At 42.6% G+C, this 288,358-nt stretch overlaps 1 protein-coding gene across 1 annotated transcript; it reads left to right on the top strand.

The window, feature by feature from the left end:
- The first annotated feature begins 131,991 nt into the window (after positions 1-131,991).
- On the top strand, positions 131,992-243,080 carry HMGA2 (high mobility group AT-hook 2). The gene is made up of 5 exons (XM_032205032.1): positions 131,992-132,197; positions 134,808-134,894; positions 142,425-142,475; positions 222,230-222,262; positions 242,574-243,080. Exons 1-5 carry the CDS (start codon positions 132,087-132,089, stop codon positions 242,619-242,621), a joined length of 330 nt encoding a protein of 109 aa, XP_032060923.1. The 5' UTR covers positions 131,992-132,086; the 3' UTR covers positions 242,622-243,080.
- The last annotated feature ends 45,278 nt before the right edge of the window (positions 243,081-288,358 follow it).

Here is a 288,358-nt window from a genome sequence, read left to right on the forward strand (position 1 = left end):
CCCCAAAGCAGGAATATTGAGTAAAATGTTATTGGAAATCTTCTGATAAGTCATGAGAGCTGATGACATTGCTTAGTGTTCAAGTGCCACCTAAAGCAACATTTGCTCCTAATGATTTATATGCATGCAAATATTCTGGCAAATTCTCTGCTATTGGATCTCTGCAGGGAGAGACAAGCCAGATACTGCACTCTCCTGCTCACCAGAAGCCAGAAGAGCAGGGAAGGCACATACCAGATTTACTGCATATACCTTCGTTGGCCAAACAAGGCAGGCAGCCAACAGCCCATTCCATGCATCAGCCATGGCTTCATCTTGTTTTTGCAGTCAAATGAGAATGGCAAGGCACATGGTAGGAGGTTATAATTCGGACTCTTTTGATTCTTATTACAAAATTCAAAGTTTTTTTTTTTGTTTTGTTTTGTTTTGTTTTGTTTACATGCTTAAAGAACAGAGGCCAAGTTTCTTCATGCTCTTAATTACTTGGGTGCAACTAGCAAGAAAGTTTGCTTTTCTCATCTAGAAAGCATTCATCTGTAGCCAGTCACTTATAAAAGACTTTTGGGATAGTTTTTTCCATTTCTCTGTTCTTTGAATATTAAGCAGCAAGTAGAAACTGATCCCCTAGAGGATATAATGCTTTCTGCTGCCTTGGCCTGTCGTGTACTTACCAAAAACATTGATTTCCTTTGGACCCCCAGATATTGCCGTTTCCCTGATTGATTGAATGTGGCTGCATATTTCCAAAATACACAAAGGTGAGACAACCACAAATGTATAATTAATGAATTGTTCTGGCCCTATTTACTACAGAAGTTACCTGAGCTCTGGCTGGAAAACATATCCTTTCTGGTCTGGGCCAAATGCATGCCAACATGTAGTATATTTTCATTAGGTTACACGATATGAATGTTTTTAAGAATCACTTGTGTTCTCCCAGTCTGCCTGCCAGAAGTGTTGCCCAAATCCATTCCCTACTTAATCGTGAAGGAATGCTGTTCAAAAGATTTGGGGTCAGGAGTGCTCAATAAATCAATCCAGATACACTCCTAATGAGTGGTGAATTAAACAGCATTTGTTTTAAGATCAGAGGTCCTCTTGGGAGATTATTTTTTATTGCAAGCAGAATTGCTCACTTGCAGGTATCAAGAAGCTGGGAGTTAAGACCTGTTAAGAAGGTCCACAAAGGATTCTGGATCTTCTTTACTGAAAATATCTGATTATGTGCAGGCAACGGTGATAAGTAGGTGAGACTCACATCCTCCACTCGAACACCCTAGTTGCTGAATTAAGAAAGAAAAAAATTGCAGCTTCAGGTGGGAGGAAGCTATTTATACACCCAGTATTTTACCTGTGCTGACCACAACACAGGACTTTAGAACAGGGAGCAGGGAGAGCACAGCTGAGGTGGAAAGGAGATGTCCAAAGCCCAGGCTCACCAGCAGGTATGGCCACCCACTTTCTGGTAGCTCGGAGCAGGGTGCTGGGTGCTCGCAGAAGAGCCTGCCCTCATCAGTGCTGGGCTCCTTTTCCTAGGGAAGGATGGAAGAAGAAGAGGGGGGCTTTTGCCACATTCAAAGACAACATGCAAAATCTCAGGCAAAAATGTACAAAGGGGAAAGGATTTTGCTTGCCTGCAATATCTTGAAAATTTGTGGTTTTTTTTTTTTTTTTTTTTTTTTTTTTTTTTCAGAGCCTTGGAAATTAATGAATTCCAGTTTTCTGACCACTCCCTAACTCCCCATCAGCCACCCTTCTCTGATCAGGGCAGAAGGCTCACTTTCTCAGTGCCTTGCTCTTGGAAGTAGCAGGTGAATATAAAATACTTTCATGGAGCCTAAGATGCATCTTGAGGCTACTTTACACAGGAGTGAGAGCCCCTGAGCAAGCAGGAGAGAACCAGGTCCCCTGCCAATAGCAAGAGAACCACACTTCATGCTAGGAAAAATTAAGAAACCCATGCATTCAGTAGGACCTGACCATACATCTCCCTTCTACATCATTAGGAAAAATGTAGCTAATTCCCTCAGGTGTTCTGAAAAAGTCAGTTAGGTCCTTTTCTGTTTGTACACAACAGCATTTTTTGGCCACACATTTCTCATTACAATTTCATTTAATTCTAGTTTAATCAGATAGACTGACATTTCTTTTCCTGTGACAGTTCCATACCTGGGCAGAAATATCCCCCAGAACAGCCATGTATCACACAGTCACTGAGGGGAAGGGAGCTGCCAGGTGAAGGAAGTGGGTGCAGATATTTGAAATATCCTCATAAGGAACAAGAGCTTTGAAGATGCAGTCTCCATAGAATATTTAGCAATCCTTGCTCTGAAATGGAATTATTAACAAAAAAAAAACACGTGTTTTTTTGTTGTTTGATTGTTTATTTTTAATAAAGCAGTTTAAGGCTGATGTGGGTCAAAACTTGGCATTTTCTCTCTGTAGGAAATCCTGACCTTTCCAGACAGTTTTTGTTCCAGAATGGAACAGAGACTACAGAAGTTTTACCTTTCCTGTAGAAACTAAACTCTGAACGTAATTTGTTCTCAGAAGCTCAGAGCATTGCTTTTCCCATTTTCTGAAAGCAAATGCAGCAGCCATATCGCACTATGGGAGTGCTCTCTTCTCAGTGTTGTCCAGTTTGAAGTTCAATGGTGCCAGAGGTGACTCTGCAGCATCCTGTGACACCTGGCATGTAGAAACCCCTCAGTCCTATCCTTTCTGGAGCCACAAAAGCTGCCACATGCCCAGCAGTGCAGCGGAGCCCGGGAGCCATGCCTCTGACCCAGAGCTCTGCTGCCCACCAGGGTGCTCCCAGGAGATACTGATCCTGCAGAATCACCCAGAAGGCTTCAGTCTGGGGCTGACAAATGTTTCTAGAATCAAAAGTATTTTCACAAAACATATGTGGTTTGACAAATTGCCACTAATCAATTACCAGTTGCTGACTAGTTAGGAATCATGTTGTTTTGGTGGGCAATGAAACACATTATGGGCTTGGGATGCTCATGGTGTTTTTCATACCAGTCACCAGCCTTAGAAAGAATATGTATCAAAGAAACAAACCTGTGCAGGAAGTGAGAATGATCTTCAAAAGCTCTGAGGTGATCGTATGGATGTATTAGCTCAGGGAATGTCACTGATGGAATTATGAATGTACAGCTTGTACAGGACAGGAGAAGGGCTGAAGATCAAATATATGTCTGGAAAAACACGTTAGCATTATGGTTATTTGTGTTGGTTAGGCATCTACATCTCTTTCCTGTTCTAGACCTTGCCTCCTTTTGAAAATGGGATTTAGACTCATAAGTTATCTGGGCACTTTTAATCATTTTATTGCAAATTAAAAACTCTCTTCCAGAAGTTACTTTGGTATTTGCTCATTCCCTGTTTTACAGGGAAAAATACTCATCCCCACATATGTCAGTTCACAAGGAGAGACCATACAGAAAAAGATGTGGCTTATTATACAGCAGTGATGGATGGTTTCTTTATAGAAAACACTTGCAACACTTGCACGTAAGAGAACAACTGTTGTGTATTAAATACATCCCCTGTATTGCGCTTAGAGTTCATACCTGTTGCTGAAGGAAAAATTCAAAGAGAGGAGGAAAGAACAAGCAAGCTCATGAAATGACATGAGATATCCACATAAATACCAAGGAATACACCATGACTTTTGTTATTACGAAGAGCACGTATGGCAGTCATGTTGACGTGGTGCTTGAGAAACTTGGCAAATGGATTGGTTTCTCAATTCTTGCCTGGGACTTTTTGTTCCTGTACGGAAGAAGAGGGAAGAAAATTCTGGGTATTGAGGAGTTAGTTACTCATAAAGTATTAATAGCTGGAGAGGTGCCAAATCATTATTGTTTTTTCTGGAAAGGGTATTAGGTATTATTCAACAAGATAAGATTTTCTTTCCATGTGTCCATACCAGCTCAATATTGGAAGATGAAACACATACCTAGGGGATTACAGGCCCAGAAATCACCTTTTCCAGGAAAATGATCTGAGTGAATCACTTCAGACAAAAATGTGTTGAAATGTTAAACAAGTGCTCTCTTGATTTAATGTTGTTGTTAATTATAAAAATAAGGCTCTGTGAAAATGGAAACAAGTTAAGACTGATATTGTTATATAGAACCAGTTTTTAAGGAAAACAATGAAGCTGGGCACATTTTTTTGACCTCAAACTAATCTGAGAAAGAGGTAGAAAATGTATCAGGGGAAAATTGGTCCTGTATTCTTTTCCAGTGATGGAACAGCCAGAATTACCATAAGCTCATGGTTTCTGCCACAGGCCTGCTATCAAAGCCATGGCTTTGTAGATCTCCAGCTAGAAGAGTCATTTTCAAACCTGGGGCCAGAGTTTCTCTGGGCAGGTCTTGAACTGTTAGGAGAGCACAGCTTGGCCATGCCTTCAAAGAGAGACTCTTCCCAGAGTGGAGATTCCCCACAGGCCCTCTGCAGCCTAGCAGCCCTTAGTTTATATTGCAAGTGAGTATACAAAACCACACAGGCCTATGCAATATCCCTTGTTTGGTCTTTTTAATTATTATTAGGGTCCTTCACGTGATGCTTCTGATTTCTGAATTTCATACATTCAGGGAAGATGCTCTGTCTCCTTCCCTTTTCCCAGAAGCTCCCTTCGTACAATTAGTTCATAGACATACTCATGTGCATATGGACAAAATGGGATCTTAAAAAGGCAAGAGCCCAGTGCTGGTGGCTATTGACAGGTGAGAAAGAAGAACAGCTGAGATAGGAGAGCTCCAGACAGACCCCTACCAGCAGTAGAAGAGTGAAAGGAGCCAATTGCACTAGCCAGGATGCCTTTGCCAGTTACAGCCAATTTTGTTGTTGTTTTTGTTGTAAAAAAATCTTTGAATTTGAAAGTTGAGAGAAACGGAGTGTTTTTTTTGTCCAAGGAAGAAAATCCTGCTTTGGATTCAAGGAGTGAGGAAAGAGGGGAGAGTTTCTGGGGAGGAATATCTGACCACTTGGATAAGCCTCTGAGACACTGCTACACTTCTGCTCCTTAGCTGAAATAACTGGAATACTTCGGGGCTTTTTTGGACAGCAATGTGGTGGTGGAGCAGAAGGGGTGGAGAAGAAGAAGACTGATAGCAGCAAGTACTGGCAAGATTCTATTAAGCTGTATCTAATAAAAGTAGCAACATAGATATCTCAAGCCTTTCTGCCAAGCCATAAGGGTGTGATTACTTTGCCTGGAACATGCTGTAATCCTCCCCAAATCCACACATATTTCAGGTACAGGAGAACAACTTTCTCCATGCACCTTCTCTGTGTCTGGGCAGAGATCCACCAGGTTTTCCAAACTGATGCTTGGTCAGGTTTCCTGTCCTTGTTTCAGCTTTTCTTGTAAAGCTCTTTTACTGCTGAACCCATGTTAGCAGAGAGGTTAGTCCTTCCTGCTGTTTGACATGGGGCATTGAGTTTACCAGGTCTCTGGACAGCAGGTTTACATTGGTCTCACCTAATTTTGCCATCAAGGGATCAAACTCAGCCCAACAGACTGCCAGGAAATATTTGGCAAAAGGATTCAAGAATATTGAAGTGTATACGGGCAGCTTTAACATGCAGTCCTATAGGGAAACAAGGACACAGTACCACAAGCACACTACAGAAGTGAGTATGTTTTGGTCTGCACATACTTATAGGGTATGTACAGGCTTGTATTTAGAGAGAGAGAGACAGGGAGAGGGCAAGAGCAGACTCATCTGGGGAAAACCAAACAAGGCAGGACGAGGAGCACTCAAGCCCCTTTACACAGGCTTGCGCTGGTCGGTGGCACAGCAACCACATTCCAAGTGGCTTCAGCAGTGGGATGGGCCTGTCGATTTCCCATTAAACCCCCAAAATGGCACAGGTACAGCACCCTGTGTGCATGGTCTCATCATGAAACCACTGCCAACAGCAGAAACACCCTTCCTGAGGCCAAGAAGCAGGGCAGCGGTGTGGCAAGAAGCCTTCCCAAGCAGCTGCAGGGCCCCGCGGGGCATGTCTCCGTGCTCAGGCAGCACCAGCCTCAGGCCCCACGTGGCCCCGATTCCCAGTGCTGCACAGGCAGCAGCCACCAGCCCTGGAAGCCAATTAGAAAGTCTGTAAAATGCCGTAAAAGGCAGTTTTCTGCTGGCTGCGTGGCCTGGTACTGATCACTATGGGCTCCAAGCCCAGGCCTTTCTTCTTTCGCTTCAATTACAGGGCCTTCAAAGCGTCTGGTGTTTTCAGTTGTGATTGTCATCACACTTCAATGCAGTGTGTGCCATGGCACGTGTGCGAGCGCAGCTGGGTTTCTCTACAAAACCAAAGATATTTGCTTTACAGGCCTGTACATACAGTCCCTCACAACCTGCCAACAGCCAAATGTGTTGGGCTACCATTTCTAGCAGAGGATCAAAGAGTACATTTAAATGCTTCTGATTCAACATACAAGTAACTACAGACAGTCACATGCAACTGGGGTGGCCGGGGAGTTTGTGAGAGGAAAAGGAGGTATTAAAAGAAGATGTATGATGGGTGTGCATGTGCAAATTTGGCTGGCTGTGTGAGCCTGCTGGGTGGGACGCATGCTTTTTGTGCATGGGACTGGAGATGGCCTAATGGCCCCAGAAGGGTGCTGCCACTGCTTGGGCTAAAACCTCCTGCAGTGGTGGCCCCATCCTGCTGTATGTCCTGGGGACAAGCACCAGACCTGGCCAGGATGTCCCTTGTGGGGTACAGGTGAGCCCCTATCACTTAGCATGGAAGCACCAGGATCCGGGGAAAGGTTTTGGAGCTCCTGCTCTCTGAAGTCCATCCGTGGCACTTTGAGGTGTGCAGGCAGGGTGGGCAGCCCCCAGGCCTGCTCCTCCGTTTTGGTCCATGAGATGCAGAACTGACTTCCCTGCCAGCAGGGTCGGGGCCCACACAGAGGGGAGGATTTCTGGTCATCTAGTGGGAACCACCTCTTTTTCTTGCTCCATGGTTTCGCTCAAGACAATGAGAAAGGAGCCAGGAAGACCCAAGGCAGGTGAACAAGCAGCCCGGTGTTGTGGCCACTTAGGCAAAAGTGGCAGGGAGCATTTGTCTTCTCATCCTACAGTCCTTCCTCTTTATGGCTTTGTGGCAGGAGAGGGAAAATCTGCCCCCTTAAAAAAAAAAAAAAAAAAAAAAAAAAAAAGAAGGAAAAATAAAAATTAAAAAAAAAAAAAAAAAAAGGAAAAAAAAGGAAAAAATGAAAAAAAGAAAAGAAAAGAAAAAAAAAAACGAAAATGATTACTAGAGCAGAACAAAAAGCATTATGTAGCACAGCCTGGAAACAGCTCCTTCTCCCCTGCCTCAGTGAGAATGTCACACAGGGAGGTAATGATGCTTAAAATGACCCATTTGTTGTGTTTTATTAATGTTATCATTTCATTTCTGTAAAATAGAGCATGTGTAATGGCTGTCATCTTGACTGACTTGTCAAGCCTCAACAGCTCCGTAGGGCCAGATCTTGCTCAGGGCTCCCTGCTGGCTCTTCTCATGAAGGATGAAACAGGATGAGCTTGGGGATGGGTCTCACTGCTCCTCCTGTCCCCAGGGCTGCCTCAGGCAACACTGGAGGATGTGCTGAACCCACGGAGGCAAAGGACAGACCCTACTCCAGGCATGGTGGCATGGTGGCAATGTTGCCAGGCTCTGCAAGACTCCAGGGCGCTTGTGCTACCTGTTACACAGAGCAGATCAGCTTTGGCTTTCTTGAAAAGATTTAATACGCTATCCCCTGTTTAGCTGAGCACACAGTGCCTGCCTTAACTTCAATTTTTCTCGGTTTTACTTGGTTTATGCTATGCTTGTGATGTTCTTTAAAAAGCCTTTTTCTTTTTTTCAATGAATGTGTACAGTAGCAATTTACCAGATCAGAAGGGATTTACTTTCTTCTTTCTTTAATATATTTTAAAAACAAAATGTATCTCTTTTCTTTCCCAGGGTTAACATAAGAGACCCGATCTTGTAATAACCCTGTTTCCTGGTAATGATGCAGAACAATGGACAGTGGTATGGAATAATTCTTTCCATACAGGAGTTAGAGGCTGATTTCACTGCTGGTAAAAAATACGGGACTGTAGCAATTATCATAGCTTTAACCACTTCTCCACGGTTTGTGGATTTTTCTCTGATCCAGGATACTGCACGCGTAGCTGGGAAGTTGCAGCTAGCTGCAGTACCTGTCAGTTTGAATTCCAGCAAACAAGTTGCTCCAGAATCGTGGTGTTCTGGTAAATGACTCTTTTAACAGAAAACCTGCAATATTCTGCTGACAAACACCTCTCAAAAGCTTAATTTTACCCTCTTTGCCCAGACAATGGGTTTTAGCCATAAGCTAGAAAGACGGTGAAAAGGTGGTCAGTCATCCAAATAGATGTGAGTTCAGCCAGAGCCCTGCAGCGCTCACATGGGCAGAGGTGATCCTGCCCCACCATGGGAGAGGGGGCTGCTGGAAAAAGGGGAGATTAGCTTGCACCCAGGATGGGATGAGCCAGATTTCTCCAGAGAGTTGGCTGCTGAACTCCGATGAAGTCAGAGTCAATTAAAATAGAAACAAAGCATCTTCAGCAATCTGGGCTTGACGGGCTGGGCTCCTTCAGAAGCTGTTAGATGTTTAGGATCAGGCAAGCACAGCATTTCATGAAAACAGCGCCAGGTGCTGCCCCACTGCACACGTGGGCTCAAAGGGACATTGGTGAAGAGGACACTGAGGATGGATCCTTCTGCTTTTGTTTCTTCTCCTATTGACTACAGGCAGCTGATCAACAGGCACATTCCCTTTCATGTTTTGCTTTGTTGTGACTGGTAAAGTAACAATAAAATCAGCTGTGGTTAAATCACATTTTACCTTATTGGCAGAGAGAGTGAAAGTTTGTCATGCTTCATTAACAAACGTTGATTGATTAGAAGAAACGAATTAGGTTTCTCTGCCCCACTGCACTGCCTCCTGATGTGCTAAATATTTGCAGGAGACAAGGGCCATCCGTTTCACTGCCATTTTTTTTTTTCTGTTGCTGTTTTAAAAGGCAGGTCTGACACTTCCACGGGAGGAGGCTGGGGATGAGGTGTGAGCTTCCTCAGTGCCCATCGCAGGAGTTGTGTGGGCAGGGAGGCTGGGTGCGTGCAAAGTGCTGGGGGAGTGAGTGTATGCAAGGTGAGAGTGAGACCTGTATGTGGTAGCAGGCATGGGCTTGTGTGAGCACGTGTGTGTATGAGATGTGGGTTGGTGAGGTGTCTGTGTGTGCAAGGCTGAAAACGTGTGTGGAAGTAAGCATGTGAGATGTGAGTGTGCAAGGTGGATGTGTGAGGGTACGAGGTGTATCAGCATGAGTATGCTAGCAGCATGGGTGATGTGTGTGTCTGAGCTCTGAGTGTGTGCATGCTGATGAAACAGATGTCACTGAAGCTTCATGATAAGATATGGTGATAGAGGCTAACCAAATGACTTCTCAGACAGTCCCCTAAAAGTAAATTAGCGAGTTTTAGCCTGGGATATTCTAAAACAAACACACATTGGTTATCGGTCCATTTTGGTATGCACCAGTCATCACCAATTGCTGGAATAAATAATAACAATAAAAACCTTTAAATACATGAGTCATGGGAAGAGCTGGGATATATCACTAACACATAGTTGACAATATTTCCTGCATCGGTTCACAAACCGCTGGGGTGTCCCTGGTGAACTATGCACAGTCCATCGTGCTCGCAAGGGGAATATGTGTGCCGTCAGTCATTGGCAGCATAGCAGGGGAACCAACAGTGAAATAAAAGCCTTGGTGCACACAGCGGAGGTTGTGGGATGCTTGAAAACTCCTCAAACAGCTGAAATGTTGCCGCCGAGCAGATAATCCAGAAATTGAGTCAGGCCCTGGGATGCAGAAGGCCGCCTTATTTGTGTGAAATCCTGTGCTTGCCCCTGGGAAGACCCCCTGCATCCTATGGAAAGGGCTTGTTTGGTAAGAGGAGAATCTGTGGACTCTTGTCAGCATTTGAGATCTATAAACAGAGATTTGAGGAAGAAAAATTCAATCTAGAACAGATTGCTGGAGAGGGAAAGGGGAAAAATTGAATTCTTTAGTAGAGCTACAATAACTATTTGTAGGGAACAGCTTGTCTCTGCTATTTGCAAGAGTAAGCTTGCTTTCCGACAGTGATACACAGTCAATGTACAGTATGTCGGAAGTTACCTGATAAACAGTGGGTGTGTCTTTGGAAATTACGCAATTTTACATTTGTTTTAAGGTTTTACACACTGAGAGAGCTGGGGTTGTTCAGCCTGGAGAAGGGAAGGTTCCCAGGAAACCTTATAGTGGCCTTCCAGTGCCTAAAGGGAGCTTATTAGAAAGATGGGTATTGACTCTTCATCAGGGAGTGTAGTGATAGGACAAGAAGTAATAGTTTTAAACCAAAAGAGGGTAGATTTAGATTAGATATACAAAATAAATTCTTCACACAGAGGGTGGTGAGACCCTGGAACAGGCTGTCCAGAGAAGTTGTGGCTGCCCCATTCCTGGAAGTGTTCAAGGCCAGGTTTGGATGGGGTTTTGAGGAACCTGGTCTAGCGGAAAATGTCCCAGCCCATGGCTGTGGGATTGGAACTGGCTGGTCTTTAAGGTTCCTTCCAACCCAAACCATTCTGTGATTCTGTGATTCTTTTAGCAGAACAAAAAATTGTGATAAGGGAAGTTTGACTTATTCTATGGCAAACCACTCACTAGACCAAGAAAGTCAGCATCTGTGCACCCTTGAGGTACTGTTGTATTTCTCAAGAGCTTTCGTCCTTCTGTCTGCAGAATTAACCACAGTTGTACTCGTCGGACGAGTCACCTTCCAGGATACACTCAGCTCCTGTGGTATGAACAAATCCCACACCGTGGGAGCTGACCCCTCTGAGGAGACCAACTGGAAAGCAGAACCTTTCTCATGATACTCTTTTTGTTCAGGAAAGCAAGATTTTATCTCCTATGTAACATAAAGGAATGCCAGGGAAAAGCTCTGCCATTTCTGTCTCCTAGCAGATACAATAAAAGAAATGAGTTAATAAGTTTAAAAAATATTTACAGTTATTCCATGTGGTTTCTTCAGGTTACTGCACATCAGTATCAACACAGATCACAGGTCTTGTTTTGTTGTTGGGAGTATATTGTGCAGCTCCTCTCCAAGGCTCTTGTCCTTCTTCAGTAAGGTAAGTACATAGGTCTTTGCTGATGAAGAGCTTAAACCACTTGATTTTCCACCCTAATAGATGCCAAGCCTTTAAAACTCAGCAAACGTGGCCACATCAGTACCAACTGCACCACATGTGAAAGCCCACAATTGTCTGACTCTGTTGCAAACAAAATCTTATTCATGGGAATGTTCATGGGAATGTTAACGGGAAAGTTCACTCGACTCCACCTTTTAAATGAAGACAGACAGCAGATATGAAAATGGCTTTTGTTTTCAATTTCATTCCATATGGTTGTGGGGTGGATGCAGGATCAAGCTATTTGTATCCAAAAGGGAACATTCTTCCTCTAGATATGAAACATCCAAGTATTTGCAAAAGTTAAATTTTAAGAGAAGTGAATAATTCTGCTTTTACTACCTTTTCAGCTGCCCTGGAAATATAGACCATCCTGCACTAATAAGTTCCATTTCGGGAGTCTCTTTTGTTTTGAAAAGCAGATGAAGAAGTTCAACCCATAGCCTTTCCAGATAAGAGAAGGAAGCATGCCTTTATGCATACAAATATAAGAATCTGCCAATAATTTGCATATGGATACTTTGCATGCATAATTATGTGCCTGTGTCATCACTTGTGCATTTTGATGTTGGCTATTCAACACCTAGTTAACCACCCAAATGCATGTATTTTTGCACTGTGCTATTATTTTTAAGCTCAGCCTAATCAGAATCCTATAAATACGATTGTTAAAAATTGTAATAAAATACATTCTGCATTCTAAAGTACAATGCAGTTGACTCTGGGATGAAACACTTGGCTCTGTGGAGATAATTTTAAAACCCCTGTCTGAATGAAACTGGATGAAGATAAAGATATATCAGTAAATTGAATGCAACATATGAACATGAATCTCTGACAAGAAAATTTATGCAATTTTATGAAGTTTTGCTGTCTAATGAAAAGGAAAAGATATTCTCAGTTTAGCATGAAGGGGGAAGAGCCCTTTACTTCAGAGTTACCCCCTGCACAGCCTCCAGGTTCTCCCACCACTTCACCTCCTCACCCTCCCCTGCTTCTCTCTTTCCACACTGCTTCTCCAGCCAGGGAGCTTTCCAAACTCTGCTGTATCCCTTGGAAGCTGGTCTTCAACCTCCTTGTGGCAGGAGCAGGAAGGTGTGGTGAAGGGTGGCGGGAAGAACTTTAACATGACCATGATGCCGAGGCTCCTGGGTATCCTTGGGGGCTGCAGGAGGAGAATCTGTGGCCCCAGGGCCATGAGATGCTGTGAAGCTGCTCTCTGCTACTCAGGACCTGTGGAGAAGCTGTGCTGGGATGCTTGGGGTGAGGCACTGGAAGGGGAGGTTTGGGAATTTCTGGGTTCTCCCGTGCCACGGAGCCTCACTCCCTGCATGCAGAGGCAAGAAAGGAGTGAGGAACATGTAACTGATGATGGTCACCGTGGTAAGAGGGATGTTTGGAGACATAATACTGTGCCATGAGCAACCAGACCTGGAGTTTGCATTGGATATTGACTTTCATGGCAGAAACGTTGCGTGTTAGGAGCTGGCTGCAACACGACATTGCTCTGATGAAGCCAGAAGTGAGTGGCTGATGTAGAAGGGAAACTGAGGCTGCACCAGGGATCAGCATCAGCTCCAGGAGACCTTTCTGTTCTCACCTTTGGTCAGTCAGGACTAATTAAATCATGCAAAAATGCGGAAGAGGAGTATCTGTTCATCTCTCATATGGCCAGAGCCCAGCCTGGTCAGACTCCTGGGTGGCTGCAAGTGCAGGGCCAGCAAGGCGCCAGCCCTACAGCAGAGGCAGGTCCCCACGAGGACACATCTGTGTCTGCGCCGGCTCAGAGGCCAGAGCACCACCAGCTCTGTTCCCCTGGTGAAGCGTGGTGCTCCGAGGAGCTGTGTGTGGCTTTCCCTGGAGAAGGCCCGCTGGCTGGTCCCAATGACTCGCTGGAGCAGATAATGGTGTCTGGAAAGGCAGCTGTTATCTCTCGTGCCGTCTGGACGCCGGGGCTCCCTTCCTGTCTGGCCGGAGCACAGCCCTGCTCCTCCAGGCCGCGCTCGGCACTGTCTGCTCATAGCCACTGAGAGCCAGATGCTGATCCCCGTCCCACAGACCCCTCACACAAAACTGCAGCCACCTTTCCTTTTTTTTTTTCTCTTCTTCTTTTTTTTTTTTTTTTTTTTTTTTCCCAAATACATATTTTTGAAAGCAAAGAGGCATAAATTCACTCTTGTAATACGTGTCAAGTGAAGAAAATCTGTGTTACAATGCATGCTTTCTACATGAGAGATGGAAATAGCTTTGATATGAGGTGAAAGCATCAATGGGGAAGATCAGTGCCCCTCCCAGCCTCCCTTTCCACAGCAATGCCAAGGGCAGACCCACACGGACCCTGCACACTTGTCCTCAGAGAACAGCAAGAGGACATTTTTGTTGCTGAGAAGGTGCCCAATGTTGTGTCCTGAAATGGTTTCAACCTGCTTAGTGTGTACACCAAGCAAAAAGGTAGAGGCTTTTCTCCTCTCTCTTTTCTGAAACACTACAGTGTTCTGGGAAAATACACCTTGGAAGTGCCTTGCAGGGGCCGACGTTTCCTTCAGCAGACTGCAGCACCAACAACTATAGTAGAAGCCTCCAGCAAGCAGTTTGAGCACAGAGCCTGCAGGATTTGTTTTGTACTTCAAAATGTAGATGCATGGCCACTGACAAGTGGTCTGAGCTCCCTATATACAACTGACCACGTTGAGAGGTGCCTTGACCTGCTCCAGTGAATGACAAAATCCTGGCCGTGACTGAAGTCAGTAGGTTAGCCGTGGGCTTCTGAATGATTGGGATGCCAGTACAGCAGTGCTCATAGTGCACGTTGCTCATGGCACATGGGAGACCAGCAGCAAAGGACAGGCAGATGGGAGTCGTGCACACTGCTGAAATATTCACCACCGAATACAACTGTCTACTCAGAGATACTGTCATCTGCACCATTTGGCAATGCTCACAGCCACTGTCAGCACTCCTTCCTTTTTGTTATTATTTGCTTTGGGACTTTATTCTTGTAACGCTGCTCTGTACAGAAATCTCCTTAATCCGTTTCAGGCGGGCAATGGGTACCAGCACCCTCTCCCATCGCTCAGCTGTGCTAGTTGAGGATTACAAATGAGGGCCATCTGTAGTCCCTACTATTTGTGGAGATGAAAAGGAGCTTAACTTAATGTACTTTGGCAGAGTAACAGGGAAGCATCAATCACGGGGTGACATGTTAGTTCATATGCACCAATAGGCTCATGTTTGTAGCTGAACACATTAAGTGGATCTGTTTCTTTAAAGACGAGTCCATCACTTACAGACAGGCATTCAGAGCTCTAGCATACAGGACACTTTTAAGAGATACTTGATAAAGAGCTTGAAAATGTGAGTAGTGACATGAAGCTAAACTCTGGCTCATTTTCTTCAGATTCCCTATTAATATGAGCCTCATAAAGTTGAAATTGGGGTCACTTGGACAGATATTTTAGCTAAAACAGATGGAGTTGTGGTGGCTGCTCCTAAAGAAGCAACTTTTACCATAAGTTACCACACAGTCTCTGGGATAAATATATTTTCCTGTACTACATCATTTGGGATTGTGTGGTAATTGCTGGACCAATGCTGATTTCTTAATAGCAACCATTCTAATCATTTCCATTAAAAACTATTCTGAGATAGTTCATTCCAGTGGAAAAAAAAGAGTATTTCCCTCACAGATGACAAAATCAAACAGTTTCTTAATTTATTACAAGAGCATAAAAATTGGGCATCCTCTGAATTACTGTTTTCCCCATGTAACAAAATATTCTGCATGAAGAGGGATTATTAGACCCCCTGAACTTCCCTTGTATGTAGAGCACAGCTGTGCGAACAATTCACAATGAATAATTTATTGGATGAAGTTCAGCACTTTTTTGACTTGTGAACTGTTCAGGAGCGGTTCGGGACTTCGTTGTTATTGATTATTATGTGGAGTGATTCGAAAATTTCCACGACAATTCCATCTTCAATTGATTCAAGAAAAAATTCCTTTCCATTACTGTAAGTTCAAAATTGATTTTGCGTTAGGCCAGCAGCACACACCAGGTCAGGTGACTTCTGTCCCTTGAATTGATGAGATGTAAAATTTGATATTAGATATACAATTTCAGAACACGAAATGCATGTTTTTGTTGAAAAGGATAGCTTATAGACTTGACATGTGTAGAAATTAATTAACTGAGGAGCAAATTGCTACTCGTTATCACTACTTGTAGCCACGTTGATTGGCCCACAGACCAACCAGGACTGGGCCCCCCTCTAGCAGAGGCAAAGAGGAGGTGGTGGGAAGGCCATTTCCCAAAGAGCTTACAGCAGAAACCAGGACCACCGGTGAGGAGGTGAGGAGGGAATGATAGCAGGAAACATTATGTTAGGTCCACGCTATTGTGTTTTTGAAAGGTGGTAACATAAGAGGGGGATAAGTTATAAAGAGAGAAAAACAAAAGAAGAAAAGGCATAGCGGAGGCGGGGGCATGGGGTAAGAGGACCAGATGTGGAGAGAAGCTAAGGTAAAGAGGTCACGATGAACAGGGAAGGGTGATTTCTCTCTTTCCACCTAAGCATCAGCCATTACTTGCCAAACGTGAACATGTCATGGGAACTGCCTCTTTAGAAGTTGTTTTCAGCTGGGGATCAGGAAAGGGAAAACCCAAAAGCGCTGAGCGCTGCCAGGAGTAGCCTGGGCAGGTGCTGCGGGAAGTGCCCCACAGCTCTGCTAATGCATCTCATGCATGATCCAGAAAGCCCCTGCCTTCATTACTCTTGCCGTTCCTTGAGCGAGGCATGCTATTCGTGCTGAGTAGTGCCAAGTTCTGCAATGAGAAAAAGATGTAGGCTAGCCCAGAGAACTCGAGCTTGCTTTGGTTTAAGGCAGAAATGAAAGGAGTCACATTTGTGATTGAAACACAGTCAGGTCTTGATCACCTGGGAGCAGCGCATCCAGGTTGCGGATTAGCTGTGCCCTGGTAAAAATATTCCCAGCCATCCTTTTTATTTTTTCTTTTCTCTTGATGTTCATTCTTCATCCTAACTTCATTTTTCAGAGTTAAATATACAGAATATGTTCTTACAGCCCAATTTACATATGTTCTGTATTAGTTTTTTGAGAAAAACACCGAGAGATGACTGGACATGGAAAAAATGCAGATGACTTCAGTGGACAGTACCAGTGACTTCTTCCTTGGTGCATATGGAGGCAAAGGCAAGATGTAAACTACAACTGACTTCTGTTAGCTGGCTGAAAACCAGTGTGAGCACTTATTAGCCTTCCACACGCACAACTGTCAGCTAAGAAATCACTTCTCATTGAGGCAGGCTTGCAGCGCTGTGACTTCCGAGCCCACCGTAGGAGGATCAGGGGATGCACTCACAGCTCATTTCTCTGTGGTTTCCTTCCCGAAGTCCTGTCGCAACGGGCATGCAGTACAAAGCAGGCGATCGCAAACCTGCATCTGGTGGGCCCCAGGGAGGTGGTGGTGGTGCACTTTGAAGCCACTGATGGCAAATAACTGCGGGGAAACCTCGCCAGCTGCACGAGCGGCAGCGGTAGCAGGCATCACGTTGCTCTCACCGGGATGCTGAGTCAGGACAAGTGGCACAGCAGGAATCAAAAGGACATAACCAGGTCCCTGTCCTCACATCCGGACTCACATGTGGAGCCCTGGTAAGGGCTAAGGGTGGGTGGCGTGGGGCGGCCTACCAAGGGCCAGCCTAGCTGTCAGCATCAGAAAGCCAGCCAAAAACAGCAGGCTGTGGAAAGGGTTGGAAAAGGAGGCTCATCTTTAGCTGACTGTCTGTTTTCAAGACAAAACCAAACTGTTTTAAACTATCTGAATCACAGTATTTAACAGAAAGGGAATATGGATATTAATAAGGCACCAGAATCAGACTCTAGCCTTTGTAGCAAGGATACATTTTCCAGGTGTAATAATGCAAAACCAATCAGAAATCTACTTAAAAATGTGAAACCTGATAAAAGGAAGAAGCAGCTGTAGGTCTTGGTAACACAGGCAAAAATATTAAAATTGTTGCAGTGGAACATGTCATTTAATGGCCCATCAAAACATTACCATTTCTGCCTTTTAAAAAGGGATGCTGCATTGTTTCTGAAGGAGATCTGGAAACCCTCATTGAGTTGGACTGGGATTTAATATTGGAGCTAATGCCACTTCTTGGAGCACAGTGCAGCCACTGCAGTGAAAAGCTGTTGGTTACAAAAGGAGAAGGTGGTCTGACTGCTGCATGAAGGTGTGACCATGCGCTATACACTTTCTTTATAGATACTAAAAAAAAAAACTACCCTGCTTTGACCCACCACCAGTCTTGCAGGGTTGTCCTTCATTAATATTGCGGTAATGAATAATATGATTGATATTATGTGGCCTCAAAAAATACAGAGTAATGCTGTGCAACTCACTTTCCTTTGAGTGAAAGCAAATGCTCAGTGTTTTGGTGACTCTCTAGCCCTTCTCATTATGCCAGGCCCTGTGCTGGCCCCAGGAGCTGAGTTGTAAGGATGGAGCTCTTTTTGGACTCTTCCCCACGTCACTAATTCGGATCAGTTCTACAATGAAGAAATCTACGTGTGAGTAAGATTTGCAGGAGCTGGGATAGCTGCCATATCTTGTTCCAGAACAGGTCTGAGCAACACAGCTGAATGACCACACTTATTGCTCTTTTGAGTCTGAAATATTAGTCTTGATCCCTTCTGCTAAGTCTTGAAATGATATGATTTACCCAGCACAAGCCATGGTTGTCAGTTACCTGCAGTTCAGCTGATGTATGGTATCTAAGTCATGTTCCTCCTGATGTATCCGGACTCTCAACGATGGAGACTTTCAGCCCAATGGAAGATTTGGTGCCTGATCCAGCAACATTTTTTCGAGACTATCTGTCTTGAACGAGATAGGATTTTGAGACGGAGAGAGCAAAAACACGAAAGGAAGGAGAACAGTGAAAAGAGCAAGATGGCATAAGGAAAACAGCCTATGAGGAAACAAGAAAATATATTTAAGTCAAAGGAAAATCTTGGCACAAGGACAAATGGACATTAATGGGTCATGAAAAATGTAGTCTGGAAATAGGAAGAAGGAAAATTAAAACAGCAGAGAGATGAGTTAGTCTTTTGTAGGAATAACAGGAGCAAATAACCTATGGAGTTTTAGGAAGGAATTTATGAAAGGGATGACTTAGTGCAATTAGTGCAATTTCCTGTGATACTGGGAGACTAGACTGGTGACCCAGGAGTCCCTTTTCAGGAGGCTGACGCTTTATGAATGGAGCTTGATGACAAGAAGGAAATAAGAGGAGACAGTTTTAGAAGTAGGTAGTGGATATTGTTCTCACAATCATAAGGAAACATTTGGGCCTGTTGAGGGCTATCTGATTTTCACTGTACATTCAAAATGCAGTGATCAAAAGAGTTAACAACGGATTTCTGTTATTTTTTCAGATGTCTGTTCCTTTACCAGTGAAAGGTGCTGTACCATACAGTACATGCCTTCAGAGGCTGGCCGTGCTCATGGCAGCAGAGGGGTTAACCTCTACATCCTCCTCCCCAATTAACTCACACCTGAAGTGAAAGCACAGCTTAGAGTGCAGCCTGCAAAGAGTCCAATACAAAGCCTCAGAAGCACACAGAGATGCCTAAGACTGTAACACAGACCGGGTCACATCGCAGCAGATGTTCCCTAGCAAGGTCCCTGAGGAAGCTTGCAGTGTGGTGCTGTGTGTCCTGGTGTTGCTTGTCCACAAGAGGAACCAAATATGAATTTCAGCCATGCAAGTCTCAGACCTCATCAGAAATGCTCGGTGTTATTTGTTTCCCAGCTTTCCCGATGTTGTCCAGTTGCACACAATTGTCATCTGTAATGTTGTGTCTCTCCATTCCCACCCTTGTCTTCTTGGTTTGTGTCCCCCTTCTTGACAGCAAAAGCTGCACTTAAAATTCAAGGGAATAAGTGTCTCTAGGTGGGAGGCTGCTGAACATATTTGAAATTTACTTCTCATCATTTTTTCTTAATGGAAACAAGAAGACGGCTTCCCCAGACACTGGGAAAAATCAGACTTGTCAGTTTGACTTCACTGAAGGGGGAAAGACTCTGAAACTCCTTTAAGGAATCAAATAGGGAACACTTGGAAAAGCAGAGCTTGATTAAAGACAGCTAACATCAATTCAGGGAAAGGAGATCATGCCTAACTAATTTGTTGGAATTCTTTGAGGAAATTACTGCCCTGGTAAGGAAGGGGAAAGGATATTATAGACTCCGTTTTTCAGAAAGCATTTGACAACATTCTCCACTGTTGGTTAAAATGTCTAAGGTCTGAAGTCATGGAATAGAGGGACAATGAGCATATTGGACTAAAAACTGGCAAAAGAGGAGGAAAGAAAGGGTAACTATGAATGGGAGCCTTTCATTTTAAAGAGGGGGATGTAAGAGGGATCAGGGAAGAAACCACATTTGGAGTTTGAAAACAAGTTTTCCCAAGGTTACTGAAGACACTCCTGAACCTTGGGAAATACAATTAATAATGAGGAGCCATGCAGACAGATGGAGAAAGGAATGGTTTGTGTTACCACGGTATCTTGGAGAGCAGATAGAAAGGGGAAGGCTTTCTTGAATGCTCTGCTAAAACATATCTGTCACAGTCTGAGTGATAATACGTGTTAAATTCCACAGACACAGAAAAAGACATAGAATTTCACACTGCAAAAACTAAAGGTGGGCCACCTTTCCCTTCTTCATGTTAATGATTACTTCCATGCACTTAAGCCTTTTTTTTTTTTTTTTTTTTTTTTTTTTTTTTTTGTGAATGATCTTATCACATGCAATTGCACACAAATGTTCTTACTTAGGCTCTTCTTGTGATTTCACTCAGGTTAGTCTTATCTCATTAAACAGCACAGGAAAAATAGCTCTGCTTTGAATCTTTGCTTTGGAAAAAAAATACTGCTGCTGCTTCACACTAAGGGCTTGTCTACAGTCGTGTAAACTGAAGCATGTGTTGAAACACATTTTAACCAGTAGACGTGATAACCCTGTCCCACGCAATGTAAGCTAAATCACAAAAACCTGCTGTCGTTCCTGAATCGCATTACAAGCCTAGGCTGACGTTGTGGTACCAGCCAGGGAGCAGGCTGATGCCTCTGCCCCTGGGGTGCTGAGCTGCGGGCATCCACGCTGGTGGGGGTCAGCAATGTCTCGGCAGAGTCCTGCAGCCCTGTCATCATGCAAGAGGCCACCAGAGAGGGGCAGTCCTGCTCGGTGCACCTCAGCTCCGGCCAGCAGCTGGCAGCCCTGCCCTTGGCTCTGTGCACAACCAACCACAGGTGGTAAGGCTTGCAGAGCAGCCTCCTTCACCTGGATTTTCCTCTAAAGTGCATTTGATGTGGGTGTATGGTCCCTGCAGTGTGTATAGCCTTCTCCACGGGAGAGGGAAGGCATGAGGACTCCCATGTCTTAAGCCACCGTGCAGTTCGCTGGAAGACACCTGCCAGGTTTCTTAGACACTCAATTCCTTCCTTTCCAGGATGGGTCACCCCATCTGATCCTCTGCCCAAGAAAAAGCAAGCTGTTACCTGTGTTAGCTGTTGGGTATGGTCCTTTGGGCATGTTTTCCCTAGACCATTTGAAAGCCATTCTTTCATGTACTGCCACCCTTGCTGTTGGGATATTATGGGCAGGAGCACTTCACTCTCCTGATTACACCATGCTTGGAAAGGAAGCAATAACTTAAGTGGTGTGATTATGAGATGGCTTTAACGTACGTGGCAGAACATACCTTCTATCAGGGAGAGTGTTAAGCTAGGACACTTTGTCATACACAGAGAATTTATCAGCGATAGAGCCTCATGAGCGTTCATTTTTCTCTGCAAGTTGATTTAGTGTGAACTGACATGTCTTTCTCTGTTTCCCTTCTTTCCACTTTGACATACAAAAGACATTAGTGAATTTTGCTTTGGTTTGTTTGTTCGTTTGTTTGTTTATGTACTTAACCAAAGAAAAGGGACAGAATATGCAACAAATGGCATCGTATCAGGAAAATGCATGGTTTTATCAGTGTGTCTTGCTGCTTGTCTTCTTGATTGGTCATCTTTCCATTGACTGCTGCTTTTCCTTGACTGTGTCTATCTAGTGATATTTATATACCTCTAGCATGGAATTTGCCACTAGAATAAGTTTAATGTATTGCTCTACTTTTCCCCTCCTTCCCTGACTCTGTTTCTCACTTGCATGAAGTATTAAACACCCTTGACATCTGGTTCTCACTCTAGCGGCTGGTGGTGACTTCTGACAATTCTGTATTGTTTGCATTTACTCATCTCCAGAAATACTCCTTTCCTTCTTCCCTCTGATCTGAGGCATCATGGATTTCAGCAAACTTCCATCTATCCCTTCTGTCCTGTACATGGAACAAGACTGTTTTCCTCAGTCACTCAGAGCAAAAATAGTAGAAGTCAGAGATGTGACCTTTGTGGACACCATACATCAGAATATATATATATATATATATATATTTTTTTTTTCACATACTGTGTATCTCTCAACGTTAGTTCCCTTATGAGCCAGAAAAGTACACAATGTAGGAAAAAAAATGTATATGATTTAGTAATATCTGCAAGCAGAAATCACAGTGATATATTTTAACTCAGTGTCCTTTGCTGCTAGGACAAAGACTGGACTACAGAAATTCTGAACATTAAGCCTGTAACCTTTGGATCACCATCTCGTTTCAGCCTTTCCTCTATATATTCATTTTCTTCTGATGCTTTTTGGCAGACTTTGCAGTATTTTCCCCTCAGATGATACTGGGAATCAAAGCATTGTATGGGGAGGGGGAAAACCCTTTCAAAGACAATTCTAATCCATTCTAAGCAGATCTCCCTAAACTAGTTCTTGTTAATTTCTGGTTTGTCAAAAGGTCTCTTCTCCATGCCTTTGGCCTGATTATTAATAGACACGATAACAAATTTATAATCCCACTCTCATTACTTTTTCTTTCTGGCAAGGGAAGGGGAGAAGGTTGCGCATTTTGAACATTAACTGTTGTTCCTCCTCTTATCAGGTTAATTGGGCTGTGGTAATGTCTGACTGGATATCCTGCCTGGAGGTGATTTAAAAATGACAAATGTCATGGGTTTTTGTTTTGTTTTGTTTTGTTTTCTACTTAATTCTGGAATGTCAGCCTTCCCATATAAATTATGTTGGTTGCTCTTGTCTCGATGACATAGGTATTTATTTAAAATGTACTCTAGGATAAATACCTACAGAGCTGTCAGGAGCAAGGACTACGTGACTTCACAACAAAGAAAATAATCTCCGATGAGCCTTATCGCTCTGGCCCCGTAAAAGCTCGTTGGTAGCCAGCCAGGTTTAAAGATGTCACCATCATGCTTGCTACTTCCACTTAGCTCTGCAGAGCTCTGCCTGGCATCTTTTCAAAACAAATCTTGGAAAGCGCACAGAGAAATGCTTTCTTTCTGGAGCCCTCTAGGTCCTCCTAACTACATAGTGGCTGCCAACTGCTGCTAACAGGGCTCTTGCTCTTTTATTTTTTTCCTTTTTTTAACTCATTTTAAGTATCAGTTTCCTCACCCATGAGGACCTACCTCTGCCCATCCCAGGTACCATCCTCTGCCCTTGTGGTGGGAGGCAACACAGGGAAGAGGGGGCTTTGGGACAGGGGCAGCAAAAAAGGTTCCCACGCTTCAGGGCTCCCAGTGAGGAGTAGCGCCCATGGTGTTGACAACCCATAAAACTCGAAGTCCTTGAGCCAAACAAATTGATAAGGAGCAAACATGGTGAGACTAAACACAAAAGAAGGAGCAGTGGCTGAAGAGGTGAAAAGACCGCTTTTCTAACGAGGGTGTCACGAGGAAGGAAAGAATTTTCAATGTGGGACAAGTCAGATTGCCTCTTCTTCGGCAACGGAGCTCCATAATTCTTGTCTGAGGTTTGGAGATGGACCTGCTCTTATTTTGCTTTACAGAAAGTAAATCAGGAGAAAATTATTGCAGTGACTTAGAGGTCTGCAGGAGATCACGTATTTAGATTTTGCTGAGAACAGCAAAGGAAACTGCATTGTGCTGGGTCAAGCACGGCAATTCTTGGCACTGTCAGGACACCTCATGGTATTTCAGCTCTTGTGGATGTGTCCCATTCACTATTTTGCTTGTATTCAATAAACTATTGTTAATACTGTCCAAATAAATTCATGAAGATTTGGATGCAGTGTAGTTTTAGATAGATACAGAGCGTTCCCTTTTTTCACCGGGGAGTCTGAGACCTCTTTGTTACGATTTGGAGAATTAAAGCCTCACAGTATTTCCCAGTTATACCTGGAGGAATTATTTCCCATAAGCTGAGGGAGCCGAAAGATGGATGGACCTTCCTGATGCTGCGGCTGGGATAATGGACCCAGTGACTCGGCAGCTGGGGCTGCCACAAGGGTTTCCTTGTTCTCTTGCCCATGGGCTTTCGGGAGGCGACTGGCCCTGGTAGCAGCCACCCTCTGATGCGCCCTGAGAGGTGCAGGGGGTACTGGGGAGCACCGGCCGAAGCCTGGAAAAGGGATCTCGGGAGGAACAGGGGAGAATAACAAAATGGTAGGAGCTGCTGTGTTTTGTGAGTTGTTTTAAATAAAGGATCCATTTTAATCCTACTGGCCTCTTGCCTGCCTGCTTCATTCAAAATAAAACATGCTCTCCAGAAAATGGTTTTACATAGCCCAGCCAAGTTTCTGGTAGAGCACAGACCCCAGACATCCATAATTCATGAGCAAGGAAGGGTGTGGATACTTTGTGGGAACTGGACCCTCTGTGAACAAGATCATTTTCATTTGCTGATTATGTCGTGTAAACAATATGCTTTTAGGATTCAGAGGAACAGAACTGCGCATCTAGCAAAGTCAAACTGTTGATTCACATGCTGGAATGAAATTAAGTTAACCTGAAGCCTTCAAGTTAACAATAAAGCATTAAAAGGAGGAGCATTTTGTCCTTCAAATTTTACTTTACCAAGTTTTAATTTCTGCTACATATCTTTTAGCCATTGAACAACACCGATGCTGTTCAGTCTGCAAAATACTTGCAGTCTTCATTATCATGGCTTAGATTTGTAATGCCATGGCAAGGTTTGAGTGTTTGAAGACATTCAGAATGTTTACATTTGGGAAGTGACAGTAAGTAAATTGAAATGTCTCACCAATTTTGTTTGGCAGAATGGTATAGTGAAAAGGACGTGGTGAATAGTCATTGGTTTTCATCATTCTTATGGGTTTTGATTCTTGATGTTAAAATCTTTCCCCTAAGATACATACACATAAAATATATGTCACTGCATGTAGTTTATTCTCAACACTATAACTGATTTCCAAATATGTTTATCAATTGTGCTGTATTTACTCTTTCAAAGCACTAGGTATGAGATTCACAGAAGCACTTGAATACGAAAATTTTACCCTAAAACCATCATCCTCAAAACCCATTTCTCAGCTCTCCCCTAAACCTAAAGATGGGAACATCTGTGCCCACTGAAATTCTTTCCCTCACGTTTCTCCTGCTGTTCTCAGCGGGTGCCTCTGACGTGTGTGACCAAAGGAGGGGATGTGTCCCCAAAACCCTTCTCCCATGAGGTGGAAGGCCTTATCCTGGCCACACCAACTCACCCTTGCAGAGCTCACCCTGCATGTCCTGCTTCAGGCTATATGACCTGGTGTCTTGATCACCTTGGCAATACTGGTGCCATGCAGATGACCCCATGATTTTTGGGGAATATCACAGCACAAATCAAAAGAAGACATCTGAGAGACAGCAATCTATGACATTTCAGAGGCATCATATTTGTACACCATGTTTCTTAATGTCTGTATAATGAGTGATAAAAAATAAATATAGAAGCAGCTTCATTTTATACTTGAGGGTATTATACTTCGCCTAATAGAGCCAGGTCTTTCTACAGCGGTGATTTTATTAGGCATTTGGGAGCACCCTTAAATCTCTCTAGCTGTATACCAGTACAAGGATTTACACCAAGAAACACCCAATGTCTCACTTGAACCTGCCTTACTGAATATGAATGCCAAACCCACTGGTTGGCTCACATCCATAGGCAGTTTCTGGTTATAAGCAAATCCTCTACTTGTATAAGAAACCCTGACAGACTGTCAGTATTGCCTATGGAGAGGCCATCACAGCAGTGCTTAGACCCAAGGGTGTGGTTTTATGGTCACTGTTGTCCAGCCTGAGCTGCTGAGGTGACTGCAGGTGCTGCCAGAGGGGTGGTCCCTCACCCAGGGAGCAGGGACACGGGTGCATCAGCATGGCCCTGTGCTGCCCTAAGGGGGTTGAAAGCCTCCATCCTTAGGGCTCAGCACTTTACTTTCCAGAAACTGTGTCCAGACAGAGAGAAACCAGCCTTCACACCTTACTGAAATGTATGAAAAGTAATATCGGACTCAATTCCTTCCTGAGGCTTGATAGAGAGAAGCTAAAAGTGTTTTGTGTGCTACAAGGTTTAATCTGAATAAACACAGGGATGGAAAGAGACCACAGCAAGCTGTAAATGTTGTTGGACTTCTACATATTTAGCTTCCCTGATAGCCATCCACCCATGGGGATACTGGGAAGAATTTTGTTTAGATTTTAGCAACACTCATGAGTGCTTTTCTTAGGAAAATGCCCCAGATCAGACCAAGGCTCCACCTGAGGCACAGTCCTTGAGGTGATCATATGGGACATAGCTGGCACAGGCGGATGGAGGAGCATGGTCATGGAGGTGGTATCTCCTGTGCTGTGGAGGAGACCAGCTCAGGGTACATGGTAAGATGCACTCATTGCTGCAGGGAACCTGCTTCTTACAGCAAGAGGTTTATGCTTTTTCCTACGGCATTAGAGGGATCCCTTCCTCTCTGGTGGTAGGACATCCGTTGAGCCATAAAAGCTGCGTGAACAAAGAGTATTGGAGCACTCAGAAAAATGCATTTTTAGAGATAGAAATATGGAAAAGAATTGGATGAGGACAAGCACAACCATGTATGAAAGGCGGATTATTTATACAACAGGCATTAGGAGCTCTCTGGCTGGGAGCTAAGGAGATTACAACCACATGAGAAGGCAAACCTACTCCTGTAAGAGCCAACAGCCATTTATTCAAACAGAATAAGAAAATTAGCTTCAGGTCTCTCCAGTCGGAAGCCATTGTATTCACCAGAAAACTCCTGAGTGAGGAAGATAAATTGAAACAGAAAAGAGAGCAAGGGGAAAAAAAAAACCTATACCTTGCACAGACATGCACATCAAGCAGGGGCAGAAGTGGTGATTTAAATCATGCTTGATGCCTGCAGTGCCTTATTACACTCCAGCTAATGGGGAAATGAGGAGAGATGGAAATAAGGTGCCCAATTCATTGGCCCAGCTGCAAGGAAAGGACTGCCCCACCTGTGGGAACAGGAAATTCGATTTTAAGACCGCACTGGGGATCATTCAGCTGGTTTTAACCCCACTCCTCTGGGTATTTAAACTGCTCCTAGGCTGGACATTAAACCTTATATGGGAAAGGCAAATCTCGAGTTTTCAGGTGGTAGACAAGAAGCGTCTGAATTTTCACAAGATAGGGATATAGGTTGTACCTGGATGTGTGTATGCTGGCAGCAGCACTAAATACGCCTGCACAAATGGGGGAATTGTGTGGAGTGACCTTTTTTTGCATTCAGAAGTGTGAAATTTCCAGCTTGCCTCAGTGAGAGTGTGTTTGTAAGCATATGGCAGAGGTCTGGGACCCAAAGCTGTGCATGACATAGTGTACGGGGTCATCAGGAGAAAGCTGGCTCGCAACCCTGATGCTTCGGCCTGACCTGGAGCCGACTTGGCCCTCGTGAAGCTCAGGATATCGTGAACATCCCAGCCCCTTGTGAGCACTGAGGCCAGAAAGACAGGTGGGAAGGAGCCAGGATGCTTGGGTCTGACCTCTCACTTTCAAAACTTATTTCAGGCCTGGCCTCTCCATCTCTCTCTTTCACAGCTCAAATCCCCAAACTCCCTGCTCCATATTTACTTTTTCCTTGGCAAAACCATGATGAAATTAGTGGAAGTTTTGACTGAGGAGAAAAAAATTTATACACTGGGACTCAGCCACCTGAGGATAGGTATGTGCTGGGGCTGGAAGGGGGAATAGGGGACAAAAGGATCACCAGCAGCTTAGGTGGCTTGGCCCAGAGGATGGAGATGCACTTGGTCACCACCCCCCACGCAAAAGTGGTGGCTCTAGGGCCAGCCCACATTTTGGGGGTGATCCTAGCTTAAAAACCCCACTGAAACCTTTGTGGCACAGTAGGCATATCCTGCTGAAACTGGAAGGAGAAAGAGAGAAGCTCTTTTATTTCTAAGTTTAAATACAAGCCATGTTTCCTCAGGCCAGCCATGGTTGGTGAAGCAAACAGAAGACATTTAAAGGCTGAAATGCTACATGCAACTGAAATCTGTGTTTTTTCAGCCTGGGAGCTAAGAGGTGTGTAAAAAGTGATGAAGAAAAGCACGTTCATCCACACTGCTCAGGCATCTACATGTGTGATGTTTCTGAAGGGGTTCGCACCTCCACTGGAAAATGCTCGGGGATCGGCAATCTGCAGTGAGCTAAATGAAACCTCTGCCTTTGTTAGTGTGAGGTTGTGCTGCTCGGGCCTGGGTATAAGAAGTGCTTTGTGCATTGAAGTGCGCTCAGGCCAGTCAACAGATCCCAACATTTGCAGTATCGTGGCAACCAGTGTATCACTTGCATCAACCTGTACGGCACTCTGCTGGGTCCCAATACACAAACCTCACACAAATATTTCAACATGTTTGGAGCCAAACTCTAGTCAATATATGAAGTCATTTCACCACAGCTTTTAGCCCAGTAGGAAAAAATTCCCTACAAACTTATTTTTGGAGGTTAAAAATAGCATTTGTGTATGTGTGTGCGAGGTTAGTAAAAACAGAAATGAGAAAGACAGAAGCTAGGGTATGCGCCTTCAGCATTTCTGGGCCACCTGGAGCTGGCCCCTGGCTGGGGGGGTTGCCTTCCCTTTTCTTTGGACAAGCACCCTTTGTCTGGAGGGACCAGGTTGGGGATGGAGAGCAGAGGGCTTGTCCCACCAGCCCCCAGCTGCACCCCTGTTCTCTCCATGGGAACAAGGCAGAGATGGACCACTGTGGAGAAGTACCAAGGGTCCCTAAAGAGAAGCAAAAGTGAGGAAAGGATTGCAGGGTCCACAGTGGTGTGGTGGCTATGGGACATCCCAATGTGCAGGCTCCCTGGGGCAGGAGAAGAAGCAGATGCCTCCACCTTGGCCCTGCCCGCTGCACCTGGAGGTGGCCAGGGCCATCCCCTGGGTCCACCGCCAGCAAACATCTTCCTGTGGGAATAGCACGGGGGCCTCCAGGCCATAAATTTCCTGCAGGAAGATTGCACTTTTTGGCAGCCCACTTTTTTGATGTTGCACCTCTCCCACAGCACTCTGCTTTCACTTACTGCAAGCAGCGTGTGATGTGGATTTTCATCCAGCGCTGCTTTGCTCGGGCTTGGAGCCGTGCAGCGCCAGATGCTGCCCGTGGGCCCTCACATCTGGCAGAGGCACAGCGGCCAGCTCTGTGGAGGCTGCTCTCCCGCAGATGCACTCAAGTTCTTGCAGGGTGTGAAACCGTTCTTAAGGACAAGATTACCTTATGAGCCACCTCCTGATCCCATCTGCAATCCCCCAGCCCTCGGTATGACAATTGCTCTGCTTGCTCACGGTGAAAATTATGCTGGGTAATATTGCTGTGCTTATCCTTGCCTTTAATATGATGGCTGTCTGTGTGTGTGATTGCATCCCCAAGTGTTCCTCTGATCTCAGGGGTCTGCAAATGTTTAAGTTAACAATGAAAATAAAATATTTTCCTTATCAAAAGCTTGCCTTTCTCATGAACTGCTCTGGTGTGTCAAAGGGAGACATGGAAATCCTCGCTTTCTCTGGTTTCTGTCTGGTTTTCACCCTACTCTTTCTGCCAGCCCCCCTTTCCCCTGCTCCCCCCCTCCCTGACTGCCTGTCCTCACTTCAGCCTCTCGCCTCTCCCCCAGCCTCACGCTTCCTTCTCAGAGGAGGAGGGAAGCCTGGGGAAGGAGATGTCCTGGCTCCCACACCAAGCTGATCCATAATCAGCCTCCATTGTACCACAGTTGTGCAGGCCCCCCAGGCACGTACCACAGCTTTTCTCCAAACACGTGGGCAGCAGGACTGTCCAGCCTTAACTGCAGTACAGGCTGGGGACAAAGAGAAAGAGCAGTGTCCCCATGCCATCTTCCCCTATTAACACCCAGGACTGCTGTGCCAGCTCTGTGGCCAAAATCTTTCTCCCTCAGAAGGTAAGAGAAGGCTGGAAAGGTACCATTTTTAATGATAAGATATACTTTTTTTATTTGTCTTTCAGAGTCCATTTTGTGAAGGCCAATCTGTTGTGTTCCACAGAAAAATGAGAAGGACCCTCAGCCATAAGAAGATCTATTAGATATGCTTAGATTTCTAGGCTCCACTTCAAGTTATCAGTGTGTAACCACAACATATTTCAGTTATGCTGCTGTATGAACCATAAGTGCATTCATTCATCCCGCTAGATAAAAGGCAGAACTAAGGGACTGCTGTTGGCTTTCATCAAAAGTAGGTAAAGGTGCTGCTGAGATGCAGTTCAGGCAGGAAATACAGCACTGGTGGGAGAGTAAATTGCTTATAATGAGTGTGATCAGTGGAAAGGGGCCACTGCACAACGGGTAGAAGGATTTGTGTCTCACCTAGAGCAAAACGAAGTGTGTGAATTTTAATTTTGTGATTTAAATGCAGAGGGAATTAATCTACTCTAGAAGCAATAAGCCCAACCCTCCAGGCCTCTTCATCATCCCAAAGGTGCCCCCACCTTCTCCTCCACTTACCACAGTACAAAGGGGCCTGTCCTGATCAGACTTGCTCCTCAGGATGTCAAAATGCAGTAGTATTTGTATTCCTGTCAAGTTTATTTCTGCAGTCTGTGAACTCTAGGATCCTGGGAGAGGAGAGTTCAATTTAAAATTGAAAAAAAGTATCTGCTAGCTAAAACCTCTCCTATGTTTTTTGTCCCAATAACATTTGAATAGCATAATTTTACCAGATACATCTCCTTAACTCCACTCATACAAATAGATACTCCAGCAAAAAGACATTAAATTCCCCTACAGTTACCCTCATTTTCCTGATATCCAAAAGGCGTAGCAAACAAGTGAGATTTGGATGCACTTTAAAGATCAAGAGATGGGTAAACATTTGGAAAGTGCCAGAATGGGGTAAAGGTTGAATTCTAGTTTTCTGAAGTAATGTATGAGCTGAGTTCCACTCATTTCCATTGAAACTGGACTCAGAGAATTGAACATCTTCAAGACGAAGTCTGAGGGTTCAGCTGTTCTCATGCATACTTTCTATGAAAACAAGTTTTGGCCTATTCTCTGAAGTCCTTTGAGCATTCAAAAAATCTTATCTTTTGGTTGTTGCAAGGGAAAGTATAAGGAGTATGTTTTATGTGATGTTTCATCACATTGCCAATATTGTAGCTAATATCTGTTTCTTCAATCTTTAGATATGAACAGAAATGGAACTATGCAGAACATTCGTTCTCTAGTGCTACTGGCACGTTTGTCTGGTGCACTCCAGGCAGATCAAGTGATATCTCATGGTTAAAACAGTGATGAACAGGCTCTGGTCTGGGAGCTGGCTGTACAGAAGGAGATCTGAAGCAGTGCTGCCCTCCACAGTGCCCTGAGCCAGAGCTGCTCCACAATAACCACCACAGTGCTTGTGTGCTTCATCCACCGCCTCTGCTGGGCAGGTTGCACAGCAGCTCTAACTTATAATTCTGGAGGAATATAACACTTCTAGAGTCTCAGCTGCTGAGTGGGTATCTCTCCAAGTGCTAGGAAAATCAATATTTAACGTAGAGGGATGACTCAGATAAAAGAGACTATGGAGAGCTTCTCCTCCTCCTTTCTCTTTCTCAGTCCCTTTATGAACATATAAATTGGGGCAAAAATCATCAAGAAGGTGGTATGTTTACATGGACCGCCTCTGTGCAGAACTGAGGAGCTATGTATTGGCTAGGTGCTGTCTCTCTCCCCCTAGCTCTCGTCTGGCATGCCATGTGCTAACATACTAGCTTCCTTCCACCTTTCTCCCTGGAGGACGTTTTATGTGAGATTTACTATCTCTTTCTAGTTTTGCACTGAGGCTCCCTTTTCCTGAGGAATTTCTGAGGAAATTTGGGGTAACATTGGTGAATTCCGTTAGAGCATTCTTTTCTCCCATGTGGAAATTCTTGGTGTCTCAGCCAGGTCAAGGTTTCTGCAATTTGCTTGCTTCTGATGATCTATTTCTGGCTTTCTCAGAGAGCCTGCAGCTTCCTTCCCTCCCTTACAATGGCAACATGGGCAGCTAACCTTTGGGGAAATACTTATTGTATTTCTTCTGTTCCTTGTGCTGCTGAAGTGGTTTAGTCTCTCTGGTGGTCAATACCACAACCTTAGTCTCGCTGTTGAGACCATCGAGATTGCAAACAGTACTGCAACTCCTTTTCTGTGTCAGTGTCTTTCTAATCTTCCTCGGATATCTCCTTTCTGCTGTAGGCTGTCAGCAGTGAAGGAAATCCCTGCTTCTGCTCATCCAAACCTCCTAGAAGTTTGTGAAAAGGATTGATCCATGAAAGAGTTGATTGATGTTGATTTTTGATGGTCTTTGAAGCTTGACCTTGAATATCTGTGTATGTGTCTCCTGATTATTGCAGCTGACAGTAAAAATATGAAGGAAATGACTCTTCAATATCACATAACAGTGAAGCTTCATCATCTGTGACGCTCCTCCTCAGGAACACAAAATAACTCACAGGAGGGCAGCAAAATGCATGCGGGTGCATCGCTGTGTGCTTTTTCAGACATGGTGTGTTGGTCATGACAAAAGCCTGTTTGCAGACAGTAGCCTTACGGGCAGGCAGGAAAACCAGAGCCAGAGCCTCATCTGGTGGAAACTGGCATTGCTCCATTGATACCACCAAAGCTCTGTTGGTTTACACAACCTGAAAAAGACCATGTAAATCCTGGAGAAACTGCAGACTTGCCTTCTAAAGGGGGAGGACTGTGTGTGCCTTCTTGGGGTTTAGCTCATATCTGGAATATCCCTAAATTCCACTCACACAAAACAAATAACTCAGAGCTCATTATTTCTTTAATCAGACACTAAAGTCCCTGTTTATTTAAAGCTCTGCAGAGATAATCGGAACTAATCATCATATGTAATACAAATAAAGGCATTCCTCCCTTAATAGTAGGAGCAGATCTAAGCCAGTTGTTCTTCAACTGAACTCAGCTGGACTAAGAGGGCTTTTCTGTACTTGTAGTGATTGTTATTCTGTCACTAAGGGGATAATGGGAGGAGATATTCTGTTTTACAAGGCAATAATTTGGTTTGCAAGGGAATAAACCATGAGGAAGAAGTCTGAGTCATATATCTCAGTGAGGGGATTGGATTATTCCTGAGGAAGATGAGACATTCATTCTGAGGGAAAAATAGCATTTATATTATCAATAAAAACAAAAGTCATTCCTTCCCATCATGTCATCCTGAACTCGATGTCTCCTACCCTCATATACATCTCTCTGGGCTTAACCTGTGTATGTTTCCATTCATTAATAAAAACGAGAAATCTCTCCAGTGGCTCTCCCAGTTTCATCCTCTGCACGCCTCTCTGTGGCTGATTTAGCCAAATGTTACACAAAATATGCACAGTCTTTCCTTTCTTTTCCCGTTGTGCTTGTAGCTGTCTTAACCGAGCTGAACTGTCAGCTTCAGTGCTGAGTGGCTCAGAGCACTCGTGCTCCCCAGGGAGCGCTGAGCTGCTCGGGACTCCAGCTAACACTCAAAACTGGTGCAAGGCATTATAGCTACTGGGGGAGGCAAGGAGAAGGTTAGGTTGAACGTAGCCAACATTTTTATAAATAAACATGGCAGAAGCCTGACTGATTTGTTGGTTCAGAGATACACAGAGGGAAAACTGTTTACTGAAGTAAAACTAGAGAGGAATTGAATGCCCATAGGGAACGCTGTCCTTTCCACAAATACTGCATTGCTCACAACGCTGCTGTGCCATTGTGGAAGTGTGATTATTTCAGGTGTAGCACTAGAAAACTGAAACATGTATTTCTTAATAGGTGGAAAGATTTCCTGTCTCAAAGGCAGAAAAAGGCTTTGGAATATGATCTTGTTCTTTGTATTGATACCCTGGGGGTCTTGACTCCCCAGTTCTTCATATATGCATCATGAGCAGAGCATATGGAATATCACCATTCTCAATAGAGCTGACGTTACCTTCACTGACTTAAAGACATAAAAGACTTAAAATATTGCAGGACATTCAATACCTCAGAAGTAAAGACAGGGACATACAGAAAACCATCTACATCTGACTTTGTTAACTGGATTCTCTTTATAATCAATGAAGAGAAAGAGACATGTCCAAATTTATCTCCTCCTAAAGCATGTATCTAATACAGGTCAAATAACTTGCACCGTATCCATTTCTTTCCACTGGCTGTGAAGTGGATCTAAAGCTGTGTCTTCATCAAACGTCATGTGGAGTGGAAGGACCACCCCTGTGGTGCAAAACATCTGACACCAAGAACCTGACATCCACACTATATGCACTTAGGGCTTTTATTTTTGACTAGCTCTAGTCTGCTCCTGTGAACTAAATGCTCATTAGCAGTTGGGGCACATTAGATGCTCCTCTGGAGATCATTTCATGGCTTAGTTTTTATCCAAAATGAATCCATTTTGCACACTGAGAGGACTCCACAATGCAAACAAAGTGTGCAAAGTGCTAGCAATGAGGAGAATCACTTCTGAAGTACTCTCCAGATCCAGCTTAAAACACTGATGTAGTTGCAACCTAAAGTACTTAGTAGTTAGTCCACCAATCAGCAACACAGACATTTACAATTAGGTGACATGAGTTTCATCCTACTTGTGTCCAGCACATTATAAATCATCAATAGCCTCTTCACAGAGAGGAACAGTGATCAAAAGAGTTTCCCTGTATAAATTTCATCTCCTGCACCAAGAACCTTCACTGTAATTTTTCTGCAAAGCAGAACCTAACATCTTCTGAAAGTCAGTGCCCTTTCAGTATTTTGTTTTGGAGAGAGATTCCTGAAGAAAACAGGACTTGCTCCAGAGCTTCGTGTCACCAGCTCTCCTTCATTTCAAGCAGATCGATATGAAATCGCATGAACACCTGGATCCCAGCAGTACAAAGTGCAAAAGGGAATGTCAGCAATGTGTGCTTTTGTAAAAACCAGTAAAAATATTGTGCACATCTCTGGATTACCTAAAACTCATTTTTTTTTGTATATAGTTTGCACTTCTGCACATACATGGGGGCTTACTTATCTGGTGTGCTCAACTTTCCCAACTAGACATGCACATTCTTAGATATCAGCAAGGATAATGCTATATACAGAGAAAAGAGACTCTACTTACAGTTCAGCTCTTCCACAAATTTCTGAGTAAATGACTTATTTTATGTAAAACATCAATTCTCCATAAATTTTCATCTCCAATTTAACACTATTGTAGAGGCGCATATGGAATGACACAATTCACATATGGCTGTACTTTTGTCCATGTAATGGGACACAAGCAGCAAGTAAGCTGTATTAGGCTGTTCAGGCCATTATATATATATATATATATATATATATCCTATGCTCTATACGTACACACAGAGTGTAACATCAGCTCACATTTCAGCAACAGCCTGGCACACAATTGCTGCTTGATTCCAACTGCCTCTTTATAGCAAGCCTTTCCATAAAGGCTTCCCACTCTGCTTTGCTCATGCTGTTGCAAAGCTGGCCCTTAAAATTTGACACAGACATGCAGCTGTGGTCCTAAAGTGACCATTTGGCTTTTGGCTGCTGCCATTTCTCCCTCCTTTCCAACAAGCACACTTAACATGTGCGTTGTTTTTCCTAGCTCTCCTTTTGTTACTCCTCAGGAGTCAGCACTTTTGTGCAGAGGCAAATTGTCTGCATCCTTTGCAGGGAGTGTCAATGGGTCACCATCCAAGGAATGGAAGATTTTTTCTTAATATAGGAGGTCTGTGAAAATGATACTGAGAGGATTTGTGCTTTTGAGGTCCTCTTGAGTCACCGTGGCTGCACTGGCATGAGGGAATTAGCCAGAGCCATTTAAAGAGACTATAAAGAGATTCTTTTTCACTTTCTGGCCAACTAGATGTGGCTAGATAAAGTTCTAACTTGAAATAACTTCAACACCTCCCCAGATATTTTGCAGGAAGATGTTAGGTGGGGATCCCAAAGGCAGCCGAAGATGCAAGCCATGAAGGGGCGCAGCGAAAGTGATACCCCTGCCTGCCTAGATGTCTGCCAGCATGCACCTCTTCACCTTTTTAATCTTTCTCCTTTAAATGGCAGCCCTGAAGGCAGCCTGATTGTCAGTGGCACAGGAGGTTTCAGCCTGATTGTCAGTGGCACAGGAGGTTTTTTCAGGAGCACAGCCTCCTGGAGCACAAAGACTCCCTGTTGCTCCAGCAGGAGGAGAACCTGTGAGGAAATGGGACATGGAGGGACCTCAGCACATTTTCCTTCCTTCAGGGCCTCTGCTTGTAGTTTTTTCCATTGTCAGGGCACTCCCTGTCTCCCTTTGCTGCCCTCTGGAGAAATGCTGGGCACCTGCTCTTTCCATCAGCTTCGCAGGGAGCTGCAGGTACTCAACACCTCTCCGCGGTGACTCATGGACATCGATAGGGCTGAGGGCACTTTGCATCTCGCAGCTGGTTTTAGAGGATCAGGCCTGGGGAGAGCCTCTGGGAAAAGCCATGACAAGCTGAAGGACACATGTACTTCTGTGAAAGAAACTAAAATTAATTTTTTTTTTTTTCCAAAAACTACACGTGCAACTGAGGCTCCAGGGATGTTGAAGCATTAAAGAGCCTGTAGTACTTCCTGAAATTCACACCATCCTGTTGACGTAAAAAAGGTCTCTTGCATGTGAATTTTAAGAGACCTGACCGTGCTCTTCAGAAGGAGAAAACACACAATGCCATAAGTAAACATATAAATCTGTTAGAGGACCTAGAGATTAAGGATTAGGTTCATAAAGCTTTATGTCCCATATTTGGAAAGTGCCAAAAGTTGCTCTTAATGACTTAGGAAAAGGTATGTGCTTTTTCTGTAGCCCTAGCTCTCTTACCCTTGTTAGCAAATGGTTTCATTCTACTCTTGAAAAACTCACAAGCCAAGAAAAGGGGGAAAAAAAGGTGAATGGAATTTAACCAAAAAAATAATAAAAGTCATTCGTGGTTCAAGGGCTCAGCCTAAGCTATATTTATTCAGTTGACATTTTTTCCAAAAAGACCAATGCGTAAATTAATGTGCACATGGGCAAGTCTGAATTATACCCTGGCCATTTATAATATGCAGGGTTTTATGCGACTTTTTACTCTCTTGTTCAATAAAACAATAAGTAGTTATGCAGCAGCCAGAGGAGCCAGTGATTCATTTACTTCCATGGTTCGCCAAGAACCTTCTTAAGGAAATACACTCACCGATATGTAATGAAAACCTTTTGTACTTTCTGTGGTGCTTCAAGGATTAATCGAGTTTCCAAAGACAAGAGATGAATGAGATACAGTAGCAAGCGCGGCAGAGGCCGGGGTTGGCCTGGAGGTGACCAGATGCAACGCAGCCTTCTCTGAAGCTGCACAGCAAGTGCTGTGCTCACACTGCGGTAAATACCATCAAATGCTGCCTGCCGCCAGATGATCCATCCTGCATTTGGCTCGCTCGGTTGTTTTTGTTAATGTTGTAGGAACCGTAAAGTAAAAGCCTGCAAATCAACTCTGATGTGTTTAATAAAGAGTGCCCTGTATGTGCTTGTCAGCCTTTCTGACGGACATAAAGTTTCCTTTTGGGTGGCTTTAGTAGGTGGAGAAGGGGCATTTGTATTCCGAACCAAAATCAGGTACATCTCCAGGACATGAAATACGAAGTTTTTCTTTATCTGTAAAGGAAACAAGGAATCATCCTCCCTGATGGGTGGTGAGAATTGCTAGAGGGAACCTCAGAACACGAGAAAGCATCGCTGTGCCACTGGATAAACCATGCTGAATGTACTCGTAGAATAGCATATGCATACCCCCTCCAAAAAATAATAATAATAAAATAAACAAAAACACTGAGAGTCCTCGGAAAGAAAAAAAGATGCAGCTGAAGGGAGACATGACAGGCCAAAAAGAGGGAAGGAAGGGAAAAGATTATTTATTTCTCCCTACAAACAAAAGCCAGGACGCCTTCAGGATGCCTTTCAGAGAAAATACTGGAAAGAATAAGATTTAAGCCAAATATATTTTTTCACATAATTCATAATTATGTTGTGGAGTTTGCTGCCGTGAGACTGAAAGTGGAGACTGAAAGTATACATGGGTTGCAAACAGGATTGGGACATATCCGTGGAGCAAAAGTGCATTGATGGCTGCTGAGCAGTGACTGCCAAGATGAAACCTGCAGATCAAGATGTCCCTCGCTGACTGCCTGAAACTGCAATGATTTAATTCATGTAGTGCCATGGAGTACCCTTTGCTGCCCATTGACAGTATTTCTCCTACTCCTAAGCAACAGATTTGGGGCAGGGGAGGAAGAATTTTCATGGCTAAATATTCCTTTTTTGTTTTGTTTTGTTTTGTTTTGTTTTGGTTTGGTTTGGTTTGTTTTGGTTTGGTTTTGGTTTTGGTTTTGTTTAGAGTAGCAGTGTAATAACTGGTACCCAGTCAGACATATTTCATATTTCAACTAAGAATTCATTTCAGTTAATGAAAAACCATGTTTGCCTGCATAGATACTAAATTAGGGTCTTATAAATCGGTATGAAATTTTGATGCTGCAAAAGTATTTTCTCTGACTTTTCATGGCCCTTGGTTGCAGCTGAGGACACTGAGGGGAAGGGTGTAGCATTATACCAAACAAAATCTGAAATGTATTCATCTATAGAGACTGAAGGGAAGATGGAAATGGCTCAGCATCACAATCTGAGATTGTAAGATTATAAAATACAATCTACACACCCTGAAGAGCAAGAAAAGCAAACAGATTGCTTCTCATGGTAAAAGGGAGTCAGAAGGGTCTTTACCTACTTACTCTCCTGTGTGTTTATGTGGGCAACACTCACTTGTACCTGGCATGGTTTGTCCAAGACCACAAAAGTGCCCAGGTACAAGAGCTGGAGCTGAGGGATTCCTGGCCCCTAGTCCTGCATGCAAGGCAGGGTGGCTTGCCAGTCTCCTCCTTTCTTTCAGAAATGCTCGTTTCTAATGGAATGAACCCAGACTTAGGAATTCTTTAATATTTTTGGACTCCACATATTTCCAAATGGGCCTGGAAAAAGCAGCCCTTAGGTGACAAATCAAAGATTAATTTAGGTAACAAAACCAGAAAAAGTCACCTCCAATCATACATGCAAACAGAAACTTATTGTACATTAAATTCTAGATGTCAGAAAGTAACTGTCGCAATCCAAGCGTGCTGCAATCCCCTTGGAGAGTTGAGTGATAAATCTGTGTCTTTTGCAAGAGATGAAGCATTATCATGCCCTAGAGATTCACTGGCTCTGTTTTCATGAAAGTCAAACAGGGAACCAGTGACCCTGGAAAAAGTCTTGTACTGGTCATTAACAAACAGCCAGTAACATACCTGTAAGACTTGTTTAATGCTCACTGATAAATGCTAATATATATTGCTAGCGAATTCTCTGAAAGGAATCCAGACCTTGAATGGACTGTTTCCTGTAGAGACAGTCTGACTGGGATTTTCATTCATATACCTTTGAGGTTATTCCAATACGTCTGACAGTGCTATACACACCAGAGCTTCATTCTTGCCTCTCTTACACTGTGTATATCAGAAGTAACTTCCAGACACAAAGAATTCTCACCAAGGAAGTGTTGATATGTTGGTATGAAAAAAACGTTATTTGTCAAAATTTAGTCCTTTTTTTTTTATTCAGTTTTCACCTGTTTTATATTAATTTTAATAGAAAATGCATTTGTTTAAAAAATGTTTCTGCTTTTCATACTTATGGTAAAATATTGCAAAATCAGAATTTTGCCTAGAAGTGAAAAAAAAAAAAAATCTATTTAAGAAACTGAGCAATGTGCAGATTTTTTTCTCAGACTTTTGGCAAGAAATCTTGGAATGACTGAAAACATTAAATTATTTTCTTTCTGTTTCAATTGACTTTTCAAATTTTCTCATCAAGTCTATAAGCTTGAAATGGTATTAGGCAAGCAATGATCTTATTTCAAACAATATTCAGATTTATCACTCAAATTTAAAAGTCTAAAATCAAATACTGAATAAACCCAAATGTGCTAACTTGAGAATTTATAACAGCTACAAGTAGCATTGTAGTTTCCTCACATGTTTTTAGATTTCCACACAACTCACCTTTAACCTCACAACATTATAACAGGCCTCATTGTCTTCATCGGTGATTCAGCGATCTCACAAAGATGGGAGAGGCAAGTGGACTCACAGTGTTAGAGGTTGCTCTGCTTCAATAAAAGGAGCATTTGGCCTTTTTTTTTTTTTTTTTTCTTGTGATGGGGAAAAACTCTTTACTGGTGAAAGGACTGTTAGATCCACAGGAGATTTCTCCAGATGATCCCAGGAAGCTGCTGTCATTGGTATTGGAGTGTAATTGGAGTGTAGTTCTTTGGGGATTTCAGTATAACTTAGATCCCTACATGATGACTGGTGCCTTGTGGATTTAATGCAAACTTTGTACCTATGTTATTGCAGAGAATATTTGTGGAGCTGTCTATCAGGCTTTGACCCATGGCATGGAGGCACTGAAATGCCACATCATTTATGACAAGTCAAGTATTCTTCCTTACTCTTAATGCTGTTGTTAGGGTTTTTCAGTATGGCCTTACAGCATAACAGATCCATCTTATTTTAGTGACTTTTATATTAGTGCAGCTCAGAGAACTGAATAACTCCAGCTGAAAGAGATCTCAGCAGGTCACTCAGATCAACATTCCACTGAAACTTGGGTCATCATTGATTCAGACCTGGTTGCTCAGGGCTTTGTCCAGCTCGAAAACCTCCAACTACAGAGATTTTGCAGTTTTTTAGATAATCTCCTCCAGTGCTTGACTCTACTGACAAATGGATGTAAGATACTTATCTAGCTGGGAAAGTGGCTCATCAATAACCATGATTCATTCATAAGGGAATCTTTTGACTTGTGAGCTCTATATCATACCATCTCAGATTCTGGGAAGTCATTGGAGTTTAAGAGGGATGTGGAGCAAAAGCATTTGGATTACAGCCTGGAGAGGAAATGGCTGAAGAACATCTTGGAATTTGATAATTTTTTGGACCTTTCAGGTATCCGGGAGTGGGGGGAGATCATGGCTGAAGCTGGAAAACACAAGTGTTCTTAGCAGTACAGGCTGCAACTTACCACCTTCTATATCTACCTTCTATAAAATGATGTGAATACTTTTTTACTGTTCATTTTGTGAAAGGTAAATTGGCAAGTTTTTTTTTTCTATTTTATTTTATTTTTACTAAGAGCTCAGGGTTTACATTTACAGGCCATTGCTTGGTGAATGGGTTCAAGTCAGCTTCTGGTGAGGCAGCCTCCAACATTATCACACCCTAAGAACTAAGAAGTATAATTCTCTCCTATCCTTCACAGTTACTTAAGGCAAGCAAAAAGGTACAGTCATTATTAACATGATTTTAAAACATATGGGCATTTCACCCAGTCCTCAAGAAATCACTTCTTCTTGTGGAGTACTTGCCAGCATCATTCCATCATAAAACTCCATTTTTTTGGAGAAACAAAATTGTTCTTCCATACTAAGGGATGTTGGTTCACATGTGGTTCCATCATTTGGTCTTTCTTTGTAGTCAATACCATGCATAAGAAGCTACAAATCATAGAATCACAGAATGGTTTGGGTTGGAAGGGACCTTAAAGACCCCCAGCTCCATCCCCCTGCCATGGGCAAGGACACTTCCCACCAGACCAGGTTGCCCAAAGCCCCATCCAGCCTGGCCTTGAGCACCTCCAGGGATGGGGCATCCACAGCTGCTCTGGGCAAATCATTTCCTGCTTGTGTAAGATCAAAATCTACAAGCTGTTTTGCTTGTGCTGGACCTCTTGGCAGATAGTAATATATCTAATCATGGGCAGTTGCTTCAGCAGCCAGGGATATTGTTGCTTTGCTTGAAGCTGCTCTCCGGTGGTTCCTGTCCTTTCAGAGTGCAGGAATCCACTTCTAGTGATGGCTGCTTGGACTCGTCACGGAGAATGCTGAAATATGGGTCAGCTTTTCTGTCTGTGTTCTTTAAAGTATAGCCAGCTGGGGAGATCATTATAAAATATAAGGTAGAGTATATCGACAATAGTCATCTTGTATTTCACATGGACACTGTAAGTTCAGTCTAAGTTATGGAGGAATGTCTGAATGTTATTGCTTTTTGGCTGCATTAGGACTGTCTTGTCCTCAGCTTTGGAAAGACAGAAATATTGTTGCTGGATATACTGTCTTCTTGGCTAGAAGGGACTTATCTGGAGACTGGGAATCAGGTTAATAATACTGGCATCATTTTTAATATGTCCTTGACTTGGAAAGCCCTGTGTTGGCTATAGAGTTAAAACGTGATCCAGCTACGTGCTTTGCATAAGTAATTCCCCTATTTATCTCATGACAGCTTGGAGAAGCCTGAACCTGACACTGGGTCTTTTACCTCTTTCCCTTGCTGGATTATAACTTATTTGCTGTACTTTTGGTCTTGAAGTCCTGTGACAATATTCATTCTGATAGTGTCTCTTTTATACTGAGTGCTCTTTAATACACAGTGAAGATTATGTGAGCCTTTATGCTGTGCAGATTTCCAGTCTAAAAGTAGCCTGGTTATATCCAGGATGGTGAACCAAGTTGTCCACCACTTAGTTACTTCTGCAGTCACAAGCCATTTGGCATATCAGTAATATTCCAAGAGATTTTCTTTTTCTAAAATCTAGCTTGTTGTGTCTCTCTCTCACATCAAGAAAGGCTTAAAAGGTTTTCTATATAATTAGTATTGTTTTATTTATGTATTTACCTACAGTGATGAAATCATAACCAATGTTGGTGATTAATCAGTTATTTCTATTGTTTTTATCTATACATCTGCTTTGTCTTTTATTATTATTATTATTATTATTATTATTATTATTATTATTATTATTATTATTATTATTATTATTATTATTATTTTGAGATGAGAGTGTCCTTTAATTACTACAGAATTGGTGTGGGAACCATTAGTGAGTGAGTGCCCTCCTTGGTTTTGAAGGGGATAAGTTTGCAGCACTTTTTAATACTGTTACTTCAATGCTGTATTTGTTGAACATTCACTCCTAAGTATTAAGTCTGTCTTTGTCTTGCACCTATTCAGGGGGGCTCTATATGCCTCAGTGATTTCTCAGGGTATACTTATTTTTGCCTGACTGAACACATCTTTAAAGACCTTTTCATACAGTTACACTCAGGAGTTTTACTACAATGGTGTTATCACACCTTCTTTTCTCCCTTTTATGGAACTTTTTTTCTAGAGTGTTTTTTTTTTTTTTCTTTTTTAATCATTCACTAACACCTGCGTCATCTCCTGACGACAGGCATATGCCCATTGTCAGCTCTTCTCCAGCCTGAGCAACATCTACCTGCTTTTCCCCTGTAGGTCATGGCCCCTGACCTTTTTATCAACTGTGTGGCTGGATCTTAGCCCTGGTTTATCACTAGCTCTTCTGAACCAAGGGGCCCAGAACAAAACAGACTACATGAGTTATGCTCTTGGAGTCAGTGGGACTGCTGGTGTGACTAAGTGCTCACCAACATGAGCCAGGGTCTCATGCCTGAGTCCTGAGCTGTGAAAAGGGGAATGCTTTATGTCACTGATTTACTCAGGTTCCCTCGGAACGTGTCCAAAAATAGCAATTTGCTTTTTTGCACAAAGCATCCTGTCATGCACTCATGATTAATTTATATACTGTCACTGCCTGGTCTCTTCATTACTGGGCTTTGGTATAGTATTTCTGCTGGTATTATTTCCCCCTAGCCTCCTGTGAACTGGAGTAATAACTGCAAATAAGCGATATTGCCCATATTGGCAATCCTGAAAGAAAAGTCAGCTTTTGTTTTTCCTCAGAAGACATCTCTGCATGAGGAGGTCAGTTTTATGTGCTCAAACATATTTTTTGGGGAAGGCCATGGAGAAGAGCAAGGAGTTGGGGCTGCAGTTATTGTGCCCTGGTACTTGGGAAGTTGCACATTATTCACACTGGTTGGGAATCACCCCCCTCACCACTGAGCATTTCATTAGGGCTATGTCATGATGAACACACAGTCTTAATACCTGCAAGAATCACCACCCATGTTGGGCCAAACCTGCTCCTCATGAAGGCAACCATAGTTTTGTTGATGACTTCAATGTGAATGGAAGCAAGACTTTCTCCACGCAATCAGTTTTATTCTCCAAGTGCCGTATTCTTCCTACATTATATAATAAAAAGCTCCCTGTTGCTGTGATTATCACTATTGGAAGTTGTGTTAGTTTTGTTTATTTTGGCTACAATGGTTGTGCTCCATTGTATTACTACTCTCCATGAGTTGTGTACGTATTATTTCTTGACTCATTACACCTAATGGGGAGGTGCAGAAGCCACCTGCCCCAAACCACAGATGTGACCCACAGGTGTCTACAATTCACCCAGTGCCTTCCCTCTGCTCCACTGGTGACCCATGGAGCCACCAGAGCAGAGCCACTCCGGTCTCTTGGGCTGCCAACATCCACCCCCACCATGCCATTGTACGCAGGTCAGAAGTGGCCATTAGGCATCTGGCAGGTGGCCAACACTGTGCTTGGTTGAGCAATGTTTGGGAGCTCTTGTATGTTGTTTATTGCAATTACCACTGGGCAAGCCCTGCAGAGTTTGGTTTGTTTGAGCTACTACAATCAAAGCTGCAGGGTTCAGTTTTCAGAGGTTAGCGCTTGAGCAACTTCTATATATTTACTCGGAGGTTCAAGATCTATTAAAAGGAACCATTCTGTTCTTTTGTCTCCTGTAAGCTGTATCACATTTGGCAGGAATAAAAGTACAATGGTCTCTTTGTACGTAATATATTGCCTAAAAAAAGGTATGTGATTGGAATGAAAGAAGTGCTGGCTGCAGTTACTGCCCAACTGGAAAGGGATGTATTTTCTCTGATGCAGAACAATTGTGCAAGCTGAAGAAATGGTACAAATCAATTGACTTATTGCACATAAAAGTAATGTTTGTACTCACAACCCTACTCATGTGACAGATAACATCCTGGTAAAAAGAAAGCACTTTACAAATCCAATGCACTAACAATTATCTGTTGCGGCTTTCTTTTTCTTTTTCACATTTTTTATTTTATCCTGGACAGTGAAAATCAAAATCATCCTCGCTTTTTACAAATAGCTTTGTAAGAGTTCTTAGTGCTTGGGGATCTTAAAACAATACCCATTTGTTTCAAAATATTTTTTTCAATTCACCTATAAAATCAAGGAAAGGTGCATTTTAAAAGTTTAAAATATCATTTCTCATGAAATTCACACATCCCAATAATATTGACTAAGCAGATCTGAATGAATGACATACAGATGAGGAATTTTTTTTTCTTTTCTTTAGTTTCATGCTTCATTTCCACACACAACTGTAGGACATGGGATACTAAGACTGGGTAAACAGATTTAGTCACTTCCTCAAAATTTAGGTATTCCATTTATAAACGAGAAATAGAGTATAGGGCGATGAGACGCTGGAGGGCAGCCCCGCAGAGAAGGATCTGGGGGTTGTGGTTGATAGCAAGTTGAATATGAGCCAGCAGTGTGCCCTGGCAGCCAGGAGGGCTGACTGTACCCTAGGGTGCATCAAGCACGGCATTGCTAGTCGGTCAAGGGAGGTGATTGTCCCACTCTGCTCTGTGCTGGTGCGGCCTCACCTCGAGTACTGTGTGCAGTTCTGGGCACCACAGTACAAAAAGGACATTAAACTGTTGGAGAGTGTCCATAGGAGGGCGCCGAAAATGGTGAAGGGCCTAGAGGAGAAGACATACGAGGAGCGGCTGAGGGCACTGGGCCTGTTGAGCCTGGAGAAGAGGAGGCTGAGGGGAGACCTCATCGCGGCCTACAGCTTCCTCACGAGGGGGAGTGGAGAGGCAGGCGACCTATTCTCTGTAAACACCAGAGATAGGACTCGCGGGAATGGTGTCAAGCTGAGGCAGGGGAAGTTTAGGCTTGACATCAGGAAGAGGTTCTTCACCGAGAGGGTGGTTGCACACTGGAACAGGCTCCCCAGGGATGTAATCACTGCATCAAGCCTGTCTGAATTTAAAAAGTGATTGGACTGCACACTTAGTCACATGGTCTAAACTTTTGGGTAGACCTGTGCGGTGCCAGGAGTTTAACTTGATAATCCTTATGGGTCCCTTCCAACTCGGGATATTCCATGATTCTAATTCTTCTACAACAGTTATAGTCTGTAGGTCACCAGTTTTGTCCAGGTAGATTTATAAAACCATGCAGTAGTTGAGCCAAGACTGTCCTACTCCAAACTGAAACCAACTTTTCCTTCCATGCTGAATGCTAGAATTGGCCTTTGCAGTGTGTTTCCCATGAAAATATTTTTTATCAGCTGTGCCAATTCAGAAAATAAATGGTATGCATTTAGACTAAATGTAGTACGTATCTCTATAAAGCAAAGTTAAAATAAATATGGAAAAATATTAAGATTGCATTCATTAAAGTTAGAATCTCTCTGAAATACTGATGCTGATGCAGGGATTTAATGTATTCTATGATTTAAGTTTTAACTCCTTATCTTTCTTTCATCCAGTTTTCTTTTCCCTGGAACTTAGTTTTCCAAGGACACAAACTTTGAAATGTATCTGCAGTATCTTCAGTTATCTTTAGAGAAGTATCAATTTTCAGGATGGGAAGCAGAAAAATCAATTGGTTTTAATTGAAATAGGAACCAGACCTCCTTCAATACTTATTTATTTTTACTTATTTATTTTTGGATGGAGTTATTTTGAGAACTTTATGTTCACATCATATATTAATACTGATTAGAATTTATTATTTCTGAGTTGATGAGTCCATAAAATTTCATTTCTTCATGTGGATGTTTGGGTTCCTCTTTTACTCTTGATATTTTCCTGGAAATTTTATTCACCTTCAAAAGTCCAGTCATTTCACCCCCAAGTTTATCCTGGGTTTGTTCCTAGAATAATATGTGCCTTTGATCTGGTTCACAGACAATAAATAGTTATTTTCCATGCATTTTCTATTCAGTAATTGAGACTTTCTAAATTTCAGCAACATCAGTTTCTTCGCATTTTCCCATCTGAGTTGCCATATTAACTCTTGCTGAGCTCTTGCTTCAGAACATCACATTGCATACTTTAGAGTTGACAAGGTCATATGTCACCTATGTGAACAGGTATTTGTAAGTTGTGGTTCTTTTTACTGATTTCACATTGCCAAGCAAAAGCAGCGTAACATGATCCATAATAGTAGTCAATATTCAGAACTGTAGATCAATTTCAGATATAACTATCTCTGCAAATGTACAGGCTGTCTTGCAGCAAACTCTTTACAAGCATTAGTGTCACCAAATGCTGTAATTATAATTGCCTTTCATTGGAAAAAAATCAGATTTTATTTACTGTACCAGCATATCACTTTCCTAGAAACTTCCTAGAAATATCCTTTCAAAGTCTGTGAACAGAATCTGTGAATTTGATTTGACTCTTTCTCAACCATCTAAAAACTCTGGGATCATATTCTAACTTCAGAAAAAAAGCAGTTGAAAAAGTTGCGGACAAATACTTCATATTTTCATCTTGTTCTGAATCATGGCTTCATAGGACACGTTCTTGTTGGCAAGATAATATATCGCACTTAGCATTTTTATTAGAATCTTCCTGTTTTCCTTCTTCTTCTGAGAGTTCTGAAAACGAAGTATGTCACCACCATTCCTTGTGGTCTTTTGAAGAGTATCAACTCCTCCGTGATGACATGGGGAAACATGGTGCCGTTCAGATTTGTCTCAAGTCTTTTTCCAATTAGTGAATCCAGACTGTGTGAAAGCTTCCTCTGTGTGCTTCATCAAAAGTAGTTTGCAAAACAGTAGCAACAAAATACATTAACCCCATTAGCATAGGAAAAACAGGTCCACTGAAAAACACAAAACCAGAATAAGCATAAGGAAAGGCTTGTTTTTCCAAAATCACGCACAGGGAGAGCCTTAAGTCACAGTTGACGAGGTGTTCAATACAGTCAGGCAATTACCATTTGGTTCTTGTTGCAGATGACACCGGAGATGTGCCAGTCCTACAACCAGCTAAATTTGATCCACTTGTTGTTGAAGGTATAGTCTCCTTTTTTTAATCAGCCATGGTTCAAGTGATTCCATTTTTGCACTTTTAAAATAAATACTTTGGGATTTTTCATTTCAGTAAGTCACTGATCACTTAGTAAGAATGGCATGGGATTAAAGAATTAGACACACACAATAACGAAACATGTAGCTGGCCCCTGGCTTTTGTGTAGTGCCTTGTTCTGCCTAAAAGGGTCTACAATGTGGCAGATGGGAGAAAGGAAACAGCCTTCACCTGATCTGTTCATTGCCCAGAAAACAATTGCCTTTATGTTTTGCTTATATAACCCCTGCTTTCCTGCCTCAGCCAGGGACCCTGACAAGGAAAACAAGACAAATAAGATGCCAGTTGGCTGCCCCTTGACCCCCAGGGCTAATTGCACTGGGGTCAGGGACTCCATGATGTCTGGCCTCTCTCCTCCTTTTGTGCAAGGAGCTCGTGGAAAACCCACAGGAAAGACAGAGAAGCAGCACCACGAAGGAGGTTCTGCAGATGTGCAGCTGGGATCTGCACCCATCCCATGTGCCTAGTAAGGACAGGTTTTTCCTCTGCCATGTACAGCGGTTAATCCAGAAAATGTTGAGCAACCCAAGCTCCTCCAAGTGATAGCCTCTTTGCCCAGTAATGCTGGGGCCAAGCTACAAAGGAGCTGTGGCCTTTAGTCTACCTGACATCAGACACACAATGGGAGGGAGTGTAGGCATGGCCAGGGAGCAGACAAGATCAGGTTGGCCCCTTGTTTGTCCATCTCTGCTCTCCCTCCTTCCCTACTGGAGGCCAGAGCATCTCTCCATTTGTCATACTCACACCCACAAAGAAAAGCATGAGGAGTCCTCCAGCAGCAGGTGAGAAAGGTGGCCGGTAGCTTTCAGGAGAAGTGGCATGAAGCATATATATATGCGTACATATACAAGTGATTGTGCATTGATTAATTCCAGTGTCCTCAAAATCAACAACCAATAAAAGCTGAGAAAATTGTTGATTCGTTAGGAATTGTAACTATAGAAACATGAAATCCATAATATAGTTTGAATAAAACATGGTTCAGTCTTCATTTTAAATTAGAAACCATATTGTAAACTGAAAAGGATGCCAATTGAAGTCTTAGATGAATATAATAACTGGTGAAGACCCTGTCTACATGCACTTCTGGACTGAGCATCGCTACAGACCAGCTTGGTCATAGGCCAAAAGAGCTGCAGAAAGCAGCAGTACATGGTCTATGAAACAACTGCAAGAAAACTCAGGGAAACTTTCACCAGGAAGGGAATGAACAAGGTGCAGAAAAAGAGCAGCAGAACACAGTCATTCGGGATGAAGTCTGGTTAGTCACAGTCTGTAGGTGAAAATCTGTGGAAGTTACAAGATAATATATGGAACTTTTTTGAAAGGGGAGCTAAGGGGTGCGTATCTGGTCACATAGCAAGGAATGATGGAGACAGCAGGTGCAGGTTCGTGCAACAGTTCATCAAACCCCCCAGCCCCCAAGAGGAAGCATGGATTATGTGTCTGAGGGAGCCATGGTACGATGTGGCTGTTCTGGTGGGCTTGATCTGGCCTGTGGTCCCCAGTGGGACACTTCTGGGATACAGGATCTTTGGAGAGTCATACAAACACTACAATTCTCTGAATTAAACCACCCAACATGGCTCAAGGTAAATCTACCAGAATGTCTGTGTGAGGGATTGCTGTAGACAAGCACAATGGCGTGAAGAGGACATAAACCTTGTTTTTGTTACCTGATACTGCTCAAGAGGGAGTGGGGACAACAAGAGATTATAAATATCTGTCTTGGTGCACTAATGCCTCCAACACAGCTACTGGTGTCTCGGAAACAGTGCAAAGGTAGGTGATTTCATAAAGCACACTAGGGAACCCAGGACTTCTATAATTTCATTTTCCCTTCTAATAATGGCAGGCTACAAAGTAAAAATAGAAGCTTTTTTTTTTTTTTTTTTTTTTTAGTATTGTTAAATAAAAGGCTATTGTCACATTAGGAGCAAGCGGCCCAACTTAGTTTACTCAGTTTACTCCCTAGAAGACTTCTATGATATTTTAGAGTACCTGTTTATCACATTGGCTTGTGCAAGATTAAGCATCAGACTGAAACATGGTGCTGTAAGTTACCTGACTGTAAACTGCTGTAAGTGGATATCTGTTGAGAGCGACAGGCAAGTTTGTTGACGGGAATGCTATTAACAAGAGGTTGTGAGGTAGTACATGGAAGGTACCATTACACTTTTCACCCTGCTTCTTGACTTTCCTACGGAAAATCTGCTTTTTGGTCCCTGTGGCATGTCAGTGACACCACCTTACACTCCTGTACACTTTCCTTCACTGCTAGCAGGGTAACTCAAGCTGCCTCTGAATCCAGCTGCCTGGGCAGCCTGGCTGGTTATTTCATAGTCACCAAGGAAGCGTGGCATTAAAAATGTACTTGAAGAAACTGGACAACATCCTCTCTGTCCCCAGCTGCAGACTGCAAAGAACACAAAGTGATTTTGGTGGCCAAAAGCTGCAAAAAACATTTATTGCCCTTCCAAGGGCTTGCTGTCCACAATGTGCAAATTATTAGGAAGACACAGACTTCCATGAGCTATAGATCACTCACATGCTGTGCATATACACACAAATAATAATATATAAATGGTGTGAGTATGTAGGCCAAGAGTATATGAAATGGTCACAAGAAAACCTAGACCTTAGAATATGTTTTTATTTTTTAGTTCATACCAAAGCAAAAAGGAGATCTATATTAAAAAAAAAAATAAAAAAAAAATCTGAAAAGAATGCCTGATTCTTATCTTCAGGGAGGGGGATGCCAGATGCCAGTACAGAAGCAAAACTTGACTTTCACAGTAGTGAACTGCACTACTTTGGGCAAGCTGCACAGGTGAGGTTCCCTCACCTTTTTGTGCCTGTTTCTCCCACAGTTTTTGACTTGTCTGTTAAATGTAAGCTTTTCCCAGCAGAGGCTCCATGCTCCCACTGTATTGTACAATTCATGGTGATCCTTTTGGTGTCTCATCACACAAACAGAGTAACTTGATCCAGAGTAGCTCAGCAGGATGTCTGTTCACAAATGCCTATTTGGATCACATAGGTAGAAGCTTGATGCATAAGAGAAAAGCTCAAAATTAAGCTTATGCTTAATTTTCATACAAAAATGAAATTCCCACTCCTATCCCTTCACACAAAAGAGATACACTATGAGCAAGAAGAATCAGATTGCCTTGGAAAAGAGAAGTTCTGGGTCAGGAAACATGGAGCCAACCCCATAGGAACATCTGTGCCAGGGCATGTTAGAGCAGCTGATGGAGGAATGCAAAGAGAAGAGAGTCACAGCTGTGAAGATTTCAGCAGCCTCTCAATCTCTTGCATGCATTGGGAAAGCTGCTGCTGTTCCTCAGGAGTGCCCCTGGTGCCATTTAAACTATACCAGCTTAACCCTTCAGTCCTCAAATCAGCCAAGCAGCAAAAGGCTGCAAAGGCGGTGTATCAAAAAGGCTTTTGCCAGCTGTGTATCACACTGTTTGGAAGATGGGTCTTACTGTCCTTTACTGGGGAGGGGGGGAGGAGGGAGAAGCAAAAAAAAAAAAAAAAAAAAAAAAAGAAGGAAAACAATACATTAAAAAAAGCCTAGACTAACAAATATATAGTCTAGTTTTCTTCTTATACCTCTTCCTGGCTTGCTGCAGTCAGTCTCTTGGAGTATTCCCAAGCACGGCTTGCTTCAGGTAGACAGCAAAAGGAACAAGACAATAAAGGAACAAGACAATATAAAGACCAAAGGCATTATACAGTTGAAAACACCCCTGAAGTTACTCTCCAAGCACACAAAGCCACCTGCTTTCTCACTTGCATCATTGCACTTGTGTTATGGAAAGACTTTGAAATCACATGGAGTCTGATGCTGAAATCCTGCACAGGAAGCTTGGCTGCCCAGCCCTGTCCAATTCAGTATCTCCACAGGGAGGTGTTGTCTGGGATCCTCTCACTAAATGCTGGAGCACACCCTAGTTCTTCCTACACAAAAGGGACGACACGTCTCGGGCCAGTTTGCAGTTTCAGACACGCCCATCACACTGAGACAGAAGCTCATCCCTTTTCTTAGTAGTGAAGAAATAAAATTTCTCAGGAGAATGACACTTCTTTCCCCAGGAATTGTGCTCCTTATTAGGCAATATTTTATGAAGTGAATTAAATCTCACTGAAATACTGCTTTTCTGTTCATAAAGTCATGAGAAGCTCTTTAGCTCCTTTACTTAACTCAGGTGGTGGAAGCTACAGGAGCTGCTCTCCCACACAGGCACAAGTCCAGGTGTAAAGGGAGCCCATGGTCTGAGCTCTGTGATTTGGAAGGCAACCCCAGGCATCAGGATAACAAACATGAGATCACAGAATCATTCAGTTTGGAAATGACCTCTAAGATCATCTAGTCCAACCTTCAACCTAGTACTGACAAGTCCACCACTGAACCCAGCTAAAGGTCTAAAGTCATAGCTGATGCCTGGGTCCTCAGCACCTGTACCGGGGCCTAGCTGCCACACTGCATCCAGCCATGACATTTATGAGTAGGCCTTCACCTCCGGTACGAGCAAGCTTGCCTGCATGGTAGCTGACTCCCTCCCCTAATCCCTGCAGGGCCCATTTGTCACCGGGAGGTGACATTGCAGGGTCAGACCTGTCACATGCAGGCAAGGACCTGTGGGGCACAGGAGAGGGTCCTGGAGCCTGTCCCCAGGTGACGAGGTCCATGCAGCATGGCATGGGGACATGCAGCACAGGGGGACAATTCCTTACATCTGTGCAACCCCCTGAAACATGCTGGAGCTTGCGTAGATGTAACTGAGGCAAAATTTGGTCCTCATAATCTTTATTGCTGATGATGACGGTGATGATGATGTGTGAGAAGGAAATAGCGCAAGCTTGACCTTCATGTCCCAAGGGGAATTTGCAGAGCTGGCAGTTATAAAACCCCTCAGCTTTTCACTTGTGAACTGAGCAAATTTGTTCTGGGAATCATTAATACATAATGCCATTTTGAAGCCAGTTTTTGGAGTAGAATTGCACATTCGACTATCCAAATCCTTCTGTCATCCCCACACAATTCTGCAACAGGGCTGGGACTGAAAGAAGTCAATTGTACTTCAGAAATTACAGGCAGCCAGTTTAAATAAAGAAAAGTATCTGCTATTTGGTGCTTTCCATTCATAATGCGATTCCGCTCTGTTAAAATTCATTAGGTGACCTAGATCCTGAGAACCCATTCCTGCAAATTGCTGAATGCTTCCTGGGAAGTGCTGCGAGCTTTTGACTCCATGTAATGGGACATGAAAGAGGTCAGCACCGTCCAACAACTGTCCCTTACGTCTCTTCAAAATGCCATGAGTCTGCTCCCTTTCCTTGAGGTGATGTAGTGACAGACCTAACGGTTCTGAAGGAAAGAGAAAAAGGAAAATCAAAAATACCAGACTAGAAGTTAAAACTGAATGAATTCATGACCTCTTGCACAAGCCCACAGTGAGCTCATGCTCCAAGTAAGTGCTGAACATGAACTGGAAAAGCACTGCAATCCCAGCCAGGTATAGCAACTTGAGACAGGTCTCAAGGTTTTTACTGATGTGCCTAATCTTAACACATCTTTACTGTTTAAGCTTTTTCCATCCACTTCCATCTTACTTTCTTTCCAGATTAAGACCTTAAATCAAATAGAAGACCACAATTCATCCAAATACATCATTCAAATTGGAATTTCACACAACATTTGCATTTTTTGCACTTTAGCTATACAAGCTCAGAAAGCCTTTGATGTGCTTGGAGTGCAAGCTCTCCATTCTTGTACTGACTCTCCTTCATTAGAGCTATACAGACACATCCGCTCAGCCTGCAGAAAGGAAATCATGTGACTTTTTAATTTACCAAGGTTATTGTACTCAGTCTGTACTCAGTCTAAAATTAAATGGAGGGGAAAAGTCTGGACTGATGCTTTGCTACAGATGAATGGTTAACATCACAAAATGTCTGGAAATGCAAAAGAGGAGTTTCCAACAGCACTCCTTAACTTAGCTGCTTGTCCTCTGTGCTTTTGGAATCTCCATTATATATATATGAAAGTAAATAATTACTTGCTTTTGCCATTTAATCAAGGAAAACAGGAATGGAAAACTTTCCCTGTGTCACTGAGTTAATGTTCATCTTGACAGTGTAAAGCCAGTGCAGGGTATGTCTGACTTTTGCCAATGCCACCTGCGTGCTGCTTCTGCCTTCCCTTCCCTTGCAGCTGAAAAGCAAAGACTGCCATAGTCCTGGTGTCTTCCATCCCTATGTAGGGCACCACCCTTTATTTTAGTTTATGATTTTTGTATGGGAGCTTGCCTTGATTACGTTAGGTGGGTGTTGGATTTGCCCTTTAACTACAGTCCATTTTAAGAGGGTATCTAAGTTTTTTTTTTTCCCTCTTCCAGCACATCAGCAGTCCTGCTGGGCTCTCCCACTGCTGAACCACAACTTCCCTGCAAGCTGGTAGTTCACATAGAATCACTGAATCATTAAGGTTGGAAAAGAATCCAAGATCTTCTGGTCCAACCATCCCCTTACCACCAACATCACCCACTAAGACATGTCCCTAAGCGCCAGGTCCAACCTTTCCTTGAACACCCCCAAGGGATGGTGACTCCACCACCTCCCTGGGCAACCTGTTCCGATGCCTGACTGCTCTTTCTGAGAAGAAATGTCTCCTAATTTATAACCTGAACCTCCCCTGGTACAACTTGAGGCCATTCCCTCTGGTCTTATCACTAGTGAGAAGAGGGTGACCCCAGCCCCCACAGCTTCCTTTCAGGTAGTTGCACAGAGCAATATGGTCTCCCCTGAGCCTCCTCTTCTCCAGACTAAACACCCCCAGTTCCCTCAGCTGCTCCTCACAGGACTTGTGCTCCAGCCTCACAGCCCTTCTCTGGACATGCTTTAGGGCCTCGACATCTTTCTTGTACTGAGGGGCCCAAAGTTGAACAGTACTCAAGGTGCAGCCTCACCAGAGCAGCGTACAGGGGGACAATCACCTCCCTGGTCCTTCTGCTCTATTTCTGATCCAAGCCAGGATGCCGTTGGCCTATTTGGCCACCTGATCACACTGCCGGCTCATGTTCAGGTGAGCATTGACCAACACCTCCAGATCCTTTTTCTCTGCACAGCTTTCCAGCCACTCTGCCCCAAGCCTGTAGCGCTGCATGGCATTGTTGTGGCCAAAGTGCAGGTCCCAGTACTTAGCCATGTTGAACCACATCCCATTGGCCTCTGCCCGTTGATCCAACCTGTCCAGGTCCCTCTGCAGGGCCTTCCTACCCTCTGGCAGATCAACACTTCCCCCCAGCTTGGTGTCATCTGCAAACTTACTGAGGGTGCACTCAAGTCCCTCATCCAAATCCTCAATAAAGATGTTAAAGAGGATGAGCCCCAACACCAACCCCTGGGGAACACCACTGGTGACCGGTCACCAGCTGGATTTCAGTGCATTCACCACTACTCTCTGGGCCTGATTCCCCAGTGGTCCCACATACATTGAGTGATTGTGTTCAAGATAACCCGTTCCATTACCTCTCCTGGCACTGAGGTCAGGCTGACAGGCCTGTAGTTTCCCAGATCCTCCCTATGACCCTTCTTATAGATGGACATCACATCAGCAAGTCTCCAGCCATCTGGGACCTCTCTGGTTGACCATGACCACTAACAGATGATGGAAAGTGTCTTGGCAATCACGTCTGCCACATCCCTCAGCACCCTCGGGTGGATCCCATCTGGCCCCAAAGACTTGTGACAGTCCAGGCGAAGCAGCAGGTCTCTAACTGCTTCCACATGAATGGCAGGGGGTTTATTCTGTTTTCTGTTCCAGACTTTCAGGTCAGAAGGTGGAGTACCCTGAGGATAACTGATTTGACTATTAAAGACAGATGTAAAGAAGGCATTGAGAATCTAAACCTTTTCCTTATCTTCAGTAGTCATGTTCCCCACCACCACATCCAGTAAAGGATGGAGGTTCTCCTTGGCCTTCCTTAATATATTTGTAAAAATAAATAAATTAATAAATAATAACAACAAAAAAAAAATAATGTGTATATATATATCTTTTACCACAGTGGCGAGTTTGAGCTCATGTTGGGCTTTAGCCGTTCTGATTTTCTCCCTCCATATGATAGCAACTTCCTTGTACTCTCCCTGAGTTCCCTGTCCCTTTTTCACTGGACATGAAGTCTCATTTTCTCTCAGAGACTCAGCAAAAGTTCTCTGTTCAGCCACGCCAGTCTTCTTCCCTGTGAACTCATCTTATAGCACATGGGGACAGCCTGCTCATTTGCCTTTCAGACTTCCTTCTTGAGGGACGTCCAGCCTTCCTGGTCCCCTCTGCCCTTGAGGACTGCCTCCCAAGGGACCCTCACTACCAGTGTCCTGAACAGTTCAAAGACTGCTCACTGGAAATCCAAGCAGTTTTACTGAACCCCCTCCTAACCAAGAAAAGAGAACTCTACCATTTTGTGGACACCCTGCCCAAGACAGCTCCCTACCAGCACATCTCTCACCAGTCTTTCTCTGTTTGTGAAGAGCAGCTCTAGCAGGGCACCCCCTCTGGTAGGCTCACTGACTGGCTGAATCAGGAAGTTGTCTTCCACGCTCTCCAGGAACCTTCTAGACTGCTTTCTCAGGGCTGTATTGTATTTCCAGCATATGCCTGGGAAGTTGAAGTCCCCCATGAGAACAAGTGCTGGTGATTGCACGACTTCTGCCAGCTGCTTGTAGAACGCCTCATCCGTCTCCTCATCCTGGTTTGGTGGTCTACAGCAAACCCCCACCAAGATGTCTGTCTTGTTGGCCTGGAGGCTATAGCTTTTTCTACCCACACAGCTTGATATAGAAAAATAATTCTCAGAAGAAGAACCAATAAAGTCAGTCCATGGAAAGATGCAGTATGGTCACCCAGCTTCAAGATGAGTATTTCAGCTGTTTTTGTTATAGCTGTGTTCAGAAAACCACTTACCGTGGGAAAAGTGTTGCTTATTTTTCTCCACCATTCCCATAAGTAAAAAAAAAAAAAAAAAAAAAAAAAAAAAAAAAAAAAAAAGAAAGAGAGAGAGAGAGAGATGAAGAGAACACTCCCCAATTTTAAAAAGTAATTGCTATCGGGCAGTGACTGAGAATGGAGAATTTCATCCCAAGAGGGATTTTTCAGGTTACAAGTCTATAGAACAAGCAAATTATGATGGAAAATGTTTGTGAATCTTAACCAAAGTGACCACCGCTGCAACACTTTGCGAGACATTATACTTTGAAAGATCAAAGAGCAATACAGAGCTGACAATATATTACTGTCTTTTAAAATGGTCTTGTAAGACTTAAACTTTAACATTTAATGTTGGTCTCTGGGAAAAGAAAAAAAAAATTAAAATAACACACAAAATATAATTAAGATAATAAATGAAAGGCCTTTCTTTTCATCATTTCCATAACTACCTTAAATATCTGCTGGAAATGATTATATCAGCACAGGCTGGACTATATTAAAATAATGAAGAGTGAAGTTTTCACTGTGTTCACATTTAATCATCACCTCACAACTTTACATTTTAATGTCTGACCTTAGGATATCCTCTTCCACTATCACATTAAGAATGTTGAAAGGAAACAGGAAGGGCCACAAGGGCTGTAGTTTCCTCAGAAGAACAGTGGCTATCAGCCTAATGGACTCTGAATTTCTCAGACAAAGAGCAGCAGCGGCTCAGCCCACAGCCAGTTATCAAAAGTTCACACAATACGAGCCTTTCCTCTAATTAACAGAGTTGCCTTCAGTGAGGGCACTACCTTTTTGCATTATGTTACTGAAAAAGAAAAAAAAAAAATCAGCTGCATGGTGTGACTTATTCTATAAATAGCCCAATGAAATGCAGAAGACAAAACAAGGTCCATTCAGTTGCCTTAAAAAAATAGGAAAAAAATACCTGCCAAAAAGCTAGGAACTGCATTTGACCCACTGCACCTCCACAGTGATTCAAAGCCTAGACTTGACGTAAACTCCTGAAGTCATTATGCAAGTATTTGGTAGGTTTCTGAATATCATTTCTGTAGGGAGAAGCTGAACATTACTCACTGCAGTGTACAGGTGAAAAGGTAGAGGGGAAGAACCAGAATGGCTTGTCTTCTGTAATGAAATTTATAACATTTCCAAAGGGGCAGGGGGAAAGGAATTGTAATGAATGAAAACAATAAGTGAATTATTAAACAGATTTCTTTCAGCAAACAGGTTGATGTCAAAACTCCGTGTTCATGTGAGGGGTGAACAGGGAGAGGAGGAGTGCTCTCTATCATTGTAAATGCCATATAGAGCCAAATAGCTGGGAAATCTTGGATATTGTCTTAAAGCAGTTCCAAATGTGAGAACCGAGTTTGTTTCATACCAACCTAGTTGAAGCCTAGTATCTAATATCACCTAAAACAAATCAGTTTCACATGGTTTTCTCAATGAGAAATAGCTAAGGATCCATCCTGGAAAGAAAAAAAAAAAAAAAAAAAAAAAAAAGTAAGGAGCAATTTCACTTTCAACAGTCCCAGAGCTTGGCTGCCTATGAAAAGTGCAGTGTTAATGCTACTGGATGGTCATGAATTTTTGCAGACAGGAGGAGCTACAGTGTGAACTATGGACCACAGTGCTTGAATCCCGTCATTTTTAAATTGACTTTTCTTTGGTAATATCAGGATGTTTGTACTACATTCAAGGGACTCCCTCTGGTGTATAACTTAACACATGAAATTTCTTGCCTTGTTCTTTACCAAAGAGCCTGTGTAGCCTGGCGCATGGAGGAGCTGGTTTTATGGCAGTGCAGAAGGTGTGTGACATGTGTGTTTCTACTATAAATGGAAAGAATGTCCCTGGGCCATAGTGGGCCTGGGAACCAGGGAAACACCAGGTGCTTCCCTGTATGATGTGTATCCATTAGACCAAAATGGCAAGGGTAATTTCGGGGATGCCTCTGTGGCCCCACTACCAAAGGTGCTGAGCATCCCTAGCCTCCCTCCTTTAAACAGGACCCTTCTTTGAAAGTGTTAACAAAATTTTAGCCTTGAAAATGGGTACTGAGGAATAAATTTGTCCTTCACTCATCATTTTTCTTCACAAAGTTAATTGTCTCACATCCAATTCCCTAGGAAAAAGAGGGATATGCCATAATAATCTCAGTCCCGATCATCCCCAACCATAATATGGAATTGCAAGGCAAGTGTGTTGTGGATGAGGGTGGGAAAATGTGTAGCCTTGCAATAGAAGCTTTTGCTGTAGTAGGGCAAAGATACGGATGGACAGGCAATTTGTTTTTGGCGTTTCTTCATAGTCAGGTGGTTCAACACCCAGCTGCTTTCCTTCCTTCCTTCCTTCCTTCCTTCCTTCCTTCCTTCCTTCCTTCCTTCCTTCCTTCCTTCCTTCCTTCCTTCCTTCCTTCCTTCCTTCCTTCCTTCCTTCCTTCCTTCTCCTTATTTCCTTCTTTTCCTTATTTCCTTCTTTCATTCCTTGTTTGTCAAAATCCTTTTCCTTTTCCTTTTCCTTTTCCTTTTCCTTTTCCTTTTCCCTTTCTCATTCCCTTTTTCTTTTCTTTCTCTCTCTTCTTTCCCCCTCTTTCTCAATTTTTCTTCCTTCTTTTTCTTTCTCTTTCTTTCACTCTTTCTCTTTATCCCCCTCTCCCTCTTTCTCTTTATCTCCCTCTCCCTCTTTTTCTTCTGTGTTTCTTTCTCTTTTTATCCTTCTCAATTTCTTTCTTTTTCTTTCTTCTTCCTCTCTGTCTGTCTCTCTCTTTCCCTCTTTCTCATTGCTGTTCTTGTTCACTTTGCCTTCCTCTTTCCCTTTTATTGCCTTTTTTTTTTCCATGGAAGTGGTTGGTATGGAAGTTCTTAGATGTATCTAAAGAAGTAAATAGAACAAGGTATTATCTTATTTGCTAGGTAGCAGTTCAGTGCTCCTCCAGTCTGCACAGTTTTCATGTTCAGCAAGGCAAGGCTTCCATAAAAAAATGACTGGAAAAAATGTACCAGACAGAGGATCTTCTTTTGGCACTCTCTCCTTTGATATGGCCTCTCACAAAGCTATGTTCTTTGCATATCGCACAAAAAGAAGGGAGGTGCAGGGTTATTTTAAGAGCATCCACCAATTAAAAGTGAAAGTCATTTTCTTCTGCTGACTCTGACATCCAACTATAAATAAACTAACAGCAGAGCTGCTAAGAGATTGAAATTTCCCTTCAGTTCATATGCTGCCATGGGATATCAGAAAACTGCTCTTATGTATGCTTCATATTATGTGAAAGAATAAACTCCTATTCCCTCCTTCCATATCCCACATCACTGATACCCATAACAAAGGCATGCTGTGGGGACTACAGAGTATGTGGAGAAGTTATATTTTTTTCCTGATAAGGATTTGATATTAAATTATTTTTTATCTCAGACATTTTAGCTGATTAAAAGGTAGCTGCCTAGGCTCTTTTCCTCATCAAGAGTACTTCTAAGGAGTGATTTGTTTCCTCTGCCTTAGAAGTGTCATTTTATAATAGTCAAAATTTCCTTTTGTGTTGTCCTGTCTCTTGCCAATGACCACAGATGGTCTGAACTTAGGTACCAATTTTGGGGGAGATGGCTAAAGTGAAACAAGTCTTAATCCTCTGCATCTTTCCCAGTTTCAACACCTAAACCATAAAAATAATCTTTCTTCCCACATCAATAACCCATTACATGACAAAATCTACTGTGCTCTGCAAACATATTGGTCTGAACTCTGTCTGTTTAGAACTGATCTTTTCAAATGAACTAAGCTACAGTGTAATGGCCATGTCCTCAAAAGGTATTGTGGTACCTAACTCCTACAAAGGACACCTGAAACTGAGTCCTACCACTCCCAAAAAATCAGAAGTTTTAAGTGTTTCCTAAGGAGCAACTGTTCTCAATTTCAAAAAGCATGACAAGTAGTTTTAACAGTGCCCCAAACATGCTATTTCACTCCCCACTTTCTCAAAAGGCCTATCCAATTTTGATTGAAGCAGTTCAGTCCAAAACTTGAAACATGCATTCCAAAAAGCTGATGTTTTAACATAGTTCTGAGTATCTGAAAATGAGTTTTGGGGATGAAAGCACTCGTGTAACTTCATCTGGGGGAACCAGAATGCAGTCTTGTAGAAAAATGAATGGCATAATATTTTATGCTAGACTTTTAATGGCTCTGTACGTGTTCCTGCTTGTCTGATATAAATGCAGCACAAACACCATTCACTTTACTTTCGGTTGTTAGAGATAACCATGAAGGGAAAGCTCATTCATAATTTTGCTTTATTTTAGTACTTCCTAAGTTTGAAGTCATTCTTAATTCACTAAAAGGAAACATTCATTTCTGATTTATGATCCCCATACCCTTTCATTCACAGAAGTATTCACATTACAGTCATGCACACTCTGTCATTGCATGTCTGATGGTCTTTTAACAGAGTGATAATGCCTCAGTGAGGCTCACTGCTAAATATAGTGACAAAAATTTCAGAAAATGCATGAGAATAACTGTAAAAAGAGAGGTGATGTTGTCCAGTAAGGATGAGTGCCTACAGCTGCAGTAAGGGAACTTTTAAGTCCTTTCTTGAGCTCCAGTGACTGAGTCCCTTGGTGATAGCTTTGGCCCTGTCCTTTCATTTCTGTTTCTGACCAGTTTCTAGTGGTAGCATAGGGTCTACCTACGGAACAATGCTGCAAATTTTCAACACTGATTTTCCACCTTCTTTTGTTTGGAACAGGGACCAACTGTTTCGGTACAGTGTGCAAGCCCTGGGCTCTGACTTGTGCTCCAAGAGAGTGCTGCTACATAAAGAAGTATTATACAGTAATTGCAGTACTAGTGGGATTCCAACAGCTCTTATCGCTGACAGGACTGTAACTGTTTGCAATGGTAGGAAAATGTTGCAAATGTTTCCTACCATAAGCAGTGTAACTCCATTTCGCCACCTGTAAAATAATGCTTGCTTCTTTCACAGGGGCATTTGGAGGATTATTACTTGGTGTCTCTCTGTTCATCACTTTGAAAATGTAAAGCACTGTGTAAGTGTTATTATTGAAGGGCTGACATCTGTGAAATACAGCATGTATTTTAAATTCTAATTTTAAACCAAGGAAAATCAAGTAAGCAAGAACTGACCATGTGTTAAAAACACTTGAAGCCCTCTTTCTTGTAACTGTTTATCTACATTTTAAAACCTATGTTTACATTGTAGTAACAGCTGTGTTTAAAGGGGACATGACAGAGCAGACTAATTTGTAAAGCTAAACTTGATTTTGAAGGAAAAAAAAAAGCTAATGTTTGAAAAAACACTTCAAAAGAAGACAAAAATGATTAAAATAGACATAACCATTTGTTTAAACTATGACTTTCTCAAGAAAAACCAGTCTAATGTAAACTGGCCTATGCATGGTCCAAGCAGCTGTTCTGTGTAGCTGTTACACAAACCCCTTGTTTCAGGGAGGGAAAAAATTAAGACAAAACAGGTCATTCTCAATGAAGGAGCCAAACTAAGGACTGGATTACAAACGAAATGTACACAGACAGGTGAGGTTTGTCCTAATCCATCTGAAGGTGTGCCAACTTTTTTTGACCTATTTGCCTCCAACCATGTTTTTGCCATGTACATCATAAGTGTTTAGCATATTTATTTTTGTCTACACCTTCAGCAAACCTAGAGCCAGCACTGTCTGAGATTAAATGAAATGACTCAATCTCCTATTGTAGGCAAAGACTTTCTTAGGGGTTTTATAATTGTGTGAGGGTTTTTTTGTTGTTTGTTTCTGGGATGTCAAAATGTTACTGAAGTGGATTAGATCTGTACATTTCTCAGGGGACTTCCAAGAGATCCCTTGCCAAGGTAGTGGGAAATATATATTAATAACTCATTTCTACATCAAGTTATTTTGAGAAAAAAATGCTTTGTTAAGAGGAAGATGTTGTCAAATGCCCAAGCACTAGTCACACAGTATTAAAGTACTCATTTAAACCTCCTTACAAAAAAAAAAAAAAAAAAAAAAAAAAAAAAAAAGTCTTTTGTTTGTTTGATTCATCAGGGGCCTTGTGAACTGTGTTATCTTAGGAGAGGGCAGCTGACCAGAGTGAATCAGGGTGGTGATATCATGGTGGTGATATGACTCAAGTGGGTCCTAAGTCAACCTCAGAGTCTTTTGAAAATCAGAAGTCAAATCTGGAAGCAGAGAACACAGTGTGCAACAAACAAATGCAGGGCTAGAGAGCAGAAAAACAGGGGTTTGTGTTATCCTGTTCCACTGATGAGCAGAGATTTTTTTTTGCATCTGGATCCTGACTCAGCTGGACAGGATGGACAGAAACATCAAAGTACCCACAGTCTTACTCACTTTAAGGTTTTGGTCTTGCTCACGAGTTTTAGTCAGCTCCAATTAAGGGGAACTGAGGTTTCCCAAGTGAGGTTCTCCTGCAGTAGTTTTGGTAGCCAGCATCAGTAGCTGTGGGTAGCAGCTGGAAGATCCTGTGAGAATCTCTGACCTTCAGGTCTTTTGTCAAAGCCAGAAGACAGGGAGGTACAATCACAGTGCAGGCCTCTGTGATCCTCCTGTTCAGGGGGCTTAGGGGAGGAAAAGAGGTCACATCCTTCACATCAGTGGCTTTTATTTTTCCCCTAAAAAACATTACCAAACAGATGTTGCTGTCTAATGCTATCTACCTATAAACACCCTCTCCCAGGATCCAGTCAAAAATGTGAACTTTTGCACATAAATCTCTCCAGAAGGTGCTAGGCACATGGAAATGGACTCACACAGGTGAGCTGCATGCTGAATTGCGTGTCTTTTTGTACAAGATGCAGCTCAGGAGAAAACAGTAAACTCCATAAATATACTATCTATTTCCTGAACTCATTTTTCCAATGGCAAATGAGTGAATCCCTCCAGGAGCAGGGAGGAGATGTTTCTTTGCTGCCCCTTTAAGCTTCACTCTCAGCTCTGGAGACGGCTGACAGTCATTCCTTGCCACCTTCTCCTTTGTCCCCACTGATGATCTCTGGTGTCTAAAATGTGACCTCAGTGTCCACTTGGCCTACCTCCCTGGCAGCTCCCTTCTCCTCAGTAGGAGCTAGGTCATTGTTGTTGTACGGGGGTCTTCCAATGGCTTTGACAACTCAAATCCAAATGTAATGGGAAAGAGAAGGAAGATCTCAGGGGATGTAAAGGTCACTGTGGCCACAGGATCTGGTATGGCCATGCTTCAGTGGGACTGCTCAAGGGTGTTTGCATCTGAATGCTTGACTGTTTCCTTTCAAGAAGCTTTTAAAATCCAATTTTGTGCCACCACTCTCTGGAGCTTTTTTCCCAAGGAGGTCAAAAAGCAGTAAAGGAAAAGTGGCGTGTGTTCAAAATGACACTGGTAAAGAGGCAAGCTCACCAAACAACTGTGAATTACTTAGAAGCATTTTTAGGCTATGCTAGTGTCCAGGTATGCTACTTTCCTGAGTTTTAATTTTAGTAACGAATAAATCAACACTGAGGCATCAGTGCTCACCTCACTTTTCCTCAGAGGTGGCTGCTCAAGTTACCAGAATGAGCAGTGCTCCCATCGCACAAGAGAGCCCTTCTCTATCAAGGGGGCTCAGCTACCCTAGGGTTGTTTTACCTTTTATTGTGAATGGAATTTGCTGAATGAAAAGATGGGTCTGGCAGGGCAGCTCACCTGATCTGTTAAACACACCTGTAGGCACAAACGTGTGCAAAGTTCTGATCCAGCACCATCCTCTATCTAACTGGATGCAGAGACGAGGCTGGCTGACTGCTCTGCTTTCCCATCTTTGGTGGTACATGATGATTAAAAGCCATGTTATCATTTTTCACATGCCCTGGAGCTAGCTATGGCATTGGAAAAGTATTGGGAAAGGGCAGCTGGAACAGATTTGCACTGTCAAAACAGTACAGAGGAGCACAGTAAGTGTAAAGCTTATATCTGCAGGCAGGTACTAGTTTTTCATGACATGTTTCCACAGAACGTAGCAGAGTGAGTGAGCTCCAGTCCTCTGAGTATCTAGGAAGTCCCAGAGTAAATAATGCAAACACTCCATGGGCATGCGGAAATGAGGAACATTTTCCCCATCCAGAGAGTCTGTTGTGGCTCAGTGTAATCTGCTTCTGAGGGAGATTGTGGCTATTTTTAAGACAGAATAGTGTTTTTCTTGGTCTTGTGTTCCAGCTAAAGACAGTGTAATGGAACAGTGATAGATTATATACTCAGTTAATGGACATCCCACCGCAAAGCTTCCAGCAAGTTCATTTTTTGTATAGAATACCAAGGGAAATGTTTTCTAAATTCCAGTTGTATTTATTTGTCACTGGATCAAGAAGAAAAATGCATTGTATTATTAACCAATTCTCTGGATTCTTATTTTCCCATGAAATAAAAATGACTCGTTTAACTTAAATATTTTATTTTAAATGTATAGTAATTTATAAAGATGAATCTGCAGTAGGAGGGTACCAATAACAGTTTCTCATTTCAGTGCAATATTCAGGAAGGAAAATGCTGAAATAGATACTTTAAAAAATATGTTTATAGCTGAACAGATAGCTGACTGTAACTTACTAATTTCAGTGCACCAGTGATGGTTTGATCTACAGTGCCAAACTCTCCTCCTGGCTGTACTAACATGTTTATATTTATTCCACTGGCTAACTGAGTTTTTATATACAAACAGAACATATTTTTCTGTGGGTTAGATGAACCTATATGATACCTAGCTTGCATTATTTCACTATTGTGCATTATTTTTTTAAGACTGGGAAGAGTCTTCTCAGCATGAGGAGTGATCTCATTTGACTTTAGGTCTGACCCCAAATAGGAAATGGAATACTTGTGGCCTGATACTTAATGCAGTGTGTCTCATTTTCCAGGTGCATACATCTGGTCTTTAATGGCCATTTTATCAGGACTGCATCATTTCATCTTGGCCCTTTCACCACAAATGTTTGATTGTAATGAGATCTGAATGTGGGATGTGTCATCTGTAGTATTGAATATATAGAACCGCCTGGGTTTACTGTTCCTATCTTCAAGGCATCACGTGTGCTGTTAGGGATGACATTTTTTTCATGGCAAAACATTGCTGACAAGATATTGTGCAATGAGATTTGCATGACCAAATATCCTGTGAGTAGTCCAGTGGTTAGGATAGGAAACAGGGAGTCAGGATAGCCTGGCTTGGTTCCCACTTCACATACTGACTCACTGCATGACCTCAGGGCAAATCGCTTATGCTGGAATTTCCAAGGGGGCCTCGATGCACAGCTCCCAGGGGAAGCCAGGCAGGGCTGGGTGCCTGGCTCCTTCACAGCTCTTGGCAAGTCTCATGTCCCAACCGTTCTGCATCTCAGTGTACCCATGTTAGTACAAGGACAGGGTTTATAAAGCTATCTGGATCCTCAGGCAGAAGTATTTATTAAGGAAATTGTTAATTGTGTTAACACGTGCTATTTGGCAGGTACAAGCACATGAACAAATGTTCTTCCTTGCTCCTTGAGAAATGCACTGCATTTTTTTTTCTCTTCCATTAAGAAGAGAAACTAAAAAGACTCAGGGGTTTTCCATTTTCTTGTTAAAGCTATGTTTCCAAATCGAGTTTGCCTACAAAGCAGCAGCCACAGGGCATCCCTGGTGGCATCAGTTCTTGGTGTTGTGGTAGGTCATCCCTATGGGCATGAGGAGGCACAGCTTCTTCTCTACCCCATCACTTAATTCAGTCTAGGATCTCAGCCCTGGGGGTGTTCAAGGAAAGCTTGGACGTGGTGCTTAGGGACATGGTTTAATGGGTGACATTGTAGTAGGGTAGTGGTTGGACCAGATGATCCTGATGGTCTTTTCCAACCTGTGAGATTCTATCATTCTTCTCCACCCCACTGAAACATGCCCCAAAATGTACCCAGGCCCTTCACACTTCTGCCTCTAACCCATGGAAACACCAACCTTATACCCACACGGTTCACCCAGACTCCTCAGTCTGCACCTTTCTATCACCTCCCACCTTGTGCTCTCTTCTTTTATCACCTCGCCTTACTTTTATGTTCTATCAGGAGATGCAGGTGTTGGCATTGGCAGAGCTTTTACTGCAGCTGCTGAAACAATAAGGTATTGCTGATCTGCTGCTGGATGCACAAAGACCAGAGTGTGAATACACTCACGCCAGAACTTACAAAATTATCTCCACCTACTCTGCTGGAAGCTGTCTGCAGAGCTCGCTTCAAAGTGGCTTGCACATCACCAGGGAGCCATGATGTGCAGAGATCCCTGCTAAGCCACTAGGTCTGAGTGATCGCACTGCTGCAGAACAGATTTTTTTTATTTTTTTTTTTGCTCTTAAAAAGCAAACAAAATGTCATGTTATGGGACCAACCACTGTTCTGGTTTGAAGAGAGCAAAGGAGAAAAGGTAACTCTTCAGATCAAAGTGAAACCATGTGCTTTAAGATTTCTACTCAAAAGGAAGCACTGGGTTTGAGATGGCCACTTTTTGATACGGTTGATATCTCTAAATTTCTACTGAAAAATGTGAAAATGTTCTCAAGAATGGCCACTCTCTGACCACTGTGATTGCAATGAAAACCTTAACTTAAATGTCCATCTTTGGATGAAAATGTAAGATGGGCTCACATGATTCTGCACTGAGATTGTGTCTTTTTTAATTTGGGAAAATAATTTAAAATAAATAAATAAATAGAAAATAGCAGAGGCCCAAATCTTCTGTGAAATCAGTGCAGTTACAACAAGTTACAGCAGCACAAGGTGAAATAGTCAAGCTGGGCTCTTGTCTACTTATGGCATCTGGTGCTGCATTAGATTCCTGTGGTGTCTCTCATAGTCTCCAGCTGCGATTCTGGAAGGACAAGGGTCTGATTTAAATCCTCTCCCATAGCTACCAGCCCCATAGAGGTGTGTGGATACTCAGGCAGGTTTAAGAAGTCACTGGACGCCATGCCCTTGTCCACAGCCAGTCACTCCCTTAGGGTACGTTTGCTGTCTTGGAGTCTTGCCTGGCTCGAGCAACATGGATAGGTGTCGAGGTCTGCTCAGCAGCAGCTAGGAGATTGAGTGTTTGCATGCACCACATTGTTCAGCCTTTGAGAGAGGTGCAAAGGGAAAGGAAAACATTAAGGTGAACAGCAAAACAAAAGAAAACAAGGAAGCTTGGCTCAGCACTGAATGCCCTTTGAACAAAGCCAGGCAGGAGTGCAGGGGAGGGGGAGCAGTAGGGAGGGGGAATTTGGCACTGAAATAACTTTTAGCTCACATACAGTGAATTTCCTTTTATCACTAGTAGCCTGGGTCATGGAGACTCAGAGGAAACTCTCCCATTCCAAATGTTTGATACTGCATATATTTGGCTGGCTGCTACTTCCAGATGTGAGTGAATCCAGTTTGTGTGTTTGTCTGATAACAGTTTGGCCTCAATCTTTGCTCTCCCTTAGAAGCACAAAGTACAACTCCACCACCTTTCTACTTCCCCGATTCCTGACCCAGACTCTGCTGAAGACCCTTGGTGGTGTAGGTTTGAGCAGCTTAGAGGCCGCTGCCATTGGTGCCAACACTTGGTATTTCCAAGGGGCTGCTACTGCACCTGGATCACGGAGATGCCAGGATGACTTCAGACTCTAATGAATGAGTCTGAAGGCATCAGACCCTGTCTTTACAACCGATGGTGGCGGCAAGAAGCATCTCTGCCTCCCAACACTGCTCAGGCAATTCCTCCATCGACTCTTCTGTGGCCAGCAAGGTCTGCTCTAGTGCAAGCTTGCAATAAAACCACAGCACAAATTAGCCTTAGATCAAAGATGATCTGGCCCCGTCTCACTGGTGTTTTTTTCTTTTCTTTCTTTTTCCTTTTTAAATTTCTGCTTTATCTGCTTACGCTGCCTGGTGGCTTTACAAGGCTCATGAACTCATGACCAAAGAGCAGGAGAAGCTCCCTCACCCCCCCCTTGTTAGCATGCTGTCTGTATCGCATGCAGCCCAACAGCTCACTCCTTCGGCTTTGAAGAAGACTCGGCTCAACTCCTGTGAGGGAGGTGACCAGGCAGATAAATTATTAGCGCTGCAGCTGTAAGGCAAAGAAGTTGAGAGAACAGTTGTGAGTACAAAGAAAGAAGGGGGAGACTGGGTATACTCTCCAGATAAGATTAATCCAGAATTCTACAAATTCTACAAATCTCTTGATACAGTCAACTCAACTCCTTTGGTGAAGATATGATTGAGAGGGAAGCATTCTTTCTACTGGAAAATATACATATATATGTTTGCAGCTATTACAGTTGTTTTTTTGCAAAGCACTGTGGGCTTCTACAGAAATTACTTTTGGTGTCTACAAGTTAAAAAAAAAAGTCTTAAGTTGTAACAGTCTTTGGAAAACAGCTTTAAGAGAGCATTGCTTTGACAGAGATAAAAATAGGCATATTAGGAATGAAGAAACTTTATTACATTCAAGGTCTTGCAAACCTTTCAATACACGCAGGGAATGTGTTATGCTGTTGACAACTTTTACAAATGTTTTTTCCCAAAAATTTTATCTTGTATTTTACAGGCTTTTCAGCTTACATATTTGTTTAAACCTGTCATGTTTATTAGAACAAAAAAGAGGTTATGGCTGCTTTTTAATATTTGTGCTATACTTGCACGGACAGGATCTCAGCTGCCCAGCATAGCGGGTTCTCTCCATACGCTATTTTTGTCCGTTGGTGTATATTTATTTTATGTGTCTGTTTATATAGGCAAAATATAGGAAATCCATATGTCACCAGCATGCCTTATTTGTGCACATATAAACATATGTAGGATCAAATGTAACATCTCCTTTCCCTGATACATATGTACTCCCACACTCGGAAACAGACGTTTTCTCTCAATTCATTTCTGCCTCATTGCAGCCTTTCTTAAACAAAATCTGAACCGAAGTGGGTGGGACCTGCAGGTTCAGACCTGCCATGAAGGGTGAATATGAAACAGGGCTCTTGAGGCGGAGGTCGCAGTTGCCACTGAGATGCCTGCTATTTCCACACCGTTGGTTTCCCTCCACCAAGGAATGGGCTGAAATACCAATCTGTTCGGTGGTGGTGGGAAAGCAAGTGAGCATGATTTCTGATTTTTTAGGAGGAAGAGGAAGAAGGAGAAAAGGAAGGGGAAGGGGAAGGGGAAGGGGAAGGGGAAGGGGAAGGGGAAGGGGAAGGGGAAGGAGGAGAAGGAGAAGGAGAAGGAGAAGGAGAAGGAGAAGGAGAAGGAGAAGGAGAAGGAGAAGGAGAAGGAGAAGGAGAAGGAGAAGGAGAAGGAGAAGGAGAAGGAGAAGGAGAAGGAGAAGGAGAAGGAGAAGGAGAAGGAGAAGGAGGATGAAAAAGGCTTTCACCAGAAGGCCCGTGCTGTCGCCCCACGCGTGTCCAACCCCGCGGGAAGCAGACCCGGGCTCAGGTCCCCCCCGCCGTGCCCAGGCGGCCGCTAGGGGGGGACCGGACTCAGGCTGTGCGGGGAGCGGCCCCGGGTGGGCGCCGCGCTGGGCAGGGACCCCCCGGCCGCCTCTCCCCCGAAGTGCCCCCGACAGCCGCTGGACGGACTCGGCCTCCCCCCGCTGCGGGGAGGAGGCTGAAGCTGGGAGGCTGCTGGGAGGCTACTGGGAGGCTACTGGGAGGCTGCCGGGCCGAGGGTGGGAGCCCACCTCAGGCCCCCCCTGCCCGGCTCGGCGGTGGGCGCGGCGGGGAGCTCCGGCCGTCGGGGGGCTGCAGCATCCCCCGCCGCACAGCCCCCCGACGGCGACTTCCAGGCAGCTGGAAACGCCTGAGTGTTTCCTCCAGCTAAAATAAAATGCTAGCTTTTTTTTTTTTTTTTTTTTTTTTTTTTCCCCTTTGCTTTTTTCTTTCAAGAAAAGTATTTTTATTGAGTCCTATTCCACGCTAGCGTTAAGACACTAACGGCACTGTAAAAAGAAGTCCCTATATATCACTCAGTCAAGTAGTCTAAACAACCGCATTGGAAGTTTTCCAGTGTTGCCCAGTCAATGACCACAGAACGTATTTGGAAAGCAATCATTAGCAGTGGCAGTCATGTAATCCTGCCTTTCTGCCCGGCTGTTCCTCAGGAGAGACGCACACATCCCGGTGGCTTTGCAATGTATACTGTTAAGAGGTTAAGTGCATATTTAACATGTGATTATCACACCCGGAGAACCCATGACACAAGACAGAGTGTGGGTTTTTATGGCTACGAGGAGTCACAGCTACATCACAGTCCTAGAAGATTTCTCCAGCTCTGAAGAAACTGCACACAGTCGATTAAGAAGGATTAAGTTTTATAAGCAGGCAGTTATTAACAAGATTCTTCCGGGTGTCTTTTTCATGGGAACCTGACGAGACACTTCAAGCACCCTCCAGAAATAGTACCTCCCTAGATGAGACTGCAGTGCTTTGGATGTTGGATAAAAGAGAGAGAAGGCCCAGTCCTTCCAATAGCACACGGTGACTATTTGTCGTTATAATAGACCAGCTAATTCATTAAATATGTTGTTTAAAAACAAAAACAAACAAACAAACAAACAAACAAACAAAAAACATGGGGAATAAATGTATCACCCTTATTCTTCTACGCACAGGACTTGGTTAATTGCAAGAGAAGAATTGCAACAACAAAGAGCCAGGTCTGCATCTCAGTTTCCTTATCGACACAGAGGATAATCCTTCAACACTCATCTGCCTCCTAATAGATTTTTGTGCAACAATGCATTAACCTGAAAAATGCATTTGTATTTTCAGACAGTGATAAGCAAGCATGATGTAATCTATTCTAAAAAAGTCTTCTGTAAAACAATATACTTGATGTACCTAATTTGAGCTGACAAGTTTTACATAGGTTGTCATATTTAATCAGTGTATGTCAGCTATTCTGAAATGCAAAGTGGCATAAACAGTTACTTACTTCTAGCCGGTATCATACAGACATTGGAAATAATAATATTTACAGATTTCATTGACTTTACAATTAGCGGTGTTAAGAACACTAAAATGATAAAGTTGCAGGGCAAAACTATAATCAGGCTGATGGATGTGTTCATATCGAGTCTTTTTGGAAACTATCCTACATCTTTGTATTGTTTTCATGGCTCATTATAACCTTAATAATTATTCTTGTCTGGGTATTTAGCCCTGAAAATAACAGTAACATTGTTCTATATTCCTTTTTTTTTTTTTTTTTTTTTTTTTTTTTTCCTATAGGATAAATGGGAGAATGAGTTTGTGTGTGCAGGTGTGTGCATGTGCCCATGTATGTGAGCAAGCAGTATAGAGACAGTGTCTGAAGCATCCAGTGAGGGGATGGACAAGTTCAGTATGCAAGCTCTACCTTTCGCTGTGATTGCTACACAACTTTTTGCCTCTGAGTTTCCTTATTATTCATTGGCCAAGGTCATGTCTAGTTCCCCCCCAAAATGAGTCCTTTTATGTACACCCTCCTACTTCCACTTACGCATTTTGGTATGAATGCTTCCCCACAGAAATGCTGAGAATCACATGAATGCATAGAAAAGCTGGAGGCACCCCTCATTTGAAACAACATGAAGCTGAAAGCCTTGCTTTCTGAACCTTTCCTTTAAAATACATATTTTTTTAATGTTACATAGCCCTACATGAGAACAATTCCTACTGTAATTCAACAATCTGATCTTGCAACAGACTAGTTTCTTCCTGTACGAAGTAAAAATGTAGAGACCTCCCTGTTTCCTGCTGCAAATATCGCATCTAGTATTTCTCTACCCTCACTAGACCTTACGTCTAGACTTACACAGCAGAAAATCCCTCTTTGAATGTATTGGACACCACTTGGTGTGACTGCTGCAAAGTGAAACTTTCACAAAATTGCTTGCTGTAATCAATATCCTGACACTCCACTGCGCATGTTATAGGATTGTCACAAAGTCTCTGATTTCATCAGCCCACAATGAATGTGGTTGCAGCAAGTAATCTTAATACCCAATAAAATTATTTTACAGACAAGAAAAAGCTCTCTCCCCCCCCCGGTATTGAGGAATTTGTGAGTAGGGCTTTGCAGACTTGCAATATTTAAATGAAGCTTATAGACAAAACAACAACAAGATATCTTAAATATTTTTAATAACATGGTCAAAAACCACATGGCTCCTCTTAAAGGCAATCATGGAAGTTAAAGAGCAAAATAAGGTGCCTGATTAAATGTAGAGTCATGGAAGGATACCTTATTATAGATAATTACTTGTAACACACCTGAATACTTTTAATGCAGAATCTCATAACTTCAAATAGTTGCAATTTCTCCAAACAACGATATAGATTAGCCAACAGATTACTATGTTTATTTAGCTTTAAAACAAAGCTTTGTCTGAAGCCACTGGAGTTATTACTCTCCTTTTATACCATCCTGGTTTTGTGAAATTGTAGAACAGCATAATTTTGCCTGCAAAAAGAAGATTGGTATTTGGACCATTCTATTCTGTATTTATTAACTGTGTTTTCATGTTTGCACTTTTGTTTTTCTTTCCCTCTCAGCATCTTTTCTTACATGCTTGGCAATACAATTGCTAAGAAGTTAAATGACCCTAATGAAACCGAACACGGGTTCAGAACTGTTCCTAGCAAACAAATTACAGTTGTGACTTCATGGTAATTTGCAGGGAGTTGTAGCACCACTGATAGGAGCCTCCACCCTGCACGTACACACACATGCATGTGAACATGGCAACAGAGCTATCCTGTATACCTACTTCTCCCTCATGAAACCAAAGCTCTGTCCTTCCAGTGCCCTGCTCTGTAAACTGCATTTTAAAATTATTTCCCTTGTTTCAGAGGAGGTAGATGTATCCTTGAAAAATGCATGACTAGGTGTACGTTAGAAGTAATTCCCTTTGGGAAAATAACATGTATTGTCCTCAGGATGACATCCCAGGTACTTCTCTACTGGGAAAGTCTCCATAGCATAGACTAACAGCATCCCAGTTTCTTGTAAGGGCTTCCCATGACTGGCTCCATTACCCATACTGGTGACCAGTCCCCACTGCCCAATCTAGTCCTGGAGGGACGTGGCATATCCAAAGTGCTTCTTGGCCATTCATCCTCCCTGTGCTCCTGGGACACAGAAAGTTCATCAGCCTTACTCATTCCATGCTGTTTGAGAGATGGGAGAGGAGGAGAAGGAGGTTGAAGACCTGTCCAATACCTGCAATGGCCGAGCCCAGCATAGATCTGCTCCCAGTTTCTGCTCGCTCTTCCAGATCTTTCTTTTTTTTGGCACCCCCCCAAACTCATCCTGCGGTTCGTGAACCTTAACAAACCTTTCAATGAAGCTTGTCTGGGTTTTGGATTGGTAAAGAAATTTGAAACCAGGCAAGGTTTTGTGTTGGTGTGTGCTGCACTGTGAAAATTTCACATAACTGTTTTTCACCCCACTTGTTCAGCCATAATACCACGGCAAGGCAGGCCAGAAAAGTGCAGGTTTTACTGAACAGCACAGTTTATAAGTAGAAGGTGGTGAGAGTGGCGGGTATGGAAAATGGGTTTTCAAGAGTTTATGAAAGTTACCACTTCCTTTGGGAATCCACATTCCTTACAAAATCTATTCCTATTCCCACCCATACAATCCCTTTGTTTTTACTGCAGTGGTCCTGTGTATCTAAGAATTTGGCACTATGTATTTGTTAACAGAGTCTTCATGCGTGGTTTGAATTACTCATAAAATCCTGTTTTCCGCAACCTTTACAGAGAAATACAGAGTAGCTAGGTTAACTGAAATCAAAGGAAAGCAATCTTAAATCTTTCATAAAATTTCAAACAAGAAAGGACGAAGGGCTCAAACAATAGTGTTTTTAATATGTCTGTGCTTGTGCACTCTTGAAACCAGTTCGCAAGTCAGCCGTGAAAATGTGCAGCCTGAAACATGTTTTCTGCTTGCATGGAGGCAACTAGCCACCCCGAATGTAGACGTGCACTGCAAAAAGAGCACAGCCTGTGCAAGCTCTTGCTCAGCACAGTAGTCCTTATTTACTCCCCTGGGGCTTTTCACTACAGCCTATGGAGTATTAGATTAATGGGAGCAGTGTGAGACCCTTGCTTGAGATCAGGCTCTATGCTGTTGATCTGCACTGAGGAACAGGAAGGTACAAGAAACTCTTTTACTTTCGCTTCATAGCCTGTTTCTGTTGTGTTTTAAGGAACAATACTTCCCATCAAATTGCCATGTAAAATTTTATTGTGTCTACTCAAGCTGTGCTAAAATGGAAGGCAAGTAATCTGCTTCAGTCAGTGTGTTGCTGTATGTTTCATTTTCTCAGTAGAGCTAAGGTGGTAGGCAGACATCCGCTCTCGGATCCAATTGTGCTGACCAAAGAATCCACCATCTCTGCTGCTTCACACTTCCCCCCATCTGCTCCGCACTCCCCGGCTCTGCCAGCGGAAGGGCTTGCGGGAGAATTTAGGTAACCCACTGCAGGCAGGGGCTGCTAGGAGGGCTAAATCCACTCTCGGCAACCATCTGACACAAAGGAGTGATCATTTCTTTTTTTAGCTATACTGATCTTAAAGAAAAAAAAGGGGGGGAGAAGAAGGGGAGACACCATCTCGCCCTACAAGCCTCACCTTGCTTATATTCCTATCCACTGCTACAACAGTATTATATGTAGGTAGGCAGCCAGACAGATAGACAGATAAATTTTTTGTCATAATGAGACACAGCCTAAAAACATAAGCTACTGCATACAGGCACTCATTTTTTCTCAGACCGTCAATTTTTTTTTGTATCTGAAGATCCCAAACAAATGTTGGGGCACACAAAACTCTCTGTGTAAGATGCTTGTCCATTTTCTCCAGCTCTGTCTTTCAGTTTACCGAATAATTATTTTTCCACTGCTTCTCTAGAATACGGTAAATGCAATAAAGGGGAAATGTCTTACCATGAAAGAGGGTCAAAGTAATTGCTGGAGATGCATACAGTTTAGGTGTGCTGTGATGGTTCTGGCATGAAACCCATTGATCTGTCCACTCCTTTTGACCTCTTTTCATTCTTCATGACATATGTCGTGCATGGTTAGCACATTTCGTTTCAAGTTTCCTTTTCCCTTGCTTTATCTCCTTCCTTGCATGAACACAATCGTTATGAGAAGATATTTACCATCCATACCTTGCATCTCTGAGGATAACATGTCAGGTACGGCTTTCGCAGACATACAGCATGACACATTACATTAGAAGGTTTACTTTGCTAAATATTGTTTGCTGATAATTTTACTCTTTTGTGATGTTTCTTCAACAGACTGTTTTTGACAGGCATTTTCCAGGCAGCCCGGTAACATCTAAACCAAACCAACCATTCTCCTGCATAAAATGAAAAACATAATCAACAGCACCAGGACATCCCGGCAGATCAAGTAATTTTTCTCTTAAATCTTAGCAGTTTTCTGACTCAAAACTTTTATTTTCTAAGGATAGCTGTAACGCCTATAACAATTTAACTTCAAGCATTCAGACAGAACACAACCCTCCCCCCCCTCCCAATTTGCCAGAGAAAAGGCATCTGAGGCAACATTTTCTCTAAAAGGATAATTAATGCTAAGTTACTACAAGGCTTGTTCAGAAATGGTGGCATTAACCACAATCAAATTTAGGCGTGTTTCTTTTTTTCTTTTTTTTTTTTTTTTTCTCACAGAAATATAGGTGATGTGTAAATTGACCTATCACACACAGAGTGTATGATTTCCAATTTTGTATTCTTGTTTCTATTGCAATTTTAAAATTATTTTTATGAACCACAATATCCTTTAAGCTGACTGCCTGCAAAGGACAGGGACATAGAGGATTGTCTAAACCTCTACAAGTGTGCTGAAAGTTTCTTTTGTCTTACACACCAGCTAACTTCTCGATTAGATAAAGAACTAAGAAAACTACTCTGGTGGATAAGATGGCAATCAAATGTGGAAATCTTCACTGTATAGAGCACCCTGGGGTTTGTTAAATATCTGCAGATCTGCTTGTTGTAAGTGACAATGTTTATTCTTGCAAGTGAATTCCAAGATAGCCTGGCTTCCTTGGGGTTTAATCTCAGCCTTTTTTTGTTTCTCTGATTAGTTGAAAACTGTAGCAGGTCACCCAGGCTCTTTGAAGAATGAAGGGTCTCATTCCAGGGTGAGGCCCAGCGAATTTGTGAATGAATGAAAAGTTAATTGAGGAAAAGGGCAGAGCATACTTCAGTCATAGTTAATTTAAGAAAAGCTGATAAGTTAGTAAATAGAAACACCAGTATATTCTTTCAAGTAGAATTTCTGCTCTTACGGATATCTTAGGTGCTGTTGCTCTGGCCATTCTAGAGATTGGTGCTTGTCGCTGACACTTTATTATCTAATCTTCTGCCCAAGGAGAGATTCTGTAGTGTTGAGTAATTACGAATAGATTGAGCTTGGCTGGAAAGTGCCTTCACTAAAATCCAAGGGAAGCTTATGCTCTATAAACTTTGTGAATTTTATTTTAACCTAGAAAATACGCATATATATTATATGTATAGTACTAACAAACATTGTGGAAAATACCATGAATGTTGTAGTCCATCATTTTTTAGGGAGGTGAATGAAACTGTTGAATCATGTTCTGGATTTTTATTGTACTTGAAATGTCTTTTGTAAACACTGCAGGATTGTAGTAAAATACAAAAATGGAGTAGTGACTCGATAAAAGCCATCTATTCAATTTAAAACTGTTACATTAAAGCTATAAAAACAAAACGCAAAAAACTCATGTGCAAGCAAATGAAAGGCATTCTTTCTTCATGTGTAGAGAAGTGGAAGAGAAACCTGTGTTTTGCTGGAGGAAAGCTGCCTAAAGAAAATGTGTAACTGTGAGCTGTGCAAGGAAGGGAGAGCATTGAGAAAAGCAAGGGCCACAGGCAGCAGCTTTTAAAGCTTCTGCAGCAACAGTTTTTTTTTTTTTTTTTTTTTTTTTTTTTTTTTTTTTTTTTTTTTTTTTTTATCGAGTCAGTGAAGCCACAGCAGACAGCTGGGTGGACAGAATCAAACATTTCTTCAATTTTAAATATGCTTTGGGCTCCCGTGGGACTTGCCAGCCATGCATCTCAGAGCACCCTGCCAACATCTCTCCAGTCCTCTGAGGTGAGTGTTATTCTCACTTGATAGATAAGGAAAAATGGAGCAGGAAAAGTGTAAAGAATTTGCCATACGTCACAAGAGAAGATTGCAGAACAGTTAAAAATAAAAGATAGTCTGAATAAAAACAGCACAATTTGGGGGAGGGTAATGACTCAATACTTTGGTTCCTAGGATAGGAAACTTACCCCTACCTTCCAGGGCACAGGCTGGGCTGCGAATTAACGTGTCTAAGTTACCTGGGTTGGAATTACCCCACTGGAAAAAGAGAAAGGGGTGTTTCAGGTTGGGATCTAGGAGGGCTGGAGCCCTGCTCTCAGGTGCTGTCATGGCCATGTGGAGCGTTAGGGAGGCCAAAGCCTCTCCCTGCACCTCAGCTGCTTGCTTGTCCAGGGTGGGGACGGCAGCACCCACCTTTATTTGAAAACAAGAAAAAGCAAGTGGTCTTGGGTCCTTCGACACACACACACAGTACTGAAAGTCTGGGGTTTCCATTCCTTTAATCTCAGGCCTAGATTAAACTCATTGAATTTGACTTTAAAATCCTAAAAGAAAGAAGTAAGAGACTCCATTTCCTAGGTGTCCACTGTACAAGTTTTGCAGGTTTGTAACGGAGGCCTACCAGGGCCCCCATCTCCTTCTCCCTTTCTGTCTCTAGCAAAGGGAATGGCAGCGATTCGGATCGCTGGCCTTTTGGTTTCCCCCATGAAGAGCAGGCCCTGCTGATGAGGGGAGCTAGCCATTGCCGTGGCTAGCCATTGCCACTGCGGTATGTGGACATGCACAAACTGATCTGCAACAAGGCTTTCTTTGGCAAAAGCTAAGTAACATCAGATCTGCTACTGCTGCTAGTGAAAGAAGAGCCACCTCAGCCATTACAGATCAGAAACCTACCTCATGACTATGTTAAGGGTGCCAAATACACGTCCACTGCCTCTTCTCACACAACACTTTGATGACATGTAATGAAAACGTAATTTAATTAATCTGTAATCACATATAATAACAACTGCAGTGTGATTTAAAGATGTCTACACTGGCAGAACTTGCGCCAGGGAGAAGGAAACGGGCCTGAGGTCCCAACTCCAGCTGGGATTGGGGAGAAGAGCCTGTGCCTGCTTGACTCTAACCCTATGTCCACGGCCCTGTCTCCAGCTGCATGGTACCACAAACACAAATCCCCACAGCCGTCCCACGCACCCTATTCACTAACCCAACCAATTTAATTTCTGTGCTTAAACAATACTGGACACAGAAGAAATTGTGCTGTCAGGGGGTTGCAGGCCAGCTACTTTGCTGACCTGTAGCTCCTCTGAAGCAGAGATTTGTCTTACAAAAATAGAAACAAGAGCTATACTCTTTCTGCTGATACCAAGACATCATTATCAGCAAAATAAACAGCAACTGATTAAATGAGAAGCTAAAGTTTTAGTTGCAGGGGCAACTTCTAGCAGCCTTAGGTCATGTTCAATTTAGGTAATCATGGTCAGCCCTATGCATAACCACAACTAACTAGCATGATTTTAATCATTTTTTACCATGGATACAAAGTACAAAGGCTTGTTTAAAAATATGTTGATTAAAACCTAGGAGTGAGCCCACTTCAAAAGCCTTCTCAAAATTGCATATATGGGTCCAGATCCAAAAAAAAAAAAAAAAAGGAAAAAAAAAAAAAAAAAAGGCACCTGAAAGTCACATGATTCAGTGTTTCATTTGTAAGCCCTTGACTCCAGAGAGCAATGCAAGCACATCCTGATTCTGGCACCCAAATGTGCTCAGAGGAAGGAGGTGGCTCCTTGGGGACCCAGCAGGAGCTCCTCATGGCCAGTACACACAGAACAGTGCCTCTGGAGGCCCATCACCACTGTGCCGTCTCCTGAAACACAAAGAGTGCTTCCAGGCCCTCAGAGCTTCTCTCTCGGAAGCTGGTTCCTAAGTCATGGTGCCAATACACTGCGCTGTGATGACTAATGTGGCAGAGGGTATAGAGTGTTTGCCCAGGCTGAGGTTCAGCCCTTTCCTTTCTGAGAAGGGGCCTGTGCCCAACTCCTGCTGCCAACCCTCCAGCCTGGTCAAGACCAGGAGCCATCAGGGATGGACTTTGGCTTCCTCACCACTGGGTGGGCAAGGTCCTGGCTTACCAAGCAGGGCCAGCCCTTTCATCCATTATCCGCTCTGCACTCAATCCAAAATACCTAAGTGCTTCTGCGGATGGGGACCAGGACATGGCTCTCTGCCCCATGGCAGGGACCTCCTGAGGGGCAGCTGCTTTGATTTACCTCTGGCCTGTGTGGCCAGGACTCCTCTCCCTTCCACAGATGTCAGTGCGGGGAAGTGTTGCTGCAGCCCAGAGCCCTGCCACCTCCCCTCCCGGCCCCCTCCCCAGCCCCCAGTAGCTCCAAAGGAGAAACTCAGGAAACCCAAATCCTGGGAGCAAAATACAAAGCACATGGAGGAAAGATGCTGCGCTCGTGTCTGCCACCACCTTTTGAAAAAAGGGAATCTTGTTTTTTTGTTTTGTTTTGTTTTGTTTTGTTTTTGGACTGCCCTTTGTCTTTCTCCTTCTCTTCTTTTAAAAGTGCAACCTTTAATTCCACAGCTCCTCTGCTACCCATTGCGTTGGTGTTTTTTCTCACTATAACCAGAGAAAGTGAATTTTATTTATTGTAGCTTAAGACACTCAACTTTTAATTTGAAAGAAGCCATTTCCCTCCAATTTTGTTGGAACTGCCTCCACCAACCCCATCCCCCAGCACCACATTTTTCCTCTGGCCAATTCCCACCATGGCACCAAGCGCTGCCAAACCTAGGCCCGGACCCACTCTGCCCCTTGCCAGGCTGTGGCGGGCACGAAGCGCGGTGCCAGGGGGTATGGGGCACGCCAGGGGTGGAGGAATTGAGCCCCGTGTGCAGGGACCCTGCAAGGCAGTGTGCTGAATTTAAACTTTGACCTTTTCCCTCTCTCTGCTGTGATACACAACAGGCACTTACCAAACCCAAGCTGGTGAAATACATGTAACAGCCTTTTTTTTTTTTTCCTTTTGTTTTGTTTTTGCTAACGATGAGGCCGTGCCAGTTGAGAAGTCAGTCTTTTTGATCCTTTGCAAAGCCAGCAAATACCTCCATGTTACCAGTTTAGCTATAGGTGTGAAAAATATTTACAGGGTTCTATTTAAAACTGAAACAGAAAAAAATAAAATAAAGATCAGTCTCCTTCCACCCTCAGAAATAATAAACTATGCCTTCCACTAACTGTTCTCTAAAGGTTTTCTTCTTTTAGGTATAGAACATGGTAATTCGCTCTGGGGAATACACTTTTAATTACAGCTACCACTTTTATTTTGGTTTTAATTACAGATTCAGTGCTTAACAAAATTATATTTCAAATTAGTTAAGTTCTCTAATTATTTTAATTTCTTTGGATTTTTAGGCCTTTTAAAAGTCAACTGGATAAGGCTTTTCCATCTCCCAGTCAGTTAAGGCAAACAAATGCCATTCCTACTTGATGTTCTTTAAGCTTCAGTGATTTTGTTATTTTAACATCTCTTAAATGTAAAGAACTTTTCAAGATGTCAATTCTCCCACCAATAAACTTAATTAAAATGTACATTTAAATGAAAGAGATAATTAATTCACACCATTCCATTTGTTTATTACTTGACAGTCAGGGTGTATTAAAAGCTCAGACCTGTGAAAAGAAAACACACAGAAAGAGGCACAAATAAAACAATCGGCATCAAAATATCATTTTCTGTCACCATTTTCCTATGTTCCTATAATAAAACTGTCAACTGCGTGAAGTTATTTTCTGCTTTTTATGAGAGTGGATTATCCTCACTTTCCAGTGAATTAATTTCACTGACACTGTAAATTTTTGTTTGCACTCGTTTTTCTTTTTAATTTTAGAAGTCATGATGGTTATGGCTATTGCTATATTTAAACATCCCCCACCCCCCTGAATGGCCGCCTGGACTATCAGTAACTTTTTCCAGCTAATTCTGTATAACAAGTCAGTGTTTCCTTTGTTTGAAAGGTGACTTCGAGAACCAATCACTTCCAGCTAGGAATAATACCCATTTAGTTATTTTTTTATTATTATTTTCTTTACAAAAATCTAACCCCTGTGGGATTTTGAATGGAATGTGTTTTGTCTCAAGGCAAACAAATAATGTTTGTAGAAAGTCTAATTATTAGCAAACCACTCTTTTCTTGTTCAGGGGGCTGTATTGATTGGGGCGAGAGCTCCCTTTGGTAAAGCCGGGCCGCGCTGGCCTTTCAGTGGCTGGCTGATTAATTCCCCCACATCTAGCACAGCCAGAAGAAAGGCACACAGAAACAAAGTTGGTTTTGTCAGCAGCTCTGGTCCCCCTTTGCTCTGCTCGGAGGCGCCTGGCCAGCACGGGTGGCAGGGCACTGCCAGCCTCCTGGCTCTCCCCCAGGTACTCGAGGGGCATACATTGGTTTTCTCCCCAGCTTCCCAAAGGGCACCAACTGCTCTCAAGTGGCTGGAGCCATGCTCCGTGTCTGCGCCGGAGCCTTCTGGCCTTGCAATGGGAGGAAAAGCTTCACTTTTGGCCTGAGCGTCATGGAGAAACAGGAGTTGTGGCTTTGTCATTTGGTGTGTTGGTTGTCTGGGGGAGAGAGAGGGGTTTGAGCAGCCCACCTGGGAACATAATGAGGGGTGATGAGGAATCTCAGCTTCCAGAGATCTCCCCCTTGACCCCAAAGGCAATCAGATAACCTCTCCCTGGTTGGGTTTCCAGGGAAGGGCACGTCACATTACTGGAAAGTGAGGGCTCAGTAATGTCCAAAACATTTACCTAAGGCCCTCTTTAGGAAGCTGTTCTTAGGATGTGGTGAGAAGGAACTATGCTGAGGAGCCTCTGGTACAAGCTGTCTCTGGCAGCGTGAACACAGCTGATCTGTTCTTGACTGCATGACTGGCTAGGAAACTTTGACTGTGAAGACTCTGTGACTGTCAAGAAAAAAATGAGTGAAGTACAAAGGATATTTTGGGCATAATAGCTAGTCATTCCGGACACTAAGGAAATACCCACATAGACACGCATCACAAAATGTTACATATATGGAAATGTTATGATAGCTCATACTGCCTCATCATTTCCATTAAAAAGTTCTGTTTTCATGGATTTCATAATTCACCCATAAACATTTATTCTGGGGCGAAACTAGATGTACCATATCCCTTGAGAGAGAGTTTTAAAAAAACCTACTACCCAAACCCAGTAAGTTGATGCAGAGGAAATGTTTTATTAACAAAAGTTCTAACCAAAATTGGTTAGTAGCAGAATAACACGATTGTTTTGTGCATCCATGCTTTCTGAGACCATCAATATATTGTACTTTCTTGATATTCCACATCCCACATGGGATTATGAAACTGCTAGCAAATGTTAATTATTTTCCAGTGTTGCCTTCAGGTAGAGCAGAAGTTATTCCCTCTTGACACATGAGGAAACAAAAGGGTTCAATGTGATAAAGACACAAATGGCATAAGATGAGACAGTTCCCAGTGTCATGAGACAATTCCCAGTGTCACTGATTCTCTAACTTCCTTCTTTAAAATACCACCTCTTTTTTAGATACAAAAATGTGCGTCCTTGCTTTTAGCATGGAAAAACAAAGACAAGTTCATTTAATTTTCATTGTGATTTAGCAATGTACTTCAAGAAATATATTCTGTATCACCTTTGAGACTACAATACACTGGAGTTTTGTCTCCACATTAAATGACTGATAGTAACAAAATTAGGTATATTATCACCCCAGATCATTTGTGCTATTACATCGAAAGAGGGCAGAGTAAAGTACTAGAGGCACCAAAGTTGTGCAGGTTACAAAGTGTAAGGTGGTATCTGTCCTAGGAGGAGACCTCCCACACTCACGTAACTGGAAACACCTTCCACTTAGCACTGGTTGTCTTAGGAACTGAACATCATAAGAAACACCAATTCATTGAAAACTGATAAAATAAACATGTAAACAACACAACCTTCCTACCCTGGATGATTTCTTTCAAGTCTATAGGACACATTTCTCTCACCTTTTCATGCTTTTTTTTCTATAGTTCAGGAAGGGATAGTGTGCTTCCTGATCTCTGCATATAAACAGAAAATCACTGGGATCCAGGAGCTGAGGTTTCAGATACTGGAGATGGGCAAATACTAAACATTACGTCTCCGCTTCTGTTGGGCTTACAACCCCAGATGCTACTGTAAACAATTTAATTTCTGCCAAGCTCGTGACCCCACTTGTAACTTCTATGACCCCACTTCTGGCCATGAATTCTAGATTGGGAACTGCTGCTGGAGATATCTGATTGTTTATTTCAAACATTATGCTGAGAGTCACTAGCTTCCCCCCTACAACAGATGAAAACATCAGGAGCTGGACTCCAGTAAAGTTGCGAGACTGAAAATTTTGAAGTGTGGTCATTTAAAGCCTTGTCTGTAAGTCTGCCTTTCCATTTTAACACCTCCTTCCTGGGAGCAGAATGTATGCATGACCACCAGAGCCCTACCAACCTCCACAGATTTATAGTGAGTGAAGTAACAGTGATACCCTCTGGAAAAGAAACATTGCAAAAAAGAAACCCATGGCAGAAATCATGTGTTATCTGCTGAGATCTCAAGGCTTTTCCCTCATGTAGAAATTGCTGGTGATGATGCCAGCTCAGCCCAGCCCAGCTTCCCAAGCCAGCTCCATGCCCAGGCCCAGGCTCCCAGGCAGGGTTTGGGCTGTTCCTTGGCCTCTGTCTTGCCCCAGATGCTGGCGAGGAGGGCAGCAGCCCAGCTCGCCCCTGGCTTGTGGTGGTGTTGGAGGAGGGCAGGAGCTAGCATGCAGCCAGGGCAGCCTCCCCATGGGCAGGCTGCTGCTCATTAGGGCCAGAGACCCACACTGCAGCTTGTCTGAGCAGCCCGTGGCCTTCGGTGCTTCTTTATGACGCGTAAAGAAACCCTGAAATGATATTTTTCTTTTAGCATTAGAAATTCAGGTGTTGTCTGGCTCGGAAATCTCCGAGGCAACCAGGGAGCAAGGAGAAACAATGACATTACAAGAGCCAAGAGAGTGAAAGCTGAGCAACTGAGAACCATTAGCAGGGTTGCCAACTCTAATGGTTTTCCTTACGGGCTTCAGGACTTCAGACCCTTGGAAGGTTTTGGAGGGTTAAGCTGCGCCTGTAGGAAGAGCTCCCCTGGCTGGTTGTTCTCTCTCTCCCACCAGCCTCCCGGGGAAGCAGTCACCCAGGGGTGCTGCAGCTGCATCGCCCCACGGCACCAGGTGCCCAAGGGCTTCGCTCCTGGCTCCCTGATTCCCCTGCTCACCACTTCACAAGAGAAGGGTGCCCTAACGGGAGGTATATACCAAGAAGAGCTAAAGGAATAGTACTAGCTGAGTTAGCCACTCCATTAATTAATGCAGCAAGGCTAAATTGTGTTTGGAGGAGGGATAGGTGGGTAGTCAATTTGGGGGGCTGCAGGGATGGAGGGGTTTTGTGCATGGGAATTATCCTATATTTATACATGAGAGCAGCATGCAATAATGCTTCTGTGTAGGGGCTGGAGGAGTTCCTGGGGGTGGAGTGCCATCCCTCTCTGTCAACGCTATGGGTTTGGAGTTGGCTGCAGGACAGAAATGCTGTGACAGAAGCAGGTTATCCCTCCCCACGGTCGTGGGACTGTACACAGCAGCACTGCCCTGGGATTTGGGGTGGGTGGGAGTGGGAGAAAAGCAATGAATGGTTTCTCTGTGGTAGAGCACACTTTGCTAATTGCTTCTTATAGTTGTGCTGTGAGGAACTCATGTTAAGCACGTAAACAGAGTTCTGACATATTATGCCAGGGACCTAATTCTGAAAAGTAGATACCAAGCCTGATCACCACCTGGTCCTTGTTTAATAATAAGTTCTTGTGACTTGCTTCACCTGACATTTGTTAGACCTGTCTCTTTGTTTGCTGATTAAAGAAGCATTTATGGAATGGTAGTGAAATAAATGTGGAGGAAAAGTCTATGACAATGGTAAGTCTGTGGCACAAACCCTGTAAATGGAGTTGTAAGTTAATTCTGAAAAATCTCCCCTTGCTTTTCCCTAGGTATTTCACAGTTGTTCTGTATGTTAACATGTTCCACACAGGGGTCAGCAGTAGTTAACCATAATGAGGTAATTACAAGGTACATTGAGTACGGATGTATGTTAAGGGACATACATTAAGGATGTAGACTAATGTTGCTGTGGTGACAGCAAGTTCAGGATTTGAAGTAATGTTCTATATATTGAATACCTTTAATATCACTTTTTTTTTTTTTTTAATAGACTTCATAAGCTTTGGTTTTCCTTATTACTGTATGCATTACTGTGTATATATTTATCTCTGTGGAAACTAATGACAGAGGTCAGGGATGTCAGTTAATGATGTGAAATGTAATAGGTGTCTCAATTTGGCTGAAGTTTTTTTGTTTTGTTTTGTTTTGTTTTCCTGCAGATTTGAAATGACTGCAGATTTCAGCAGATTTAAAATGAGAAAATATGCTAAGCTTTTTTTTTCTTTTTTTTGTGCATATGTGTGTATGTGATTTTGAAGAATATTTGCAGAAGAGGTGAAGAGGAGGCAATAGGAAAGCTGGCCATGTGAAACAGCTGTACTAGCTGCAGAGAAGAGGAATAATGTGTGAAAGGAGTTGATAGTGAAGACAATACACAGTTACATCATGAACACAGCTTTCGTAGATATCTGAGCTACTTAAGCAAGCTAGCAAGCATAAGCTCCCCTAGCAGGGGGCTCACAGCAGCAAGCAGCTCAGCTGGGGTGGTAAAACCTGCTTCAGGCTGGTTAAGGGCGTGCCTTGGGTGGTAATCTGTGCTGAGCAATGAGCTGCTGTGATACAACCACCAGCAGCACCTGTGCTGCTCATTTCAAACCTGTCCCTGAAGTGGTTTGCAGGTGCCTGTGGTACAGTTACACCTCACACCTCTGCAGCACAACAGCGCTAAGGGCAAATTTGGAATCCTCTCTTGAAGAGAACGAGGAGCCTCTATGGATGCTCTAAAATATATGATTGAACTTTAAACTTGGTTATTTTAAATTACGGTATTTCTATCTTTGGTAATACGGGAATTTAATACACGTTGTATATGACAACTTACTTGCAGTTAAATCACATTAAATCACACGCATTCTGTGTGTGCCTTGGTTACCTGCTATAACCTACACCCAGACATGCAAGTGTATGCATGTACAGCAGATACATAATTATCCTTATACAAATAGACGCATTTAACACAGGATTCTTATTTACCTTGCTAGCCTAATTAACTGCAAGGTCGGAAATACTGTTTTTTTACTAACACGCAGAGTCATCAAATTAAACCTGCCTTAACATTCCCAGTGTTGAAACCATCAACAAAGCAACAAACCCTAAAAGTGCTCTGAGAAGGAGGATAACACTCGTGGAGCAGGGGAGTGCAATTTCCCTTTAGATCACAGCTTTCTTCTCGACCCACTGCCGCTGCTCGGGTGGGTGCCTCTCACACCGGGGCCCCGTCGGATGCCCAGAGCCCGGAGCCTGAGTCAGGGCTTCCTGCCGCAGCCGGACCGCCCCCGCGGGGGCTTACTCACCGGCCGTGCCGCCCCCAGCCCTGTCCCCTTCCCTTCCCTTCCCTTCCCTTCCCTTCCCTTCCCTTCCCTTCCCTTCCCTTCCCTTCCCTTCCCCTCCCCGGTCCCGGCCGCCCTTTCTGGGGCTGCGGCGGTGGAAAGTAATCGATCTTGTTTAGGAGCCGGTGCGCGGCTAACACTTCCTGCAGTAATTTGTGACCGCGGCTATTGCCGGTGCTCGCCCCCTTCGCTCGCCGCCCCGACGCCGCGCAGTCTGCCGGGGAGGAGCCGCGCCGCCGGGCGAGGGGGCAGGGCCGGCGGGGAGGGGAGGGAGGGGAAAGAGGGGAGGGGAGGAAATCCCCCTCCGCAGCCGCCTTCTTTGGGGGTCCCTGCAGCCCGGCCCTGAGCCGCCTTTTTTTTTTTTTTTTTTTTTTTTTTTTTTTTTTTTTTTATGAATGGGCTTGGAAGCCCGGTGACAAATTCAAGCGCTTTTCTCGGAGAAGCCAGCCGGCGTGCGATGGGTTCAAACCGAGTTTCAACAACAAATCTCCCCATTCAGCGCGGGCCGGGAAGAAGGGAAGAAGTGCTTCCCCCCTCTTCGTCCCGCACGGCTGGGAGGGGATGGGATGGGATGGGATGGGATGGGATGGGATGGGATGGGATGGGATGGGATGGGATGGCACCCCGCGCTCTCGCCCTGTCCGCTCGCCCTTTTACCTCCTCCCTCATCTCCCTCCGTCCCCTCCCGGCCCCGGGGCTGTCCCAGCGGTAGGGACACGGGCAGAACCGGGGCCAGACCCCAAGGTAAAGGCGTTGGTGCCGCCCGCAGGCGCTGCCAGCCCCGGTGCGGGGCGGTGCGGAGCGTGTCCCCCCCCCTAGCCCGTGTGTGGAGCCCGGGGAGGAGGTGCTTGCTCGCATCTCACCCATCTGTACCGCTTAATTTTTATTTATCCACCCTTTAAACACCACCCCCTCCGCCCCCCCCCAGCCCCATACCGATTCCTTCCCGTTGCATTTTAAAGACCGAGGCCGTGCGAGTCGCCCCCCGGCCCCTTCGTCCCTAAACACCTCGGGTTATTTTTTGCCAGCAGCCCTCCCCGGCGAAGCGGAGGGCTCGGGGCGGGGGCTGCTGCGAGTTTTTCTGAATGGTGGCGAGGAGGAGCGTAGGGAAAGCGGTGATCCCTCGCTGCTGTCGAGCTGGCTGCCCCGATCGTGGGAAAGTGGCTGCACGTAAAGCAGCGGATTCTTTGTCCCTGTTGTTCTTCTGTAATCGATCTCACTTCAAGTCGAGGGGTGGAAAACTTCAAAGGCGGATCAGGCTGTTGGAGGTCGGGGCGAGAGCACAATCAGCTCGTAATGCACCCACTTTGCCTCCTCCCCCCCTCCGCAGCCCCCCTCCTCCTCCTCCTCCAGGAGCAGGGGCTGGCTGGGCTGGGGGTGAGGGGAAGAGCCCTCCGATCCCTAAAGCACACCCCATCAATAAATAAAATGCAGACTTCGTGGAAAGAGGGAGGGAGGGAGGGAGGGAGGGAAGGAAGAGAGTTGGGGGCGTTAAGACACCCAAGTCAAACACACAGGCTCCTGACTGCACTGTTAATGTCTCTCCTGTCTTGTCTAAATAGCTGCTTTCTGGTCATATATGGAAGAGTTTTCGCTTTTTTTTTTTTTTTTTTTTTTTTTTTTTTTTTTTCTTTCTCTCCTCTAGGTCAATTTTAGGACTGTGCAGTTTACAGTGTAAGTTAAAGAAAAAAAATAATAAAAAAAAAAAGGCTGCTTGGCACTAGCCGAGGGTTGTCCTTCGTAGTTTGTAGTACAAAGCAATCTCCTATGGCATGCAGTTTGAGCAGAGGAGGGAGGAGGGAGCACGAACGGTGCCAAGACAATGCACAACCACTCTGTGGACATCTGCCATGTAGAGCCAGCTGCGGCTGGGACTTTGGTCGGATCTGCCAACATGTGAAAACTGCATCGAGGGATAGAAGGGATATCCGAAGACATGGAAATGCGCTTTCACTTGCATGTGGGTAGACCAGAGGAGAAAAACTATGCAACTATTTCTGTTAACAGTGCTTCATGGCATTTTCTAAACAAGATATTTGGGATAAGATGTCAGAAAACTGCACACAGTCAGTACTAGATCCACCCCCAGATCTGCCTATCTCGGTTGGTGTCTTGAAGCTTTTTAGTACTGTGAGTAAGCTGAATTTAACTTCACATGATCGATGATTTTATTCCTCTAAATGACTTACTGGTATGTCTTGATTCAATGTTAAAACACTTTGATTGTATCATGTAATTTTTCTTGGAAACTATTGAATTTGGTGAGTAACTGCTTAGCAGAGATTAAGTTCCCCCCAGCCTCAGGTTGTGCCCACCTGGCAGTAGAAAAATGCATAAATAAGCTGCTGCCCCGGCCTATCTGAGCCTATTTTGGGATTCCCTTGTCATGAAAAAACGTGGTAGCACATTAGCAGGCAGGTAGCTGGAGCAAGCTATTTTGACTGCTGGGTTGTGTCAGCAACTGTAATTTTGGGTATGCCTCAGACAGCAGAGAGGTGAAAAGATAACTGCAAGTGAATTTGGCATCTCCCATGCATTAGCTGCCAGCTATGTCATGCTAGGGACAGGGTTTTAGCTGTTCTGATTTTTTTTTTTTGTCTTTTATTTCTATTGTTAAAAATAAGCAATATTTTAACATTGTACACATACATGACAGACCCTCAAATATCTTTCCATGTGTACAGTTAGCAATGGTTACTTCCAATTCTGCAATAGTAAGATGATTACTTAACATTGCATGGGCACATAGCATAGGTGGAGCTCATGGTTGCATTAGGACATTGTAAAGCTGATTTCCATTCAACTGACTGTAGCCTTCCAGTTACTCACTTTTTCAATTGCAATTTTCTGTGTTTTTTTTTTTTTGTTTGTTTGTTTTCCTCAGACTATTTTTTTCAGGATCTGTTTCAGTAAATATGATTCATCTCTGCTTAAATACAGGGAAAAATTTTAAATGATAAAGCTGTTGCCTATTGTTTTACAGCATAACCATACAGGGTTATGCTCAACAGGGTTGTTTTTTCAGTGTTTTGGGGTAGGGACTTAAAAGTAGGCAGGAACCTCTGTCAATTAGGAACAAGCCTTTTAGTGACATGCTTGTACTTGGTGTGATCACTGGGGCAGGATTTTTTTTTGGAATGAATGGGTTATTTAAAAAAAAAATCCTTACGTCCAATTAACCCAGGCCATGCTGGCTTGGAGAACTATCGTTGCATTGTACATTTGCACATGGAATAGGAATCGTATTATAGCAGTAGGGCTACCATACATCTGATTTTTTTCCCCTTGGATGACAGCTCTCCTTCCCCTCACTCGCCCTCTGGGTCCCATCTGGGTAACCTTTTCATAATTGCACTCTGTGTTTTAAAATCTCTGCCAGAGTGGGAACTGGGGCTTTTTGTTTTGTTCTCTCTCTTGCTCACTCACTTTGTTTTGCTCCAGGGAGAACTAAGCAAGGGCTGGGCTTGGTCCTGTGTGGTATCTAATGAGAGAGCAGCAATAGAGCACAGGGGGAGAGGCAAGCAAAGTAATGGCAGCAACACGGAGCAGATCAGTTTGGTGCAGATCCAAACTGCAGATGACTGTTTGGAGGATGATACTTAAGTGAGAGGAGACTTTGGGATGGGTTAATAAGGAGAATAGTGTTAATTTTACAAGGGGACTTTGGGCACAGGAGAAGTTTGGGGTAGTGACCTAAGCTGTGAAGCATTTGGGGAAAGGCGCAAGATGTTGGTGTTGGATAAACCCCTCAAAAATGGAGTTTGATGATCTCTGAGTCAGGGGAATTTAGGATTCTTGCTCTGGGCACTTTTAACAATGACCTCAACTTATGGTAAGGAAAATATTCGGGCCTGTTGGACATCATCTCCCACCATGAAACAGGACAAGCAGTAGCAGTAGGCATGCCATATGGATCTTCTACATACCTGCAGCAGAAACAGATCACAATGCCTACCACTACCATGATACTATTAAACCTTTTAGATATCATCAGTAAGGTTTGGGGGCTATAAATGGGAAAAACAAATTACTCCCTCCCTCCCTCTCTTATTCATTAGATTATTGCTTGCCAGTTAATCCTCTTGGAAGAGTAGGGTTTATCTCTGGGACACCTCATCCTATGGTAGAGGCTGCAGGACAAGATAACTTGAGGGTGCTGGGAATTAATCTTTGCACCCCTCCTACCTCCATCCATATGCCTTGGAGTCCTACTGTAGCACGTTGCAGAGGTTAAGGAGAACCACTTTGTCTCAAATAGAAGAGAAAGAGCATCTCTTCTGCTCCATCATCATTAAGGTGAGTGAGTAATATCAAGAAGGCTTGATTGAAGGAAAGGAAAGGCAGGGGTACAACAGGGCTGGTTGGCATAAGGTGGCGCATAGTGGGGCAGAAGTCAACATAACAAATATTGAAAGATTCCAGTAGGATCAGCAGCTTTTCAGACTGAACATTTTCAAAATTTTACAAATAGTTTAATATTTGAGTGCATTTTTAAATATAATGGTGGTGGTGTCTTCCCTTTGTCTATGTGTCAAGTTTCATTTAAATCTGAGGCTGAAGTTCTGTTAATTATTTCCTTTTTTTCATGTTGCTGTTGAGTTTTGGGCATACATCCCAGTACATCCTTGCCACACTACTGTTAGAGAGGTAGTAATATTCCCACTAAGTAAATGAGAAACCAAGGCTTAGAGACACTCCAGGTAAATCGTGATGGATGTTGACATTTTGAAGTGAAACCTCAAAGTCCCCCAGCTGTGCAGGTACTTCCTACTCCCTCTCCTGTCTGCACTGAATACAAACTTACAATGAGACCTGAGCTCTCCAGTAGCATGGTGTGATACAGCATGATCCTTTACATCACATCGTGGAGAAGCTAGAGTGCTGAGCATCTTACCCTCCACACCAGTTGTACAGTTTTGCACCAAAGCTATTTTTTTCAGGCATCTTTTGGATCCTTTCAAGATAGTAGTGTCTTTCTTTCCAGACATGTCCCTGTTATGTACGTTCTTGTTATATGTAATTAGGGCCAAAGGCACTTCTGACCTCAGACTCTGTGACAGTGCTTACAGGCAAAACTAGTTAGTTCTCAGGAAGTAAGTTAAACACATTTAGCAAAGATGGTCAAAGAAGCTCAGTGGTAACCTTGAAAGTGACCCTGACAGACAAACCATGGCATTAAAAAGTCTCTGGCATGGCTGGGAAGTGAACCCAGACCTCCACAGTGCTTCCTCACTTTTGCTAAACATGAGCTCTGCTTCACACTTACCAATACTACCCATATACCACCCATTCTGTTTCCCTCTTTTTTTTTTTTTTTTTCTTTCTTTTTTAATCTCTCCCTTTAGCACTTGCCTACTCTTTTTACTCTTCATATTCCGTTTTCTTTCACTTTTCAACTTTGACTTAAAATGCTCTATTTAAAAATCTAGGGGCCAGATCCTCGGAGCCAGCCAAACCACACATGGTGCAGGCCCAGGGTATAGGGAGGGGGAAAGTGGCTTTAAGCCATTTTTCATCTCCCTGGATTCTAGGTTGACTTGATGCCAAAGTGGCCCCTGGCATAACTGAGAGCAGGAATGCTCTAAATTACACTAGTTAGAACAGTTCCCAGGGGCCTATCCTATGCCACTTGCTCCTTTCCGCCTTGGCCACCTATGAAGGCCTCCTACACTGCCTTATTCTGTGCAGGGATTTCCTACATTGGGGAATGCCCAGCTGCCCTATTACAGTACAAAGGTGATGGAGAATCATTCCCTAAACATTTCCAGTATAAATATAGAAATTCTGTTACAGAAAATTGCAGAGCTAACATAACATTAGCATTTTGTCATCTTAATGACTTTGCTTGAGCATCGCATTTTTCCTCCCTACCTTCCATGTGTGTTTTAGTATTTTGACAGAGAAAGGGCTTGCTTTTAATTAGCCTGTAAAGTCTTCAAGGTGTGGACTTTTTAGGTTGAGTAAAGAATGGTATGGAGAACAATACAGGAAATATTTTATACCAGTGATGAAGGGGCAACTTTTTACTTTAGTGAGAATCACGGAGTCCCAGAATGGCTGAGGACGACAGGGCCCTCTGGAGCCCCCCTGATCCAACCCCTGCTCAAGCAGGGACACCCATAGCAGGCTGCCCAGGACCATGTCCAGGTGGCTTTTGAAGATCTCCAAGGAGGAAGACTTCACAGTCTTGCTGGGTCACCTATTCCATTGTTCAGTCATGATGAATATCATGATGAATATTGCATGTGGTACTATAGTACTGCCATTTCCAAAAGGAGACTGCCATTATGGAGATGTGACAGAAGGGCTGGAGCATGGGAGAACCAAAGTGGGGCTGGAACTGATCCGCTCAGAAAACAAGTGAGAGACATTACCATAACATACAATCTCAGATTTGACTGGGAGTCCTCTTTTACAAAGGGCATTTCTGGTCAAAGGTGGCAAGCTCAAAGCCAGTCCAAGAAAATATTTTCTCATGTAAGGAGGTGTTGACTGTGATACCGGAGGCTTCACCAACACCTGATGGTGAGGAATACAGAAAAAATATTCAAAGTGAAGTAAGTACAATAACAAGATCATCCCCTTTTATAGTTAATGCTTTAAAAGAGGAGTAGTTTGGGTAGAGAATAAAACCCGGTGTTTTATAGTATATTATGTCTCATAGTTTAAGACTATGTTTTCAGTGTTAGGATACCATTTAATGTGTACAGACAATCCTACAGCTACCTGCAAAGCTAGCTCTGAGGTATCTGATTCCACCAGCTTCCTGGGCTTAAGCAGGTCTCAGATATGGTTCTGTATTGTTGCATATGTACAAGAGAGAGAGATTTGTCTTTGTATTTTGTGGTGATCCAAGTCCTTCTTTGGAACCACTGGGTGCTTTCAGATTATAAATAACTATAAGATGGATCACAATAAATATAGCCAGAAGTCAACGCTGAGACATACTGAAATGCCAGCTGAAAAACAGAAAAGACAGTCTCAGATCTGAGCTGGTTATCTTCAAAACATGTGGGAGAGTTGGGTTTCTGAACTGTCTGATGGCCTGAAGTAACCTTTGAATTTTAGCTGCCATCCAGCAATTTCTTACCTTCCTTCCAAAAACATCGTACTTTGTATCCACATCTTCCACTTCTTTGATGACAAGTTTCCAAAAGTATTGTGGGTTTGTCTAAATTTGACAATTTTAGCATAAAGCTCTATTACATGCTATTGTCCAAACCAATTAGAACTAGAGCTGAATTAACAAGCCCAGGTTCGAACTGGTTTCCAAAAAATTACTACATATTCCTGAGCTGCTTCATCTGTAGCCAGTAAGTCTGTCTCTTTCTAGTTGTCTTGCTATGTGTATCTTCCACTTGTGTTTTGAACGCTAAGTACTAAATCTGTGGCTCCATTACATATCATGTTTTTTTTTTTTTTTTTTTTTTTTTTTTTTTTTTTTTTTTTAACTTCCTAGGATATCAAGGAGTCATACAGCTTTCTGTCATGGAAAACTTCCTCAAAGAGCTGAGGAGAGAGGTTAGTGAAATTTTCCTCTGTGTTTTCCCAGAACTATTTCTTTTGGAGAGGGGGGTTTATAAATGGAAGTGTGAATTTTTAATTCCTCGTTTTTTTTGTTTTTTGTTTTTTTTTTTCCTCATCCTGTCTACCAGTTATGAAGATTTACAGGGTAAGAAACTCCTCTTGGATGTAAGAACTACGCTGTTTGCAGGCATGTAGGACTTGATATGCTGCCTTTCCATGCATTACTGCCATAGTTAAACAGTCCTAGGTTCAGATAGAACAACAGGACACGTGAAGGAACATCTGTGCAGTGAAACTGCCATGGCACATGACAGGCATCTTCTTTTGAGCAAGGAGAGGAATATTTGTCTGCTGAAGGGATCCTCCCTTGTACTTCCTCACTCAGAACAAATGACTCAATCAGATGAGAAATATATATATATATATGTATATATATATTATATATATTTTTTTTTCCCTGTCAAATGCAAGAGATCATGTTTCTTGAGTTTCTTGAGCTTTCAGTATTTTTGTGCATGGCAGAATCCAGAATCTTAAAAGTGTGCTATTGTTATCAGACATCAGGCATCTTACGAAGAAGTAAGAAGCCGATCACATCCTTAGGACAAATTTTATGTGGTTTCAGTCTCCAGGAGAGGTCCTGTGACCTGAGGCTATCGTGTACTGTATTTTGCTCCACACTGTCAGATTTGGGAAACTGGGAAAATAGCTTCTTGTGTGGTGGACGGTTTGTCTAGCTGCTAAACTACAGGCAGCACCAGACAGCTCATGTGCAGACTTCTTGTAGGTCAGTCAGTGTTCAGTTTTAATTCAATTCAGTGAGATTTTATTGGCCTGACAAAGTACCCTAGCACATGCACATGCTGAAAGTTTAGCAAAATCACACCTACTAAAATTGCCCTCTTTTATAGGGCAATTTGTGAAGCACTGGTAGCACTCAGGTGGCATGTTACAGTGTCAACAGAGGCTTTCTGAACTTACTGCTTCCACTGACCAATAAAAGCACTAACAAAGACTTGTAGAACTTCTATTTTTCACAAACGGCTTAAATAACCGTGCAATGTCACTTTCAAGTATTGAAGTCATTCTGTTGTGCTTTAGGGAGATGTTAAGAAAGTTAATTTTATGTTATCTGTGCCGAGCTATCTGGGTACAGCATATCAAATCAGCAGTAAGACTTTATGTTTTCCTGCCCAAACCCAAGGAAATCAGAGCCCCCTACAGACTATTTAGTCTTATAATATGTCTGACAAATAGATACAATTCTAATTTTATAGGAGCAGAAACTGAGTTTATAAGATTTGTGTAAAGTCTCAAGGGCTGTCTGTAGCAGGACCTAGAAAGAACCAAGATCTATTTTAACTACAGGTTCAGAAACATGGCATAAAATGACGTCTAACTGAATTTGGCTTTTTTTTACTTGAGAAAGACTGATTTAGATGGAAACTTTTCAAGGGATCTGAACTAGAATTCACCAATGTTAAGTTGATATTGTACCTGCTTGAGCTGGGTGCCTCTTTGGTTGTGCATATGTGGATATGTAGAGATCAAGGACTCTAGAGAAAAGCAGAACCCACAACCCGGACACTGCCAAGGTTGATTGCACGTCTCAGAAGGAAATGGAATAGTGTTGAACAGTGCTAAATAGTGTTGAATAAATAGTGATTAAATTATCAATTCAAATCCAAAAGCCGGAATAAAATATTTTACATTTTCAAATGGAAATACATCATGTAGACTGGAGAATAAAAAAATCATTCAGCAGGAAATGCAAATAATTTGATATGTTTTCAGCCAGAACAGAGATGTTAAAACCTTTACTAAACAGCATTTTTCCTGACAACTCTTATTTACAGTATCAGAATACCTCACTGCAACATTTTCAGTCACCTCCAAACACAATTATATGATTTATAAGTGCAACAAAAATGAGAGACACAGCTAGGTTTTCAGTCAATATAGACTCCAGCATTTGCAGGTTGCTGGATCTGTTTTTCAAGGTCAGTTCAGAATGCTGGTGTCTGCATCACTTCAGATTAACTGGAGATCCTGCATCTGGGACCAGTTCTTTCATCTGAGAACCATTTATTTACATGCGAGCATTACGTAATTTTGTCTGTGAGGTATGTGAAATAGACTATGGGTCTCATTAACTGATGGGCCAAGTTCTCTTTATGATGTCTGAGGAGCCCCAAAGAGGCCATGAGGCTGGCTGCAAAGGGAGCTTCCCATGCCAGAGAAATGCTTGGGTGGCCGTCAGTGACTGCACCAGCTTGTGTCAGGGGGCAGAACACTATGAGCCAAGTGTGTGAGGATCCGAGCCCAAAGAAACACACCTGACTGCTGGAAAACTCAAATCTCTGCGGCATTGTAGCACAATCTGTGATTCCAGTGCAGAAGAATATCTGATATGGTCTACGTGAGTGCATCCAAGAAAGATAATGGAAAGTACTAGGAAGGACAGGACACGTGGTAATGGTTAATGGTAACTGCTACTTTTGCCTTCTTAAGTATCAGTATTAATTGCACTCAGATTTGTTCTGAGTACCAGTGATTGTTCTCCCACTGGTGTCTTCTTCATTGTGATGAGGGCTTAGCCACCCCGACAGATGAATAGGTGTTCAGCACAGCCAACAGACCGAAACAGCTGCGGAAAGGCACGGTACGCAAAGACCTCGCAGATTGATAGTAAAAATGAACTAAGTTGACATTACTTAGCTCTAAGTAACCGTGCTTTCCACAGCTCTAATGCTTGACGTTTTTGGATGGTGTCCGAGTGGAAGGAAAGCTTTATTCTTCTGAAGGAAGAAGTCTGAAGGAATAACTTTATTCTTCTGTGCCTGTGAGCAGCCTGACTGGACTGACCGATGGCAGTGGGCATACTTGGTGTCAGGATCCGAATCAGAACCAGAACCACGCAGAGGTGTCACCATTTGCAAGGACTTTGCCAAAGCCTCACATTGAAGCGGTGCAGATAATAACTTGGATGCACTGATACCCATATGTGAAAGTTTAAATAGTATTTGCCTGCAGTTATTCCTGTCTCAGGCCAGTGCAGTTTGCCCTTTGCTTTTATATGCACCCACAACATTTTTTCTATGAAAGTAATATATGTGTTTAGTAGCTAATTTGCAAATATTAAACTTACCAATCTTTATTACAAAAATGGCTTTAGAAGAGGCTAATCATCATTATGGACTGGTTTTATAAAGCATAAAACAGCTAGTTTTCATCTACGTAACAGCTCCCATACCAGTACTGGCTTCCAACCTTTAAAATGACCAAACCAATATTCTTGAAAAAGTACTGGGATTAATTTATATTTATTTGGAAGTCTGATATAGAATTATATGCAGTGTGATAGAAGCATACTATGCTGCTGCTCTATTGACTTTTAATACATCTTTGCATTGCTTCCTCCTTTGTCAATCTTCTGAGCCCTGGTGCAGAGACTGCTTCTAAACGGTTATGCTCACACCTTCTTGGTCTCAAGTGAAATTACCATTGTGATTGCTCCACATATCGGTTGTGTTTTATTCTGATCTTTCTAATCCTGCACTCACTTTGTCTCCCTTACACAGATCCTGTCCCATGCTCCATCCTCAGCAAATCAGTCCCCCATTTTCTCCAGGCAGTTTCAACCTTGATACCCTTTTCTACCCTGTGGTTCCCATCATTCCTCCCATAGTGATATTGCTTGAGATACATATGCAGTTTGTTCCCATCCCCATTCAGATTCTGTCCCCTAATCTTTGCTTATCTAATGCAAATCATTTGGGCAAAGTCTGAAATGAAGGTAAGAATTTTGTGAATGAAAAAGTGCCAGCATGGCTTCAATGCTATCATCATTTATTAGAGATTTTAGAAAGAAATTTTCCAGCATATCATTATAGAGGGGGAGAGTGTCCATGTATTAAAAGTCCCTATTAATCCCTTATTCTGGTCTATCGGTTACAGGTGTTGCTGGGGAAAGCTGCTATAACGTGCACCTGTTATTCCCATTTTTCATGCTATGCCTTTTCACCAGTAATTCTAGTCCCCTTCTCAGGCCCTTGTGAAATCATACTCAAATGAAAGCCACAGATGGTGCAATTTAACATTGCTCCACAGCCTTTGTGCAGCTGAATGTTCACATTGGTTTACTTTTTTTTTTTTTTTTTTTTTTCCCTGCTGTAAGCAAGAGTCAGCATACACAGGTGGCTTCCAGTTGCTCTGAAGGTTTTGAGATTTTTGAGATGATGGCCATGAGAAGCTGGAAGGGCAGAGCTGGAAGAAAAATAAAGGGTGAAGAAGGAATGGTACTGGGAAAAGCTGTTGGTTATAGACTGTTCCCTGAATACACCTGTAGACACTCAAAAGAATGCCATTCCTGCCAGTACTTTACGGTGGTTGTTTTCCTGAAACTTCACAAGTTGAACATTATTTTTTCGTGTAGTACATTACTAAAAGAGCTATGGTTGAGCATAGAATAACATGGGATCTCAGAAACTGTTTTCACTTAGTGGGACTGTCATCCTGCCTTTTGCTTCAGAAACACAAAAAGAGGGATATGGTCTTTGCCTAGCTGGATTTAGTAACTCAGGTGTTATTGATCAAATGGAACAATTTTTTTTTTTTTTTTCCTGAGTTTTAAAGAGTAGTTAGATCTCTCCATTAGAACAGTTTTTGAAAGCAGAGTCTTGCAGAAATACAGATGGTAGTTGGCAGCCACTAGCCTAATGATAGAGTGTATTTGTAATGCTAATAACTCATTATCCATGGAAATATAGCAATTTTTAAGTAAACATAAAGAAAGCTGAAAAGCGAAGGCTAATGTAATGCATTCTTTAAGAAGAAAGAACTAGACAATGTAACTTTTTTTCTTTCTAATCCTTGGCTACTAGCTGCAGGCTGTTACTGAACATACCACTGTGCCCCAGCACATCTGTACATATTTAGACACTTTGGTATAATCCATGAGAAAAATGTTGCAAACATGCTTGTTGTTTGAGGTTCTGCCCTACCACTAGGATATGTTAACTAGTTAAAGTGAAGCCACTAATTTAGATTGTTTATAAAGAAGTTTATTGTTGGTGGCTTTTGTGGAACACATTAAGTGCGTAGATTTCAGAGCAATGAAACTCATTACTCCCTTTTTTATTTATTTAATTGTATGAAGGTCTCAGGTGGAAGAGAGCTTCTTAAATGAATATGGTCTGTTTTTAGTGTCTCCAAAAAGTTTGTCTGTCTGATGTAACCAGTCTTCTTGGCACTGTGGCAAAGTGGGATACATTCCAGTTTTGTCAATTATTAGAGTATGAAGAAGAATACAAAAAGAGATTAACATTCAATAAATCTACAACGTAAGTAAAATAGTAAAATAATATATAAATAAAATCATAAAAATCAATAAATCTACACCATATAGAAATATGTTGCCATCTGGTTGCTGTCATTTTTACAACCAGGTAAAAACTGGAAAGATTATAGGGCTATAATTTTTAGGAAATCCACTACATTTAGAAGTGTGCAAGTTGAGGCATCCACTTGAGACAACTAAAACCTTAGCAGAGCAAAGAATCAGCAAAATTAACAAATACTGTAAATGTGACCTGGTGGCTCCTTCACTGTGACAAGAAGCATTTACAGTGTCCCTGTAAACCTTCCCAAGTGCTTCACATTTTGCTAAATATTATAAGAGTTTCATGGGTCTTTGTGCAAGTTTTTGAAGACTTGCTTCAGACAAATTTTTGTCTTAAGTACCTGGCCTTCGTGGTGCTTATTCTCCTCAAATCCTGTTAAGACCAGGGACCGATTGCCCTTAGATTCTTGCAAGGTTGGGCCCTTTGTGGGAATGTATTTGATTAGTTAAACTGGACCTTTATTAGCTGCTGACTTGCCTCCCTTTCTGTTTTCTGTTGATGACCAGTTGCTCTATGTTGCCACTGTCTATAGATTGGTAGAAACACATTCAGAGTCTTGATAGAAACTGTCCAGTTACCATGTATATTTAGTTCTTGATATTTTTTTCCCAAGTGAAAAGGAATCAGGGTTGGCCGTATTTTATTTTATTTTATTTTATTTGGTTTTATTTGGTTTCATTTGGTTTTGCTTGGATTGTGGGAGAGAGATAATTCTTTACCTAAGTAAAGAATTATACTAAATAAAGTAAATAAAGTAAATAAAGCAGATAGCTGCTACATGGTAGTTCAGAACATTAGAAAAGCCTAAGCCATATCCAGGTTTTCTGGTATAAATTTTTTTGTTTTTATCTTTAGCTACTTTCCATTCCAAGTGGTCTTTAAGACAGACTTTTCTAGTGCATATTATAATGCAAATCATGAGTTTGGTAACTTAATGCAGAGAAAATGAAAAAGGAATGAAATCTTTGAAAATTGGTTGTTTTTGTTCTTTTGTGTATTGTTAGTACCATCTGTCTGGCTTTGTTGAACTGTATTAAATAACATTTTTGAGCTTTGGATAAATGGCTGTTCCCCAATATTAGAAACCCTTACCACTCCAGGAAAAAAGAGAGATCTGTAAGTGAATTTCTGGAGCTGTTGATAGTTTAAATTTGTTTTCCTTGACAGAGGGAGACTTATGAAAGGTACAACACTAACAAATAAATGAAACTAATCTGTTTATCCTTAGAACACGCACAACATAGGCAGCAGCTATGGACATTATTTCACCGCTAAGCTGCCAATATGTTCCCACCTTGCTCTGCAGGGAACATGATTGTTCACTCTCTGCTGTGCCTGTGTCTTTGGCCTTGCTTACAGAGACACCAGTGGTTATCTGAATGAGCTTGTCCATCAGAAGGAGATAGAAATTTACCCATTTATCTTGAGCTTTTAAACAGCCCATATAAAAATAAGAATAAAACCATCACTTTTGAATATGTAGCAATAGTAGAGAAAATAACAGTAAATGTCATTCAGAGATGTAAATCTTTGAATTACTGTGTATTCCAATCAATTACCATATACAACAATACTTCTAATTAACTAAACAAAAATGCCTGCATCCACTAATAAAGCCTTTTAATATCTTCAGACATGTGCTGTCAAAAAAGAAGACAAAATACAATTTCTGCTTTTAAAAAATGTCACAAATCACACTTATTCTAATGGAGTGGTTGCTATAAAAATACCTTGATAAATCACAGGAATTCCAGGTCAGGCTTAAGGTCCATCTGGCTTGGTATCCTGCCCCCAAGAGCAGCCAAATAAGATGCAAAGAGAAGGATGTAAGGGGGAAGACATGTCTCCTGGCCTCCAATAACTTGCAGTTCATGGATTTCCTGTGTCAGGGGTTATGTCTTTGTGTTTAGAAGCCCTCAGGGGATTCCTTTCCCTATTAATTTGTCTAATAAACTTTCACCATCTACAATATCCTAGGGCGTGTAATTCCCCAGTGTGACTGCATGCTGATGTAGAGAGCTACTGCCCTTTGTTTTCAATCTGTACACAAATGGACGGTTCTTATTTTCCCTCTTTCCCACTTTTTGCTTCTTCTGATCATTTCTCAGTCTGTGTTGTACATAGGGCAGAAGTCAATCATGCCAACATCTTCCCAGGCCAGTTTCCTTCAAACCTTGCAAAGGCAACTTCTCCTTATGTTATGCTCTCATGTTGCTCTCATGTTATGAAAGTTCTTGGTTGGCTTCTCTTTGTCCTGAGCTGGGTTTGCCAAAACCTGGTTTGTTTAGGGAGGCTTTTCTCTTGCCCCCTTTTTGAGAGTGCTAGAAGATTGCCCCCGTTGATAGAAAGTTGTGCTCTCTCCAAGAGCTCAACACAGTTTATTCTTTGTTTTGTTACCCTGGTGCAGGCACTACCCTGAAAACTGTTGAACTTCCATGAGACAGACTTGTTCTTGCCTGTCTCTCACCCACATTAGAGTATGTTTAGTACCTGCTAGCAACGATTTGAAGTTGGGGTCTGATGCTGGTGCTTTAAAAGTCCATATCAGACTGAAAAATTGTACTTAACTCAATTTTAGTACTTGTATCAAAACCACAATCTTACAAGGGTGTTATTTCAACAGGAAAACTCATTAGCAGCCTTACCTGTTGCTCTCTGTTTACTGTATCACCACTTGGCACTTGTATTAAGCCCAGGGTTGGGATTCATCTCACATATTTTGTTAGGCCTGTAGTAGGGCCCTCTACAACTGAGAGTCATCCCAGGCTCCTTCTTAGGAGAGAAAGATACAGAACAATTCCTCGTTACTTGTGCTGCTTACTTTAGAACAAGGTGATAAATACCTTCTTTCTTTCCACTGACCAGTAAAGTGTTCCCAACTATTACATCAGTTATGCTTCCACATTGTAGGTATGTACATTTGGTTAGGTGAGTTCTGGCTTAGCGTGGCAGGTAGCTGAGTGCCACGAAGCTGCTTTCTCTCCAGCCCAGTGTGATGGGGGAGAGAACTGAAAAAAATAAAAGTGAGAGTTGTGGGTTGAGATATATGCAGTTTAATAAGAAAGAAAGAAAGAAAGAAAGAAAGAAAGAAAGAAAGAAAGAAAGAAAGAAAGAAAGAAAGAAAGAAAGAAAGAAAGAAAGAAAGAAAGAAAGAAAGAAAGAAAGAAAGAAAGAAAGAAAGAAAGAAAGAAAGAAAGAAAGAAAAAGATTAATAATAAAAACAAGTGATGCACAGTGCAATTGCTCACTGCCAGCTGACCAATGCCCAGCCAGTCCCCAAGCAACAGCAGCCCTCCAGCCAACGCCCCCAGCTTTTATTGCTGAGCATGTCATCATACGGTATGGGACAAACCCTTTGGCCAGTTTGGGCCAGCTGTCCTGGCTGTGTCCCCTCCCAGCTCTTGCTGCACCCCCAGCCCCCTCGCTGGCAGGGCAGCATGAGAACCATAAAAGTCCTCAGCTTAGTGAAAGCACTGCTCTGCAAAAACTAAAATATCAGTGTGTTATCAACATTATTCTCATGCTAAATCCAAAACACAGCACTGTACCAGCTACTATAAAGAAAAATAACTCTATCAGAACCAAAACCAGGACTATATACACCCTTTATTCTAAACCATCTACTTCATGCTCAGGTCCCATACTTTCCAACAACTCCTCATTAATCATCACTACTCTTCGCTTTCTTTGCTATATACACATGGTTATCATTCCCTTAGTTTATGTGCTAACCCTTTAAAATGTCTACTGAGTTCATTTAGTCCATGACTTTGGTCTTCATCTGTCGTAACAGTCCTTCAGGACAGGAGAGACGGTGTGTGGTGTTGGATTGCTGCGTGATGAAGCCTGCTCTGGTCACATCACCGTTGCACTTCCCTGATTCCATCACTACTGCATTTGTCCGGTTCCTTACAAGATTCACTCTTCATAAGTATGGGTAATTCTTACTGTAATACCATGGACATGACATGTAGCAGCTGTAACAGTGGTGGCATACAACATCGTGTAACAAGTAGCATCACACAATTCAAATCACGGGCTGTTTTCACCCAAGATCAAATCCTCTTAAGGTACAAATCAGAGTTCCCCATCCTCCCACATTACCCACCAAGCACACCCATGTCTTTGAGCAAAAGCAATCTCACAGATGGGTTTGCGTTTGCCTGAGGCAGGAATTACCCAGGCTGTCTTCCCCAGCATAGTTTTTTACACACTGCAGGAATTTTGTCCCTTTCTATAGTATGCAAGAGTTTTGACTGGGCAGGACCAGATCTATTGGCAGGTGGATCCTGTAGTGATAACTAACAGAGTAGCTTTTGCTAAATGTGTATCCCAAAGCTTGAATGTCCCAGCACCTATTGCTCTCAGTGTGTTCTTTGTATCATTCAATCTTCCCGGAGACCAGTAGATGTTAGGGGATATGTTAAACCCAGTTAATGCCATACTCTTCGGCCCAGATGTCTGTGAGTTTTTTCAGAAATAAGTCCTGATGTCTGATTCAATTCTTTCTAGGATGCCATGTCACCAGAAGACTTGCTTTTCAAGACCAAGGATAGTGTTCCAGCTGGTGGCATGGGACATAGGGTATATTTCCTTCTGCTCAAGAGAGAGGATATCGTGGGTACACATCACGTGCCACCCTGTGCCTTTATCTTCATGACCGCAGGGAAGATAGGAGGAATTGGGATCATAAATCTACCTTGAACCTAGAAGCCTGGGTACATGATTTGCAAGGAAAAACAGTAGACCACAGGAATTCTTCCAGGAAAATTATGTCTCTATTTTCTATTGGGAAGTTCCCCAGTCAGAGTAGAAAGATCTTACTTCTGATCCTAATGACAGGTCTTCTGGTTTGCATTTACAAAAACTAGTAATTCATACTCTGACCAGAAAAGGAAAAAGAGAGATTTTCTTGGTATTGCTGGAGTTTCCAGACCAAGGTGTCCACCACTGGTGCCTCTCTGCTTTTCCAGTAAATGAGTGCCAGCGCTCTGACATGCGACGGTGGTGCGCTCCATACAAACTTCAACCACATGGACCGCGTGCACTGGACCTTATCTGGATCTACAGGTAGCTGCCCATTGTCCAGGTCACTATAGACCACCTCCAGCACAGCTAATTCCCTCAGGTACTGGATTCCCCTCTCCATGGTGGTCCACTTGCCTAGCTGACATACAAGGTCTTCCTTGAAGGGATACCTTTCCTTCACAGCTGACAGGAGTCGCCTCCAGAGGGTGGAGGCCTGTTCCCCTTTTCTAATCATTCTGTCAATGCCCCAGTGCCTAGTGAGGAATCCCAGCTGCTGGGCTTCCTTGCCTGTCAGTCTGTATCTACCAGCCCCAGTGTCCCAGCATCGGAGCAGCCAGGTGACAATGTGCTCGCCTGGAAAATGCCTGAAGTCTTCTCGGATATATTGTAGATCACGCAGGGATAGGTATTGGGTATTTTCTGACTCACGTATTTCTGTCTCATCCCCCTCCTGTTCTTCCCATTGCTCTGCTTTAGAGCAGCTTTTCTCTTCTGATCCTTCCTCCTGCTCTTGTTTAGGAGAAGCTGCTTCATTCCTTACTAACTGAGCTGACTCCTCCTGCTGTTGTTTCTCCCTGACTGTGGGGGTAACTGATACCACAGAGATCTGTCTCTCTGCTTTAGCCACAGCGTTTGCTGCAGGAGCTGGATTAGCTGCAGCACCTGCCATAGGGGCTGGATTAGCCACAGTGCTTGTTGTGGGAGTGTCTGTCGTTTTGTTGTCTGATCCAGAGATGACCTCTTCCCCTGGAGGATGCTGAATAGCGGTAAATGCACCTCGGTAGGCATAGGCCAGGCCCCAGCACGTTGCTGCGATTTGTGTCTGTCTGGAAAAGCCAGGGTGACAACACCCCTTTTTCAAGCATTCTGCCAGTTTTTTAGGATTTTGCAGTTGTTCAGGGGTGAATTTCCAAAGCACTGGAGGTGCCAGCTGCTCTAGAAACCTGCCCATATCCTCCCACTCTCCCTGCCACTCATAACTATCCTGTGTTGGGGCAGACCTGTGGGTTGTATTCTTAAATAGTTGTTCAGCATTATCAAAGAACAGAAACACATTGAGACATAGCAATAGGAACATGCTGGTTGCCCAATACTCAAGAGCTATTGTAACTGGATTGAAGGAGGAAGGGAAGGTGCTACTCCTTGTCTCCTCCAGAGCTTGGGTCTCAGGGGAGAAAAGGTGAAGAGTATAATCAATAGCTTCCGAGAGATAGTTCCTGAAGTACAAGGGTGACAGCCATGTGGAGTGCAGATACCAGATTAGGCTCAAATCTAGTGCTCCTATCATATCATAAGCAAGTGTTACACAGTACAGCAAAAGGACAAAATAAAAAGCAATGCTTAACCTGCCCTCAAAGGTGATAAACAGCAAATCGGGGAGCACATACAGCAACAGAGGCATAGCATAAAACAACTCTGCAAACAAATTCATCAGCATTGTGACCAGCAACTCTTAAACTAATATAATAACTACAACAAATTATAAATCAATCTGTTCACTCTAACACACTCCAGTCAGATCTGTCGTTATTTCAACCGTTGGAGCCCCGCGTTGCTCGCCAAAAGGACTGTTGTGGTTCAGCCCAGCAGGCAGCTCAGCACCGATCGCTCACTCCCCTGCGGTGGGATTGGGGAGAGAACCAAAAAAGATACAAGTGTAAGAACTTGTTGGGTAAGATAAAGGCAGTTTAATAAGAAGGAAAGAAAACAAGTAAAATAATTAAAAAAAAAAAAAAAAAGTGATGTAGAATACAATTGCTCACCTCCAGTCTACTGATGCCCAGCCAGTCCCCAAGCAATAGCAGCCCCCCCAGCCAACTCACCAGTTTTATTGTTCAGCATGGACTGCACAACATCATATCGTGTGGGACATCCCTTGGTCAGCCTGGGTCCTGTTCTGGCTGTGTCCCCTTCTAGCTCCCTGTGCACCCCCAGCCTCCTCTCTAGCAGGGCAGCACGAGAAACTGAAAAGTCCTTGGCTCTGTGCAAGCCCTGCAAGAACTTAAACAACAGTGCGTTATCACCACTACTCTCATCCTGAATCCAAAACACAGCACTATACCAGCTACTAGGAAGAAAATTAACTCCATCCCAGCCAAAGCCAGGACAGTGAGTTGTGATTTTTTGCAAGAATCCGTGGGCTAATGAAAAGTAACTGTTCTGATGGGCTCCTTCCTTTTTTTTTTTTTTAAAGCCAGTGGAGCTCTAATCCCATAGTATGTTTGTGGAGAGACTTCACAGAGAGTGTTTTTGACTGTCACCACACTTCACTTTCTTCTGTCATGGAGATTTTATTTTCTATTATAAAAGGTTCCCAGCAATTTGGCATCCATGGAATTCCAATCCCACTTTCAAAGGAGATGCCAAAGAATTGTGTCTTCATCTTTTTTAATTCCTTTTGTTTTTTTTTTCTCTTTCATCTATAATTGTTATTTCTAGCCAAAACATTTATATGTTCATGGTGTCAGACAGTAGTGTTTGCCTGAGTCAGAAAGTAGACCCTAATAGTAGCACTTAAAGAGGTAAACTGCTATGTTCATCTTGTCCACAGAGTTCTGCAGTTCTGCAGATGGTCTTGCAGCTGAAGAGCATGTCATGCTTTTTTTTTTTTTTTTTTATAGCTTTTCTCACAACAATAACTGATTTTATCTGATGTTATTATGTATGTTTCAAATATTGTACTGTACAACTAGGGAGCTGGGAATCATGGAGCCATCTTGCAGGAGTTAGGAAGTCCAGCTGGAGAGCTAGACAGTGTGGAGATCTGAGGGAGCCAAAATGAACATAATAAAAAAGTCTATATTCGTGGAGCTATTGTTAAGACTATGTTCATAAGGGTACTTCAAGAGTTCATCAGGACTTGTTAGTACAAAACTTTGTTCTGTTGTATTAGAAAGCATGCAAGACCCTGCCTGGGTTTGCTTTGCCCTCCTCTGCTCCTTCTAGTAGAGGACCACATCTGGGCTAGCATTTTTAAAGGGAAGTCACTCTTTCATGTTTCTGTATCTGTTAGCACACTCCTCAGGCGTTCAAATCTTTCAAACCTTCTAATCATGTAGTAAAACATTTTAAAAGAAAGTATCTAGCCAAATAGGCGACTGACTCAAAAGCAATCATTCTTTTCCAGCAATGGCTTCTAGTTCAAAAATCTCAGCCATCTGCTTCCCATCTTATATATACTGCTGTTATTTTTATTTAGTCAGCATTTTATGGGGCCATCATAATAAAGAGAAGTCTGGGTAATTAAAACGGTATCATAGCTTCATGATCATTAGTGGTAAACACATCTCTTGACACAAATTTATGTTTTCTTTCTTTCTTTCTTTTTTTTTTTTTTTTTCCTTTTCTTTCACTACTTTTGTTGCTTGGGAGACTCCTATACTTTTCTTATGCAACATCAGCTGAGTAGTCTACTGCACCATCAAGGTTGGTGTTAATGTTAAGAAGGGTTGGCTGCAAGCATATGAAGTAGGTATAAGAAAAATGGACATGGACATAGACTGCTGCTTTCCCTGTTTCTCCTGCTTGGCCTTTTCTCTGGAATACAGAGATTTTCACAGAATCACAGAATTATCTAGGTTGGAAGAGACCTCAAGATTTTGAACTACTTCATCTTCTAAAATGTTTTGGCTACCTACATACAGCACAGGAGCAACTACGATATGCTGTGCTGTAATTAGAAGTTGTTATGTTGACATTAATATGGAATAATGCAACACACACATTTAAAGAATGAACTTTTTCATATGAAGTTGGCCAGCAATAATTATCTAGGTTTAGAAAGAGCACTCTCATCCACATCCACTGGCAACCTATGGTCACTACCATTTTTTCTGTAGTGGCCATTATGTGAAAAGAGAGTGTTTTCAACAATTTGTGAATGGGAAGGCCTGATTATATGGGCATGTCTACTACACTGTCTTCTGATGAAATATGATGGGTAATTTATATTGGGGAAAATGTTTCTAGACTAGCACTTGTCTTTATAGCTATGCAAAACAAGCTAGCACAGTGTTTTTCAAAAGTCTTCTTGGTCAAATTTTGACTCTGGACATCCTTTTCACACAGAGTCAGTAAAAGTTAAAAAAAAAAAAAAAAAAGTAAAAGACAACAACAACAACAAAATAAACATTCAGAATTGGAGAAGAAGCCCAAAGCTGAGCCATGCTATAAAAGGTCTTCTGACAGCTTACCGGATGCCTTGATGAGTGATTTCAAGTGACAAATAGAAAATACACGAATATGAACAGATCTCCCTTTTGGAGCCACTCAGTGTGGAATTAGAACCGATTAGTGTATTTCATCTTGCACAAGCAGAATGTCCCTTTTTAACTCTTGCATGATAATGCCCAAGCAGGTCACTGAGTAGCATAGAAGTCTCCCATCAGTTTCAGAGGAAAGGAATACAGAAAGAAAAATGCAGCAGGATGAAACCCTATCAGTTACTTAGAGTTTTGAATACAAAGTTTTGTCTGTGTCAAACATTTTCTACTGTGCCTGATGTAGTGACAGTGGTTTGCCAGTATCTTTCTCCAGGCTCCTTAGAGCATGTAAGTTTTCTCTCTTTTGTTCCCCAACAGAGGGTAATTTCTGTGGACTTAGTGCATATGTATTTTTAAGAAGCATTTCACTACTTAACCCTTCTTCATATTCCGGTACTTTATAGATAGCTATACCTTAAATCTCTGACAGTAACATAATGTGTATTGGGATTCTCAACGGAAGAAATATGCAGACAATATGGTCACTACTGTAACACCCCTTTATTAAGCTACAATTGCAATTCATGAAATCATTGCAAAATAATAAAAAATTGTTGGAAGATAAATACCATAGATACGGTCCCTAGAAACCACTGCTCACTTTAATTGAGAGCAGCTGCAATATTGCAGAAGCCCAGGGAATGTTGCAGTTCATATTCTCCCTCCCTGGCTCTTTCTAGGGGAGTGCAATACATTTTGACTAACATACCTCCTGGCAAGTTTGTATGCAAATGTTTTTTGTTTGTTTGTTTGTTTGTTTTTTTCTTAAATATAAAGCAAAATGAATTAAAAGGTTGCTTGTAACCATAAATGTTGATCCACAGGTGCTCTACAACTTCAGAGCCAAAGAGGCTGCTGCTTTCCCATTCCTTTTGTTCTTGAAAACTTGCCCACACTTTGGGTTGTGTCTCTGAGATTTTCAGTTGTATGGGCACTTGGGAACTTAAGGGAATGCTTGCACAGCCAAAAGTTTGCAAGCACAAATATAAATGAATTGGAAAATACATATCTACGTTATCTGGTTCATCTTCCAGTTCAAAGACCGGGTTTGGGCTGGTCTTTCATGTCACATCTTTATCATTACTTCTGGAAAAAAATGCATGAAGTCATGCATTACTCCCAGACTTCATATCTCTATTGAAACAGGCATTAGAGAAAAGGAATAGTGAGAACCTGGTATTTTTCAGTCCCACTTATATAACTGATGAGAGATTGTAACATACCCTCAGTCTGCAAATACTCCTATGTGCGTTTTTGGAGACAGAAAACAGGTATTAGGGAACACAGACAGAAACATCTTAGTAGTCCAGGTGTGTAACTTGCACTTGTAAGTTACTCTTCTCCCTATCCCCATATAATCCATTTTATTGTTCTGAAAGCCAAGTCAGATGCGAGACCCAATATAACTGTTTTAACAGCATCAAAACTGCCTTTGTATATCTCCTCTCTTGCTAGCTTTAAGGACTGACTAAAGTGAGTGGAATTCTTTGGGGAACTACCCAGGTTTAGAAACCTTCAAAACAATTGCCAGCCAAACACTGTGAGTTCCTGCCAATGAATAGCTCAGTCAGGTGATCTAGGATAGATTTTATAGTGTAGGTATGTTAAAGAGAATATGCAGACAGAAAAACATCTCAGAGTAGAACACTGCACCTCATGTGGAATAAGTCTGTTAGGGTTAAGCTTTCAGGTTAATCCTCATCCTGTGTTTTGCACTAGCCATTTGAAGTGTATGCCACACTTACTGTATTAGTTAAAAAATACATGGTTCCTCCTTACAAGATCTTATGAAGCCTGATAAATAATCTCTCCAGTGGTTCTGGGAGGGACAACAGCAGCATCAGTCAATTTTTATTTTCTGAGGGGAAAGCAAGGCACAACAGCTATGTCTCTCACCCAACATCTCCTAGAAAGCCTGATCAAGAGCAAGGAAAAGAGTCCAGATCTTCTTTACTCCAAGCCTCTCTTCCTTCCACTCTAACATTCTCTCTTCCTCTTTAGTATTTCAGATTAGCCATACAGTTCTGTAGGGAAGGGTTTCATAATGAGATTTTCTTCTGTGGAATTTTTCCAGGGTTCCACCTAGACATGGCATTTTTATTTTTATTTTCACAGAAGGACTCTCCCTTCCCCAGGCCCCACAAAAGTTTCTCTGATGGAGAGATGGGACAACTTGGGAGGTCTGTGTGAAGAACTACATTTTGCTGGATACACTCCTGCTGTTAGCAAATTGCTCCAATGGGAGGACCAGCCAACTAACTCAGTCAACCTACTAAAATGGATTCTCTATTTTATAGAGATAGATCCTCTCAGTTAACTCATCTGTTAGATTGTAAAAAATGAGAGAAGACAGAGCACACGCTACATGGGGAGAGTAAACAAAGGCTAATGGGTAAGGTTTTGTTGGTATCAACAAAGGTTGGTACTTCACTGTTTGCTTTGCTCTACATCAGTTTTCATGCTTTCCCTGTCTCTCTTCACTGATTCTGATTTTGATTTTGTAAACATAAACCAGTCAAAAATTTCCACAGGGAGCAAACAAAGAACTCCTTGCAGATTATAGCCAGGATTGTCAGAGGAAAAAAAAAAAAAAAAAAAAAAAAAGCATATGCAAACCCCAGAAAGAATTCCCAGGAGACCCTCACCAATGTTTGGATTTAACCTGAGCTCTGTGAAATATGAATCCACTTCTCTTTACTGCTACCTGTACAAGTCGGAAACTGCCCAAGCAATTGGAAAACTGGTCCTAAGTTACAGGCTTTGACTGGATGTTTCCTTCAGTCAGTTTGGCAGCCTATGAAAGCATACTGGCTTTTGGAACAGCTAGTTCATCACATGAAAAACATACTAGAGAATTGTATTATTTCTGCTGCTGTCTTCGAAGACAGGTCTCTGGTTCTCTCTCTTGTAGTTCATGAATGCTCTCTGTTGACTCATTTTGCTCTTGTTAGTTTTCTGGCAGCAATGCCGTTACGTCAGTGAGTTTCTCACACTGTTGGGTAGCTTTTGAAAGCTGGTCACATTTTTAAAAAGAGCAATGGGTAATTATAGCTATGTGCCTTTTTTCTTTATTGTACCTAGTCAAAGCAACAGCTATGTCAATCAAAACTGAGCTCTGGGCTGTAAAAGCAAGCAAGCAGGGCATAGATGGGTAATACATTGGAACATCTGTCACATGAGAGATTCAGCCAAAGAACAGGGCAAGATAGGGACTGTTTATTGTGTGCCTTTTTACAGGCTGTGTACAATAATGAAGAAGGCAGGGAAGACAAATAGGATGCTTTGCTTAGTCTCTCGATATAATTGAAGGTCACTCACAGCTGCAAAGGGAGCAAAATACAACTTAACACAGTAAACAGTTAGCTAAGGAACCGATTGCTCAAAGTTTCAGACCAAGAACTTAGGAAGCATAAAGAAAGCAACTAGATTGTTATAACCATATACATTCAGTTTTTAAAAGTAAACAAAGAATAAGAACTGTAGGGAGACAAACCCTCAGCTCATGAAGCTGAACTCACTCTGAAGGAAGTTATTAGTGGCTGGTCTAAATACTTAATTGAGCACAGGCAGCATTATATGCCAGTAGAATGACCTATAGCTTCCTTCTGTTTGGTTTCATGATTTCTCGTCGATTGCAGACATTCCTGGAGACAGGATATCAGACTAAACACAACAGTTGTCTGATCATTGTATTCCACATTGATATCAGTGCTCTTTAGTTAGTTCCTGCATTTTTCAAAGCCATTGTGTGGCACTTTCTGTCAGTGCTTCTGACAACACTGATGAACAACGGCAATCTAGATGCTAGCATGTTATGCATAGCTCTGTAACATGTTCAGCTATCCAGGGCTGGAATGGGTGCAGGAGAAAGTCATCAATGTTTCTTCTCAAAAACAAAATAAGAAAAAAGGGAAAAAAATTAATTCCCAATCTCTTTCTCACAAGTCTGTGAGAATGCATGTTCTTTCACCTTTAAGTCATGGGGCCATTTTTATTTATTTATTTTTTAAATTATTATTATTAATTTTTGCTGTTATACATTTTTAACTATATCACTGTGAATAAACTTTACCAGACTGAAAATTACCTGTAAAGTCATATGATACATAACAAACTTATGACACAACATTATTTAAGTTGGTCTTGATTCACTTCAGTCATTCTCTGAAGACCTTAAGTTCTGGTCTTGTGAGTTTTTGAGAAATGCTGTCTGCTACTAAACAATTTTTGCCTAGCAAAAATCCTCTCTAGGATTTGCCTAAGAGAGGAGTCTCCTCTCCCAGTTTGACTTCTCAAATCAAAGACTCACTCTGTTGTGTAGGAAGATACCTTTTCCTCCTTGATCACTGAGCACTGTTGCTTTTTACAAGATGTTACCATTCTGCTGTTCTAGAAGTGGGTGGCTGTGGTATATTTTATCAAAGGAAAAAAGTTGACGCAGAATGAGCATTGCATAATAGAGTATTTTAAAAATAAATACAACAGTATGAGATATTGATCAAAAGATTAATACTAACTTCCAGTATACCCGCTGAATTTTGTTAGCTCATATTTGGACCAGGAAGTAGGATATATATAAAGATATGACTAACTTGTAACTCAAAAGTAAAATCCCCATTACAGACCTGTGTAATTTCAGACCTTGCATGGAAATACCCAAAGCAAATAAAATTAAGTATCTGCCCATTTGTATCCCAAGTTCCTTGGGTGAATAAAGGAAGAGGAAGAGATTCTCCTGCAACCTGACACTTGCAGGCAAGGGCAGCTAAGCCAGCACACCGTTGTAAGTGCAAACTAAGTGACTTAGACTTTCTTTCAGGTATGCAGGTGTCGCTCTCCCCAGAAAAAAACAAAGACTTTAGGCTATTGGTTTCGTATTTGAAATGGTTCACAGATGCAGGTCAGATTCAGCAAGAACTTAGGTGCCTTAAAGTTAATTCTTGCAGCACCAGTGTTCTGACATCTGCTCCTCAGGGCTCTGCGCCAGATGCCTAGGTTTCCTTTGCAGCAGCGGGAGAGCTGGGATCCAAACCAGCTGGTAAGTGCCTGGAACTGGCCAGCTGAGAAATCTGAAAAATTGAGATAAATCTGTAAATCTTCTCCTCAGTGGATCTTATTCAATGCTTTAGGAACTGTATGCATTCACTCTGCAACTACAGCCTGGCAGTTGTTGAAGGAGATTATCAACATCCCTTCCAGCAGGAATTCAGCCCAGATCGTTCTCCTTCTGAAATGAGGCTCCGGTTCTGGTAGCCTGGCCATCTTACCTGTGGTATAACAGTTGGAGCACACACCTCAGACACTAGAGATCGAGGTCAATCCCCAGTTCTGCGGGTGGGGACTCACACCCAAGGCAATTGCCTTCTTGCAGGGTGCTTTAACCACCAGATTAAAGGCTACTGGAAGAAGGGAGAAGATGGGCTTTCCCCATTCCTTTTGTTGCCATTGTGCCATTGCAAAACATAAATGAGAGTTTATGGGAAAGTCTAGGGCCAAGCATGACTTTGCTGTAATGGTTAAGAAATTTCAACTTGCTGCCTTCTTTGTAGTTTTAGGCAAGGACTACTTAAAAATTAACTTAGAACTACGAATGGTCCCAGCAGACAGGATGGATTTCTTTCTTTGTGCTTGTTTTAAGAGAAGAGGGTGGTAGACCACATTTTGCAAGATATTCTGTCAGTGTTTTCCATTCATACTTCATTCCTAGCCCTGATAAGGCACAGTCCTGCACATCTGGAAAAACAGAAGTTGTGGGCTTTCCCATAGCACAGGTGCTACAGTGCCTTATTTTTTTTTTTTTAGCTAGATGCTGCTGAGCAGAGCTTTCCAAGGCTATGTCTCTGTATGGAGAGTTAGTCTCTGGATTAGATCCATGTTGTTTTTCACACCTAAGCTAGTATCATGGAGCATTAAGTGTGTGAGGCTTTTCCACATGCCGAGTGCACAGCTCTGTGACAGGCTGCAGGCTATCTCCAGTACTGAAAAATGGCTAGATCTGAAAGCAGATCACATGTTGATCTGATCCATATGTGCATACTTGCATTTGTGTGTGTATATCCACATGTACCAAATATTAATCAACAAAATTAGACAATGGTCAAAGCTAGAGTTAAGCAATAGCAGAATTGTTGTCTGGCTTGTCATCTGCTATAGTTTTCATGCATGTCAGTGAAATGTCTTTTCTAATCATACATGTATATCTAATTGTCCCAGTATAAATCCAAATGGGCTAGAAAGAAACAGACTGCAAGGAGCCTATAGTTATCACAGTACACTCAGTTTATGTTCTATCAGTGTGCATGGCTGGTGTTGTTTAATTAACACATTTCTAACAACCATGTCTGTTGAGACCAGGCACAAGTATCTTCATAAGGGACTTCTATAGAGTGTTCTGTCCAGTATTTCATGATAACATGTAGAAACACTTCTTTCAGAGTTCATATTTCTTGGACTTTCATTCTCTGTCATTACTCTTCAGATAATAAATGACGATATGCATCACTGTAGTCAGAACGAGAGTACCGCTCTTCTGTTGCATGTTGTATGGGTGTAAATCTGGAGCAAATCTGTTGACATCAGAGGTTTTAACCTAGATTTCGTTTTGTGTACATGAGAACAGAATTTGGACCCTGCATCTTATTTTTCTTTTGATACAATCCAGTGTATCCGGAAACAAGAAAGCCATATCAAGCCCCAAATCATAGAACTCAAGTTTTAAAGATATCAACTTTCTTTTACGATCTGGGTGGCCTTCACCATGTCTGGGAAAACATGAACCCAGTGGCCCTGGTAATGCATCACCTGCTTTTTTCCAGACTGCTGTAATCAATTTGTCTTTATCCACCACATTACCAAAAGACACTATTAAAATTCATATCTGTGTGTTCTCCCCAGAGGGTAAACCATCAGAGATCTCCAGGGTTTTGGAGGTTTTTGTGGAGATGCAGAAGGCTTTAATTACGTTTAAAACAAGATCAAATTTCTTCCCTATAGTAATTTCAGATACTTCCACCAGATTCCTGTAGGGCTATTTTGCACTCTGAAAACTTGATCAATCCCCAACCTCACAAATTACAGATTTTGTTTACATTTTTTTCTAGAACATCAAAGCAGAAGAGTGTTGCCCTTAAACAGTGTTCCCAGACTTAAATAACGATGTTTCTTTTTTTTTTTTTTTTTTGCTTCAAGACTTATGGTGATCCCTCCTTTAGACCCTGGAATGGTTAATTTGGGAAGCATAAGAATACATTTGGCCTGAAGGATCTTAGTTGCACGTCAGGTAATCTTTAAGATACTTGGTTACCTTTAAGAACCAAATCCTGAGGTTATTCCTCACAAAAATCTGTTGAAACAAATGGAGTTCTGCCCAAGGTATGAATGAATAAGAACTAAGCAAAAACTTTACATTTTGGCTCCAAGATATTCACCTCGTCTAAACTGTCAGGAGAGATGCAGTATTGTTTGATCTAAGGGATGTGTTTCACTGTTTTACTCAAATCCTTGGCATTATAGTGAAGGAAGAAGACTTAGTTCTTCCTCCAGATGCCTCTCCCTTCAAAGCATGACCCCAGAGTAGAAGAACATCCAAAATAATATAGCTTTGGGCTACCATTTCCCTGCTTGTATTTGAGGCATCTTCTTTCCAAAGAGCACCTCAGGAAAGCAAGCAGCATTCCAGAAATAAATAGAAATGCTGGAAAAGGGGAATATGTATTAATAATAATCCCACAATGAGAACTGTCATGATGAACCTACTGGACTCTCAGAGCAGAGCTGCCAGTAACTCTGCAGCTGTGTATGACTACCCATTTTCTATGCTCTACTCATTCATCATGTCCCAGTGTGTTCTTCTGCGGAAATCCATGAGAACGCTTGATTACTTTGTGCGGGAGACAAATCTTAGATTTCAAAAACTGTACAATTTCTTTAGAGGAAATGTTTATGTAAATGTGGTTTGGCTTCTCTAATATTGCATTTCAAAAACTCTCAATATCTCCTTTTTTATTAGTTTTTGCAACATCATATTTCTTGCATCCAATAAATGTCTCTTCTGTATGTATTTTTCTATTGTTTCCAGTGTGAACAAGAAGTACACTTTCTACAACTGGAGTTCCTTCCCATGAACACTGATTGCTTGAATCACATTTTGTCTCATTCATATTGTTTCCCACACTCTTCTACTCTAGCTGTTACTGTATTGTATATCTACCTACTTGCTATCTAATGTCTTAAAATGATAGCTAAATCTGGAGCAATCATAGGTTTTGTTCAATGAGTAGCTAATGAAGTTAGTCTGGTTATCCTTTATTTCCCTTTATTTTTGCTTAAAAAAAAAAAAAAAAAAGCCTTTCCTTACCAGACCAAGGATTTTTGCAGCATGCTCTGAATGGCCAGTTACTCGTTTGTACTTACTGGCTAAAGGGCTACTGTCAAATTTAACATATTACACCTAAATTCTGCCCAGCTTTTACTCTGTTGGAACAGTCATTTTAATCCCTCTCATTTACTTGTAATTTCCTAGCTATTTTTGAGACTTCACCTTCTCTTTTGAGTATGGTTGAAACTGATGGATTGTTTCTTTAGAAGAATAGGCTTAACATAATTGCTGGTGGTGTGCCATCCATTTTGCAGAACTTACTAGGTGTTTCTCTTGAAAGTATACAATTCTGAGAAGCTTGTCCTCCCCACAGAGCAAAATAAATGATCAAATCATGACATCAAAAGCAAACTGCCTTTCCCATATATTCCACTGCTCAGAAGTCTTCCCCACACTGTCTCAATTCAGAGACACCTAAATTCCTGCAAAATTAGCGGAGCCTTTCAGCTTGCTAATGTAATTGGGGTGATGTTGAAATAGAAATATTTTTCCAACAGCATGTTTCTTCTCAGCTAAAATGGTTTCAGCTGATCTTTTCTGCTGACAGCAGTAGTGGCAGAGCCCTGCAAAACAAAGTTTGTTGGTCACTTGTGGATTAAAACTGAGACCAGTTTCAAGTGTTTTTTCCTAGTTTCATTAGTTTCTCTACTGATGCCACCTTTTCAAATCCATGCAGCCCTATACAACAAAACAAAGTGCAAAGTGTTAATATATTCAGCCTGCAGATGAGAATCTGGAAGGATCTGGAATACTGTGTTCTGTCCAAAAAGCACATTATCTCCTGCTTAATTTTAGGTATGTGACTAACCCCACTGACAAGAACAGAATCACCTATTCAGCTGATACCTATCCAAAGTACTTAGCCTATGAAGTACTGAATTCTGAATGAAGATAAGCTGTCTTGGTTTGAGTGAGGTAGACTTCTGGAAAAAGGAGAGTATTATATCCCATACAGCTCTGTTATTCCATCTGTTAGTCATGTTAATTAATGAATGAATGTTCAATCTGAAGTTTTTGATTTCACACAAAGTTCATGCATTTGTGAGAGTCTTCAGTCTGTCAGACAGTGAGAATTCAGGATAAATATGCTTATATGTTTATATATTTACATCCTATCTTAAAGGACAGACACACATGAAATAAGCCAACATTCAGATGTCTGACAATTAGATATTGGGGACTTACTTACAAGAAATCAAAGTAGAGTCACTACTTGCTCAATTCTGATATTTTAATCTTCACTAAATATGAGATAGTCTGTTATAAAATAATATTTATCTGTGAAACTGTGATTTATATATTTGTATTTAAAACATTTGTTACTAGACTCATGGAATTTTAAACATTTGTCTTTAAGGACAAAGAAGAAAAACAGTGACTCTTTCTTAAACTTAGTGCAAATTTTCATTGAAATACATATCTTTATAGACTGCATTTAGAGACACAAGGAGGATGTGTATTTTACTGGTTCTTGCTTGAACTGGCTTGCTTTTGGCTGTTCTGTACAGAAAGTGAACCAAATTCAAGCAGTCAAATACACTCAAGGAAAATTCCTGTAAACATCATCTACCCACAACAAAAATTTCTCATCTTCCCATAAATATGGAATATCATCCTTTAATGGGTAGGATAAAAAATACTCTGCCTGGATCTATGTTAAATTTCCGGTATCCATTTTGACTTATTGGGTAATGCAGAGTTTTAGTCCACATGAGAGCTGAGAATCTGTAAGGTATTTGTTGTTACATATATTTGATCACATGGAAATAGACCATGGATCTGCCACTGGAGTGCAAGCAGTATCAAACTGCAGCGTGGAAAAGCTATTTTGGAAAATATTAGGAGAATCCTCATGTGTTAAAATGCAATTTTTTTTTTCTTTCCATCAGGCCTGGCAGTTATACCTGTCATATTCAAGTAGCTAGATTTTGTAAGTGCAAGAAAAAAAGTGCATGAAAAATGAATCTCAAGGACTCTTGTAAGTGATTTAAATGAAACAGATTCCTATACGTTATGTTTGATATGCCTTTCTCTCAGAACTCCTGGATGCAACTCCAGTCCCTTCCCTCTTCAGTCCCCTATTCCTTTTTCCCCTCACTCATTAACACCTGTCATTTAACCCACCTCCCTCCCTGACCCTGGCAATCAAATCAGGAAGAGACAATATATGCTATGGTGTCTGCTTCCAAGCTCGGTGTGTGCTCCTCACCTGACCAGCCTGAGCTGGTACTCAATGAGCTGGTGGCAGAGTAAGTAGGAAGAGGACTGCTGAGCTTCTGATGGTGGAGGCATCTCATCTTTATCTCCTCTACTTGGCTGGAACATTCATGAAACTTGTAGGAACTTAGTTGTTTTGGGGATCTCTGTGCCTTGACAAAGTTGACTGAAAACTGCTAATTTGTTCAGAAGGCACCATGGGCAAAGGAGTGATGGCAGAAAGGGCATGAGAAGGCAATCAGATAAATAGCTTACCTAATTTTGTTAGGAAGATATCATAGTTGTTAATATTAAAAATAACATCAGTAGGAAAATCGCTAAAGCATTTCCAAGATAGATTTTCTTATAAAATGTGTGATGTGGGAATACCACTTCAGCTACCACTTCAGCTAAGTCAAAAACAATTTAAATACAATAAAATGTTGCACAAATAAAATGAATGGAGAGATGATAAATCAAAAGTGCTAATATGTGATAAAAAGGTTTTTACTAATATTTGTTTGGGATAATGAAAATTTCTGTTGGTGAATAGCCTAGTCTTCCCAAGTTCATGCCAATAAAGTGGCAAATTTAAACTGAATAGGAATGAAGAGCTGTATCTGTTTAGCACCTTGCTCATGCTGCTAACAGTAAGCAAACATGGAAATTACAACCTAGATTTCTCTAAGCAATAGTTTATCTGTTACTGCTAGTGTGTGTGACTGTAAGAGCATTCTTATTGGGTCAAACCAAGGTCCAAGAGCATAACAGCATCCTTGTTGGGTCACACCAAGGTCCATCTAGCCAAAAAAACCTGTTTGCAATAGTGGGTAAAGTCTATGGAAGTGTATGAGAGCAGGGCACATATTTTGTGATAATTAGCTTCCAGTGATTTGCAGCAGGGAGATCATGAGCCAAAGATGTGCTCTTACTCAACACAGGCCACTCGGACAGAGAAGGTAAGAAGTAATGTGTCATGTAATAGGGATCAATGCTGCAGAGCAGTGGTAGACCACTGTTGATGGATAGCCAGCCATTTATGTGTTATGTCTTACTTTTTAATCAAATGGAGCTTTCTCAGTGCATGGAATGTGATGCTAAGCAATAACTGCTCCTGGGAATCTTGTGCAGATGGATAACCAAGGACCGAATCTGATAGGAAGGACTGGGATCTTCTGATAGCCCTTTAATCTTTTTCTTCTGCGAGAGTGATTTTGGTATCTGAAGTGACCCCAAGTTCCTCAACTAAGTTAATAAGCTCACAACAGGGGCCTCCTTGGTGGAGCATATTGCTGATATAGAAATTCTTTTAAGTGCATCCCTTTCTAGCGGAGCTGCATTGCAGTGTCTTGGGTTCAGTTTTGGCCAGTTACTTTATGTACAGATCTGGATTTTTGTGTGGAATTGAGGAATGTGAGACATTTTGCTGCTTACATTTGATGAGGAGAAGCATAGAGCTGGACAGGCTTTGTGAATGGCTAACACCTCGGCTCCTCCCATCTTGCTAGGTTTTGCAGATTGAACAACCAGGCAAAGACTACATTTGGAAAGGCTCCTCAGACAACGACTGGGTGCTGAAGGTGGCAGTGGACATCACAGTTTCCTGGGTTTGGTCTGAAGGGATGGGCCTGACTCATTCTCAAGCATTCCTACTTTTCACTTTAGGTTTTTAGAAACCAGTCAGGACTGCCAGGTGATACATACTACGAAATGCTACAGGAAACTCTGGTAGGGCTGGTAGTAGAGGTTAAATTCCTATGCCAGTGGTCTGAGTAACACTGTCCATAAGATCACAACATAAAGTGTTCATTATGCAGATACATAACCTCATTATATAGGATATTCTAAATGTGTGCTACCTTAACATGCAACAAAGAAGATCTGAATGCTAGGAAATAGTGATAGGCACTGACTTTTGATAACCAGCTTACAAAGAAAAGCTGCCTAGGAGGTGGCATTTTTCTTCATCAAGGTTCCTGCATCAAAACAAACAAACAAACAAACAAACAAAACAAACAAACAAACAAACAAACAAAAAAACTTGGGTTTCATCACTAGTCAGGTGAATCACTTATGATCTGCTGGTAATAACCCGAATGCATACAGAGGGCCTTCCTTCCCTGCAAATCCCAGACAAGATGATTTTCCGTAAAAAACTTTTATTTGAAAGATTTCTTCAAAGCCAGCCCTGCAGCTAGTCCAGGAGGGCAGTCTGGTTTTTAAGTAAACCTGAAGAGAGAATTGAGAAGTATATAACTGGCACACCATCTCTTGCCCTTTCTGCCCGTACATTTGAGTCAGTACGGAATCGGTTCTGCTGTGAAGAAAAAAAAAGAAAAAAAAAATAATCACAAGGAAAGAAAATAACCGCTTTTCCTTTGGGAAGCTCTGGAGATTTTAGTGCCATTTGCTGTTGAAAGCAGAGGAGGGAGTGGTGCTCTAAGGACAGACTACAAAGTTTGGTCTAATAAATGTGAATGGATATAGAGGGCTTGATTGTTCTTTCACACCAGTGAAACTCCATGGACTGAAATCAGGCACACTAATTACACAATATACTTCTGTAAACGATTTCTAACTCTGGAGTGGTTGAATTGTAATACAACCTAAGGCACAATTAGAATGTGCAGCCCTGGTCCCTGAGGCATGTGTTAATAGTAACACAGCTTGTCATCGTGTGTTTTTAAATTTTTAAATCTAAATAAAATATAACATTGCATGTAATACGTACTTTAAATGGCAGATGTGTAATAAACATCTCTATTTATGACAGACTTAGGCAGCAAAACATAATGAGGTGTGGTTCTGGTACAAATTTTGCTTCAGGTTTACTTTGTACTTTTAACCACCCCAGTTAATTACACAGCTAAGATCATGCCCTGGAGAGTTTTAATTTTCTTGTGATTATATAATGGACTCTTACTACTATCATTATTCAAAAAAATAAATATAAGGCCCGGAGTATTTTCAGGCAGAACTTTAAGTATGAAGGTTTGTTTAGACCTCTTTTTACAAATTCTGAGTCAACACTCAAAACATTTAAAGATGTCTCTTTGCCATAGGTAACCATACAGCTTTTCCTCAGCACTACTCTCTCTCTCATACATGTGATTTTTGAATGACTGCCATCACCCTAGTTTCTGTAGGCTAGAAATGTCTTCATCTTCATAATGGCCCTGGAAGATAGGGAACACCGACATCCGTGTTTCCCTGATACGGCACAGGCTCTCAGTTCTTGCTCGGCTCTGTGGGAGGTAGGCACCCAGACACCTCCAAGGCTCTGGGTGTATCTGGTTTGCCCAAGGTTACGCAGGAACGCTTTGCTATGGGAAAGGAGGAAAATCTGCCTCCTGAGCTCCAAACTGGTACTACAAACCTTGGAACCTCCCTCAAAGTCCATATATGCATGCAGGGAAAGCGGACACAAATCCAATTACCAAAGGAGCTGAATGGTTTGGGAACACGATGACCATAAGCTGTAGGAAACAGGTGCTTGCCCTATAGACTGCAGGCTTTGGTGGTGGAGGAGACTGTTCCTCAGTCCCACAGCCTGTTCCCAGCAGCTTTCCTCCGTGGGCCCAGCTCGGGTGCATCGTTCTGGCAGCAGCAGCAGCTCCCACCCGGCCCCAGCCTCTCCTGATGGCTGCTTGGCTGCTCTCCCATCGCACGATGGCTGCATGTCTGGGATGTGACAGGCAAATGACCCCTGGGCAAAACGGGAGCAGCTGCCATCAGAGGAAGAATGTGTCCAGCTTGCAGGCAGCTCTCCTCCCTGCTCCTGAGCCGGCCAGGGGAAGGAAGCGGCGAGGCATCCTCTCTCGATCCGTGAGAAGTTTCAGTCAGAAAGGTTGCACGCAGTGACAAATACACCGTGACACTAGGAGATGGGTGTTAGACAGAGAGCAGACCCCGGTCTTCAGCTGTACGTTGTCATTACTTTATTCATCAGCATCTATCTGCTCCATATTGCTTTCTTTTTTGTTCCCCTAGGTTCGTTTCTTTGACAAATTTGTTTTGTTCTAGCTGTATTACAGTGGTTTTAAGGCTTCAGCAGGCAACAATGGATTTTAAGGATCTTAGCTTTCATGCACATTTACAAAATATCCATTAATGTGAGTGGGAATGCTGATTTTAACACCTTTTGGAGTAGGTACTAAGAATTTACTGTAATGTAAATAGTTTACTACATACTTTGTGAAAGTAAGTATAGTGGAAAATTATATTTAGCCACTAATTTCTAAACTGAAACAGCAATATACTTCTCTGGTGTAATATATTTTCCAGTCATGTGCTGAAGAGAAGCATTTTTTTCAGCTGAGCTCACTTAAAGTTCAAAAGATAAATATATCACAATGACAAATTGCAAAATGCTATTCATACATTTAGGTAAAAATCGTTCCCTCATTTGTTTGTATTTCACATAAACTGTATTACTGTTATTTCCAAAGAAAATACAGTACAAAATAATTCTGATTAAAAATACAAGTATTGTTAATGGACCAGAGCAGAAATTTATCTTAGCTTGGGGGGAAAAAAATTATAGAACGTCAGTATACTTTCATTCCAGCACAAAATGACATCCAGTTAGCCCTCTGAACTGCCTAACCCCTGGCTCAGGGCCCTGCAGGGTGGGAGATGAGTGGAATAGTCAGCACAGGGCTTTTTGCATCTCTGCTCTCGTGGGTGGCTGAGAACTTCTCCCCGTGGAAAAGCCGTCTGAATTTACATCACCTGCAGACTGCCTCAGGGCTCATCCACAAGAAGTTAAAGTTGGGAGTGAATTTGCCTTGTGCTTGTGACTGCAGCGCCGCGAGCATGAGGGCGCTCGGCCTGCGGTGAGCGTGGGCTCGTTCATCTGATGTGCTGGGGGCTGACTCATGCTTGCTGTGCACAAAATCTGTGTGGGCATCAAATTCTGCTTTTTCATAAAATCTCCAACTTGCCCTACATGTATACGTTCTCTGTGTGGTCATTAGCAGGCAATGAGGTTATTGTGTAATGAAGAAGGACGTTCAGCTTCTGCCTTGGTTTCATCTTCAGGTAGCTTCCAATTGACTAACACGTTGTATGGCTCAGATTGAAGAGTTTACATTTAGAACCTATGTAAAAATGAGGAAATGTGACAACAATAAATCCGATCTTTAAAATTATATAGCAATGAAAGACGAATGAGTCATTTTATTGGTAGAATATATACAGCAGAGTAACATGTTGGGATCAGAAGTATTATTTACCACACATGCAAGGTAGGGCACTGGAGGTCTATAATTTCACTGCTCACTATTTTTATCATTTTTATGTTATCAGTTCAGAAATCACTTATGGAATTAATATACCCTGATTTCTCTTTCCAAACAATTATATGCACCCTGCCTCCCTTCCAACACGTATGCATGTTCTCTCTCTCTCCTTCACTCCCTCTCTCTCTCACACACAAAGGATTCTGTAACAACAGGACCATTATAGAGCATGATCTAAAACATGTGGACTGCAGCCAATATTTAGATATGGTATAGTAAATTCTGGAAGGTATAAAAAGGAAATAACTGAACTCATTGCAGAGAAAAATGAGCCAGTCTTAAGTACTTTTAATCACAGAGTTTCATATAAAAACACATGCAAGATACTGAGCCTAATATTGGAGGGGAAAAGGTCTAAGGGAGAGGAGAAATCCAGTTGCACTGGGACTCACGATGGGAGTTTTTCACCCTTTTTATAAGTGCCTTTCAAGAGATTAATGCAAACCGTTTAAGCAAATATATAAATATGCTCACCAAGCAGCAGGCTCCTTGTGTGACAGCTATGACCTTGGAACTTTGTGACACATCCCCTCAGCTGGGTCTGAGCTAAACAGCAGTGGGTATGTTGCTCCTCTTCCTCCCAGGGACTGCCGTGACACCTGCTTTGCAGGCACCTCACTTCACCTAAAGAGATCCCAGGCAGAGGATCCAACACAGCAGTATCAGAGGTGAAGGAAGAGCAAGCCAGTTCCTTTCCCCTTTCCCAAAATTCCCAGTTATATCCAGGTTTCTGCCAAATCAGATGTTGTCCAACACCCTAGCACTCTGAGCTGGGGTCTCTGGCTTACTTCCACGGCGTGTGGCTGTAGATGGCATCCCCTCTGGCTCTCCTCTGTCATTCCCCTGGGCAGGTGCGTTGAGCCTCTCCAGATATTTATAGGCACATGCAGTCTGCATACAGCTATGTTCTCTATTTGCATAAAATGCCAAGCATGAAATGAAAACAGGCTGTCATTAATCAAGGGTTTTAGAGAGCTAGAGTTTTTCAGTGAGGTTTTTGCTGAGCCTGGGCTTCAACATTTTCACACTTCCAAAGTGCAATTAAAAAAAAAATAAATTAATTTAAATTAAATTAAATTAAAAAAAAAAAAACTGACTGCTGGCATTGGTCAGATAAATAGCTGTTCGGAAGTTTAACAAATGCGAAGCAACATCTCCTAGTTTTAGTCAGTAGTGGATGTGGGTGCGGGTAGAGGATAAAGAGGGGCTTTTGGAAGTGTTTTTCTTACTCAGAACGGGGCGAAAGTCACCCATGTCACCAGCCTGCTGCTTCCTAAAGCACATGGAAAAAGGTGGGGCTGGTTCTGCCAACCCCACTCATTCCAACAGAACTTCACTCCATCACAATCAGCTTGAGTCTTCACAGTGCTGTAAATAAGGTCTTACTTGGTAGCATTAAAAACCGAAAGTGCTGATGGACAATAATCTCCAATGATAAAGAAAACAGCTAGACCTGCATTACAAATTAAAATAAATAAATAAATAAAATAATAAGTTTCTGTAAGTGACAGTGCAGTTTTGAATTAATGAATGTATAAAACAATTAAAAGACACTACCAGATAATTAGCTCTTTGTCCTCACACATCTTCAAGTCCAGGGCGGGTGAGGACGAAACCACCAGTTTGCTGAGGTGGAACCCACTGGGTATTTCATACAGAAGTACAGAGAGTGCCCTCTGTAAGAAAGATCTCACCAAGGGCAACAGCCTAGGTGCATAGTTGTTGAGGTGAGGTGGAAGCATGTTTTGGCCCATGAGGTGGCCATGTTGCATTTTTAGGCTGTTTTTAGGTTAGGGAATTGTTACCGAAATAACCCTGCATGGGCTGATTCCCCTGCAGCTGCACCAGGGCTAGCAACAATGGGAGCCTCAGTATAGACAGCTTCAGCTCCAGCAGCCGTTTTCAGCACTGTATCAGTTAACCCTGCTCTAAGGAGGGTTAATTGACACAGTGCTGCAAATGGCTGACGAGATGAAAACTCATATATTATGACTCCCAGCATCCCTAACAATTGTGCAGCTGCATTCATATGAGCAATGGTGGGAATTTGGAGGAGGGAAGAAAATTCCCTTGTGCAGACAAGGCCTGAGATTGAGCCTTAATGTTCTTTTCTGAGTCTTGGTTGTCAGTTGCAGTCATGCTTCCCTAAAGCATTATCCCAGCCATCTGCAGACTGCTGACTGTGAGGCAGCAGCCGCCGCCGGTTCCACCAGTTGGATGAACAGGAGCAAGTGGGAACACGGCAGCATGGCCAGGCCCATCTGATCGGTGCCCTCAAGGCTCCTGTGCCTGCTCTTCTGCTTGCCTTGTGTTCCCCAAGACCAAAGGGAACCTGTTCCAAAAGAACCAGGGAAAATGAAAGTTATCTTTTCCCGCAAATCCAGAAGATATTTGCAAAATGTACTTCTCCTGGAAGGGGTGGTTTTCTAGAAACTGAGCATCAGGATTCCCAGCTCCTTGGGTACCCACTGTTGCTTCTGACCACGTAAATCCCTTTGGCTGCCTTCCCTGCTTGGCCACAGAAGTGAAATACCTACCCAATGTATGGCACTTACGGACAGGGCAGGTTTTAACAGTTGTAGCCCAAGACAGTTTCTCTAAGGAGCTCTCTGAGGCCATGCAGATCTGTGGGCTCCCTGAAGAGCTGAGGAAACAGGCAGAAAAACTTCTGAATTTTCCCATGTGCTCTCCCATCCCTGGCCATTGATCTCCTCCAAAGCCAAACTTGCCTTGTCACTATCCCTTTGGGGTAGCCTGTACTCCATGAGAAGTAGGGTGGAGGGAATAGGACTCCCTTGAGCAGAAAGGATGTATAGCCTGGCTCTTTCCACTCTTTGTCTCAATGCATGCATATCTATACATGCACGGCAAGCGGGCACTGTAGAGTCAGTGACAGGCTGCCCATCACACCAACTACATCTAGAGGTGGCATCTCCCTCTGATGATCCACAGCACAAGCCCATTGACTTACAGGATGGAGTGCTGCACCCACAGGCTTGTAAAAAAGGAGGCAGATGAAGAAACGAGCAAGTGAAGAAGGTTCTTGGCTCTCCAACACCCGTTTAGCTTACTATAGCTGACCGGGATGTCTTTCCAAAGGGCACCTTGCTGCAATCTGGAGTTAGTTCTGTGCTCTGATGCAAGATGTTAGTGCTGCTGTTAGAGTGCAGGGTTGAAAAAGCCCCCCTGGGAACAGAACCGGGCAGCACTGGGCCAATGAACCCACTGCAAGCTGTCACACTGGCCTCAGAATAACACACAGTGTCCTGAGAAGTGTTGCAGGTGAGGTAGCAAAATCTGTCTTACCCTATTCTTCTTAACCTTGTAGGAAGTTCCTCTAATTTCTGTGAAAATCTGACTTTTTAGGCTCATGGAAAGTAAAAACCAGGACTTATTTTAAGTAACCTAACCTGTTAGGGATGCTTTCAGGAAAACAAAAACCATTAAAGCACTGACAATTAATACTTCAGTTGACAGACCAAAGGTTAAATCTCAGATCAAAGCTCGTGGAAAGCAGGTCATTTCTACTCCGGTAGATTTGCCGTGTTCTGTTCAGTGAGTTATACAGTTTTGTTTACTGCTGTTTGCTCTGGATGGAGCAGCGATCCATACGCAGGGAGGATGGATTGGAACAGTTACCACATCTCTTTGGGGAAGGAACCTGGAACAAAACCAAGAGCTGTTTCTGGCTTCCCCCTTCCGCTAGCCACTTCAGGGAGTCGGGCTTTCTGAGTTCTGGATGTCGTGTGCTTACCTGTGTTAAGGTAGTCTGGATATAAATGATGTAAGGACAAGATGTTAGATTAGTCTAGACAATCCCATGTTCCCAGATGCTCCATCAGGAACATCATCTGCCTTATGACTTAAGAACTTTTGGATAAGGAAGGAACGAAGACAGTTTTGAACGGAAGTCAGACCCATAGTCGTTCCAATCTCCGATGCTAAGCCTTGTCACAATAGTGAATTTGTGGGCGGACGTCTCCAGCAGGACCAGAACTCTATTATGCTGGGCACAGCGCAAGCACCGAGACCTTTCATGTCCGGAATAGCTTTCAAAGTGTGAGCTTAGGAACATTGCTCCCATGTGAAGATTATTTGCTTATGGCTTTATGTAAAAATCTTTGGACCATGGTATTGTTACTAGAACTGCTCGAGGAAAGACTAATGGAACTACTAATAGCCCATATGGGATGAATCTGTAGAGACAGCAGCTTTGGAGCTACAGGTTTTTAGCAATCGCATGTACCACTGTCTTCCACAGCCATGAATACGCTCCAAAGAGATTAATGGATGTTATAAAAATTATTTGCTGCTGTGCTTTAAACTATAGACTTTACAATCTCCACTTGGATTCTTGATCTCATACAGCAGCTTAACCTTTTGATGTACGGAGTGGATGCAGAGACCTTCAGATTTCTTCGTGGCGTGATGGGAACCGCACATTTTACAACACATCATTGGGGCTGCGTAAGAGCTTTCCAATAGCTATGAGATTTAACAGGTGGACCGTGTCCATCTTCCATAGCTGGTTGCTTTTGGGGACGGGAGGGAAGAGGGCTTGGAAGGCTCGTGATTGGATTAAGCACACTTCGGGAATATTTGCAGCCTTAAGAAGTGTTCTAGGATTACTCTTTCCTTAGCCCATCTGTCCGCAGTGTTAGCTTTCCTATTCCACAGAAAGTAACTCAGCTGCCTGTTGCATGTTTGACTGGAGCAACTTTTTGCCTAATTGCACTTCTTTACCTATCTGCAGACGACTAAAAGTGTGTAGCCTACCCAGACCGCTGGAAGCACCTAGCCCGGCATTGGACCAGATATTTTTGTCCCCTCCTCGGGGCTCTCTCGCATTGCCCATCCCAAAACAGCAGCGGACGAGGAGGGCGCCACAGGGGGCTGCCCAATTTTGGCGGACCCCCGAGGGAGCCGTGGGGCAGGGGGACGCAGGCTGGAGCCCAGGTGCGACCACACCAGCACCGCGGGCTCCAGCGGGGCTCTCCCCCGCTGCCCGGCGCTGTCCCGGCAGCACCTCCCGGCCAACCTCTCGCCTCCTCCGGCCCCCCCGGTGCAGATCCCCCCGCGGCCGCGGGCGGGGCGCGGGTGGCGCCCGGCGGGCCCGGCCCAGGGGCGGCCCCGGCCCCGCCGCCTTTGTTCCGCGCCGCGGCGCCCACGTGGAGCGGCGGCGGCTCCGCGCCCGCGCAGCCCCTGCGCGCCCCCTGCGCGGCGGCGGCCGGGCCGCGGGGAGCCCGCCCGGGGCCTTTCAACCCGGCGGCGGGGCCGGGCCGTGCTGTGCCGCCGCTTCCCCCGGCCGCCGGCTTTCTCATGTTTTATCTGGCCCGCCGCCAGCCAGCTAGGTTTCCCCCCCCCCCTCTTTTTTTTTTTTTTTTTTTCGCTCTGCCTCCTCCTTCCCCCCCCTTTATTTTTTTATTTTTTTTTTTACTTTTTGCACAGCCCCCTCCTGGTTTTTCCACCCACGGGTAAAGGTGGTTTTTCCTCTTTTTTTTTTTTTTTTTTTTTTTTTTAAACCCTCATCCTAGTTTAGTCCGTGGGCAGGACTCGCATAATAATATTTCCAGTCCCAGCAGCTCACATCACAGACACGAACCCAGGACCGCCCCCCCTCAGTTTTTTCTTCCCAATCTCCCAAATCGCTTTATTATTATTTTTTAAATGATCGCGCTTTTTGCCCGCTGCTCCCGCTGCTGCCGAAATCCCCGGCTTCCCAGGGTGCATGCTTCTGGCAAGACCGTGCAGTGTTCTCAGTCCACTTTCAGTGTGTCTTATCTTAATTTGTCCTGATCCGATCTAAGCGCGATAGCCACCACTTGCTTTCAATTTGTAGGATTTTTTCCCCTTCTCGGTTCGCTCCGACTACCCTCGCAGTGTTTCCCTCTCTGCTCGCATTTCCAGGGTTGCGATCTACTACTCTGCCTTTATTTCTTCTTCTCCTTTTTTTTTTTTTTTAGAAAAAAAAAAATCCTCCCCTCTCTTGAATTGCTTCATGTTACTAACCATTCCTAAATTGTAGGAGAGCTCCATTCCCCCTCCTCTCCCACCACCACCAGCACCACTACCACCATCACCTCCTCCTCCTCCTCCTCCCCTTCTCTTCTCCTTTTTGGCAGCACCAGGACGTCCGGTGTGGTGGTGGCAGCGAGCAGCAAAAGCAGCAAGAGCTCCTTTTGATTCCCCCCCGTTCCAAGGTGCTTTGGAGAGACCCGGTTCAAAGCTGAGCGGCAGAAGTCACGATGAGTGCACAAGGTGAGGGACCCGGTCAGCCTTCCACTGCTGCCCAGGAGCAACCTGCAACCGCAGAGCCTCAGAAGAGAGGACGAGGCAGACCCAGGAAGCAACCACAAGTCAGTATTCGCGTAGAGGCGTAGAGCCGCAGATCTGTAGTGTTGTAGGCATGTAACCATGTACGTATTGGTGCAGGCGGCCGGGGACGGGGCGCGGGGGCTCCCGGCGGGGCGGGCAGCGCCCGGCGGCGGCTCGGGGCGGGCGGCGGGGCCGCGGAGCCCGCCCGGGGCTTTCGCTATTGTGCGGGCGGCGAGCCGGGGCTTTTCAATGGGGACGGGGAACATGGAGCGGCGAGGCTCCGACCAACCAGCGCTCGCTGGCTCCTTTCGAGCTGGGTTTGAAATTGCGAAAGCGGCGAGCGGGGGGAAACGGGGCTCGCCCGGGCTCCCTCCTCTGCGAGCCCTCGCAACGTCTCAGCGTGTGTGTGTGTGTGTGAGTGAGTGTGAGCCTGTGTGTGTGTGTGTGTGTGCGCGCTGTGTGTGTGCTGTGTGTGTGTGTGCGTGTGTCGGGTCCCACCGGGGCTGCTGCCGCCTCCGAGCTTGACCAGCCCAGCCCCTGACTGCCCCTAGATCCTGGGGTTGGGGGAGAGGAGGGTGTCTAGAAAGTCGCATAGGGTTGGCTTTTTTTTTTTTTTTTTTTCCCTTTTCTTTTCTCTCTCCCTTTTTTTTTTTTTTTTTTTTTTTTCCTGGCGTCCCCCCCTTCCCCACCTCCTCCCTCACCCCCGTCATCGTCTGCAGAGAGGTGCCCCCGTTGCCGACGGAGGTGGGGGAGGCAGCCGGAGGGGGCTTGCCCTGCATTTGCAACACCTTTTGCCTCGGCTGCGCCGCTTTCCCAGGCAGGTCGAGGCGCGGGGACGGCGCCCGGCTCCCCCCGGGGCCCCGAAGGGGACTCGCAGGGCTCCTCTCTGACTCGCCAGACCTCAATCCGCGCTAAGGTTGCCAGATTCGCGCATTATCCCCCCCCGCCTCCCCATCCCATCCCGTCCCGTCCCGTCCCATCCCACCCCATCCCACCCCATCCCTCCCGAGTGCCGCTGTCGCACCGCCCGGCACAGCCGCTCCCGGCTCTCGGGGCTCCTCGGGGGCTGCCGGGGGCTCCCCGCGGCCCTTTCCCTGCCTCGGAAGTCGCGGCTGGAAGTAGTAGGGCCGCCCGGGGAGCCGCATTTAAAAGCCAAGCTTCCGCGGAGCTTTAAAACCTCTCGCCCCATTCATTCAGCATCAGCTCCAAGCCCCGGGAGCCTGCGAGAGGCTTCGGGGGCACCCAGCGAGCCGAGGAGCTGAGCCCCGGGCCGGGAGCAAGCCGGTGCCGAGCCCCCGGTGTGCTCCAGCAAATTTAACAGAAAGTAAAAATTATTATTGTTTTTTAATTATTCTTATTTTTTGGAAAGCCGTGCGAGTGGAGCCCCTGCTTTTCCCGCTCTGCCCTCAGTGCCACTCACTACCCGCCCGCGGCTCCGTGCCCAGCATCAGCCCAGCACCCTTTCCTCCCCCCCCTTCACTCCCCATTTTTTTTCCCTTCTCCCCCCTCCACCCCTTTTCCTTTTTTTTTTTTTTTTTTTTTTTTTTTTTTTTTTTTTCATTTGAATGTATGGCAGAGAAAGCAAGCCGCGTCTCCTTAGCCGTGCTCAGCCCAGCTGTGCGGTGCCTGAGCCCCTCTGCAGCCTCCCCAGCCTGAGCCTGCACCCTGAGCCTCCCCGGGAGTGGAAAAGCTGAAAAGCTGAAGGGTTTTAAGCTGGTCTAAGTTAACAAACCGCATTGAATTAGATTTGCCACCTCCCGTAGTCCGAGGGAAATGTATGATATTGAAGGCTTGAAGAGTTTTATAGTATTTGTGATTAGCTGAATAAATATTTGGAGTCCGAGCTCGTAGTAATTCATAGGCATTTTTAAGGACTGGTTGTTTGCTGTCAGCCAGAGGAGTTAGTTAACAAAACTCCGAAAACAATCATTGCTTCTGCCCAGTCATTTTAGATTTTTGTTGTTGTTGTTATTGTTTCAGATATTTTACATCCTCGGGTTTTTTTTGGCTTGCTAGTGCTCCATTTCAAGAAACTTCAGTGTTTGCATTTTACTCGGATCAATTCTGTTTGCAATAGGTGTGAATGTAATGCAGAGCTCAGAACTGCAGAAAAAATCCCCCCAAATTATTTGTACCCTTGAGAGAGAAAATAGTCTTAAGCTTACTTTCAACTTTTCCAGTAGTTAGCATTGTTTTGTGTTTTGTTTTTTTTTTTTTTTTTTCAATAGCGTGTGCTAGTAACTGCATATGATAACTCTATCTTGTTATAATGAAATGCAATTGACATTAAATGGATAACCGTATTAATTTTGAAATAATCATTCTTGCATGAGGGAAACTATGGCCATCTTCTTTTAAAAATGTGTTTTCCCATATAACTAACTTGCTAGAGTATGCAGACTCTTTATTCTTTTTTTTTTTTGTATGCAATTACAAGGAAAGTTAAACTCTTTTATTATGTTAAATGCATTTTTTCTTCACTTTGAGTTGTTTAATTTTTCAAGTTACATTTTAAATATTGTTGCATTTATTTATACTGTTAATTCACGTTCTTTAAGTAACTGCTCAGTTTTCTGCTCAGTAATTTATCATTCAGTTCTTCTTGGTTAGCTGTAGCTTCTTGCCACAATAGCATGTTTTCCTGTATTTAGGAACCAACTGGTGAACCATCTCCTAAAAGACCAAGAGGAAGACCCAAAGGAAGCAAAAACAAGAGTCCCTCTAAAGCAGCCCAGAAGGTGAGTTTATTAAAGAAAGAGAGTTCCTAATGCTGTTTTTTCATCAACTGGTGGCAAAAGAGCCAGTCATTTAGGCTGTGAACTGTGGGGCTGGGACCCTTTCAATAATGGCAGCTACATCATAGAGCATGTATTTTGCATTTGTAAGATTGGAAATAACATGCTGCAGGACGACCCTAGGCACAGAACCCATAAGGGCAGCTTGCTTTTTGAATAGCATCCAGATTAGTGAAATAACATAGTGCATTCGATGCATTTACTGAGATCTCCTGTACCTAGTGAGGAGATCAATATTAGGGATATTATTTGCTTGATTAAGGTTTTTGAAAGAGGAAGATTAATTTCTTACCCACTTGCAGACGTTATTACTACAGACCAAATCTGTGTATTAAAGCTAAATGTTTTGTCAAACAGGTTAATTAGAAGAAAATCCAATTATGTGTTGATGGAAATAAGTGCATATATTGAAATTTACAGCTTTAAAATGTGATGGTAAAGTAAACTGTGAGTTACAGTAAAAGCCTACCATATCTTGTTTAGCAATCACTTTCAAAGAGTTTTTTACTTGAAGTGCTATTTGTCTTCTGAACCACTACTTCTGTTTGGGGATGGGAGCAAACTTGTGTTATGGTGGCTCTGACTGCATCCAGCTATAGTACAAGCTCACTGGAGTCCTTCCACTTAGTGCATGGACTTCAGATCACAAATATAATGTGAAAACATGCCTTAATTTTATTGGAACTTGGGAAAGCTCAGCGTCAGAAGACTGTGCTATCAAGGCAGATAATACCTTGCTGCATGAATTATTTTAGTGAAGATAAATAGTTGTGTATAGGCTTGGAAAGAAAAACTGGAGTTTTGTTTATGTTGATGGTTACACAGCAGTTAGCATTAATTTACAGGTACTAAATTGGAAACAAAAGCTTGCAAAATCTGGTAGTGAACTGTACTGTTTAAGTGTATCAGTGTCTTTTAAGTAGATATTTGACAAAATCTGTGTGGAAGTTATTTGTAGTCTCATCTAATTCTGGTTCATTTTTCAGTATGCCTATGGTCCTGACCATATTAAGTTTGATAGTTTTCAGTGTTATAAATTACTATAGCAACTCCTGATAAATATTAAATTATTAGGGGGTGACTGTGATTTCATGTCTGTTTTGTTATAAGTGTTTTCAGCATTTGTTTGAGGGACGTTTTCCAACTCCCTTCAAATTTAAAATAGTTTTTTTACATTCTAAGCTGGAAAAAATGGTATATTCTGTCAAGAAGTTCATGAATTAGTAAAAATGCTTTACAAGTTAAGTATTTAAAATATATCAAAGCCACGCTGCAACCTAGTGAGCTTAAAATGTTGATTTTTTTTTCTTTATATAATAAAAATGCTCCTCAGATTCACTTTAAAAAAGTTTAAATTTCACTCTTCAAAAGGGAGAGAGCAGTTTTTTATTAGTCTAGTAAGTCCAAATGTGAGCTTTAGTATTTTAAATATTACTCTTAGGAGTGTTGGCTTTCCTAGGAGAAATATTTGTAATAAGATTAAATTTTAAGTAATTCATAGAAATGTGTTTTCAAAAGATATTTCTAAAAGAAATATTAACATTATTTCACTTGTATGAGTGATTTGAAAATCAGTTTTAATGGAAAATAACTTAAAATCTTTCATACATATGTAGGCATATCAATTCAAGAGCTTTCCAGATGATTCTGGTACATACAGTTGTTTTTTTTAATCTAATTTATGAACTGAGCAATTTCATTGTAATGTTTTGATTTTCAGAATGCATCAAGTTACTGTCCTAATTAAAGCAAACTTTTTTTGGGTGTTGATATTATAAAAAATTGACCAAAGACCATATGTCTTTTCAGCATTAAAAAATCTTTGAGGGGTATGTAATTACAACTTTTATTTGTTTCTAGGTTTATAGATAAAATATGTAAATGTTTGATAAATCTCCTAAAACATAAAACAGTGATAAAGCCTTCTTAGAAAAAAAAGTCAGTGATCACATTTCTGATAAATATTTTAGCTCTTTTTCCAAATAGATAATTAACCCTCTCTAAAATGGTTCAGCTTCTCACCAGACATCTCAAAGCATCTAATACCAATTTTGATAGTTTTTCTACCAGTAATAAGGATGGAAAGGTTTTGACACTTTTTTTTTTTTTTTTTTTGACACAGAAAGCTTCATTTGCTGATGAGGGTATCACCTCTTAAGAGAGTGATCTATATGTTTGATTTTGTGACAAACATATTTACACATCCATAGACACACATATATTTATTTAAGGCTTTCTATCCCCTGTCTCAACTCTCAGAAACAGAAGTGGGATAACTTCACTTCAGACCCTGTGCCTGTGAACATGGGTCCTATACATGCAACTGGAAATTGCTGGAATTTCTGCAGAATAGTGTGTGGCCTGTGTTTTTCAAAGTGAGCTCATTGAAATGTTCTGTAGTGTTCACAACATGTAAGATAAACGCACGCCACTAGCACCCACCGAGCAGACATGAGAAGGCACTCGTGATTAATTGATGGGGTGTTCTCTTGCAAACCATTACACATCACAATTAAAAATGCATTGCACAAACTCGCAGTCAGTTAAAAATACTCGAGTGCTGGGGCTTTGTTTTGTTGTGCTTCAAAAAGCAAATGCCCTTAAATCAGTTGAGGGACACTTTTACCCTAGAAGCTGATTGTGTTGTGGATTTAAAATTTCTTGGTTCATAGGACTTTTTTTTAATTTTTTTTTCCCTTTAGCTTTCAGAGCTTGTGTTTGGTCTTAGTAAACTGGCCTTGGGGCATCTGAAAACAAACTGTGCTTGTTAGGAAATTAGCAATGTGAAACTTGACAATGCATACAGAATGTTGCAAGACCAATTGGATAGCTAATAATGTGGCAATTACTCTAATTTTAGGTAATACATGATTTAAAAAAAAAAAAGGTTTGCATATCACACATACCTAACTTATGTCACACAAAGGGTAAAATGCATTTTATGGAAAAACAAATAATTTCTCAATTGTTTAATTTTCACGAACAGAACGAACACAACATGTTAGCAGATGAGAAGAGAGACACAAAAAGGCTCTTATCACCTTGTACTTGAGTCTCCCCAATCAGACTGTTATTCAAGTCTGTGTCTTCAAACAAGTCATTCTGTTATTCATTTAAAATATTTGTAAAAAATTAGCAAAAAAGGAAGCTTTTTTTTTTTTTTCTCTCTTTTTTCTAATGAGTAACTTGAGTTTTTGTGGAAGGATCATAGTAAGGATGTTCCTTTCTAGTTTCCTGGGTGTTGTGTGCTTGAATTTTATTTGTGAGGCTGAGTTGTGTTCCCAGCCCATCACATTTCCCTTAAGCATTCAGGGGCTTCTCTTTGTTTAGCTCCTGTATCTGGGCTTAAGAAAAATACTGTAATACTATATAAATGCTCTCCTGTTTGGAAGGAAGAAACACAATTGTTGGGTCCAAAAAAAAAAAAAAAAGGTAGGGGGATAGTAACTACTGTGTGTTTGTTTCAAAAGAAAATGTCAATGGGATATCCCAGGAATATCCAAAAATAAAGTCTTTTTTGTAAAATTCGCCTTCAGTTTAAATGTTGTGGCTTTTGTTGTAGTTATTCATGTAGTGAACTTAACTAATGGTACCTCTAGATCTTGAAATACCATTCTCCAGAACTTGTGGAGTCTCTCTGTGGTGACACTTACTACTGTTTCCTCACTACATGGCCAGAGTTTGGTATGTAGAAAACCATGTCCCTGAGTTAAGCAGTCCAAAGGTAAAAAAAAAAAAAAAAAAAAAAAAAGTGCACGTGACCAGGACTCTGCCCTAAATTGGTTCATGAAAATCTATTTGGCTTCTCCATGCTTCATTCATTCTCACCAGCACCAGTCATAAAAGACTTAAAGGGAACACAAGTTCAGATTTATCAAGGGATTGTAGTATGGTTGTTGTACCTAAAGAGTAAGGGACCACAAATGACCACAAATGTTTTGAGCAAGATGGGTAAAGCAGGAGAAGACTGACTCCCGTTTAGAGTTAAAAGGGGTAAAGCATGACGTGAAAAGTGTGATATATTTGTATCCAGCCAATGCTTAAGTTTCTTCTAAGAAAGAAAAATGAAGAGCAAAAAGAACTTTTTTTTTTTTTTTTTTTTTTTTTGTGGCAGAGGGGTACTTCCCTGCACAAGCTCCGTTGGCATGGTTTTGCAGCAGTGATCCTCATGCTGGGACCTAGCAGTTGTTCCACCAGACCTCAGCGCTGGCACATTTTATCTGAGGTTTTCAGATCGTTTTGCACAGTGGCTAGAGTTCCTAAAATTTGGATTCTGTTGCATTCGCAATTTTCCTTGACAATAGATAGATATCTGAAGAGCACGTTCAATTATTTATACCTATCTTGTCTTGTTAATTGCCTTCAGTAGTACAGCCTCAGCTCCTGCTCGGGCTTGGCCCAGTTAGGCAGCGGGGAGATGCAGGGATGCTGGGCGGTCGGGTACCATGGAGGGTGACAGCAGCCATTTGGAAGCAGGTTTTGGTGGCCTCATGGTAGAGGGCTTGGATGAGTTGCAGATCTGTCTGGAGACAGGTTAATGACATGGCAGTGGTTGGAGTGGCCATCTTTCTCACCCAGGGCAAAAATATCATTTCCTGTGCCGAAGAACAAGTAAATCCAGTTCTGTTCCTAAAACGTGACACAGCAACAATGAAATGTTTACGTGAGTGGTTTTAAGAAATTTCATATTTTTCCATGAAGTATCATAAACTTGGGTTTGATTATGGCCCCAGCCCTTCTTTAAGTTGGGTGGTTTTGTGTCTCAGCTGTCCAGAACAAGAGGATGTCTCCTAGCGCAGCACCGAACGCTCAGAAAAGCCTGACCAAACACATCTCAATTTCAGAGAGTGCTTTAGAGGATTAAGGCAGCAGCTTCCTTTCTGACTAAGCTATTACAGGCTGCTGTGGGTAAGGTGGCTGAGAGCACTTGCATCTTGCTGCCCAAATAGGGATCCTTGTGATCTTTGGGTGGCTTGAGGCTCTCCCTGGATTTATTCCTAGCTTCAGAGGCAACACTTCAACTAAAGCAAAGAGCCAACGGACTAGCATGGTTTAGATTATGTAAATACCTATTTAAGAGGAAAAGCAAAGCTTTAGCACTTACGTATTCCTATGCTTATTAATTACTCGAAAATGATATGGAGAAACATTGAATTATTTGTCTGATATGCAATAAAACCTTTCTTCATACACTGACATTAAAAGACAGCCTTGTGGGAGAAAATACGGGTTAGGTTTGCAGAATTCAAACTAAAATAAAAAATAAAAAATCCAGATGGGAAGAGGGGGGAATATTTTCCTAAACTTCACGCCTTTATTATCACCGCTGGACTGCCACTACTCCTTCATGGTTGTTCCAGGAGTGTTTTGTCTTTCCCTTCCCTCAGAATGGAGATAAAAACATCCACTCGGGAGGTTCCCGTCGCTCACTTTCTGCAGTTTAGTCTATGGAAACCCTCCTATTTACTTACAGAATCGCCCTGTACCAGAACATAGTATCTAGCATGGCCCGCTGTTTGCTCAGCTCACCTCTGGGAAAGGTTTGGTTTTGATAAGGACTGGAAATGTTTTTCTTCTGACATGAGGTGGAAATCACATGCAGCAGGGATACAGCGCCGTTCAGTGCAAAGGGTCCCCGCTGCAGGGGCCAGGCACCACCGGTGGCTGGAGCAGCTCCTGGCACCCCCATGCTGTGCTGCAGGGTAGATGGTGGCATGGGGTTTTGCTCAGCTCCCCCAGCCTGTCAGGGGTTTTGCTCAGCTCCCCTATCCCATCAGGCAGCGTTGAGTGCCCTGGTTAAGCTTACAGCTCTTGTCAACCTTTGGGTACTGTTAATTGGTAGAGCAAAGTGGGTTCAGTTTCCAAAAAGTTAGGCTTTGGTGAAGGGTCTTTCAGTGAATACAGAAGAAAATAAATGGTGTTTATCCTTTCACAACGTGTCAGGTGCAGATTTGTTAAGAACAATTTTAGCTGATCTTTTTTTCTAGGCTTACGTCCCCTGTTTTGAGAAATAAACATAAATGGGACACACACACACAAAAATAAATTTTCAAAACTAAACACGTTTTTTGCATCCTTCAAGTAATAAGGTTGGAAAAAATGAACACTTTAAAAGGCACCAAAACTCTGAAATAGACAGCTCCGGTATGTAGCAAATGCACTTTAACAAGTATTCTCATAAGAGGGTTTCACCTTACATGTAACTCTGGTATAAACGATTAAAGAGTAAGTTTACTCTTTTAACAAGTCTGAGTGATAATTTTGCCCTTTAGGAGTGTGAATTTTATTTTTCACAGCTTTCTTCTTGGTGAGATACTTATTTCAGAGTAATTGCATTTAACTTGTGGTACATTTTTTTTTTTTTAGAGATTCCTCCTCTGCTTCCTCGTCTCAGGTTCTCTTGCAGAGGGATCTGCTTTGCCTAGCATTAGGTGACAGTGTCCATTACAGAGATTGATCGGCGAGTGATTTATTTAATGAGACAGTTGATTTCTGAGGGCAAATCAAATATGCATACAGTTAACTTGAAGCAAAACAGCTCATGGAAATTTGGGAGCACGTTTACAGAGTGCATGCTAGAAGTGTTCACTCTTAGGGACTTCTTATGCAGCAGAAGTCCTGCTCTCACCGAAGCTGGTGGCAAAATCTTGATCACCCTCAGTGAGACAGGATTATTTACCTGACAAGGTGTGTGCATGGGCAGAGCCCATCTAGAGAAAATAACTTGCAGTTCTCATTTTGAGGCCTGTAAGTAGTTTCCTATAGCGAGCAAGCAGTGCTATCCACAGTGTCACCCACTGAGTTTGTGGAAAAGGCTGGTAGCAGAACCCAAATTTCCTTTAAGCTGAGCTCCAGGACCAACTGTTGGGCTTACATAAATATCACTGTTACTTCTAGGGCAGCTTCCATGCTGTTTCCTTAAACCTTGAAAGGGAAGGTCTGTTTTGGAGCGGTGATATGTTTGCTTAGAGCTTAAGGATGCATGTCTACCTGGAAAAGCTCACGTGAAGTAGAGGAGTTACCTCCCAGTGTCACGTTCCTGGTAGAAGTCTGTCCGAACACAATTCATGCATGAACATCATGAGACGAAAAGAAAGAATTGTGGCTGCTATAAATTGCTTTTTTTCAGGCTTGAAATGGGCTGTGTGTTTAACATAATACCTTCAGGTGATGCCTGGCAGCCTGTGAAAGGCTAGAGGTGATGCTGTTGGGGTTCTGCAGGTCCCAATCCTCTGTGAACCAGGGCTGGGGGCACCCTTGGGTGCAGGTGAAGGCATTCACATGGGCTTGGAAATGGCAGAACAAAAGAACGTTATCACCTTCTGACAGAAAACCCATAGAGCAAGGGGGAGGCTTGGTGCCACCCTAGAGATATACTTATGGATAATGTTACAGGAAAGGAGTTCCTAGTTAACCAAGGCTGTTAAACAATGCTGGGGTATAAAACATGTTGTGTTTCTTTTCCCTTTACAGAAAGCAGAAGCCACTGGTGAAAAGCGACCCAGAGGGCGGCCCAGAAAATGGGTAGATATTCCACTTCTAATCATTTGATTTATTTTCTGTGTTATAAAGCATGTTATAAAATCCATTCTCTAAGGGAACAATTATTTCTGCTTTGTTTGTGAAAAGAGCATCCATCTTCTGTGTCTGTTTGTTCTGGTGGATTGACTAAAGGGTTAAGATAGCAGAGAAGTTAACCACAGCTTCCTACCTTTAGACTCTGGTAGTTTGCTCAAGACACTTTACTATTGAATGTTTGTCGGGAGTGAATATTTATGTGTCTCTTATCAGCATGGAAAGGGGCACAACTCTTCCTCCAAAAAAGAGTAACAATGAGATAACTTGTTCAGTAATGGAGTAACAAAGGTTAAAGGGGCACTATCAGACATCAGAAGGTGATTAAAAGAGGTGATAACATTCAGATGTAGTTTGTACAAGGTAACGTTTAAAAAATCAAAACGTCTTTGTCCCACATTCCCTGGAAATACGGTGTATTTTCCTTAAATCTGGTGAGAAAGAGCAGAAATGAACAGCAGGATATCTGCACTTAGAATTAAGCTCTTTTGTTCTTGGCCATCTGTGCTTCATATAATTATAGTGACAGTGATATGTTTCATTCAAAGTTTCCTCTTTTCCTGGCCACTTACTCTGTAGATGTGGCCACGGACAAATGTATTTTGATTCTTTGGCTGTGGAAAGATCTCAGTCTGAGGTACCTGGAATGCCGTGTTGTCACTGATGTCTACCTCTCGTGTGTATGTATTTCATGCAGAAATACATTTTCAGAGGAGGTGAGGATACCACTTGAAAAATTAGATTGTGTGGAAGGTTGTGGCCATTTGCTCCGTCATAAGTTTACATTTCTGATTTCCCTTCTGTAGTTACTTTTTCCTTTTTGTGGAAAACCTTCTTCTCTAAACTTCTTTTTTGAATCCTTCTGTCCCCATCTCAGTTTTCCAGTCCTGTCATTTTTCCCCTCCTCTGTTCAGTTCTTTTGGATGGATGTTAACACTGCTGTCAACGTGTATGCTTCTGAAGGCTCAACTGGCACCAGAAGGTCATTAAAACTGCAGCTGACATTCTCCAGAGTATCAACAGCTAAACAGAGGAGAGAGAGCTCTAACAGTCATGTTAAGAACTAGTTTTGTAGTGTTGTCCAGAGATAAAGTACCCCAGGACACCTCTGTAGTTCAGCAGAGAAAACAGACCCATCCATACCAGATGTGTTGTTTGTGCTTGTAGTTTTTAGGCAGATTTCAGGTACATGAAGCAGCTCCTTGGCATTATGAAACAAGGTGGCTTCCTCAAACCTACCTGTGCTGGTGATGTTCCCAAAGGTGGCTTGCAGCAGTCAAATGCCAAGTGCAGTAAAACATAGATTAGTTACTGCCTGCTTCCTCCTGTTCGGTTTGGAGCTTGCACATGTGGATGCTAAGTGGTGCTGGCTTGATCCTCACCTTGGGTGCAGTCCCAGGGGAAGCAGCAGAAATAGCTGTTTTATGAGAGTAATTTATAACAGGCAAGCCATCTCCACTGAATTAGAAATGCATGATGGTTGAATAGGGATGGCTGAATAGCTTTGCAAAAAGGGGAAACATAGCAGTATGAAATGTTAAAAGGTTTTATCTCCCAAGTGCTCGTAGTCAGAAATTAAGGTGAGTTTTCAGTGGAAGGGGCTAAGTATAACAATTGTGGCGTGTTTAGGTTAGCATGTTTCCCTTTTATTTTTGTATCTTTATGGGGAAGAAAGAATAGGCAGTATCAGGGAAGCATTAATTTCAATATGGGCTGGTTTGGGATGAAGAATCTGATTCACAGAAATGGGAATTATTGGCTATTTAGTAGGCATACGCATTACTTTTTATGAGACCCATACTTACAAGAGTTGCACTCATTTCTTTGAAACTAAGGCGTATTCTCAAAGTCCTTATTGCTTTCCTGTTGTGTCTGTTGGAAGCATGGTCTTTTTATTTGCTTCTTCCAGTGGTGTGATTGCTTCTTGTGGTTTTCAGAGATAATACTCATATCTGCAGCTTGCATTGAGATAATTTTGTAGACTACGAAACCAAGTGTGCCTTTTTTTTCTCTCTTTCTTCTCCCTTTCCAGTTTAAATTAGGTTCAGGGTTCTTTCTCTCCGCATGGTGAAATGGAGAGTGATACTATGCTCCAGAAATACAGTTAAATTATTACAAGCCACTATGGTGCCAACTGTAAGTTTATAAGTGAAATCAAAGAACGATTCTATCTAAAAGCAGATGGCACAGTATCATCCTCTGTCTCATGTATTCAGAAAACGTTCTGTTTTATCACCCAAACTTCACTGAAGTCCTTAATGATTATTTTCTTCCTTAATCCCATTTTATTACTGTATAACCTTGATGATAACAGTTCTTTTTCAGTTAAAGTAAGGACTGTTCGGATTTTCTTTTTCTTGGAGAGGGCAGAATTCTGCCTGGCAGGTATTTTCCTAAGTTTGTAACCCTTTTTTGCAAGTCTGGAGGTTCAGTGTCATATGTTGTTCATCAAATTGTAAAGTATTATTTCTGCTGTTTCCTTCAGTATGCGCACGCAGAGACATATGAGCTAACAGACTGCTGCAGAATTCCAGTAGCTGGTCTTTCTGCCGGTTCAAATTAAGTATTTAATGTTTGTGACTCGCAACGTATTTATTTATTTATATATTATTTTTTAGAAGAGACATAAATCTTCCTGACTGATACAAAACTGGGAAGGGGGGAGGGAGAGCCCTAGTGAAGAAGGCAAGGAACCCAGTTTATCGCAGATGTATGAGACATGCGGTGACTTTTTCAGAGCAATAAAGAGTGCTTTGCAAAGCTGTCAAGGAAAAGTAGACCCTTGTAAGTAGAGCAGACAGTAAAGAGTGACAAACTCTTCTGAAAATAAAATACTCAGCTACATAGAAGAGCTTTCCAAATGTGAAAGGCTAATTGAATAAAAATCCTGAAGGTAATAAGGATCACACAGATGGGAAATGAAAATATTTGGAATCAGAAACACAGTGTCTGCTGCTGGAGAACTCATCTTCACTGTAAGTTGCTGCACATGTGTGAAATGCATTGAAGGCTGTGAGTCCTATTAATTGGGAGGGAGGTAAAACTCTTCATGACCTTGGTACTCTGTAATTTTAGAGATTTTAGTGCAGGAACATGTTCTAAGCTCTTTGGATGCATCTGCATTAGCATCTTAGGTCAAATGGGGAGTGTGCTTTGAAAACAGATCTCCTAACTGTCCCCAGGTATTGTTTGCATTGCAGAGCTCATGGGCTGGATTCCTTTCTAATGAAACAAAATTGGAAGACCTGCTCCCATAGTACACCTAACACAGTCCAGTAGGCAGTCAACCCATAGGACTAGGCTAAAGCAAAATAAAAACCTCTTGAAAGGTGCCTGCTATGGAGTCTGGTCCTCAGAATCAGCCTGTTTTCTGCTGCTGGACCATGTTGTTTGCTAGTGCAGAAATAGCCTTTGCTGCTCAGAAAAGGCAGGTAAAGCAACCTGTTTTTTATTAGCAGAATTATTTTATGTATAGGTATAAAGTCATATTCATGAGCATGCCCAGAAGTCACTGAAAGGTTTGTCTTGACTTCATCAGTGCCAGGCTTTCTCCACTGGGATCCAGTGCTGCTTCTTGTGGAATCAGCAAAGGGTTTTGTCAGTGGCTTCACATACAAAGAGCTCACAGTCAAAGATATTTCATTTCATTTCATTTCATTTCATTTCATTTCATTTCATTTCAATTTCATTTTTTTATTTGTGTATATCTAGAAGTTGACTGAAAGTATCAGGGCAGGAGTAGAGCAGGAGAGTGATGAGTCAATTACTCTGCTGTTTGTTGTGAGGAAATGCACTGAAAACCCCTGGAAATTTTATAGACTTCTAGAGCTCCCATGCATCAGTTTAATGGAGAAACCTGAAACCCAGTTCTGAAGTTTATGCTTTAAAGGATGTTTGTATTTTATTTCCATTGTTTTTGTTATGTCTTCAGATAGATTTTTGGCGTTGTCTGATTTCACATCCACCTTGTTTAACCTGAACCACAGATTCACTGTGGCATGGCAGAATTGCTTAAAAAAAAAAAAAAAAACAACAAGGAATAGCCCAGAGCTTTTCACAGCTTTGAAGAGGACTTTGTCAGGGAGGAGAGGGGACTGATGCCATTCCATGAAACTGTTTTAAAGGATGGAAAGATGTAGTTCTGGCTGATCGTAACAGCAGAACAGAATCAGTTGATTTCCAATGACAGGACGTGCATATAAAGCATCTGTGTGGTCACCCAGTCACTGACACCCAAGTAGGAATTGTGGCTTGTTCAGAAAACCTCTCTGTCTTTCAATAAATTTGTTTTGTCCTAGATGGTCTAGGTAGCACATTTCAGTTTGCTGGAAGATACAAGATAACCAGAAATGAAATTAATTTCCTTAAGCAGGAGTTCTAACTGATCCGATCAGGATTAGCTAGCTGTTACAGTATTTCTGAAGCTCAGGTTTTCCCCTTTTTAACGAGGGCAGAATTTCATTTTATACTCAAAGTCAGTTTAAGTTATGCCAAGGCACGTTTAAAAAATCATTACAGAAATGCTTTTTTTCTGCAAAGTGTTTCCTCAGATTATTTCCCGCTGCAGTTTTGACATAGCTGACATATCAAGCTGTAAGCATGGAGCGTAGGAGACGTTTCTGTTCCAGCCATTCCAGGAGGCCTGAGCCAGACTGAGGGCTCCTAATCCTCCTTCACCTGCAAGATTTGGAAAATGAGGTTCTGAATTTTGAAGAAATACATATCCAGAGACCCCCCTGCCTCAGATTCTTTATAATCTAACAGGAATACCAGAAGAGCCATCAATGTCTTGAGGCTATTTCTTGCCTGTAACGAGTCTTTGCAAACAATTATTTAGCTAGAAGTTTCTCTCTGGCAATGCCATGCTATGTGACGTGCTTTTTAACCAATTTTTCTGGTTTCTCACTCAGTGCAGTCATTTTTGTATCATGTAAAGGTGTAATCTCAGAAGCATGCAGGCTTCTCCTCTGGGCAGTGGAGAAAGGTGCTGTGCGATCATGGTGCGTCCTGCCCTCAGAAAGGCTTTACTTCAGTTGTGGTAAATTCCCATCTGGAGATGGCAATCTTTTGCCATTGGGAAAGACAGCATAGCTGAAAAAATAGGCACAAACCTCACTTAGACAGCAAAAGCTATGTGAGGGAAATCCCACCTTTGGCAGCAAGCTGCTTACCAATGCATACCTAAGCCAGGCCAGAGCTGCCATTTTTATGAGAACCCATTTTTGTTTGAGTGAATTATTTCATGGTCCATTTGGAGCAAACCACGACTGAGGTAAAACTTAAATCACCTGCATTAGATGATTAATGTAAAAGAAAGTAGCTATTTATGTAATTACAGATACAGAAGATATCAAAGGTAAAAAATCTGTTACTCATACTTGTGGGAATAATGTAAGTCCCGATACTTTATGTCTTTCTAATTTGACTGCAATATATGTGGTGTTATGGCTTTGTGTGAAGCCCACCATGAAAATTTGCACATGTTCCTGTTATTTTAGTCTTCCAAATTACCTTACCTTCTTTGTTAGGGTAATTGCTATTATTTTGTAACATGGTAATATGAAATATTTTCTGTCATGAACATATTCTATCTCTGCACAGGCAACACTATCATCTGGTAGGGGTCATCATTTCAGTTTTCTAAAGGGCTTGAAGTGTCTTTTGCAATTATGAAAACCAGAGTATTGACTTCTTCTTCAAAATTCCTAAGCTTAAAGAGTGGATAAAGAGCATGAACTAAAAGCCTTAGAAGTTTTATATCTATGTATTTACTTTCCAGTTCAGAAGTTCTGTAAAAGAAATCATCTCACAAAATCTGAAAATTTTGAGAAAAGCAGCACTAGTGATTAATAACCTTTTCTCCTATGTCTAGCACATATTTAATGATTTTTTTTCCAATTTTCTTCTTTTTTTTTCTATTCAGCATTCTGGGGAAGGAAAAAAAATCCGTGCTTGTACTAAACGCATAAAAATACACTAAAATATGTTCTACCTTACCTGTGTTCGGAAAGGTATGTGTCTTCATTTCTCTGAAAGCTTGTCTAAGCAAAGATTGGACACCACTGTTGTCCTTCCTCATAACCTCCTAGTATATCCATTATAGGTGTAAATAGATGTGTCACCATCTATTTCAGGTGCATGTCTTCCTGGAGACCACAAGAGAAAATTTAGCCATGATCATTCTTTTCTAAAATAAATGTATATTACCAAAAGGATATTTCAGTCATTCTGTAATTTGCTTCCACTTCTGTTAAGGGATATTACAAGACATCCAGTTTAGCTAAACAATGTTTTGAATTTGATTGTCACTTCAAATTCTTAAAGGAAAATCTTTTATTCTGCTTCAGGCCCAAAGAGGAAATTTTAATGGGCAAAAATGCTGAAAGTAAAAAATACAGCACCTGTAGTAAAAGGTAAACTGAATTTCTGAGCTGTTTCTTTTATGATCTCAGATAACAGGTGTTTAAGTACTTTAGCAAATGGTTTTCTGTTTGGCTGTGTATTTTTATTTCCATAAGCCTCATTGTCCATTTTACATACAAGGAAACCGAGCAGTGGGGCTGGTCGTGGCAGCATCCAGAGGCATTTTTGCCTCACACACCTGTGGTGTGTGAAGTCCCTGCTTTGTTGCTGGCAGGGTTATCTGCAGCAATCATGCATCCAGCTGCCTGACAGAGAAGGCATACCAGGTAGTAAAAAGTGCAGGCAGTCATTCTTGCTCCTACAATTCCATTTTCACTGTTGGAAACGTTATGAATGCAGAAAGAGGAGCTGGGCCTCACCTCCATTGAAAATGTACTCCACAAGGTTAATTGCCTTGCCCAAGGAAATCTGTAGAAGCGCCAGGAATAGCAGTCAGATTTCCTGGCATGCTGCCCTGTGCCTGCAGCTCAAGGCCATCCTTCCTCAGTACAGCTTGCTGTGAGCAGGTTGGGTAGGGGAGGGAAGCACGCTTTTGAATTCTGTGTCTTAAACCAATATGTGTTTTTTACCTGTTGCTGTGAACTCAGGCATGAGCACACAGTCACTCTAGCATGTGTCTAGCTGGTCGGCAGTGACAGGTAGGAGTAGGAAACTGGAAAGATAAGTGTGTTCTTTAAATGCAGGGTAGCGTGGAGAGGTTTGGTACCAGCAGGGGTTTGATACTTGAACCAAACTCAAATATAAGCCTGAAAAGTATTTGAAAACAGTGTGCATATCAGTGTCATTTTCTTCTCTTTGTAACCCAATTACATACAGAAGTCCAGTGCTGGTTCAGTGAATGTCAGATGCAGTCACAACACCATGGTGCCTAGTTTCTAAAATGCTTTGAATGTGGTTGGTCTGTTTTTCAGGACTAGCTGGTGTGAGCCGTAGCTATGGGACAAGGACAAGGTGATGCCAGGCCACCTCATCGGGAGGTGGTATTTCCATTCCCCATCCTTCTTCTGGGGAGTGGTGCAGAGGGAATGAAAACCCATGTGATAAAGCGCGATCCAGGATAAAAGGATCGGAGTCAAGACTTCTAGGATTTCTTCTAGTTTCTGGCTAATTATGCACCTCATTTGATGTATCCATGCCAAACTTGGTTTTAAACTGCACGCGTCAGTAATACAGTACCCATCCAAGAAAATACCAGGTTTACTCTCTGCCAGAGATAGAAAACGGCCATCTTAGAAATGGCAGTCATCCCCTGTGGGGATGAATTTACTCCTCTCCATTAAGAACTACGATAATAATTAAAGAGAAGTAATATTTTTGGCTTCGTTCTGCATTTTTTACAGACCGAAGCAGGAGATATGGATGCTGAAGGAATGCAGGGTTGTTTCCTGTCCTGGACTAAGGGGAGGCTAGTATTGGGATAATTAATATTTGGAAAGTGCTTTCAGGTGCTTGAATGAAAGTCATGACATGCAGTAAGTGCAAGTATTATTTCCTATTCCAGAATCCTGGGAGTGAGTCTCATTTGAAATTGCCATTCAGTATTATATTTTAGGCACAATGCTAGATTTTCAACAAGAAAGCGGGTTTCTTTCAGTAAATAGCTATAAAATATCCTCACCAGGAGGTGGCTTCTAATTTTGCTGCACACAATTTGGAAGGAGAACAAATATTTTTTTTGTATCAGCAGTGATGTATTTATATGTGATTTAGTTAGCACAGTCCATTCTCACTCTGCTGTCTTTAATTTATTTTATGCTGGGTATCAATCATAAATACAAAGGGAGCACATTTTACAACAGTGTTTACAAGTGCACCTCTTTTTCTATACCAAGACCTATCTGAGCTACTCATCAGACTACAAAGGGAAAAAAATAAAAATAGGGGGACAAGAATCCAACTGAAATTGCAATCAATGCATTTGATCGAGATCAATGCAGGCCTTACTATTCAAATAGTCAGGTTAGGATACAGGGTCCAGTGGTTTAAAGATGTGGTAGTGACAGTGCTGGGAAAGGAGGAAGAGATCTTCTAAAGTCCCAGATTTTTCAGCCTTCAGAGGGAACCCTAAACCAGGACACCAAGGCCTGGGAAGATACAGGACTGAATGAAAGAGCCGTACATTGAGGAACATGTAATCCTGGTGCTGTAGCTGATAATGCTCATAATGTGCTGTTTGTTTTGCAGTTTTCTGTTATTGCCTGTTCAGAACCATTCTGATTTCACAGAAAATGCTTATCAGCCTTGCTGTTGGTGGAGGCTGTTGGTGGGGTATGATTTCCTTGTTTGCAGTGCAGAGAGGCAGGCAGGTTTCTTCCTCTTGTTTCAGTGTTGTGGTGATTTCTTTCTAGGTAGGTAATCTTTCTGTTGTGCAAGGGCAGCTGCTGGCCACTCTGAGCTGACAGGCAGGGGAAGGATGTGGTTTTGCTTTCTGAACACAGACATCCCTGGGGCTTATCCCTCATCTCTTGTAGCCTGCTGTTGTGGAAAATCTGTTCCACCTATGTTGCACAGAGCCTCACTAGGAGTTTAGGAGCTTGACCTGGAAGGGGACAGCTGCTGTAATCTCTGCTTGACAAAACCATTCTCATTTAGTCTTTCTACAGGCAGTGATGTGAAATAGGTGCAGAGAGGGATCCATTCACCTCACGTATCTCCATCCCACACTCCACAAGGTGATCCACTGAGCTTTCATGGAAATAATATATCTATCCTTCCTCTCACTGTATAGGGAACCAGAAATGTGGCGCTTCTAGCATGCTACTTGGGATAAATTTGCTTAGCCATCTCATAAGGATGGACTCTTGATGGAGAGGGACTGGAACTCCAGTGTTAGTGTAAGAACCTAATTACTGGAGCAATCAGAAACCCTGCTCAGCTGGGGCCAAACCTGTGTGCCAAGAGAAGTGACGTGCCATGAGCTGGGCTGTGTGAGAACTCCTCAAACCCAAAGCATTTAAAAGTAACAGGGCTAAATGACAGCAGATGAAAACGAGAAGCAGCCTTGCCTGGTGTTTTAGGCATGCACATAGAGATCTGGGGTGACATTCCTAGAGCTGCTTCTTGTCTGATCTAAAATGCCCACTCTGGAGAACATGGCCTGCAACACCACTTCTGTCTCAGTTTGAATAACTAAGAAGTTAAGACCGTTAACTAATAAGTAATAACTCAAATGATAGCCTTTTTCTTTCTTGTTTTCCTTCTGGGGCCTTTTTTCTATATAGACTTCAGCTTCAAGGAAAAGGCTGGAGAATGTTTCTCATCCAGGGAAGCACAGGAACTGAGGATTAAGACACTCGTGTAGGAGATGTGGGTTTGGTTCTTCGTCATGTTAACTAGTGGGCAGACTCCCTTTGAGTGCTCCCACTCTGAGACAGCAAACTACAAGTTGGGTTTGAGTACTGTAAATGGAGTTGTGTTCTGTCCTGGCCTGAAGGACATCTCCTGAAAGGAGTTGTGTTCTGTCCTGTAGCTCCAAAGCTTTCTCCAGGCTGTGGAGTTGGACTGTGGGTGGCTGTCAGCTGAAACTCAAAATGCACCAACTGTTAATTGGGATGTAAGGCTTACTACCCGAGACTAACAATTCTGAGCATGTTCAGCTAATTGAACTTCAGTGTGCAGAGGGCTTTAGGGTTAAGTAGGAAAATACTAGAGAGCTGAGGAACTTACAAAGTTAGGCAGCTGAGAGGAAGGAATAGATGTGTTGGATCCCATCCTAGAGCACTCTGCACACACATAAGACATTATTTGTATGTTTTAAAGTGTGGCTGCAAAAATTTTGCAGGCAACAGCTTGCTGTAATCTATTTACACATGATTTTGATTCTTTCTCTTACTGATTCAGATAGTATTGCATGCTATTATTGTACGTATCATAAACTTCCAGGATTTTGGTGATTCAGTCATATATATATATGTGTGTGTGTGCTATTTCCGTATCAGTTTTAGGAGGTTAGCAATGTATAACATATTTCTTTATTCTGCTTTTTCTTTATATATATATATTTATATATATATACTTGTAATAAACTTGCTATCTTCAGTTTGTTTTATTTCAGTCTGTTGGCACTGAGAACTGTTGAACTGTGGATCTGCAGGGTCAGACTGTGGTGCTGCTTATGATGACAAATAATAGCACTGATAAATTACATTTGAAGTAGCGTATTACCGGTGTATCTGCATCGGGGTCAATGAGAACAAAGCCTGGTCCACAGAGGTTGGTTGACTTTGATTAACAGTGATTTGCCTGTAGTGGCAGTCTCCATTTTGGAGCCATTAAGACTGTCGGTGAATTGGCAAGATGTAGAAGTTTTACATCCTGTCTGTTTAAAGTAACTGCTGGGAACTTAAAAAGCATTCAGACTGGTCATTCTTGTATGCAGAAAAATCGTGACTTTACCCAATACATTATCTTAATCCATTATGACTGTTATATCAATTATCCTAATAAACAGCAATTGGAGCCTTTTACAAGACGTAATACAAACACATATGTGAGCTTCACTATTGTGATCTTATCAAAGTTGCATTGTGTTAACATGTTCTTGGGGTTTCCTTAGTATTCACACTGAACTCATTCATACTTTGGCTGCTCATGCTGCATTGTTTCCTGTTAATGATGTTAGACACCTTAAGAAATCTGCTCGGGGACTCTTATTCCACAGAAAACTGTCTGTTTGGGTCTTAAAAAAAGAAGCAATTCACACAACACATTGACAAAATAATGTACTTGGATCACAGTGTTAAAAATGCAGAGGAGACAAAGATCTCTGCTATGGCATGCACTTTTGGATTCATTACCATCTGTCGACACATAAACTATTTGGAGGAGGCAGAGGTGTATGAAGCAGAAGTGCTTCACTTGCAAACTTCCCATTTAAATCAGAGATGACCATCCAAGCATGAAACAATTATTTTATCAAGTTTTATATGTAAGTCTGATTGAGACAGATAGATGAACAGTCTGTCAGTGACTGGTGGTCCCTCAGGTCAAGTAGACAGGGCATGCAGCCAGGAGATGAACAATTAAATCTTACACTTGCTGAAGTTAGTGGCCAAATTCCTAAGGACATCAGTTACCTGGGTTTCAGCCCCATCTGCCTCTTGTGTGGTGCATAACTGTGTCTGCTGGTTGGTTATTAGCTCTGTGAATTATGCAGATAGCTATGTTTGGACAAAACAGGTCATTTGAGGCAGAAGATCTATACATATTCCTGTTAAGCACCAGATGAACAGAAACTTCACAGTGATTATCACATGGCAAGGATATTATTTGAATTGATCTGTAAATATGATAAATTTTTTACTTGTGTCAAGAAGTTTTAAGCCCTCACTCTGTGAATAACAGCCAGGCTGTACTTGCACAGAGATATACAGACACTTTTTGTTGATACTTTTTAACTGTAAAGTGACTTGTATGCTGTATAAATAGTATTGATTCTTAGAGAAGTAGAAGCTTATTATTATTTAATCACTTCAGTGTGGACTGTTTGAAAACTGGAATATGGATACTGCTGCACTTCAGCCTTCCACATTTTTTTCTAAGATAGAGACATGGTTTTGAAATTGCATGAATGATCTTGCTGCTTCCACTTGTATAGACTTCCTTAAGGGTATACTCAGCAGTGGTCAGAGGTAGATATATTCAGGGAGTATGTAACTCAGTAAAACTGTTTTTAAGGCAACTCTGTAAAATATTTGCTTCATTGAAGAAAATTCAGTAATAGGATTTTCATTGACTTTGGATTTGGATTTTCCTCCAAATACTTGAAAATAGTGATATATAAATTTGCATCGCCTTCTTAGTTGTGCTAACCCAAAGCCACTGATTATGATTTTGAATAAAGGAAAGAATTTTCCCCTTCATCAGCAGCATCTCTTGAGGGAGAGGGTTTTGTGCATCATACTTTTAGTTTCAACTAGATCAAAATTCCTTAGGTAAAGGCAATATCCACTGCACAGACAGCAACAAAGAGAAATTATGTTCTAGCTGTAGTTCACACACGCACACAAAAGCATTTCAAAATTATATGCTTAATAACAATTTTGCTCCAAGCAGAAGCTATTTCGTCTCTTTCATCACTCATTTCAGGAAGTAGAAGAGCCACTGCAGGCAAACCAGATGCCATTGTTTTCCAAGAAAAAGATTATTAATCCTGTGCTTACATATCACTAAGAAAGCTATTTAAGGAGAAGTTAGAGCCATCATGATCTTTGTGCATAATTATAAATCACTGTGGTTTGCTTTGTGTGATTAAAATTTCAGATAGTTAATTAAATGATGTCCCAGAGCAAGTTTTGTACATTGCAAGACTCTGTGCATCCTTCTGTACACTCATTATCTTGAGTGTGTAATAACTGGGGTACAGCACGCTATTGATTTCTTTAGCTTCCTCATGTTTTTGTTGACTTTTTAATTTTCACAAGAGCTTTAGCAGCCATATTTCAAAAAGCCAGGGAAGAGATTTTGTCCTTCCTTTACACTTCTGCAATGTGAGCAGTTTGCATAAGTATAGAGACAGAAGTGAAGTGTAGCTGCATCCTTTCTCAGTCTGTCTTCTCCTCCACGCTGACTTCTGAGTACTTAGCTTGCCCACTTTCCTCATTCAGGGCTGCATAAATGTCAGGGGTAGAAGCTTTGAAAAAGTTCTCGTTTTGAGTAATTTGAGCATGATAAGACAGATGAAAATTTGAAAAGGGCATTTATTTAATTAAAAGATGTCTGATGGGATTTATTTGGAGGCTATCCAAAATAATAAAAATAAATTAAAAAAAAAAACACATCTGACTAAGACTAAATATGAGAAATTTCAGGTAACCATTAAGGAGGTCTTTAATTAAGTTGTGTCCCATACACTGATACCATAGTTTTCAGTGTAGGGTGAAAAAGTGCAGAAGTTATCCATCTGACTGACTCACCCTACATGACTGCAGTGAGTCAGTCATAGCCCCTCTAACTTCTGCTTTTAGGAAATTGAAAGGAAAAATAATTTTTGCTTTTTCAGAACTGAAGGTGATGCCGAAAGATCTTGTGTTCACAGCAGTTCTACTCCACATCTCAAGGCTCAAGGCAGTTGTCTGGTATATGTGGGTTGGCTGTGGAATGACACAGTTCAGGAGGTCCCACCCTACCTCCCCTCCTTCCATTTTTCCCTCTCACATTCCTTTTTCAGATCCTATTGCTCAGCCAGACAGCCAGGGATCTTCTAACAAGTTTATTACGATTGTCTTTCTCTGTTGTAGAGGGAGTGGCCCCAGCGCCAAAAGCCATGTCGGCTTGAGGACAGGGGCAGAATTTCGGGAGGTTTGAAGGCAGTTTAAAATCACTTCATTCCCTTCATATCCTGTCTAAAGCTGTGTTTTTTGTGCTTCCAGAGAGTGGAGCAAAGAATGGGGCCCATAGCACATGATTTAGACTACTGCTGACGTCAAGTTTGGCCCACACATCACTAGCGCCAAGGCTGAGTTTGGGTGGCAACAGATCAGCACCATGAATGACTTACAAATGAAAGAGAAATTTTTAAGGGGTATTTTCATACTTGGCGTGAGTGAAAAGTCAAGGATATTATTTATGCAGATGGGAATGCCTGTGCTCAGTGAGGTGCAGTGTTGTCGTAGCTAATCTCAGGTATATTTGTATTAGAGCGTGGATTTTCTCCTTTGCACAGAGGTTTCCCTTCTAGTTGGTCTGTCGATGAAGTCATAACCCCGCAATTGACATCGTAGTCTGTGGTCATGGAAACTATGGCGATCTCACTTCAGTTTTATAGCAGTCTCTGAACGATGGGAAAATAAGCAGTAAGAGAGGAGTTCGCTGTTTAAACTCAAATATCTTTGGTAACTATCAGAAAGAGAAAGTATTAAGGCATAGCTCTGTAGGACCAGATTAATTCTTGGTGTAGCACTGCTGAAGGCACTTGAGTTACCCCAGGGAGGAACTTACCCCCTGTGTCTGGAATGACTTGATGGCAAACATGTGAAGAGGAAGTGAATTTATGCTCCAGTTTAATATATTGGAAAGTTTCCCCTCATCTGAAAGTCTTTCTTTATCTCTGAATTTCCTGGCTTTTGTGGATTTATATTAGATCCTTAATGTTATTTCAATGTATTTTTTCTGGAGTTTGATGTCTTTTGGGTTGTTTTTATTGGGGATATAATATATATATATTTAATGAAAGTAAAAGCAGTCTTCCATTGAGGAGGTCACAAAACTTTCATGAACACTATGTACCTACTAAGAGCAAGACATCTTCTTATTTGAAATCTGTGGTTGTTGCTTGTGTACCTAAAGCATTCATTTTGATGAGAAGAAAGATGAAAACATCTTCTGAAGAGCACTATAGCACCTATTTTCCAAAGTTAAATATTAGTCATTTTTAATCCTATACTAAAAATTACCTCTACAGCTCATGCAGAAAGCTTGTATCATCTTAAAATTAATGAATTGCAATACAAATAGAATATCAATGCAATATGGTTGTTGAAATCTTTAAAAAAGATATTTTTTTTCGGGGGGGGGGGTACATGGAAAGATGGAATAAACCAGTTACATGCTGTACTTGCATGCTGTTACATGCAAGTGACTCACCCTTGTTCTGCATGAGAATTCCCCATCATAAGCTTCCTTCATAGCCCAAGTTGTGGAAAGATTATGTACAAAGTCAGGCCATGGGGAGGAGAGTCATTTGAGGATGTGGGTTAATGGAGAGTGTCATTTCTGCACCAACAGAATTCCTAACATAAACAGGACTCTGTTCTCTCTTGCTTGCATAGGTTTACTGAACCCATGACATTTCCCCAGTTATGGAATGGTATAAGGGGACGAGGAGCAATAGCCAGGAGGCAAGCAAAATTCCCAGGGAGCACAGTGAATGGGGGTGACCAATAGGATGCACACTGAGTTATCTCCCTCCTTGAACATTTTCAAATGTCAACTAGAGAAAACCCTGACCAACGTGATGTAACTTTGAATTTGGAGTTAGTTCTGCTTTGAGCAGGAGGTGGGACTAGAAGATATCTAGGTGCCTTCCAACCCAGATTTTATGCTTTTATGTTATACCTGTCAAATTACAGAAGCCCATTGTATCTTAAATCTTTTAATGACTGAGAATGTCAGCTGAGTAATTTTATAATAGGGTCCAATTGATGCATAAATACTTGATGCACAAAATCAGCCACAGAATATTTTTTTCCTTTGTTGAGAAGGGAAGGAGACACAACGTTAACAAGAGTTTTAAGGTAAGGTCCTGTGTTCTAGAAATATCTTTTCAAAATGCAATAAATATATACATGACCAGCAATCTTTTTCTGAACACTGCTCCTGGACCAATGATGATGAAGGAAATTCTTCTCTCTCTGGTCTATGACAACACTGTGTGAACATACGTTATACATCAGATCTGGGGAAAAGTTTTTGTTTCCTTCCTTTTTCTATTTCTGTGAGTAGTTACGGGAAAACAGCCTTTTTGTTTTTAAGAGTTCATCTTCTCAACCTGTTTATTCCCTACTTACAGTTTTACTAATCCTTTTTTTGTGACACCAGAATCATTTCCACAGCAACCAGTTGTGATGTTGCAAACAAAGGATTATGACTTCAGGTGCAGCATGAACAGATGAACTCTTTAGAAACAGGTTTTCAGTTAAATGACCCTATTAATAAAGAATGAGAGTGGAAGGAAAAAAAACAACCACTCACGATCTGCAGTACCAACAGAGTTAATTCAAGCTGAACAGTTGTTAGGACTTCTTATAGGGTTATAGCATTATATGAAGGCAATAAAATGCATGAATCAGTCAGAAATGGATTTTTCATATCTGTTAGAAATACTGAAGTTGCTATTTAAAGCTGGTCTGTATGTCAGAAGCAAGTTAGGTACTGACTTGCGTGTTGATTCAAAGTAGCACAAAACCCCACAGTGTAACTATTATTGAAGAAGACACTATTGATTCCTCAAGGGCTTTGCTGTGAGTGTGTTCCCTGTGTAGCTGACTGCTGCAATGAGTTTTTTTGCCAAAGCTTCCTCACGCTGTCAGCAGCAAACATTTCTGATGAACTTTCATGGCATAACATTGACTGTTGGAGTGACCCGGGGAAAGACTTCTGCCAAGAATAATCTTACCTTTGATGCCAGAAGCTCCCAAATCTTTTTGTTGATGTTTCCTACTTCCAGTTTCCCTTTGGTTTTATGGTTTTTCTTTCACATCCGCTGCTTAGTTGTCGTCAGGCTCATAAACCCCACTTGAAGGAGTCACGACACTCCTCAAGGCTCAGGAACATCTGCCTTACGTCCTTACCAAGCAGGCAGATTTTTAATTCCTCTGCAGTTCAGTGGAGTTGTAAGTGTGAACAAGACAACAGATAAAGGAACGGGTCCATACTGGCTGTGGCCATATGCATCCCTCTAGTCCTCATTCTTCCTAGAACACTCTGGGGAGGCTTACAAATCACAGAAGCTCTGGGACCAAGTTTCTTGCATTTCTTTCTGGCTGCTAACATTGATGGAAGCCTGTCCTTGCCCATGCTTTGGCCTCAGTTTGAGGCTCTGTGCAGAGTTCATAGCCCTGGTTCACTTCAGACATGTAATCTGCCACCCTGCAACCACTTTCCTGCCCCATGGCAGTAGTTTTCCTCCACTGCTCTTTCCTGGATATCTTTACCTAAAAACGCCTTGAAAGGAGTAGCAATTTTAGGGAGACTTTATTAAAGGACTGACATATCCTCATGGAGCTTTCATGTCTCCACATTCATTCTTCAGCTTCTTCCCATATAAGACCTCAAGACAGGATTCATAGCTGTGGATGTTTCAATTGATGAAGCTGATGTGTTATTGTAGGTCTTGCCATATTTAATTGCATTTATGTTCTTGAGACATCTTTGTCCTGCTCTCATTTCCCTCTTCTGATAAGGACAGGAGGGGTTTCTGTATGGGCCAGTAGCTCTAATCCTAAATGATTTCTAAATTTCCTTTTCCCTTTAGTTTCCCACGAGTGCTATTTCTTAGTTTCTCAGAAATATTTCCCCTAGGATTTGTCTCATTTTTCTGTAGCATTTCAAAGTTTGGACAGAGACTCTTTGCTTCCTGGAGTTTTAATAATTACATCCTCTGTGCCCAGTCATGGCCTGTTAATTGAGTCATACACACCAGGCTTCATAAAGGAATTTTCTGTTCACTGCTCCTGAGGCAGAAGAAAGAGTTCTCACAAGTGGTATTGGAGGAACAACAACAAATGCATAGGGCTTTTCCTGGGCAGCATGACTGGCTGGGAGGGGTGGGTTGGTGACTCTTTGTTTATCCATCCTGAGGAAGTGTCCTGTGTGAGCTTGATCTTCGCTTTTATGAGCTGAGAGGAGAAGAGGTAGAGCAGTCCTGGGCTGGGCAGAGTGGTGTTCTGTGACACCTCTTTCATCAGATGTCTTCTGTAACTTTTGTAATCGTCAAGACAGTGCCCTTGCCCTTTTGAAAACAAGACATCTTTATCAATTCTGGCCACAGTACAGTATGTGTTTGAAATTTAAAGTTGTATAGGGGCAAATGTACTTGGCAGAAAGGCATCTTTAAAGTCATTACAGTGGTACTGACGTCTTTACATCTTTGTGGGGATGTGGACTGTCTTCAGCCTATCAGTAATACTCAGCTACCCATGGTAGATCTGTAATTGAAGTCATTAAACAACTTTCCCCATTGACTGGTGAGTCAAGACCAGAGGTCTGTCTCCTGAGCTGCACTTGTGGCCCACGTACAAAGCCAGGCCAATAAGCAACGAGCAGTTCTTGTTTGATTACTCTTCCCACTGTTGCCTGTTGCATTTCTTCTTTCTTTACCCCGTGCTAGGTCTTGCAGCCTGCAGCAGGTTGCTGTAGGTACCTCTTCCCAGTTCCCTCTTGCCCAAGTAAACCTAACCCATGGGAATGATGTTCTCAGAAGTATCTACCCTAGCAGACACTGCTTTCCCTGCTTCTTGCAGATAAAGGACCAAGCATTCAGCCTTGTGAGGAGACTTGCAGATATTAATGGGTAGTGTCAGCTGAGGGTTTTACATACCAGAAATGACAGAGGATAGAAAAAAAAACACACTGCATTTATCAGGTAGCTAGAAAATCTATGGCTGTCAGTGCATAAATGCAAAGACAATGCTGTTCACATTCCTGGTATACGCAGAGATACAAAGCATTCAGAGGTCCTGCTTGCACTTGCTGCAAAGTCGTTCACCTTTACACACCCAGAGACGTTCTGGCTGTGGTGTGGGTGGTTATTTTAGTCTCGGTTTCACAGTAACTGTACCTGGAATGATTACGTGGGCAGCAATGTGAAGCATTTTAATGCAAACGAAAGTGATGAGTGGCATTGGGTGGGAGTCTCTCTTCCCACACCTCCATGGCAGCCGTGGTGGCAGCTGCAGCCGCTTGGCTCGGGGCTCCCTGTAAGTACCTTCTCCTTCATTTTGGGCTCACATTCATTTTGATCGTACATTCTGTTTTTGATTTCTTCAGCCTTTTCTTTGCATCTTCTTTTTGATAAATGAGTACTCTATTAGTCTATTCCATTAGCCAAAGCTACCTCCAGAGGCGAGTAGGAATGCATTTTATTGTTCATTGGTCAAATATTCATCAGATGTTACGTATGCAAAGCATCCGTGCCTGACGAGTACGTGGTAGTAAAAGTATTTAAGTTAAAAAAAATACTTACAAATCTTCAGTGATTCAGGACCTTCATTGGTTTGAGGGACACTCCAGGGGTAATGTCAGCAGCTGTGGTGAGCAGTCACGTAGAAATTGGGCAGATCGGATTTGATGGCAAGGAGTTAGTGAATGAAGGAGGTAGTTTGTGTGTAAATTGGATGCTATATGAGAAAGAATAGATTGACCAATATGTGTTTTGCAAGTTTCCTAGAAGTGCCTGTATTTGAGCAATTCTTCAGTATATGTAAACACACAGACACACACGGATATTTTCAAATTGAAGGAATTCCAAAGCAAAAATATTTTATTAAACTGCAATTTAAAAAATAAAATATTATTGCAGTTCAAACTTTTGAATCCTAATGTTTGTACGCCTGAGAGACTCAAAATTAAGGTTATATTTGGGAAAAACAAAACAAAACCACCACCAATCCAAAAAAAAAAAAAGTTTTTAAATTCTTACTTAAGGTCAATCAAGTTTCTGATGTCCTCACAACTAGAATTTTAGTGTCAATCCTTCTCATAAAGACATGGCAGTAGTGATCCCTGATAGAATGCATTTGGTAATGTCACCTTTCATTACAGCTCTGTCAAACATCAGTGAGGACAAAATTTTAACCTCTCTCTGCAGTGAAATCACTTGGCTTGTTTTCTCATTTTGTGATTTTTGCTTCATCCTTGAATAGCTTCGCTATCAATCTGAAATGTACATCGTCCTATCATTTGAAAAGAGCTGGCTAACCTTTCTGATTCTGTGTCAGCTGATGGACTAAGTTTTGTCTGGAGTCACTGTGGCAGCTCCTGCTTATGCCCAGCTGTATGGGAAGTGTGCTCTGATCTGGAGAGTGAGTTGTCTGCAGGTCAAGTTCAGCCCTCTCAGGTTGTAAGCAGGGCATCACAGATTTGCACCCAGTGGCAGCAAAGTTATTCAATCTTGTATTTCTCTGCAAATAAGAGTCCATCTTGCTCCTAAATTCATACATAACCGTTACGTCCACAGTCACAAAAATGTTGTACCTATACATGTAAAATTGCAATGAAAATCCTTAAGTTATCTGTGGAATAAATGATATGGAGTACTATGTACAGAATATATCAAATGCATGGAATACACTCAGAGCAATGTTTAATGATTTGGCAAGCAGTCTCAGTCTCCGTGCATGCAGCTAGGGTTGTATTTAATGTGGCGTGTCCTACATGTGGCATTCGGCTCACTGTGACTTTTCCATTAAGTTTTGCTGACATGTGTGCTGCTTTTCTTGAAGTGCTTAGGAAAAGGAAGTTTTGCAGCAACTAATCTCTTTCAGAAAAATAATGATAATGCAGCACTCTACAAAATAAATATGAAAGGTAAATATTTGGTGGGGTTAGTGAGAAGAGTTAAGGTTAGGTAGACTGCAGTAACTGAACAATCCTGTCCTTTACTTGTTGGCATGCTTGTTGAGGTAGCTAATTGCTGCTTCAGTTTTTATTTAAAAATTTCAAATTGATATGCTGCTTTAAAAGGCATCAACTTACCTTGCTGAGCAAATGAGCAATGATACACTTTCAAGAATACTTGTTAAAGAGTCATTTTCTAGTACCGCAAAGCAAGGAAGTAATTTTAAATGAGTAACTAGTCGATTTAATAAGTCAGCTAATGTACTGTTTAAAGGAATGGAAATAATTTAATATCAAACTAAAATATTTGATAAAGAACCTATTGTACCTTCATCTGTTAGGTTTGAGTCAAATATTTAAAATATGTGGAAGTGTTTTCTGTGACTTTGGTATGGGTTAATCAGATTTTTACAAATGCATTAAACAGACCGGTTGATCCTTTACAGTATGGTTTTAACAAAAGATTATACAGATAGATGGTAATGTTGACCTTTATTAACATAGCCTTCTGTGGTGGTACGTGGAGATCATTGAATAGTAATGAGGTGCTGATGTAAAAATTTTGTTTTGCCATTACTGCAAAAATGGTTCTTTAGTACTAGAAGGCAGCTAGCAGCACTAAGCAATAAAAGCTGTATGCTCAGAAAAAGTCCAAAATTTCAATTCCAATATGTTTGTCTTTTAGGTTGGGCTGCAAAATATTTTTGTGTTTAAAGTGAAGTTAACAAGCTCTTTTACATGGAAAATGTTTTCCTTCACTCAAGCTTTAAACTGTTTCTCTCCTCTGTTTGTAAATTGCATCTGTCAGTCAGATGGGTGAAGTATTGCTGAATTATCTTAGCCTGTTCTGATTAAAATCACCCCCTTTATGTAACAGCAGCATAATGTCATAGCTTTAAAAAAAATCTTTTTTATGTACTAAAAGTCAGTGTAGCAACAGTAATAGGTGCATTAGTAGTAATGAGTGATGAAATGAACGTGGAGAAAAAAAGCAATGGATAAGTAGCTGTACTACAGTACTTTCAGTGACTTTTGGTACTTTCTTCCCTATGTAGGGATTTTGCACACATAAAATGAGCATGGCTGAAAACGGAGTATCATAGAAAAGTCATTAGTGATTAATAATAGTGTAACTTAATGTGGCTATAGAATTTGATTTGTTTCTTTTAGCAGTTTTTCTAAAGAGGTAGAAAATAATAGAAAAATACGTTCTTAAAGTCCTGTATAATACAACAGCAAAAAGAATGTTTACTAAGTACACTAGTATTTGGGTGTTGTTTTTTTTTAATTTGTTTGTTTTTGTGTTTTCCTTCTGTTGCTCTTGATACTGTATTTTTAAGGCTAGTGAGATTCATGACTTTAAAGATTTTTGTAATTAACATCTTCTTGGGTTATTTATTTATTTATTTATTTATTTATTTTTCAGTTAGGGGCTATGAGAATCAGTATTCCAAACAGCATATGAAACGCTTATAGATTTATAAATATTAGCAGAGGTTCAGTATTTTCAGCATGTTTAGTGTAAAAATGAACAAAGACCCAGTAAAAAATAAAAGATAAAGTGGATGTAATAGGAAAAACTGACCAAAGGAAAATTTGTGTTGAATATCAGGAATATTTCCAAAGATCAAAATCTATAAGGCCACAGTGCAGGCTCCCGAGGGACGTACTGGAAACCCCATTGCTTTGAGTCACTTAGGGGAGAGCTACCAAACTGTGGTGAAACTGGAACTCAGCTCTGCTGTGTCTGCTGGGATGCTGCTGGCTGAGCTGGGCCCAGCAGTTATCACCACAGGTTTCACTGTTGGATTTCCCCACTGCCTTTTGCTGCTCTGGTGGGGTTTTGCTTACCTAGGAGCATGTCAGGTTGCTGCGGCGATGTCCCAGGACAGGCAGTGTCATGCTTTCTTGGTCTAGGAAGCTTTCCACAGCCTTATTTCTTGAAGTCTGCTGGAGTAGCTCCCTCTGTCAGAGCTGTTAGTTTCACAGATGTGAAGCCAGATGGTATCTCCAACCACTGATCCCCTTGGCTCTTTCTCGTGTTCCTGTCGTCCCAGAGGGCCAATCCTGAAAGCCGCATGACATGCTGCTTCACTGTCAGATATATGCTTTATGAAGGAAAATGGACATATAAGAGCTTCTACATACAAGGTGTTTTAAGCTGCTCTGGCATATGGAGATCTAAGCACAATAATGAATGTCCACATGTATCTCCCTGCCTCAGTTTCTTCCTAGGTTTACAGGGTAAGAGCAAAGTCAGGCAAGAAGCCTGCAATGTCCTGTCTGATGGTTTTGTGCTCTTACAGTCCATGGAGTTGCTTTCTTCTCGGCAGTGAATTTCCATCTTCCTCAGCTAGTTCAGCAGCTAGACATGCTTGTCCCTGTGAAAGCACCCTTCTCTTTCCTGCTAAAGCCTCCTCTTTGTGTGAGTCCTGTTCCTGGCTCCCTTACCTTCATATTTTTAAAAGGTTTTCCCAGCACATAGTTTCGTTCTTCTACTCTTTCTTTCAACCCTTAGTTTCTTGTGAGAAATGGAAAAAATCTGGTTGAGAAGAGGTGGAGTAAGACAGACCATCTGACAGTGATTGTGGACACATCAGAACAGCCCACAGATGGGGGGACTGAGCATGCACAGAGGGAAAAGGAGCAAACAAAAGCATGTTTTTTTTTCTTTCAGATACAGAGAGGTTAAAAAGGCAATAAAGAAGGATTCATACTCAAAAAGCGGATAAAAAGAAAAGGAAGGAGGAAGCAGACACGAAAGACAAAGTGGAAAGAAAGATAGGCCGTAATCTGTTATACAACATAAAAGAAGGGAAAAGTGGAGCAAAGCCAGAGGGCAAGAAGAAGCAAGAGATTACATTGCGTTACAAAAAATGTATCGAAAAGTCAGTGGGCTTTCTTGCAGTCAGTGGACTAGATGATGTGAAGGGTCTTTCACAGTTCAGAATTTGTGGTTCTGTGATATTAACAAAGCAGAGTGAGGGAACTCAAAGAAGGGACAGAGTAAAAGGGACTTTCAGTGGAATAAGAAAGACAGAACTCCAGAGGAGGCCTCAGAGTGTCTAAAATGATGAGTTTATACTTACATATTTAATTGGAGAGTCAGTGAAACTCTCTGCTGTTTAGGACATTATTCATTTGGGAATCTGTTCTGAGCAGTCCTGAACGCAATGCTCATAGTCTGATCAAGAGCTCGGTGCGGTCAGCACAAGTGTCCCGCTCTACTCCGCTGGTCGTTGGCATGTTTCCAGAGTCTCCAAACCACTCAGCCTGAAAGGCAAATGCAAAACGTTTGCCACTGCAATTTGGCAAGTGTTTCTGAAGCAAAGGAAATAGTAATGAGCATATTTTGCCCACTGACCTGCCCTCTGACTAAAACAGTGGTGTAGGAGGAGAACTCTTATATAACATGAGTGAGGCCGAATATTTCTGCTATTAGTGTCCATTGTTAGAGGGAAAAGGAAATAACACAGAACTGGTTCAAGTATCGTCACTCCACAAACTCTAAACACTGGTATCACTCAAGGAATATTTAGATCACATTCCGGTCTTAGTTACTCAATGCTGCAACATACTTCTGTCACTTCACAGTGCCAACAAGAAAGGCAGCTAACACTGAAGAGTCCAGAACCTATTTTTCAGTTTTGCTTTGTTTCTCTGCCCTTTTGGTAAAGATGGAGTGATTCCTTATAACGCGTTTAACCCTAATGGGTACCAGATAACTAGCAACTATAATCAAGTTTAGGTCTCTGTAACTAATCAGCAGCTCCTAAAACTCTGACATTCCTTGACCATATCTGGTGCTCTGTGAGTTTCCGACTTCATTTGATCAGTAAGTTACTCTTCATAGTCTTTCTGGAAAGAGAACTGTATCTGTATTTTCACATCCAGGCTCTCCACCCACTTGTGCCATATGTTCCATTTAAAGTTCCAGGACAGGAAGTATAGTAGAGATACCTTTCACTTTTACATCTAATGACAATTAAGTGCTTTACATTGAGTCAGTTTTTCAGTATCCCAGTTCCAGCATTCCACAGCTGGGACTTTCAGTTAAAGAAATGAGAATTAAAGAAGGCTTTGCCTCTGTACTTAAGAGTGTTGATTTTGTAATTTTCCTTCATTACTATCCAAGGCAAAAACAGGCAAAATGCCTCTTGTCTGTTGTGGATTTTTATTCCCATGGAAAGATTTTACAGACACAGTCTAAAGTTTTCTAAAAATCATGAGCCTCATTAGGTTCATGTGGGCCCACTTCTCAAGCTGGTCCAGGTCCCTTTTGATGGCTTCCCTTCCTTCTATTTTATCAACCACACCACTCAGCTTGGTGTCATCTGCAAACCTGCTGCCTGTGTTATTGATAAAGATATGATAGTGTTAGGTCAGAGGTTGGACTTGATGATCTTGAGGTCTCTTCCAACCTAGACAATTCTGTGATTCTGTGATAAAAAACAGCACTGGTTCCAAGACCAGTTCCAAGACACTAAGGGATACGACTCGTCACCAGCCTCCATGCCATTGTTGGCAATGCAAGGCATTATGCTGCTTCCAGATCAAATATCATACAGAAGGATGACTTAAATTCTTACATGCTTATCATGCATGCTGTTTGCCTTTTATTTGTTTAATCTATGGAAGATAAAAACCTGAGGATGATAGGCCAGAGCTTACAATGCTGTTGGAATAGCCAGACGTTGAAAGGAAGTACCTCAGAGTAGTATTTATACCAGTCTCATTCATACATTGTTTAGTTAAAAGAAGGAAAGGCTTCACTTTTATTGCACATGTACACAGGTATGCATACAAGAAATGCTGTGCAGTAAAGTACACATGGGCAAACATTTGCCCAACTCTTTTTCAGGTTTCACAATCAGTTCATAATAATTAAGAAAAGATTTGAAAAGTCCAAGCATAATGTAGTACTTGTCACCACATAACATTTACAGCTTCACTAACTGTAGCCAATATCTAACAATTATGAACCTAGCCTTTGCCACTTTGGGCATGGCACCTCTAGCTGTATTTTACTGCTGCTGGGGATGCTTTTATCTACAATTAAAAACACATTTCTAGTCTGTTTTTGAAAAATGGCCCTCATTTTTGTGCCTGTAAATTTGCTTCAGGAAATAATTGTGGGTGCCATTTATAGTACTTAGAACACTAACTACCTGATCACATCTACAAATTAGGCAATTAGACATCTAAGAACTAGAAAATGAATCTATGAAATAATCCTCACAGGTATTTCTAGAAGCAAAATTCCAACCAAAGAATTAATGAGGTCAGGCCCTTTCAATAACAGCAAAAAGCCCAGCACCTCTAAATTAGTTTTCATACAAAATGGTTATTGCCAGAGGTTTTGTTAGGTGAATGATGATACAAATATTTGACTAATCTGGAAAAGCAATGACCTAAAGCAGCATTTAAAAGTATTGACAAAAGCAACATGTGTAGAATATAAATATCTTAATAAAACTAAAAGTATTAATTAAAGGTGCTGGATAAATGGCCTCTGAAAATAGTATCCTGCATGCAAATAAAAATTTGATCATAGCCAGAAGAATTGGAGGTTGGTCCACATTCTTCCACCAGTTTGCCTAAAGCTGTTAAAGGGTAGCTTTAAATACAGGTTCCAGAGTCTTTTCTCTGAAATCCTCAGAAATGTATACTTGAACTGAGGAATAATATTTATGAGGAGCTGAAGTTTCCCACCCAGAAACTTTCTTCAGAGTGAATGATTTTGAAGAACTGTTTAATATTGAAATACAGATAAAGGAGCTTTCGAACTTCAATAAACTTGAAGTGAGAAATTGTCACAACCAAATACTGTTCTCTGAAGAAGTCAGATTGAACTGGTAAGAAATTCTCAATCTTTCTACAGCAATGCTGTAGCAGTAGGACATAAAGTAGGTGTTCAGCACCGCAGAAGAAGGTGGCAGTCATTCCACCTTCCACACCAAGAGAGCTCCAGAACTGCAGACCAGTAGGTCTGATCACCACACCAGGCAAATAGGTATAAGCTATGAGAAAAAATAAGATTTGTAGGGACTTGGGTAAGTATAATATTCATAGGAAGAGGTACATAAAAATAAGAAAAGAGTAATCTTTTTTAGAATTTTTTTTAGAGTTGTGTGTCACAAGCCTGTTGGAATTCTCTGAAACAAGACTGGTGTGTGCGTGGTGAAGGAACCTATGTGATGTGTCTGGTTTTCCAAAATAGTTTTTTTCAGTGTTATTCACCAAATGCTCTTAAAGGGATTAAGTGGTCAGAGAACAACAGGGTTCTCTTCTGAGCTGCTTTGACAGCGGAGGGGAGGTATCAGTATAGTTCTGATAGGAATTATGCAGGGACCTACACTGCTCAAAATTTGTGATTTTGAAGATATAGTTGAGTAAAGTTATGATTTGGTGGTGTCAAAAATTGTTTAGAAAGTTAATACTAAAAAGGATTATGATCAGTTGAAAAGGAGCTCCTGCTATCAAATGGGCTTGGCGATGCAACAGCAGGTGACACTTTTTGTTGCTGTCTTCAAGGTAATGAGAAGGAGCTCTGCCTTTGCAAAGGTGAACTCCAAGATAGCTGTTTCCAAAGAGGAAAGAGAACAGAGAACTTGGAGTCATAATGGAGTTCATGCAAAATGTCAGCTTTGTGGTAGCTTTGGTCAAAAATAAGAAATAAAATATTGATAATTGTTAGGAAGCAAGTAGAAAACAAAATGCAAAGTATAATTCTGGCGTGTACAACTCAGTGGCACACTAGTATTTTGAATGCTACAAATAATAAGGGACCTGAAGAAGTGCAGATGAATATTAGATTGTCCAGAGGTACAGAATTATTTCCATACAAGGGGAGAGTAAGTAGACCAGGTCTTCTCAAATGAAAATAAGAGAACTGAAGCAGAAATATGTCAGAGACACATAAATCCAATTAGTTCTGTGACACGAATGGAAAATCATTATTTATAACTTCTCAAAATGTAAGAACTAGAAGACATCAACAGAAATGGTTAGAGTAAAACCAAAAGGAACTATTTTTTTTCACACAGCACAGTTAAATCAATGAGCTAATTAGCACAGAAGATTTTCATATAAGATGTATTTACAGTTTACAAAACAAATCCGTAGAAAAAAGTAAGATACAGAAGAAGGATTTATACAGACGTTATACAGAAGGTATTTTTAAACTCAGTAGAGGTAATGCCATCTCCCACTTCAAAAATGCAGGAAGTTTTTATTCCAAAATTCCATATTTGCCACATTTATTTTTCCACAGCATCCATTACTAGCCACTGTCTGAGCTGGTACTACTCTAGAAATAGATTTTTATTCTGACTCATTGCAAGTGCTCTTACTGTCCAATTTCTAATTCAGTGTGCTTCTATATTATGGTAAATATTTCAGTAATAAGAAATTCAACTGAAATAACAGTTCATACATTCTAAAATGAGGAATAAGTATTTTGATAAATGTAGAGTATCTGGGACCTCTAGACTGGAAGTCCATCCAATTTCAACATATTTTTAGAGGATGCAAAAGTGTAGTTGTTTCAATGTGCTTTCTGTCAGTTCTTCGCCTGCTTTAGATATGCTAGTATATGGTAGTATATTGTAGGAGAACTTTTCTGGACACTGAATAGAAATACTAGCATTTTTAAATGAACATGGATATAGGACAATTTGTACCACACCAACACTTCCTCAATTCCACAGTAACATATCTACATCTCTATGTCAGTCATTTTAAATATATATACACCCATCTATATGTATCTGTGAGTGAGAATAACCCTTAGTATGTTGCAAATAGGTTCTGGAGATGAAAAGCTTGCCATATTAATAGCCAAACATTTGCAAATGTTCCGGGTTATACATACATATATATACAGTGATACATAATGAAAAGTATTTGTTGGATGGGAAGAACACGCTGGGTTTCAGGTGGTATTGTGGTAGAGGTTACATTTGGATTCCCTGAAATTCATCCTAATATCACAAGGTGAGACATAATGAATGTAGACAGAGCAGGAAAATAATGCTCTTAACTGCACTGCACTTCTCCCTCAAAAAGTAACCAAACAACCAAACAAAAATGAGGAATTCAAAGGACCCTTTCAAAGCAATGAGGTCGATACACCTGTGGTAAAAGTCTGTTGACTCAGTCAACTTCTTTCATGGCTGATTTTGTAGAAACACAGTGCAGAGAATGTAAATCCTGTCAGTCGGAAGGGTACCCCTCAGCTGGTGCTGGGCGCTGCGCTGTGCACCCTGTAGGGCAGCCAGGTTCCCCAGGGGCAGGCGGTGGCAGGGGTGCCTTCATCTCAGCCCTCCTCCAGGGCCTGCAGCAAGGGCAGCAGTGCCTTTCCTTTGTGTTGGGTGAGTCCAGGAACAGTAGGGAAGTGTTGGGTTAGAGGGTGTTGTGCAGTACCCTACAAGCACTGTCTCCGCCTTATTAGCGGGTTTGTGTGTGTGTGTGGTTTTTTTGTTTGTTTGTTTTTTGTTTGTTTGTTTGTTTTTTTGGTTTTGTTTTGTTTTTCCTTTTTGTCTGGTTTATGTCAGTGGAAGCTTGCGTGGATTTTAGATTTTTTTTTTCTGATGTATTCAGCCAATACAGACTCCCTAGCCTCTATAACATTTGAAAATGTAATCTTTATTTATTGCAGCACTTCCATAAGGGCTTGTAACCTAAGCTGGGATAGATACGAGGCAGGGATATCCCATTTTATAGCCAGTAAAAATCAGGGTCATTGTCTTTGTCGGAGAAGCACAGAAAGTCTTTGGCTCAACCAGGAACAACATCAAGGTCTGCCTGTCCGGTTCCCTGTAGAATTGTTCCTCCTCATGCATCAGACATGGCATCAGAAAAACAAACACGTTAAGAAGCCTTGGATGAAATCGTGCACGTGTTAAAGTGCAATAGATTTACATTTTATGAAGCCTCCGTCCGAAGATGGGAGACCAGTTACACATTAAAAATCTGTTTTAAGTTCAGATTAACTCAAGCTTTAAAGCATTGCCAAATAATGCTGTGCCTGTTAGTGTAGGTCAGTGGTGGTTTAATTTCTTCTTTTTTTTTTTAACTATATAGAGAACAACAGGTGCTAATGTGGTGCCAAAATGGACATAAAAAATTATCCAGGGCTCTGTAGAGAGACAATATCACAACAGCACTCCTCTATTCACCAAGAAACTCCAGTCTCGCTTCAGGTGCAGCTACTGAAGCTGTCACAAGAGAAGCCAGATCCCTTGAGCTCTTGTCTCCTTGGCCGAAGGGGCAGTTGAACGATTGGAAGACCATGCTTGCCATCTGACAGATCCTGGGTTTCCCAAAACAACTGGAATGTTGTCAGGAGCAGCTCAGGGCAAAGGCGGGTTGCTGCAAAGCTAATTTAGCTGTGCCTGCATAGGCAGTGCACAATTCCTTAATGGGAACTTAAGCAGCTTAGTTTAAAAAAGCAAACAAACCGTAAACAACAATAAATCCTCAAGAATACGTACTTTGCATGCCTAGCTCAAGTCTTGGAAACACTGGTAACTCAGTGAAACAGCCAGAGGCTGTGTTTTTGTTTCTGGTTAATCTCTGTAAAGAGAGAAAAAGGTAGGACCTGCACGACCATCCCTGGTTTTACCTCATCTCCTCTGCATTCTGCAGAATGAGCCTCGGGGAAAGCCAGAGGTCCTGTGGAGAGACTGCAGCTGAACCGATGATGCTTCGCTGGGGAGGATGGAGACTTCACGTGCAGAGACCCCAGGCCGTCACTATTGACAGCACAGGTGTTTCCAAAGTGCGATACGTTCTGTACAGTCACAGGGAAGGCTTGCAGTCTAAAAAATGGAGGGGGAAAGGGACAAAACAGATGAGTTGGTATGGTGTTAGTCTGCTGCGACATTGTTCATCCCCTGTCTTTGGGTCAAAGTTATGTGACTGACATAGGGAAGCTGAGATAGCAGCAGGCTTCTTTCTAGGGCTGTAGACTGAAGGGTATGCAGGATTTTTAGGATGCCTGAGTTCATGCTAATATCAGGAAAGCGTTGAGTTATAAAGCACTGAGTTGTAGAAGGGCAAAGTCAGACTTCACATTTTGCTTGACCTTCAGAGCAACAGAAATCATTACTTACCCAAACAGCTAGGCCAGTCATAAGCTGTTTTATGAGAATATAAAGGTTACGTATGAATTAGCGCACTTGAGAGTATTTGCAAGCTTCTAACTCCAGATGTGCACCCCAGCCATGCTCCAAATCCATGTCCAGGCAAGACACAGAAGCCTCCTACTCTTCCCTCGCCCAAAACACATACAACTCTCAGTTCAAAGGAAACAAGAAGGCATGGGCCAGAAGGCATGCTCAAGCCCCATCCCTGAGCAGGACAACTGGCCCACCAAATGATTCAGCCGCCACCCAGTCTAGACACAGCCAGGGCCAAAAGGGAGCCATGGCATGCTCAGGCTCCATCCCTGACCAGGACAATTGGCCCACCACAGCATTCAGCCGCCACCCAGTCTAGACATAGCCAGAGGAAACGTCAGGTCTCCTCCAGACACCACTGAGCATTCCTCAGCCATCCAGGAGGCTCTCCTCTGGTAGCCAAAAATGCAAGTACTGAGGGTGTGGGGAATTAAGAAGAGAGTAGAACTGGAGAAGACATACAAGAGTAAAATTGGTAATTAAAGGTATTGAAGGAATTTCAAGTGAAAAAACAAGTAGAATGGGGCTCCTTGGCCGGGATGGAAGATGAGTGGATAGGATGTGTTCAGGGGGTCTCAAAGTCAGTAGTGGCACACAGAAGGGGAAACGTTCACTTTCATGCTTTTGATAACAGAATTGGGAGTCATTTAATGAAACTGATAGCTGGTCAGTCTGATGGAAACAAAAGGAGATGTTTTTTCACACAACACATTTTGAAAACAGGATGCTGAAGCAACTGAAAGTTTTTATGTGAATTCAAAGATTAATTGGATAGATGCAAAGAAAGTGATTTCATCCAGGGCATTTCCATACCACAGCTTAGGTTCAGGATGTCCCAGAGCCATAAACCATTGAAAAGTGAGGCAGCACTACGGGAAATATCATTATGTGCTTGTTGTACTCCTACTATTTTCTGTAAGTGTTTCTCCTTGGTGTCTGTTTCAGAAGAGTTGTTGGGCTTCATGGCCTACCTGGCATGTCTGTTCTGATGTTTTTAGGGAAGAGGTAGCAGAGAAAAGATTATCATTCAGGATCTGAATAACAGTGCAGAGGTTTTGCTAATAACGTGATATGAGTAACCAAATAAACAAGTCATTAGTGTAATTAAGATTGGAGGATTAACCGTACCATATCACCAGCAACTTGTTTTCATTATGAAGGCTTATTCAGTGCTGTTCCAACTGTTTGGAAACTCATGGAGGTCTCAGAGCTCCCAGGGGCCAGGCAGTCAGCGAAATCCTGCAAGCACGGTGAATTCAAATGGGCAATAAGCAAAATAAGCGGGATTGGGTCACTTATCCCTCTTACCCCCCGTGACAGTGTTCATTTAGGTCACACGGAAAGCGAATTTCTCCTTTTGCAGGTGTCACAAAATTAGCTCATGACAAACTTCATACAGGATTTCATTAAGTATTACTTTTGAGTTGTAATTTTATTGGACAGTCAGTTGACTCATTTTTGACACTATTTCAGAGCTGGAAATTGGGAATTAATCCTACTGTGTAATTTGTAGTAAAAATCTGTATTCATTTGCTTTGCAAATATGTATTTATTTGAACAAGATGCTGCAGCAAAATATACCTGTGGTAGGCACAGGACACAGTGCTCGTGGTGGGAGGCAATTTACTATAATTCAGCCCCAGCTGGTGACATCTGCTCTTATGTCATTTGGGGCCTTTCTTGAGCAGGGAGGTTTGTGCCAAACTACGTGTTCACTTGTTTGTTTTATGAGGTGAGAATAAGAGGATGCTAAAGATCATTTCTGCTCATAATATGTGCTAAGACCTTGTGCTCTCGAGGTGAAATGGATTAACATACTGTCTCTGTTAGTTAAAATTCCCATGGAGTTCTTCAATCTTGATATAAAAAAAAGTAATTTAATAGAAGAATGGAGCTAATTTAGGCCTTTTTAGGCCTTCATGTTGTGTAGATATATAATTTAGTATGGCCTGAATTACACTTACAAGGTAAAAGTGAATTAAGAGTACAATAAAATTAAATATTTTATTTAAAAGTACCTTATATTTTTGTAATTTCTATTTAAGTAGGCCAACAGAGTATAGAGCAGATGGAGACAGTCAAGACTTTCTAAGTACTGTCAAATGTAAATGTCTTGTGGTAATGTAGAAATAGTTCCTTGAAGTTCTTCTCTGCCCCTTACTTCTTCTGTAACATCAAAAGCTCTCTCAATCAAAAACTGCATATGTGATTTTGAAAAGTGCCTCAGTGCTTCCTGTATATAATTTCTGTAGTTGTACGGAAGTTTTGCTAAAAGAGAACATGTACACCAGGCTTCATGAGATTGGCCGAGAATCATGAGCAACTTGAAAGAGCAGCAGCTTTTATATTTGCCTTCAGGATTTTGAGCTTTTCCATTAAAACGCCTTAATGATGATGTATTTTAATATTCTTATATTTGCATTTGGCTTCAGCATCTGAGATTTTAAGAAAGAAGTTCACCTAGTATCCCAGGACCCATTATGGAGCTTAGCGTGCAAGTCTTTCAAGGTAGCAGCTCCCAACTGTTTTCCTGCCAGTCACCACTGCCATCCTCTGTGTTCACCTGTTTCTGTCACCTGTGTCAGTGGTCCCAGGAGCCCAGCTTTCTCCTCTCCCTGCCTCTTCCCTGTCCAATCAAAGTGACAGAGATCTCAGCCTGATCATAATGCCTAAGCAAGTGAGTCTGGGCTCCACGCCATGTCTCACCTCTGTTGTTGCCACACCTCACGCATCAGGAATGCTGCATTTCAGTGTCAGAACAACAACAACAAAAAATCTCCTTCTAAATGCAACGCACAACCCGAAGTGGTGGTTGCTTTCTTTGTATGCTTTGTGCAGCCCCCAGGCTTGGAAGGCTTCGATCCAGACTGCTTCACTCACTGGCAGCAGTGATTGTTTTGACTGGCATAAACCAGGGCACTGATACGCATATCCAAGCCCACAAGGACTCCTTCAGGGAGCAGAAGTGGCAAGGTAGATATCAGAAAAGTCTTTCCCATTCTGCTAGAATGACCTGTACACAGAAATCTCTCCAGAAGGGTTTTTTGACCCCTACTACATGCTCAGCAGGCTGCACTGCAGACTGCAGCAATTCCAAATAAGCCATTTCAGCCCAGCATACGAATTACTTACTTGACTGCTTTGGTATGTTGTATAAAATATGTATTTAGGGCAGAGATTTTTTAAAAACATATCTCTGCAGAGTTTAAAGAAAACTGCTTCTTCGTAGCTGTGCAAGTCTGCCCCTTAAAGATGGAGGACCACGTCCTGCTGCGAATGGAGCCATGTTAAAAGGTGACCAGTAGGGTGAGAGGCATAACAGAACACCAGTTCTGTCCCTCCTCATTTATTAGGAAAAATGTAGCAATACAGAGCTACAGAAAGATTTCTCATTACAGAGGTGGTACTGCTTTTTTTCAGTACTCTCCAACAAATTTGCTGGTACATTACTGGTTACTAACACAAGCAGTAAAAATATCTGAAAAGCACCAAGTTCCACCAGCCAGCTATATTATTTCTTCTTCTTTATGGTGTTTTTTAGTCACTAGTTTGCAGACACGGCTAACAGACCGAGCAAATCCAGGAAAGCCTGGTTGCCACAGGCTAAGAGCAAGAGATACTTTGTTTTCTGAGGACAAACAGGACAGGGATGCATGGATGTGGTGTACCCTTTGCAGCTGATGTCCCAGTGGTATGTACACTGGTGAGGCAGGATGTAGATGAGGTAGATGATGGAGTAGGCGCAGTGCTGGTGTGTCTGCCAAGCAGTGTGTCTCCTGAGACGAGATGAGGTGATGTAAAACAGGAAAACTCCATCCATGGTGAAGTTCATTGCAACAAGGAGTTTGATTGTGTGTCACAGATCATCGCTCCCAACATTTTGCTCCCTAGGGCTGGTGCTGTGCTGTGGTGGCAGTGATGCATGGAGAAAGCTGAATTTGAGCAGCCTGTTGCTTATAGCAAGGCTAGGCATGCTTCATTTTAATCACTGGCTGGTAAAGTGCCCATGCATGGGCTGAGCATCTTGGATACCTGCTTGCCATTTTGCCCACACTGTGAATTTTCACTAATGTCAGTGTAATTCAGCATGAAACAATTATTCTTGTGCCAATTTCTACAGTGTCAAGCATCATGTGAATTCTCTCTAGAAGGCATGCTGTCCAAGCAGAGGAAGAGACATCCAGATCCTTATGCATGTGGAATATGTACCTGCTAAGCTGCCTTTTTATGACTGAGCATGTTGGTCATTACTCTTTTATTTTCCCAATCAGACTGGCTTACTAGGAGATCAGTTGCCTGCCAGCGTTTCTTTGTGGAAATGGAAGATATACGCTAAAAAGCATCCAGACATGGTAACCTCATTTTTTAAAACATTAGTAAGATTTTAAAGAGCCAAACCAATTATTTTTGAAATATGGTAAAAATCGTTTGCTCCCTGGCTAACAGCTGTGCATGCCAAGTTCTGCTCAGTGAGCCAGTTTTACAGCCAGCTGTAAACTTTCGAATTTAAGGGTTTATGATGGAAACTGCAACTCTTGCCTTCACCAAAGCTGTGCAGACACCCCACGGTAATATTGATTTAATTACATGCTGCATAGTTATTACTGGTAACAAAAGCAAAGGGCACACAGCATTTTAGCGTCACACACAGTGCTTTTATTTGGGATACTTGGCAGGTGAAAATCTGAAGGGCAGAGCTAGAACTGGAGGCTCTAAGCTGTTTGAAATCACTCCTTGCAGCACTGGTTTGTGAAGTGATTTATTTGAGCTGCAGCCTATAGACCATACATCACCTTCCTGGTTGGCTTTGTTGGCACCTTGTCACATTCTTGTGGGCTTGAGGAATTCATTGTTCTTGTTTGAACTGATAAGAACAAAAAAGGATTTTCTGCCTGAGACCTTGGGAAAGGCAGAGGGGGAGGAATGTTGACATGAAACAGCAGGGCTGCACTTTCCCAAGCCTTTCAGCCAGCGCAGCAGCCTGCATTCTTCAATTGCTGGGGAGCCCGGGCTGGAGGTGTGCTGATTGCCCCTTTATTTGCTGCTGCCCAACAGCAGGGCCCAGGGAGGTGGTGGGAAGAGGAGTGAGCAGGGCAATGGATGCTCCCAGAAACCAGGACAGGATTGCTCTGAAGGGAATCTCACAAAGTATCAGGCTGCAGTCACTGTGAGGGGTGTGAGACGTGGAGTGTTGGCTGGGTTTGGGCCAGTCCTCTGAAAGTCACCGCGTTGCACGTGTGCTTTTGGGGAGAGGAGCTGCACCGATCCTGCTTCCTCCACTGAGTCCTTGAATGCTCAAGGGAGGCAGCCCACAGCTCCTGGCTCAGCAGGCTGATGAACTTGGATTGGATAACGGATATTGACAGCACTGCTTTGCCTCTTACAGACTTGGTAGTAAGTGCTTTTGTAGACATGGCATTGCATCGCTATCCTGGGGATCAAAACTCCTTTTTTTTTTCTCATCCTTCCTCAATGTTACAAAAAAGATGCACTTTCTTGTTCCTCCTGAAACCACAGAAGGTTACTGCAGGTGCTTGAAGGCTCATGAAAACGTGCCAGTTCGAACCATCTTGATGAACTGTGAGCTACAAAAAGTACCAATTAAAAACAGATTTTTTCCTCTGAGAACATAAAAGACAACCATCTGCACCAAGGTTTTGCACCTGCTCTGTGCACAGAAAAGTGTTTTGCTCATCCAGTGCCTTCCAGCATGCCTTCTCCTGGGGAAAGGAGATCACTGCCTCCTCAATCTCTTGATTTCAGAGGATATCAGAAAGCCCTAACAGAGGCTGTTATTTAAATAATACCAGCTTAATTTTATAATTAAAAAAAAATAAAAAATACAAAAAAGCTTTTTTACCTTTCCAAGCAGTGCCAGACTTAAATTTCAAAATACTGATGACAAATAAATAGGCTTGTATCATTTCTAAATTCGAACAGAAATACGGTATCGCTGGCTGCAAGAGAAGGGTGTAAAGTCAAGGTATGGCAAAGGGTCTGATTAAAAAAAATAACAACAAACCACTCAATTTTTGATTTTATGGTTACTTTTGTACCAGTTGGACTACGGATCTATCTACAGGCTTCTCGATGTCTACAAGACCATGTAGTAGCATGACCCATAGGTACAACATCCCACTGGCAGTACAGCTCAGGCTGACAGAGGAAGCAGTGTTTTCCCTCTCCTTCGCGTTGTTGCCCAGTGGTGAGGAAGGCTGGAGACCATTACACAGGACAAAGCTCTGTCTCAGACTCTTTTTATTCACGCTTTGTCCTGCAGGGTCATGTGCCCACAAGATGCAGAAAGAATACTTGGTTATTTGAGTGAAAAAGGAATTGCACTCACGTGCATAGTTGAGATGAAAAAGCATAGGGCTACTTCGGACAGGATATGGTGACGTGAGAGGAGGAAACAGCAGAATCTCATCTGTACCACTGTGAAGGTCTGTCCTGATGGAATTCTTGCTCATTTCTGTTGTCTCAACATTTTTACAGAAAAGTTTTTTAATAGGTCCTGCCCTGGAAATATACTGGGCTACCAAGGCAGGAATGAAGGGGAAGAGAATAGGAAGAATAAAGACAAGCTCTTCCTTTGGACCCAGTGGCCAGCATCTGTGTGGGTTGCTGCACCACAGGACTCAAGCTTGCCTGAACTCCCCAGCCCTACCAACACCCAGACAGCAAAAAGGCAACCCAGTCTGGGTCCTGCCAGTGCCAGCAAGGCTCTTACCAGAAAAAGCAAGTTATGGTTGAAACCATCTGCTGTCACAGGGTGTCAAGGGGTGGCTCCTTGGGTCCAAGGGGGCCATGGGGAGCACTAGCCTATAAACCCTAGCGTGGGTTCCCCACTAGCAAGGGATGGTGTTGGAGGGGTGAGGCATTGGGCAGGGAGGAAGGAGCAGGCAGTATCAAGAGGTCAGTGTGGGTAGAAAACAAACATCTATTTTATTAGCAGATGTGACACAGGAAAAGCTTCCCACTTGTAAAGGCTTTCTTCTAGGGAGCCAGATCAGTTCCTAGGGCTTGGGAGAGGTAAGACCATCCTCCACCTGTTGCTTAGACTATCTAATAATAAAATATATCTGTAATTTAATTCCTGGCAATAAAATCTGTGATTTAGCAATCTGTGACTTTTCTTGCTTAAGAGGGGTTCCCATTTTGGCTTTTTTACTACTAGTAGTGGCGATTGAGACTATATACAAGTCATATATACAATACATACATGTACAAGGTGTAAAAGCTGAAGTGGACATGTCTGTGTGTGTGCATGTGGATATACGTAAGCCTGTATGTGAAGCATCCTGTATGCAGGGCAAAGTTTGAGACAAGCTGCTCGTTTCTTTTCAGTAGGTATTGGTTTGTCTAATGAAAGAGTCTCCTGCCTGTAAAATTTGCCTTTGCTTGCAACCTGAATTAGTCAAATTTGCAGTGACAAATTTTCCATTTCAAACAGTTTGTAAGGTAGATGCTATTCTCTTGGCAGCATGGTGTCTTCTTGGTATCAACTGAACAGGTATAAGCACCTTGAGTGAAGGCTGCCAGAGTATCAGTTGCTAATCTGGAGGCAGGTGGAGTTTATGGTACAAATGCCCCCTGCAATGCTTAGTTTACAATGCAAAGTGCTGCAAGGATCTGACCTCAGATCCTTACTCACATGAGTAATCCTACTGAGTTGAGGGCTGCTGGTGCAGGCACTGCCTCTGCGGGTATTTTTAATGAGTCTCTTTTCAGATGATCCCACCTTGTCATCTGTTTCTCCAAGTCCAGCTCCTGACATTCACATTGGTGCTTGCCAACTTTGAGCTTTGCCTTTGCTGGTTCTTGGAAGCTGCCCTGCTTTCCAGGGCTGAGCTCACTGACAGTGTATCACTGCTCTCTGCTGGAGAAGCACTGAGCTGGGCCAGGCCTCTCCGGGTCCCCAGCTGTTTGTCAGGAATGCAGGTGTGATGGTCAAACTGATAACCTCTGAGCCTTCAAGAGCAAACTCTCCACGTACAGTGTATTCCTCCTCACCATGCAGCACGATTTAGGGTCTTTGTTGTGCAGGCTGCAGGCAAGAGTTGTCAGAAAGAAAATGAGAGAGAGAAATACAATGATGCTGGCAGAACATAAACATCTGTGGTCACGTGGATTTGCTCTTTGGTAGTGCAGGATGACAGACATTAGAGTCATTTTTACAGGTTTCTGCACTTGTCTGGAGTCCTGATTGCATTTGCAGCCATCTAATGTTCCATCTGCAAAATGTTTCTTCTGGTCAGATGCAATGTCTATTTATGAGTGTACTGTTTTTCTATGCAGGAGGCATAGGAAATATGAGGTCCTAAGAGTTCATGTTGAAAGATGCTCATTCCGGTCATCTTGATTAGATTTTGGTAGTAGCAGAAGGTAATCTGGCTGTTGTATTGAGTCATTTTTCAAAGACACGGGCAAATGATCAGATCTTCCCTGCAAAATGAGAATTATTTTAAATAGTTTCTCCCATATACCCTCCCCATATCATGTACAAGCATACATGATACATCTTCTAATTTCACATACTTCTGTAGGTCTGGCATCTTTTTTTGCATGAAAACAACGCAAACATAAATCATAAAAAGGCAGCTTTACAGCAGCTTTAAAGTGCTATTATATTCTGCAGCATTCCAAGTGAATTATTGCTGTGCTGTCAAAGAAAACAAAAACATTTGGGAAGGACTGTTTATTTTACAGTGGTTGACCAAAAGTATGCAAGTGGTTATAAAAAATGTAGACAGCTAACGATGGGAGGTGCCATTGCTCATTCTGTAACCCGTTCACAAACCTTTAACACTGATTTGAGATCACTAGAGATAGAGCCAGGCACTCCCACAGGAAAGCACACACTTCCAAATCACTCAAGCTATAAACAAACAAAACACACCGTTCCCCCCTCCCTCCCTCCACCCTGAGCCTTCTTCCCCACCCACCCACCCACATAGCCAGCCAAGAAGCATGGGATTTCTCTATGTGTAGTATTCAACCTATTCAATCAACTGCTTCTTTGAGCTGTTTTCTGCTACCACAAGGTGTAACTTACAAAGCTGTGTATTTAAATCTAACTTGTCTTTCTAATAAACATTTTTATCAAGACTGTAACATTTTAGGTGCTATAGGGGGCCATGTCCTATCGTCAGACTCCCTTTGTTTTGAGCTCCCCACCAAAATCGTTGCATGGAAGTTGAAGGTGGGTTGGAGTCTGTATGCTAATATGTTTGTTAGCATCTTGAATGCTGTGTGGAATTTCTTGCCTTCTCATCCTACAATGGAAGTAGTAGAACAGAAGAAGGTTCAAAGGGTGATCAATGAGGCTGACATATGAGTGGCTAGCCTGTGAAGAATGACTGAGTAAGCTGTGATTCTTCAGCCTAGTAATTTAGGATAGTATACCAAATCATGAGGGACATGGAGAACTGGTGGGAATTGACTGGTGACTAGCTTTTCTAAGACAACAGCGAGTGGAATTAACTAAAATCAACAGGAGCTTATTTCAAAACAAAGGAAGAAAGATGGTTCTTCACAGAGCACTCAGCATCTGCTGTCCTTCTTACAATAGTAACACCATCAGGAGTTAATTCTTGGATATGCTGAACACCTTATGCTGAGCATCCTTGCTTTGCCATAGCTTCTTATATGCAGGGATAAGCACCAAACAGGATCAGTTTCCAATTACAGGATAATGAAGGCTCAGTCTTCAGCTTTATGTTGACTTAATTGGAAATCTGCCTGCATAGGACACCAGTCCTATGACAGCTTAAATCCTTTGTTTAGGATGCTCATGAGCTAAGTGCTGCCCTTGACATGCTGAAATACACCTTACAGGTGCCATCTTTTAATAACTTCCAAGCCAGAGTAAAGAAGGACCATAAATTTCTTCCATGAATCTAAGCGTCAAACTGCTGGTGTTTATCAAAATAGGTGTCATACAACCTCATGCTGTACATGAGCACGTTTAGTCTGACTTGAATATAAGTACCTCTATCAGGCTGATACACAGCCCACCAAAGTCAGTGGAAAGTTGGCTTTAATGAGAATTAAAGGATCAAGACCTTGCAGCCACCATGATCTGAGTGGTCTCTCAACACACTGACACCAAATTTAGTACTTCAAGAGAGCACGTCTTCCTAGGAGACCTGTATCTGTTGTCACTGCCCAGTATGAAGCACTTGACCCAAACACCATCCATTCCTGCTCCATCCCTTCTGAATGAAAGCAACCGCCAGAGGCACCAGTGCTTTTACAAAGAAATAGCAATTGTGATTTTTATCAAATGAGCTCATTTCTTGTGGAAAATCCACCTGTGATTTGGGAATGATCTTTTATTTCCTTGTTCTGTGGAGTCCCTGGATTAACCATCTTGCTTTGGCTGGTCACAGTGTGAAAGTTGGTTGTGTGTGGGGGGGAATCCTTAACAGATCGTGAAGCAATATTTCAGTTAAGAAGCAAAATGGTAATAATATAATGATTATGATTAATAATATTATGCTTATGATTATTATAATTTAATTATAATAATCATAAACATAATAATAGTAATTTATTGAGGGAAAAAAACCTGCCTGCAAGACCTCATTATCATTGCAAAGTGGTGGAAAGATCTGTCTTAGTCTGGGTCAGTCAATATCCTGCAGGAAAAAAAAAAAAAGAAAAAGAAAAAGAAAAAGAAAGAGAAAACCGCTGAGGAATTCAGTCCACCCACTGCTGTACTCTGTACACACCGAAACGCGTGCACATGCTCCCTGCGGTTGTTAATGAAGATCTGTTGATGAAGGAAGTATGTTAATCCCAGTGAACCTGCCTTTCAAAAATGTGCTGGGATTACTGAGTCACTGCTGTTTACACATTTTCCTTCCCTGTAGGTGCACACCCTTTCCCATGTGTTCCTGCAGCGTGTATGAATCGGTCTGAGGAGTCCTCCAGCTAAGCCCCTTTATACGGAATTTCATTAGAAAGACGAAATGGAGAGTGTCCCTGAGCTGCTTAACAGCTGATCGGTGCTTTTGCCCTCTATTTACTACCCTCGTGCATCGACACTGCCAGAGACTGTGCAGTATTACCTTGCATGGCTACGTAATTAAAGCTATCTGCCCTGACCAGAGGGAAATAAGCATGCAAAAAGCCTGCTGCTGTTTGCCAAAGCAACCTTAGTCAATGAGAGAGAGAGAGATGTTGTATGCTTGGTCTTTTTGCTGCTTGTATTAGAATCATGCACTGCTATTTCTGCTATTTCTGCCAGTTGGCATCCGTCCACCTTTTCTGTTCATGCTCAAGCCGCCAGGAACGCTACGGCGGGAGAGGAAGCCCCTTCTCATATGTTGCTGGCTGAGCTGCCAGTGCCTTGTGTTTGTAGTGGATCCAGCAACAAAACAAAACAAAACAAAACAACCCCATCAAATCAGCTGTGTTCGCTAACGAATAGGTCTGCGGAATAGGATTGGAGCAGCGTCCTGGAGCTCCCCTTCCTCTTCTGTCGCAGTAAAGGCGTTAGATTTATTTAATATCAAAAGCCAAAGTAGGCACATGCTTCTCTAAAATTGAATAGCTACTTGTTTAGAAAAATAAAAATAAAAATCCTGAGTCACTTACTACTCTACAAAGGTAGATGGAAGTGAATGAACTTGGCCTGAGCTGATCAAGTTGATTAGATGGTTTAACTGAGCTCTGATTTGGCAAAAAATGTAGAAGTCTCTTCTGACCAGGAAGTGGTAAAAGCTGCATATAAACAGCATGTAATGAGAGAATCTGAGTCATTAACGTACTTACATGTGCAGACCGGGTATACGCTTACATGTCTCATGCCCAAGTTACAGCCACAACAGAAATATTTTATGGGGACTGAGTAATAGTTGGGAGAGACAGAAGGAGTAGGGAAGCAAGAAAAAAAGCCAAGTAATTGAAAACATCCTCTGGGGAAGTAGCCTACAAATGGTATTTGGGATACTGAATGTGAGCTGGCAGTACAAATACAACTTTTCCTGAAAAAATGTTTGTCGAGGTAATTGTCATTTCAGGATTGCTTAATTTGAAAGGATAAGCTTGCTGACAGAAACAGACTTATCCCAGTCATCCCCTGTTGGAACAGTATGTACTGAAGCTGGGGCTGAATCCTCCTCTTGGTGTCTCACTGAGAAATTATCTTTTAGTTTTTCTTCCACCCACTCATTCTGAACTGCTTACTTAGACGATCACCATTGGAGTCAAGTTGTACCCAAGGTGCTGTGTCCTGTATTAACCTTTGTGGTACCATTTACTAGTTTTAATTCAAAGACTCAGATCAGTCTGTTTGCTAGAGCAACTTGCTATCAAGAATGAGGGAAGGGGCTGTTTCTGGCATGAATAGTACAGTCTTGTTACACACAGACACTTCTACTTCCAAAATTTATTGGTGTCTACAATTACCACTTTCCCCTGTTAAGATAGAGGTAGGAATGATTTATTCAGCTTTCTGAAATTTGTAAGGTAGGAGAATGTAATGTAATTAGGACAAGTTAATCATTTATTTGAAATGGAGTGGCCCACATTTTAAATAGTCTCTTTTTCTTCAGAGTTAACTGGTAGTTTTATTCTCAGTGCTCTGGAAGTCTGACTGGGGACATACTTTTTACAAGAGTGAATCACTGCAAATTGAATACCTTATATGTATAGCACATTTCTGATGTGTAGACCTCGGGGGAATTGTATAAAGGAGAATGCCATTGTCCCATTTAGGAAATTAGGCAGCAGAAAGTGCATTAGTGGTGTATTCCAACTCTTCATTCCCTGCATGATAGTCTGTGCTTCTTCTTTTATCCATAAGTGTGTTCCAGGAGTTTAAATTATATTATAAATTACCTAGTATATTTTTCTACCGGTTGCAAGAAAAATATTTTGGAAAGTTCTATCTGTCAGCTGGGAGAAAGGCTTATTGTGAAGGCATTTCAGAAATTGACATTGTTTTTTTCTCAGAGTCTATCCTTTCTCTTAAATGGAAACTTGCCAGCAGCATCCACCTCTACTCCATACTAAGGAATACTTTGAAAATGGAAAATGTAGTCAATGACCTGCTCATGTTACAAAATAGGGCAGGGGTTGACCCTGGGCTTTTTGTGTGTCTCTTTTCTGCAAAAAAATTCATTCTCTTTTCTGCAAAGCAAATCAGAGCTGTAACAGCAATCGTGTGTTATTTCGTAGAGAAAGCTCCTAAAAAAAGTGGGACCTAGATCAGTGCTGCTTGTTGGTTGACCTGCGGCAGCCAGCCACGTGTGTGTCACCAGCCTGCTGCAAATGGAAGGCAAAAGGTATCACTTCAGCTGCTCCTCGTGGGTGAGCGTGGTCAGCAGCTTTACTGTGTGCCTGTGATTTCTATTTTGCACTGACCCAGAGGCAGCCACATGGTAGTAAAAATCTACCAGAGAGACATTTAGCAGAGAACGTTTTAAGACGCGACTTATATAAAAACAGGCCTAGTAAAAATTAGATTAATTCCACGTAACTTGGGGGAAATCTGGCCAAGCTTTTCATTTTAGCATTAGCCCCATCCTTAGCTTAGCTGTAATGTCTCAGGAAGGTGGGCATTTGCTTCTGGGAAGTCTACAAGCCCCAGGTCCCCAGGCGTGGGAAAGTTACATGCACAGAACAAAGCACCAGGGCTCAGAGATTCCAGAGTTTAAAATCCTTCGGGGTGTTTTTCCTTCCTTGCTTTTCTGGACAATGAATAAACCTGGGAGAATAATATAAGTCTAGATTTACTGTACATGTTTTAAGTCTCATATTCTTTATGGCACAAGGTAAGCTGTAAAAGTTCAAGGTTTCAGCTCTCTGTAAATCTGTGTGGAGCCATCAAAGAGACTGGGACAATGCTTACATACAAGAATCAGGGCATAATTTGGAAGGAAAAAAAAAAAAAAAAGTAAAGCTAGTTCAATATTATCCAACTGTAACCTTTTCTCTACCTTAAAGACAAGACAAGCATCCAGGATTGGTAAAGCTTTTCTAGTGTCCAAACATTCATCTTTTTTTCAATCATTTAGAAGTAAGACAGTGTCCTAAGGCCAATTAGAAATTTTTTTAGCTGTGCATTAACAAAGGATCCTTTTACAACTCTCTGGACTGACTATCCAGTTTTGCTTATCTGTCTGGTGTTCTGGGCTGTCACAGCAGTTCTTCTTGGGAAGGGAAAGTATTTTCTTCAAGGTGGACAGTAATTTTTGTACAGGTAAAAAATACCAGCATACTATTTGAAAAGCATCTGAAAGGCAGGATTCTTTTATCTGAAGTCATTGCAGCTCTGCACGCAGGAGCTTATGTTTTTTCCATTATTTTGTTGTGACCAGGGGTACTCATGGTGTTATTTGTGCTATAGGTACTCAGTATCAGCTAGCTGTTGGATTCAGCTGATGATGGGTTGCAAGCGCTGTAAATTCACTGATAATGACTCACAAGTGTTGTACACTATTTTTTGTCCTTTGCTTGAAACTGTATTTCAAAACCTTGTATCATCATCCACCACTGCAGTCTCTGAGTGCCTTCTGCGTAAAATCAATGCCAGTAGCATAAACCCTAAGGAAAAGCACAGAGCTTCTCATTCCTGTCTGCAGCTGACATAGAAACCTTTACAGAAGGCAGGTGTTTATGGGCTCGGCTGTCCCAGGGCTGGTGGTCGGGCATCTCTAGTGCTGCTTTCAGTGTGCTTGCTGCTCCTGACAGCTCCCACCAGCCCCTACCTCAGCCCTCAGCAAGTGGGTGGTCAGCTCTCAGAAACGAAGGCAAATCTCCCATCTCTGCATGCTTTTTGAAACATCCAGAAGCCCAGATGCTTTAATTGCAGCAAGTCCCTTGCTTCATACGTGAAGTGCATTTTGCGTGCAAACTTGGCACACAAAACAGTGTTATGCATGCTATCCTCTTCTCTCTCCTGCTAAGTGAAACTGCATGGCCATTTCATGTTGCACCATCATTTTCACATCCCATTTCACGTTCCTCAAGATCCTCTCAGCTAATACCCCTTCTTCTCACCTTCCCATCCACCACAGGCTGGGTCCCAGGTGCTACAGCCTTGGGAAAGAGCTCATAGCTCTGTTGTGCAGGGGCCTCTGTCGCCAAAGAAACACGCCTGGCTGAAAGCAGCACTGCACTGACCTGCCTGTACAGGGAGGACCGATGAGAAGAGTTTCTGTGAATGGAGGGTGGGTGGGAGGATGGATGTGGTGGTCTGCCGGCCTGCAGTGCTGTGTGGGCAGCAGTGTCCAGCCAGCCCCATGCATGCCCCTTCCCCTCTCTTTGTCTCCATTTCAGCCTCCTACTCACTCCTTTTTTTGCATCCTGACCGACTCCGCCGCCCGTTTAGCCATCCCTGTGGTTACAGCTTTCTAACCATCTGCCCGCTTGCCTCCTCCTCGGAGAAGAAGGGAGGGAGCCAGCCCTGCCTCCCTGCTGACGCTCGCCCCGAAGGCCTTGGCTGGGGGACAGATGCTGCTGGCAGAGGCCTGGGAGGAACTCGCAGTGGTAGCAGAAGAGAAGAATTTGGCAGGGAGGTGAGCCACATGATTGTGATTCATACTGTACTCTCGAAATGCGGCAGGAGGGCTCGGGAAGGCGTCGGGTGCCAGCACCGAGAGCAGAGACACTCACGTTCAAACATCACGTTCTTTTTATAGTAAGGCATGCCTCATAGGAAAAATATTGAACTTGGCCTTCCAGGATGAAGAAAATAGGCCCGACTGTGATTTTACTGCTTGAGTCACTCACTTAATCAGTTACTGGTTGCATGTAGGAAGCCTTCTATTAGGCTGACTTGGAAAAATTGTTTTTAATTAATTAATAGTGACACTGAGCTGTTTTTTAATTTGCTCAAAACTGCTTTCATTTGTAGTTCTCCCTATGCAAAAACATTCTTAAGATACCATAATTCAGAAGACTAATCTCCCTAATTCTGTCATTCAATACAGCTGCCGTTTAGATAGGGTGCTTGTTTCAATCAGACGTGAGAAGTTTGCTGGGAAGGTGAACAAAGTTGTGCTGGACACATGGTGGCTTTGTGGGCCTGGTTCTACCTTTCCTGGAACCAGGTGGTCCCTTAGCCCTGGGTCATCCCATTCGCATACTTCGTATGGGCAAAGGGAGCAGAAGATGCCATTTAATACGCGAGGCAGCACAGGGTGGCAGTTCAGAGGCCATGTAACCAGTTTATCCCAGTCTGGCTGGAAAATCCTGGCTGCCCTTTTGTTGCAAATACCCAAGATAACAAGCTCAGCCCCTCAGCCTTGTTGTTACCCAGCTCTCCCGTGTTTCAGAGGTGGTCTGGATGCGTGATTTGGCCATGGACCACAAGTATTCATGGCCCAGCACACTTGCAAGGCCCAAAGACCTGTTGCTTCCTATGCACCATAAATCTACATCTATCACAATCAGAAATAACTGACTGAAATCAGAAAACGTAGAGGCTGTAGTAGATGGAAGTTCCTCTTCCTCAGTGACAGATCTGTATTGATGGCTGCAGTGCTCTACGGCCACAGACTTTTGTTATGTTCAAGCGCCATCAACTCAGTCCCTATTTCCTGCTGAAGGTGAGACAAGGCCCTGTATGAACGAGAGGTGAAATTACAGCTGAACTTTCTAATTGCTGTTAGCACAGGAGAACTTTTAAGGAATATAGCAAGACCTTTTGTGTTCAGAGCTACCTCTGCTCTGTCTTCACCAGTTTGCTTTATGGTAGGTTCACTTTTTTTTTTTTTCTCCTATGAAAAGCCACTAAATGTGTGCCTATATCTCTCATTATGTTTACAGAGGGTATTTGAAAAAAAAGGTCAGAAGTATTTTAATTATTGGGGAAAACAAACAAAACAAAACAACAATAACAACAAAAAACAGGTTCAGCTATCCAGAACTTCCAAAGTCTGTACAAAAATGTAAATGTTGGTGACTGCTCTTTCAGGCCTTGGGCTTAGACATGATGAATTATCACCCTCCAGATTTCAGTTTGGAAACAAGACCTGATCCTGCATAGATTTATTCATATCCCTCTGGGGCAAGTCAGAGGGGTAATCCCAGTATCTGCCCCCCAGCCTCGGCAGTGACCACTTCCCACTGCCCCCTGGTGGTACCAAGCCACTGAGCCTGGGTGGGACCACTGGCCACAGTAATGAAAGACGACCAAAAATGAAGTTTGGCTCTGTCAGGCTATCCTAAGAACAGATATGCTCCTTCATCTCATCCTCCTGTTTCATGGGGATAATAGAGAAGGAAAAATCTGATGCTTACAGTACAGGCTTCAAAAGTTCCAGGAGAGTTTTAGGAGGCGTGCCAGCATCTTTGGGGCCCTGAAGAGTCCCATTGTGAAGCTGCTCTGATATACCATGATTCTTAGGTGTCCTATGGATTTGGCACTACTGTTTTAATTTTTAAGTCTAAATTGAGAACCAGAGGGTGGCACACTAAGTGGTAACTAGAAGGCAATTACACATTGACTCTTTCTTTGTCCTCTGTAAACATTCTTACTTCTTATGTTTGTTGGACAAACATGCATTTGGCATAAATCAAAGAAACTGAACCAGCCCCGGATACCACGAGGCACAGAAATGCCTCAAAGCTGCCTTTCCACTTCTTTTCATCTGCACTGGACTCTGAATCTAGGCCAGTCAGTTATTTCTTGCTTCAGTCCTTGTTTCACTACAGGATTGAATGGCTTAGGACTTAGTGGTCATTTGCAGTGGTAAATAACTCTGCTTTTGATTGAAAGGAGAGTTCAAAATCTCCTGAACCGAATCCCCTCTTTAAACAGCCAGCCTTTATTTTGTCTTTAAAGAAGAAATCACCAGGGTGTTCCTGCCTGCATTGGATGTGATTCACCTATCTGCCACCTCATGCAGTGGGGTTTTATGGCACTGCTGCCCTGGGTTTCTGTCACACGTCACACTGGAGGCTGTGCTTCTGTCCAAGCCGGGGTGTCTGAAGAGCCAAGGTGTCTGTTTCTGGATTAACACAGTTTCGGGTCTGACATGTTATTGCAAACATCTGTCTGCGCCTTCAGGTTCTTAAAATATCCTTAGATGCCTGGGTGTGCACGTCTTCCCAAAGACACAGAGGAAATCTGTGGTGGAGCAGGAACTTATCCCTAGGGCAGGGATTCTGACAGTGCAGAACAGTGAGTAAACCAGTGTGTGGTTCGTGGATGTTTTTGAAGGCAGCTCCAAATACAGGCTAGCAAGAAAAGCATGTGTGAGATGATGTAACTTCTGCCTGGGAGGAAGAGTCCAGGGCTCCACACCTCTCAGTGACAGCCTGACAAGTCAGGGCTGTGGTGACATTCATTTACCCTTGCTACACTGTGAGTGAGTTGTATCTGGAGTTGTTACGGTCTGGATGGTGAAAAACAAACTAACAAACAGATCTATAGTTCTAGAAGTGTGTTTTAAAATGTCAGCCATCTGCCAGGCAGAGGCTCAATAAATCAAGGTTGTATGAGGATGTTAATGCGCACACGTGTGCGCGTGTGTTTTGCAGGCTTTGCATATTTCTCCGATGACCAGTTTTTCTAAGTTGATACTTACTTTGCAGAAGATGTTCCTAGGATTTATGCAGCTGATGGCAATTAAAGAACCGTGCTGGGGAGACACATGCCCCTTTTGGAGAGATTTTAATTGCTATCTCTCAGCATTATTATTTTTTTTTTAATTTTCTACTGTAGCTAACTGTGCTTTGATTCTCTAACCTTGGAAGGTGGTGGATATCTGCCATTTCCACTGTGTTTAAGCAGAACCATAGGTATGCCTTTGCTGGAGGAATGAAGTGTCATGAAATCTCTTTCTTCACCCAGTGCCCATGTTAGTGTGGCCCCAGGCGGTGTGTGAGTGGCACAGCCCTTTCAGCCTGTCTGCCTTAATGCCATTTTTGTTCCTTGAGGCCGCATTGTCAGGACCTCTAACCTGCAGGAGCAGCTTGGTGTCATGCTCTCAGAGGAATGCCATTGAAGGAAATGAGCCAGCATGAATGAGGGTGAGACTCCAGCTCTGCCTCTGCTGCCAAAGGAGACGCTGTCTTGAGTCATGCCCTCAGAGGCAAGGCTCACACTGACACTGAGGGAAGCTGGAGCATCCCCTAATAAACTTGTTCAGGAGTATTCAGAATAAAGGAGAACCTAGTTGTTAATATAAGCCTTCAGTTGCATTTGTTCCTTAAAAACAGAGAAAAAGAGCTCTTTTAACATCACTGCTTTTGTACACACAGCTGAGAAACACAGTGGTGCCCTGCACAGCCCAGTTCTGTTTGTACACATAGCTCTTCATCCCTACCCTGCTGTCACACTGCTTTGTGAATGTAAATCTTGCAGGACCAGCAAAAGATGATTTAAAGCAAATAAAATGAGCAGCATCTGCAGAGCAATAAAGGAAACACATTTGCAAGCAATTCACCCCCATTTTGAAAAATGTTTAGTCTCCAAAGTTGCAAATAATTAATATTTTATTTGTTTTCAGATGTACACACACAAGTACACATAGTATACACCCTTACACACTTACAGAGCCCTACTAGAACTATATGGTGATTGTTTCACTCCTTTACCATCACAACAAATCTTTAATGCAGGACATAAAATAAAAGTCAGTAACAATGTTTATGGGGAAACATACTGTGTTTAAGTGCACATTGTGAAGAAAAAAGGCATTAAGATTGTTCAGAGCATAGGAAATGAGGAGGGGAGGAGGAAATCATGTTTGCTGAATGTGTTTATGTGAGGATTACATGCAGTTTATGCAATTCAAGATTTCAGAAGCAGATAAGAGCTTCTAAATCAGCCATAAAATCTGTATCTGATTTTTCACACCAATGAAATAACAAAAAATGGTTTTGTTTTCTCTGGAGGAAAACAGAGTGAAGAAGGCATAGGGCCAAATTCTGATCTCACTTTCACTGGTTGTGCAGTGAAATTGTTGGAAATATGCTGGATTTACACTGATGTAAGTGAGATTAGAGCCTTGCCTGTGGCAGACAGAACACTGCCTCTGTACGTTTGGTATGGTTTGGGGCTATTTTAATACAAAAACTATTTTAAATACATTGATAATGCTGTAATACAGTTGACAAGGTCATTGTAAGCAAATACGGACAAATGTTACGTAACAATTTGCAGCTTTAATATAATTCTGCTGATATTTGGCTGAGCTCTTTTGAGTCTCCATATACTTTTGCTAGCTTAAATGTGTTTCTTATGAATGAGTTCTTAACTTAGAAGGAGTAAAAGAACATCAACCATGCAAGTCTGAAATGAGTCAACGTCCACATGCTGTGTCCCTTTCAGTTGCTTAGTGACAGCTTGTCTTGTCCAATCTTTAAACTGAATTTCTGGCTGGATGTGTTTATACTCTCAAGATGAGCCTAGCCAGGCGAATCCTTCGTTCTACAGTGCAGCCTCAGTGGCTGCTGCATAGCTCGTAGATGATACATCCTCATTTTGCACATGCGTTAACAAACGAGAGTGAATCAGAGACGTGGCATCAACTTTGATTCTCCACCATCTTTAGGTCCATTCCGTTGTCTGTCTGTATTTCTTCTATTTCACATTCTAAATCTGAGGTCAAATTGCATATTGCTGTAAGCCAGTGGACATCCTTCTATTTCAGTGGATCTGTGGCAGTTTGCACTGGCTGGGAATTCAGCCCCTGAAAGCTTATGTCAACAGAAGTTTTAATTGGGAAAAAGCAGTAGAAAAACTAAGTGAGTAAAGCTGTTGCTGTAGGGAGACATTCCTATTATGTAATCCTAAAATAGTAGTGTTTTGAGTATAGGCTGGCCTAAACAGAATTAGTACAGTCAAGGAAGGGGGGGAGGTGTGAATGTTTCAAGGAGGTCTTTGAACATTTTCTTCAAATGTTCTTTGCATCCGAGATCCCATTTTTTGTGTGCCTTTATTTGCTCCAGAATACCGCTGGCCTGCCAACAAAGGAGGGCCTGTCCTCCCAGGAATTTTCTGCATTCCTCTCTGGAGTAGGCATTTTTCTCAGCTACAAAGGCCCTTTGGCAAATTCCCTCTAATCATTGGATTTACCCTGGGCTCTGATAGGTGCCATTCATGAACTTGGTGTGCTGTTTGATGGGGCTGAAGCATTAATGGGATCTTTTCATGATAAACAAAACAGAGTAACATTACTGGAGGAAGCACAAAGCTGCTCTCGTAGGGCAGTATGGTTCTTTCTCTCTCCTCTCTCTCTTTTCCTCCCTTCTCCATTTCCCATTAGTAAATTCATCATCCTTTCCTTGCTTTTATGAACATACTTTTTTTTTTTTTGTCTGGGTGACCATTTTAAGTGGCAAGTCTTGTGAGCTCTGTGCCCGGCCTCAGGAGATTCTATAAATTCATACAAACTGCCAAGTTTTAGCGGCTCATCGGTTTCTCCAAGACATCTTACGTGCCATCAGAGCAGAGACTGACAGAACCTGATTCCTGTATTCCCCTCACATGGGTACAGGTTCTGGGTTTCATTCCCATCAATAAATGGCAGAGAAAGAGAAAAAGGAAAGGAAATTAAGGAAGGACTCACCTTGGCATCAAAATTAAAGACAAAGTTGCCACTGCTTCTAAACTCCACTGATAATAGTGATAATCAATTAAGTAACAGAAAACAGACATTTTTGTTCCAGAATTCCTTAAGGCCAACCAATCTTTTTCCACCAAAAAAAAATTTTAAAAAAGAAAGAAAAAAAAGAACAAAAACAAAAACTTTTTGCTGGAGTTTTCCTCTTCAAAATTAAAAGAAGGAGGAAACATGCAGAAGGGAAATGAGCGTGTCATCTTCCATCTGTCGCACATAACTTCTCACACTTCCAACCTGCTGAACAGCACTGTGCTTGGAAGGAGTCAGGGGACAAGCTGGGTGTACTGCAAGTATGTGAGGGAGAACTTAGACTCATAAGGGGTAGGTCAGCAGATGCAACACATGAAGGCATTGCAGTCCCCTACTCCTTATTTGGTACCAGAGGTTTTATCTCTGTAAATGAAGGGGAAAAAAGCAGTGAGAATGACTGCAGTGCCCGGTCAACTAACCAGGCTGGTTGGCCTGGATGTAATGGACACCCTGGTGGGATACATACCGTGGTCATGCCACAGCTAGGACCTCTTGGGCCTATTTCACCATCTGCAAAGCGCTGTTCTTCTGAGGGAACCACACCCGATAGCACTTGTGGAGATATGGCAGTTGCTGAGAGCTGGGAGAGAAATGAGAGGAGTCAGAGCACTGGCTAGTCTGCATCAAGTGCAGTTAGAAAACTTCTGTCTCCTTAACTGTACAGAGATGCAAGATATGAATGACCTCAAGGCACGAGAGCCCCTCTAGAGCTCTTCTGTATCAGCTTCCAAACCTGGAGTGCACAATGTTTTATTAACAGTCACTATAACTATAAACACTTCCTTGGCACCCATCGTTATGGTATGCAAGGGCCTTCATGCATTTTAGCAAATTAATTAAATGTATTACAGTGTTTAATGCCCACGGTGGGAGAGTCAGTCCTGGGCCATGTGGACTCAGAGTTGTATGGTTTGAGTGGGACACATGATTAAAGGATGTGTAGTCATAATTCCAATCAGTGTACTGACAAATTTATTTTGTATTTGTTCTCTTTTTAAATTCACTTTCCGAAACACTCATTGCCAAAAATACCACAGGGATAATGAAATTATGTGAAAGCAGCTTTATGTTTGAAATTATATGTTTCATACCTCCTGAGAATATCTTGAATGGTGTAGAAAATTGAATTACCTTTAAATAATGAAGTCTTTTTCTCAAAGAATATTGGTAAAAATGAGCTTTGCTGTCCTCAAAGAACTAGTGCTGTAAAATGCCAATCACTGTTTAATTGTGATTGAGTATGTTAATTACACATGACAGACTAAAGGTCTTTGAAGTCTAATTCTTGATTGTGTCTAATAATCTGTGTTTTATAGTGCTGAACTTTAAAACATAGGCCTGCAGCTAAACCAGAGTAGGGGAATATCGCCGTGAGGTCACATTTAACAGTGATTGAAGGTTAAGTCCATCTTGTGTTCACTTGGAGACTAGAGGAGAGTCATGAAGGGGTCACCTCGGGGGTCAGAGTCTCCAGCAGCAAGCTCAGGTTTTGTGTAGAGCTATTTCCCATGTATTTGGCTGAAAAAGGATAAGAATAACCATTTGAAGACTGTGTGACTCAAATAAAATGCTGCCCTTCCCGTTAAACGCAGGAAATACTGGGATGAGCAAGGGGAAGGTTGTGCCTCGGTGTGCTGGTCAGCCACTTCCAGCTCTGACAGAAGCCTCCTTCCTCTGCTGGATGGGGTGAACTAGCAGATGAGGATCTGCTGAGTGGCTTGTGCATACCCTTTTGGGTGATATGATTCCTCCAGGTGAAACAAAGTATCAGGCCAAATACGTGCTCTGTGCAGGAGGTAAGATTTACGTTGGATAAGACCTTTAGACATTTTGGCTTATGGAAAGAGCACAGCGACCATTGTCTCCCGAGTCCCCTGTGATGATAGCAGGATGAAATTGCTAGCTTCAAGGGAAGAACAGGTGACAGCATACACAAGTGCACATTTTGGGCTTTACTGCAATAAAAGACATGCAACACCTACTAGCTCAAAAGAAGGATGTCCCCTACCGCTCATTGCTTCCTTCTTGCCCATGGCTCCTGCGAGGATGGGCTGTGAGTGGCCATGTCCCACTGCTGTTGTGGGTTCACAGTGCTGGCTCCCATTTCCTCTGTGTTGCATGGGTGTAGTTCAAGAGCAACCTAAATCAAGGGTGAGGAGATTCATCTTCTGTCTGTTACATGCAACTGCAGCAAAATTTGAGATACACTGGTGTGTGGCTCAGCTCGGATAAGAGTTTACTGGCACTGGTCTGGAATTTTTGGAGGATTATTTTTTTCCTCCAGAAATGCTCAGTTGTTTAATCAAAGATTCCCAAGAGGAAAGGGTAATTTCAATTAATTTCCCATTTCAATTAAAAACAAAAAAAGTTGCATGTCCTGTCCCAGCATTTTCTAAATGAAAAAGTCTGCTTTTCTGTTTGAAATATGAATCAGTCGATGATTAAAACAAACATTAAGGATCAGAATTGAGTACCTATATCTGAAATGAGATTTCAGTTGATTCCTTGTGTTTCGTGTTCTTGTTTCATGAACATTTTTTGATGTTTTTATTTTCAAAGGACTTGTAATTACTTTTCTTCCTCAGTCCTTGAAATACCAGCTGTTGTGTTGTGCATTTTCCAGTTGTCTGCACTTAGCATGGCAGTTGTCAGATTACAAGGCAATTTCACTCACGTTTTGGTTGTAGAACAGCAGTGTGTCCTCTGCCTTGGTAAATATGGAGGAATCAGAGCAGTAGCTGGAAAGAAAAATGTGCTTTTTGATTAATAGCACCGTGTTCTCTCTTAGCATAAGGAGTTGACTTCTGAGCCCCAGCTGGCTGGGGAGCGAGACAATGGGGGGGAGGGCAGAGAAGACCATGGTACCACTGCCGTTGTAGGGGCTGTGGGTCATGTACCTTGTGCAATGATGATGATACTTGTCAAGTCTGGTTTAGTCTGAAGACAGACGCATAGTCTGCAAAGTTCATGAAGTGGGGAAAACACATCCTGATCAGTACTAAATTCTGCGCGAGATCTTTCGGAAAGATAATATAGCCTCTTATGTGGAGTTATAATAACCTCATAAAACCGATATGAGGTCAGTTCTTCACCAGTGCCAGAGCACAAGCACAGAACTTGCCCTTTACATTTCCAGATCCCACGTGCACATGAGGTATATATATTTTGAAGAATGAAGGCAATCGATCATGGGAACAGCTTGCTTAGGGGATGTGGTGAAGTCTTCAAGACTTGCAGTCTCTAAATCACAATTGGATGTTTTTTCTAAAAGATATGCAGTACTTCAACCTGAAATTATGATGTTGATGCAAGAATAGCTGGGTAAAAGTCTGACTTGTGCTGTGCTGTGCAGGAGGTCATACTAGGTGCTAGCAATGGCACCTTCTGGTCTAATTGGTGTCTGCTGGGAGTGTTTGGGGATTTATAAGTTAATATGACCCCCACACTCTCAGAATTCAGTGTTTTATTCACTTTTAACTTACCATGGAGACTATTCACATTGGGTTTAAATGGCTGGTCTGAGCCAGCCTAGCCAATTTTGCCTGAAGGGGCTGGAAAACCATGCCACGAGGCACACTGGTGGCAGAGCTGGGAGGGCGGCAGGCTCCCAGCGAGGGCTGCAGGCTCTCAGCATCCCACAGGAAGAGGATGCCCATCATCAGGCGTGGAGCTGGCTCTCCATCCTCTTCCCCTCACCACTGCCCAGTTCTCACCCTGCAAACCTCCTCATCAAGAACAGATTGCCAGGCCCCCTATATTAAACATCTACCTCTCCTGTGACACGAGGGATTTTTTGCCATATTTCTGGACACTTGACCTCCACCTGAATTTTACTGTAATTATCTTCATTGGACCTCTGCCATCCCAAGTCCAGGTTACAGGCACATCCTTTGGAAGAGGGTTTGTTTTATTTGCTTATCTAGGAAACAGAAGTTCACATCCTGTGAGTTGCACTGGCCTTGCTTTTCCTGCTTGTTTCTGGCATTACCCTGCCACCACGGCGAAAATCTGTTTAACGTACTGGCTCCTGGGGAGCAATAATTGCATTATCAGCTCTATCAAGTTATCAGTGAACCTATAAAGCAGCGTATTTTCCTGAACCCCTATGCCTTCCAGCCTCAGTGCTTTCAAAGCAGCACACATGAAAGAGATTGCTGTGCCTGGCATCAGTACAGACTTGTGCTGAGACCAGCCTCATTTACTGCAAGTTTTATTACCTGTGGAATTTTAAAAGGATGTTCAGTGTAGCATGTCCGATGGGCAGGAAGCAAACCAGGGCTTGATTTTTAACTCTGGTTAATATCCAAATATTTTGTTGTACAGGAACTGCTAATTTTTGTTTAATCTTTTTAACAGCTACTGAGCCAACACCAGCTGTGGTCATACCCATGTAACCTCAGAAAGGAGGCTGAGGGCTTGCATATCCAGCAAGCTATTCTAGATTTAAATAAGGCCAATTTAAGAGGGATCTGCTTTAGGATTGGTAATTTGTATTAATTGGGGGAAGGTGCATCAGTGTATAAGACCTGTTACTCAGTGGGAGGGATTTGAGGATGGCAGTATTCAAAAGCTGGCAGAAGCCAGTCTGTGCTAGTTTTATTTTATTCCAAGCATGATGTTAGTTGGCATGTGATGAGATCACGGTTTCTATTAGATGTTAATTGAATTTCTTACAGTGGTCCTTACTGGTATCGCTTCAGTGGAGGTCCCGTCAATGTTTCCATTATAAACTTTGTTTATTAGTAATATTATAACACAGCCATAATAATTCTACCCAGATTTAAATGTAGGGCTCTGGTTCTCAGCTGAGATCCAGGAACATTTCTCTTTTGCTTAAAATCTGAAGGAAATTGGTTTGGCCATGGTTTAGTTAGAATAAGACAAAAATAGGATTTTGGCTGCATTTGAACATATTTTACATTTCTTCCGCTAAAACAGAAACAAACATTTTATAGGCAATAATTTTCTGTAGTGTTTTTATATATAACAAAATTAAGGGATGGGACAGTAAAAAGATTCAGTGTACGATTTAACTGGCTATCCACATGTGAAAATATATCTTAATTCCCCATCTCCTCAGCAAGTAGATTTTATTTAGAGGTTAGTGGTGGGGGAGTAAGGGTTGTTATGCTCTGAAAGTATCATGTCGGCATCTCCTTTTAAAAATATATATTTTTAATAGGATTAGATCATGGGTTCACTGATCTGATGTTCTGTATATAGTAGCCAGCGTGAGAAAAGGATACAGGCAGTCTCCTAATAGACAGTTATTAACGAAGGAAGCCCACAAGGGAAGGTCCTGTCTGGTTTATGGGCCTTTAATGGTTGTCAGATGCCCTGAAACACCAGGATTTAGATGTAGATGTCAAACAGTGCTAATCCACTTTTTCATTTCTACCTGTTCACCTTTAGCTCCTGTAGCTGCTCGTGGTAACTCGGTGTAAATAAGGGACCTGCAAGAAGGGTCCTGGCCCTGCTGACACCTCAGACAGCCTCCACAGGCACTCTGCACCTTTGGGCAGGTTGAGGGCTGCAGAGAGCGTAGCGATGTCCTGGTTCCCGTTCCTGCTGTGTCTGCAGGCTGGAGTGCTGAGTCCCACCCCCACTAGGGAGGCTGGCCCCAAAACAAGTGTCCCAAAGCTTGTTGGACTGCTAACAGGAAGACAACTGCATCTTACGTTTGTACTCCCCCAGATCTTTCTGTCTGATTGTTTTGGGGGGATTTCTTAGGAGGCAGGAGAGAGAAGGATTTTTAGGCAGAGTTTGTGGTTACGGTTATTCTGTAACACCCACTAGATTCAAGTGGGAACTCTGTGGTTGTCTGAGGATAGAAAACTGCAGTCAGTGTTTCCCAGCCTGTTTTGCAGAGGCCGGCACTACTCACAGTCTTTCTTTTAAAAATGATTTCATCAGGTGGATTTAGTGCTTGTGAAAGGTGTTAGCCCGACAGCCCTGGAAATCAAAGTCATCTGTTAATCCCTCATCTGGATTACATCACTGCTATATTGTCATTGCTATTGTAGCTGCCTGGAAAAGGTACTAACCCCGTAATTCCAGCAAGCAGTCATGCGCTGAAGGCCTGACGGGGAGGAACAAGACAGTTTTAAGCTTGGTTGCCTGCCCTTGGTCTGTGACTGCTAACAAGAGCTCTGGCGAGCAGCATTGCAGCACCCCTGGCTGCAGGGCAAATAGCTGCTGCAGAGGGGCTGGGGCATCACCATCGTGTTTTGCACTGGGAAACTTGCTGCAAGGTTGTTTTTCACATGCTAAATCTTTATTAATTTTTCAAACTTTTATGCTAGGAACTTCATAACTGTGTACTCCAGTAACTCCAAGAACATGAAGTGACCAGAGGAGGTCTTAGCAGGTCATGTGGCAGGGATGGTTATATGGTGCATGAGCATGGCTGCTCAAATGCGCTGGAATTTGGTGCATGCTCATGAGAATATATTTCATAGACATTTGCTGACTTTAGATAAACCCAAGGCAGTAATTAAGCTATTTCTATGAGACAACAGGAAGGGGGAAAAAGAATGAGAGAGTCATTTTTTATGTATATTTTGAAGTGTATGGGAAATTGTCTGGTACTGTAGCCATAAGGGCTCCATACCAGTTTTGCATGATGCTGAGAGCCAGGCAGAGATCCTAGCACTTTCCTGCGCTGAGTGACTGGGTTGCTCTGAGGGGCTCCACACGTGGCTTCCTCGTGGAGCCCTTCTCAGCAGTGTGGCAGCTCATGTGACACGAGCCAGTTCTCACCACCAGCCTCCAGGTGTTGGTTTTGTCCCTCACGTCCCCAACTGGCTTACGTTTGGCCCTCAAACACAGCACTGTTTGTTACTTGTACAGGTAGAACAGGCAAATCCAATGGTTTAATTTATTCTGACATGTTCCATTGAAGTGATGAGGACAAAAGTGGGGTGCTCTGGGGGCTGAGCCAGTGAGGTCTCCATCCATGGACCAAACTGAAAGCAGATGTGTGGGGACTGAAGGGTACGGGTTTCAGGACCAGAAGCATGCAGGAGTGTGCTGTTAGAACAGAAGAGCCACTGCTGACACTAGTAGATGTATTTCTGTTTCATATTTCATCAGAAAATTGGGTTTCAGGTAAAAACTAAATTTTAAACTGAAAGCACTTGCTTACTTCAGAAGATTTTATCTTTGTGGAAAACCCCCAAATGTAGTGTTTTACACTGGACACCGAACTGGTGTACCAGTAATCAGTTTTCCTACAAAAAGCCGACATTATCTCTCCATCAGTGTGTGAAAAGCAGGGGGGAGGTGGCAGAGGTGCGTGTGCATTTCCCAGCCTGCTCTTGCATGACCTGAACCGAATCCAAGCAGTCAGCAGAGTTCAGAGGCACGCCGAGGTCCGCGGCGTTAACCCATTCACAAGTTTGAGACCGAGGGGAAGGAGGAGGTGCCCGGAGATACCACACTCATGTGAACCTCACTGGCCAACTGGTGAGCTGGTGTAAATTGGTCTGGCTCCGCTGACCTGGAGCTATGCTAAGTATGCTTTAGGGGGGCTGATGCATTCAGGCAGATCTTGCTTTGTTTGCATTCATTCAAAAATCGTGCCAGTACCCAAAGCATGGCATCAGCGATTATTTCAAAATTTTAAAATAGAAATCAGCATGATTTTTGTGTGCTGTGGTTGGTTTTGGTTGTTGTTTTTTGTTTGTTTGTTTTTAGTGTGTGTGTGGTTTTGGTTTTTTTTTTTGCTCTGTGTTAGTTATTTATGGCACTGGTAACTACAAATTAGCGTGAATCCCAAGAAGTGTTTGATCTAAAATAAGGAAAATTCCTTTAAAGGAGAAACGCTTAAAAGGCTGATTGTTATTTATTTTATTAAGCATATAAGGGTTGTTTGGATTTGTGTCCTGGCTGTAATTCCTGTGTTTAGAGCGATGCTGATGGGAAAATGGTATCCAGCAATTTATGAAAGGTGATACTGTGTCAACAGATACGCAGTGGGCTGGGACATGTGACAGTAATCTTCCATGGCATTCGGAGCATTCAGACCATATGCTTTAAAACATCACTAAAATACATGTCAGAACCACTTCCTCCCCATGGCCCCCTCCCAAGGACCTCATGGGGGGACGCTCAGGAGGGGAGCTGTGGGGCAGCCTGAAGAGGAAAAGGGCTGGAGGGAGAGGTGTGTGGCACTTTCTGTGGGACGAAGGAATGAGGTTCGGATCTGTGAGGAAGGGAATGGGCAGAGCAAGCAGCTCTGTGATGTGGATTGGTGTGAGAGTTGCTCACAAGTGTTTAGAGGCTGCTTTTTGGAAGGTCTCGTTGCAGCAATTTCATGTAAATTAGTGGTGCACACGTGGCTGCTGGCTGTTGTTTCCTCTTCTTCTGCACTGTCCTGATTTTTGTCTACAGGTTATGAGGGCTTTTTAGAAGTGGTCTTAGCACGCATAATTCACAGAGGGGATGAGGTCTAAAGAATGGTACAGGAAGATTTTTGTCTGTGCAGGCTAGCATTGGTGAAAGATTTATTTTCCAATTCAGTCAAAGCTCATTGTCAAGACATCTCGTCTGTACCAGCTGCTTCTGGTCGGTGAAGGCAGGGGTGGCCCATACGAATGCAAGCCACACAACTCAAGAGGATATTTTGGAAGCCCTTTGGAGCATGCCTACAGCCCCGGGGGATGGCAGGAAGCCCCCTTTAAGCTGGGACAGTACCTCTTTGGCTCAGCCTGGGAAGCTGAAAGCTCAGACAGGAGGAAGCACCTCAAACCACAAATAAACAGTCCTGTTCATTTGAAGGTAATGGGCCAAAACTTGCTGGTTTTACTCAGGCAGAGCTCTCGCTGAAGTCGTTAGGCAGTGTGTCTGAAGAAGGGCTGTGGGCCTGGCTCTGGAGTTATTTATTGGGACCTGCATGTCTGAACCTCCCGATGGTAGCGTAGCGCTCATCTTCCTCCAAAACAGACTTCCTGGGAAAGGAGCAGTGGGGGAGTCCTGTGTGGGGGCTATAAAATGGTTTACATTCTGTATTAATATTGATTTAACAATCATAAAAGGAACATAAATGTTTAAAAATTAAAGATTTTTTTGTTTAAATATTAAACACTGGCATTTTTCCTCCTCCTGATCTTTAAATCAGCCTTGAAGGCGGCTGGGGCTGTTTCACAGTCATTTCTTGCCATCCCTCCTAGGTAGCTTTTTAGTACAAAAGCTCCCAGGCAGGAGATGGTACCAAACGGCTGATGGTAACTGAAAAGGTTATTTCTAAATGTGCGTCACTGTTTACTCCTGTCGAGAGGTGTTCCTCACCTTTTGAACTCTGTGACTGCCAGCCCAGGTCATCCCAAGTGTCACGCAAATTGATATTTCTGAGTTCAGCACAGCATAGAGGGGAATAACCCATTCAGGCCTCTTTGAAAGAGCAGTGACAGCTTCCTTAATTGAATAAGGGGTGACTCAGTGTTTTATGAGCATCTCTCAACACAGTCATTAGTTTTATCAGTCTGCAGTTTTAAAAAGACAGCCCTTCTGCAAGCAGCCCCTGAGTCTGTGCCAGCTCGCAGTGCTGCTTCGCCAGCATCACCTCACCATCCGCGCCGGCTGCTGACTCCCAGCTGCCCTGAGGTGGTCCTGGCTGCTTGGAGAGGGCACAGTAATGTTATACCTCTTCCCATTTCCTCTCCTTGGGCCAGAGGAGCAAACCGATCTCGTGTAATTTTGGGCATCCTCAGAGCTGCCTGTGCCAGCGCCGCCTCTGCAGCTCGGACCTGCTGGCGGAGCAGCGGCTCTCAGCCTCAGTCGTGCCCTTCCTTGCAGCCAGCCAGAAATAAAGTTTCCTTTACTATGGCCAGTAAGGCTCACTGCCCTCCCTCAGCAGCTCGAAACAGAGATACGTCTTGAAACACACTCACCATTAAAAAAAAAGAAAAAAAAAAAAGAAAAATCACTTCAAGGCATTCCTTCCAAAAGTGAAATCTCTGGGATACGTTCGGTCAGCCAAGAAGAAACTGCGCAAGAAAGTTCCCACAGTCACGCTTCCTCCTGAGCCGCGGAGCTGCAATCTGACAGCTAAATAAAGCCATTTTGGGGGCACATTTCTACCTTCGTTCAAGTTGCCTCATGCTCGCTGTTAGGTAAGCCTCAGGGCCGCAGGGCAGGCTCCCTGGGAGAAGTGACAGGCGGTTGCAAACGCCCTGACATTTCAGGCAGCACATGCTTCCTGAAGTGTGTGTGATGGGATGTGAGCAGGTAACTCTGCTCTGCCCTGCAGGGCATGGCCGTTCCCAGTGAGTGGGAGCACGGTGAGGAGCTGGGAAAAAGGCTGCTGAAGTTTCATATCCTCCATCTTGGGTAGAAAAGGCATCGCAAAAGTGTGGGAGTGCAGGTTCCCTCTGATGGGTCTCCTCCTTCCTGCCCGATCCCTCAAGGTTATGCTAAAAATTCTAAGGTAATAAAGCTGCTAGGGTTTGTGTGGATGGCTGCTCAAATACCCCAAGGGGGGAAATGCTTAAGGGCTGAAGTTTGTTTTCTGGGATGTTCGCTACAGCTGTTGTGGAGGTTGCAAGGCTTGTGATCACCTGGAAGCGGGCAGCTTGCCTTCCCCTGCTGATGGTCCCAAAACATTGCATTTTCACACCCAATGAATAAAATGCTGGAAGGAAGCTGTTCAACTCCCTGCAGAAGTTGCGCCCGAGTCTCCCATATGCTTGCAAGAGAGTAAATCCTCTGGCTGTGTCTGCCACCTCATTTCTCAGCGCAGCTCGCAGAGGATGGAGGAACTCACTCGAGCAGTAACCCAGCCCGGGACGAGGGCTGGCCGGGCTGGGGGAGACCGAGGAAGCGGCTGAATTGCTCCCATGCTTGTGCCGAAGTGACAGTACGAGCTGTGTGTAAGGCATGCCTATCTTTCAGCAACAAGTTGTTTGTCTTCCCACTCTGATTATTAATGACCATGAAATGCTAGCGGGAGGCCAGCCAGGATGCCGATTCTCTTTCTTTCTCTCTCTCTTTACAGCTTTCAGGGATCCTAATGCTTTGGGATAATGAAATAATGTGGGTTGTCAGTCCAAAATAATAACACTTTACAAAGTGGAAATGCAAATTTCCTGCGATATCCCTGAATAGCAGGTGGTATTTCCTGATGTATTGTTTCTGACCTTCAGGGAAATTGATATTATGAACTGACGGAGGAAAATTAGTATGGTATCAAGCTCCAGCAATTAAAGTGAAACAATGAGAGGACAGTCAACTGAATAAAGTGACAAGCAAGGGAAAGCTTGGATTTTGTGTATTTGTTGCCTTTGTTGTTTTATAACGCTGTGGGCAGGGGGTGTGGTTAAGATGCAGCAGCTCTTTTTGCAGAAACACCGGTGTCAGAAAGGAAATACAAGAAGACACTTAGCGTTAAGTTCAATTACTTCTAAGGGCATGAGCATATATTATGGAATAATGAATGGTATTAGTATTATTAAATAAGTAAAAATTATCTGGGTAACAAGTTAACTGACACTTGTATATGTCTGGAAAAACAGACAAAGATTAACTTGAGCTTCTAACAGTAAGATCAGGAGCAAACACGCTTGTGTTTCTGTTGAACAGATTTTGCTTTGAAAACAGGGCAATCTGTGCTTGGTTACAGGCAGGAAAAAATCACAAGATTTTGGTCCTGATTTTGTAAAAAGGAGATGAGCTATTATGTTTGTTAATCTCCACCTCATGTAGATCATATCGTGTAGACTCATTTCTCGTTTGACTGAAAACCACCTAGGGCTATCTCATGTACATAATGCTGTCTCCGGTACCTACCTAAAGCACGGAGTGATAACTGGTTTTACATTTCTTCTGAACAGACTGCTGCATGTCCCTGTGTTAAAGATAATTTCAGGGCTGAAGGGCCTTTATAATGCCTTGGCTCATCCTGTGGAACCTCCGAGATCCATGTTCTTCCAGTACAGCCATCCTGTGCGCTCCCTCACTCTTACTCTTGCTATCAACCCAGTTGATTTGAGTGGGGTTTGCTTCTGTGAGGTTGTTCAAACAAAGTTGAGATTTCTAGTTACGTGCAGCTGGTCTTAGTGGATTTTCTGTCAACTCCCTAACTTTCCTTGATGATAGTTTATTATTTAATTTCTCTGCAGAAAGTGCATGTATGCTCCTGTAGCACAAGGAAATGCTTGTGACAAAGAAACCCTCCTGGTAGTCATTCCACAAGATAGAATCTACAAGATAGAGTCTTGTAGAATAGCTCTTGCTTGTTATATTGGTGATGGAAGTATCTGACCTTTGATTTGTAGATGCTAAAGCCAGAGGGGACCACATGGTATCAGATGTGACCTCCTGCACAGGACGAGCCATTGGAGTCCATCACAGATTGCATAGAAATGTGCCCAGGGGAATTCCTTCTTACAGGTGGCATTTGAATGGAGGTGACAAACTCTCGTAGAATCACAGAATAGTTTGGGTTGGAAGGGACCTTAAAGCCCACCCAGTTCCAACCCCCTTCCATGGACAGGGACACCTCCCACCAGACCAGGTTGCCCAAAGCTCCATCCAGCCTAGCCTTGGGAATGGTGATAGAGGTATAGACTAGTTCCACAAAGCCTGCATTCAGTGGTGTTTTTGATGCCAACATGTCCTACAATTAAGTGTTTCATCTCTCTGGACCTTTTTTCTTCACAGCCCACCTTTTATCAGTCTTTTGTGTTTGTAGTACGTGTTTTTTGTGTGAAGAGATCAGCGTAGCATCCAGTGCAGGAACAGTAAATTTCCCTGATTCCACAAATGTGGCAGGAAGGTCTTGTTGCCCCAGAGTCTTTCTGCCTGACTTGCTGGGTTCAATGCTTATTGCCGCAGAGATGTGCAGTACCATGGGAAAACAGGAACAAGCTGAGGAGCTGGGGCAACATTTGCTGGGCAAAGTGGAAATGCCAGCTTTGGTGTTTTTTTTTCTGTTTCCAGTAGTGCAGGATTTGATTCCTTCCAGTCACACTGCTGGTCGCAGTACATAGTCCAGCGTGAGACAGGTAGCTCATGAGCTATTGGGGAGGTACGTGCCGGCATGCAGAGGTACATGGAAGCACCTGCTGCTAGGATCTGCTCTCAGTTGACAGAATTGAAGAATTGCCCTAGAAACAGCAGTGGCTTGCTGAAAGTTGTGTGATGTTTGTACCAGACAGAATCTGTACAAGGTGGGTAGGTTGCTGAACTTGATTTTAAGAATTCAAAGTGTTAAAAATGAACTCTATGAGCCAGTTCAGTGCGTTGGCACTAAATTCCTTTCTCTAAATCTGTAAGAACAGATACGGACAGAATCTCTAATCTGAGGTGTTTAATGTATGACTGAGTTACAGCATCCTGGCTGAGCTTTGGTAAGTGTTAGTGACTACCTGTACACAGGCTTGCTACCCTGTCCTCACTGCTAAGTACTATTTTTTTACCTTAGTAAAATAAGTGTAAAGTGATGCTGTATATCCTCCCATCAGAAGTAGGCTAAAATCTGTATAGTCTGTTATTGCTGCTTAGCTGGTGGTGACTTTTAAAATGCTTTGTAAGTCAGTGATGTGTTCATATCCTAAAGTAATGAAGAATACAATAGATGCATAATATCACAACAGAAAGTTGTCTTTTTGGTTAGTAGACATTAATATTTTAAAAACTCGGTGATCCACATTGGAGATAACACAAGTCAAGTCATGAAAGGATCATGGATGAGTATTGGCATTTTGAAAATTGTGGGGTTGTGATCTGAGTTTGTGGTAGATACATCCAACATAAACAGAGTTCTGTCTTGTGACAGTGTCCTGTTCTGTTTGGACACTAGTGTTGGAAAAGGGCATGTACATGTCCCCTGGGCTATCAGATTATATAGATTAACTGGGAAACAAAATGAATACCTCCCAAGACACCTAGCTGCTGCAGTGGGATGCACTTTCCTTTCAAATTCTCTTAGGATGAATACCTCTGCATGGTGCTCAAGAAAACCATGTCATTAGGGGTGTTGTTTTTCAGATGAGATATAAAATCAAGGCCCTGACCACTTGTGGTCATTAGAGTTCCCATGGCACTTTTCAAAAGAGTCGAGGTTTTGACCCCAGTGTCCTGGCCAGATTCCAATTTGTGTAATTACATCCTTCCTTCCCTGCTGCTCACACTGGATGTGGTGTTCTTTACCTCCTTCCCTAGCTGTATGCTACATTGTCTTGTGCTGCTAAAACAAGACAGATCTCATCCCAGGAATGGCTGGATTTCAGTGCAGAGTTACACGAGTCCCTTTTTCAGGTTCCCGAGTTACTTCTGGTATGGAAATCACTTCAGGGTCTGCAGAGGTGAATAGGATACTCAGAGATAAGATTATGTATTTAAATACTGTGATCTTTGCTGGTTATCTGATTTATTATGTATTCTTAAGCTTTTTGTAAGAATGTCCGTGTTGAGCCAAGGAAAAATACCTGTGTGACCCCTTACACAGTGTCACAGGTTTCCCACAGGACACCTGGTAATGTGTTAGGTTTCCATTTCTAAAGGAGCCCTGAGGACTAAGAAAAATGTTCTCGGAAAAAAGGAGAAAATGTACTATGAGTAATACTGATGAGGACATAGGCAAACATGTTCATCACTGTGGTGTCCAGGCACTTCCCAGTTTGTTTTGCTTGGAGTTGCTTGTGTGCTCTGTACCAATAGGTCAGGTTCAGATTCAAATTAGTTCTGTAGTCTTCAGGAACTAGATGTACTTGTCTCCATCTGTGTTATGACACGATGCTAATCAGTGAATGCATTATGCATTTTGCTCCTAAAGTCTCCATGGTTTACTGGCATCCCAAGCATTTCCAGGAATGTAACCTCTGCATGCTGAAGACTCCTCCAGGACATTGGCAGCCCTGTAGTTGGAGTGTAGCATGGCTCAGACAGCCAGGGAGCAAGCACACTCCCAGGTATTAATGGACAGTGCCGTAAGCAAAGGATCAAAAATACAAATGGACCGACTATTTCCTATGGAAGGGCTGATTAAAGCTCATGGGCTGGATCCTCCCTGCCAAAATTATCAACAGTGTGAAATTATCCTATATCCTCTTTCCTAAAGGCAAAGAAAAGCAACCATCTTTCTGCTGTGCTCTGTCTTCAAAGACATGTGGATCCTGTTATTCATCCATCTGATCTTGTCTCAGCTGGTCTGAGCACAGACATCATCCATCATTTTATCATGGGATGAGTGTGGATGTGAAAGTGTCTTCATGTGTTAAGTCATGGTTGGACTTGGACATAGACATCTCGAGTACCTTTATGAGGGATGTTTCAACCAGCTGCAGCCCAAAAGTGTCACCAGGTCTCATAGCACTTAGGAGTAAGGAGAGGGAGAACATCACCACAGTGCGGTGCGAGGAACCATATGGAGCATGCGCAATATTGGGGGGATTCCCCCTTAGGTACACAACATTTCTTAATAATATCCTGATACGGAGATCTGACAGAAATCCTGGCTTGGCTTTCTTGTCAGTCAGGAAACTTTCTGGAACCATGATGGTGCATCTGGAAGACTTATGAAATCATCAGTTTCAGGCTTGCAAATCAGTTTAGAGTTAGCAAAGTGTTGCATTTTTGACTGAGAAAAAGAAGCAAAAAAAAAAAAAAGAAAAAAAGAAGCAGTGTTTACTAAGCAAAATGGAGCTAGGCTATATCACTTTCATGAGCTCTGCATTTGTTTAACCATAAAAAAATATCTAGATTCAGTAATAAAGGACAATTATACAATGCCGAATGAGCAAAACAACCGCAAATTGCCAAGGGCATGTGCCAGCAAGGGCAGACAGGAATTAAAGTGAAAAAACGTGGCTGAAAAGGCCACACATTTATTAACGTAAATGCATCTAAATTAGCCCTGAAGGCAGACATTCCTGGGAGGTGATGAAAGGCGAAGAGGCATGGGCAACTCCTTATCCCATCACTGTCCCCCACCCTCTTGAAGTGCTTGTATAACAAACAGTGAATGTCCTGGCTGTCCCGCTGCCAGCACAGGCTAACCACAGAGCTGAAGCAGACCTGCTTCTGCACAGATTGCTGTGCTGAGAGATCGCTTGAGCTCTTCTTCAGGAAGAGCACGAGCTCCTGCGGGTCCGGCTGTCATCAGCCGGGAGCGGCAGGTTGTTTCTCTGCTTGCGGCTAGGGGTGTGATCCTCCGCCCCCCGAGGCAGTGCAGTCCAGGGGCCTTCCTCTTTCTTCCTTCTTTTTCATGATCGGAAAATACAAAGCCTATGAAACATATCTGATCCTAAAGTCTGAAAACCCACTGGTACGTAAAAACAGTCCTTCCATCCAAACTTCCTCATCACTCAGATCAAAATCACACGTCACTAACATGCTTAAGAGCCTAACAGAAGCCAAAAATAGGACAACACAGCCATCTTGTTTATGGCAGTGGACAAAAAGAAATACGAATAAGGTATTTCTATGTTTCCTCTCAGTTTCTTGCACTTCCTGAGCAGCGCAGAGACCTCATTCCCATCTGTGTGCAAGCGGGGAGAGTGTGGTGCATTTGGCCCCCTCCTTCCTACCATCTCTCTTGGCCACTTTTCATTTCTCCATCCATCCCTTGGGATCTTTCCCACCACACGACCCAAACGCAAAATTCCAGCACCGTTTCCTACCAGCCAAAGACTTCCAGAAGCTGCTAGGTGTACACACACTGTCCCGAGCTGTACTCTGGTTTCCTCACGTCTCCCTCAAATGCTGGCCCTCCCTCCTTCACTGGTGGCCTCCTTGCTGGCCATGGGGTTTGCCAGCGTGAGCACTGGGCTCACAGCTACCTCTAGTGTCCGTGGGGCTGCCTGCAGAGCTCACCTCAGGGTGCACCCTGTGCTCCCCAGCTCCATTCTCAAGATAAAGCCTTGCTGGAGACTGGGCTGGGAAGCTGCTGGCAGGGGACACGGGGACACTGAGGTGCCTGGGAGCAGCCTGCTCGCCACCAGTAGAAGGACCTTGCTCCCCACCATCTGTATCTTCCCTACCTGTTAATACCTGGAGTATCAGGGTGTCCTTGGCACACTGCTGCCAACGCTAAAGTGGTCTTGCAGCTGCCATTAAGCACTCCCGTGCTCGTACAATACCTGAGCTCGTGGAGGCGGATTACGTCCAGCTGCAAATTGAGCAAACTGGCTACCCATTGTACAGCCTAATCCCCAGAAGACATACGTCTTTCTGTGCCAACCACAGCAGCGTCTGGAGGCCAGCTATCCTTCTCCTTCACCCAGCAAGCTGATTTCACCTCTGCTGCCAGGACCACCTAACCACAGATGCTACCAACTTGTGCCTGTCTGGCACCTCCCAAATCACATTGGGTCCAATCAAAATAAAATGTGACTAGCTGGGAGATGGAAGCATTTAACTCTTTGGGTAGACTCTGCAACTAAGGATGTGTTTTAGCCAAGGACAGGATTTTACTCTGTTTTTCTGCAACGCAAAAAATCAGCTTGTTTTGTCACCTAGAAAGAAACAACAGCAACAGCAAAGTAGGGAAAGTTTGAGGGAAAATCTCAGGGATTGAGAGCAAGTATACAGCAGCCTGATTATCAGAAATCAACTGCGTTTGGAAAAACGTCCCTAAGAACTGTACCATCTAAAGCCAGACTGCTTTCCTGGTGCGTACAGTGCTCTGTGAGCGAGGCGACCCCTGCGAGCTGTGGCAGGGAGCGGGGCTGTGTCGGGGTGCTGTAGGCACTGCATTCCCGCTGGGGTATTGGGTTGCAGCACCATGATAAAAAAAGCTGCAGGGGATTTGCATGCATACCTAACTCACATACCTTTGATGTTCATGTCTGTTAGATCCGAGCAGCAAGTAGGATCTTCAGGTCAGTTGTAGCTTCCAAAAGGCTATTAAATAACTGTAGCTAGACAGTCAGGTAATTGTCCTTTAAAAATTAGGGTTAAAATTCTTCTCTACTAGGCTGGGCTAAATTCAATCTGTCCAGGACGTAAATAGCACAACTCCAAAATGACATGAGGAATATCAACAGCAGCATCTTTTTCTCCCTCCCTCTCCCTTGCCCCCCTTCTTTCTCTCTCTTTCAGACCAGGAGCAGTGTGCACACAGACATTATTCATATTTCTGCTGCCGTCAAGAGGCTGATGGTACGATATTGTAGACTTTGTCTTTGCAGTCTTTTAGCAAATGACTTCTAGCTGAATAAGAGAAAATAGTTTTGCTGTCACCTTTAAAATGTGTTACTGTGTCCCGCAGATTTCACAGTGACGTGTATGATGAAATTACTGAGTGAACGGTAAAAGCACACCAGAAATGCAATCCAAAGCTTTTTTCTGCTTTGCAAGGAGTGCCTACAAATCACTCATTTGGACATAATGAATGTAAGTTCCATTCAAAACCAACAGTATGAACTGAGTTCAGTATTTAACATACCACGCACCAGAATGATCCCAAAATATATCAGGCCAGGAAGTGGATTAATTACAACAACTCGCCACCAAGCCCCTGGTATATTTCAAGTACATAGAAAATGTATTTCTATTTTGGACACTGACTTCTTTATGAAACTGTGCCAGGATGTCAGCAGGCTGTTTGGACTCTCTGACAGACACTCTTAGCAGCATCAGTTTCCTGGAGGCAGTAATAATTATCAAATCTCTTCGATAGACAGACAGCTATCAGACATCTGTGTATCCCAGACGTACAAAAACATCCCCAGCCAACCATGTGGCTACCAATGGATGTGCTCAGACAAAGAAGTTCAAGAGAAGTGCCTCAGGCCAGATCCTCAGCTGCAGAAAATCAGCGAGGCACAGTCGAACCGCCTTCCTCACGCCGTGTGCCTCTTCTTGGGAGGAAACCCCTGCCCAGCCATCACGGGGCAATGGGAGGTCACAGAGGGAATGAGCTGGATGGGATGGGGAAGCTCCTGCAGGGCTTCAGGGCCAGGCCTGGGGATGACCACATATGCTCTATACAAGATACTTCCCATTTCTAAAGGGTCAGAAATGGATATGCAAAAGAGGCTGCCTGGGTTCTTTGTGTCCTTACCTCAGTTTGAGCTGATGAGGGGACAGATTCCTCCTTCCTGACAGGGTCTGGACATGTGTCTGAACAGCGCCTGGGCACAGCCTCAAGCACTGTCTGTACTGGCAGCTGGGAGCCTGCCCTCCGGCACTGTCTTGTCCTCTGCCAGTGCAGAGGTTCAGGAAATAGCACAGGCTCTGGGGCTTCTTCCTCCAGGCAGTGTAGAAGAGATGGCTCCGTCTGGGAGGAGGAGAGGTCGTAAGGATGCACACCAGGCTGCACCTGGGCTGGATTGTTTTCCATTGTGGGTGAAGCCCACAGATTTTCTAGGCAGGGCCCACTGGGACAGGCTCACACAACATCCAAGTGCTTGGGCACCCAACGGTGTGAGGGTAGTCCTTCAGGAGAACACAAGGAGGAGCTTCCCAGATCCAAAAGGGGTTTTGCTTTGCAAGAAAAGATGAAGAAAAGCACTCATCAGCAGAAGATGAGTAGAATCAAACACTCAGTTCCCTGTGAGCCTAAGGGCTTTGGTGCTTGGTGCGCTCACAACCTGGCTCTGTGCATCTAAGAAAGTGCAGGGAGTGCTTGCCCGGTGTAACTGCTGGGTGTCCACCCCAGGCAGCCTTAGCACCGCCCGGAGGTGTCGCATCCCCCTGGGTCACACATCACTGCAAAATGCACAGAAACAGTACGTTTTTCAGGGACTCTTGTGAAGTGCAGCTTCGGGCTGCAGTGTGGCCAGGGCAGCACTGTGGTGAGACATGGGCAGTGGGGCAGAACTGTCACCTCTCCCTGCCAGGACACTGCTGCAATCCCTGGGCTACCCAGCGGAGCAGAGTCTGCTCCTTGCTTTCCGTCACTGCCACTTAAGGTCTTTTTCTGTCCCTAGCTCTAGACTGAGGCCATTCGTTTGCAGTGGCTGTCATAGACCTGGAAATGAATTTGATTATTCGTATCTAAGCCGGTATTGTGCAAAACAGGCTGTGCATGCTTTCCAGTTTCTGTGTGACGCAAGAACACTGTTACCAAATGAGTTAAGGTCTCTGTGACCTCAAAATGAGGAGGAGAATGAGAAAGCCCAGAAAGATAAATGTTACCTGGCAATAGTTTTATTTTCAGCTAAAACACTGAAGTTCAGTGTTTACTTTCCAAACAGTAGCCGATTTTGCAGGTCTGGTTTGGGAGTTTACCGCCCTATTGTGTTACTTCACTGGAGACCAGAGCAAAGTTCAGGGAGATTCAGGAGCTGCTGGCAGTCAGGTCCAGAGATGAGGCCACAGAGGCCAGTCCTGCAGCCCTGATGGGCTCCAGGCAGCCACTGTTGGTGCTACCACCAGGAATGGTCTCTGAAGCAGGACCCTGTTTTTTTGGTGTGTATGGTGGGAGCTGCCAGAGCAAGAAGAGAGGGAAGACACTCTAACAGAAGTTGGAACCGGATGGTAATGTGATACGGCGCTTTTTCACCTCCAGGTCATCAATTCAAATCTCGCCTGTTTAGAAGTGGTCAAAAATTATTTCCATATGGATCAGGAGAGATTCATGGTGGACACAGGGGTTGCTGTATCAAAACAGACAAGATAGTCTGGAGATAAACAGTTGCACAATAGTTACTTGTGTGGAGAGGTCTGCAAGGTATAAAGCTAAGTAGTTCCTGACCAGTTTTTACCCCTGGATCATGAGAGCTAGGTTTCTTTGCAAATAACTTATCATTTATTTCTGTCTGCTAAAATGTATTCTTTTTTTCTTACACTATAACTATAAATAATGACCCTCCCCTTTGACTTTCTCAATAGCCTGTCTGTGCAGGGGGTTATAAACAGGCAGGTATATATGACATTCATTTAACAGGAGTCAGCTCAAGTTCTTTAGGTGCTTATCAAGAAAACATCAGTGCTAAATTGTGTACTAGAATTACTCTGACAGGCAGAAAGTGCTTCTCAATATTTTAGCAGAAAAATGCACAGGGTGCTGAACAAAGCCTGTATAAAATGCATCAAGAAAGCTTATCAAATACATGACGGGTGGTAACGAAGTAACAGGGGAGCCCAACAGAGCAGAGGTGTCTCTGAAGAACAGTCAGCAGCAACAGATCCTCCTGCAGCTGAAATGTGGGACTACAGCAAATGTATAGATTTCAGCTAGGTACAGCGATGGAAATTTTGCATATAGCATTTAACCACGGCTACAAGGTCCATTCATAGAACCAGAGAATCACAGAATGGTTTGGGTTGGAAGGGACCTTAAAGCCCACCCAGCTCCAACCCCCTGCCATGCCAGGGACAGGTCCCACCAGCCCAGGTTGCCCAAAGCCCCATCCAGCCTGGCCTTGAGCACCTCCAGGGATGGGGCACCCACAGCTGCTCTGGGCAGCCTGTGCCAGGGCCTCACCACCCTCTGAGTGAAGAATTTCCTCCTGACATCTAACCTGAATCTCCTTGTTTTAGTTTAAAACCATTCCCCCTCCTCCCATTTCATAAGCTGCACTACCCTAAGTATTTTACGGAAATATACCCAATATCAACTGAAATATTATAAAAATTAATATAATCAAGAGCAATGAACTAACAACTACTGTACTTTGAATTTTGCTTATATCCTTGATAAACTCAACGAGGTATTGTGCTTGAACTAAGCTGTTCAGCTATCAGATGAAGAAAAATGACACTTTTCCTCTCCCTGTTCTAACCATTACATTTGTATTTCCAAGATCTCTAGTTGTGGTGGGAAGCCTGCCACTGAGGAAGGCTGGGTCAAAGCAACTGAAAAATAGTGGATTGTACTAGTGTAGAAGAAATGAGAATTTGATTTTTAATACATTTTTTTTCACAGTTTTTATACTCCCAGAACATAAAACCATTGCAAAAGTAGCAACCTTAAACTTGCAGTAGTGAAGGTAGCTTTCTGTATATAAAACATATGAAATCCTAACCCCGCTGGCATCAGTTGGTTGACTTCCATTGCATATATACGTACCTGACTGGATATAGATGCCAGTGCCTGAATTTTCAGGCTACCAAAAGAGTAATTTGAAGCAATGTGTTTTGAATTTGCCAGGTAAAATATAAGATTTCAGTGCCAGTCAAATAGCTATTAAATGTCACTTTGTGTACTTGGAAAACTGTGATGCTTTCTGCTCCCCTCCACAAGTGGAGTAGAAGTGCTATTTACTTTGTCATCAGCTAAAGTTATTGGTGCACCTCCTGAGATGTTGCAGGGTTTTCCAGCAGCAGTCAGGGGAGGTCAGTTTAATATGCTAATAAATATTTTTTGAATGACCTGACTTTGTATTTGGTATTAAAAACTCAGAGCAGTGCCAAGTAGGATAGAAAATAAAGAATAAAAGTTCCACAGATTTTGCCAAAATTCTCCACGGATTACTATTAGCTTCATTTATGAGACTGCACAGAGGACTGTGAAATCTCCTTTGAACTCTTAGGGCCAGATGGTTTTGCTGTTACATCCTAATGACCCACAGCAGTGTGCATACACAGACGCCCTGGTTGCCAGTTGACTGCAAACATGCAATGTGGGCAGGAGAATTCACAACCTGCCCCTCCAAAACACGAGCAGCTCCTGCTTGGGCGGAGAGGGAACCTCCCCTCGCTATTGATGCTGTGAAAAGCTTTTCTCCTCCCCCCTCTAAGGGAAGATCATTTCCAAAGCAAGCCGTGAGCATACCTGGATAGGAGCAGTGAATGGCAGGCTCACTGCCCCACACAGCCTGTGGTGGAGTCCTGCTGGTGGCCGTGAAGCTGGAAATTGCTTTTGTTGAGAGGAGAGGAGGCTCTCACAGCCTCTGTGGGCCTCCAGTCCCAGCGTTGGAGCACTGCGTGCTCGAGGAGTGAGGGAAAGGCTGGACTCGAACCAATTAAAGCTGTAGGGCAGAACAGTAGTTATTATGCTGTCATATGGAACTGCTTGGAAAACATGATTTATTTTGGATTATATTGGTTTCAACTGGTATAATATGAACTTCCTGATTTTTCTAGGATATGTAGACAAAAAGTCTAAATATGGTTTTACTCATCTTTTAATTTAGAACTACAAGTGTTTGGGTGACCTATGAAATTATTTTAATGATCTCTGCGCAACACTGAGCTGTCAGCACTATAAATGTCATCCTAACTGGGTATTAGTTTCCATCACGGTCATTTAGCCTCACCAGCAGAGCTACCTCCATGCGAATGTCTTGTCTGTGTCAAGCTGTGGGAATAAAATAGAGAGTCACTGTTGCCAAGAAGCATCAGTCAAACATCTTCATAATACCCCATTTAAAGAGGAAGACGCAGACACAAAACCTAGGAGCACCGTGACTGTGCGGCGTGCCCTTGGAGCTTCAGGCACAGCAGTAGGTGAATGATTTGCATGCAGGCCAGTGCTTTTATCTCCGATCATTAAAAATGTGTTCCAGCGTCATTCGTCCTGGTTGACATAGACTTACCCATAGCCATCCTTATTTTTATAGGGCTACGAAAAGTCAAAGGGTAAGAAGAAGCACTTTAGAGAAGGGGAGGTGTGACAAATTGAATTTGATACAACTTCTGGCTGCTGGTACAAGATGAATATGGACTCGTCACATGAGGCGGCTCTTTTGTTCTCGTGTAGGAAGCAGAGAAATTGTTTGACCGGTGTCTGTATTTACCAACAGAGAGAAAAGTTATCTGATGATACAGGTTTTGGCAGAGACAAGGAGTGCCTGAACAAGGTTTTGTCTGCAAGGACACATCTAGGATATTGACAAAGGGTAAAGTGACAGAATTTGAAAATAAATAGAGGGGTGAGGTGGCAGAGGAGCAGTGAAAGATGTGTGCTGTAGAAGATAAACAGTTGGGCTTTGAACTTCCAAACCTTACAGCCAAAGATAAAACCACCAAAAGGTTTGTGTACATTGCTCTCTACGTGGTTAATTTTTTTCTCTTCAAAGTTAGAGATCTTATCACAAAGTTTTAAATTACAGTATTTTGTCTTAGCTAGTGTAGACATAGTAGTTTAAACATGCATTCTGCTGTATTTTGGATTTGTTCTCGGACGGTAGGCTTTTAAATGACGTGGTCACAGGATTTTTCCAACACTGTCACCTGGTCTTTCTGCCTCAAAACAGATTTAAGAAAGCTGCTTGAGACTGTCCTGCGCTTGTATTTGACATAAACCAGTAAAGTTTGATTTCAGGTACCCAGAATTTCAGCTGATACAGTTTCAGTGTAAAATAGTTGGTTTTCCAACTTGGGATAAAAGTAAAATGTGAAAGTTGTGTGTTTCACACAGCTCCCCTTATGTGCGATCACTTAGGTAAGCAAGCTAGCCTCTGGCAGAGCAGGAGGGCTGCCATCTTACTCTACAGTCTCCTGGAGGGATATATAATAGTTCAGAGCTCTCATGTCTCTCGTACAACTTCATTTTGCTCCGAGGCATCTCTTTAAAGTCTCTTGTCCTTGTCTTTTTTTGTGGTTCCAATCTTTTCTGTAACCAAGACGGATTCCCTTTCTTCCCAACTAGTCAAACATGCATTTGCAAGAGCCTTTCAGATCAGAGGTGTCTCTGAAAAGATCTCTTAACTCTCTTTGTGAACACAAGACTCAGTGAGTAGACGCATTTGTATCCACAGTGTGTCAAGCAGTTCCCAAAGACGTTGCTTCCACAACGGTTATAGAAATCAAGGGGGTGCTTAGGAGACTTTTCATTATTCCTGTCCGCCTCAGTTCTCCTGCTTTGGGCTGCCCCAAGTGCCGTGGTTGTTGAGTGAGCAGACGCAGGGATCCTGGCAGGATAGGACCTTGCTGGTTTTACCCAGGGAGTGTTTGTCTGGTTGCATCACCAGCAGGACCAGTGGTGCCCCTGGGTGCCAGCCCTCGCCGTGCTTGCCGTGCTTCAGCCCGCACACGCCGCAGCCCTGAGCTTGGCAGGCGTGGGCACGGCTCCCAGTGTGTCGGTGCTGCGTGCCGCTAGCGCCGGCCAAGGGGCTGAGCCCTGCTTTTCGTCCCGCGTAGCTCCGCTTCTTCCATCTAAGGGAGAAAGCACAACATGCGCTGTTCCCTGCTGGAAACCTCGCTGGCAGCAAGCAGACGCTGCCAGGGAGCTCTTGACATGAAGCACTGAGATAGCAAAGATCTCGAATGACTGAGATTCCTGCGAGCTTTGGTCAGTATCACAGGCAGTTTCCAACTGGGCAAAGTACAATATTTTCCCTCTGCTTTTTATGAATGGCTGTATAGTATTGTGCTCGAGTCAGAGTCCCCTGCGAAAGCCATTCATAAAAATAAAAACAAAACAAAACAAACACACACAAAAACTTTCTAGGTCCAGTCTGGAGCCACTGGGTGCCAGAGGCTGGGAAAACACACTGGCAGCCCGAGCCCCAGCTATCACTGAAAGTATTCAAGGGGCTTTCTGGTGGTCTGAAAAGTATGAAGTGCTGTGTAGAAGGGCAGCTGGTAGAATTACTTTGACACATACTAGGCAGAAAGCCAGGGCTGGCCTTGTTTCAGACATTGTCTTTCCTCTCATTGAAGTGTCAGGACCTAATTCATGGAAAATTTGGTGAGTTGGCAGCCCTTTCAGAAGATTTCATTGAGCTACAGTGTGTGAGAGTCACATGAATGCAGAGCACACAGCCAAAAATATATGGGGATTTCTGAACAGGAGAAAACAGTCAGCCGCTAAGAATGTCTACAGATTTCATGTGGCTTGGGAGTAAACACGTGCACAGGTGTAATCAGCAGGCAAGAAAAAGAAAATACAGTGGAAAAGCACTTCAGATTACCGAGGAGCTCAATGAACTCTGTAATTACGAGGGATTCCTATGAAACAAATAATTCCTTTGTCCAAGGGCAGCAAATGTCCCGTAATCAGTTCAGGGCTTGCAGTCCACCTGGAGAAGGCATCAATAAAATGTGTGCTTGGGTAATCGCTTCTCCATTGCGAGGGAGTTTAATGGAAAAGAAAAGGATCCACCCTGAAGTTTAAAGACGGACCCAGTCATCGCTTTTTTTTCCCTCTCATATTTATTCGAGAGCAGAACTTGGAGCCTGAGGCAGAGATACAAAAAATAAAACAGCAATAGGATTCCGCTGAATTAGAAAAAATGACTGAAAATAAACAAAGCATCTCTTGTTAAAATGGGACGCTTGTGGTGGGCAGTCTGAATTGAATCAGTTACATTTAATTTACATTTTCATTGATCCTTCCCACTGAAATATTGCTCTGAAAGGCCAGTTACACTAAACTGTTTATTCAGAAATATTCCAGTTATTTCCTACTATACTGTCATGAAAATTAGGGTTTTGGCTATCCAGAGGGACGGCATGTTGGCTTCTGCCCAAGTGAGGCACTAAAATCACGGCTGGGATTAGGAACAGGCAGGAAGGAAGGGCAGGAAGAAAATCATTGGGTGCGATTCATGTACTTTGAAAACAGAAAATCCTGGGGGGCAGAGAGGGGGAAGGCAGGCAGCTTTTCCCCACTGGAGTAAGAAAAGCCCTTTTGTGCTCATGGTGTCGGGATTTCATCCTTTATCTGTGGTCTTATTGTTCGTGCTGCTCCTAGCACCCACAGGGGTCACATCAGCAGAGCAACCGTGGTGTATTTTAAGCGTGCAGGCGTTAGTTCCTTAACTGATCCTCCTCCTCCTCCCCGGGGCTTGGATGCAGGGCCCCGGCACCTCAGTGGGTTTCCTGACTCTCCTGAGGACCATATTTCCTGCTCCTGGGTAGGGGCAGCCAGAAAAAGGTTGCTGCTGAGGTCCCTGTGGCTGTGCCACAAGGCTATGGGCAAGCAGGTAGACACAGCCCCATCTCTCCTTAGCCACGCACCCAAGCAGCCTGGTGATGGGCATCCCCAAAATCACATCCAGTGCTTTCATTCAGCTACAGCTTCCAAACCAGAGCACCCAGGGACCAGAGGTGCTGCCCACCCCAGCCTGATGGCTTCAGCAGGGATGGCTGTGGTTGGGTGGGAAGCCCTGGCTCAGGAACACGTTCCTCACCTCTCTGCCCGAGCCTCGTGGCCAGCAGAGAGGGCTTCCCTACAGCTCGTGGCCAAAAGAGTGGGGGAAAAGAGTAATCAGCATCCATGGAGATAACAAACTCTAGTTTCAAAACTAGGACATTCACAGTCTGGTATGTAATGCAGCCAAGTAAATCCAGCAGTACCATGGAAGAGCTGGAAGATGTAACATGCTGCGTTAGGTATCACTTTGGTTTTAATTACACAAATTCAGCATATTCTTCTGGTTCCACAGCAGTAGGAACTACTTCAGAGTAAGGTCATAGATAACATGAAGAAGAGGCTAAGTGCGAGACCAGGGTACATTCATCACTCCATTTCTGATTGTGGGTTTTGCCTGTGTTTTTATTTCTTATGCTGAAACTATTTTTCCCAGCACCTGTGAAATGACTGCTAAGTGACCTCAGTAAATTTTGCTTCTCACCAAGCTTTTGTTTCGTTTTTCAGCCTCAACAAGTGGTTCAAAAGAAGCCTGCTCAGGTAAGAAAAAATGCTTTAAATTCCTTACTCTATCTTAAATTGAATACGTCTTCAGTATTTAAACCGGTAAAGAGTGAGGGGAAATGCATCAATAATATGAAATGGAGGATAGCTGCTGGCTTGTTTGGCACAACCACCCAGACAATTCACGTGGTGGCCCTCAGGAAGAAGAGGAGGCAGCAGTGGAACTGCTTGAAGTGGAAGGTGCTTGCTCAGAAATGTCCTCAGAAATGTCATTTATGCAACCTCCACCTGGTGAAGACAACACAGCCACACAAATGTCTGGTGCCAGTCCAGCTTGAGCTGGGCACCCTGGGCAACCATGAGCCTGGGCTGCTTGCAGGAAGGGGGGACACAGGTGTAAAACCCTTCTCCCCACTGGTATAGACGAGTCTCTAAATCCACAGAAAAAAATAGGCTGAACTTGATAATTAAACCATCTTAAATACTAACACATTTGAGGATCTTTTGTTGGATGGCGTTTTTCTTCTTTTCTTCTTTAACACCTTGGACAAAGTGCAAGCTAAGGTGTAATGAAACCAAACACGGCGTTTATGGTCTTCTCTTCCATTTTGTTTCCCCAGCCCACTCATGTCAAAACAAACAAAGAAACAAACAAAAAACATTCCAACTCTGCCACTTTGTTATGTATGCTGCAGCAGAGAAGAGTATGTGGGCATGGGAGCAGGTCTGCAGAAAAGGTTCATTGCTTTTCTGGAGAGAGGTCCGCTTTCAGAAGGGAATAATGCCTCTGTTTTTCTACCGTACGGTTTTAATACAGTATTGTACAGTGTACACTATTGTAATGTCTCCCGTAATCTGAATTAAGAGCTGTTACATAAGAAACAGAAAACATCCTAGCTGTGAGTTGAAGGGGTGAGATGATGCAACACTCAAAAGTATGCAGAGGAATCAGGTTTCTGCAAAAGGAATCAATACACTCACAGGAGTGGTGAATGAGTGGGGCTGGCTATGATATTAATGCCTCCTAATGGCAGAGATAACATTCAGGATGAATGTGGTAGTATCTTGAAGTAAGGTAAATTTTGCAAGGAGAGGTAATGTCTTTTATTGGGCCAGCTTATGGAAGAAATGCAGCAACCGTCCCCGAGGACTTACCTTCTGACTGCAACACACAATTCAAAACACGCCGAGTTGGTCTAATAAAAGATATTTCCTCTCCCTGGTCTCACTTACATCCTTCAACTGCTAGGGCCGCAATCATGCTGTTCCTCCCGCAGCCTGGTAGTAAATCTGTCGGTGGGCACAAAGCCAGCCGTCTCCTCCATGGCACCTGGGGGGCTCAAATCATGCTGTGCCAAGGAGGCCAAGCCCAGGAGGTGAAGATGGGGGCTGTTTGCACTGCTGGTACCCCCGGTGGGTGGCAGGGAGCTCATGCCCATGGGGGTCGGCAGGATAAAGGGGTCTGGAGCTTGTAGCCCTGCCTCTAGCCAGGCAGAAACTGTGCTGCCCATAGTGTTGCTTGCACCTCCATTTCCACAGGCACTTAGTCCTGAGTGTTTAGTTTGAATGCTAATCGAGTGCAAGCTCTGGCATGGGAGACGAAGAAATGCCTGGGACCAAGGCTGAGGTGGGGTGTCAGAGGATGGAGCGGGGACCTGGGACTCATCGCTTGGTAGCAGAACAAAGTAAGGACAGATTTAATGATGTAGGAGTTTGAACCAAAGCGCCGGGATTCCCTGTATAGACCTTCTTGTCCTTTATTTCCCGAAACGGTGACTGGTGGGGATGCCACAGGGTGTTTCAGCCACAGCTGCTGCTGCACGGTGCCTCTGCAGCATCTCCATGGTTGGGGAGGGCAAGAGAGAGAAAAGGAGGCCCTTTGACAGTCCCATTAGTAATGGAAATGTTTGCATAGAAAACGAGGAGGCACAGAAGAATGCATGAAAGGAGAGAGAAGGCTTTTTAGCAATCCCCAGTCATCACAACACAACTAGTGAAATTACAGTCTTTAAATTATTTGTGTGCCATGTCTTCACTCAGAGAACATTTCTTTTTTTAATCCTTGGCCTGAGGGATTTTCAATGAAATCATTGACTTGTCTTTAACCCTTCCTGCTCTAAATAGGCCCTGCTCCCACACTTAGGCTGACACAACATTGCATTTTTGCCGGCTGTGGGTGTGCAGCAGAGAAAAAAATGTATATTGCTGTGAGCAAGTCTTCCTGAGGCTAAAAGAAAGAAGAGGTAAAACAGTGCGATTCCTGGGATGGCCAGGAGCTTCATGCTGCTGGTTTTCACTGGAGTCCGGTTGCCTTTCTCCGTTGTCTTTTTACACTACTGAATTTCCCTTTAAAGGAGGGAGGTACAGACTCAGAATTAACAACACGAACATGAGCTCATGCAGGCTTCCTAATCTGAGCTGTCTAAGGAAATAGTGATAAATTATATAAACATGGGGACTACATGGAAGTTCATGGAGGATAATGTAAATCTTACACTACATTCAGAGGAATCTCTTCCTTTTCCATCTGTTTCCTTCAAAATATCCTCCCAGATGGCTTTACCATGTGGCAGTCTGGATTAAGTTAGAAATGTATCCTTTCTTCATCAGTGAGGACTGTAAGAGGTTGCAGTCAGGACCTGCTGTGTGATGGTGAGCATGTTACCCCACTCTGCCATGGTAAAAGGGGCAGAAAACCCGGGTCAGGTTTTATCCCTGAGTGCTGTGCTTTGAATTTCTGGCATTTTCCAAAAGATTTCTGTTAGTGTTAGTTTACATCACTGTTGCTCTTGTTCCTGTTGCTACTGCATATGCCTCTTGGTTTTGTTTTCTGTTTAAAAATGTAGAAGCAGCAAAACCAGACAGAATTCTTCGATTCATCATAGCTCCTTTCCCATCACCTTTTCCCAGATTTTAAGCATTGTGCAGGGCTCTTCCATGCTCTAAATTTCTTTATGGATGTCTAATGTCCAGTTTAGGGCCATGCAGATGCCAAAATAATCTTCTGTGATATTTTCAAACATCCTCAGAGCTGTGAAGATCGACCATAAGACAAATCCTACAATAAACTCCACTGGACATCTGCCCACCCATATTATTAATACAAAGCTTTAAATAATATAGTCTGTACACACGTTTTTGATGGTCACTGATGCATCCTCTCACACTTCCTTGGGGAAATGAGGAGAAGATAGCAAGCCTAACTGCATGTCATTGGTAAATTCAGCTTATTCGTGTAATTATGTGCCTAAACCTCAAAAACAAGAAGCTCCTTTTAAATCCTCTCTGTCTCCAAAGAATGTGCAGTCATAACTTATAAGTATGATGAGGTAATATTCTTACCAGGGTGTAAAAATAAGCAGGCCAAATAGAAATTTCTGCATTTCCTTGTTTTTAAGCTATTTGTAGCAGCTGTAGCCTCAGCCATATGGGGGAGTTACACTCTTAAGTAATGCAAAGGAAATAGATATTTTTAGGAAAACATCATGAAAGCTATCAAAGTTTTCTGGAAACAGGACATGTTTTATTTTTATCATTTCTGGAGAGAAGAAATGCAGTGAGTGTAGAACAGCCCTTTGAAAACTTTCTTGTAATCTCTTTGGGAGGTCTATTAAAATCTGAAATCCTTGCAGCCTCTTAAGTTTGTGTCTGAGTCTGAAAGACAGCATATCACTCACTCTAAGCCTAAGTGTACTTTTCACCTAATGCTAAGCACATTAGGTGCTTTTAAAACAAAAACAAAACAAATTAATCCCAACAAGAAAAAGAGCAAAAAAGAAAAGCATTGTTTTGTATAAGAACGTAAATGCAGATTCACTGCGTTTTTTCATCTTACTCAGCTCTTAGGCTTGGTATCAATAAAGTTGTGCATGTTAATTAGTCATAATACATATACACCTCACAGCTTCAGGTTGTATGTGTTCCCCATCTGCCTCCATCACATGTGCACTTGATGTAGGACAAGCAGTAAATCCTAAAAGCGTCAGACAGGCTCTGCAGCCCAGGACTTGCACTGATGATTCACACATTCATATGCAGCCCAGAAGCATCAGGCTTCGTGAGTGCAGCTGAGCCCAGGAGACGACGTGGTGCTTGTGGGGCAGGTCTGACATGCTGGGACAGCCTGGCTGGTGGCCCCACTGTGCCCAAGTACGGCGTCACCTCTTTGCACTGTGTAGTGCATCTGCACTTCCACAAGCTTCAGATGTTCTGCATACCTGCTACCACCACATGGGGATTTTTGTCTTGTTCTCTCCAGGAAATCCCAGAGAGAAATGTGGTCAAAAATAACCCAAAGGTTCCGTGTTAGCAAGGACTCAGGCTGAAAGAAAATCCTAGTGTCACAGAAAGCCTGGCAAATCACTCACAGCCACACGGGTGCACTTACATGTTGAAGAGAATGTGTCCCAGCCCAAGCCCACCCCGAGCCCTTCCCAGTGGGGAATATTGCAGCTTTGCTCATCGCAGCCATGGCTGTAGAAACACCTCCGCCCTGGGGGTGGACCTGCTTCCCTGGGGTTTCCATGCTCTTCCCGCTGCATCCAGCAAGCTGTTTTGTGTGTCCGGTACTTTTTGTGTATTTACTGATAAGGAGAATTGGAAAGCTGTCAGTTCCCAGAGGGAGAAAACTTTATTTTCCATATGTAGATGGAATTTTACACTTCAGTGTAGGTTGCATGCGTGTTGTGCATACCACTCCAGAACATCCTCTGAATGGTTGAGTTACCATTCTTTTATTAGTGTTATTTTTAAAGCAAACACCGAATGTTTTCCCTAAGACAGTGGTAGAGGCCATCTTATATATGCTGGAGGCCCCAGGCACCACGTGCTCACACATGGGGCAAGTGGATATCATGATATCACAGCTCAGTGAGCCTGGACTCACTGCACCTCCCCATGTGGGCCATGGTCCCAGAGGAGCTGCCCAAGGTTTTCCCAGTGCGGGTAAACCCTGGACCTGCTGTGGGGCCCCCCAGCTCAGTGCCCTGCCTCCCACCACTGACGGACAGGGGGCAATGCTTACTGGCGCTGGCCAGGGTTTTATTTGCATAAATAGCTTCACGATGAAATAACCTGTTTTTATTGACCTTTTTCCCCATAGGTGTCCTTGGAAGGTTAGTTTTTCCAAAGCTTCACATTATTATGATCGCTTGAGGTTTTTTTTTTAAATCAAAATAGGATTTAATTTTGGGTTTTGCTTTGGAAAAACCTTCCAGATTTTGATTCTGAGTGTTCTTGTAACATTGTTCTGATTTGAGGAGATTGTTTTAACAAATGGACGAAAATGTCTTATGAAGAAAGGGCTTGGGTTTGAAAACTAGCCTTTACTGTGGCCATTTCTGTTGTTCCGAGCAACCTCTAAGGATTGCTTAGCATAAGATGCAAATAAATAAATAAGAATAATATGAAATTTGTGGATTAGAGCTAGAATCATGAAGGAATTAGGCAGGTACCTGTACTGCAGGAAGGACGTTACCATTCCTCTGGAAGTGGTCCAAATTTGATTTTAAGGGAATCAGGAAAGCCTCTTACTTTCCACGTAAATACAGTAGATAGGGTCTCAAGGAGGTTGACAGTCTTTAAGGTCTTACTTTCTTTCTCCTTTCAGGGTAGAATGGTGGCAACTGCATGATGTGGTTTCCAGAGGAAGACATTCTCAGTCTTCTTTTATGGTTGGTTTATTGTGACGGGGAGTCTGAACGGTTTGTCTAAAATTTAAAAAAAAAAAAAAAAAAGCACAGTTTTTTGAAACAAATACAAAAATATGTGGGGAAAAATAAAGAAGGTGCAGTTACCAGTTCTGTGGAATGCTGTGCTAAAGAATGAGGTCTAGAATAGGAAGTCGGGCATTTCAGATAGCAAATATTTTGTTATTTATATGACATAACTTCTGAATAGAATCTGAATAATATAAATCAGTGAGACCTAAATACCCAAATCATTTTAAGAATCAAATTTCCAAAGTTTAAGGGTTTATGATTCTTATTTATTACATAACTGTGATAGAGTAACATTTTTGAGATTGCTGCTTCCAGAAATTTGGATTTAAATAAATGAAACAAAGGAGTGGAAAAAAAATATGTGATGGGAAGGAAGTGAAGAAAAGAAAAAAATATTTTTAGTACAGGCGTATATTCAGATATTCGGTTACTTTAAAAGAGTAAGTCAGAAATACGGTGATCTGAAGATGTAGGTTGCTGCTCAATGAGGCAATCTTTTTTCATATTTTTATGGTTTCTTTTATTGATGGTGGTAGGCACACAATGGCCTCTCCGTGTCAGGATGGCAAACACTGCCAGTAAGTATAGTCCCACAGAGTAAATACCGGGCCAGAGTCATCTACTGAACACCAATTTTATGAAAAACGCTTTCATAAAAATTGCTTTTGCTCCCAGCAAAATACTCAAATACTTATTTATTTTCTTCAGCTGAACCCCATTATGTCATAAAAAAATACAAAGAGAGCTCCCCCAGCATTTCCACCATTTCATAGAGAATGCAAAGGGAACAGACAGATGGGTTTTACTAAGGTAGTTAAACATGTAATTGTTCATTAGAAACTACTACTTCACTTAACAGTGAGTTGGTAGATACTCAAATAACCTTGGTAATACAACCCTCAAGTTTTTTGGTCTAAATTTACCTATATATCCAGGCTGCCCTATTTCCCTGCAAGCAGAATTTGGCTGTTCACAGAGAGGAGCACCAAATCCCCAGCTCACTGCTTTCCCAGTCTCTCTCTTGGAGCCAGTGGACACCTTAGCTGCATTGCAAGACCGATGGACAAGCTCACAGCTGTGCCTGCCCAGCAGCTGCACTGGTGCAAGGCACTACCTTCCCCAGGCTCTTGTCTCAGGTTTCTGGGGACTTTGAAGCCCTCTGTGCCCTCTGCCAGCAGCCAGGATTTGGGGGGTGGTGGTGGGAGTGGAATGAGTTTTGCTGGGGAGCAGGAGCAACCTGATTCTCACAGCGCAGGAGGAAAATAGTTTGGATAAGCCCCAACTTCACAGCAGAACCTGCCTTAGTGCTGAATTATGCATCCCCTTGCTTGGCGTGCCCATTGTACACAAAGCAGGCTGAGTGCCTGTCGCTTTGTCCCCATATGCTGACTGAGGAGCAGAAGTGTCCCAGTCACCCGTGATGGGGAAGCTTTATGCTTCCTTTGAATCTGTTAGTGCTGAGCACTGCAGTGTGCAAGCTTATTTTCAGGCAAGTCTTGCTGTGCCTTGATCCCCCCTCTGTTAAAACCAAGATGCTTCTTACATGAGGGAATTACGAGCATGCATACTTTCATGATTTGATGTGACTAAAACGGAATCAGATCATGGAAGATATTTTTGCTTCATGGTTTTCTGGAGACTAGCTGGGGGATTCGGAGTCTTATGTGCTGCAACATGCAGCTCAGGAGATGTCCTGGCTTTGTCGGCCAGCTTCTGAGGCAGTTGGAGCAGGAGTGTCACTGCATAGTCCAGCCTGGGAGGAGTCTTCAGCTCCAAACAGTCACATGGCAAAAAAGGTTATTTTAACTATTTAAATATGCTACACTTAATGTCCTTGACACAAGCCCTAGCACAGGAAGCCACCATCTGAATGCAGCACTGGTCACACATTTGCCAATTTGATACAGACATGCTATCAGGTTGCTGCTCTTTCCCGGGGTGCTGAGCAAGGCCTGCGCCTAAAATGCTCCCTGCAGAGGAAAGGACACAGAAACATCCTGGAACTACAACCATTGAGCAGCTCCATGCATGGCACTCGGGACTGGCTCTGCAACTGATGGCTGGGGGGCTGAAGGGGTGAGCTAAAACCTTTTCATGTCCTTGCACTCTGCCCACCTCCTGGTTCTCCCTTTGCAGCTTGGGGAAGAAGCCCGCCATGGGCAGGTGATGGCTGTGGACAGGCAGGCTTTGTGTTTGACCCCAAGGCTGTGACCACGGAAGCTGCTGAGAGACACCCCCTCCAGTTCAAAACCTGGCTCTGATTTGACACGAACCAAAATCTCACTAACAATAGCCAGAAGAGACGGGGCTGTGACGTGTGCCTGGGAAACACCACTGAGAAAGATGGCTGGGCAGGGAACAGTGTTTACAGAATGTCAGTCAAGAGTAAATTAAACAGTGCTACTTTTACATACATGTACTATGTATTTTGGCCGAGGTTTCCAAAAGTAACAAGACTCTGTACTGCTAATACTTGGGCATCCAACTTCACAGGCATACAGGATTCTAGGAAGTATTGGGCCACCCCCTGAAAATCTGGATTATTTTAGGATGTTTCCAGAATGATATCCAGAAAGTTGAAACTACCAGAACAATCAGCCTTTGGACTTCTGGCAATAAAAATAATCAAAATGCTAATTAGCCAAGATGAGGCATGTCAGAAGGCTGTGCAGAAAGAAAGCACCCTTTTCACTAAGAACTTGGTTACGGAGCCTCTCATAAAGGCTCTGCACCTTTCACAATCAAGCATTATTGCTGTTCCTCCACACCTAGCTGAAGTCACTGAAAAATGCTCTAATTCTTGGCATAAATATTAATAAGTGTCCAAGGGCTGTAACCCAGCTCATCTACTACACTGAAAAACATGGGATGTAAGCCCTCTCTAACTCAGATTGTCCTCAGGGTTATGTGATATGATCTTAAACAACACAACTACAATCCACTTCTAGGAATTGCTGCATCTTTGCTTGTTCAGAACCATATAAATTTTGTTGCAAATTATATGTTAAGAATGGATATGCTGTAATGGAGGTTGAATAAGAGACATAATGAGAATGGAAGTTAAGACCAAAGAAAATACATTTGTCATCTGTTAAATAATTTGCTAGAATAGTCAGTTACAGTATGTGCATACCAGCAGTATTAAAAAAGATTTGGCTAGGGAAAATAGCAGTATGCTCAGCCCTCATTAACTGATATACATCTTTAAACATGTTCTGGAAGGAAGCAATAAGAAGCCAATATTTTATTTTATTCTGGGGTTTCCATGGCACTGGGGGAATTTTATAAGGTCCCCTTGTTGCCCAAAATAACAGTCTTAGAATAGAAGAATAAGGAGTATTTCACAGCTACTCTGTCAGTCACTACGGGGCATTTGTGGAATTCAGTGAATTTAGTTCCTTGAAATCAGTGCTGCCATGCTACCCTGGGTGGACATCTGGCCTCCCTGGGCAAGCCCGTCAGCTTGTGACACCTGTGCCAAACATTAAGGCTGGGACGGACAAGCTGGACCTATGAGCACACCTCCTCCCATGGAAACTCACAGAGGAAATCTCAGGCAAAGAATTTGTGCAAGTCACAATAAAATCACAAAAGACACTCTAAAACCACTTATGGACAGAGTAAAATTTGGGAACCATCACAGCCTCTTAGTAGACTATGCAGTGAGACGTGCTCTTAAGTACTTAAATGTTGAAGGCTACAGGAATATGTAGGTGTTTTTCAGACATCAGCACATTGCCAAATAGTGCATAAAGGACCCACCTCCGCCTTTGGGCAGTCCAATATTTATAAGTGTCTCAAGTGCCTCCTTATAGGACCTAAATAAATAAATGTGCTTTTCTCACAGAGGCTGGAAATATGCCATTCAAAATGACTGCCTAACTGTTGGGCATTGTAGCACTCACACCACCATAGCAAACTGTCTCATGGATCCTGTTTCATTAGGATCGTTCAATGCCACAAATGTTAAATTCTTTATGAAGTCTGCTCCACCAGATGTTGAGCATCACCCTGATGAAGTTCTGCTGCTGATCTTGCTGTAAGGCATTTCTGGAAATTCCAGAATGTTTTCAAAAAATGTTGGCCAAAATCTCTCTTTAGGAATGACTGTTGCATGTATTAAAAAGGGATATGATATTGCCAATGTACTTTGTGCATTACCTCTGATCTGTTGATGTAGTCATGTTGTTAAGGGCTGATCTCTGATCTCAGGTTTGGAGAGCTATTTGCCACACAACAACCATGGGAAAAGAGAAGGAGAGAAAAAAAAATAATAATAAAAAAAGAATCACCCACATTCTGCCCGAATTCAGATCTCAGATTTCCCACATCCTGGTATTTAATTTCTCACAGAGTTACCAATGGTTGATCTCACGGCAGGATTAGTGGGAAGAAAAATGAGAGCTCCATTGAAACCAGACTTGAGTCTGGAAAGATGGGACATGTGAGCTCTAGGACCAGGGAGATATCAGATTCAGGGTAGTGAATGGCTTCCCCCCAACCCTTTCCCTGATAATCACGCTTATTTTCAGGCAAAATCTGGAAACTGAAATCAGAATAGCAGAGAGACAGTTACAATATGTTAGGCGGCTCGCCCATCACTTTAATAGCCTCCTGAGAACTGTGTTATATGGTGGGGTATTAACTGTAATTTATATTAGTATTTTTTATGTTTAGGAAGAGGAGAATAGATTAACATTGAGGTATAAATTGCAGTAAATCTGTCTCACTCCTAAAAGAAAATGTGTTTTGAACACACATTTCCAGCAGGAACCTTTTCTGATTTGATTATAGAATATAGATGTGTTCAATTGGAAAAGAAACTCCCATAAAAGGCTCTATAATCAAAAGGAAATAATCACTATCTATTAAGTTGGACAGGCCCACTCCATTTAAATCAAACTATCTTGCTTAGAGAAAGAAAAAGCTTCACCCTGTGGTAACCCGAGTCACAGCACAGATGGAACTTGAAAAGTTGGGTTCCTGCTCCATGCTGAAGAGGGCCGTACTTTATTGCCCTTCACACCAGATTGTGTGGAGATATTCAAGAAGTTGAAAAATCTTTAAACGCATCGCACTAAATCCTTTAGGAGTTGAACATATTAAGATGACAAGAAGAGTATGTCATTAGACCATAACTACCCTTTTTGGATTACCTGGTATTTGTAGATTTATTGGCAAGATGGCTTAAATTAGGGATATATTTTTAGCCTGCAGCATTACATAATAAAATAGCAGCAGAATTCTTTGCAGTAAAAAGGAGAAGGGATGGGGGGGAGTTTATTAAAACCAACAGAAAGCTCTCTGATTTTGCACTCCTTGCCTGCACAAAGAGGTGCTCCATGGTTACACAATCAGTAAAGTTTGCAAGAAAAGCATTCCCATTACCCCATTTTGCTCAGGAGTCGTCGCCGTGCCTTTCGCTGCAGACCTGCTGTTTAGTCTGAAACCGAAAATTAAACCCAGAACTTCAGCTCTCAAAGTTAAATACTCTGCTTTACTGCCAGCACACAGCCTCACCAGTGTCTGTGTGGTAAGATCTATGATTAAACTCTTCAGACATTTTTAAAAGCATTTTACAAGTCTGTTAAGCTTTAGTGTTTTTTCTTTTCTTTTTTTTTTTTTTAAGAAAAAAAAAATCATTTAGCTGAATTATACCGCAAAGTCTCACATGAACTCTGCTGAACCAAATGAGAGGGCCCAGCCTCGCTATCTATCTTTCTGAAATATGTTTCTCATTTGGGGGGCTTTTCGGAGCACAGCTTGGGGAAGGTAGAGCCGCCTATGTTGAACTCCTTCCTTCACAATCGGAAAAGACGTGCAGGGAAGACCAGGGGAGCTTCAGAAAGCGCGGTGGCCACCGTGGCCTCCTCCAGCACAGCTCCTTGCAGGCCCCGCTCCCCACGGGCCCCGGCACGGGGCGGGTTACGGGTTACGGGTTATGTGCATGGCCGCGAGCTGCTCGTTCGGGAGCCTTCGGGCCCGGTGCTCGTAAAAATGTCACCGGCGCACTTCCCCTTTGAAAGGCCCTTTTATCTTACCCTCCCACAGCCCCTCTCCAGTGGGCAGGCAGGCTTGACCGGGAAGCTGCTGCCTGGCCTTCCCGCATAGCTGGGCCCTAATGAGGTGTGTGCGGCTCTTGGCTGCAGGTTTTCAATCTCTTTCTTATTACTTCAAAGCTGCTGCTCCAAGGCTCAGACAAGTTTGATCACTTGGCAAAATCTCTCAGCTGGGACTCAAAAGGAAGACGTTTTATTTTATTATTTATCATTACGGATAGATAGCTGGTCCCAAACCGCAGTTGCCAGTGGCTCTGTAAATGGAGCCGTAATGCTTTTTTAAGTGATAAAGGATTGGAGGTGAATAACTTCTGGCAGTTGCTTCCTGTCTGTAACAAGCAGTCATTTTGAGGGGAAAAAAAAATAGAATAGAAAAAAAATAGAAATAGAATAGAAAAAAAAATAGAAATCTAGCAGGCCTTACTTTATTCTCCTTTTCATGTTGTAAAATAAGAGTGGGGAGCAAAAAGTAAGCAATGTGGGTTTGACCCTCATTTCAAAGCCTGTCCTGGTGTCCGTCTCCCTACGTCTTCTCCATGCCAGGAGCCAGACCTTCACTGTAGTTCTTCCTCTATCACCAAACACAAAATATACACGGTTATCAATGCTATATACACAGTTATCAAAGCTGCCAAAGGAAGGCAGGGTTATTCAGGTTTGCCTACATGGGCTCCATTATCCTTCTGAGCTTTTCAATATCCACTGTCAGCAAAAGAAGACCTTATGCAGTGGCCCACAGGGTTTTATTGGATTCTAAAAGCCTAAGGATTTTTTTTTCTCTTTCATGTAATTGTTGACATACGTATTAGTAATTAGAGGGTATTATTATAGCCTCTTCTTGCCTTATGCTCTAGTCTGGCTTTTTGGCTCTGGAGCGTGGTGTCCTGTGTGAATGCAGTGCAGTTTACCACTCCTCCAGTTTACAGCCTCCACAAGAGGTTTGTAAGAGCAGCTTCTCAAGAGTTGGGGTTGGTCCAGCTCAGTTGTATATGTTTCTAACGGCATCGCTGCCTTCTTTCTGTAATATTTTATTTCCTTCCCACCGGAACTGTTTACATCTTGTGGGGCTGAAGCTCTCCAAGACAAAATATGTCTCTGTCAGTGTTAGAACAGCACCCATGACTGCTTCAAGCACCATTTTTGCCTGAGGTCTCTGCTTTGCAGGCTTTAAATGGTGCTTCCTGCAAAATTCTTCTGACCAGTACTGAGATTTTGCTGGAGATTTTCACTCTCCTTTTAATCACATGGGGAACAGATTTTTTCAAAGTGTTTTGACCTGCGTAGGTCAAAAAGGCATTTGCTGTACTCAGATGCCAAAACGCGTTTAAGAAATCTGGCCTGACGTAATTTAGACAGCTGAGTCTCAATTTCAAAAGGCTTCAACAGTGCCGGCTTTAGCACTGAGCGACCTGCTGCCTTGCAGAAACCTCACTGCTGAGTTAACATCAGGGCTGCTGTAAAATCCATGGCAAAGCTGGGCACCTGAAACGGGTGTTCATTTATGCCCATCTGTAGAAGATATTGAGAGGCAGAGCCTAAAGTAGGTATTTTTCAGGGTATCTAAACGCAGACTAGTGTAATTCCTGTCTCTGGAAGTTCTCAGTGTGAGCCCTCCTGGATTCCAAATTCTGTGTCAGATAAACCCTTTCTCTCAAGGTAACCAGAGAGAGTCATTGTCACTCCATTATATCAAACAGTTCTCCTAGTGGCAGATAAGCTAGGAGATAGAGAAATATTTTTGTATTCCCCTTAATCTAAAGGAAAGAAGGCTGTTACAACATAGAGAAGAATGTCCTGTCCTGAAGGGATGCTCCTAAGCGCTGTCCTGGTCCCCTTCTGTTACCCAAACCTGTGACTTAAGGACCAAAACTTGGCCAAATCTTGAAAGACACTTCTACCAGCAGAGGAAAGTTATCTGTAGGAGCGGTTTGTGGGTGCGCAAGGATGGTAGCTCTCTCTGACCTCTGCCACTGCTGCTGGTCTGGAATATGTTGTTGGTAGTGATTCTCAGCTTGACAGCATCTGAGTCCCAGGGCAGCCCCAGCAACTTCATTCCAGCTGCCCCAGCTAGAGTACACTTCCTCCAGCAGCTGGGGATGTGGATTATCCAGTAATCCCCATGAGCAGCCTTCTTGCTAGTAAAGCAGGATTGTTCCAGCAGTGAAGGGAGAGGACACCTTCCATTTACTTAGTAAGTCTGTGCATTTGAAAAGCCACAGGCTGATCACCTGCAGAACAGCATCAGTATTTTGCTTTGTTTTCTCTGCTGCATTTCCATCCCTCACAATATTTGGTGATTTATGTAAAAGTGGAGTGACTTCAACAGACAAAAGATACATCCTCCATATACAGCAGCTGGGTGGGTAGGCATCTTCATAGGAGGTAGAAAACCCAGCTTGAAGTATCTGGTTCAAATCAGAGAGCATGGGGATTTCAAAACAAGCCTGCATGTGAGTTTCCAAACCAGTACTATTGCATACATGCACAATCACAGAGGAGCATTATTCTTGCTCTCTGATGTGCATTGCCTTCCTGACTGTGAGGCAACCTTTGAGGACATCTCCAAGTTGAAATGAGCTTTAAGATGCTTGCCAGCTCTTAGACTGCTCCCAAGAGTGTTAGGCAGCTCTGCATATGCCCACCAGTTTGCAGACAGGCATTAGGAAGGTTAAGCAGCAGCTCACTAAGCCTACTTGTTAGTATTCCAACATTGGATTCCCACTGTGGTTGTCTGCAGCCTTTTGAAGGCCAACAGGTGACAAGGTGGACCATCAGAGGCTAAGTCCCCAGTGACTTAGGTGTTGAAAGCAAAAATGTTTTTTTCCAGCCCTTAAATGTCATCCCCGAACTGCCCCATCAGCTGTCACCTCTCCATTTGTCTCTCTCTTTATCTTTAATGTCATCAAAATACCAAGAGTTTTGCTTCCTTGGCGGGACCTGCCTGCTTGCTATCCTCAGAGCTGTCCCATGCTGTAGTCAATGTCTGTGTTGTGTCAAATGCAGAACCAGTGTGTCAGAGTTTTCAACTGTGTTTTTAACCACCAGGCTAGAGAAGCTGATCTCTCCCTTGCATGATAGCAGTGACAGTACACAGAAATTGCTTGCTTGCTGGCTGGTTGACTCATATGTGGTGATGGTGGTCTCTTCTGCCCTAATAAATCCTTTTATTGTGATGTGTGCAGTAAATACCTGTAACAATTTGAGTTCTGGATCCAGATTATTGAATTTAGCTTTGCTTTACTGCTGAGTGACTGCTGTCATGGGCTCAGCAGGGCTGCGTGGTGACTGATGGCCTCTCGGAGCAGGAGCTCCAGCTCTTGCCAGCACGCTTTGCGGAGGGCGAAGCAGCTTGAAGCAAAAGATCCCACCCTAAGCTTCACACAAAGCAAACTGACTCTGAGTGCCTGTTAGTGCTGTGGGATTTTCTAAAGGAGTTTGTTGGCCATGGAGCAGTCAGGATGACACTGTGTCTTGGCTGGGCACAGCCCGGGCCTCTGCAACTGCAATAGGAGGCACTGGCTTCGGGGACTCCTCTGAAAATATTAGCTTGCATGCCAGGGGATTTCAGACAAGTTAGCAGACAATGGTCCACAGTCTGCAAGTTGCTCTTGTCAGCAGTTCTTTTTGACATATCTATTCAAGCATACCCTCTCGGGCTTAGAAAGCAGCCAGCAAAATCTGTGCCAATAGCAAATACTTTGTTATAAAATAAAAGCTCCAACAAATTCAGAGGCTCCATATGTACCATTACTGTGATCCTCCAGTTCATCTCACAAAATTGGTTCTAGTTTTTTAAATCTACCATTCAGAGATTCATGAGCAGAAGGTGAAAAAAAAATGAATTGCCAACTGAATTGCCACTGAGTTTCTGGAGGCAGACGATTAACCTTGAAGTAGCTGTAAAGGAGTTACGTCCCAGGGAATTAGAAGAGAATAAACATCTTTATAAAAATACAAAACACTTGCTCTTCTGCAGGTGGGGGGATGCTGTTGTCAAACAGGAACAATTGTCTCATCATCAGCTTTTGCTGTGACCACCTTCAGGGGGTCCACTAAAAAAGAGAGGCACAAGGATGTGCAATGCCTGAGCTAAGCCTGCCTGTTCTTGAGGGCACCAGGATGCTGCTCACTGCTTGTGTTGCCAGTAAAATAACACAATCCAGCCAAACGTGGGTCACCAAATGGAGGCCTCAGCTCAGAGGTAGATCCGCTGTGTCACCTGCACAGGATGACATGGGAAGGAAGTCCCTTGGGAACAAGAGATAACTGACATGGAAAGGCTCTATGGATGGTGCTGCCACTGAGCTTTATGAATGAGGTGTATGTGCTCCTAGTTATCACTTCACATATCCCTGCTATTTACCCATTTGCTTCTTTTTTCCCAGTGGAGAGCCTTTGAAGGCAGAAACACAGCATCATGGCTCTGGAGAGGGTTAATGTGTCCAGTTCTCTCAACACTGCTGTCCTGTGCCTTTTTATGTGTCCTGGAGTCCAGCAGTCTTCTGGTTTGGCTGCTGGGTGCCAAACAAGATACACAGGACATCTAAAATGGTGTCAGGCTCCCATCTTCAGGCATCTGGGTCCTTCCTCTCCTGCTGGGACCCTACATCAGGGAGAGGTGAGGGTGCATCATGGGCAGGTCCCAGTCCAGTGAGCGCATCTTCCAGCCATGTGCCAATGGTGCCCCTCAAGAAAAGACCTTATAAACATTTGTGCACATACGAGTTTTGAAGAAAGACTTCCCAGTGCTCTTTTTTAGAGGGAGAGGCAGCAGCTCCCCATCACTCCCTGCTTGGTAGGGTAGTTGTAGCAATTCATGGGGCTGGATTGCAGTCTGTCCTACAATATCATGCTGTGACCTGCAGCAGCTCAAGGTAAACGTGCCAGGGGCAGGACGTGCCAAGTAAAACTGCCTCTGCAGTGTGCTGTGTCAGTCAGCTGCAGCGAATATGTGTATGTGGGGCACACGGGTGCGTGGGGAGCTCACCCCAAACTGGCCACTCTTAGAGGCTGGGAGTTACACATCAGAGTGTTTAGCCATCCCATTGTGCTTGTCCCGTTCCCCTTAAGCTCTGGCCATGGCTTCCCTGCTAGCCGAACCCCATCTGGTCAGTTTGAAGCATTCTCAGGTTTCCCTTCGCAGCCTGCTACCCCAGCCCCTCGCCAGCTTGCTGCAGCAGAAAGCAACCAGGGGAGTAGCTGTTCAAGGCAAAACTGGGTCGAGGAACGTTTACGCTCAATTAACACATGTCACCATTCTGTCTCCACAACTGCAGTGAACGCACCTAAAAAGTGAGAACAACCTGAATTAAGGCTGCCTGTAATGTGAAACCTCTGCTGCCTGCCCCAGCGCTTCCTGGGGTGGTGTTTCTGAATTTATGCTCTGCATGGCTATCATGCTGTGACTGAGTGACTTGGATTTCTAACGTCTGCTCTAATGACTGTGCTTTGCTCCTCAGTTTTTGCCCTTCTCTTCAGCTTGATCGGAAGCACATCTGGAGTTAGAAAGTATTTCACTCCAGCCCAAGTTCCTCCTTTGACTATGATACATGGCAATGCCACCAACATTGGGGCTGCGAGGACTTGTGAGTCCCCAGAGGGTGCCCCGTAACGGTGGAGCATCCTTCCCTTGAGATGCTTGAAGCCCTGATGTCCCACGCAGAGCATGCCAGGGGGTCCCTGGCTGCACTGCCCCAGTGCAGAGCTGGTCTGCGACTTGTAAGGGGTACAAAGAGTTTCCAAAGCACCTTCCCCCCTCTGTCTTTTGGGGAGAGGTGGGTGTGGGTGCTGCACACGCAAAGGCTGGGCTGAGGATCACAGCTGCACAACCTTCTGATATTTGTAAACTTTTTTTTTTTTTTTTTTTTAACCAGTGCAAAAAATCCGGCTCTGTTCTTGTCACACATCTGCATTTTCTCTTTCAGAACCTCAACTCACTCCTTCCTTTGGGTCCTTCCATGCATATATGTCTGATTTGTATTATCCCTTTGTTTGAATTGTAAGCACTTCAGAGCAGCAATCATGTCTCCATCTGTGTCTTGACAAGGGACTTACATGATAGGTTGGCTTAAAACCACCCGTCTGTAACTGAGCTATCTTAGGCTTTTGCAAGGAATGAACTTAATGAAGAAAAGTTTTCTTTTTGCTGCACAACAATCTGATCTCTTTGCCAGCTTTTTTTTTTTTTTTCATGAGAAAAGTCTTTCCCAAGACTGATGTGAATTTGAAAGGCAGAGCTGCCAGTCTCAAGTATTATTGATAATCAGTTTATTATTTAAATATTGTGGTGGTTTTAGCTTGCTTTTTGGTTTCTCATACTTCCAGTTACTACAAGTGCACATTTGCAGATACGTATCCTTTATTAAATTAATATGTATGTATATATAGATAGATGAAGGCTGAGCTTCTCACTCATTTTCTTGGTCACAGCAGCAGAGGCTACAAGGAAAAAATGCTGTGAGATTCACAGTAAAAATCACTGGAGTGGGCAACTAAACTCTCTAACTAAAAATAGTTCTCTGGCTGGGCTCAGAAATATGTCCTTCTACACACTTTCCTGTCCCCTGTCCATGTAACACTGTGTAGTCCATGTTCTTGAAAAGTGAGTCAATCAGGTGGCAGTGCTATCCTGACAAGCCAGGTGTAAATCAAAGTGAGCTGCCCAAATGTGTGCTGTGGTCTTTTGGGACAACCAGGGGTGTCCCAGGTTTGGGGCTGTAAGGAGTTAGGCATGTGATCATCATCAAATGCCATTAACCAAATGTTATAACATGTCATAATGTTACGTTAAGAGCATGGAACCCACAGTTGTATTTTTTAACTGAAATACTTGGAGGCAAAGTTGTTGTTTTGGATGGTCATCCTCACCTCTGAATTTCCAAGACACAAACCAACATATTTTGCTCCGTCTCCGCACACATAGTCCAAATTAGCTCTTAATTAGGTGCATGTAGATACCATTTTTCTTCTCGTCTGAGATGTAACAGACACAGTCCCATTCTGTGAGGAAGATAAGCGGGGAAAAGGCACTACATGATAACAGGATTAGACGGAGTGTGAGCACCCGTCCCCCAGTGCTGCGAGGGACGGAGCAAAATTCACTTAATGGCTTTGTGAGTCAGGGATCGTTTTCACAGCAGCACTCCAAATACAACCATGCTACGAGTGGAAATGACTTGTTGTGAGGAAGAAACTGTTTATCTGCATGATAGATTGGTGTCTTCTGGAATTTAAATATTAATTGAAAAGTCAAGGTCAGAGGGCAGCTGACACTTGACTTTGCTCTCTTTCCTCTGTCCACGGCTTTGATCATGCTACATCTTTCTTTGTGCCTGGTGCTCGAGAGAATATCCCGGGGTCATGGCCCGCTTCCTAGTCAAGAGGTATAAACCTCCTGGCTTAACCGGCTGGGGCCTGGCTTTAGCGGGGGACAGGGGTCTGAAGGCAAAGGGGGGAGCGTTTGCTTCATGCTTTTCACATTTCCCACATAACCCAAAGCAGACTAAACAAAACCAGTGTGAAATCTCATGGCTTGATGCCGCTATGGTTATATTTTTTAAGCTGTCATCCATTCATTTATACTTATGTTTATTCCCTGGATTTACAGCTTTTTTTTCAGTCTTTTCTTGTGGGGGGGCTGAAGCCTTTTGAAAGGGGATTGCAGTGAGCAGTGGCCTATGATTAAAGCTGTGTGTTTTTTCTTGATGCCGCTCTTCTGCAGCAGTGTCACACATGGTAGCATTTAGGAGCCCTTCACAGCTGAGGTGTTTCAAACACTAATGAATGGAAGTTTGGCCATATAATGCAGACAAGCTTGAAGGCATGCTCTGCTGAATGGTGTACTGTAGTGGCCTGGGAAAGGAAGAGAGTTATAAATTGTGTCAGTTAGCCACCCAGACAAAATGAAGCCATGTGGAAAATCAAATCTATTAAAGTATGAAGACTGTTATAAGCTGTTTTAAGCTGGTCATTCTTAAAAGGTCTCAGTTGGCTGAGGGGGTAAATTCCTATTCTTCCTAGATCTTTTTCACGTGCTGGCTTAGGTGATGATGTGCAGGATTTGATAAAAAACAACCTTTCACTCGCAGCCCCTTTTATCAGAAATGTTTATTGCCCCCGGTTTACTGCCTGTGTCCTGAAAGGCCCAGCGCATTGGTTAAATAAGCAGCGTAAGAGCGCTGCGTTCAGTCAGGCCTGCTGAAGGCAAACGTGAGGGCAGCACCAGGGCAGAGCTGAGGGGGAGGAGAAGGCTTTCCAGAGCACCCACTTGGCATTGGATACCCTCTCAAAATGCTTTCCAGTTTCTGGAAAGGCCCGTGACAGAACACGACAGGGCTTTCTTTTTCTTGGCACCCCCTGGGGTAGGAGGAGAGCCCAGCAAACCACGGCGGTGTGATTGGGATCGGGGGACCTTCTTATCCTTCCCAAGGTGGCTTCTTGAGATGTCATAGGAGCTGTAAAGAGCGTTTTGTTAGCTCAGGATGCAACTGTCAGCTGTGTGAGAGAAGGAGGTGACAGCCTAAGACCCATGCTCACCATGTATTTATTTTTCCTTTTTATATGTTCTAGGAAGAGACTGAAGAAACGTCCTCACAAGAATCTGCAGAGGAAGACTAGGAGACCGCACCATGCAATTTCTACCTCATCAGCAGTTGGGTCTTTTGAAGGGAGAAGACACTGCCTTGACCACTTATTTTCTATTGCCATGGTCTTTCCACTTTTGCCTGGGGGGAAAAAAAATCGCATAACCTTAAAAAGGATTTGACTAATCATCTTCTTTGTCCCTTCACAGTCCCAGGTTTAGTGAAAAACTGCTGTAACACAATGGGGACACAGATTAACGATGCAACTTTTAATTACTGTTTTCTTTTTTCTTAACCTACTAATAGTTTGTTTGAGCTGCTAAGTAAGGGTGACTGGGTCAAGAAGAGCTCCAGATCAGGTTTAAGTCATTCACTGCACTGCATATAAACAAGAAACTTGTAACATATTAATTATAATGGGCATTGAAATAGGAAAGGCTTGGTGTGTAACACTAGGCCTTGCAACACTTCCAGCAACCCACTCCCTACTTAGTGTACTCCCTGTTTTAGAACACCAAAGATAAGGGATAGATACTACTTTTTTTTTTTTTTTTTTTTTTTTTTGTAACCTTCTTGTAGACTTGTACTTGATTTTTTTTTTTAAGACTTACTGTTATTTCAGGAAAAAAATGAAAGCTGATCTCTCACTTCATTCAGCTGGTAATCAGAAGAAAGAAAGCAACACGAAAAAGGTACTTTCATTTTGCAAAAGGGAAGAAAGACAAAGATACGTTGTATAGTTACAGATACAAACATATCAGCAGAAGTAGTAATAAACAAAACGAACAGCCCTCACCTTCTGGACAATAGGAAGTCCGACAGAGTCGGCTTTCTGTAGAGCCAGGCGTTTTCTGTGGAAACAGAAATGACTGGCACCAAACACTTAAGCCATTAATGACTAAGTCTTTATCAAGAAAAGTGTTTTAAAACGTATAGAAAGGTACCTCGAAATTAATACTGAATTTGTCTGAACAAAATAATCCAGATGTTTTAGTAGTTTCAACTAATTCCACTCACCCCATACCAGGTTTCAAACAAAACGAATCTCTTCTCATTACTCATCAGTCATGATGTAAGAACCAACACCATGTACCTCAGCTAAGCTTGTGTATTACTTTAAGCAATGTATTTTGACATAGGATGGTTCACTGTGCACCTCTGTGCCGGTGGCGTTTCTCCATCTTTTCATTCAAAGCAGCACTTTTAGCAACAGATGCAATATTACCCCACTATTCAATACTACCTCTGATTTTTACAATTAACTCAACAGACTGATAAATACATGCTGCTATACACATTCAATGCAGGAAATTTTTACTGGGTAGATAATCACGAGTATCTGCATTTTGCCCTTATTTCTACTTCAACACTTAATTGCGGTTAAGGAAGCAATATCTTTATTGTGTTTCAGCATGACTATGTATTTTTCTTTCTCCTTTTTTTTTTTTTTAATGTACTTACCCTATTCTCTGCTAGACTTCTGTGTAATGTACTGTTAACTTGAATATATTTTTGTACTGAATTGCTGATAGGTTTGTAAGGATAATTTTCTTCAATGACACTACATGACATAGAAAAAAAATTTAGCTGTAATGTTTAAATATTACTGTCCAAGTTTGTACCTCAAGTGAATTGTTTAAAGAAATGGACTAATTGATTGACAAAGACCTACCTCCAGACTTTAAATGGAATGAACTTGTTACTTTCAGCATTAGTTTTGAGACGTTTGAAACAGTTAGGACTGCAACTAATCCCTAATTCAAAACTATTTTTGTAAAATAACTTGTGGAAAATGAACACGTTTTAAATTACTTTCGTATTAAAAAAAAAAATGAACAAAAAAAAACCTTCAAAGAAACTTGAAGCTTTGTAGGTGGGAAGCAACAAGCTCAGCTTTTGCATAATGCAATCACGAATATGTGTTTAAAAAAAAAATTAGTAGATTGTAAGAAAATACTTGACAAGTATTTTCATGTATTTTACACAAATGTGATTTTGTAATATGTTTCAGCCAGATTTATTTTAAATGCTTCTTATGTAGAGGTTTTTTATTCTCCTCTCTCTCACTCTTTTTTTTCCCCTTTTTTTTCCTCTTTCTCTCTTCCTATTTCATTTTCTCTCTTTCTGTTTAATTTCCCTTCTTCCTCTCCTAGTCAGTACTTTGTAACATTGTATTAATAACTGGGCCAGGGGTAGGTTCTCAGGAAGGCGTCTGTTGGTATGGCTTTATTAGCAAGCCAAACGCAGTTAAAGGTAACTACTTGCTGGCTTCTTCCAAGAGGCAGTGTCAAGAACTGCGGACCTCCTCAAAAGACTGCAGAGGGTTCATTGTCGGAGATCGCTGAGAAAGAGCTGATCGGAGTGTTAAAACGAGACACGTTGATATTAAGTGAATGGGAAATAATCCCAGCTATGCAGTAGCTCTAGCAGGCCAAATCCAGAGTCACTTGAAGTCAGTAGAAGGAATTCTGCTGACTTCAAAGGGCATCGAATCGAGCCTTAGCAAATCCCTTTTTATTTTTTGCCTTTTTTTGAAACCACAGTATTCAGCGGATGACACAGAAATAATCGCTCTGTGTGTGTCACACTTCAACCTCCGAGAGACTTACCACTCTGATGAACTGAATCTTGTATTTTCTATATATTGTAGTACAATCAAAACACATTACTACCTCTTAGGGCCTACTATACCTCATTTTTTCAGACTGAAAAATTGCATGTGGCCATTGAATCAGTGAGAACATCATAAAATTTTTTATATATATAGTTTATTTTTGTGGGAGATAAATTTTATACGACTGTTCTTTGCTGTCAGTGGTCACTGCTAACTAAGACTGGACATTTAACTCTTCTACCATTTCTGCAAGAGAGGTGTGTTTGCAGGAAAAAGAAAAAAACGCTTCAAGATGTTTAACTACAGTTTACTTTTCCTTTTGAGTGTCTTCTAACTTTTCGCTTTGTTCTTTGTGTAGAGTTGCTGTCTACGATTGTACTTTGAATCGCTTGCTTGTTGAAAATGTTCCTTTAATGGATTATCACAGTCTGTTCAGCACAATAAACATCATAGCCTCTGTGATCCCCATGTTGTTTGATTCTTAGACTTTTGTCACAGTTCCATAAAATGAGTAATAAAGTTTGGTCACAGTGACCAAATTTGTAAAAGCTTTGCATACAAGTAGTCTTCTTTGTCCCAGGACCATAGGCGCGTGTCTGAGAAGAGCATTTGCTGTCAGGGGCCCCCAGGGTGGGCGCTTGGCAGGGGACACATTACAAATGTCCCCTCAAGGAGAAGCACTCACTCCCAGCATGGGGCTCGCCGTGCACGGGGAGCAGAGGTGCCACCAGCCAGATGGAAGCACCACAGCACAGGTGAGGCTGAAGTGGGTTTTGTTGCCCTGCCTTGGACCTGCCGGGGTGGGGGTCTGCCAAGTTTAGGGGCCTTCTCCTCTGGTTAGGCCAGATCACGGTTTGCATCCAAGGCAGTTTACAGAGTTTACGTTATGCAGACATTAGGTTAAAAACAGAGATGGAGGAGTGCAAGCTGCGGTAAATCCCTCCTCCACGGAGGCAGCAGGTGAGCACACACTCACCTTCCTTCCTTGGGACACTTGGGCTCTGTCCTGTGCAGCCTTCTGGCTTCTCCAGCTGCTTTGGGGCCAATGTGAGGAGGTGGCACGAAGCTTGACCTCACCCTTGGGCACGTCCTTAGGCTGAGAGCTGCTGCAGATACGCAGATGAGCCTAAATCCCTAACCCTCTTCTCTGGGGCTCTGGGGAAGTGTTTTATCATCTGAGCTTGCACAAAAAGTGAGCAGTACCAGAGCAGCAGGGCTTCTCAGTGCACCTAGATGCCTGTTTTCCACATCCCTGATAGTTCAGGTGGGAAGGAGACACTTGAGTACTCAGATCAGCTGGGACAGGGACGTGGCTGGGTGTCACCTGGGACGCAACTTAGATGCTCAGGAAACTACGCTAAAACTTAGACCCCAAATTTGTCGTAGGTGGGTTTTGCAGATTTTTTCTGGCTTCCCCACCTCATTTGCTCTTACATGGTCCCATGGCCTCTTACAGCGGGATTTAGAGACTGTGGTGCATGTCCATTCATTCACGTTTGCAACCATGCCCCTGTCACCTAAGGTGGTTGTTCAGGTTTAAATTCCTCAGATATTTAGTTTTACACATTCCTTGTGCTCACTCATTTGCAAACTATCCACCTAATCTGTTTCGGCCTAGTAACCTCTGCTCTCCCAGGGGCTTTATGGCATGTTCCCTTTGGACTTGGTTACTCGTAAAATAGCCAAAATACAATCACAAAATGTGTGTTAAGTAGTAACACACATTCAGTCCTGAGTCAGACGTGAGTAATTGCATTCCTCGTGTTATGTATCCTCTTCTCCTTTCCTCTCTCACCCAGCTTAGTGGTAGGAAAGGATCATTCCACCTCTCAGTCTTCCTGGTGGTCTTCTTCCCTGGGCTTGCCATCGCTTAGCTCTTCCTGTTATTTCATCTGATGTGATGCTCCAGCTGTAACCCGCCCACCTGACGGATCAGCCAAGTGGCTGAACTTCTGCTACCCTCTGCTCAACTCCCCTCTACTTATTAATCATTCCTCCAGTTTGCTTCACTCCCACTTCCCTTCTTGGGGCATCTTCCAATAAACTTTTGCACGCTTTTATGCCACAGTGGGACTATTTGTATGTATAAAACCAATTGGCTTCTGCTGGATTGAGGCCTGTGTTTGTCTAGCATCCAAGGCCGCTTTATCCAAAATGCCTGTGGCAAGGGTCATATTAAGTTTCTGCTTTAGCTTTCCACTCCCATCACATCACAGTCACACAGAGACAGGGAATTACTGAAAGCTGGTGCTGCCAGTGCCTTGCACAGCAATTTAATTGTCCATAGCTTTATTTTAAACCAAAACATCTGCTCCGGTTGTCATTAGAGACAGGATCCAACACAATGGCTACAACATGTTCCCCTGATCACAAGACAGGAGTCAGATTTGTCACCTGGAGCCTGAATGAAGTAATGTTTCCCACCCTGACACCTTTGCATACTTGGATGCAGAATTTCTCTCTCAGAGAATTCATCCTTCTTAACCTCCCACCATCTTCCTTATCACATTATTTTTCAAACATACAAAGAGGCTTAAGCATATAGCCTTTAGTACAAATGAAGGTCCAACTGCTTTATGTTTTCCTGATTCAGAGAAAACACCAACTGAAGCTTCATTACATCTACTTGCTCAGTTGAAGCAATACTTTCCACTGTGTATTATATATATTATTTGAAAAACATGGTCATCCTCTCTGCCTGGATGTTTCATAGCCAGCACGGTTAACAGTGTGGGTTGGTGCCATGCCCCTGACTGGCTCCTGACCCATGGCCTTGCTAGGAGACACAAATGGCAGGGGCACCTTACCCCTTCCCATCCCAGCTGCCTCACAGGCACAGGCCAAATATGCCCTCCACCTTGCTCCTGGGCATCTCTTGTGTGGCTCCTGCTCTGGTGGAGCTGCTGCTCCAACTGCCCACACAGCCTTCAGTCGGTGAGATGAGCTCTGCTGCCACTCTTACCCTCCAGGCTGATTCACTTCCATGTGACAGCAAGGTTTAACTTGTTCTCTTCACACCTTTGTTTTCCCTTGGCCACCTGAACAACCTCTGTGCTACTGGGTACTTTTGTCATTTCTTTCCTTCCCACCTGTGATTTCATGCTTTTCCCCCCACCTTTGCTAAGAGCTAGCTATTATTGCCCCAGACTTCCAGTGCACTTGTTCCAGCATTCAAGAAAAAGAAAGAATCTTCCCACAATGAACATCTTCTGAAGATACATGAATGCTATTACAATTAGCCCGAAGATAACAGTCCAATGTGGTATCATTTTAAGTAGGAAACAATCCAACTATTTGCACTCCCAATAAGGCTGCAGATGGTTGTGCCCCAAACCTGCAGCACCAGATTATCATCAGCTTTCATCTGTTAGCAACAGGGGAAATTGAAACACTAGGAGATAAGACATAAGTCTTCAACAATGCTTTCCTACTAAGATGGAGATAATTAAGCACAGCTAAAAACATCAGCATTGTCATATAAAGGAGGAGCTTTACATTGTCAACAATGGCTAGGGTAGAACTGGAGCAGGAATCCAAACATACGCTACATTAAGGCACACTATTAAAATAATCAGAGAAAGAAAATAACAAATGAAAGCTGGGTGGATCTGAAAAATCAATGGCAAGCAGAAACATTAATTAGCCAGAGAGGAAACTCAGCAAAGGCAGAAGACCCATCAAAAAAACAGGATTACATTACATTACATATGAATGTCAGCTACAAAATATTATGTAGGACCACCAAAGATTATGATTTTAATCATAAGGTTTTTTAATTCAGAAAATCCATTAAATATATATAGTCCCTTAAGGCATTTTATTCTTAGTTCAGGGAGTAGGCAGAAAAATAAGCACATTTTTTATTGCATTGGAACACATTTACCATAAAACCATAGTTTTAGCAATATCACATAATAAAATCTAAAATTTAAATCAACATTTGAAAACAAATCAGCTCAGCAGATGCATAGAAGGAGTTATGTTGGCCCAGCATAACTGCAGAGTACTGTCTTTAAAGCTACATCATGGTCTAAGATAGGGCTTTTATGAGGCCTGACATGCTCTGGAGGTGTTTACAATGAATTACCACTCCCAGACTGCAGCTGCGCTTGGGGCCAAGACAAATCAATCTCTATCTGAGGCACGGTTATAAGGCTGTTTTTGCCAAAGGTTCATAATGGGCTCGGATTGGGATGGTTTAGGTTTGGCGTTTATATCCTAACAAACACACAGTAACTTCAATGAAACCCAAGACATGGGGAATGTCACACACCAGCCTCTCCCCATGCAGTCCAGACTTTTGGTCTCCCAGAGAAAAGCAGGACCACATACATCTCTCCATGTGTTACTGGCAACGCCGCCAAGATCCACCTCATTGTCCAGATAAACTCCTCGTGTCTCACAGGTCGGCAAGTTGGTCAACAAGTCAACAAGTCACCTTCCTTTTTTTCTGCAAGGATGAAGGGGTCTTGCCTTAAACAACGCTGTGTGAGGCAAAGCCTGTGACAGAATTGGCATTTGAAGTGGCCATAAGGAAAACCCACCCTCACCTATGCAAACCTTCCACAACCACGAGGCACGTGTGTCTTTAGGTATGGGCATGTATGGGAAATTACATGGCGGGACCATGACTGTGACTGCCTTCTAAACACCTTAAAACATATATATGTTTTAGATTTTTTCAAAGGTTTCTGGTGATTCTCCATCACATGTGCCTCTGTTTTTTTTTATAACACATTTGCATTCAGCAAAGTGTTATACCGAAATTACAACAGCACAGCAGTGACACAGCACAGGGTAGGAGACCAGAATAAATGTCAGAAGCCTTGTATTATCCAGACCAATGAGTACAAGGGACTTCCATGTACTGAAATTTATTTTAAGGTGTATCCACAGTCTTATGGAGGGAAGAAGTGACAATTTATGATTTAAATCTCTAGAATGAAATTGCCTCATCAGCACTTAGTTATCCATGCTGGGAATGGAAGCTGGCTTCCTTCTGTCAGAATTCGACACAAAACACCTTGGTTTGGTTATGTGTATGTGTAGTATGAATGAAGTCCCCCCTTTCTTAGCCAATACACACAATTAAGTGGAATAGCTCCCGATTTTAATAGGAAATAGGTTCAAGGAAGGAAAATAGGAAGTTTTCATTTCCTATGGAACATGGGAAGCATTCATAATCTTCTGTCTATCCCCTGTCCCCAAACAACTTCAAGGCTATTTCCATTCTTTTCAGTAATTAGCCTTGACCTGGAAAAGATGACCTCTTTTATTGTCTTTTTCTCATGAAATTTTCTTGTCCTAATACCAGCTTATAGTGCGCAGATTTACCTTTGTACTTTTCTGAACTCTACATTACAGGGATTCTCCAGGTCTGAAATACTCTCCTTGAACATGCAGACCTGAAAGTAAATGGTTGTGGCTAAGTAAAACCTTTCCTGATAACATAAAAAGCTACAAAATCGTGCGGCTAGATAGGCACAGACTGGGGTGCACACAAATGACTGAGTCAGTGAAGAATACAGTGCCAAGGATTTGGGTTAAATCTTGCTGAAGTTGTTTATGGCCATGAGCATTAGCAATAATTAATATCTTCCATGGAAGTAAAGACTGGCTAAACTTGCAGCTTCCACTCAGTACACAGAAGCTAGTGGAAGGTGTTTTATTGTAATTATATTAATTTATATATGGAAAAACAAACAAACAAACAAAAAGAAGAGGGAAAAAAAAAAAGAGGAAGGAACATAGAATGATACAAAGAGCACTGGGTCTGTGGTCTAAGGAAAGCTTAGTGAGATCATTTTGGCCCAGGTGCAGGCTAGAAAGCCCAAATCTGTGAGCAGAAAAGCTAAAACAGGTCCTCAGTCCATTCCTGTTCTGCTCAGGAGACCAGACTCGGCACATTCCTTACAAAGAAGCAGGCTTAGGCAAAGCAACACTTGACTCAATTTGTCTTTCTACATGAAACTACATCCATGGCTCTGAATTGTGGCTAATTGTTTAGCTTGGAAAGAGGAAAGTGTTTGAAAACAGTCCCATGCACTTATGCAGAGTGGAGCAGACAGCATCCCAATATATCAGTGTATCTGCAGGTCAGGACTGCTGCCCCTGCTCACAACCCCTGTCTGAGATTAAGGACTGCTGGCACAGTGCTCTTGAAGCACTTTGCCTCTCTTCTGCTCAAACACTTTGCAGAAATTCAGAGACTAATGCACAGCTCTTAATAAATTTCTTATTCTGGTGTTTGGCTGAGCAAGACTGAGAGTTACTTGAGAAAATTAAAAATAAGGAGGAAACCATTGAGAAGTAGCTGCTCATGACCTGCTCCACATGATCACAGATCATGTACGAATTCCTTTAATGCTCCAGAATGGAGGCACTTTGAAATACTCTTCCTGGCAAGATCGGGAGTTTTCCTGAAATGCATTTGAAAGCTTGCCAGGTGCTGTACAGCCTAAGAGCCTCATTCTAGACCATGCTTATCATCCTGCCCCTGGGACCAGAGGGAATTAGCACTTTGCAGGATCTGGTCTTGAATTTGGCCTCACTTCACTAAGGCTGCTGTACTGTATGCAGAGCGTTAAATTGGTTTATACGAGGATTCCCTTTCACCCATTGTTGTGGGTTTCAGTAAAACGATCTGATTGTGACCAAGCAGAAAAAGGGAAACCTTCATCTGAGAAGCTTAGAGAGCACTTCACATTTTGTAAGCTCAATGCACCTGCACCAGCCTCACAGTTTTGCTGTAGGTGATTGAGATGTACAGATGTGACTTTACACTGCCAGGAAGGTTATACGTAGAAATGCACAGCTACAGACACCTTGGCTGTGTGGTTCTCCTTGTTCCCTAATTACAAAAGACTTCTCTGCTCCAAGGGGACTGAGTCCCCTGGTGACAGACCTCTGCTATAATGTCAGCAAGACAAACCTTCGCAACAAACTCCTTTCCCTCACTACATGCACAAGAGCTGTTTGGCAACATCACTGAAATAAGCAGGTGCCCTTGTGGTTTGACAAGGCAGAGGGGATTGCTCTGAAGCAGCCAGGCTGTGATTTCAGTGTGATCTCAAACACCCACAGGCACAGGAGGGCTGAGCCCAGGAAGCAGCACCAACTAGTAAATAAAAAAGTAAACCTAAGTGTTTGGAGTTGATGAAAACTTAGTGTTTTTTCCAGATAAATGTCAAAAGAGTAACCAATTTAATCTTTTTTTTTCTTTTATTTTCTTTCCTGCATTTAGAATGAGATCTGTGTCACAAAGCTTTAGTCATTTAAAAGCTAGATGCATCAGCTAAGGTCTCATCAGCCAGAGGCTAATTCACTCCTTCCTAAAATATGGGTCTAAGCTGGGTGGGATGAATCACTGATCCCTCCCCACTGACTGTTCAGGAAGCTGAGACAGTGATGTTAAACTAGCTTCAAAAAAATGCGAATTCTTGTCGTTTCCAATTACACTGCTGAGCTGAGAGCTCCTACTCATGAGCAATTGCTCTAATCATTGCTCTCCCCTTCCAGCTGTGTCTCCAAAATAAGATAAGCCAGTTGTCTTCATCACATGCACAGGCTAGGCACGTAAAATCCAGAGGAAGCTTCATGCTCTGAGTCCCAGTTTCACAGAAATATCTGATTGCAGACTATGAAAGGGACGGACTCAGCGTAGACAGAGACGTCCCCCTCTGAGCCAGCACAACCTGCTGCCTGGAGCAGGAAGGCATTCCCATACCTGTCCCTTGAACACTGCTCATCAAATGCTAAGGCACTTTCAAACCTAAAGCTTAGAAGTATTTATTCACGTGCATCAGTCCCTTCTTCAATGCCCCAATTACATCAGAAGCACTAAGATAACACATGCTTTGAAATCCTGCTATCCAGTACTATTACATACCTGCAAGGAAAGCTGATACTAATGAAGGAGGTATTCATTTGATCCAATGGTCAGTGAGTGCATTTATATCAGAGACAGCAAGGACAGACATTTCGAATAGGAGCCAGCAGTTTCTCTGAGACTTTGAAAGCTCATCAGCACTGCTCTTCCTGATTTGGAGCAGGTGACAGCATCAGGACATGGGGGACTGCAAGCCCAAACCTGACCAGAATCCTTCATCTATAGAGAATATCACAATTAAGCATATTAAAACATGCCAGACACTTCCCATAGTTCATATTGCTTTGTTAAAGCCAATACTCACTTCTACCAACCCTGCCACCAGGCTCAGTCCTGCTGCACCTGCTCTGCCCATGCTGGGTCCATTTTGAGTTAGAAACTACAGAATTGAGTCTTTGAATGGAGCGTGAACCTCCACACAGGCAGCCTAGTGAAAAGGCTATAAAGGGAGGCTTTTGAATTATCATTGTCCGGAACGTGATGTCATAATAATAAAACAACATCAGGAAATGATAGAAATATGATGTACCTTTTTTACTGTAAATCCTTTGTGTCAGATTCCCAGATGGTGTGAATCTGCGTAGCTCTGGGAAATCAATGAAAGCACTCTGCCGTACGCCACTGAAGGAGTCGGCCAAAACACTTTCGGAGCATCCTTGACGGAAGGGTGGAGAGGAGAGATGTGCACAAGATGCAGAGGTAATATCTGCCAGCACTTCCCTGGAGCTGGGGCAGGTGCTCCCAAGGCCCTTCTGAATGCCTAAATTAGATCCCACCAAAATCCAGGCAGAAGGCAAAGGCATATTCTCATTATATGAGTATAAATCAGGAATGACCCTATAGAAACCATAGTTACACTCATTTGAGCGCAATATGTATGAGAAAAGATTCAAGACTTTTGAGTGTTTTTTTTTTTCTTTCTTTCTTTCCTTTTTTTTTTTTTTTTTTTTTTTTTTTGCATTCATGGGTTATACTAAAAATGTTCATGCTGCCATAGATATCTCATGGGTTGTGGTATCTTCAAAACCCCCTGAAACATATGTTCTGCCTTCAAGCATTTTCATAGTCTGAGCCTGAACTCTGCAGTATACTCCTCACTAGCTTTTACTATGTGGAGACAGTGTTTACTTCCCCATGTGGCATTAATTTCAATAGACGCTATCAATTCTGTATGAATCAAAAGCCTCCTCTTCTCCCCAGCCTTGGGATGGTCGGGATTGAGAGGCTGGATGTCCCCAAAAGCAATAAACCAAGGGCAACGGGGGGTTTCTCTGCACACCCCTTTGAAAGCATTTTGAAAACCTCCCTCATCCATACTCTCCAGCCCCAAAACCACGTCCATGGGAAAGAAGGGGATGGCACTGACCCTGTGGCTGCAGCCCGTCCCTGTGCTGCTGCCAGCACTGCATGCTGCCCAGGCACGGCATCGTGCTTCCACCTCTGCTGAATCATAACTTTACAGCCCTGCAAGATCACAAGAAACAAGCGCATATGGGAAAGAAAAGAAAGAAAAAAAAATATGAACAGGAACACTAAAAGTAATATCTAACAACCAGCTATCACTTTCCAAATATTTTTCTTCTATTAATTTTAAGGGGGAAATCATTTGGTGGTAAATGGGGAATAAACTAAAACCATCTGCACCATGCTAGGCAGCTGTCAGAAAGCCAAGCAAGCTCTTTGGGTATATAGGCCTGATGTTTAAATCCACTGAAGCTATTCCAGCAGTGTCAAGCACACTGATGAGAGTGCTTTCCGAGCACCGTGTGCGAGGGGCTGACTCTATTGTTATAGGGAGAATATTGCTAGGATTAGAAAGGTGCAGTAGAAAACCACTAAAGTGATACAGGTTTGCAAGAAATGAATTGTGGAGGGAGATTAGTCATATGGCACACATCTATCCGAGAATAAAAGGAAACCAGGAGGGCAGAGAAGAGATCTCATGGGCTGATGGGAGAAGATGCCTAACACAGTGTGTAATTTAAAAACCAGAGGTCCGGACTTGAGTAGAAAGGGAGGGGAGCCGCCCATAAACCATCTGAGAAGAATGTCTTAATCCAAGAAGTAGTTAGCAGATAGCCTGATTGCTAACTTTGGCAGTTTGATCTAAGCGGGGAACACCACCACCGGTCCTGGAGGAGGGAAAGGCTTTTCAAAAAAGGAGTAAACTTAGGAGTATGTCCCATCAACTAGATTTCTGAGATAAGGTTAATGAGAAATCGGTTGATTTGTACTTCCTGAGTTTAAAAGTGCAGATCTCCATGGATCGTAATGTCCTGCCTAGCTGCTAATGTTTGTATGTTAAATAAACACAGCTTCTCTTCCGAATACTAGGGTAACGCAGTGTGCCTTTTCCAGGACAAATCGAAATTGTATTTTATTCATTTTATAGGATCAGCGATATCAGGGGAGGAAGGAAAAGGTTCGGCATTTATACTGCACAGTGCTGAAAACACTTCATCTGAAGATGTTGTAACTTTACTGGGATGACCTGCAACTCAACTAGTATAAATGCAGACATTATTGTCATCCATGAATTCTATTTTATTTTTATCCTTCTGAGCAACCCTTGCAGCCAAAAATTCCAGAGAGTAAAAAAAGGAAGTGTTTCTTTTAATTCATTTTAGATCTCCAGCCACTTCCTTTCTCCTTGCCTGTATAGTTTAAGGACGGGCACATGAAAGTCTCGAGCAGCCCTCCCTGTACCCTGTGTTATTGCTGACAGCCCTGTTGGCACCCGTTCTTTCAGCAGGAAACAGCCCGGTGGGAGCCCTCCCATTGAGCTTTGTGGGCCTGAGTCTCACCCCTAATTCCCTGGCCAAAGCTTGAACTAAACACAGACTCATAATGAGCTCTGCACGTTTTGGATTATGCCCGGAGCCACGGGCCCATCCACCCAGCTGGGCTGCGCCGAAATGCTCGGCCCACAGAGGGATTCCCCTGCAGGCACCCAATAAGCCAGGCCTCACCGGGGAGATGGGGAGAAAATGGAGAGGGGAATGAGGGAAACTGTGGAAGAAAGGAAGTGTGAGGGTGAGGGGAAGAGAAAATAAGTTAGATCTGAACATTTAGGAGTCAAAAGGGAAACATAAAGAAGGGTCTGAAGGAATGTGATGTTGAGGCCACCCAGCCTCCTGAGGTTTAGTCACAAAGCCCTCTCCCCTGGTCATTTCCACCATTTTCCTGTTGCAGCTGAGCTGGCTGAAAATGCCTAACCCAACAGAAATCAGGGCACTGTCCCATGCTGCAGTTCAAGGGAAATCTGTGGAAATGCTCGTGTGGTTGAACATGCAGCAGCCAAGGGAGTGGGAGGGCAGCACTGGACTTCGTGCCTGGGAGCAGTCAGGGCTGCAAGGGTCCCTCCAGCATGGTTGAACGTGGCATCCTGGGCCCTGGAAGCAACCACTTTGCCATGGCCCACTACACTGTCTAGAGAAGCCCTTCTTACCTGGCACCTACTTTAACTGTGTTTGAGTGCATTGACTCCTGGATGAATGCAGAGGGCTCAATTTTCTACCCCACTCCCCTTTGGAGGCTCGTGGAGCTCCCCTGGGCAGCCCCCCTGAGCATACACAGCTGTGCATGCACCTGAAGTCACCAGCTGTGGCATCCTGCAAAATTCATGGCGACATCCATCTCCAGACAGTCCCAACACTGGCATCATGCAAACCTGCTGAGTGTCACAGAGAGTGATACAAGTTCCAGTCTCTGTGAAGTAGACTGCAGCACTCAGAAGGAGGCAAAAATGTTTCTAGCAGTTTCCAGAGGAAGGTTTCTAAACTCCAGAAAAGCAGTCCTTTCCTATTTCATCCTGCAGAGCCATCACCTGGAAAAGAGAAGACTTTAAATGTTTCTTCCTTTCTTCAGCCCCTCCTTGATAGTGTGTTTCCCAAAAGAAGCGATTGTCCCTGGGCCAGGAGTACTCTTTTAGCACCTGTGTTCCCTGACCTACATTAGGTATTGCAACCAAATGAGGTTCTTGCATCTCTGGACAATGTGAGCAGCCAAAGCTGTGATTCAGGACAGCCAAGAGCTGGCTTGCACAGCACACAGTGAGGTCCTCCTAGACACTGCTGTGCCTCAGCTGTCAGAGACCTGGGTCAAGCTTTAATTCAGAGGCTCTGGGATAGGATAGAAGTGGAAAAAAAACCACTTGCCTGAGCTCTCCTTTGCCCTTGCAGGGTGGCCAGTATCTCTCCTGCATCTGCAAACAGTATCTCTTGTGAAGCTTGAACATAAAAATGCAACAGCAACAGCTCTTCAGATCTGCACTGTAACATGCCAGGTTTACATTACTACTTCCACTCTATTTGCTGCTAGCAAAAGAAAGTGAGGTTATGAGAAAAGGATTAAACTGCACAGTATAGACAGAATAATACAGATGTGGTGAACTTTTCTTCCTGGGTTTTATTAGTAAACTGCAGCAAGCCCAGTTTAAGTGCTAACTGTTGAGAAATAATCTTTCTGCTTTTAATTCTGTTCCTCTGAGCTGAGGACGTATCAGCACTTGGGAAAACCATTAGTTCCACATACAACTGTAATTTGTGGAGACCTCCAATAAAACCGTAATAATCTTGGATTATGGCAAATTGCTAACTCTCACCCTCATGCTCCGTGGTCGGTTCCTACCCTGCAGTTACAGCAGGCAGAGACTTGTTTGTAGCCAAAGGATGTGTGCTTTTCTGAACCAGGAAAGCACTTAGAAAGACTTGCACGGACTTGCTGTGGCATTCTTGAAAACTTTTAAGACTCAAAGTACATGAAATCTCATTCATACTTAAAAAAGCCAGGCTTTGTAAAATATGGTGCAGTGTGTAACCAAAATCGGAACACCTTCTTCTACATTTGAAAGCATTTTTCTAAACCTTTGGGGAAGGGAACTTATTTTTCCAGTGGTCAGCAACTAAAGAACAATTCTCCTCCTAAGTGCTCCTAAAACAATTTTGCTACAGATCCATCATATTTCTTGAATAAAACTGTAAGCAAAGAGAACCTTTCTGTGAAGGTTTATGAGCATTTTTTGTGAAGAACAAGTCAAACAAAAGATCAAAGCCATGCATTGAGAAGAAAAAAAAAAAAAAAGGAAAAAAAAAAGAAATAATATTGAACAGAATGTTGTAGGTGGGAAATCTGTATGGGGCAATTTAGAAAAACACTTTAATAGCTTCTTAATCAAAAATGAATTAGTCCATCCCAACAAGCACAGCATATAAATATTAACATTTCAGCCTTATCGTAAATGCCGGTCTTGTAGTGCTTCAGCAGTCACGTCACGGAGCGGTTTGAAAGGAGGTGCAGCGCTTCGGCATTAACTACAAAACCCATCTGCTGAGTGCTGCTGGAATAAAGCAAATGCCTCCCAGTTTTGCCTGTAAGATCTCCGGAGCTGGGTGATGGGAGATGAAATGCATCGTTAGTGGGGCCATCCGATACCCTGTGCTCAGGAGGGACCGGCCAGCAGGGAGGTAAGGGTCGGCTGCTGGATTGCAGCGTGAGGGCAGCGCTAGGGCCTGTGCCAGCAGAGCCGTCCCAGGGGGGTGCCGATGGAAGGGCACTGCAGGGTTGGGTCAACAGTCTCTGGTTCATATTTCCTACAAAACGATAGTTGGGGAAACACGTATGGTATCCCACATGTGGAGGGTTAGGGTAAAGCTGTCGGATGCCTTCCCCGGATGATTTAGGAGCCCGTGTTGCAAGCAAAGGCACTGATCTTTATGATCTCCAGTCACTGCCGGCAAGACCTCTCGCACACCCCATCCAAAACCCACACCCTCCCGGGATGAGTGCCGAGTTCAGCCAGACTCCTTTTTTTTTTTTTTTTTTTTTTTTTAGAGCAGGAGAAATATCCTCCCTTTTTGCCTCCCCGATGGCCCCAGGGCCACCCAGCACCTGGCCATGCACTGTGTGGTGGGGCACACCAGGGGGCCAGGCCCATCAGGAGGGCTGCAGTGTGGGGTTCATCCATGTTGGTGTGGCTCTGGTGACGTGTACATGTCTAAACAGACATGTCTAAATAGAGACTTGTCTAAATATGGCTCTGGTAGCAAAGTTATGGCATTCAGCTGGATGGAGGAGCTCTAGACTCAAGTCCGTAGATTATTTCTGGCTTTCCTCTGAGGATTCAATAATATCTTAGCTTCTCCTCTGGATATTTTATACATAAATCCCAATTTTAGTACACCTGAGTGCACATGCACCTTCCCAACATCTTCATGTTGGGCACATGATACTGAAATGGGGGTGGTCCGACTCTCCTGTGCTGTTGGAAAGCCTCCACTAAGCTGTTCATAAAGTGATTGCTCTTCACATACAACAACCACTCGATTGCCGAGTAGGTCCAGACTGAACACATATTGAAGCAGCTAAACAGACACCAAATATGGCCAAGAAATGCTTGATCATAAATACGTCAGTTGTGGAATAGTCTCATAACAGTGTGGAATCTTAAAGTTTTGGGGAGAGGAAGGTTATACATGGGATGGTTATTACGTTATAAAGGAATTTCATTTCAACTGTTAAAAGGCAAAATAAATCATGTTTCTGGTTCTGCGAAAACAAGATTCTAAAACAAAAAAGGAGATCAGCATAGTATGGGATGGGAAGGGGATGAGAACACTGAGCCACACCAGAGTTGGTTTTAAAACATTTCCAGCTGAAGCAGTCCCATGCTGTTGCCTTAACTTGGCAATATGTGCAGAGAATGGCTTCCACCGAGGACTAGAGACTGGTTACAGTCTGGCACTAAGCATGCTTGAAAGATCTGGGTAAACACGGTTAATAGCAGTTGATTCCAGCAAGGCAGAGGGATACACTGAAACATGCCCCATAAGTCCTGCGCAGCCCCCTATATTCTGCCAGCCTTTCGGATCAGATGCTCACTGGCACAAGCCATTGGCCTGAAGATCAGCATGTTGCTGCTTCACCCCAGGCCACTGGGTCTTTGCGGTGCTTGCTGCCAAGCCGGTGGGATAGCCCAGTGCAGCCAATGCCTTTATTGGGGACCACTATTTTTTAATATATTGTAACACTTGTAAAGCACTTTGCAACAATAAATCTTTTCATTATTTATGACATTTCCCCTTCCCTCTCTCTCAGTGCAATAATATACTTTTAAAATAAACATTTTCATTTTATACCTTCATTAAAACTCCATATATGCTCTTTGACATCCCCAAGGCATTCGCTGGAATCATAACTGTAAACAGCATGTGACGTAAGAATCCCACCCCATAAAGCTTGTTCATAGACACTTCGCAGCATACGCCGTTTATTAGGGCTTCCATTAAAGGTATTACGTTGCCATACTTTGCAACCATAAAACACTAAATAATTTCAAAGGATTATTTGATAGGAGACTTCTGTTTTAAATGGAGCTTGGGTATATGTGGGAAATCACTGGCAAAAATGTACCTAATTGACCCATTGCTGCGTATGTCTTTCTCATTATCATCTCAGCTCTGCAGGTCATAGCTTCTTCCCTAGTTTCACTACCTGGGTCAGCTTGACTGAATTTTTGATCGAAAAATTGTTCTACCTGCTTCTGCATGTGCACTGAATGGGATGCATGAGAAGAGCAGGGATGAACAGCCTGTCCACAATGCAGTGGTTGGCAGAGTAGGAAGAATGACAGAGGAGAAACACCTGTAATTAACCACCAGCACAGCTGTCAGTGTTGCCCCCATGTCAAAGTGTGGTCCCAGTTGCCCCAGAGAATTCAGTAGGGTCCCCTGGGACTAAAGTGGAGGAGAGATCCTGGCTCTACATCCACAATAAACATCTAGAAAGCAGCAAGTACAACAAGAGACAGGTCATGGGTTTGCTTGAAAGAATCATAATTCAATTTTTTTCAAGTTAAAAAAGATAACCTATTTTCATAAACACTATCCTGAAAAGAATTCCACCATTTTATCACCTGAAACAACAAACCCCTCAAAATCCAATTTTATTACTTAATGAGTAGAATCTTGATGAAAGAGGCAAATCCTTCCATATCTAATAATTTTTACAGAATGTCTGTTTAATACTATTTTGTTATTCAGACAGTTTTAGTCAGTTTTCCTCTTCATTATATCATTGTCAGAGATAAGCAGAAAGACAGGTAGACTCGCAAGTAAGCGCCAAATTATGCCCCTGGTTAGAATTAGAGCACAAGATTTACTATGACTTTGATGCATTTGCTATTCTTGGCCTAAAGTAATTCTGAATATTATAAAACAGCAGTTTTATCTCAGCTTTCTGCTTTGTACCAAACAAAGTCCCAATATTACGGGATCACAACTGAGTAACTGAATACACATGGATAATTCCTCTGAATTCAATGGAATATGTATGTCTGGAGAGTAACTTGTGTATACAAGTGCTTGCAAATGGAGGTTTATGCTTTACAGTTCACTTGGCTAACAGACCCATCTTTCAACAAGATTTAATACCTCGTGCAGTTAATATTGTGACATAAAATCACATAATTTTATTCCCTTCCCTACTTCGGGGTGAAAGTATACATAACAGAAATGGAACAGAAATGCGGTGCATCACTGTCATTATTTTGCTGTATTGCAGAATTGCTCATCGTAAGCCAAGAGTTTCCTCATTTGCCATTGTTACAAAGTGTAACAGATGAATTTTGTGGCACTAAATCATGAGGGAAAATAAACAGCATTGAATTAGAAACCCAGGGCTTATTGCTGGCACCGAAACCAGCATTTCAGCAGACAATTAGCACATCTGATGTGTGCAGATCCAGATACATTCTCATTAGAAGCCAGTTCCAAAACAGCATGCTGCTCCAACAAAGGAAAGTTAGATACAGAGGGGACCCAGTTCTGGTCCCACTGTAACCGCTGGCAAACTCCCACAGTTTTCAGTAATCAACTAGATTGGGTCCAAAATGCAGACGTTAGATATACCATGAAAGAATGACTGTCTGGAATTTATTATGCAGTAGATATGCCACCAAACTGGAAATTTCACATAGGAAAAAAAATTGCATTGTGCTTTTAGCTTGGATAGGTTGGAAATGATGTAATAGAAGCATTATGATTTATAACAAATTTATGAGCTATGCAGGCAAGCCGTTCTCCAGGGATATATGTGGTAAATGGAGAATACCAGTGGCAAATAGAATTTACATCAAAGCAATCCTGCAGACCTCAAACACTTATTACTCTATTCATGACCTTTGTTAGTACACAGAAGTAGAATGCAGCTTAACATAATGTTAACATTTACCTAAAATGAAACATTTCTGTTTAAATGGTTACTGAAAATGAGATGAAAACTTTACGTAAGCTACACAACATATATTTTTGACATTATGCACCATTAGTTGAAAGTGAGTTGCCTTTAAAGACCGATGTAAGTTTATTGAATCAATGCACATACATGCAACGGGCTGTTTTTCTGATAAAATATCCGTGGCGCACCTCAGCGGGCATGATGTGCATCCAGCTGAGCCCGAGGTGCAATTGCAGACTCAGACAGGGTTTTGGCCTCATTTTTGTGGATGCTAACCCACATAACAGAGCAGCATGTAATTCACAGCAAATGGCAAACTCCTGCTGCAGAAATGCAGATTTTTGTAATGCTGGCCATGACACAAAGTTACTTCTTGCCCCTGAAAGGCTGTGCGAGGGGGAGCAGCAGTCTCAGGGCAGTTCCCAGAGAGTTTTTCCTGCTATTTCGCAGTTGTGTGTTACCAGACCTGTCCTATGAACAAATAAATTATGGTAACACCAGATGAAACTCTCTGTGCCATATGGTAGAATCATAGACTCATTAAGGTTGGAAAAGCCCTCCAAGATCATCTGGTCCAACCATCCCCCTACCACCAACATCACCCACTAAACCATGTCCCTATGCATGATGTCCAACCTTTCCTTGAACACCCCCAGGGACAGTGACACAGTAATGGTCACACAAGACACCAAGGTTTTTATCCAGACACATAGCAAGAGATGTGCATGAGGGGATAAGGAGAGCAAGAGAGACAAAATGATCTCTCCAGGGCCACATGGCAGGCTGTTCTCATTTGGATTTCACTGCCTCTCTCTGAGATGACTATGGAAATTATTTACAGTGCCACCTCCACTTGCTGTTTCCAGAAGTACTAACTCATTAAAGTTTTCTGAGCCTTTCACTGACCCCCAGTGTCCAGAAGACCATGGCAGCTGCCAGGCTGGAGAGATCCCAGGTGTCCTACACAGACGGATGTCTTGATTTGGTGTTGAGCCATCCAGGATTCCTTTTTGCTATGGATGACAGGTGTTGTCCATCTTGCTTGTACAAGCTGGGCTTCCCCCATAAAATTATCTAGAAATTCTGCCTCTTCCCCTCCCCTGTTAGGTTTTCTAAATTAAGAGGTATTTCTTTTACCAGCAGTTGACTTGCAAACTGGTATTGGTGGATACCTTTTTCTAGGTGTGACCAGCAGAGCACATCTGAGAATCAGCTGCCTGTGAGAATGCTGCAAACTTCTAGATGTTGAATTACGTCAAAAGGAAAGTTGATAGAAATAAAACAAATAGACAGCGCGGCCAGAAGGTCAAAGGAGGTGATCTTTCGTCTCTATTCAGCATCAGTGAGGCAGCACCTGGAGTACCGTGTCCAGTTCTGGACATTACAGGAGAGGCATGGACATACTGGACAGAGTCCAAGGATGGGCCACGAAGATGAGAAAGGGACTGGAGCATCTCCCACACAAGGATAGGCTGTTCAGCCTGGAGAAAAGAAGGCTCAAGAGAGATCTTGTCAATGTCTATAAATACCAGAAGAGAGGGTGCAAAGAAGATGGAGCCAGGCTCTTTTCAGTGGTGCCCATTGTCAGGACAAGAGGCAAAGGGCATGAAGTGGAGCAGAGGAGGTTCCCTCTGATCACCAGGAGCACTTCTGTGCTGTGCAGGTGCCTGAGCCCTGGCACAGGCTGCCCAGAGAGGCTGTGGGGTCTCTTCCATGGGGATCTTCAAAAGGTCTAAGTGGCACTGCATGAGTAGTGGGACAACAAGACCTCCAGAGGTCCCTTGCAACCCCAACCATTCTGTTATGCAGTGACAACCCTGATGCCACACTTCTTCCAGTGATCCCACCAGAAACTTAACAGCCTCAGCCTCTTCTGAAGCCCTTGCGGACTCAATGAGCTTTTAAAACACCAATTATTTTACCTATCTACATCTACTTTAAAGTCTGTTTATCTTTGTGTTTATGCATCTTATCTATGTGAGCATAAAAAAAGCACTTCGGGCTCTTACATTGGGAATAACAAAGACGGTTTATGGCAGGCAGTCCCAGACCTCTTAACTTTTGATAGAGGTGAATATATTTTAAAGTTAGGTGTCCTATGTCCATCAACATCAGCGGAACTCGACTGTCTCTCAGCAGCTGGAAAATAGCGAAGGATGTCTGCCTGGCTTACTGTAGCTCTTTTGCATGGAACAAAATTAAACGACATGCTATGCCTTTCACATGGAAGTGGCGATGCATGGTCAGAGAATTAAATTTTCTGACCAAAAAAAAAAAAAAAAAAAAAAAGAAATAATAATAATTCAAAAGAGATGTGTTTATTATTCTGAAGCTTCCTGGTGTTTCCCTGAAAACCAGAAAAATGGAACATTGAAAACTACATCCTCCCCTATGCCTCTAAGTTGCATTTTCCCCCAAAACTTGAAATGCACTCTGCAAGAAAGTTACACACATTTTTCAGCAGGACCTTTTTGATCAGCTTTCACAGAAAACCTATGATGTTTCATTTTGACCACACATGGCAAATGAAACGAACTCTAAGAAGTTTTATTCATCCTCAAATCCTGTAGACCTGCTTCAGACTGTGAATTCCCCCTTCTTAATGGAGTGGAGTAGCAGAAAGAGCCATACAGTCAGTCAGTGTCTCCAGGAGCTGGGCCCACCATCCTGGGGCAGGGGAATTGCAAGAAACCAGTTTGGAGCATCCAGCCCAGATCGCTCAGTCCAAAGGACAACCGTTTGAGTGGTTTATTCCACCACGATTGCTCCTGCCATTCTTTTAATATTCAGTCACCCAGCAGGAGACTGAATAGTTTTTAAGCCTTCATGAAAACAATGGTATATTTATCTCAGATTTAATCAACAAAGGAAAAGAAGGATGCTACAAGGGTAAGCTATTCAAACATAAGTGTAATGTTGGATGTCAAACAATAGCATATTGTAAGTAATACCAAAAAAGGTTTACTCCTATAGCAACATTTAGGGAAAACATATGATAACAATAAAAATGATTTCCACAACCTTTTCACCACTTGTTCCATGTGGGAATGATAACCGATACTCCTGCTCTACATTTTTAAAGAAATATTCCTCGCAAATAATACATTACAAGCTTTGTGTACTGAGCCTCTATTGCGTGTGTGTTCTCAGTTATTACTTTTCTGGAACATGAATTGTATTATGAACACCAGTGTGTAAACTCCACTTGGGCTCATTTAAAGACATTTCAAGGGGCTGTTTCTAGCCCTGAGTTCTACCAGAATTAAGGGAATGGTTTGGTTTTGAGTCATCTTCCCCTAGTTGCCATTTAAGCATAAATATTCCAATTTGTTCTTTTTTAAATCAACACCGGATGAGACCATTAAATAATATACATTCGTTAAACAGATCGTGGTTATGATCTGCATCAAGGCACTGCCAAGAACATATATATATATGTATTATTGCTCAGTTCTGTGCTCTGGCTTGCATTTTTAAGCCTGCGTCAATTCATAGCCATAGTCTTGCAGCCAGAAGAAAGTGGATGAGCACTGGATTTTTATTAAGAGGATTCCTCCAGCAGCAAGACACATGCCTCGATCAGTAGGCTCAACAAACAGAAACGTTACATACAGTGTCTTGCATTTCCACGCTTTTCATCAGAGGACCACAAAACCTTTTGCAAACTCTGGTTACGTCAGTCGTGCTACAACCCTCAGAAGAGGTAAACGCATACAATGGCTTTGGTGCAGATGGCTAAACTGACACAAAGAGAGCTTGAGGGCATGATTATATGAGCTGCAATCACACCTTTGATGGCAGTATGGACGTAAAGACTTGCTCCAGATCACACAGTCAAACTGTGGCAAAGCCTGACACGAAATCAACAGCAACTCCTTTGTTCTAGTCTGGCCTCCTTGGGCTGGGTTTCATTACACTGCTTTCCTCATATCCCTTTCTCTTAAATACTGGACTAGATCAGACAATGAGATTTTTATGAAATGTAAAGTCTTCTTCTCAACTCCCTAAATCATTTTTAAAAGAGGCATGGTTCAGTGATGGTATCTTGTGTTACTAGCCTGCCCTCACATTTCAATTATCAAGGCTGTTGTTTCCTTCTGCTTGTCCCTGTATTTCATGTTGCCGAAAACAGATTTTAAAAATGAGATTTTGCCTACACAAAAGCAGTAATTTCAGCAGAGCAGAGAAGCACAAACACAGAAAGAAGTGCTATTTTACTCCTCCACTTTTCTGTTCTCTTCATCTCTCTCACAGTTATACCCAGGTTTATCTGAGGATAGAGAATGTGAAGAAGCCCAAAGTTTGGTGCTGCAACATTGCTTGCTACATTCACTTTTTTTTTTTTTTTTTATGTAAGATTTTGAGCTTCAAATCAAAACCACACATTTTCAGGTGGCCAGATCTAAGTGCCCCTTAGCCTTTCCCAGTCTAAGGTAGTCTGGCAAAAGAATCTCCTTCACTCTAGATTATTTTTACTGGTTTATTTTGAAATTCAAAGTTGATAAAGTGTCAATTTTTCTTTTACTGTAAATCAATATACCCCAGTCTTTGGAATTAACTTTAAATTTTTGGTCTGGACATGAACTTCACAGTGAGTCCCTCCTCTATCCTGGCTGACATTTTCCCATTAATTTCTTTTTCCCTTTCATCCATTCATTGGCTGATGAGCCTATAAATACACTTCATCTGCTTTTACTTTGCTTTTTAAGCATAAACCAATACTGAACACGTTGACTTGATTATGTCCAGAGGCAAAAGCCTTGCAAGTTTCTTAAGTCACAGCAATAGCTTGAAGCCTGAATTTCTGTTCCTTCTGTCCGTGAGGATAATCAATGGGTCACCTCCTCATATACCCGGAGTAAATAGCCTCATGCAGAAGAAATCCCATCTCTGAAATGTGACTAAAGCCACTAACAGCCAAACTGAGCAGGAAAGCAGCAAATAGTGACCAGGTGCTCCTGCTCCCTGTCCTGGTGCAGAAGTTTTCTTCCTGGCCCCTGCAGCAGACCTCTGCCCTCCCTAATTTCTACCGCCATATAGCAGCCATTTCTTTCTGGGAGGTGCTGTCAATTTTACCCGCAGCCTGTCCGTGCACTGCCATCCCTACCTAAATTAACGCTTCCTTCCTCTAACCTTAGTTTCCAGGCATCCTTCTTCAATAGAGCCACTTGCCTCAATTCATGTGGAGGGTTAAAACCCCTGTAAGGATCCTAAGGATTTTTTTCATGTATAACTGTTCTCTGGTGGCACAGGTTAAATAGCTCAGTGATTTTTAAAAGGTGCAGTTTGTTGGTGTCTTTAGGCTTTTGAGCATCTGCCTGACAAGACCACCATGGGCTCAGCTTGAACAGCAGCCATTGCTGTGTCCTGCCTGTGGCCATTGTGGCTGGAGGTGGTCTTGCAGTCACTCCCCGGGGTAGATAACACCCTGTGTGGGCAGCCCATGGCTGAGGAGCTCACAGGGGTGGCAAAACAGAAGGGCATGGGGTCGTCTCCCTTGCAGGAGGTGGCTCCTGCGTGCAGACAAAAATCCATGCTACGTAAAACCCATAGCTCGAAATTGCTGAAATTGAGATGTTTGAAAGAGCCAAATTAAGAAAATGTTAGATATGCCCATCTGTCATAGCTGCTCTCTGCAGGAGGGCAGTGACAAAGAGCAGAGGCCAGGCTGAAGGCATAACCCCTGTTTGGACAGAATCACAGCAGAATGGCACACACCAAGACAAGCTGGTTGAATGTGGCAGGTATCGGAAACAAAAGTCATATCCTGCATTGTGTTATCACAAGGTCTTCTTTCTCTTGTCTCACTCCTGAAACGTTTTCAAAGGAAGAGTCATTAGGAAGTAGCTGCCCTAAAAGAAGAAATGTAAAAGCTGTAGTACATTATTCATAAGAATTCCAGATAAGAATCTGATCGTAAAAAGTGGTTCACTTCTGACATCGATTAAAATTACATTTTGCATTACATCTTGCATTACATTTACATACATTAAAATTACATTTTGCATTATCTTTGCTTTCCCAGATGGTTTAGCAGATTTAAAACCTTCAAAGAAGTTAAGTTTCTTGCTAGCAAACATATTGCAACAAGCTTGATCAAATGATAGCTGTGATTCTTAATGCAAGTATCACAGCAAAAATAACATTCTTCCTATATTAGCAATTACAGGAAGAGAAATTGATCCAAATCCCAGAGAAATCACAGCTACTTTATCATTGGTTATGAGGGCCTTGGGATTAGGCCCTCAAGATGTATCAAGTCCCACCCTGTGCAATGTACACATCAGAAAAGAAAGATGAATGATTATAACACATCACCAAATGAGGTTTCCCATAAAAAGTAGCAATCAGCCTACATGACAGCAGCAATGCCACGTGCTGCTGGAATAACAGGATGCAAAACATCCTCTGGAAAGTGTGCAAGTTCTCCTTCTCTGTTGTGAGCTTGGCAGTGTGTGTTTAAGCTGCTGCTGAGAGCTTTCCTGTAACTTTCATCAAAGGGGACATTGGGTCCTAGTTCAAGGAAATAATCTAAATCACGTCCCCTTTCAGACTACAAAACTGTAGTTGGCTTGGCTTTGTTTAAATTATATCACATGGTTTGTCATATTCTGATCATGCATGGCATAAAAATAATCTATTGATAATAAGCAAACAAATCCAAAGCAAGCGAGAAATGAGAAACTGGGCCAAACTCCTAGAAATGTTAAATAAATCCCTTGTTCTTCTTACCAAGTTTTCACATATTTCAACAGAAAAGGCATATGGAGTTGAGTCTCTCTAACAGAGAGCTTGGCCTCTCTTCCCCCAGCCTCCTCAGAACTGGAAGTTTTTTCTTCCAGTTGCTTGTCAGTGTCTGTAGCACAGTGGCTTCCTTAGAAGAAACTTTCCAAGGGAAAAAGTACAAGACTTGTACTATTTATCTACATTTTATTGTGTGTGAAGATAACTTTGAAACGTCCATAGCTTTTGTTGTTCCCTTCCATTCATGTGATCAATATAAATCTTAGTTAACTCAATTACAGCAGACAGAAGGGAAAACTGATGTCTTCTGCAGATAACAACAGGCCAGAATCTCTGTGGTCCCAAATTTCCATTCCCAGATTTCCCCCACTGGCACCCTTTTCCAGACATGTTCTTGCTGTCATGGCCAAGTGTGGCTGAATCCTCCCTTCCCTCGCTTGCATCCAACTCTGGCAGTCTCCCTGTGAGAGGTCCCAGCAGGGACATTGCCTTCACCTGTTAATCCTTTGTTACTTTCTTCCTCCTCTTCTTCCTCCTTCCTCTTCTCTACACCTGCCTGCCTTTTCCTGTCGTATTCCCCAGGGTTCTCTTTCCTTTCCATTTAGCTACTTCTTTCCTGAGCAGGCGTCCCCCACCATCACAACAGCAGCACAGGGCCAGCCACCACGTCCTGGATGCCACAAAGCATCTTTCTAGAAGAGCTCAGCTCATGTGAGAGCATAAGCATGTCTCCACTCACCCCTACGCTTACTACTCAGGCAGGCAAATTTGGCTTTAATGCATCTGTGGAGCATTTGCATGCCAATAGAGTGGTATAAGCAACGGCACTGTTCTTCAGCCATACAGAAATAGCACAAAAATCCCATGCGGAGAGCAAGAGCCAGTTAGTTCTCCCACAGACCAGACTCCCACTGGCCTCGGAGGGTGGGTGGAAACCAAGTCTGTGGAAAGATTAAAAACACAAAGTGCACGGTATCGGTACATTCTCTCAATAGGCACGGGGCAGCAGTATGTCACTCAGCCTGTTATTTACAACTGCCTACGTGGCTGATTTGCGTCTCCCGAAAACTTATTGCCACGGCCTTGTTTTGAAAGGAATGCAGTGTCCCATTCCCCCGGCAGCTCCTGCCGGACCTCTCCTTCTCTCATTTATTAATTCATTCCCTGCCAAGAACAGCACGGTGATGTAATAACTAAATGTGCTTTGAAATCAACATGATATAAAGGACTTCTGCAAGGCTTCAGGCCGGCAAAGCACTTAAACACACGCGTGACTTTAAGCATGCAAGCGGTAGTCCCGTTGGTTTCAACAAAGCTACACATGTGCTTAAGTGCTTTGCTGGATCGGGGCCCATGCTTGACAGACAACTCAGGTTATGCCTTAAACAAAGAACCCCTTTGACACAGAATTTTGGAAGAAAAACACAAAGTTTCACATAATCCCTCGAACCGAGGGCAGAGCCAATGCTGAGCCCACTGAAGCTGATAGCAAACCTCCCATTGATTTCGGTGAGATTGGGCTTCTCCTCCTGTATCTGGAACCGGGCGCGTGTTGCAACTGCTCTGTCATTCTGACCAGAGGAAAAAAAAAAATACATTATTATTCTTTCTCCAAGAATTGAAAATAAAAATCACTGTTTTTTATTGGTTACAGGCCATGTATGTGGTAGCCGGTGTCTGTGCAGATTTTAGCTGTGTTATTCTTGCCGGAAAACCTAAAGAAGTGATTCTCTTGTCTACAAATATAGACCTGTCAAGGTTGAACAGTTATGTTCAATGTCATCGTAAGCAAAACTGACATTTTATTTACTCATTTGTACCACTGGAGTGTCAGCTCAGCAATGATTAAAGCTGTCAGTAGAATCAACAAATAGTGTAAAAACACTGAGCTGCCAGTCCAAGTTTCTGTTTCATTGAACATGTTAGTTTGAGTGAAGCTTTGCCTGAATGTTTTGATGGTTTTGTGGCTTATTTTCACTAATTAATTTGCTTGACTATTATCCTCTGGAGACAAACAATGTAATTGACAAATAAAATGGCTCTCATTCATTCATTCCTCCAAAGGAAATCCTGTGCAATTGGATGTGAACTTACAGCTGATCTGCAATTTTGACCAGAACCTTTTTCATGCCGTTCAGATTTCTCTCAAGGAACTGAAAGTCACCCACCTAAAGAAGAGATTAATCCAGGTCTTATCTCAGGAAGATAATGTACATGAAAGAAACGACCTGCAGTGTTGACCTGTACAGAAAGACATATATTTCAGAGGCTGTTAGAGCAGAATTTGGTAGGTTTTCCTTAGTGTATGTATTAAAAGGAAGAGGAATGGAAGTGAGGGAGAACAAGAAGAAAAACTACCCTGGGTTTTCAAGCTTATTTGCAAACCTCAAGGCTTATCAGGTTGGCCTGCAAATTTTATTGCTTGGTTCACACACAAAATTTAGCTCTGGAAACCCTTAAATGCCAAATTCAAAAAAATAATTTGCTCTTGCTGATCAGAGAAAAGATTTTTTCCTAGTTTACATGGATATAAAGTGTGATTCCGGCAACCATGAGATGTGTGAAAAAACAGGTATGATGTAATTTCTCAAAACAAGATGTTGGCATGGTATTCCTAGACAAAGAAACAATGCTGCACCCTGTGTACTGTAATAAAATAGCTAGGACTTGCTGTGTGACTAGTTTTAAATCACTTCCATGATGGCTACTGACTTTCCTGACAGAGGAGCTAGTAGACAGAACAAAATCTACACGATGCTTTTTACAAAAGAAATGTGATTGCTGCTGTACATTTCAGGAGAAATTACTTAAGCAAGCATCAAAACAATTAATAGAGCAACTCGATTTGCATTCAGGCAGGCCTGATCCTGCAGGAGAGCACCCTTGCCTACGGACACAGCTCTGCAGGGCTGCTCCTGTAAGGAAACGTGAGTGCACAACGCCTTTGATAGCACCACCAGCGTGTGTACTTAACTTGCTTCTTGTGCCAACCTGTTGGCAGGACCTGCCCCTTTATCATGCAGCCAACATTAGCCCGGTCAAAAATAGATCATGTAAGTATGTCACTGAAGGTCTGATGTTCACAGGCTGGTTTCTAACCTGGTAACAGATAAGATGTCTGTGACTCCAAATAGTCATCCTGTAATGTACTTGCAGCATTCAGTCAAATATTTATCTAATCCTTTTCAAAAACTTCAGAAGCAAAAAGAATTTAATTTATTTCTAAAAGTTATCTTAATGCTTTTCACCATATAAAGCTTTTCACCATGAATTTATATGAAATTGCTTAAGAAGTTATGTCTAAAAATTATTTCATGTTTTCAATTTAAGGAGCACTATTTTAATTTTAATTTTTGTCCATGATCCTGCCTCACTTATATTTTTGGGTCACAAAAGTTTCAACAACATTTACGACATCTAAGTGGTGTTTTTGTTTTTACAGTGGAGTATGCAAGGACACCACGGCAGGGCCACCAAAGCTGTTCCTCAGGTAAATTTGGGTAAAGGTTGAACACAATTTTTGGTCCAAGTTTCTCCTTTCAATGCAAAGTTTCAACTGTTTTCTAAAAAAAATAACAAAATAATTTTCTTCATTTGACATTTGCAGACCAGCTAAAATCACAGCAATCTGATCACAGTACGTGTTTGCGTCTGCTATCTACATGCTAATAAAAAGCCAGGAACCAGCAGCCATTCATACATTTTATTCTCTCATTTAGGTGACACGTATTTGCTCCTAGGAAAACCTCTTTAGCAAAACACACCCTCTTCACCCTATTTTAAAAGTATTCTGTAACAACCTTCTGCCCTCTTTACTCTGTTTGCATCACACATTTGTGCTGCTACAGCACTGGCTGTACAGTGTGCATCTATAATGGTACTGTTTAGCAGAAGTAAAGTCCTCAGCAGGTTCCCTTAATCCTCTAAGTCTTCCCTCTATAAGAGATCATGAGCAGGGGTCTGCATTCCTCTCAGAAAAGAACAGGATTCTATTAATATTAAAGAGACATTTACCAGCACATCCTTTCTATATTTGTTGTTGTTCTTTAAAAGAAAAGAAAAAAAAAGAAAAAGAAAGAAAAGAAAAAAAAAAGAAAAAAATCAAGAAAAAGAAAGGAGAAATTATTTAGTCTAGCAAATGTTCTAACAGGGCACACTTAGCTTTACCTTAGGTGACCACCTACTCAGTAGGTATGTAATGAAGCTGAAGTATTGGGGGGACAACATCTGGCAAAGGCTTGTGAATTACAATTTTCTTTTGCAAGTGGAAAACCATATCCTGCACCAGGTCTCAGTGGGGTTTAATGCTGTCAGAGCATACAAGGTTTGTTTTGATCTGTTATGGAGTAACACACATAGCTTTCAGTTCACACTAATAACATCCCCGTGCCTGGGGTATACACCAATCCAGAGGCTACTAATTAAAGGTTAGAATTAACCAAACACAGTTCCTCTGCAAAACATATGAAACTTATTAAAACTTAAAAGTGACGGCTGGTTCTCAATATAAGCAAAGCAAAGAATGCAAGAGTATTGTGGAGGGTTATTTAAGCACATTTTATTTCAGCATATTAAAAATTTCCTGTGTCTGCCAGTTCAGCACATAACATTTTAATGTATCATGTGAAAACACAGCAAACTTTTAAAGAATCAATTATCGGTCCTGCATATCATAAAATAAATCCTGTTTTCAGTATTACCATAAAGCTTTTTATGTTATTTTGATCTAAAAGAGGTTTTTCAAAAGTTCACAATTTTAAAAGCAGAGCAGCACAACAGTGTTGCAAGCCATGTTTTATTTATTTAAGTTACCAGCCAAACATTTTGGGACTAACCTCGCAAAAACGAGGACCCAGATGAACTGCAAGCGTGCACAGTAGCTATTTCAGTTTGTGATACTATTTTAGTGAGTAAGCACAATCAGGCTCCCCTATACTAGTAGTACTTGATCTACAAGCAAAAAACTTTTTTGAAATAGGGGGAGTGATGTAACCTCCTAGATTTACTGCTTTGCTTCCATCAGCCAGTACAGAGGGCATAATAGGAGTGTTATGCAATTTGCGTGCCCACTCTCTACTCATATTTACATCTTAAAAATATACCGTTGTTAAGCCCTCCAATGTTATCTACAATCTTTGAAGCAAATGCTTTTGGTGCAGATAGGCTATCTCTGCTGGCAGAGCCTCCTTTCCCCAGCTGTGAGTGTCTTCAACATGTTGCAGCCTGTACGCTGGGCCTGATAATGCCTTCGCACGGGGCTTAATGAACTCATTACCCTTAATGCTGTTGTAACAAGATAGCTTGTAAATGTACTTATTTTTAATTAGGTCTATTCAGCTGCGTGAATTGAATTATATAAGACTAATTAATTAATGTAATTGAAGGCCTCATAAGGATGGAGATTCCCAAACTGGCAAAACACACATTTGCCAAGTCATTCTGTTCCCAGGATTAATTAAGGGAGACCTGGATATGGCAACTTCAAAGGTGGTAGGAAAACTTAAAATCTGTTCAGGAATAGTAGTTACTTTAAGGGCTTTTTCTTTAACAGTGATTTTCTCACTACTTTACCTCAGTACAAAGAAAATAAAAGGTAAGACTATAAAATCTGCACTTGTAAGCTGTTTAAAATTGGGTTAGGGTCCTATGGCTTCTAATTAAAAGATAAGAGCTGAAATCACTGAACATAGATGTACGTTATTAAACTGTGCACATGTTGGTTTACAGCCAAAACAAACCTTCCTCCCACAGGCATTTTTTTTTTTTTTTTTTTTTTTTTTTTTTTTTTTTTTTGATCAAGCTGAGGCATAAAGACAACATCCCAGCATATTTGTGTAGCTCCGAGTACAACATGGGACACAGCTCAACTCCATGGCCAGAGCTCCTGGACACTATGATAAAACTGCTAATCCATGGTAACAGATGCTCTTAAACATACCTGTGTTACCAGATCTGGCCCCTGAAGCCCAGAGGTACAGAGCCTTGACTCAGGGTGATCTGCTTGGTGGTATACAGCTTTATTATAGCAGGTTAGCACAATTTAGGTGGCATTGAATGTGTACAGTGATGTACACCGTGAAATTACTAGTTTGTTACTTAACAATAGTTATCCTTAAGAACAGTTTAAAAAAAAAAAAAGTTTTATTTTTTGTTTTGTTTTGTTTTGTTTTTTTGTTGTTTGAAAACACAAAGCTACTATGGGTAGTTGGTGTGTCAGTAGGTGAGGAAAGTCTGAAGCTTGTAGCCCTCGTGCCTTCCCGTTCCATCCCACTGCCAGCTCAGGACTGGCATGCCTCGTCACCTCTCCTGGCATCATCCCCTTCACATCAAGCCTCTGTCTCACCCTGCATGATAAAGGCTGTCAGCTTGTGGGCCACTGTCCAGAGGCAAACTGAGTCTGCAATGCCAGCTGACACCCTGAAGACTGCTGGCAGTTGTGTGACTGAGGAGCAAGTTTCACCATTTCAAAGAATGTGGCAACGTGAAAAGCCATTTTGAAAGTTCCCCCAGGAATAAGCAAAGTACTGAGGTTTTCTGCTTCTGGCTTTCACAAGGACACAGATACTACACCCATCATATACCTACTATAATTTAATTTTTATATGATAATAGCTATCACCTTCATATACCCATACATTAATGTCATATATAAGTAGCAGGCTGGAAATGAGTGCGGAGTTCTGGTAGAAGAATGAACATTCAGCTTCCTGAGCCCATCCTACCTTTAAGACCCATGCAGCACGTGTGTTTCAACTCTCTGAACCAGAATACAGACACTGCCTTAGATTGGAAAATATCAGGAACAACCCACTGCTACTGCAGCCTTAGGTACCACAGCAGGGAAAGCCTTGTTCCTGGGTGAGATGCTGCAGACAGCTCACACATCTCCCATGCTCTAGCCATATCACAAAGTATTTGGCACAGGGCTTCTGTGGGCACCAGATCATAATGGTGGCTTTGTGTGTTTTTTTCTGATCAAAATGCCTAAAATAACAAGAGCTTTCTATAGCAACTTGCCAGACTTGTTTTGTGGCATGATATAAGGAAGTATCCCATCACATCCTATGGGATAGTGGGAGGGTGCATAGAGATATTTGAGGGTTCAAGGTTTCCTTTGATACCCTCCATGGGTTTACTTACCCTCTGGCTAAGTAAACTGACTGAGATAAAGTGTTCCAAACTGTCTTAGTGAGGCTCAGTATAGAATACTAGTTTTGTTTTCTTCTCCTCCTCATTAAGGAAAAAAGATGTTTATAGCTGAAGTATTATACTGCCACATTTTTCAATGCAAGCAGTTGATCTCCTGAAGGATAAACATTGTAATGGGCAATATAAGCTGAAGGCCCAGTCAAGATATATCTAGTAAAGGATCAGGCATCTTTACCTGCAGTGAGCTTCATGAAGTTCCCTCAATAATGTTGTCAATTACTTGCTGGGAAATTAGCAGAGGTGTGTGGTGATGGATATGTCCTCTCTGCAGAAAACAGATAAATAAAGGAATTGGCCTCTTAGCCTATTAGTAATTCAATTAAAAATTGCTATGCAGCAGCATTCTTAGCCACCATAGCACGAAGCAAACTACAAGGGAAGGTAACCATGCCTTGCTCCCTTTCAGTCAACACTCTCTCTCTGCCAAGTATTTCTAAATGTCGCAGGAATGTAGTTCATGTGTTTCACAGATTATGAGCTACTTTTCCCACTGCTTTGACCACCAGACACAACAGCATCCAAATACAACACAATGGTAATTCAAACAAGACTGCACTTCCTTTTACATTATAGGTGTAACACCAGAGTGGGAAAAAAATAGATCCGTGACCTCTGCACTAGTCCAAAAAATGCTGTAATGATTTTTACCATAGAGAAAAAAAGCTGGAAGAAATAAAGTAGCAAGATAAAAGAGCAACACAATTAGCAGGGCTGAGCCTCAAATCCCTCTGATGGATATAGCTTATCTTCAGGATGAGCTCTAGGTGCCCAGCTGAGTACACAGTCTGTAAATTGTCTGTAATTCTGATTATTTTGCAGATAAGGATAACAAAACCTTAAAAAAAAAATTACATGTATAGAAAGGACACTTCCAGCTGAAGCTGCAGCCTACAACATAAGCCTTGTGGTATGCCCTCCAGAAAAGCAGGCTACAGACAGCTTTTCTGAAGACCTGCAGTACCCTATTCCTGCAGTTGCTCTGGCCACACTCCTGAAAGAGCACAAGGACAAATGTTTATTTCATTATCACAGATAGTTCCAAAGATGCCCTGTGATCACTCCCGTAATGCAAAAAATAACCTCACACAGGATTACAGACACAAATTTTAAATTGTCAAATTGTACCACGCAGGCACACAACCACTTCTGAGAACATTCCTTAGACAATCATGCTTAAGACCATTAACAATATTTTTCCTTCTGTATCTTTAACCTGATTGTGAACTTTTGACTTCTAAATGTGAATTTCTTGCCTTTCTGTTTTCTATGAACTGCACTTCGAACCAGACCTTGAACTGCAAATACGTAAAACTGTTTTTGTCAGAAAGCGCTTACCCAAATGTCTCTGGATTTAATGTAAGCTTGCCTGCTTAACCTCTTGGAGGTCAAGATGTTTTGTAATAACTAGATTTCACCACAAAGAGGAGGGCAGGTGGTATGGTGAGGACCTCAGGATAAAATCTGGAGGAAGCCTGTGTAGTGCTCATGGGATCGGGAGAAAGAGTGAAAAGAGGAGATTGGGCATTTCCAGGATGAGCTCTAAATTTGGCATCACTGTGACTCACACAGGTCTCTGTTCGGAACAGCATTATAATGGGAGCTACAAGGCAATACTGGAAAACATCCAAACATTTAAAGAAAGTGAAATGAAAATTACAAAATGGAAAGCTCTTCTGGTCATTCTTCACAGGAAGTAACAGTCATTTCCGTCCACCTACCTTACAGAAGTAACTGATGTCATCTGAAAGCTGTACCTGCCGATACACTGGGTTCGGGCACCACCCTCTGCTTATCCTGGCTTGCACCATGCACTCCCACCCACAGCTCACTGGCAGTTGTGTACTGGAGCAACACCACAAACGCCTTCAAGGTCTGCATGGATTTACTCCAAATGAGTCATTGCCTTAAGCTCTTCTGCAAATTTTTATTTTTGTTTGGGTCTTCTTTTTTTTGTCTACATTTGACAGATGTTGGGAAGGTCTTTCCCAACTGATGGGATTCTTCTTGTGAGGTATAATACTGACATTACGTAGCAGGGCTGGTAGAACTTTCCACTTGTGGTTACAAATCACAAAGACAGGACACCTATCTCCATTCCATGGACAAAGACATGCCATGTTTCTCCATCCTAAGCCACCTTTGCTTATAGGCTGAGGTGCACAATAGGAATCCGTCACTGCCAGGCATGACCCTCACATCAGAAAATACAACTGCAAGTGAGGTACTTGAGAACGTCCCTCAGTCTTGGTGATACTTTTGCTGGTCAGGGCACTGGGAGACAGGCAATGTGAGTTTGAGGCCCCTCTGTCTGGGGGATCCCATGGGTCTCCTTGGGAAGAATAGGTGTCCCTGTGTCCCCTTTCCCGGTGGGGCCTGGACACTTTTTCTCAGTGTCCTCAGGCCAGTGCTGGTGCAGCTCAGTAGAAATGATGCAGCAGGGAGTGGTGAAAGAAATGGGGTGCATCCCAGGCCCTGCTCTCCACGTTGTTTTTATCGTTATCAACAGATTAAAATAAGTTCATCAAGAACCCTGGAAGCAAGGCCCAGACCAGCAGGATCCCCGACTTCCAGTACAGGAAGATTAACTGCAAGATTAAGGAAATAGGTTCTCTTCAGCAGGATCTTCTTTCAGATCCATGAGTTTTATGTATCTCCATGCATTTTCAGCAGGGTGTTTTGCCTTAGAATAGCCCAAAACTGGTGGCCGAAGAACACACCTGGCCACAGAAGCTGAAGTTTGAAGATCCTCAAATGAAGGAGCACAAAACTCCCCCCTTCCTGGGAAAGCCTCTGAGACATGCTGCCAAAGAGGAGAAACAGCACCAATGTTTCCAAATAAATCCATGATTATTAGTGTGCTTATGCCTAAAAATTGATATTGCCTGCTGAATCTCTCTTCTGCAGGCATGTGTGAGCACATCCCCAAAAGAGGTGCCAGTATGTCTGCCAGAGGATAAGTTTCAAGCTCTCCTCCCTCTTTCGGCATTTCCCACGTCCTCAGTCAGCAGGTTCATTGCTGCAGCTCTGCTCTGGGCACCCCACAGCCCTCCTCTTTCCCCTGGTCAGGGGAACTGCTGTGGTGTCCACCTCAGCATGCCCAGAGCTTCATCCACACCATTGCACTGGCATTTCGGCATGACTGGGAGCCATCTCTGGCCACATGCAGGAGTTCCCAAGATGGGACCACAACAGAAAAGTCTGGGGTCTGAGGCATTCAGTGCATCTGGGGAATAGGGAGCAGAACTAATGAGGAAGCTGTCATGCATATAACCTGCACGTTAGGTCCCAGATTTGTCACTTCTAATTCAGGTGCTTAACTGATGTGCCTAAATTAGGGGCCCAGTCACTTCAGGGTCCCCAGACAGCCCCTGGAGAGAGGGAGGGAGAAGGCATGTAGGAAGCTGGAAGTGCTGTTCTCTTCCAGCCAGTCACTGCAGGACCCACAGGGCTCTGCATTCCACATTTGGGTCCCACCACAGCCCCATCCAAGGAAAAGGAGCATGAAGGTGGCACTGGGAACCCCTCTGAACCTGGCATCCCTGCCCCCCCTTGTTCTCCCAGCCCTTCGAGTCTGAAGACTTTTACCACACAAATAATCCTTCTTTCTTCAGAAGATAATTTTATTGGCATAACAAATGTCTCTATTTAATAACGTTTATCAAATCCAATTCTAGTGATTAAGCCTCTGCCTCTTTTAGGGGAGAACCAGACTGTGTTCTTCTATTGAACTGAAAGGTGCACAGACAGGCTCTTCTGCAGCATTCTGCTCTGCTGAAGTCTGGTTGAGGACCCAAAATCCATAACCCAAAACATTCAGATAATTATTCAGGGTTTCCACCAAGGCCCTACAGGGTGGCGGCCCACCACAATTCATTTTTTACCCCTACACATTTCCTTCCTGGGAAGCCTCCACCCACCATTAACTTCATCTAAGATAATGCCAAAAGAAACAAAGTCGTCTTTTTTTATATAAAGTATTCAAGCTTCTACCACAGAAACCACCTGATGGCTCAATTTTCACTCTTCCTTAAAAATCCCGTGGATAAATCATGGCAAATACAAAGGCAAAAAATACCAATTACCACATACGGAGGTACAGAACCTGCAGCTTTTCCTGAAACTGGCTGGTTTCTGTCACTGCTGTTTTCAAAGGAAAACATCTCAGCACAGAGTAAACAGTTTAAAATAAGGGAGTTTTTGATGATGGTAGAAATTCTGAGTGGAGGATGAGCAAACTCCACGTTTCCTACCAGCTACCGAAAATAAATGGAGCTTTCACAGCTCTGGCTTTGTGTGGGGAGCGCGTGTAGGTGGAGAGCTGGAGGGAAGTAGTGTAATAGCCGGGAGTGTATTAGTAATATGTACTTAGAAATCATAATAAGGCTGAATCACAAGTTACTCAGCACTTTACCCATTTATAATCTTGAAAGCTTGTTATGACTAATGCAATAGGCACTGACCTGGCTCAGCATATAGCTCTTTAAACAAACACAGACGTTTCAGGGCCAAATCACCGCGTGCCAGGGCTCGCACCACCTAATTTGAGATGCCTGTTGTGGATACAGGAGTCTAGACCCTTTCCCTGGGTGCTGAGCTCCAGCATATGGGGGAAGTTAGAGGATTTTGGAGGTGCTCCATTTAAAAAAAAAAAAAAAAAAAAGAACTGCACTTTAAGAAAAAGGGTCTAAGAGGTGTGTCCCATGGCTCCCTCTCTTCTGAGCTTGGAGGCTAACCTCTCTCCTTGAAAAGCAGAGCAAGCCTGCCTTTTTTATGCCCTTCAAAGCCAGACAGCAAGGGCAGGGTTTGTTTGTTTGTTTGTTTTAAATTTTTATTTATTTATTTATTATATACAACAGTGCAGTGGCAGAAGCATTCATCCATCATGTGGGAGACCCAAATCCAATTTCCCTGTCTGACTGGAGGACCCTAGACTCCTGCCGCTCTGTGCATGGAGAAACCATTAGATAGGATGCATAAAAATATACTGGAGCGAATACCTGGTTTCCTCCATCCTGAGGAGCACAAAGATGTACCAGCTCCTTCTCCTGGCCATAACTTCTACCCTTGTTATGCAAAAGAGGGGGAAGAAAAGGGGCTGCCCCAGAAAGGGCAGAGCAAAGTGTGTCCCCGGCACAGGGAAAAATGATGAGGGGCTTAGCACCACATGTGCACTTGGGTAACCACGCTCTGATGATCTCAGCCTTGGGGCAGCTTCTCAAATTTTTGTGATTCCTGTTGGAAGAGCTTAGGCTTCTTTCTGAACCTAGCCTTCAATGATGTACTGCTGCTTACCTCTTTGTTCAAAAAAAAAGAAAAAAAAAAAAAAGCAACCTGTTGTGAGCTGCCAAGGTCCAAACCTGTTTCTGTTTTGAAGTGCAACGTGATTCCCACTGCTACACACACAAATTTATTTTATTTTATTTTAAATCTAGGAAAGCAAATACACTACAATTAAAAATATGAAAGGTATATTTGATTCATTTCAGCTGATGCACTTTCTAGAGAAAGGAATTTGTGCTGTAATCTAAGCATACTCTTCTCATGGAAAAATAAACAGGAATTCTTCTGTTTTGCCACACACACATTTAGCAGTTCAGCAGACAAAATCTATTTCCACCTCATCCATTGCTGATATTTCTTACACATGTTTAGTGGAGGGCTGTTAGCGTTAGGTTGGAGGTTGGACTCGATGACCTTGAGGTCTCTTCCAACCTAGAAAATTCTGTGATTCTGTGATTCTGTGATACAGTCTGTACCAGTAGAGTTACTGACTCCAAAGATAGCTGATAAGTAACCCTTTGTAGTACACAACTTCAAAGAGGAAGAAAGGATGCTAAAATTAATCCAGTTGTCTAGGAATTTGCATTGTCTCCACCACTGCATCCCCTGAGCACCTCACAACCAGAAATGTATTTATTCTCATAAAATCCTCATGTGGTTGGGAAGTACTATCATCCTCCTTTATAACTCAGCTTCTTTAGGGAACTAGGCTTATGCAACAACACTATCCATCAGCCTGTCAGTCCCCCTACAAACAACTTTTGGCCAGTTTCAACCAAATTTAATTACATAACCTGTAGGCAACATCAGCTTTGATAAACTGGCACCATGTCCAAGGACCAGATGGTTTTGGGGCAGTGACTGAGACCCAGGAAACTGTGGAGGGCCAGCACTGGCAAATTTATCGGTGGTCTTCCTCTGCTGCCTTTATCCAGCAGGTACTGATGCTGGTGAATGGGGAATGTCCTCTCCATCTGCACCAGCAGGGCAGAGCATGCTCAGGTCAGTGTCCAGCAGTAGTATGAGGGTAGCCTTTCTCCCCAGTTTGACTAAAGCCTCTCAGCCTCATAATGTAGATGCAAAAAGTGTTTGGTGCATGCAGGTGTCTGCAGGCATATTTGCATCTCAAATAACGAGCACCGTGGCACAGCAGATATTTAGCAGAATCAGGAGCTGAGCCCACTCTTCAGCATTTCCAATCAGTGCCTGAACTGCAAGCCTAGACTGTTTCTATTTTCATACACTGGAAAGTAAATAAAAAGTCAACAATCAAATGACTTTCTATAGGGATATATTTAATGCTTCACTAATTGTGAATAATTTTTAGGTACCATTGTGTACTTGGTATGTCCAAAAGGAACAGACTAGCATTTAGAATATAATGTCAGATGTTCAAAATGTGTTTTGCTTAACAGCCTCATAATTTGCACACAGATAAGTGCGGTCTCTCTGCTAGCTCTCACTAAACCTCACAAGAAAAAAGCAGAGACCATACATGGATATCACTAGATGACAGATGTTACTTATGTCTTTTACAAGATAGTACTCTCCTCATGAAACTGAAGTCATCAAAAATACATATACTGAGAAAATGAGTGATTTTTTTAGCTTTACAAACAAAGTTAATCAATCTGTGAAAAAACATTACTGAAAATCGGCAAAATTATAATTTAATGTTATAATATACCCAGATTTCTTTAAAAGGTTAGAGTTTTCCATTATTTACACTGAAAAAAAAAAAAAAAGAAAAAAAAAGAAAAAAAAAGAAAAATGTAACATGCTAAATGGATTAGAAATGGTCTTTGGAAAGGGAGGTCAAAAGTCTCTCTTTTAGTAGGGTTTCTAGTAAAGGAACTTTTCCTGATTGATGAAGATAACGTATTTTTTAAAAATATAGTAACCTGACATTAGTCAGACAATAGTACACCTCTAAACTGTACTTAAAAATAAATCCTTTCTTCTTTCTTTATTCCACCATGATAGCATGGCTAACATGAACTACAAAAGTCTTCTTCATCATTCAACCATATTATAAATGCTTAAATGGAGGGATTATATTTCAACTTCTGTTAATGGACATTTTAAAAAATCTTATCTAAAAAAATATATAAATAAATAAAAATAAAACAGACATAATGACTTTGATTCACATAGCATTAGAAAACATGCTTTGTTCAGTGAACAGGCCTTGTCAGAAGCAAGCAATTCTGCTTACCTAGAAAACATTAAATATAGCCTAGCATATGGATATAAAAAAGTGAATGTTTTGAATCCTTTTGAAACTCCAGTATGTTGTGGCTATGAATTTTCTGGTAAAGATCACTCGAAAATTAATTCCTTGCTTTCATTACTTGAATCCTAACTTACCCTGATAGAAGGGAGGGGGAAACCAGACCTTTCAAAGAAGGAAATTATTGGGCCACAAACCAAGAAAAGACTCAAGTGTGAGTCTAATTCATACACATGTGGGAGGACACATAGGTTCTAAAATTGCTCAGCATTTGCTCAATGTAAGTGAGTGCTTAAACATTTTGTGTTTATGGAAAAACAACCTTCTTACTTTTTCCTGAATCACATACTGTAATTTTCATCTGGTTTAAAGCAGTTCACTCATACTCACTCAGAAATCAATTTTCTTTTAGTTGGGGGTCTCAGAATAAAAACATCATTTTTTATTTTGTATTTTCTTAAAGGTTTGAATGTATTTAAATAGTCAAGAAAGGAAGTGGAGTTTGAACTTGTTAGAACATATTTCTACTTAATGCAAACAAATAATACTTTAAAATATTCCATTTGTTTTCCAGTTGGAACTCACCCATTCCATTTTATGGGACGATTCAGTTATAACTCAGAAAACATACCAGCAAACTCAGATTTTATTTTGAAATAGAATGGTCTCTAAAATATTGTACTTCCATTGGCTTCCTTATAACTTTTTTCCTCCTCTTTCTTTTGCAAACCACTTTGAGTTTCTTAAAATATCTATTTAAAAGCTTCCCCCCCGCAAAAAGGAAAAATCCAGAAGAGTTGCTTATATCTTTAACATCAGGAAATGCATGTATTAAGAGCATAATAAGTAATAAAATCAGTGTTGATAGAAAAATAAATATAGTGCTTTTGCCTGGGTTAAATGTCAGATGTAAGGAAGTGCTGAGCATCCTTACTTCCTATAGAATCACTCATCCTTCCTCTACTGAGGCTGTTTCCAAAAAGGCTGTTATTAAGTCTGGGAAAGGATGTGGCAGCAAAAGATGGTAAAACACTTGAACACATGTGGATTGTAGACCTTCTGAGTATGAGCAACATTTATTTAGCAAAAAGAGCAAATGCAACATCCAATGAAGAAAAGTAACCCACAGATTTCCATAATTGTAGCAGGGCTTAGGTAATGCACTATGCAGTGTTTGATTTAAAATGTTAAAATATTAAAAGAAGTTTTCTATAGCATAGTGTTCCTATCAAAGTGAAATGACTCATAAGAATGCTAAATTCAAACCAGATGGGCATAAACACTCACTGAAAAAAAATCAGATATTTAGAGGTCAGCATGGGTCTTCATAAAAATGAAGACCTTGTCTGAGTTACTGAAAAATGAACTTCAGTGATAAAAAAGAAAACAAGAGAAAATATTAGTGATTTCATTTTAATTATACAAGCCACTGTCAATTAGGAGAACTAACATTTACAAAACTTTACATTGCCTATTTAATTTGAAAAAGATGGCTGTGGCAGTCTTTAGGCTTCAGATAAACAGCACCGCAGTGTCTCCCGTGCAGCGAGGGAGGATGGGACGCACGAGTTCAGAGCGCCACTCTAATAGTCTGCAACAGCCCCTGCGCTTCCCACCAAGGAGTAATCCTGAGTACAGATTTGTACAGTACAGAAATCTTCCACCACTGCTCAGCGGCACGATGCCAGCCTTTGAACCAGACCGCAGAGGGGGGGAAGTCTCATTCCTGGTATCATACCAAAAAAGTTCATACCACCCAACATTGCTGCTGCTCTGTTGTTAAAAGTGTGCGTTGTTTTGTTTTCCTTTCCTCGTTTTATCCATTGCTCTCTACCATTTACAGATTGTCTGGAGTGTGTACTTATTTTAAACTTTTATACCCTACCAGAAGAAAAATATGTGGGCTCAAAATTAATATTGTTTTTGACTTATGGTGAAATTCCAGTAATGTTTAACTTGGATCACTAGACCTGTGCATTTTACAGAGAGCAGAAAAGAATACTTTTTGAGCCGAAATGTGTAATGGGAGTTCCCTACTGTTTTGTTGCTGGGATCTTGGACAACAAGAAAAATGATGAGCATATAACTTATTCCTTTTAAAACACACAGACCAACTAAATGGAGAAAATAAGGGCTCAACCCGTGCCATAAGCTATAAAGGCATATGTTTGTATCCCCGTTCCCTGATTAATTTGTTAACCGCTACCATTCAACCTCCTAATAAAAAATGATTGTTCAATGTATATTACTGTCAACGATTTTACATTCCAAACCATAATCTCTTGGGGCACAAGTCAGCAAAAGATATGTGTGGCTTCCATCGCGTAGAAGCCCACACAATGCCATGGAAACCAATTTCTCTGGTCTTCTGGGGCCTCCTGCGAAAGGGCCATAATTTTATTTTGCAGGGAAAAAAAAAAAAAAAAAATCTGTACTTTTGGCCTGTTTTCTGCAATTAGCAACACTCTAAAACTGAAGGTAAGGGGTGAAACTTGGCCCCCGCAGCATCACTCGGAGCTTTGCTGGTGGTGTTAGAGACGTGAGCGCTGCCTGCAATGTGCACGGTGAGGCTTTGCAGGGCAAGCTGCAGAGCTGTCATTACAACATCCTGAAGACTGCATAACACAAATGTTACGCATCTTCTCTTTGGTGGTTCTTTATGATTGATCCTTTGTTTGGCAGTAACTAAAAACATTGCTCGGAGTTTGGACCCCTTTACTAGGCATTTCTGGACACATCTAATTAAGGAGTTCACCTTTGAAATGCTTCAGGTCCCAGCTGGTCTCTCCAAAGTGAGGCTCTACGCCCCAAAGGAGCACAGAGCCCCCATTCAGAGAAGGGTAGGAGAAGGGTATACATTAATACCCCGTGCTAAAACCCCTGCAATAGCAAACTGCAAAGCATGAGGGAAACTGTAAAACACTGAGCAGGCACTGGAATGCTCTCTGAGATCTGAGGGATTGTGTAAATCTTCTTCAGAAATATTTTTCTGCAGAGAGACCCATATGTGTGACTATCACGAGTAGGATGCTTCCAGTATTCAGTCTTACAAAATGGTTTTGAATGTTTCGTATGTGACACTGAATATTGTTTGCATTCTCTTGCTGCAAAATTAAGGGAGATGGTCTTTGTCCACCAACATACACCACTGCTATTACCCATTTATTCCCTAAGGTTCTGTTCATCTATGTGCTGCTTAGAGCCCAAAACTATTAGCCACTTTCTCTCAATATTGTTATAATTATCATTTAGAAAACTTATGCAAGGGAGACCCCCATGAAAGCTTCTACCCTCTAGAGCTCAGATGCCTAAAGCCACATGTGGTGGGATGCAAAATGTGGTCATGCCTCTCTCTGGAGTGCAAGAAAGTAAAAGTTTGAGAGTAAGGAAATCACCAGGTGGGTAAGGAAGGGCCTGAGATGAACAGGCAGGATCTGAGGGCAACATCTGTGAAGAAAAGACATCAGCAAGGGTTATAGGGAGAAATGCTGAGAATGTCAGGCCAAAGGGAGAACCATGCTAGAGGTGAGCCTTGGGGTGGATCTGCTGGTCAGGTGTGACAGAGCTCACAATGCATGGGGAGATGTTTACAGCACAAACAGCTGTGGGAAACTCCATTGAGTCATTAAATCCCAGTCAAGCCCTGAGAAAATGCTGGAAAATCACTACTTGGTCACCAAAGACTATTTCCTCCATTTCTGGCAGGAGAGCTCCCTGGAGGGCATTCAGACAAGCGTTCTGATGTGGAAAGTTAAGGAACACTTTGTACAATCTGGCATACCTGGACATTGCCAACAGTATAACATAATTGTTGCCCTGAATGAGAATCAGAGCATGTGAGGTATTTTCTCTGAGGCACCTTGAAAGCCACTGGAGTCAATCAAAGCTGAGCTGAGCACAGTGATGTTCAGAAGCTCGAGGCAAGAACATATCAGGAAAGAGCTAGTGAAGTCTGCCCACCACAGCATGCCCTAGAAGGAGATGCCAGCACAGGCTTTGATGAACTAGAAAACAAAGGCACAGCTTCCAAGGAGGTGGGTTTTGGTGGCCTCAAAACTATGGGCATTTCTTGGCACCAGTTAGAAAGATGCCAAACCCAGCAGCAAAAGAGTACTGAGATGACAGTAGTAGATCAGGCACAACTGCCTAAAATAATAATAATAACAACAACAATAATAATAAAACCACACACACAAAACCCAAGCCACTACACAGTGCAATGTCTGAGGAGCAGCAGGACACAGAGCTGGTGAAGTAGCTACAGATTCAGGGCTACACTGGAGACAAACCCAAAACCAAATGGAGGGTCCCACTGGCAGTCAGTCAGCAGATCTGAACATATAAAGATAGGCAGATTTACAGATTGTCCCTGCCATCTCCCACCCTGGTGCAGGAGAGGTAGGAGAAATGCATAACATAAAACTATGGCAGAGCTAGGTGGGAAAATGAAAGCAGAATGAGCCCACTGTGACCATGCAGCATGGCAGAGGCTTGTGGGGCTGGGACTGGGGACCAGTGCCATGCAGCAGGTGAAGGACAGGCCCTGTCTGGTCCCAGAGAAGACACAACAGA

Source organism: Aythya fuligula, chromosome 1, assembly GCF_009819795.1.
Source record: "Aythya fuligula isolate bAytFul2 chromosome 1, bAytFul2.pri, whole genome shotgun sequence".
NCBI classification, from domain to species: Eukaryota; Metazoa; Chordata; class Aves; order Anseriformes; family Anatidae; genus Aythya; species Aythya fuligula.

Excerpts from the sequence above, each read along its gene's own strand:
- HMGA2 (XM_032205032.1), top strand. The coding sequence starts at position 132,087 with ATGAGTGCACAAGGTGAGGGACCCGGTCAGCCTTCCACTGCTGCCCAG. Across the intron at positions 134,895-142,424 it reads CCTCTAAAGCAGCCCAGAAG|AAAGCAGAAGCCACTGGTGA; the intron begins GTGAGTTTATTA and ends TTCCCTTTACAG. Across the intron at positions 142,476-222,229 it reads GAGGGCGGCCCAGAAAATGG|CCTCAACAAGTGGTTCAAAA; the intron begins GTAGATATTCCA and ends TTCGTTTTTCAG.